Source organism: Schistocerca piceifrons, chromosome 6 (genome assembly GCF_021461385.2).
Source record: "Schistocerca piceifrons isolate TAMUIC-IGC-003096 chromosome 6, iqSchPice1.1, whole genome shotgun sequence".
Classification (NCBI taxonomy): domain Eukaryota; kingdom Metazoa; phylum Arthropoda; class Insecta; order Orthoptera; family Acrididae; genus Schistocerca; species Schistocerca piceifrons.
Genome location: NC_060143.1, coordinates 129,538,949 through 129,751,268, shown reverse-complemented (window position 1 = coordinate 129,751,268; position 212,320 = coordinate 129,538,949). Strand labels below are relative to the sequence as shown.

General features: G+C 40.3%; 2 protein-coding genes and 1 long non-coding RNA gene across 3 annotated transcripts; 1 reads left to right on the top strand and 2 right to left on the bottom strand.

The window, feature by feature from the left end:
* Window positions 1-472: 472 nt before the first annotated feature.
* LOC124803184 (protein FAM200A-like) lies at window positions 473-1,353 on the bottom strand. Its single transcript, XM_047264366.1, has 3 exons — window positions 1,350-1,353; window positions 1,094-1,215; window positions 473-844 (listed from the first exon to the last, which is right to left on the bottom strand). The coding sequence occupies exons 1-3, from the start codon at window positions 1,351-1,353 to the stop codon at window positions 473-475; spliced, it is 498 nt and encodes a 165-aa protein (XP_047120322.1).
* A 54-nt stretch (window positions 1,354-1,407) lies between these two features.
* LOC124802492 lies at window positions 1,408-95,114 on the top strand. Its single transcript, XR_007017125.1, has 3 exons — window positions 1,408-1,444; window positions 90,547-90,733; window positions 94,746-95,114. It is a non-coding gene; the product is annotated as an uncharacterized LOC124802492 (long non-coding RNA).
* Window positions 11,400-149,590, bottom strand: LOC124802491 (glutathione synthetase-like). The gene is made up of 11 exons (XM_047263306.1): window positions 149,363-149,590; window positions 129,519-129,634; window positions 125,886-126,069; window positions 118,450-118,525; window positions 94,838-95,013; window positions 34,614-34,656; window positions 33,074-33,147; window positions 32,815-32,979; window positions 27,646-27,907; window positions 19,008-19,285; window positions 11,400-11,898 (listed from the first exon to the last, which is right to left on the bottom strand). Exons 2-11 carry the CDS (start codon window positions 129,616-129,618, stop codon window positions 11,769-11,771), a joined length of 1,488 nt encoding a protein of 495 aa, XP_047119262.1. The 5' UTR covers window positions 129,619-129,634; window positions 149,363-149,590; the 3' UTR covers window positions 11,400-11,768.
* Between the last annotated feature and the right edge of the window lie 62,730 nt (window positions 149,591-212,320).

The window sequence follows — 212,320 nt, the reverse complement described above, 5'->3', positions numbered from 1 at the left end:
GGTCACAAAAGTAATTTGCATATCCAGATTTAGAATCTTGTAAGAACATTAACAGTTAATCTTTTAGTCCCAGAGCTTGTAACCTTTCCTTTGGAAAGCCACCTAACCTCTGTGTTATAAAAGAGATTTTGATGGAGCAAGCCCATGTCTTCACAAATGATCCTAAACAGTCGAGTTTGGAACGCTTTACTTTTGATAGAGTTTAGAACTCTGATCACCTCTTTGAGCACATCATTTAAATCAGAAGTTAAAATCGTACCTGCCAGAGCTTGTCGATAAAGAAAGCAGTGTGTCCACGAAAAATTTGGCATTATTGATTGTAATTTCACGACGAGCCCACTTTTACTGCCAGTCTCACTTTAGCACCATCACTAGAAATGGCTATACATTTTGTTCACTCAATCTCGTAGTTGCGAGTGCTTTCCAAAAACATGTCATACAAACACTGGCGAGTAGTGTTCACAGGGAGAGCTTAGCAAAATAAAATGTCTTCCATGATAGTCTCATCTGCTTCAAAGTGCACAAATGATATAAATTGAGCACACTCTGAAACGTCAGTAGATTCATCAAACTGCAAAGCGAAATGTGGGCTCTTCTTCAAATTTTCGGCCAACTGTTCTCGAATATCACCAGTCATATCGTTTATTCTGCGTTCAATGTTATTATCAGAAAGTGATATGCTCTTTAGCTTGTTTGCCTCTTGCTTATCTAACATAATTTCAACCATATCCAGGGCTGCTGGCAAAATAAGATTTTCTGCATCTGTATGCGGCTTCCCTGCTTTAGCGACTCGGAATGTGACTCTGTAGCTAGCTAGTAACGCTTTCTCGTCGACACTGGATATCTACAATAAAAAAATTTCAATCAGAAAAACAAATAAAAAATCAGAAACATTAATACTATTTTAAATCAACAAATAACATTTCTATTTTATTACCTAAATCTTAGTAGTTTGTTGCTGGTTAAGTGTTTTCAGTTCCCTTTCGAAGAAATCCGACGGTCTATCAGCTTCTTTGGAATGTATAGTTGAGTGGTGATGCAGAAGTTTTGATGGTTTCATACTCTCACGTGACAATACATCGTCGCAAATTACACATTGAGGTTTATTTTTCATGACTGTAAAACCAGACTTCAGATAACTGTCGTTGCAAAGTCTATTTTTTTTTTCGATTTTGATTAGCTTCCGCCACTGCCACTTGTACCAGACGTGGAGGGCTGCACAGATCTTTTAAGAAACTTGTACATTTTATGCTCACTCAGAGCGAAGACAGTAATCACGTCCCTACTTGCAGGCGTACTCGGACAACTGAGTGTAGTGACAGAAAACGCGCGACTATGCCCCTGCTAACCCATTCTCACCGCCGCGCCAGTACCGCGGCAAAGTTATAATTATATCTCTGTTCGCAAAGCACTACGAACTCTTCATATTGAACTTGATTTCTCGGTCAGTATAGTATCAATAGAAACAAAATTAAATGTGTTGCCTTTGAATCGCTGACATATTTTTATTATGGTTCTGGTGGTCGCCAGAATATTTTTACTTGGAAAGGGGTCGCGCATTGAGAAAGGTTTAATAACACTGGTCTAGAGGCAGTGTGTTAACCACTACATCACGAGTTGCGGACATCGTGAGACAATATATGTTGTATGCATATTTTCAAAAAACACATAGCAAGAATACAAGGGTGTACAGTATCCTGCACAGCACTGGTTTCAGAATTACATTACAGCAGTGATTAATTACGGAAACGTATGAAAAAGGATTTTTGTGTGGAATATGTAGTTGACATTTACGTGCAAATAAAATCTAACAGTTTTGTTCAAAATATTCATTCACATTACAACAACCACTTAATTAAAAGTGCTATTGACATATAGTAAATGGGTATAGTTATTTGCTACAAGTTCATTGCAGGTACTCATTTACATTATAATAGCAGTTGATCGCAAACATTTTGAGTATCGTTTTCTTAAATGAAGAACATTTACTATTTCTTTTATTTGCATCTGAAGTTTGATGTACAATCTGGTACCCAGAATGAGTGTGTTCTCACGCCAAAACCTTGTTCACCTTTTCTTATGACATTAAGAATGAAGATCTCAGGTTTTGAAATAGTCAATGTACGTTTTTATATTAATTACACTTTTTTCTATTTAGAAATGGTTGAATATTTAGCTACTGAAATAATGGTTTAGATGGCGTTAGCATTGAACTGTTGATAATTATTATAACCTCTCACTTTTGTTTAATGAAGATGGTTTTCTGGTTTATGTTGTTATGATCCCAGAAAATGAGGCCATATAGAGTTGCAGAGTTGGTGTAAATATAGCAGAGCTTAGCTTGTTAATGAGGTAGAGGATGGGGCTTTCCAGTGTAAATTTTCATCAATTTGCACACCCAAAAATTGGCGACACCCAGTCTCCCAGTTTGTTTATTTTTAATTCTGGGAGCCAAGTCATGATCTGTTTTCCAGAAATAAATATAGTTAGTTTTTGAAAGATTTAGTGTTAACTTGATCATTTCAAACCAGTTTTGTATATATCCTAAAATTCTAATCACAGATGTTGACAGTAGCTGGTTTACAACAATTATATGAAAATTTGTATCATCATCAAACATAGCTACATGGGTACCATTAATTGGAATCTTGACGTCATTTACATCAATAAATAAGAGAGGTTACAGCACACTGCCCTGTGGTACCCCTGCTGCTACACTATGAATGAATATCAGTTCTGTAGACAGTACTTCAATTCTCATATTTGTTGAAGCAATTTCAACTATTCTTGAGATGCTACTAATCATTTCTTGATTCCTATGGCATATCAATAACTTCTAACTTATGTAGCAATATATTATGTTGGACTGTACTGCATGCCTCCAATAAATCTAAGTTCATTCCTGTTCTGTTGTTGTTGGTCTAGTCCTATTAGAATAATTTCAGTGAATTGAGTAATAACTGATTTTGTACTCAGGCTTTTGCAAACCCTGCGTTGATTTATAAACAAGAAATTGAACATATAGTTTGTTACTATATGTTTTATGATTATCTATTCTTGAAACTACAGATACTGAAGCTATTAAGCTATAGTTTTCTACTTCATACAAATTATAATTTTAATACAGTGGTTTTAATTTGGAAATTTTTAATCTTTGTAGAAACACTCCTTTTGATAAGATGCGTTTATGGTATGCGAGAGTTGTTCTGATAGGTACTGGAACATTTAACATGTCAACTGGCAGATTTTTAGTGGGGGGGTGTTTCACTGTCAGGCCAGTGAGTGCATACTCAGGCATGAGTGAGGCTCTGCTGTGGCTGGCATTGGCCACGTGGTGTCAAGTGTTAATTATGACCACCACATCCTCGTTGATTCCTGAAGATATTTTATTCTCCATTGAAATGAAATGATCGTATGGCATTTATTGACCAGGGTATCCCCCACTCCATGATCATCTTTTAACAAATGTCATATTGATTTTTAACACTTTTGTGTAGTTCTTTTTTACTATATCCTGTATTGCTTTTGGTTTGTTTGCTCTTCATATAACCCCTTTGTCATTGTCCACTGTCTCAGCTGTTTAAATCACTTTCCTATAAATGTTCTTTTATGTTTTAACACATTCTGTGAAGTTTGACTAGATATTCTGATAGCAGGTGATAAATACTGGCTGCTGTTACTGCCACAACATTGATTTTTGTGTTTTTAGAAAACTCATCTCAAATAGGATCATAAAAAACTGTAAAATGGACTGAATTATTTAATGGTTGTAGGTTTTTAAAATATATTATTTCAGATTTCTTCTGCTAATAGTTAAATAAAGATATTCACCTTTTCTGGGTAGGTGTGCCTTTTATATACCTGGCCTCTTACTTTCTAATACCTTGTGTGTAGAAGACTTTATACACATTACTAGTGTGTCTTGATCTGAAATGCCCATATTTACATTTAGAGCCTCTGTGACACCATTTTCGGTATTTGTGAAGACATTATCTAATAGGGTAGATGACAACTATGTTACTCTATTGGATTCCAAAAATTGTGATTTCATGTGAAAAATGCTTAGAATACTCATACGCCGTTTTTTCTTCACTTTTAATTAACAGCTTAATATTAAAGTCTCCACATAAAAATTCCACTTCATTATTTAAAAAAAAATGTTTAACACTGTCTATTTTTTATGTTATCATTCAGTGATGATTTATATACTGATATAGCAATTAGTCTTTTGCTCTTTTCCTCAGTTTTAAATCTGATACACAGATTTTTCATGTTTAGGTGGTTCATTTGTGCTTTCCTTTGTAATTCTAGTCTTGAGTAAATGTATACTCTACCATTTTGAAACATTTCAGCAGAAATGAGATGCCAATTCAAAATAGCTTATATTTATATGTCTCAATTAACCAACCTTGCACCCGTGATCAGATAAACAAACCAAGAGATGTGACGAAAATTATTTAAAGGAATTTCTAAATTTTTATGGATGCACCGAATATTGTGACACATTGTTCTGAACATTTTGCAAGTATTTTTACTTTTGTCATAAACTGGTATTGTGCTGCTGTTCTGCTTTCATCCCAGTTGGTGTCACATATCCGAATGCTAGTAGGCTTACTTGTCACAATCATTCTTCTTTCCTTCATTTGAAGCCATAAAGATCCTCATTATGTGAAGCAGATATATTTGGCCCTTAGTTCCTCCATAAGCAGTGTTGTGCTGCTGCTCCTTGGTGCTGACATGATTCTTCGTATGGTGACTTCTTCACTTCTTTCATTGGAACTATTGTCATTGATGCTGCTGTCGATGTCGGAGTTTCTTCTTCTGTTGCTGCTGCTTATTCATTCTATCTATCTATCTATCTTTCTATCATGGATCATTTGCATGATAAATCATAACGATATTGAAAGAGTCGTTTTATATTCACATCACAAAATTTTTGTAAATATGCCTACATTCTGATCATTTATAAGTGTTCATTTTCTTTAAAAATAAAATGAAGGGCACACAGAATTGTATTAGGAATTCCCTCCCACCACTTTGAAAAATTACAGCAACAGAAATTCTTCCTGATTGAGTTGATAAGGGCCTTTTTTTCTGCTGCCTGTCAGACATTTTTTTTACCCTGCCTGGGTAAAATTTTTAGGTTCAGCACTTTGTACCTCTTTTTGTGCTATAGACAACTTTTAATTTCTTGAGAGTGAACATGCTTGATTATCACTTGAGAGGGACGTGGAGGCTTGACAGAAATCGTGGGTTTCACAGCTCTTACCTCATAAGCATGGGAGGCTATTCTGCGTCGATGACTATCAACTAGGGCGAAAAGATTCCCCAAGCGACCGTGAGTTTTTGCTGCAAAATGTGGCATATGTTGATGCCTTTTGTGAGTATTCATAGGAGCACCATTTCAGCCCGCTCTCCCTACTTTTTGCACACGCTATTGCCTGAGGAAGTTTTACATCGGAGGCAGAGCCACTGGAGAAAGCACTCGTCATATACCAACTCTGCTACAATCGCTGCTAGCTTTCTATGTTGATATAAAAACCAATCAGGTATTCAGTAGACTGATGGCCACTGCCAAACAATGGCCAAGAAAAAAGTTGACCACCCAGTGGCACAATATGCAGCTGAATATAAAATGCTTGTGTTCAATGGCTGGTTCACAGTTTGTGCCATCTGGGTCCTACCCTCAAGCACCAGATTTTCAAAGATGGGAGTTATCCTTGTAACACATCCTTTGCTCCTGTAATCCTCCTGGTCTCAATCTCTGCTAACCCACTGTCCCCACACCCTCTACACAACTGTTTCCCTTTCCTCTGTCCTGTCAGTCCCTCCCAATCCACACCATGTCACCTCCATTATGCCCCACACATCACTGACTCCAGTACCTGTGTATCACATGCCTAACTCGAGCACCAGCTAACCTTCTCTCCTGCATTCGTAGTCAGCAAACCTGCTGCCTCCCTTCAAGCTGCTAGCAAAGAAAAAAGATGAGGAAAAAATAAAAGGGAAAAAAACTGAGGTTGTCCCTCAAACTGTTATGAATATTCCCAAACATTTTCAAATATCCTTGTATGTTCTAGAACATAAGATGGAAACAGCATATTCACAGTGATTAGCATACTGGCAGTTTTGTCTTATCCCATGGGCTAGTCAAGTCAGATTAATAATGCATCGGAAAAGTGTATCCAATTAAAAGATAGAAACTGCATTAAGAACGGTTGTGTAAGTGAATAATTTTAGGAACAAAACAGACTTAGTTCAACAAACAAATAAATGAATACTAAACATGATACTTCTGGAAGAAGAGATATTTCAGCGCATTAATACAATTATAAAGTAAGACAAAAGATTATATTTATGAACAGAATTCCCAAAGTCAATCAACTTTCCTAGTACGTCTTCGCAAAAAAGGCTCTAAATAACAATATCAAAGTGGAAATATTAATCAGAGAACAAAAAGGTAATTCACACCATGAATTGTACCCATTTCACCTAACATTCAACTTTTAAACGGCTCCAATTTCTGGTACGATTAGTATGCAGTGCAACAATCAATAAATCAAAGGGCAAACTTTCCTTTGCTGCAGAGTGCAGTTAGAAGAAACTTATTCTTTGCACAGACAACTGTATGGAACATTTTTGTTTTTTGGAAAACCACAGAACTACTCCGCCTTTGCAACCAAAAGCAAACAGCAAATGTAGTTTATAAAATATATTAGGAATATGTTTCATGCTACTCAGTTATATTCAGAATCAAATACATTTTATTAATACTCATTGAACAGAGTTGAATTTGCTCTTCTTTTTGATCAGATTATGATTTTTTTCTAAACTTTGTATTAAAAAACACACACATCAAAAAAAGTTTTGCATCAGGCCGGTTCTCAAAACTCCTGAAGACAGACGTTGACTGTGGATATTGTATCACAGACACAGTCCCTTTGACTGTTCAGAGATGTCACTAAACCCACCAAAAGATGTAAACAACCATGCGCGAGCAGCACCTATTAGGCGGAGGGGGTCTGACAGCCAATAAGTTCCAGTCGTTCCACCCGAAAGGAGGTACACGGCTCATGTTGTTTGTAGTTCAACCATTCCTATATGGTCGATACTACAGTTTGATTGTGCCCGCATTGTTACTTGATGCCAGGAAGGCCTCTCAATGAGGGAAGTGTTCAGGCATCTTGGATTGAACCAAAGCGATGTTGTTCGGATATGGAGGAGATACAGAGAGACAGGAACTGTCGATGACATGCCTCGCTCAGGCCGCCCAAGGGCTACTACTGCAGTGTATGACTGCTACCTACGGATAATGGCTTGGAGGGACCTTGACAGCAACGCCACCATGTTGAATAATATTTTTCATGCAGCCACAGGACGTCGTGTTACGACTCAAACTGTACGCAATAGGCTGCATGATGTGCAACTTCACTCCCGACGTCCATGACATGGTCCACCTTTGCAACCATGACACCATGCAGCGTGGTACAGATGGGCCCAACAACATGCCGAATGGACCCCTCCAGATTGCCATCATGTTCTCTTCACCAATGAGTGTCGCATATGCCTTCAACCAGACAATCGTTGGAGACTTGTTTGGAGGCAACCCGGTCACGCTGAATGCCTTACACACACTGTCCAGCGAGTGCAGCTAGGTGGAAGTTCCCTGCTGTTGTGGGGTGACATTATGTGAGGGCGACATACGCCGCTGGTGGTAATGGAAGGCACCGTATGATAAGTGAACGCCATCCTCTGACCGATAGCACAACCTTATCGGCAGCATATTGGCGTGGCATTCGTCTTCATGGTTGACAAGTCATGCCCCCATCATGTACATCTTGTGAATGCCTTCCTTCAGGATAACGACATCGCTTAACTAGTAACCAGCATGTTCTCAAGACAGGAACCATATTGAACATGCCTGGGATAGATTGAAAAGGGCTGCTTATGGATGTCGTGACCCACCAACTACTCTGAGGGATCCACGCCGAATTGCCATTGAGAAGTGGGACAATGTGGAGCATGATTAACTTTTGGATAGTATCCCATGACAAATAGAGGCATGCATCAATGCACAAGGATGTGCTACTGGGTATTAGGGTTACCGGTGTGTACAGCAGTCTGGACCACCACCTCTGAAGGTCTCGCTGTATGATAGTACAACATGAAATGTGTGGTTTTCATGAGCAATAAAAAGGGCAGGAATGATGTTTATTGATCTCTATTCCAATTTTCTGTACAGGTTCCGGAACTCTCCAAACTGAGGTGATGCAAAGCTATTTTTGATATGTGAAATAATAATAAAAAATAAATAAAATAAAAAAAAAACAATAGAAAAGTTTTTGTTTTGCGGTTAGTGAGAAATAATATAAGAACAAATTTTATTCAGTTCTTAATGAACACAGTATAATTTTTTTGTGACTCGTTAAAGGTAGGTCTCTTTCCTCCTGCGATCCGAATGACCTACCCTCCCTTTTAGCCTTCAACTAATCCATCTCTAATCCCAGGTAGGAAGTATTAATGCTGAAAACTTGCAAGTATTATTACTTACTTTTATATGTATCCGCTGTTTCACCTCCTGACAGTGAGTACTGTCCATAAATTTTGGTTCATAATTTGTGTTTTCATGTTTTGCAAAATGTGAATGGGTTTTTGTGTTTTATATCTGGGTACACTGTAGAACCTTAGCAATGAAAAAAGATTATTAATGAGAAGGATGTTTGTTTAATTACAGAGAGGGAAAAAACAGTTTAACAAATGGAAGAAGACAATGGTATAAACAACAAGTACTACCGATTGTATTTTAGTGATTCTGTTAATCAGCAGAAGAGCAGGAAAGGCTGGAGGAAACTACACTGTTGAATAACTGTGATAGCTTTTTTGGTTTAGCTATAAAGTATATGTCATTTAATAAGTATCAGAACACTGTGCGGGGCAAAAATGCGATATAAACATGCCCACACCAAAAAGAGACCTTGTGGCTATGGACAGCAAATCTTGGTGACATTCGTGTGAGCTGATAGGCTGCACTTGGCTGGCCAACGGTCTGCAGGTCATAGCGCTTACTGGAGGCAGACAGCGAAAGCTTACATTTGTCTTTAGCACAAGGAACCGTTTGATTCATTCCAAGTGAAATTCAAAATTGTTGATTACAGAAGTTTTTAATCTTGTGTAAGTCGTCATCAATGTGTTCAAGTGCCTAAGCTACTTACGCACTTTTTGGGACCCATAGTTTTGTTTACACAAAAGCCCTCCAAAATGTACCCCATAAACTGCACGTAATTTTTCCATGAGAAAAGTATTCCAGTTCTTATTATCTTAAATGAGTAATTCTATACATTTCTGAGTGCAGAGGACTGCACAGATAGATTGGTCTGTGCCTGTATTTATCGCTGATGTTCACACAAACCTCATGGCCACTTGTTTCCTTCCTTAAGTTGGAACTGAATTATATCTTTAAGTAGCAGAGCTTTATGTACTTCTCTAGAAATTTATATCCAACTACAGCAGTTTATGAGTAGCTATATATTTTTATGTAACAGCCCTTTCAGCAGATTGAATCTGTCAATAGCACGAAGACTGTTGTACTTATATTTCATAATCCTGGAGATGGAGAAGTATCTATTAATGTACTGGATTCAAATGGAGAATCAGTAACAGCTGTCAGGTTTTGTGATATAAGCTAGTTAGCTTAATGAGTCTATTGTTAGAACAAAACTTACACAACTGTGTTTATGTATTTCTTACAAGTGTTTGAAATATTCTGAAAATTGGACGAACTGTTTCTATAGTCCATAGTGTCAGTAGTAATAAGGTAGAAAACTTTCTTGTTAAAGATGTTTCACATGATGGAGTAGCCTGTAAGGTACATTGTGTTTCCGGTATTCACAATTATTAATATTAAAACTTCTTCAGTTCAGATGCACGAGTTTAGAATAAAAACCACCTGTGCTGTCTGATGGCCATTAGTGTTTTGCTGATAAATAAAAAGAAAATGAAAAGTCACTGCTAATGACAGTGAATGAAAATTTTTTTGTGGTGAGAAATACGATAAAATAGGTGACTGTATGTTTATTTGACACCATTTATAAACTTATAAAATGTCTCAGAAAAGAGTTACTTAAATTGTATGTATGGCAAATGAAACATTCTATACCGGATTATTCAAACAAATATTTTCTTTATTTTATCAGTTTTCATTAGGTGAAATCTTGTATAAATTAGCCTGATATTTGGTCTGTGACAAAAAGAACATTGTGGCAACATAATACTTTCCATTATTTTCTGGGATAGCACAGTTTGAGACTTTCAAGGTTACAAGTCAGTGAAAGTGATACTGAAATGTAATCTGTAGTCAGGCCAAGCAGGTAAATGAGAAACCCGTGTTTTACAGCTTCCGAAATGATTTTCACTCTCCTACAATCACGAGGACAGTTTGGAAGTATTGTTAATTTTTATGAAAATTTTGGTATAAACAAATTGTAAAATGTAATTGTAACATAAATAAACACACTATAACTAAATCACGAAAACAGTATGCAGGTATCTACTGTAAACTTTCACTGTCTGCCACTAAAAAGTGGAAAGAGCTGCAAAATTGAGGCCAGCCGAGCGCAGCCGATTGGCTCACCCATTCGGCATATAGATTTGCTGTGTCCTAGGCGCACGTAAAAGGCGATATGTGTGAAAAGAAAGATGAAGAATGACCTGTATTCTAATGTTTCCTTAAGGCGGTATTAAATTTTTCACTCTTCAACTATCCTGTCTTTTCCAGACTGTGTTTCTGAGTGGATGTGTTGCGTGTATGTCAAGATGACAAAATACATATACATTAGTGTAGAAGTGTTTACAGCATATCATCTGTAAAGGGAGGCAGTTTCTTCCATTTCTAAATTGCTCATCCTGAAAATGCTCCCTGGATACACTGTAGTCTGCAATGTTCGGATATAATAGTGATAGTATTTATGGTACTATTATACTCCATTCCTTATCACGGAGATGGACAGTGCATCTTTTTCTTCAAGAAAGAGGAGGTAAATATCACTTTGTTCAAAGGAGAGTTAATATATCAATCAACTTAAGACTATTACAATGGTCATCACAGTGAGAGACTGCGGAGGCGCGAACTTCGACACGTGAATTGCTGCTGGTGAACTTATCCACCAGCCACACACCCTAAAAAAAAAAAAAAAAAAAAAAAAAAAAAAAAAAAAAAAAAAATTCCCCACATTTTCGCACCTCCTAATGGTGCCAGTACTTAAACGCAAGCATGTAACGAAAAAGAGTTATGTCTCCTCCAACCAATTTGTTGCTTAAAAAAAAACGAAGGAACTATAACATCAGTTAACTTGTGTTTGTACCTGTCCAAATGTTTGTCAAAATTTTCCAAGTAAAAGCCATTTCAATCTCTGTGATTTTTATTACAAAGTACATATTTTAATATAAAACAATGATCTTCTGTGATGGCCAAGATTCTTAAAGCATTCGAAGGACCACAATAGTGGCTTTACTGTTCTTTTATTAAATATTTAATGACCCACCAAAAATAACTTTAAAAGATATCAACAACATTCACAACTCTACACATTCCCCACTAATATTAATTACAAATAACAATACATAGTTTTCTGTAGGCCTGTGATGAACCAAAAATGTCGTATGTACTCATAAATCTGTAAAACAAGTGACAGAAATACAAGTATTAAATAACATTTTCAATGAAAGCACTTGGAAATTCATATCATCTTGTTGATGGTATGCAATCTACATCACAGATCTGCCAGATAGGGGCTGTCAAGTGCCCCTAGTCCTGCTGCAACACCGCCTTCATCCACAGTGCTCAATTTTGTCCGCAACATATGGCCCACTTGTTCATTTACAAGAATTTTCTCTGCATCTCTGAAATATGAATTAATATTAAATGGATTTTTAAAAAGGTAAATCAACACTACTCAGGGTAAGAAGAGATATTCAAATTTATCAACTAAATAAAATAACTTTGTGATTGGCAGATTGCAGTGGTGGTGGTTGTATTGCCAGAATGCAGCGATCATGTGGTGTTCGAAAGAGAAATACAACTAGCTGGGGGCTGGCCCCTGCTCCTCGACTCACTGATACCACTCAGCTTGACTTAATGTCAATCACAAAGTTGTTTCAATCAAAGTATAGTAGTGGCCTTTAATATCTGTTTTCATTTATGAATGTGTTTCTCGTAAAATCTATTAGCTCTGAGTATATCTTTACCATACTTTTGATACTAAGAATCAGACTTCCAGACCACATTGTTTACTGTTTTAAGTCCTCAAAATAAATGGATGTATTCAGAAGCCATTTTTAGGAAATCCCACAGTAAACTTTTATAACAGATTACTCTTTTGTCTAACCGAGCCTCCATGGCACAGAAAATACACTGCTGTCAACCTTCTCCAAATTCCTTGGACCAAGCTTTAGAAGAGAGATACTGGTGGAAGTAAAGCTGTAGGGCAGAGTGAGAGTTGTGCCTGGATAACTCAGTAGGTGCAGCATTTGGCCACAAAACAAAACAAAAAAAAGTTCTCATTTGGCTATTGGTCTACCACATAGTGTTCATTCATCTGTGAGGAACTTTCTACCTTTCTCTTCATGAAGGTCTATGTTCAAGGAAGTGGCAAACTTTTTTTCACAATGCATCACACTCCATTTCCATATGATAAGCATGATTTTTTTTCATATCTATTTTGAAGTGTAGTCTCATTTTGGTGCTCACTCCTCTTTTGTATATTAATGACATTCTGTTGTTAATAATACGTATGCGGCACGTAAAACCTGCCCATAAAGTCAACACATGAATATAAAATGAAATGTAATGTACTAAATATTATTACTCACAGTAGGTGCTGAAAGTGTCCTCTGTCCAATTCAACGGACATGTGGGCACGCTTGAGAATATTCATATATATACTCTTGTCAGTTCTTGTGTTGTGATGCTATTGATGACATTCTGGTTCTAATCTCGAGTTCTTCAACTGTGTGCGGATTTGTTTCACATACTCTTCCCTTTAACAGTACCCATAAGTAAAAGTCACAAGTCTGGTGATCGAAGAGACCACAAGCCTTTGCTGATTGTCCTTTCTGGTGCAAACATCTCATGTGCATGGCACAATAATGCAGCTGATGTGTGGCATGTTACAACATCCTGTTGAAAATAACATAACTGATGTTCCTCTTCTGACAAATTTGAAAAAAAAAAAACTCCTCCACAATTCCCTAATACATGTTGCTGTTCATCGTCATCTCAAAGAATATGGGCTCCATAATGCATGTGGCAGAAATGGCACACCAAACACCAATCTTCTTGTCATGCAAGGGTACCTGGTGGATTGCGTGTGTATTTTCTGTTGAACAATACTTTTATTTTTTGGTAATTTACATGCTTATACAGATGGAACCACACCTTGTCACTCATGATGAACTTTAGCTGGTCCAAGCCAAAACTGGCAACATTTCTCAACAGTCATAAACAGAAAGGCACTCTTTTCCAGTGGTCACGCTGTTTCAGTTCTTGCATAACACCAACCTGGTATGGTTTTAACTACAGTCACCTTAAAACATGTCTGCATCTTCTCTCACTTACAGAAACCTGTTAGCTCAATCTCCTGGTTGACTTATGAGGACGTATCTCCTGCACTTGCCTCTTTAATTCAAGTGTGCAGACAGTTGGCGGTCTGTTCCTGGGAGCATTTTGAACCAATATTGTATGCTGCCATTTTCAATCAATTCTTGTATGGTGCTTTTTACTGGCACCGAATGTCCTGGAAATTTCTCGTGAAACAAATTCTTTGTTTTCACAAAAGATCAAATCTGAATGAACGCTTCAACAATGGCAACACACTTGGGTAATGAATACAGTATTATCACACGCACACACACTAACCTGACTTCACACAACAAGGCCTATTTCTTAACTGGTTTTGACAAGTTTCACTGGCTATGGCTGCAGCTGACTTACACAACAACAGAGTTCCGTGCAGTGTCAGTACATCAGAGGAAATGGTTATTTCGTGCATGACTGTTTGGCAGTGTTTCTTGTTTTCCTTTATCAATGACACACAAGCACGCACTGGAACATTATTATTGAGTACAATGGGTAGGTTTTACGTGCCACAACTTGTAGTAGGAAAAGGATAGACAGTTACTCACTGTAAAGATGACCTGTTGAGTTGCAGATAGGCACAATGAAAAGACAGTTACACATTATAGCTTTAGGCCAAAGCTTTTACACACACACACACACACACACACACACACACACACACACACAAAAAAAAAAAAAAAAAAAAAAAAAAAAAAAAAAAAAAAAAAAAAAAAAAGCACGCGCTACTGCTACTACCAGCAGTCCATCTATCTTTTCCCTAATACTATTGATATCGCAATCTGGAGTTTCCATTATTTATTGTCAATAGCTGCTTACCAAAATCCAGGTGCATAGCTTAGTCAAATTAGAAAAAAAGGCTGACACTCCTCAAGGAGGAAAAAAATGTTTTACACAACATTAAGATAGTGTCTTCACAGGTAACATAATGTTTGAGTTTTATGTTTTTAGGGAGGCTTAAGTCAACTGACATAGGTTATCGACACGACAATTTCAGAAAAACTGTTTAAATTATATAACAATTGTATATGGACATCTTTACTTGCATTGTTATATGATGCAAATTTAATTGCCAAACAAGGAATTACTATCACCACCACCACCACCACCACCACCACCCTTTCATGGATTAGGCTGTTGCCTGTTCTGAACTCAAACAAAATCACCCTCATCTTTTTCAAGGTACTCTAGTATCTCTTTTTCCCATTCTGCTTGTTGTTCAGGATCTTATGGGGAATTCTGTGACCCAGCTTTATCATCTAATATTGCCTAAAACCTTCAAGATATTTTTGAATTTTTTCATTCATGTTAAAAATATTTAATTCTATTCTAATATCTTCATTTCTAATCATGTCTCTTCTTGTGCAACCTTTTGTCTTCCTTAGGAACCTCATTTCTGCTGTTTGAATGTTATTTTATAGCATATATGTTGAGTCACAGAAAAGCACAACAGAAAGACTAAATACAAAGCATGTAGCTTTCAGCCAGAAGGCCTTCTGCTGAAATAGACCACACACACACACACACACACACACACACACACACACACACACACACCCGACCACTGTATCTGGGTGCCAAAGCAAGCCTTTACAAATGTCTGCTTGTGTCTGTGTATGTGTGGATGGATATGTGTGTGTGTGCGAGTGTATACCTGTCCTTTTTTCCCCCTAAGGTAAGTCTTTCCGCTCCCGGGATTGGAATGACTCCTTACCCTCTCCCTTAAAACCCATATCCTTTTGTCTTTCCTTCTCCTTCCCTCTTTCCTGACGAGGCAACCATTGGTTGCGAAAGCTAGAATTTTGTGTGTATGTTTGTGTTTGTTTGTGTGTCTGTCGACCTGCCAGCGCTTTTGTTTGGTAAGTTTCATCATCTTTCTTTTTAGATATATTTTTCCCACGTGGAATGTTTCCCTCTATTATATCATCTGTGTTTTTAGATAGATATATTTTTCCCACGTGGAATGTTTCCCTCTATTATATTCCTACTATTTTTAATAACGTTTTAGTCGGTGTAATTATTAACATCGCTTGCCCAAGGATTAAGATGAATTGCTAATGCTACATTTTGGTAATGTAACTAATCATTCAACCCTGGAAACGGATGCCTTTTTTTTAAAAAAAAATACACATAAAAGATGCTGAAAATGCAGGCTCCTTTTTATTAGTTTGCTTTCTTGTTTGTGTGGTACAAATTTTGCAATTGATTTTAAACTACCTTCCCAATAGACACTTGAAACCTTCAACACAGTACAGAAACCAATGACAATGCAATATTAACTTGCTTTCTTGTATAATGTGTGGTGGAGGGTACTTTGCATACCACTTTTATTTCCCCCTTTCCCTGCTCCAGCCATGAAAGTTTTGTGAGGTGAACAATTGTTGTTAATCATCCCCATGAGCTTGAACGTCTCTAATTTTTGCTTTCACAGTCTTTTTGAGAGATATAAGTAGGATGATGCAATATACTGACTGATTCAGAAGAAGAGAAATTGAATTAAACATGAAATTTACCATAAACCTATTGTAATTGCATAAAAATGTTTCAAAACAATCAAAAAATTGACTTAAAAGTATAAAATAACTTCTCCCGGCCTCATACAGACTCCTAACACCTCACAAATTGCCCTGAATATTGTGCTTGCAAATTTTTAATAACTATGACAATACTTATAAAATTTGAAACAAAAATATTGGGCACATGCAATACATAAATGATGCACGAGTAACTTGTCTAAGTCACTGAAATTTTATTGCTCTGCAAATGATATGAACAGAAGTGTATTTCTCAATGACAGGCAGTCTCTACACTCCTTACTACTGTCTACTGCATTCACCCCACGTTTCTCATTTTAAATTTTACCAATCTTGCCATAACTACTAAAAAATCAGAAGCACAAATTTTCAGCATTATGCATATGGGTTTAGGAATCTGCGTGGAGCCAGGAGAACTTATTTTATACATTTTGACCTGTTTCTAAAGTATGTTTTATGAAAATAGTTTTTTATTTAAATAATCTTTAAATTAACATTATCTTGACTGTGTACAATATACGAGGGTGAGTCAAATGAAAACTTTAAATATTTTTTTAAATATTATTTATTGTGTAGAAGTGGTACAAAGCTGCATCACTTTTCAACATAATTTCCCCCACACTCAATGCAAGTCCTCCAGCGCTTACAAAGTGCATTCCTTTAGAAAAAAATTCTTTTAGTAATCTGCGCAACCACTTGTGCACCCCGTGCTGTACCTCTTCATCAGAATGGAACTTCTTTCCTCCCATTGCATCTTTGACTGGTCCAAACATATGGAAATCACTTGGGGCAGGTGAGTACGGGGGATGAGGAAGATACTCAGAATGCAGGTCTGATTGTTGCAACTCTTGTACGGGCAGTGTAGGGTCTTGCATTGCCATGTTGCAAAAGGACACCTGCTGACAACAATCCACATCACTTTGATTTGATTGCAGGCCACAGGTGATTTTTTATTAGATCTGTGTATGATTTACTGGGGACAGTGGCCCCTCTAGGCATGTAATGCTCCAAAATGACGCCTTTTTCGTCCCAAAAGAGTCAGCATAACCTTCCCTCTGATGGTTCTGTTCGAAACTTCTTTGGTTTTGGTGATGCGGAATGGCGCCATTCCTTGCTCGCTCTCTTCGTTTCTGGTTGGTGGAAGTGAACCCAAGTTTCGTCCCCAGTATTGAATCTTGGAAGGAAGCCATCACTTTCTCGTTCAAAGCGCAGAAGAAATTCTTCACAAGCATCAACACATCGTTCTCTCATTTAAGGAGTCAGCTGCCGTGGCACCCGTCTTGCAGACACTTTGTGAAACTGGAGCACATCATGCACCATGTGGTGTGCTGACCCATGACTAATCTGTAAACATGCTGTAATGTCTTTCAGTGTCACTTGACAGTTTTCCTTCACTATGGCTGCAACTGCTGCAATGTTCTGTGGAGTCACAACTCGTTGGGCCTGACCTGAACGAGGAGCATCTTCCACTTAAGTCACACCATTAGTGAACTTCCTACTCCATTCATAGACTTGCTGCTGTGACGAACATGCATCACCGTACTGAACCTTCATTTGTCGATGAATTTCAATAGGATTCACACCTTCACTACGTAAAAAACCGAATAACAGAACACTGTTCTTCCCTGGTGCAAGTCGCAAGTGGGACGGCCATCTTTATACTGATACTGTGGCGGTATGTGTGCATCTGCACTATGCTACCACCTACAGGCCATTCTGCACACTGTTTGTAGCATGCTTACCAATTTACAGGATAACGGCGCGAAATTTCGATTTGTTATTACAAATTTATGGTTTTCATTTGACTCACCCTCTTATTATATAAGTTCTACAATTCACAATACTAATGCATCATTCTACACAATAATCAGTGTTTGACAGCCCATTCACTAAGTGCTTGGTTGTCATTCTTTATAGGTCACTTCAAAATTTCTTCAGAGAAGGGTATGTGTTTATCAGGTAGACAAAATAGAAGTTTTTCCAAGTCCTTGATTGTAGTGGACTTAATTGGAACCTTTCCAGATTGATAAGCTATTTTTTCTGGTGCAGTCAGTGGACAACATTGGAAGGCCAGAAGAAAAGTGTGACTAAACAGTCCCATGATCATTACAGTAGCTGTAACACAACCCTTTCCTGTGTTATCAAAAACAATTATGAAAAGTGCTGACAGAACTTTCCCTTGTCTTTCAATCCTTGTCTTGCTGTAATACACCTGCCACAATGACGTGATGTCTAGTATTTCAGTAGCAGCAACCTCTTTAAAATGAAATTTACCTTGTTTGCAAGTTAAGAAATATATCTTGACATCATGCACAGCAAACAATCTGTCCTGTTGCCTTAGTTTCCTTTTTATAATGCCGAACTCTCTGTCACAGGGTAAAAACCTAGTGCCTATTCACTTTTAAAGGGGATGAATATTAACTGATGCTCCTATAAAAATGACATTGTTTTTCAGAAACCTATAGAACGTACACTAACCGAAGGACTGGACCCATTTAATGTCAGTTTGTGCAGTTACATATGTACTATCTGAAGCAATGGCGAACTCGAAATCACCAAATTATGGACTGATGCCCTTTTAAAAAGTATACAGTTCATTTACATGAGAATTTTCAAACAATAAAAGTTAGAAAATACATAACAATGAGCACTTAGCTAGGGTTAAGTGTCCTCAAATCTAGGTGGTCTGGTAATTTAAATAACCTTTTTTAATTAATGCTAAAGAAAATGACTTCTTTACTGCAATGAATGAAAATAGAGAAATTCAAATGAAAAAAATCACTTAAAATAAATCACAGTAATCACTGCCATAAACTATCTGTAATGAATAAAAAGATACATACCCAATCACAACACCAAAGATCCCTAATTCTGACACAACATCTGTTGGTTCAGGTAAATTGTTCTGCCCTGGTCTTACAATATAATTTTTTTGTACTGGAGGAGCTATTCGTTCCATAAGTATCCAAGCAGTTCTCTCTTTGGAAGATTTCATTTTTTCTACTATTTCCCGAATCTTTTGTCCATATACATTGTTACCTCCTCCTTCACGTTGTGGTTTTAAAACATATCGTTCTGGATTTGCAATAGCCATATCTACAGCCCTGTCACCATGTTCATCCTTAATAGATCCATTAAAAAAAAGAGAGAGATTATTTTTATTACTATCATTATTATAACAGACACATTAGTTTTAAGTTAACAGGATACTTATGTTAAACTTCACTTCATATGAAAACAGTAACAATCTAACAATTCATGGATTTCATATCTGAAAATGTGTTGTGGTACCTTTATTGGGTCACTATCTTGTTCGTGGTGGCTATTTTGGATCACTATCTTGTTCTATTATGTAGATAGGTATATTATTATTCCATATCATTCATGGCGAGGAGACCACAATGATTTACGACAGTTCAGTTCATAGAATATTGCTATCTATCAAATGTTATTTGGCTTTGCGAAAAAATTTAAGGGCAAATAGAAAACAACAAAAGAGAGGAAAATAGCACACAGAGATATACAAAGGCAGAACAAAAAATAACAATTCTGAAATAAGTATGTTTAACACTACTGTGCAACTGTGATTTATTTAAGCACTATTACATTTTTGCCCTTCAAGAACAGTCACAGTATGACATTTAGACAACCTCCTAGATCAGGGGCAGGCAAACATTGCACGTGGCTCATGAGCACACAGCGCTGCACGTGTGCTGCTCGCGTGCAATCGTCGAACGAGACAGTGCCGACAGCCTGCAGGTTGCGGCAGTGTAGTACCAGGCCAAATGGCTCTGAGCACTATGGGACTTAACTACTGTGGTCATCAGTCCCCTAGAACGTAGAACTACTTAAACCTAACTAACCTAAGGACATCACACACATCCATGCCCGAGGCAGGATTCGAACTTGCGACCGTAGCAGTCGCGCGGTTCCGGACTGCGAGCCTAGAACCGCTAGACCACCGCGGCCGGCAGTACCAGGCTAAGCTGCGGACGTTGAAGCGAAGCGACCACTACGTAGTGAACGTTGTATTTCAATAACCGGAAAATGCAGAGTGAATCAAGGAAACAGAGAATTGGAGATTTGCTATCTTTTAAAAAGGAATGGGAGAATCATTTGTTCTCTGTGGAAAACCATGAAAATTGGAAATGTGTAATATGTGACAGTATTCTAACTGGTGAGCGGAAGTTTAATATTGAACGCCATTATAATAAATTTCAGTATGTTGCCGTTCTTAGTGCAATAAAAGAAGAATTTCTCAAGCGATTTGGGGATGTATCTTACTTATCCCAAGGTTTTGAATAGTTCTTGAGAGAATCTGGTTTTTGTAGATGATATTCATCTCAGTTTGCAAATGGAATTAATAGATCTACAGTGTAATTCTCATCTGAGAGACAAGTTCCTTTTGGCAAGACATGTAATAGATTTTTATCACGACTTTCCACAGTAAGAGTTTCCTCGTCTCCATCGTGAAGCCATGAAGATAGTCAATGTTGGGCTCGACATACTTTTGTGAGAGATTTTTTTCTGTTATGAAAATTAATAAGTCTCGGTTAAGAGCAAACATCAGTAATGAAAATTTACGTAACTGTTTGCGTTTGTCTGTACGTAGAAATTTTGTTCCAGACATTAAACGTATTGTAAACTCCACATGTGATAATTAAATAAAACGTATCGTAGGTAATAGGTACTCTTTCAAGCCATGATTACTTTCAAGCCCTCCTACTAACCTTATTCCTTCATTTAGTAAAGCAGGCCAGGAAACAAAACGCATTACAAGGGAAGAAGCGGAGAGACGGTATGGTGGGGAGGGGTGAGAAGCGGGTGGCCCGCTTGCCCCTGTGTGCACGCAGAACACCTGTTAACTGCACACGTGCATGTGCACCGCACACGTGCAGAATTCCTGCCCGCCCCTGTCCTAGATGGTGTACCCTGGACAATGATGTTAACATGGCACAGCGGCAAAAAGTTTACACAGCTATGGTGATTGGGTGCATTAATGCTGCTGGTCCATAAGAAGGCAAATGGAGCAAACTAGCGATTCTAACATGAAGAGTGCAAATGTGTGTCATTTAAACATAGAAGACTATATGAGGACAAAGGGAGAAACCCTAAAAAAAAAAAAAAAAAAAATTAACGACAGAAAGTGTAAGCATCACACTCTCACAAGAAACTCGTATGACTACTGAAACCATCAAGTGACTCAAAATACGAAGATGAACTCCTAGGAAATTTAGACACAAAAGTAATACCAGTAGAACATCTGATAGGCTTACAATTGGGGAGCTGACAATCTATAATGCCTATACACCTCCATCATAGAAATGTTCCATAGATATTTTACCCAAGGCTAATTACCCAGCAGTGTAAGCCAGTGATTTTAGCTCTCAACTTACCAGATGGGGCTATTTGAAATCCACAACTGAAGGCATCGAATTAAATGACTGGGCAGACAATCAGGATTTACATATGTTTAGGCCAAGGATAAAGCAACCTTCAAATCAAATGCGTGGGGCACAATGTTGACACCTGACCTCACCTTCGTCACACACGGAGCAATCAGCACACCAGTGCAAGCTACAGGAAGGGTCCTTGGGGTGATCCCACGGAGCCAGCACATGCTGGTAATTGTAGAGTTATAAAAAGTCCCCCCAAATCCCACAATGGAACATGAGGAAAGCTTACTGGATTAAATATCAGTCCTACATTGAGAAAACAATAAATCAGATACTGCCGAAACCTGTGAACTCCAAAAGATTCACAAACCTAATACATAAAATAGCCCCAAAATGCTAATCCTCATGGGGTTATGAAGGAATACACCACACTGCTGGATGAAAGAATGTGAAATACTAATGGAGAAATTTCAGAAGAGCAGGGACAACGAGATGCGGAACAACTGGCAAATACCATGAATGAGGAGTGCAGGAGTAATGGGAGGAAGCACTGAAAAAAATCTATATTTTACTCATTCTAGCAGAAAGAGCTTGGGCCTGCTGCGGAAATTAGGTGGTGCCACACAATCTCACATGCCATCTCTTGGTTCTGGTCCATCTGAGATTTCCACTGTCCAGAAACAGACCCCCAAAATACAAATGAATACAGCCAAGAAGAAACAGATTTCTTGAAATCTGAAAAATATATTAATTAATAATCCAATCAAAATGGACATCATCAAAGAAGTGGAAACAGAGGAGATTACCCAGGCCTTGAAGCAAATGAAGACAGGCAAAGCGGCTGGACTTACGAGATACTACAAGAATTTTTAAAGAAATTAGGAATTTTAGGAAGGAGTGTGCAGGCCAAACTCTATGCAGTATGCATCAGAATGGGTGCTGTCCCTAAGATCTGGAAAGAAGCAAAAGTCACTGTGATGCTGAAACCTGAAAACTCTGGAGATAACTCAAAGAATTTCTGACTGATACCCCTGCTGTGTACCTTCTATAAACTATTCCCAAGAAAATTGCTGACTATATTAACTCTGTACATTGAAGTCAACCTTCCTACACACCAAGTAAGTTTTTGAGAAGATAGAAATTGTTGCAGTCAAGTGCTGTCCCTCACAACAATATTGAGAAAGGCTTCCACAAAAAAAAGAGGAAAACCAGCCTGGTTCTTGCCAATGTTACATCAGCTTATGACACAGTATGGACTGAGGGTCTACTGTTTAACCTAACTAGAATCATTAAATGTAAACAGACTTATGCTTCACTCAAAAACATGCTAACAGACAGGAAAGTCAAGGTTCCCCTTCATGGCATGAGCAGCAAGAGCATGATTCTGAATAATGGTGTGCGAGAGTTCGGAACTAACACCCATTCTTTTCAGTCTATACATTGGCGACATGCCAGACACAAAATCACATACATTTACATATGTGGGTGACCTGTTCATCACATATCTAAGTAAAAATCTTAACCTCAAAAAAATATTGAATGCAGATCTGGAAGTACCGAACACTTTCTACTCCAAGTCGCATCTTCATCCAAACCCTAATAAAACAATCAGCAACGTAATGCACCTTCACAAAAGAGACTCAAAATGTAAACTACAACTCCCTATAAATGGCCAAAACATCAGGCATGAGGATAAGTCCACATACTTGGGGAGAAAATAGATCACACTAACATATAGCTCACATCCAGATGATACAAAACAAATGAAAATCCCATAATGCCATTCTGATGAAACTACCTGAAATGAAAGGTAGTTGTGGAGACAACACATTGAGGACTTCAGTGCTAGCCCTTGGCTGCAGCATGACTGAATAGTGTTCACCAGTCAGGATGAGAAGTGCACCCATATTTAAAGTGGACGCCCAACAAAAGAAGACAATGCAGATAATCTCTGGAAATTTTGGGCCGCTCCATATGTCTGCCTCCCCATCCTAGCAAACATAGAGCCTCCCACCTCAATTAGGCGATCACAGATAGCTACAAGATCATAAAGAAAAATCCAAGACAACCCAGAACTCCCTACACACCAAGATGTAGCATCTCTAAACAGTCTTAAATCCAGGTCACCTTTATGGAAAATCGGAAAAGAACTGCAAGGCTTTGACTCAAAGATGGCTCGGAAAGAGCTATGGGCTGTAAGTCAGCGTAAGAACTGAAACTCGGTGGATGATCACAACAAGACGATTGATGGATCCAACCTCCCGAGGAAACTGTCGACAATTCTGAACCTTGTCAGGATGAGTGTTTGTAGATGTAAGCAACTGATGAATGAAAGTTGTCTATCGGACAGTCCTGATTGTGAGTATGGGGAAATCCAATAAATGGACCATTTACTTGTGTATGAAGTGCACGGTCATGAAGGTAGTCTGAAGGACATAGACAGACACTCAGACTTGGCCACAGAGTGGCTCAAGAACTTTAGTGATATTGTTTGATATTATAAGAACATATGTAAAGAATATCGTAACTCAGTATAGAGCTATTAGAATACATACATTATGTGATGAAAGTCTTTGTAAATGATGGATGAGAAAATAATCAAAAAATGGAATATCCAGATGGGATGTAACAATGTTATGAAAAGGAAAGTAGCTACTCATCATATAGAGGAGATGCTGAGTCGCAGACAGGCACAACAAAAAGACCGTCACAATATATGCTTTCGGCCAACAAGGCCTTAGTCAAAAACAGATATCTCTCTCTCTCTCTCTCTCTCTCTCTCTCTCTCTCTCTCTCTCTCTCTATCTCTATCTCACACACACACACACACACACACACACACAGAAATGCAACTCGCACACATGACTGCAGCCTCAGGCAGCTGAAGCCACACTGCCAGTGTCTGTCATCTATTTTCGACGAAGGCCTTGGTGACTGAAAGCTTATATTGTAACATTTTTTTTTTTTTGGCACCTATCTGTGACTCAGAATGAGTAAATAAATAACAGTATTTCCTAAGAGTGATTTAAGAGGACAGAAAACCTAAATAAAGAACATACTACAACAATTATTCCATCAAACACATGGATCAGGGAATTGTCAAGGGTTGAAAAAATGACTGATTTTTATGAAAAGAAATGAAGATGGACAGAAACATAGCCATGTAAATGCTTCACGAATTAATGCAGCAAGTTTTGCGCTGGATGCCAAGATAAAAGAAAAAAAAGAGATCACAATCTAAAACAAGTAAGTGCATTTGATTTTATATATTTTTATACTGACAGAGGTCAAGTAGTTTTTGTATGTTGAAAACAATGACACATCATGAAGGTAATTCAAGCTCTATGAAATAAACAAATTCTAAATTATTTTGAAGAAAATAAGATCTTCAAAGAGAGTTTGGTCTCATATCAGATATGTGTACAATTAAAGCTGCTGTGTCATTTCTGATCAAGTGCATGAAAGAACTGGAAAGCAGATAGTAGATTTTTTTTTTTTATTTGTCAACAGCTTTTGCCACTGTGCCCCATGAGATATTAAACTAAGAGCAACTCTATGGTTTTACATTGAGCCTGGGTACTTGCCAGAGTATGTGGGTGTTTCTCAAGATGCAATAAAAGCTCCAGTCTTACTTGTTGTTTTTATTAGTGACTTGTGTAACATAATGCGACAATCCACATGCAATTATTTATTTGCTGTTGATCAAATTGTCCTTACAACATTAGGGACACCAGAAATGCTGAAATATGAAATAGATCAGACCACTGATAATGTTAAAGCCTGGTATAATGTCAACTCCCTATGTATCAATGAAGATAAAGCACAGAACCTAAATATTAGATGGAACCCCAAAACACAATTGGAGCAGGGAATAAATGCTGTTAATTTCTTTGTGACGACAATTTGCTCCAAACTGTCTACAAATGATTGCATAAAACTTGGTATGTAAAATCAGTAAAGGTATATTTTGCCCTGAGGAAACTACAAATTTGTGTTAGTTTTCCAGTGCTGAAAGTTGCCATTATGCCCTAATACAGAGTTATATAGCATGTGGTACCATTCTGTGGAGCCACAAAAAGAAAGCAAGTGAAATATTCCAGTTATAAGAGAAGGAAGTGCTGATAAAATGCAGCATGGCACTCTCAGAATTGACTGTAGACCTAGCTTCAGAAAACTAAATATGATGACTGTGTCATCATTATACACCTTGCAACGTGTAAGCACGACAAGGAGAACTACTGTAGATATGAGTAAACTTAAATTAGCAGTATTTACAGTTAAACATCAGATCATCATTTCCTCCACACAAAATAAACTGAACAATGACAGCATGACACCTTACTGAATCAGTAGGTAATAGAATATTTGTTGTAAAGTTCAGTGCATAATAGTTACTTTGTTCTTTATTTATTTATTTATTTATCAGAAAGCACATTGGTGCAAGGCTACTAGCTGTGGCATTCAAAGCTAAGAAGGAAATTGTATTGGTTTTATGTAAAAGAATTTAACATTTAATATGTAATGGATATTATTGTTACTTTATTTAGACCGTGAAAATGGTCAAGGTTTGATTATTTAAAGATGTTAAAATGTAAAATAATGTAGGATAAGCTGTAGCCAATCAGATGGACGGCTTCAGGAAAGTCTGGAGACACCAAAGGGACGGTTCGGATGCAGACGCGAAAGCGGACGGTCGGTCTTTAGGCAGCTAGGAAGTGAAATGACTTAGAAAATTTCGCGTTGTGTGATATCATGGGACTTAAGTCTCTGAGCGCTGAGCAGCAGGGCGCCTGGGGTGAACTCTTAACTTTTTGCAAAGATAACGAGGTGGAATATTAGACTTTTATTTCGCGATGAGATTGTGAATGATCGAACTGTGTCAAATGGATATGCGCTCGAGTGTAACAGTAACTCCAAATACGACCACTTTCGTTATTAGTTTGCTTTCTGAATAAACATTATTCTAATCAAATTGAAACTGTGTCGCCTACATCATTTATGGGTCGTTAATTTAGTTGGGAGGACTGCAATAGACAAACTACATAACTTTTTCAGAACTAAGAGTCCAACGTTTCTGAAAAGAAAGAGATTTACAATTGGTTACCTTTACATGTTTTGACTTGCGGCATTGAGATCTGAACTTTCGATGCAAAAACAAAATATGTGTGAGACCCCTTGAAAAACAAGACAGGGATTATGCAGGTATAATGAAGAAGATATACATGTATTTATGGAACACAACCTACGACCAGCTTAGAGACAGGAGTGATGACACTTTCTGCAGGACCTGACCATCATTTTGCAGGACAATGCTCAAGCACTTACAGTGCAAGCTGTTACTGATTTGTTTGACTGATGGAGCTGCTAAGTGCTAAATGCAGTAGCAAGAGTAAACATGACTTGTTATCATTCCACTGTAACTTAAAGTGTTTTGTAAACAAATCAAACCCTTCAGTGTTACACCAGAGACAATTAGGAAGCTACCAGATTAACAATTCAAAACAAAAATTGAAGAGTTTCAATTAGAACTAAATCCTTATGAAGTTCTTGAATTTTTAACTGATGCTATGAAAAGGATGTGATTTTAATATGTTTATTATTGTACATTAGTAGTCATTAGTAGGATGGCCATGGTCCAGTAATGGAAATCAAATGGCTGATGATAAAAGTTGATCTTTTGTGCATTTGGTTTTTATTTTTTATTTTACAAATCAAATGATTACTACTGTTGAGATAAACAGTACTTAACTGTAAAAATCCTTGTTGTGTTTTAAAAGAGACTTTAACAACAGCTAAGTTTGAATGATTATTCTTTGTTAAAATAGGAATGGAAGAAGTGACTGAAGCCTCTTTTAACTGCTCTGCATGTTAACTGCGAGTATGTTTAATAAATAATTAAACAACGCATAGTATTTTAAATGTCCTCATTTTTACTAAAAAGACAAACATCAAAACAAAACGAAACTCCTACTGTTCTAGTAATAGTATAAATTTAAAATGCACAGTTTGAAAACAAAAAATAGAGGAAGATATATATAAAAAAAAAAAAAAACAGATTTCTCATTGCCACATGGCAGGCACTCACAAAATCAAGGGAATAGAGACCTGTGAAGATCTCTCTGATGGCCTCCACTTTTGCTGAGTCAGTGATAAAACGTTCCAAGCATCCAGGATGTGCTAGTGCCTGCTGAACTTTCTTAGTTCCTGCAAGATGATAATGAATACTTGGACATTTGATGGCTTTTGAGCGCTCTATCAGCAAACGAGTCTTCCAGCCTTCAGCTCCTCCATACTGAGCTGGTTCATATGCAGTACGGTAATACACAACAGCCACCTCATGACCATCGCTAAGGGCATAAATAATACTGTATGAGAAAAAACTGCAACAACAATGATTAACCATAAGAACAATTATAATCAAAGCTTCAAATAAAGTACAACAGGTACCTACAAGTGCATAAAATGGTGATCTGGTCAAAGGAGACACCAATGAAAGGTTGTGCATTAAACTTCTGAAATGTATCTCTTTCCTGTGCAATAAACAACATGTATTAATTTCAATAGTTTAGAAGCAGTATGAAATGCAGGAACAACCAATTTCTTCTTCTGTTGCTATAACAGTAATCTCTGAAAATTTCAACTTCTGTTTGTACTACCACAGTTTATCACATAAGGTCAAGAGAAACTATACACTTCTACAATAATGCAATAGAATGATACTCCAAATATCCCGGAATTTAATCTATGTACAAAAATAGCATATTGTATACGTGAGTTCAACAAAAGGCAGGAATGCATGGCACTTTTCAGTACATATTTTTGCCCTTTTACCCAAATTTAACGTTTCGTATACTCCATATATTCTATGTTCAGAGCAAAAATTCACATACTGAATAATATACGAAGACGACTGCTACAGCAACAGTGATAATTAACAACATGCTTTTGCACGTTTGCGAATCTGCTGTGACTGCATTTGTCTCTATATATTTGATGATAATTAGATCCAGATTGCTCTAGTTGGTAAAGTGCTTTATCAGTGTCAGCCAGAGCAAATAAGCCAATTTGTTTATTCAGGTCAACGAGTCACTGACTGGATTTGTGGCCAAGAAATTTGTAAGTACATTCTCTGGAGGCATAAACAGAACACAATCAAGCTCATCATGGAGAAGTAGAAAGGCAGCACTCTGCCAAATCTCTATGTCCTCATCTGCTGGGGTAGTCCATAGGTAACCTTGTTGTGAAGTATTTATGCAACATAAAACTTAACATTTTCAGTATATTTGTTTAACCTGATTATATGGGCCAGGAAACTAAAGCAAATAAGTTTTATAATGTTCAGCATTACACAACTGCGACAAAGTATGATTCCTTTTGACAAAGAACAAATTTAAAAATGGCAAATACAAGCCCATACATCATTGATTTGATCTCTGATTTAACAAGCCATCAGACAAATTAGGAATATGATGGGAATTAACTGTCTTACACAAAATATTTGATGTAAAAATGCTCATATACAATGCAAATAATTTCAATTGGGAAGTCTAACATTCTTTGGTGTATTACAGGGCACTGCTTATGTTGTGAATAAAGTTTTTGCAAATAACTTTAATGTGATAACTGTCTAAAATAGGTACAATATGCATCAACTGTTCCTTGAGAGTATTTTCATTCTGTCATTGCAACTACAAAAAACGTTTGTTTTTTCATCAGATGCGTTTAGCTTTATTGAGGTAAACTGGACTGTAATTAAGTTATTTAAATTTTGAGTGGCTTTACTTTCAGAAAACAGTTCATTAACAATATGTTGGTTTTCATTTATGGTGATTTACATTTGATTTAAAACTTCCTGGCAGATTAAAACTGTGTGCCGGGCCGAGACTCTAACTCGGGACCGTTACCTTTCGTGGGCAAGTGCTCTAACCAACTGAGCTACCCAAGCACGACTCATGCCCCATCCTCACAGCCTTACTTCTGCCAGTACCTTGTCTCCTACCTTCCAAACTTTACAGAAGCAGAGTGAAAATCTCATTCTGGAAACATCACCCAGGCTGTGGCTAAGCCATGTCTCCGCAATATCCTTTCTTTCAGGAGTGCTAGTTCTGCAAGGTTCGCAGGAGAGCTTCTGTAAAGTTTGGAAAGTAGGAGACGAGGTACTGACAGAAGTAAGGCTGTGAGGACGGGGCGTGAGTCATGCTTGGGTAGCTCAGTTGGCTAGAGTACTTGCTCGCGAAAGGCAAAGGTCCCGAGTTCGAGTCTCGGCCCAGCACACAGTTTTAATCTGCCAGGAAGTTCCATAACAGCACACACTCCGCTGCAGAGTGAAAATCTCATTCTGGATACATTTGATTTATCACCTACATTTGGAAATGCTGTCTGCTGGCACATGAGTATGTTTTTAATGTTGTGGTCTTTAGTTGCTCTGCAGAATCACTCTTTTGTTTATGTTTTACACAGCACACCCCTCGCGCACCACTGTTTTCTGTTTGTTTTTATACTTTAAGTATGTATTGTGGTTTGTGTTTTGTAGTGCTGCCAACATAACACTGCCACTACTTTGTCTTTATTTTTAGTTTATTGTATGTGTGTAATTCTATGTAATTATGTTGTTGTGTATTTGAATACTGTGTAAGAGTAGTGACGGGAGTGAGGGAGGGGTGGGTAGGAGAGGGTAAAGGATAGAAAAGGCTCTTTTCTCTTTCATGTAATGTCATCAATTATTTTAAATAGAGTCTGGTTTCCAATACTTACTTGGTCATTGAGCAACTATTTATTTTTCAAATGTTGAAGGGTTTGTACCCTATTTCCTTATATCCTTTCACAATTTCTACAACTGGGCTGATAGATACCAGATCATTAATATTAGTCTGGTTTTAATTTTAGCTTTGGGATGTGCTTTCGTATAGAGCTGCTTGTTTCGTAAGCAATGTTTATGCCTTGTTTCTTGAATATGTTACTTATTTTATGTGTGAATTTGTTGTGGCAGGTTATTGTATGACTTTTTTTGTAGTGGTGCAACTTGTATGCTTAGTGTGGTTTGATTAGTATTTTTCATTACTTTTCTGTTTAGTTTGTCTAGCATTGTTTCTTTGTGTCCATTTTTAATGCTGTTTGTTTTATAACGATGTGATGATCATAAGAATCACTACAGACACACCTCCTCTCTTTCCAAGTCATTAACACAAAATAAACATATGCTCAATTTCCAAATAAATACTGGAAACAAGACATATAAAATAACCGATGAAATCATATGAAAGAGAAAAGAGCCTTTTCCATCCTTCATCCTCTCCCACCCAATTTCAATTCACTTCTAGCTCCTCACCTTCTCGTCCAACTCACAATCCATTACACTATTATAAACTTTTGTTCGCTCATCAAGGTTTCTCCCTCCCCCATAAAAAAAAAATAAATAAATAAAAAAAACAAAAAAAACCTCCATCACTATTCTTATAGAGTATATAAATACACAAAAAAAATTAAATAAATTACACACATACAAAAAAAGAGTATAGGTCAAAAACAAAGTAGTGGCAGTGTTATGTTGGCAGGACTATAAAACACAAACCACAATACATACTTGGAAGTATAAAAACAAACAGAAAACAGTGGTGTGCGGGGGTGGTGTGCAATGTAAAACATAAAAACTGCATGGATCTGTAGAGCAACTAAAGGCCACAACTATCAGTGTCTTAAGAAGAAAAACATCAATGATGTGCTAGCAGATGGCATTTTCCAATGTAGACAAGAAATCAAGCGGAAATAACAGAGTAAAAACCAACATATGGTTAACAAACTTTTACGATCTTAGAGCAAATTAAAATGTAAATAACTTAACTACAGACCACTGACAATGCTAAACCTTAATAAAGCTAAATGCATCTGGTGGGGGGGAAAAACTATTTTTGATAGTTGCAAGGACAGAATGAAAATTCCCTTAGGAATATTAAAGCAACTAAGGACAATATGGCCACACAAATGAAGAAATCAACTGTTTCATTTAATACACCTTTTTAGCATAATTATTTATGTCATTTGAAAAATCTAACCAAGTGAACTATTGAAACCAGTCATAGATCTTTTCTGGTTCAGAGTCGACATTACAAGAGAATGGCGATTTTTAACTGAAACACATGGCACATAACTAAGATGTGATTGTAAGGGAGACAGCAGAGGCATTGAGTCGTCGACAGATGCACACAAAAGAGAAAGAAAACTTGTCTTTTCTGTGTGTACATCAAAGACTCAATTGCTTCTGCTATTCAGTGAGTGGCCTCCTTTACTCTTAAATTACTTACATTCTACCTGAACTTTCCTTACTATAAAGGTTAGATAGTGATTTTTCTGCAAATTATCTGAAGTGTAATTTGACACTGTGGGATCCTAGCTAGACAAGACAGAAGACTTCAGAACATCCAAAGACCACTTGAAAACTTGAAACAGTTTTTTTCTAGTAATGTACAAGTACTCATTCTTGTATTTTTCTTTATACAAATCCATCTTTCGTCAGAGGCATGTTGACCATCATATCTGGAAGGTCTGCTCGAAAGCTCTATTGCTTTCGGTACTCGTTTTGACTGAGGCTTTGTTTGATTGTTGAAAGCAATGATGATATATTACCACTGACTTGCTATGCCTATCATAGTTCTTTGCATTAATATTTTGTTGTGCACTATGTGGTCAGTGCTTGACACACATTTCCTCATGTCAGTAAGGTTTATGATTTATCCACCACTATTTAAAAAGGCTGATAGCAGTGCTTGCACATTGGCTGATTGGGTTGCCAAATCCCTAAGACAATTGCTGAATGACAGATGTGGGAGAAATGAGGAGACCGGAAGACGGTTTGTGAACAACATGCATAAACAGAAATGTTTAATGAGCTGGAGGAAGGAGGAGGAAAAGGAAGAGTGAATATTTTAAGATCAGAATACGTATAAGGAAGAAGGTCTGGTCATGTTGCAGATGGAAAAATTATACTTAAATTTTCATGATCTGGTTGCCATGTCGCTTCCACAAATTTTCAGCTGATTTCAACAGCATTTCACAGAATATGATGAAACTTACAGGGTACGTACACAGCACAATTTATTTGTTAATTGTATAGTGGCACCCAAATTAAAACAGTGTCTGGTGTCCTCTCTCTAAAACGTACAGTGGTGTGAAGTACATAATATGACTAGAGATGGAACGGACTTCAATACCCAAATAAAAGCATATTAATAAAATTATATGTAAGAAAGCTACTCACACAAAAAGAGCCTTGTTGTCAGTCAGTTTTGCTTGTTCTTTAAGGTCACTGAATCTTCGACGTAGAACACCGACATCAGGATGATTTTCTCGAATGTAAAATTCATGAAAGCGCTGGTCACAAATATTATATGTGACGTCTTCAACCACTATCATTATAACAGCTCTGAAACATTATGTATCACATATATAGATTTAAACTATAGAATGCCAATTATATACATAGCAACTGATGTAAGAAAATAATTATTTATACTTACTTTGGATTATCATAAATTTTCCATGCTTTTATCATTCCCCCACACAGCCCAGCAAGAGCTGAATTAGGTGGAAGCTAGAACAATAAAAGTTATTTCAGAAAAATTTACAAACATTGTGAGGAATACGGGGTCAATATGTCAGCTGGACAGTACCTTACGTCTTTTCTATTTTCTGAGTAGTTACCAAGTAGTACCTCAACAGCAAATTTATGAATGTACCAGCAAATGTGGTACATAAATATATAATGAACTGATAAATAAACGTGATAAGCATGACCTACTGTGCCACAGTGCAAAAAACCTATATACATCTCTTTTATATATATTAACCTTACTTAATATCAGAGTTATGATGGACGCAAATGTAAAAGATTTAGATACAGTTTCCTAGCTTCACAAGCTCTTGACTGCAATTAGATGATTTCAACAATGCATAGCAAAATGGGGAAAATCTAAGGAAATGAGGCCCATCCACTGTGGGTTAATTAAAGATGGAACATAAGCATGGATTGGCAAAGGACCAGGAGATAATCAGCCCTATCCTTGCAAAGGAACGATCTAAACACTCACCTTAATTAGAGTGATCAAAGAAGAACCTTGATCTGGATGGTGACAACTACTCCTCCCACATTAAGGCACACAACACTGTGTTATGATGAAGGTGTATACCTTTCCCTCATGATTGTGACAATTTACTGCCTCATTCATATTCCTTGTCCTATGCAGCATTAATGTTATGTGGTTAGCAGCTTCGTTTCTGTAACTATCAATCAAAAGACAGCTATATAAACCTTAATTCTGAAGTTCTCACCTTTGCCATCAGGTAAATGGTGAAGTTGCAATTATGACAACTTAAATTTTGCAAAGGCAGTGGCTGTACTTTGGTAACCCTAGAGAGATGGGAAAAAAGCGGTCTTTGGGCAGGTCTGAAGAATAGAAGCTGACAAACAGAAATATGTCTGTTATTTACAGGTCCTATCATCTGAAGATGACAGTGTGTGTTCGTGTCTGTGTATTTTGTACACTTGAAAAAGGGCTTATTCTGATATCTAATATAATACAGGCAGTTCCAGTGTTGGTCCATTGGGAATGGGCACCTGTGTGTGTTACTCGGCTCACCTGTGGGCAGGTGGAAAGAGTAGGCAAGTGGCCCAGTTTCATGTGTCCCGTGCATGTGCGGCCTGCCTGGCCAATCCTGGCAGCTTGAGATTGGCCTGCAGAATATGTTCAGGTATGCTACAACCTGGCTGTAAGACTGCTACGTATCAGCCAGTTGTGCACCCCTGCTCAAATGTACTCCTGCCCCACAAGTTGGAACAGCTTGACTGATAACACCTAGCAGGCTTTTTCAGTGTGCTTGCCTACCACTGAACACCTCATCTCTATGGTAAATAGCAATCTTTCCATTTCATATTGTTGTTATTAATAGTAAACTGTTATGACCTTGTTATACAACTGCAGTTGCTTATTACCATTAGATTTAATGAATGAAACATAAAATAAAAATATACAGATCATAAAAAAAAAATACAACACTTACATTTTCTAGCTTCTCTTCATGGCCCAATTCACGCAAAACATATCTGAAAATTCAATGCAAAATTCAATAACCAAGACAGTGGCTCTAATATATTATGTAGTGTCTCTCAATAAAGAAAGGATGGAGTCCTTACATTTATGAGATTTTATTTTGCAGACCAGTATTTACATTCTGTAGGCAAAACTTTCGAAACTATACTAGATTTTTGGAACTATCTGTGAGTTCCTTCTTCATAGGAAGAGGAGATAAGGACTGGTTAGTGAGGATTTTTTTTTTTTTTTTTTTTTTTTAAAAAAGGGCAGGTCACTCAAACCCCAGGATGAGAGGGAGCCTTCTGTTTTCACAACTGTTGGGTCCCTCTAATACTGGAGTCTGAGTGACCTGTCCAGGCTTCTTAATCTTTCCCAAGAATGGAACAGCTCCAAGAGCTACAATAATTTCATGTACTATTTTGTCACCAGTACTAACAATTCTTCCTGGTGAAGATAAATACTGGGCAGCAATTCTGTCTCAAAATTTTACAGTGTAAAATTTCAACATTCAAGAAATGCAATAAAATGATTTACTATTTTCATTTTTACAAATTCATTACAGCATCAAATCTGTTGTTGGATTAATTTATTCAGTCAGCTCTAGACAAAAGTGGATAATCTGCAATATTAAATCTCACATTCTACTCATTTCTACACAGAATGAAGGTGTGCATTTTGCTCTGCTGAATATGTATCACAAAAATATACAAAATCAGTACAATCAACTTAAGCCTTTCCACAGTTTCTGGAAGAGCAATACCAAAATATCGACTTCAAAAAGCACTTAGAATAACTTTACAAACAGCATGCACCTACATATTGTACTAGATACTGAAAAGAGGTTATATCAAATTCTACAAGCATTATGTTCCCTAGCCACCAGGGTGACAACTATCCTAGTTACTATGTGTAGTAAAGCTATACCAGATACAAATCTCTGAACAACAAACTGCCAAGAGGCACAAAAGTGAAGGAACATGTACTTACAATTTAAGTCATCAGCCAACTAGAAAAATGTTTAATGGGAGGAGGGACTGTATAAAAAAAACTTAATTGTTCTGTAGTGTGTGTCTATGGCTCCAATTTCAGAAATAAGTAGATGTTCTACTCCAGTAAACAATTCTGTAGCACATCTGGGCTTCTGGGATTTTAAACTACTTACGTTCTTTTGAGAGCTTACTTTTGTTTTTCCCCCTCTGGATTACAATGTGTAGCATTCTTCATTTAAAACCTGCAGCATCCAATTTCACATTAACACTATTCTACAAACCTGTTTTCATTTAACAATGAGCACTATTGTTTCAAATTTGACAATCCCTATATCTCCAATTTTATTTTTCCCCATCTCTCTTATTTATACAACACCTCAACGCAGCATAGCCTTTCATTCGCAAAACGTTTGCACATTCTAGCAATGTATTGTGACATCCTTATCCAAATCCTAATAATACAGAGCTCATTCAACTGTGCTGCTGGAGCTAGCTTGTGAATGTCAAATATCATTTGGTCGATTCCCACAATTGCAAACAGAAAAACTTTGCCAACTAACTTGAATAAATATTTAGGAGTATACTTTCTACACCAATAATGAACAATATTTTGATTCTGCAAACAAGTTGCTATGAAGACATTACCCTTATTGCTAACTTGCTCAACAATATTTGTTTGCTTCAAACATTGCAAATATTTCATGACACATACACTTGGCAGTGCAGCAAATGTCCAGAGCTGAAATGTGATCTTCTTGGCAAATAAAGCAGGAGAAAAGCCATGTAATAAGATACCTGTAGTGTTCATTAAATTACAGAGCAGTTGTAACTCAGAAGCTGACCGAAATAGTTACACACATTTGTGACAATCTCTCACACACACACACACACACACACACACACACACACACACACACAAGAAATCCTTTGGGCACTAATTTTCAGTTTACAGACCCACAAAAGGCAATTACTCTGGTGAGATGAAGTCAGTGACTGAACAGTGGCAAGCAATACACATCAATTATTGTGACACCAACAAGGATTAAGTAACTTGAAAGTTTTTCTACATGTGTGCTGCTGTATCTGCTTTGAATCTTCCACTTTCCCAAGTGAAAATTTTTGTTGTTACATTCCATCCTGGATTTTCCATTGTTTAATTTGGTACTGTTTTAATATGGTGTTTTGATTAAAAAAAAATGGTTGTGTGGCATTATTGATTACAAGACCCCATCTAGGGATGTTCAGATGCGTCATACACACCTCTATCATTCAAACTTTGTGTGAAAGATCTTCATCTCCAAAGACAGTCTACAGTCCGTGAAACTGAGTTCATGATGTTTCGCAGCTTTTGTCACCTCCTCCCAGGAAGCTAGGTTGATATTCTGATGGTCATCATGGATTCTTAGCAAAGAATCATGTCACTTTTTTTCACATTGGCTATTTTATTTCCACCAATGTGTTTTCAACAGGGTTGCAGGTGGTCAGCTGAGAAGAACAATCTACCTATTTGACAAAACTTCTCCGCCATTTTATGCACAGAAACTGGCCTTTCTGATAACATTACTCTCTCAGGACGTAATTGTCATACTGACAGGGAACATAATATCGCTTGTAATACAGAATGTAATGGGCACAATAAGCCAACCATCTACCATGCGAAGCATTCCCAGTCCATGGAGAAAGCTCCAGCCCCACACACTATCACAAACACCACTGCAAATCTCCCCCCACCCCCCCTCCCCGCTCAACACACTATTGCAAACACCACTGCCATGCACACATAAGAGCTTGTTCATGCACACACATGCACATCAAGATGACTTGAGAGTATATTGAGGACCGAAAAGAACAGGTTGTGGCATGTACACTATGACTGAGTTTAATCTTTCACCAGTTATGACTGACATTTTCCTCAGCAAATACTAGCTGCTAAGGTCGAGTTCATTGACTGCATTACATTTTCTTTGCCTGGCCTCTCACAGCTGTTGCTGGGACAGATATATCATGACAAGGAAACAGTATCCATTTCAAGTTAACTGCATTAGGAGAAAAAGTCATGATGTGTTCACTGGTAAACTATATTGGGTGTATGTTGAAACATGCCAAAGTCCAGTTCCTGTACACTTATTAGATTCTACAGTTTTCTGATACCATTTTATCCACTATATACATTTCACCATAGCATGCCCTGGCATCCAACTGATAAATTTCCTTCCTTCACAACAACAGCCACTAATAGCCTGTTAACAATGAGGTGTAACTCATGAATAAAGTGGCTGGACTCAGAACAAAACAGTTCGTGAATAAGACTTTGAATGCCATACTTTCAATGGCTACTAAAGAACATATGATAACCTTAGTCATATGTGATTTACTTCATAAGACTGCCAGAATATGGCCAGCACATGCAAGATTTATTTTCCCATGCCATATTACTCCACAAGAATGCCATTGAGAACAATTTCACAGTTCGGGTGAGGTGCCCCAGTAAGGAATCTTTGCACATTTGTGTGTCTGCATTTGTCCACAGACCTCTTTCGCAATTTCTGAAGGTAGTAGTCTGACAATGAGTCTTTTGCACTACAGTGTTGTAATCAGTATCTTCAATCATTTATTTTTCCTATATTTTTCAAATGCTTGGAGAACTAAATCTGAGCTGTCCCATATCACTGACCTCAAAGAAGAAAATGTCACCACAGTTTCCAAGTTATCAGTTTTACCATTCCTGCCACTACTGGCTGGCTAATTAACAGAAAGAACAATACATACTGTTAGCGCACCACTTGCTTTCATTATTAACAAATGCTTAGAATTTGGAATTTTTCTAAATCGACTCAAAATTTCAGAGGTTGTACCTGTGCTCAAAGGGTGAGAACCATCTACCCCAGAATTACAGACCAATGTCTGTTTCTAAAAAATATTTGGGACACTAATTTATACACAACTTTCTGAAAAACTTGACCATATCCGCAATTTAAAGCAAGATTTCTGTCAATTAAAAAATACTATTTCTGTTTCCAGAATGAAATTTTCACTCCACAGTGGAGTGTAAGCTGATAATATCTCTACTAACCTTGAAATTGTAAATGAGACTAACAGCATTTGTTACACTATCTACATCTCTCGAAAATGACCAGTGTCATTTTTAAGGGGGGGGGGGGGTGACTAATATTTTGTCCAGAGATCTAAATGATTAATGGAAAATCTCATATAAAGATGTGAAACAAATACTAACAAAGAGATAGAGGGGCTGGTCAGTACTTACCTCATCTCAGTACAGCCGATAGATACACAAAACAACAGAAAATTTACGTATCCTAGCTTTCGGAACTTTGTTCCTTCGTCAGGGAGGAGAGACGGGAAAAAAGGGGAAGTGGATTCAGTTACTCACAACACAGTATTCTTGATGACCATGTTTTACCCTTTCTTCTACATCTTTATGATGGGTACACTGTGGGCACTCCCATTCCAAGATGATAACAGCAATGTTCACAGAGCTGCATGCACACATCCTGGTACGCACTTGGGCGCCATCTTCCACCTTGACTAGCCCACCAAATCACTCAACCTTACTTCCACAGAAAATGTATAGGACTACTTGGAACAGAAAGTGAAACATAGTAATCAAAATATCTGCAACTTGGTAAGTGTACAGAATCTAATCATTAGCTGGATGTGCTGTACTTTAAGGAATGTGTGGACCCTCTTCCTTACTGGATAGAGGTCATTATCAAGACTTCACCCAGTGTTACATTTATTAGCCTGTCTCCTGGGGTGGGGGGGCGACAATTTTTTTGTCTGGTGTGATGTTTTCATAACATTTTTCATGTGTTGGCTGAAGGTATATGCTCGATCAAAGTACATTCATAATTTATTTCACTTTGACACACTAGTAAAGACAGTTCCATTCAAAAACATGCAAACAACGGAGGTCTTACGTGGCTGGATGCCCCTGAAAACATCATTTACCAAATCTCTATGGGACCTCAAGTGATGTGCATGTTCTCTTCACTTTGCAGCAACAACCTCCTATCCGAAGCAGCTGCCTCTGCTCATCAGTCTGGTGTGGTTAAAGTGATTTATTACCGGGCTTTTTCATGACAATGCCTACCATAAACAGAGTGAAGCCCAAGCAGAGCATGCTTGATAAAAACAAGAACACACCCTTCACTATTGAAAAAGAGTAAGGAAAATTAGGGTTTATTGTCCTGTCAACACCATGGTTATTAGAGACAGAGCACAAGTTCAGAATGTTTCAAGGATATAGAAGGAAATCAGCTATGGCCTTTCAAAGGAACCATCCAGTCATTTTGTCTGCAGCAATTTAGAAAAATAACAGTATGAGAATGGACATATAGGAACAATGTTTGGCCCATTTTAGGCAAAACAAACAAGATTTTTTGCACTTGTTTGTGACCAGAGATGAAACTTGTGTGCACTACTATATCCCAGAGACAAATAAACAGTCAAAGCACTGGAAACATGCTGATTCTCCACCACCAAAGAAAGCAAAGACAATTCCTTTGGCAGGAAAGGTCATGGCACCAGTGTTCTGGGATGCGAAAGGCATTCTGTTTGTAGATCATCTCCACACTGGGCAAACAATTACTGGAGAATATTATGCTAACCTCCTGGACAAATTGCAACAAAAGATACGCGAAAAAAAGGCCAGGTTTAGCAAAGAAGAAAGTCATCTTCCAACAAGACAATGCACACCTGCACACATGTGCCATCACCATGGCAAAATAACATGAGTGAAGGTGTGAATTGTTGCCACACCCACGTTATTCATCTTATATGGCTCTGTCAGACTTCCATCTCTTCCCAAAACTGAAAATTTTTCTTGGTGAATGAAGATTCACTTCAAATGAAGAACTGATAGCCAGAGTTGACAACTATTTTGCAGGCCTGGAGGAAACTCAGTTTCGAGATGGGATCAAGGCACTGGAACATCGTTGGACCAAGTGCATTAATCTACAAGGAGACTACATTGAAAAATAAAAAAGTTTCAGTGATGTAAGTACTTTTTTCTATTCTGTTCTGAGAACTTTTCAAACCACCCTCATAAATCTAAATCTGAATGGCTGAATGTGAGTCCAACATGCTAAGCACTGCACCACCTCACTCGGTCACTCACTTTTGAGATGCATGGACCTATTCATGAAGACACTAAGCTAACCATAGGTGACACAGGAGGTATTAAATAGATTTTCCCTGAACTGCCAATCTGAAAGCTCCCTCACACAAAATCTTGTGTAAACTTGGTGACTGCTACTGCAAGCAACACCAAATATTGACAATCTAATGGCAAAGTCAACTATGTGATCAGTTTTCATGAAAGATACAGGACGTCCCACTCAAACCTCCATGATTTCAAGGATCCAGGAGAGAAAAACCACAGTAGATATGACAATGAAAAATGCACCACATTGTACAGCATCTCAGAGAATTTATGGTACCGCATCAGAAGTGCCAAGTATCATCACCAGAGTGCAGCATGGTCGCATGAAGTGAAAATGGCAACTCCACAGCAGCGAGCGCAAGCAGTAGTGTGGTTTGCAGAAACAAAATCGCTGATTACTGTGCAAAGAAATTATTGTTGTGTGTATGAATGTGATCCACCTGATATGAAAACAATTAAGGAATGGTATAGGAAGTTTCTGGCAACAGGAAGTGTTCTGAAACATTCTGGAGGTGCTCATTATGGAGTTTCAGTAGAGACAGTGGAGGACATCAGACAAATGTTTCTCAGAAGCCCACGTAAGTCAATTTGTCAAGCATCTAGGCAACTTGATGTATCTCAATCAACATTGCATTGTGTAGTTCACCAGCGTCTTCATACGTGTGCTTACAAAATGCAAATTCTGCAACATCTGGTACCGAATGAAAAACCATGCCAACAACAATTTGCTTAGGACATGCTGCAGTATATTGATAAGGATGCCAGCTTCCTGGAAAGATGTTTATTCTCAGACGAGGCAACCTTCCATCTATCAGAAAGAGTTAATAGACATAATGTTCAGATTTGGGGTTCGCAAAATATGCACTTTGTCACTGAACATGTTCGTGATAGCCCTAAACTAAATGTCTGGTGTGGGCTAATGCATGACAGGATTGTTGGACTGTTTAGTGAATGGGTCAGTGTATCTGGACAGGTTGGAGCAGTTTGTGTACCCTCACATACAAGACTTGCAACCCAACACCATATTTCAACAAGATTGAGCTCCACCGCAATGGTCAACAGCTGTTTGGAAGTCACTGGATAGGAAATATCCCAATCGTGGGATCGGATTTGGAGGACCCACTGCCTGATCACCACATTCACCCACCATTATGCCGCCTGATTTCTTCATGTGGTTGATTGGGGTTTAAGGGACCAAACAGCGAGGTCATCAGTCCCTTGTGTCAAAGGTGGTCCATTTGGACGGATTTACATCTCAGAAGAGTCATAATGATAAAAGAAAAAGGCTAAAAAATGTAAAAGTGCAGTGGTGTTGTCAATGGTGAAAACAAAAGGAGGGAAGTCAGCAAGTGGGCAACCCCAAGGCTATGCTAGAGGCAGAAAATATCCCACCTCTGACGCAATACAGGCAAGACCACCTGCTATTCGAAAGTGTTCAACCGCTAGAATGTAAAGGTGCTTATTGTAAAAGGAGACTAACCAAATCTAAAAAGCGATAAAAACAGAGTAAAAGAGAGACAAAAGAGGATATTGGTCAGGGAGAGGAGTCAGGAATTTCCAAACACAGCTTACAGTGGGAGACACCCCAACCCTCACTGCCCCGCCCCTACTCCAGAGGGAGATTAAAAACCTTAGAATTGAAAATAAAAACCACTTTCATGTAGGAAACTGAGGACCAGGTAAGCCATCTGGGAATCATCTACCAATATTAAAGGTAAAGGGTGGGGAAGTCTGTACTTAGTACGTGGAGCCAAAAGAAGGGGGCATTCCACCAAAATGTGGGGTACTGACTAGATGGCTCGACAACCACAAAGTGGGGGTGGCTCATTAGGGAAACGAAAACTGTGAGTCAGCCTGGTATGGCTGATGTGGAGGCGACCCAGGGTGGTCAAGTCCATTTGGAAGAGGCGGAAGGAAGAATGCCATGGGACAGGTGTCACCTTAATCACACGAAGTGTATTAGACAGGGAGGCAGCCTCCCAAGAGTTGGTCCATGATTGTGCGAAGTGGTATTTGATATGAAGCCGTAAATCTGCCGCAGGAGGGGTACAGAGAAGAGGGGTAAGTGATTGCTCCCCCAGCCAAACAATCAGCAAGCTCATTACCTGGGATACCCACATGGCCAGGGACCCCAAGGAAGCCACCAATGGAACAAGCAGGATGGTGAAGATCAGCGAGATAGTCATGGATGGCCAAGATCAAGGGATGGCGGGAAAAACACTGGTCAATAGCCTGACGGCCGCTCATTGAGTCCCTACATAACAAAATGCAGTTGAGTTGGGACCATTGACTAAAGGTAAGGGCCTCGAAAATTGCCATCAATTCCGCAGTAAACACCCCACATGCAGTTGGCAGGAGATGATTTTCCAGGCCAACAGAGGACATGAAGGCATATCCCACATGATCAGCAGATTTAGAGCTATTGGTGTAAAATGTAACAGCATCCCGAAACTCCCATAAAATTTGGCAGAAAAAACAATGGAACTCCATCGGGGGAATGGAATCTTTCAGACCTCGGCGGAGATCCATCCGAATCCAGGGCCGAGGAACTAACCAAGGGGAGGGGGGGGGGGGGGGGGGGGGGGAATGGGGGAGAGGACAAAGAAGGAAGCTGAAAATCACAGTGAAGAGACGCAAGGTGGAGCCCAACCAGTAAACCCTCCCAAGGGCTGGAATCAGGATAGAATAGGAAGGATGAGTGGGAGAGGAACGGACAATGATTGCGTAGAAACCAGAAGCTGGGACCGCCGAGCAGAAAGGGGGGGGGGGGGGGGGAGATTGCAGCTTCAACCAGGAGACTATCACAACAGGGCTAGTAGGGAAGGCACCAGGGGCCAAACAGATACCACGATGGTGGACCAGATCCAGGAGGCGCAGTGTGGAAGGAGCAGCTGAACCATAAACTTGACAACCATAGTCCATGCAAGACAGCACTAAAGCCCGATAAAGGTGGAGAAGAGTGGGACGATCTGCACCCCAAGAAGTGTGGGCAAGAAAGCGAAGGATATAGAGTTTACAGAAACATCCTATCTTCAGAAGTCTGATATGAGGCAGCCAAGTGATCCTGTTGTCGAAAAGAAGACCCAGGAAACAAAACCGTGGGACCACAGGTAAGTGCTGTGCACAGAGGTAGAGCTCGAGGTAGAGTATGGTGACAGAGGTGGACCACCCGCTATTTTAAAGAAGAGAATTGAAACCCGTGTGAGAGGGTCCATGCAGAGGCACGCCGTATAGCACCCTGGAGCTGCCGCTTTGCAGAGTCCACTGAAGAGGAACTAACCAAAATGCAGAAATCATCCACATACAAAGCAGGGGTGACCAAAGGACCGACGGAGGCCATAAGACCATCTATAGCAATGAGGAAAAGAAGTACACTCAATTTGGAACCCTGTGAGATGCCATTCTCCTGGGTCCATGGAGAACTAAAAACAGTACCAACCTGAACCCTGAAAGACCTATGGAACAGCAAATGGCAGATAAAAATTGGGAGTGTGCCCCAAAGACCCCACTCATGAAGTGTAAGAAAGATATGACGGCGCCAAGCCGTATCATAGGCCTTGCGAAGGTCAAAAAATACTGCAACCAAATGGCGGCGCTGGGGAAAAGCCTGTCGAACTGTGGATTCCAATTGAAGTAAATGATTGAGTGGAGACCGTCCCTCTCGGAAGTCACACTGGTAAGGGGACAATAGATCCCGAGATTCGAGGACCCAATTGAGCCGATGGGCTACCATCTGTTCAAGTAACTTGCAAACAATGTTTGTGAGACTAATTGGCCGACAGCTTTCGACAAACAGGGGGTTCTTACCAGGCTTAAGGCGGAAACCACGATGCTATCCCTCCATTGAGAAGGAAAGTCACCCTGAAGCCAAATACGGTTAAGAACCCGGAGCTGTAAATATGGTTAAGAACCCGGAACTGTCATTGTCGTTGTTGTGGAGCACTGAGATGTTGAAGCAATTGGTTATGAATGGGGTCTGGGCCAGGGCCGTGTCATGAGAAGAAGAAAGTTCAGAAAGAAGTTCCTATTCAGTAAAAGGTTCAATGTAAGATTCTCACTGACAAGGAGTAAAACATAAGGCGGAAGCTTAGGCCCATTGTTTATGGTGAAGGAAAGCAACCGGATAGAAGGTTGATGCTGATGCTGTAGCAAAATGCGTCGCAAGATGTTCTGCGAGAATCAATGGGTCCGTGCAAAGGCCATCCGAAAGGGCAAGTCTCAGGAGGTTAGACTGCCGATGGCAACCTTGGAGAGAGTGAAGTGTAGCCCATACCTGTGACAGAGGGACAGTACAATGAGGAAAGAAACAAAGCGTTCCAAACATACCTGTTTGCTCTGTTTGATTAAGTAACGAGTTTTGGTGTGAAGGCGTTTAAAGGTAATAAGATTGGCAGCGGATGGGTGCCTCTTAAGGTGTTGGAAAGCTCGACGGCGATCACGGATGGCAATGGCAATGGCCATACTCCTCCACAGAACTTGCCGGCGGTGAAATGGTCCAGATGAGCGCGGGATAGCAAGCTAGCAGCGCGAACAATCACATCAGACACGTCACATAGGGCGTCATCAATACAACCCGACAAAGAGGGAGAAAAAACAACCTGTGCAGTATATAGAGGCCAATCGGCATGTTGGAAAGACCAACGAGGTAACCTGTCCATTGGGGAGGGGGAAGGGAGCGAGAGAATCAAAGGGAAGTGGTCACTATCGCAAAGATCATCGTGTGCCAACCAGTGTAGTGAAGGGAGGAGGGAGGGAGAAGAAAGAGAAAGATCAATGACAGAAAAGGTACCATGACTGGCAATGAAATGGGTACGGGAGCCATCATAAAGAAGGCACAAGTCATCGTCTGCAAGAAACTGGTCTATGAGAAGACCCCAACTAGATGGAAATGCACTGTCCCACAAGGGATGATGAGCATTAAAATCCCCGAGGAGGAGGAAGGGAGGAGGAAGTTGCTGAAGAAGGGCACTTAAGGCAGCAGGTGTAAGTGTTCTGTCAGGAGGGAGATAAAGATTGCAAACTGTGACCCCAGAGTCCAGGTGGATCCTAACAGCAACCACTTCCAATGCAGTTTGGAGAGGAATCCACATGCTAGCAATGTCCGTACAGACCAACATACAAACACCACCAGAGGCCCGCAGGGGGCCGACCCGATTTCCACAGAAACCACTGAGGGTTGGTGAGTGATCATCAGCAAAATGAGATTCCTGTAGAACCACACAAGCTGCAGAAAAAAACAAAATAAGGGATTTCAACTCCAGTAGGTGACGGTAATATCCATTACAATTCCATTGGATAACCACAGAACGATGATCCAAATGGGGGGTGAACAGGCTAATGCCAGTCATGCTGCCGGGTCACCATCAGTCACCGACAAGGAGGGGGGGCAACATCCATGAACAGCAGGTCAGAGTCAGGTTGCAAAGGTGGTGACAGGACTCTGGCGACACCAGAGGCTTCTTGTCCTGGGAATTATGTTTCTTCTTCTTTTCTGTTTGAGATCGAGGAGGGCTGTGCTGCAAAAAGGAGCCAGCTGTAGCAAGATCTGGAACAGAAATAGAGCGGGCGACCTGGGGGCCCACAGACCATGGTCCTCATAGTCGTCATGTGGCAGCAGACCTTTGGCCTGGTTGGCCTGGAAGGTGCTGGGAAGGGGGGTCCCGGAGGGGCGCCCTTGACTAGCAGACACCAAAGAAGTGGGACATTTCTCCGGCTGGGGGGGGGGGGAGCGGCACCTGGATGGGAGGCTGTGGGAACATCGCGGGGGGGGGGGGGGGGGGGAGGTGTTCAGGACTGTGGTAAGGAAGGGGGAGGAAGGGGTGAAGATGTAACAAAGCATAGCTAGATGTCATTGACACAAGATGAAAGCATGCGTACTTCTTACGACCCTCAGTGTAGGTTAGACGATCAAGGGACTCCTGTATCTTCTTTTCCTTCTTGTAACCCGGGCAATCCGGTGAACATGGAGAATGACTGCCATGACAGTTAACAAACACAGGAGGGGGAACACAGGAATTCTCCTCATGGCTGCAATAGCTTGGGGCCCCGTGCTTGCCACGCACATATGCACGAAAGGACTGTGAGCCCCCTGGGAGGATTATTTCATGTGGGGATTTGTGAAGGATGGCTTGTATGCAACCAAACTGGACAATATTCCTACACTGCGACATCATATCCTAATGCACTTGCAACAATAACAGAGGAGATGTTACAAAGAATTTGGCAAGAAATTGAAAATAGGAACACACAAAGCAATAATGACCCTATGACTTTTCTTAATCCAATATCAGGGAAGATCAGTTTGGATTCCAGAGAAATGTAGGAACACATAATGCAATAATGACCCTATGACTCTTTTTATAAGACAAAAAAATCTACGTTTAAAGTATTTGTAGATTTACAAAAAGCTTTTGACAGTGCTGACTGGAATATTCTCTTCAAAATTCTGAAGATAGCTTAGATAAAACACAGGGAATGAAAGGTTTTTTTACAACTTGTAAAGAAATTAGATTGCAGCTGTAACAGTCAATGAACATGTTCAACAAGCAGTAATTGAGAAGAGTGTGGAACAGGGTTGTAGTGTATTCCAGATCTTGTTTAATCTATATTTTGAGCAAGCAGTAAAGGAAACCTAAAAGTTACAGCAAAGGAGTTGGAAGAGCCATTGAACAGAATGGGTAGAAAAGAGGTTGTTAGATTAACATCAACAAGAGTGAAAGAAGGGTAATGGAATGTAGTAAAATCAAGCAATGCTGAGGGAATTAGATTATGAAATGAGACCCTAATAGTAAATGAATTTTTCAGTTTGGTCAACACAACAAATGATGATGGCCAGAGTAGAGAAGATATAATTTGCAGGCTGGAAATACCAAGTAAAGAATTCTGAAAAGAAGAATTATTTCTTCACACAGATCACAAACTCAGGTGTTAGGAAGTCTTTTCTGAAAGTATTTGTGTTAGAGCCTTGTATATCAGTGAAATGTGGACAATAAGTAGTTTAGGCAAGAAGAGAATAAAAACTTTTGAAATGTAGTGCTACAGAAGAACGCTGGAGATTAGATGAGTAGACTGCGTAACTAATTTTAAAAAAGGAAATGCTCCACTTGACTAAGAAAGGGAATGGTTGATAGGACACATTCTGGTTCATCAAGGAATCATCAGTTTGGTAACGGAGCGAGGTGCGGGCGCTGTGAATTATAGAGAGAGAACACGGCATGAATGCAGTAAGCAGGTTCAAATGGATGTAGATTGCAGAGATAAAGAGGTTTGCACAGGATACAGTAGTGTGGAGAGCTGTATCAGTTTTCAGACTAAGACAAAAAACAAAAGGAGCTAATGAATTATACATCACTTTTGTAGACCAGGCAAATGCTTATCATATAATTCCTAGAACAAAACTGTGGGAAGCTCTGGAAAATCTAGATATGGACTATTATTTATTGCAGATGATTATGGAAGTATCTGGACACAGTACTGCACAGTTTAAAAGACGTTCAAAATTATCAACCCTTGTTAACCACAGCAAAAGACAGCAGTCTGTCACCTACTTTATTCAATTTGTTTGTGGAAGAAGCTCAATGCAAATGGAAAACAGACTGCAGATGTTACTATGTAAAATTGTTTTCACTACACTTATCAGATGATTAAACAATGGAAAATCCAGAATGGAATGTAACAATATTACGAAAAGGAAAGTGTGCACGCACCATATAGTGGAGATGCTGAGCCGCAGATAGGCACAACAAAAAGACTGTCACAAATAAGCTTTAAGCTTTTGGCCAGCAAGGCCTTTGTCAGAAATAAACGACACACACACACACACACACACACACACACACACACACACACACACACACACACACACTCTCTCCACCTCGTCCCTGCACACTGGTAATGGAGTGAATTTATATTACCTTTACAGAATAAGAAAAATGGAGGCTAGGAATGATAGATGGTTGGTGTGATGGGTGGATGGATGGATGGATGGATGGATAGACTGATGGGTTTAAAAGGACCAAACTACAAGGTCATCAGTCCCTTAATCCTTCATGTGACAAGCTGGGAATATTCTGCAGAGAGGAAGGACACAAAATACAAATCACAATAGACTCGAATGTGTATGAGGATGATGAAAACGAATAGATGGAAGTAAGTGGAAGTGACAGAGGGTTAAATGGGTGAAGATGGGAGAGCTGCCCCTCTCAGAAATCAACTGGAGGCCCCGGGACACGTTATGCAACTGGAGACACACACTCTGCATCTGACTGGTGCTTCCACACTCTCCATTACGAGAAAAAACTAGCTACATGGACAAGATAAACTCTCAGAAAAGAGATTTTCCTCAAAAGAATTGTAACTGGTGATGAGATATGGTTCTATGGTTATGAAGTAGAGGCCAAGTTTCAATCTTCACAATGGGTTAGGAAAGGTTCTCCAAGAGCAAAAAAAAAAGCTCCAATGACGAAGCCATGTTGATAGTTATCTTTGACGTGACGGATTAGTACATCATGATTTTGTGCCACAGGGACAAACTTGTAACCGACAGTACTATCGGGACATGTTGCAACGCCTGAGAGAAAATGTGAAAAGGAAACGGCCTGAAATGTGGCGAGACAATTCACAGCTCTTGCATCACGATAATGAACCTGCACATTCATACCTGTTGGTGCACGACTATTGCACAAAAAATGAAATCACTGTGCTGCCTCATCCTCTGTACTCTCCAGACCTTGCCCCTGACGACTTTGTTTTTATTTCCAAAGTTGAAAACCCTGTTGAAAAGATGAAGATTTGCAAAGATAGACGAGATGAAAGGAAATTTGCAGACAGTGCTACACACAATCCAGCTAGAGGCTGCTTCCGGAAGTGGAAACGGCAGGGGAGGAGAGTATTTTGAAGGACACCATGCACATTAAGTGTAACACAAGCTAAGTGGACAAAGTTCTGGAATTTTTTGAACACATCTCGTATATAGGGAGCACTGTTGGAAGCACCAACTTCACCTGGAAAACATGGCATGATGACAAGGTTCCGGGGAGAGGGGGGGGGGGGGGCATATTCGGTAGTTGCCCCCTGTAGTGAGACATCCTCCTCTCGCATTACTTTTGCTCAATGGTAGTTATCAATACCAGTATTATTTTTTGAATTTTGGACAGGTCAATATTGTCTCAGTTTCTTTTCTGAAAACTTTCATATAATTTTATAGCCAGTATGTTATATTTCAAGCTAAAATTTTAAAAAGGAATTACTTTATAAAATATTTTAGTTTCAATGTTATAATTGATAAGTAATACTTCTGAATGCACAGTTAATTATTTTAATTATTTGTTTTTAAGAAACATGAAATTACGAATGATAGTCACACTTAAAATTTCTATTATTAATTATGCAATCCTGTACTGTTTACTATGTTTATTTCTGGATTCATTTATGAAATAATAATCGAAATTAATAATGTAACAGAAATTAGTAGAAATTCATTTGTTAAGAAAAATTGTAAACCCTTTGGAATATTGTTATTTCCACATAGTGTGGGAGTGGTAAGCTTGCCTCTGATGTGACCGGACGTATTTTTGTGCGAACAATGTAATTTCGTCTTTGTTAATGTGAAAAATCAAAATACTGTATGATATACTGAAATGTAAGAAAATACATTTATGTAAAAAAAGAAAAAAAGCTGCAACAACAATCTTCAGATTTATTATTTCAAAATAACTGTGAGGACCTGATGTAAGATTTTCCAGCCTCAAGAATCAGGCCCCTGGACAAGAAGAACTGGAACCATCTCAACATGACAAACAGTAAACTAGAAAGTTGTAATCTTTGCTTGTCTCAAATCTTCATAAAAGACTTTGTTTATTAATTACTTGGACTGGGCATTGTTTAAGTGGACAATAGATGGAATCAAGAAGGGCAGGGGGGAGTTTACACCAGAGTCCCCACACACGGAGGGTAATGAGGATATGGTGATGCCTTGCCCTACACAAGTCGAAGAATACAGTGATAAGATGTTGATGCTGTGCAACAGCTAACCGAACAGCAGACTCCAGGCAGAATCAAATTGTTAGCAGTAGAACAGCCTTGAAAGAAACCGCCTTGGGATGTAGCCAAAAGACTCCGAGACTCACGCTACCAACACATAGTCAGCTCACCATATAGCTGAGCAACTTGCAGAGAACATTAGCGAGGCTTATTGTGCAGGATAGCTGTCCATCACAAGGTGGTGTTTACCTGGTTTCAGGTACTGGGACAATCACACTTTCTCACCACTGACACGGGAACTCACACTTACTACAGATATGGTTGAAAATGGCAAGGAAGTGATATTGGCATTCCACTGATAAGTGGGCATTTGGCTGTGGATGCGGTCCTGGGCCTGGAGCTGTCAGGGCAAAAGGCTAGAGAGCTCAGGCATTCCGACTCACTGAATGGAGAATTATAAGGTTCCAGGCAACTTGTAGTAAATGGTAAAGGAAGTCACTGTAGCTGCTATCTGAGGACACGAAATGCAAACTGATCATTCTCAGACACAAAAGTTCAAGCATAATTAAAAGCAAACCATTCAGCAACAGGGACTGGATCAGTGTACAGATGAAACCATTCAGAGATATGCCAGGTACACTCAGGAGGTATTGGTGTCCACGGAGGTGCTGAATCTTATCTATATCTGTTAAGGAGGGGTACATGTTCCAATGATAGCAATGTATCACCCTCAGCATTCTTGTTTCTGTCATTTGTGAGGTGATGGAGCTGGACATGAAGCCATTTAAAGGCAAAGAGGTGGTCTATCCATGGGTGTCCCTTAAGGCATTGGAGAGCCTGCTTGCAATCTGTAATGGCCGTGGCGATTTTGGGTTTCCACCAAGATACTGTCTACCGACGAGGGTGGATTCTGAGGAAGAAGGATTGCTGCGTCAGCTGCCAACAGAATGGCTGCAATTGTGTTCTGGAAAACAGTGTCAGTACCTCCATGTGGTGGGGTGTGAAGGGCAATGAATGCCATGGCGAATGGCTTCGACGGAGGGTCAAAACGACTGGAAAATGATCACTGTTACACAGTTCATCATGGACTTGCCAATGGATTTTTGGAGGACGACCTGGGCTACAAATGAAACAATAAATGGCTGAATAAGATCCATATGTCACACTAAAGTGTGTGGGAACACAAGTATTCAAGAGGCAAAGATCAAGCTCTGCGAGCAAGTTTCCGATGGCTTTATCACAGCCAGTGGTCACAATTACACCCTCATCAAGTGTTGCATGCATTGGAGTCACACATTATTATGAAGGAAGGGACAAGCTGAGAGAAACAATGCAGACTATGCATTCTGGGACACTTTAACATCGGGGAGGAGATACCCAGAATACAGATGGTAAATTCCAGAGATGTCATCACACAAACAGCTACAGCCCTCCAAAGTCATACTGAGTGGCAAGTGTTTGCTGTATAAAGAGTCCAGAAGGTACCTGCAAACAACACTCGACTCTTTCATAATTCTTCACAATTCTTAAAATAGCCCCAAAAGCTGTGGAGGGTAGCGGTCTGCACTACTTGAGGGCAATGCAAAAAAATAAGGGAAATGCACAAAAGATGTTGTCAGTCAAGTGACAGAAAAATCTGCTACATTTCCCTGGAGGATCACACTATCGGTATCCTGTGGAGATGTGAAGGGCCCAAGGATGCAGGTTGTGCCATCTGCTGTCACTTATAGTATTGAGACCATCATCAAGACGCATTTGTTCCAGACCAGGGTGCATAGGGGGCCCACCCACATATGCTGCCTTGGATACAGAGGCATAACGTGCAAGGTCTGGTGGCCACCACAATTTCTTTCTTTTTGGAGGACTATTACTTGTCCTTCTGCAAGGACTTGTCTGTCCCAGATTCTGAGACAGAGGAGGAACACGAAGTCATACAATCTGCAACCAGTGGCTCCTTCAGCCACTGACAGGCATCCAGTTGCAGGTCAGCAGAGTCCTGGGAAGAGAGCATCCCGAAGGATCCCTTCCTTGTAAAAGGAGCCAGAGGAGAGTACTGCTTCTCTGGCTGGGGGTTTGGGGACTGACATCCCTACTATTTAGGGAGTCAACACTCCCAAAGGGGATGTGGGGGAAGCAGTTGCTGGGGGAGCCCAACCAATAGGGGAGCAGGTGCAGCTGATGAGACATGGACGGTGATGGCACAGTCACTAAAGGTGATGACATCATTACAGCAGTAGCACACATCATCGTCATATGTATAGGATGTAGGTGATCATATTCCTTCTTCATCTCTTGAAGGGCAGCAAGGGGTCTTATATTCCCGGATTTTCTTTTCTCATTTGAAAATGCTACACTTTGGTGAAAAGGAGAAAAGACAATCACCGCAGTGGACAGAGATTGGAAGGGGGAGGAGGGGGGGGGGGGGGAGCACAAGGAGCGTTCGCCTGCAATTGACAGGCGCAATCACTACAGATGGTGTTGGCATTGCATCACAAAGATGTCAGTCCAAATCACAAGCATTTGTAGCACAGCATGGGAGGAGGAATATATGGCTTGACCATCACAGTGATACAGCCTCACCTGGGCCTTCTTAGGCAATGAGTCACCTTCAAAGGGCAAGATGAGGGCTCCAGTATACCACCTTTCTTGTCTTTTGGTCCATGCTGGACACAATGGACAAAATACACAGCTCAATGCTCCAAATTAGCACACATCTCGTCATCAGTCTGAAAAAGGAGGTCTCAGGTGAAAATTATACCTTGTACCATTTTCAGACTTTTTATGGGGGATTATATCATCAGGAATGTCACTCAGCTTGTCGCAGGTAAGCAGCACCTGTGATTGAGCATGGGGGAGGGCTGTTTTAAGGCAGAATGGAACCGCTTTTCATTTTTTGAAATTGTTTTGTTTCATCAAGCCTGTTTGCTTGAGGTGGTCAATGAAGAACAACGGCTTTGCAGGCAAAAAGGAATCCCTGTTCAACCCTACAACAAAGCAAGTAGTGGGGGGCAGTATGCTTCACATTCTCTTTAAGCCCTATATCCTCCTATTGCATAGTTGGAGAAGGTAAAATTTTGGCATCATTCCTCTCTACACTGCAATGTGTCTTAGCTTCAGAAGAGCTGTATGGCCATCACCAGAAGAAAGTTTAGTTCACTTCATGTGCGAATTTTCTGCAATGGTACCACCCACTCCAAACAGGGGCTCTCCTCACAGGCACCATCCAGTCCACCTGACCAGTAAACCATTCCTTGGAGTTTCCGTGCCCCCAACCATGATGGGCACATACTCCTTGGCTTGTCTGGAAACTTTCCAGCTCAGGCAATCACCTGTGCGATCCCTGCAAAATTGTCACGGGGCTGCCACCGTGCAGGTATTTGATGACTCCCCTCCCCCACCATGCATGCAAGTACTTGATACACACATTCATTCCTGAACGTGTGTACCACAAAAATATCCTGCATACTAATGAAACAATTTTTAGTAGGAAAAACAAAAAAACAAAAAAATACATTGCAGTAGGTGTAATTGTTTCACTTTTTATGATTACCTTTTCCAGAAGATCATGACAAGTCAAGGATCATCATCTCCCCCTTACTATTTTTATTATTATCTATTTTGGACATTTCTGTCAGACAGTGTTTGCTAAATAAGTGACAACATATTTTGTTCGAGTACTCCAGTCCTGTTACTCTCTTTCCCTCTCCCTCTCCTCCCCCCCCCCCCCCCCCAACTCCTCCCCTCAGCACCATCCCTATGTCTACCTATACATATAACTAATTTAACCCCTTAAAATCTTTCATTTATGTTTTCTTTGTCATTATCTCACCATTCTTAAGGAGAAAAATCTGGTACTGAAAGCTAAATGCACACTCTTCATGTGAGACTGCAGTTGTACCCACTTTTCAGTCAACAGGTTATAAACCTATTGCATATTGTTAATAACAAGTATATTTGGCCAATAGACTGTTTTCAGAACATTATTAAGTAGTCTGAGATTTGAAATCTCTATCTTTAAATTACACTCCGGTGTTACTTCTGGTTCTTTTTGAACATTCTATTTGTCATTATGGACTCAGTCTTTCAGTTGCTTTCATCAGTGTAATTTAATGCTTGCCATTGCCCGCACAGTGCAATATGTTTTATTTCCACAAGATAGTAACTTCGTTCAAAGATTCTTGGAGTACCAATGAGTGATCTTAGAAATAACAGTACTGTTATTACTGAATGCCTAAATGACAATGGTGACAACACAAAATAAATCACAACATATTTATTAGAATCAGTAGCCCCAAGCAAGCAAGTCAGTATTCTGATACATATAACACAAAGTATTAATTTGCAATTAGGTCTGTAAAACATGCAATCAAAGACAGTAAACTCTAATGTTATATACATAAAATTTAATCAACGATTCAAACGGTAATTCTTAAAACGGGGAAAAAGCTAGTAAAAACAACGTTTTTACGTGGAAATACAGTGAAAATGATGTAAATAGTCAAAACCTAATGCTTTTATGTATGCATATGCCACTAAGTGACTGCTGTAGCAAGATGGGTGAAGAAAATAGGTACAGTTTCAAAATATTAGCTTGTGCCTATGAAATGGGAACAAGAAAAAAGCAGAACTACCAAAACAATTGGAATGAAATTTTGAGTTTCTGACCATCTAATTGGGAGAAATGCCTTCAAATGACTGAAAAACTGACATGTCCAGAGATGTAACAGAGTGAATCTGCATGCACTTTTGTTCTATTTTTATACATATATAAAAATTATGGGAGATAAAATCTGACTTGTGAAAGTATATGAAAAACATAAAATAATAGTTGAGAGTTGTGTCTGTAGTTCAAGTCATACCTATTAAAAGCTGTCAATTTTGAACTTATTGCACCAAAGCTAGAAGCTATAGTGTTTATTTCAACTTGTTTTACAACACTGTCACTGTAACTATGAACCATGTAGTCGGAACGCAAGAGGCCAGAGACACCTCCTGCTGGAACAAGAAACAAAAATTTTACAAATGATCAAAACTCATTAATAATGCAATGTGTAGTAAAATATAAGCTCTAAAAGTAATCTTTTTCTAATATGAGACGATATTTCTCAAAAATAATGCCAAATAAATGCTGCCCACCTGACTGTGGGACATTCAGTGTTAAAAGCGAGATGCTGTGCATTATTATGTCAGACACCGAGCCTTACATACAATTCTCTAAGTAATAAATACACAGTGCACACAATAAGTTCCTAGACTGCTACAACAGAGTTTGAAATAAATAAAAAAGATAGATCAGACACAGTATGCTGATTAATGTTTCTGAACTCTTTTTGGATGTACAAAACTATCCTGCAAGTGCTTTTCAGAAGATGAAATACTACAGAAGCGAACATCAAAGAAAGGCATGAAAATAATGCAACACTGTCATCATGTAGGAAGGAAAAGTAATACAAGAGCAGTAACCATGAAGTAAACTTAAGTAAGGAAGCATTCCAAAAAATCTTTATTACACTTTTTAGTTAGAGTACATTTTCCTGGCATAGACAATTTACAGTTTAGTTGATAGCTGATTTTTTCATGGGTCATAAAATTCCTTATGAAGTAGCATGTGAAAAACCCGCACAAATGCCACGAAACCTGAACATAGTCTTCAGTTTTTATTTTCAGAATGACCTAATATTTCCTGACGTGGAGATCCCACACTTATCCATTCTGATCTGACATTTTTAAAATAGATCACAGAAAGAAAACATTCATACTGTTCTTTATCATTCTTAAAAAGCTGATTACAACACTCATTTGTTGTTACACGAGACTAGATAGTCTCAATGGCTAGAGTCCATGCAAGGAAACAGCATACACTGTTTAATTTTCCAAATATTCTCTTAACGTACATAAAACATTGTTGCCGAGGTACGAGTGTGTGTTTGCCAATTTGGGATGATAAGTTTGTTAAAAACACAGTAAAATAACATCTGATTGCACAAAAGAATTATTGAAGTTAGGAAACAGAAACTAAGTTAGCAGTGTTGCCACATCTGTGGAATAGTTTTTTTTTTTGGGGGGGGGGGGGGGGGGGAGGGAATATTTCAAAGCAATACCTCATGGATTTTTGCCTTCCCATGGGATATATGAACCGCCATACTGTCCTGTATTTGCCTAGTAGCTACTGCTTCAAATTCATAAATGGTCCCACACATGTATCCCAAACAATGATACTCTGCCAGTCCTATAAAAAAGGGCACTGTAGCTTTCCCCACTGACAAAAACAGGAATATTTTTTGCACACACTAATGCACAGCATATGTGCACATTCACACACCATCAACCAACAATTTTAACTAAATTTTTGATTGTTTTCTTCTTAAGACAACTGAATCAGCATGCAGTTTAAATTTATTTACCAGAAACAGTTGTCTAGAGTGTAGGTAAAGAGGCCCCATGAACTTCTCCAAATTAGATTGTATTTGGATCATTTTTTTAAACAAACATGTTGTATTGCAGCACCTTCACAGCATAGAGATCAATTACAGCCGACAGCCATGCAGAGGTTCCACGTTCAATTCCTTATGCAGACAGGGAATTTTCCTTAGGAGGAAAACAAACATTGTGGATTCAGCCTCATTAGACCAACTGAGGGGCTATCTGAATTAGAAGCAGTGAGTCTGAGGTTTGTAAAACTAAAAACAGCTGGGACACTGGTATATGACAACATGTCCTTCCACACTGCATCCACTGACATCATTGGCAGAGGATGACTCCGTGGCTAGTCAGCATCAATGATCCCTCGGCTCTGATACAGTGTTTAGCTCTCTTTTTAAGATATTTAATCATTTCTGTGGAATGTGTGATGCCCGTCACTTAAGACTGCTTCCAATAAACAAATGAACTTTACACTCTTTGAAAGTACTGAATAATGAATAAAAATACAAGAATCACAACAACAATCATTCCGGATAATCACATTTTCCTGCCATTTCTTAGAAATTTATCAGGTTTATCAATTCATTCACAACAAAATTTAATCATTACAATTTAATCTTTCCCCATGTCTGTCATCACAGTAATACAGGCAACATGCACAAGTTGAGTTCTGAGGCACTGGATGTTTACCACAGGTACTTCGGACCATAATGATAAAGGTACTGAACTATACAACAGTGTTTTTAATTATAATGTAAAGAATGCAGTCCAAGAAGATTACATGTGCACTGTGTATGTCACCAGTCAAAGTATTGCTGCTCCATAAGATCTCCAGTTAAATGCAAGATAAAACCCTTTCTCTCAGAAGGAAACTACACAACAGATATCCCCCTCCCACACCTCCCCCCTTTACATTTAGTTTTTCCTATGTGTCACTGGTGTATTTGCTCACTGCATGGATGGCAGTGTATAATCTTTCCAATATAATTACCCACAGCAAGCAACTACATTAACTGATTAAAGGCAAATGAGACTTAGAATGAGAACTGTACTTAACTTTGTACACTTAAACTGTTGCAAAAGACAATGTAGAAAATTATAAGATTTTCATTTTCCCATCACCAAGAAATATTTTTATAGAAATGGTTTATTTCCTAATTTGGTAACCAGTGTTAACTAACCCAGAATTTGTCAAGGAAATAGTCATTTTTCTCATGAGGTAACTATTACAGTGTGTTAATATCACAATGTCTGTACACTTTAGTCGAAGAAGGCAGACAAAAAAACCTAGTTACAATGTTGTGTGCAATTAATGACTATTATACGGAAGGAAAAACTTCTAACTACATTATTAATGACACTTTAAACAGCTTTGTTGAACTATAACTGCAAAGGGAAAAAAGAATTAAATCATGTCTTCATTCTGAACTGTTCATTATAAAACAACGGTGACTGAGTGGACTGTGATCTGACTTGTTTGCAACCTTTCTTCTTCAAGAATTGACATTACTTCATAAGCATTTGACTGCTGGCTAAATAATATGTAAGAAATAAAGCAAACTGAAAGTTAAATGCAACTGACACCAAATTATTCTGATTTAAAAAGTACTTGTACATATGAATAGCAAAAACATGCCTTATGCACATCATTGTATCACAAATACAACTTCCAGGCAAAACATATATTTACAAGAGAAACATACATTAAGGATGTGTAACAGACATTGAAGCTTTACTACATCCACAACAATGTCATTATTACAATAAAAATGGCATCAAAGCACAAGAACCTGGCATGAAAATAGTCATTTATTTCTTTACAATACAACAAATTTGTCAATGGAGAAACTGTCTGCCTAGTTATACATAATTCTGTGTAATCTTAAAAAAGAGCATTTATTAATAATTCTTATAACTTGCACACAATACACCCTTTTTAACAAAATTATAATACACTCAATGCAACTTCAGAGAAGTGCCACATTAATTTTGAGAAACAAATTACAAGGAAATAATGCAGAAGACATTGCAAGTGAGTGATGAATGATGTACGACAGGAGTGAAATGATGCATGACAGCATCATTAACCAGGCTGTTTTACTTATCACAGCTCATGTGGGGTCTCTGAATTAAATATATAGAACTCACCAACATGTGGAGTGATCTCATGATACTAACATCATGGGCTATACTTTAAGATAATAAATAATTAATGAAGTTATTTTACATAATTTTATATAATTAATAAAAATAACTAAAGGTCATATTCTGAGAACTGCCCCAGGATATCTCAAAATGTATGCACTAGAGGTTTCAATTAACATGATGTATACATGCAAAAGACATTTCCTTCATTGTAACCTTAAACATGTAAATTGTGTATTTTAACAACAAAAATAATACCATAAATAAAAAAACAGGGTGTTGAAAAGGGCTGCGCTGAGTTAGTCAGAAAGAGAGAGAGAGAGAGAGAGAGAGAGAGAGAGAGAGAGAGAGAAATTATTGCTTAACAAAACTGTATTCCTTGTCTGTTTCTTAAGCCAATCTTTGTATCTAATTTTCAAAAAGTGACATAAATATGCTGATGTCATGGCTCAAAAATGTCAAATTGCCACACACAATGCTAAAAAGCACATTCGGTTACATGGTAAGCACACTGAAACACTTCGTCAATTGCCTGATACGAGCACAGCCATCAGTACACACGTGGAACACAACATAGTGTTTATATTTTCTGCATTAAGTGATTGCCATGCTTGTGCTACGCAGTCAGTTAAGTGTTTCAGTATAGGTACACATGAGACAGTGTGTGCTACTGATATGTTCCAAAATCCCACACATAAAAATGGGACTTTTCTGGGGCTCATACCTTCTATTGGTGGTAGAAAGGTAGAATCAAGTGTTTTGGATAGCCCTTGGGCTAGTGTCTTATACTCAACATAATGATCGTCTTACTGTAACTATCCTACAGTACAGGTTAAAAGTTTGAGTATTACACACGTTCTTCAGCTTAGATGGAGGAAATCGTTTGGTTCTTTAGCATCAGATGTGGTCTGTGATGTGTCTTAAGGGGCTTATGGAGGAACCATTTAGTTCATGGGCAGTTCGTGAGAAAAGCCAAAAAAAGCATATTTCGCTGTCAGCAGTGGATCCCTGAATAACTAACCACTGCAAATTGCTCACATCTTAACAGTATATTCTCTACACATTTATCTGGAAGTGCCAGCTTCCTGTTTTCAGACATCTTTATCCATTATTGAGAAACACCCCAAAAACATCATTTTTGGGTAACAAAACAAAGCTGCAGATTCCAAGACGCTATGCACAGCAAGAAGTCTCACCGTTATCATGAGAAGGGTTCTGTGAATCCAATGTTGTATTGAAGCACATGCAAAATTTTTGTGCACACAAAATACAGTCTGCAGTGTAAAATTATTTTTGCATCTGAAATACTTCACATAAGTAAACTATCAAAATTTTACTGCCTCATAAAAAGTCTCCCCCCCCCCCCCCCCCCCACACACACACACACACACACACACACACACACACGAGTGACATGCCTGCTGTAGCAGGAAGAAAGAGGGAACCAGCAGGAGATGCTTCTATATGAGTACAAAAATGGTGAACATGCTCCTTTTTAAAAGATGCTGATGGAAAGGTTGGGTACCAGGTTCATCTTTCTACCTTTCTCTGCATCTTTAAAAACTTTCCCAAAAATTTATGACAGTGGCAGTGTGAAAGAGATGGAAAAGTAAATGAATTTGTGTCTTCTTTTGGAGTAAAGAACCTGCCTCTCGAATGTTTGTAAAAGTAATTTTGAAATACACTGTATATGGAGAGATAAGACAGTTGGGTCATAACACCAGCCATTTCTGCCACTTTGTGAGAATTAGTTATCAAAACTTTTGCTGAACTTTCAGTGTCGCTTGAAAATGTTTATTTAAAACAAAATCAGTCGTGGCATACTAAAGGTACCCGACATAGTGCTATGGTGATTTTTATTAAAATTTCAACAAAGATTATCTGTTACTAACCTATTTTTCAAAGATTTGCTCGAGAGAGGAAAGGAGTGTAAAATATCATTAACACATAATCATAAATAAATTCAATGTTTGCTTTGTGTGCCGTACAAAGCAAAGCTAAACTTTCTGATCAAGATTCTCTGCTAGATGCATTTTTTAAATGGTTTGCAGAGCATTCAGTCTGAACAAAGAAGTGAGGTCCTCATATGGGAACATCCCACCTACTTAACAACTATATGAATCACATACAACTCATGGAAGAACCCTGGAGATACTAAAAGGTATCAGATAGATTATATAATGGTAAGACAGAGATTTAGGAACCAGGTTTTAAATTGTAAGACGTTTCCAGGGGCAGATGTGGACTCTGACCACAATCTATTGGTTATGACCTGTAGATTAAAACTGAAGAAACTGCAAAAAGGTGGGAATTTAAGGAGATGGGATCTGGATAAACTGAAAGAACCAGAGGTTGTACAGAGTTTCAGGGAGAGCATAAGGGAACAATTAAGAGGAATGGGGGAAAGAAATACAGTAGAAGAAGAATGGGTAGCTCTGAGGGATGAAGTAGTGAAGGCAGCAGAGGATAAAGTAGGTAAAAAGAAGAGGGTTAGTAGAAATCCTTGGGTAACAGAAGAAATATTGAATTTAATTGATGAAAGGAGAAAATATAAAAATGCAATAAATGAAGCAGGCAAAAAGGAATACAAACGTCTCAAAAATGAGATCGACAGGAAGTGCAAAATGGCTAAGCAGGGATGGCTAGAGGACAAATGTAAGGATGTAGAGGCTTATCTCACTAGGGGTAAGATAGATACTGCCTACAGGAAAATTAAAGAGACCTTTGGAGATAAGAGAACCACATGTATGAACATCAAGAGCTCAGATGGAAACCCAGTTCTAAGCAAAGAAGGGAAAGCAGAAAGGTGGAAGGAGTATATAGAGGGTCTATACAAGGGCGATGCACTTGAGGACAATATTATGGAAATGGAAGAGGATGTAGATGAAGATGAAATGGGAGATACGATACTGCGTGAAGAGTTTGACAGAGCACTGAAGGACCTGAGTCGAAACAAGGCCCCCGGGGTAGACAACATTCCATTGGAACTACTGACGGCCTTGGGAGAGCCAGTCCTGACAAAACTCTACCATCTGGTGAGCAAGATGTATGAAACAGGCGAAATACCCTCAGACTTCAAGAAGAATCTAATAATTCCAATCCCAAAGAAAGCAGGTGTTGACAGATGTGAAAATTACCGAAGAATCAGTTTAATAAGCCACAGCTGCAAAGTACTAACACATATTCTTTACAGATGAATGGAAAAACTAGTAGAAGCCGACCTCGGGGAAGATCAGTTTGGATTCCGTAGAAATACTGGAACACGTGAGGCAATACTGACCTTATGACTTATCTTAGAAGAAAGATTAAGGAAAGGCAAACCTACGTTTCTAGCATTTGTAGACTTAGAGAAAGCTTTTGACAATGTTGACTGGAATACTCTCTTTCGAACTCTAAAGGTGGCAGGGGCAAAATACAGGGAGCGGCAGGCTATTTACAATTTGTACAGAAACCAGATGGCAGTTATAAGAGTCGAGGGGCATGAAAGGGAAGCAGTGGTTGGAAGGGAGTGAGACAGGGTTGTAGCCTCTCCCCGATGTTATTCAATCTGTATATTGAGCAAGCAGTAAAGGAAACAAAAGAAAAATTCGGAGTAGGTATTAAAATTCATGGCGAAGAAGTAAAAACTTTGAGGTTCGCCGATGACATTGTAATTCTGTCAGAGACAGCAAAGAACTTGGAAGACCAGTTGAATGGAATGGACAGTGTCTTGAAAGGAGGATATAAGATGAACATCAACAAAAGCAAAACGAGGATAATGGAATGTAGTCGAATTAAGTCGGGTGATGCTGAGGGTATTAGATTAGGAAATGAGACACTTAAAGTAGTAAAGGAGTTTTGCTATTTTGGGAGCAAAATAACTGATGATGGACGAAGTAGAGAGGATATAAAATGTAGACTGGCAATGGCAAGAAAAGCGTTTCTGAAGAAGAGAAATTTGTTAACATCGAGTATAGATTTAAGTGTCAGGAAGTCATTTCTGAAAGTATTTGTATGGAGTGTAGCCATGTATCGAAGTGAAACATGGACGATAAATAGTTTGGACAAGAAGAGAATAGAAGCTTTCGAAATGTGGTGCTACAGATGAATGCTGAGGATTAGATGGGTAGACCACATAACTAATGAGGAAGTATTGAATAGGATTGGGGAGAAGAGAAGTTTGTGGCACAACTTGACCAGAAGAAGGGAACAGTTGGTAGGACATGTTCTGAGGCATCAAGGGATCACCAATTTAGTATTGGAGGGCAGCGTGGAGGGTAAAAATCGTAGAGGGAGACCAAGAGATGAATACACTAAGCAGGTTCAGAAGGATGTAGGTTGCAGTAGGTACTGGGAGATGAAGAAGCTTGCACAGGATAGAGTAGCATGGAGAGCTGCATCAAACCAGTCTCAGGACTGAAGACCACAACAACAACAACAACTACTCAGCATCACAGATGCTGATTTCTGCTAGTAGCAGAATACTTAGGCTGTTGTTTGTAAAAACTAAAGACTAGTCTACTAGGGTCCTTTGCTTGAAACTGTCCATGTAAACCACCATGTCACTATAGTGCTCATTGAAAACACAAAGGTATGTATGCTGATGGATATAATCTAGTGTATCCAACTCCATGTACATAATACTTTAAAATCTATCCTTGGTCTCTATGAGCCAAGGTGACTGACAGCACCAGCACACTGAAAGGACCTTGATATCTGCCTTGTTGTCCTACATTACAACCTGTTTCTTCCAGACCCCTAATGGCTTTGTGGCCCATGGGTGGTTCAGGAATAGTCATTCTACTGCAGGGTCAGAAACACCTGTGGACACCAGAGTCTCTTTGACAAACTTGGCTTTAAAAGCATGGTACACACTCAGAAGTTGCCACTGGGTAGAAAGAGATGGCTCACTAGCTACAACACAGAGGCTAGGAACACGACATGGCCTGTAAGCTCCTGATGTGAGTCTGATACTGGTATAGTGCACTGCATTCAGCATTTTTAGATATGAAGTTCAGGCTGAATTATATACAACCAGTCTAAATGGGGCTGGAGGAATGCTTTATAAAATTATTGTAGATTTGCTCTCTCTGCACTCCTGACATTTACAGAGAAATACTTTAAAATGCCTAACGCTAAGTGCACTTACTTCATAGTCCCGCAAGTGTGACAGCCATGTGATCAATTCAGGAATGTAACTGCTTGATTAGAATGGTGCCATTAAAATGTAGCTCTGGCTCATTAAAATGTGGCTGATACAATTAAAATGAACTCTCAGTAGTTTAGCCGTTGAAAACTCACAACCTGTCTTTTGAACTGAATCCTCCAGTCTCTGGAGCGTCAACTGTAAATGATGAGTTTTCGGTGGGAGACAGGGAGGGAGGAAGGGGAGGGGGGGGGAGGGGGCGGGAGGAGGAGGAGGAGGAGGAGGAGGAGGATGATGATGATGATTTTGCTTTTGTTTTGTTTTAGGGCGCAAAAACAACTGGGGACATACACACCCAAGTCAAAACCATAGAACACGAAGACAAAGAGGAGTTAAAAAATGACTAGACGTCAATTCCAATTGACATAAGAGAAGACAGATAAAAACAGGGACGCGGAGAAAGGGCTGCAAAAGACATCATACAGAAACGGAGGTCCAAAACCAAAAATTAAATGGCCTCCACCACATTGCTTTGACAGATAAAAAGTAAAACGCAGTCAATAGCCTGCGCGTCATTGCTAAAACAGCCGATAACTCAGACAGCAAACCCAACTTGGAATGTAAATGGTTAAAAGATGGGCATTCTGTCAGGGAGTGGTGGATAGTTAAAACTTGGGTGCAATGTGTACAAAGTGGTGTGGAAGTGCCACTTATCAAATGACGATGGCTAAAAAGGCAGTGCCCAATGTGTAACTTTGTTAAAATGACCTCCTCCCGGTGGGAGGGCCGAGAGAGGAGGTCGTCCAAGCTGCTGCGAGAGGCTTAATAAGCCGGAGCTTATTCCCATGAAGGGAGAAGCAATGGCGATGCCAAAGGGGCACCACCTCCTAACAGATGGCAACACAGAGATCACTGGAGGGAATATAGGAACTAGTGGACTGAGGTATGAGGACTGCAGCCTTGTCAGCAGCCTTGTTTACTGGCAGACAGACATGACCAGGAACCCACAAACATCATAGTGGCTCCACCAAGAGTGAGCAAGTGACAGTTTTCCTGGGCCCGTTGCACTAAGGGATGGGCTGCATACGGCACACATACATAGACTTTAAAAGGCACTAAGTGAGTCTGAACAGAGGAGGAGGAGAAATCATAAAATCATCTACAAACAAGGAAGTGTTCACTATACTCTTGAGTCTGTTAGTTAAGCTGTTTATAGTACTGGGAAAGAAGTCATCCTTCCAACAGAGAAAGAAATCTCTCATTAAAAAAAAAATCGATGACTTGACTGCATCACCCATAATTTAGTAACAGAATGATCACTCTGCAAGAAAAGATTTCAATATAATTGACAACCTTCCACAAAAGTCTCAGTTGAGGAGCTGGTAGTAAATGTTTTATCTCTATGTAGAGTCACAAGTGGCTAAGTATGAGACTGCACTGCCTATATTGTTCAAAAGTACAATGCACTGCTTGTTCCGAATTACCTGCTACAAGCATGTGCCAACATTAGCGCAGGTTTTTGAGAATGCGTTCACCAATTTGGTTCAACATTGACAAGACATCTGCATAAATAAGATAAGGTCATAAATCTTACAAACTTTACAATCTTTGTTAAATATTTTAGACTATCACACTTTCAGATTTACACATTGAAATAAGATAAACAATAGCACAGTAAAAGTAAACCACCTCAAATGTAGAAATGTAGTCAGAAGATGTATTATATGATCAAATACGTAGATGACACTTTACAAACGTAAACATAAATGTTCTCTCTCTCTCTCTCTCTCTCTCTCTCTCTCTCTCTCTCTCTCTCTCTCTCTCTGTGTGTGTGTGTGTGTGTGTGTGTGTGTGTGTGTGTGTGTGTGTGTGTGTGTGTGTGCGTGCGTGCGTGCGCGTGTGTGTGCGCGCGTGTGCGTGTGCGTGGGGGGGGGGGGGCAGCGGCAGGGAGGGGGGTGTTAAATTAAAACTGCATGACCTACTTAATGAAGAGGCTCTTCTAGACCTCATTAGGCAACTCCCTATGCATTGAGTATTTTAATGGACATCGTGTGGTTTGAGACTGCTGAATCATCTGGCTCAATAGTCATGTTCTTTAAAGCCTCACTGTATCAGTGGTTTTGGTCATACAACAAATGTTGGGGTTGTTCTTCAATATGAAGTTTTCTTCTCTTTGCCTGCCATCACAGATACTGGAGAGTGGGTAGTGAGCACTGATCTTCACACAAGTGACAACTTCCCTATCAGGACACACTTCAGATAGAACCTATCTTGAAAGGAAGCTGCTAGAATGGTGCTACCAGAGCAAATTGGACAACATACAGCCAGTTGGTGAGATCTGAACACAGAGAGTGTCCTGGACAAGGTTGATCTTATGAAAAATGTGTATGTGAAATGTATTAACAGCTGTGAATGTTGACAACCATCAGCTGTATAATGGAACGACGACAATGAAAATTTGTGCTGGACTGGGCATCCTGCAAAATGATGGTCAGGTCCTGCAGAAAGTGTCATCACTTTTGTCTCTACGCTGTTCATTTTTGGAACACAACCAATGAACAGCTTAGAGAGAGAAGTGATGACACTTTCTGCACGACCTGACCATCATTTTGCAGGACAATGCTCAAGCCCGTACAGTGCAAGCTGTTACTGATTTGTTTGACTGATGGGGCTGCTAAGTGCTATACCACCTACTGCACTCCCCTGACTTAAGTCCTCGTAAGTTCAACTCAATTTCGAAACTGAAGGAAACACTTCACAGTATTCGCTTCAGAACTGCAACAAATTCGTCGGGCAATAGACCGCGCCTTTCCAACTATCAACACAACTGGCACTGCTAAGAGTAGCCTATGACTTCCACATTGCTGGCAACGGGTTATACACAATGCTGGTGACTACTCTGAGGGTCAGTAAAACTTTGAAACACGTATCTATTTTGTTCGAGCTGTAAATAAATAGTTGCCACTATTAAAGTTCCAACCTTCGTATATTAATTGTTCTATAAAAAGAAAATGTCCAGTTTGTAAGGGTGACATTGCAAAGCTACATGATTGGGTAACAAGTTTACAATTTATAATCAGTGCACAGAAAATGGGTATATCTAAACTTCAGGTTGAGAAAAGTGAGCTGAATTTGCTAGAAGTTCTGCAAAACATTTCATCTGTTTCTGAAAAGTGGACAAAAGTTGTGTACAAGTGCGATGTGCAGAAAGTGCATGAGTGTACAAACATTGAACGTGATGTAAATTTTGTGCCCAAAAACCCCTTACGCCCAATTTCAGTTATTGATTCTGAAGGTGAACTGAATCTGGAATTACATGGAACACAGTAAACAAATGATCAGAAATCCAACTCAGCAAAATCTGAGGTGCAGCAACTCGCATAAAAGGTTATGAAGACTATGTAGTCTTGCTGATAATGACAGAAGAGGTCTTGCAAGTAATATCACACATGAATAAACAATACTTTACCAGTTGTGAAAGTGAACACTTGTCTTCGTGATGTTCTGAGTGATTGTAATTTATCTCCTGATCGCAACAGCTTAACAGTGGGTGGAACAAACAATGTCCACCACAATGAAGTGATGAATGCAACACAAAAATTAAGAGAAGGGTTGGAAATGAAACAAGATGTCAACTTCTATGTAACCAGCATCCCAAAACAATGAGACCTCATGGAGTCATCACACATTAATGCAGAAATAACAACACACACAGAGCTAGGAAAAAAAGCATAACTTTCAGAAACCGAATTTCATACCTATAGATTGTCAGAAGAGAAGAATGCAGAATGCACTGCACAGTGGAAATGGCAAGATACATAATAAATGCTGTAACTGCTTTAACAAAACAAAAAGGGAAACCAACATGTGTGATAGATCAGTACCAGTGGCAATCACAGCTCACAAAACCATAAAGTATTTCTGACAACCAGTATCCTCATCAACCAACAAACAGCTTAGACAAAACATAAGAAGAATATCAGCATTTACAACCAGCACAGTGTAGTACAGTGTAGAATAAAACACACTGGCAAATACAAGCAGGCCTGCACCAGATGACGATTTGATACTCCATAATAAGAAAACAATCCCTAGTTTCCAAATCCGACAATATTTTATTGACAGGCCCAGCTCAGAAGAAAGAGCAAGATCGCACAGGCAACCAATATACCAGGTACCCTTCGCAACAATAGTCTGCCCCTCCTGACAAAAACATAAGAGGAATAACTTTTGATTATACCATGAGATGGTCTTGCGGTAGCGTTCTCGCTTCCCAAGCACGGGGTCCCGGGTTCGATTCCCGGCGGGGTCAGGGATTTTTCGTGTCTCGAGATGACTGGGTGTTGTTGCGTCGTCATCGTCGTCGTCGTCATCCTCATCATCATCATCATCATCATCATCATCATCATCATACCACAAGAATGTGCAGTCAGTCACTAATAAGTTTGCAGATACTGATTTCTTATTCACAACAGGCTTGAAATATGTGAATGTTCTATGCATTACAGAACACTGGCTGAAGTTGGACCAAATTGGCTCAGTTAGCATACCTGGTTTGATATTAGCATCGCATTGCTGCAAAAAGTCAGAAAGGAATAAAGATTACGATTCTTGACAAGCTGCTATCAAAATTTTAGAAACAAATAATTATTGTATGTTTTTATAGTTCCCTACAGGTAATGTAAATATGTTTCTCACAACTTTAATTACTCCAAAACCAACTTCATCAAAACAAATAGTACTAGTTTTCTGTGGTGACTTTAACGTTGATTTTCAAACTCCAGGACAGGTGAAAGAATCTCTACTGACTCTCAAGGTTTTTCATTCTGAAAGCTACTGTAAGTTTACCCACATGATACAAAAAGCATACCAAAAGAACTCTAGACCAGATATTTACAAATTATCTCTACACGTCTGTAGAACCTGTGGATACAGGCTATGGTGACCAGTATGCCCAAGTCCTCTAGCTTATAAATGTCCTCCCCTCAAGCTGGCACAACAAATACACAACTAAAAAAAAGAGTTTATAGCACAAAAAATGAAAACCTTAAACGATTTCCTGGCACCAGATAAATGTAATGAAATATGTGAGCAGATGACAACAAACAAAAAACTTGAATCTTCCTTAAATGTGTTTCTTTACTTGTTCAATATTGCTTTTCCTCTCAAAATGAACCACATTAAATCAAAAGACTGAAAGGAAGCCAGGAATAACTTTCTTAGATATTTCCTGCAAAAGGTAGAGAGATCTGTTGATGTACTTAAAAAATGAGAATCTCATCCCCTCTCAAGAGAGATACAGTATGCAATATGTCAAAATCCTAAAGACAGGTATAGCTCAAGTCAAGTGCATGGTGTGATGTAACATGGGATTCTTCAGAATAACATGTTGCACCTTTATCCTCTTACACCAATGAAATATATTCGTGAGAACTGAGAACGTAGTTTATATATTTGTTAAGTGTAGAACATTCCACTGTGCTCATTCTCATTTCATATATATATGTGCAGATGAAGTAAGTCACGTTTTTCCCAGACATCAGCAAGCTGCAACTACAAATAAACCTCTCTGCCTGTTGTGGTGGAGCATTTGTTCTTTGGGTTTCATGGCTTGGCGGTGCCTTGGATATCAAGGAGCAAAATGAGTGCATGCAAGAATGTAAACCATCTTAAACAACTGAAGAATCATTACAAGAACTGTCATTCTCTCGATTATTAATGTCAAAGCACTACACATATGTGCTGTAAACTGCAATGACCTACAAAATTCCACACCTACATATATACTCCGCCAGCCACCAAGTGGTGTGTGGCAGAGGGCACAATTCGTGCCAAAGTCATATTCCCCCCCACTCAGCTCCGAACAGGAGTGAATTTATCAAAACAATTTCCTAAATTCAAACCCGATGGCAAAGTACATCCCACCCCCCACCCCCTTTTTTTTAGAGTATTCTCCTTTATCTGAGAAATGGGAGGGCATAAAGAAAATAGATTTTACAGTCAGTTACCTGGTGGTTGATACCACAAAATGGGAACCTGCCCATGCAGAAGAAATCAAATCTTCGGGCAATTTCCAGGATAAAAACCAAAAGAAATTATTGGTCACCCAGAACACAGGAGAAACTGACTTCAGAATTATTAGACCCAAAATACTACAATATTTCTTGGGGTAGTTATAAGAAGTACACTGAATGGCATTTAACAGCCTCAGTTCTTAAATAATCCCACAGAAGAAACACGCCTTGCGAAGATATAGGCACACAGATGACCTCATTATGCAAGAAAGGAAATTTGGTGTAGAGGATGGACAACAGTTAGTGATTTGTTGACTTGTATTGATGTGTCACACACATTAAATAAAAAATGTAATGAAGATGTCCAAGGATAGAATCAGAGCAATACCAACATGGAAGGTAAATGTTTTCCCAACAACTCTGCAATAAAGCAATAAAGAGGAAAATAATTTATGTCATGTAAATAACAGAGGTAACAAAGTCATTCATGAGAACGGAGAATGGAACAGGTGCCAGCATCCAGGATGTACCAAGACAATGATAGTCTCTCTCTCTCTCTCTCTCTCTCTCTCTCTCTCTCTCTCTCTCTCTGTGTGTGTGTGTGTGTGTGTGTGTGTGTGTGTGTGTGTGTGTGTGTGTGTACATATATCAGTGTATCATAGGGATTACTGAAAGTAAATGTAAGTTACTTAAACTAGCCTTCACAAATAGCTTCAAGTACATGAATATATCACTCACTTCACCAAAAGAAATAACTTCCATAATAAAATCTTTAAAAACAAAGCATTCTAGTGGGTACGATGAAATATCAACAAAGTTAATTAAGGCATGTTCTTGTGAGTTTAGTACAATTCTAAGTTACTTGTGTAACCAGTCAATTATAACTGGGACATTTCCTGACTGGCTAAAATATGCAGATGTTAGGCCTCTATTCAAGAAAGGGGATAAAGAGATACCATCAAACTACAGACCGATTTCACTTTCGCCAGCATTCTCAAAAATTTTAGAAAAAGTAATGTACAGGCAGCTGCTCAACCATCTGACCACAAATATCATAATATCAAGAACACAGTTTGGATTTCTGAAGTTCTAGAAAGATCTGCTAATGATATTTTCATGGATATTAATAAATGGTTGAAAGTCAACTCACTGACATTAAACTTCGATAAGACTCACTATATGCTATAGTGAAAATGTACTTAATTCATTAAATAACAAATTACAAGCAGCAGGTATTTTCTGTGATTTGTCAAAGGCATTTGATTGTGTGAACCACAACATTCTTTTAAGTAAATTAGAATTCTATGGTGTCATGGGCAGTGCTGCAAAATGGTTCAAGTCATACCTCACTAACAGGAAACAAAGGGTGTCAGTGCAAGGGACTAGTGAATTAAGTCATCAGTCATCATCAGAATGGGAAGAAATTACATGTGGTGTCCCACAAGGATCCATCTTAGGGCCATTGCTTTTTCTTGTGTACATTAATGATATCTCATCAGTTACACTGCCAGAAGCAGAGTTCGTTTTGTTTGCAGATGACACAAGTATTGCAATAAATAGTATGTCAAGTGTAGTTCTAGAAAGATCTGCTAATGATATTTTCATGGATATTAATAAATGGTTGAAAGTCAACTCACTGACATTAAACTTCGATAAGACTCACTATATGCAATTCAGAACCTGTAAGAGGTTTCCACCCAGCATATGCATAAAATATGAAAAAGAGCAGATAGAAGAGGTTGACAGTCTTAAATTCCTGGGATTACAACTTCATAATAAATTCAGTTGGGAAGAGCACACCACAGAACTGCAGAAACACCTCAACAAATCTGTATTTGCAATTCGAGTGTTAGCAGACATAGGCGACATAAAAATGAAAAAGCTTGCATACTTTGCCGACTTTCATTCCATAATGTCATATGGTATAATATTTTGGGGTAACTCTTCAAGTCAAACAAAAGTTTTCAGAGTCCAAAAGCGTGTAATACGTATTATTTGTGGAGTAAATTCACGGACGTCCTGTAGAAACCTCTTCAAAGAACTGGGTATACTAACTACTGCCTCTCAGTATATTTACTCATTAATGAAATTTGTCCTAAATAATATATCTCTTTTTCCAACAAACAGCTCAGTTCATACATACAATACCAGGAACAAAAATGATCTGCACAAGGACTTAAAAGCACTTACTTTAGTTCAAAAAGGGGTCCACTACTCAGGAACACTCATCTTCAATAATTTGCCAGTAAACATAAAAAATTTAGTTACAAATAAAGATCAGTTTAAAAGGAGCCTGAAAGACTTACTAGTGGCCAACTCCTTCTACTCCATTGACGAATTTTTTAATAGAGACAAATGATGTATTGTATATATTCATACTATTAGTATATTTCAGCTTTAAAAAAAAAACTGACATGTTCCACATCCACGAGGATCTCCTCAGCAAGGATCTATGGAACGAAAAACTAATCTAATCTAGGTATCTGTAAGAATAGGAAATTTTCAATTTATGCAAAGTTTATTAATAATATCAAATGCTAATTTACAGCTAATTTACAAATATTATATGTTGTAGATTGATTATTGAAGTATCAAATGACTTCCGATTTTGATGCAGAATTATAGTTTTGTAAAAATGATGACTGTCTGACAGTAGTATCTTTTAAGGTGCCTCCAACTACAGGTCAACAAGACATATTGGTGAACAATATATGTTTAATTGCAATGAGAAATTGGTAATCAAGGGAGAACTTACAATTAATTGAAGATTGATAACAATCAAATACATAGTAAAGCTTATGAATCTATCCTCGTACAGGATAGAATAGTCTATGGAAGTATATATCAGTATGCTCTGATAAACCGGGAGTAACAGGTGATTACATTTGTCAGTTTAGAATAAAAGATGAAAGACATTTCTTTTGTAGTTCTTATATTGTACCTTTCAGCTTACAATATGTGATAAACATAGAAATAAATAAAATGATAGAAAACCAAGTTGTTGAACAACAATCCATTGTTAGCTGTTAAGGAAGCCACAGGTGGGGTGCACCTAGTCTTAGATGCACTTACTATAAATAAGCATATAGAAACCAAAAGAGATATGTGCAACAATGAATTGCTTGCTAGGTTTAAACAAGCCAAATATTTCAGTTGAATGCATCTGACATCTGGATATTGGCAAGAAAAGTTACACGAAAATTCAAAACACAATATGACTTTCTGGTTTGATGGAAAATCATATCAATTCAAAGTATTGCATCTTGGCCTCAATATTTCAGTTTCAGTATCTATTCATGCCTTAAATGAAGCCTTGGGGAAAGAACTATTGCAAGAACTGATTTCTTATGTAGATCACATTTTATTAGTATCCATAACAAGGTAAGAGCATTGCACCTTTAAAATTCAAAATCTCATTTTTTCAAGGATGAATGGAGGTAGGGGTACATGGTATCAAACCAAATCCTGAAAGGATAAGAGCTATAAAACATTGTCCAGAACTCCGGAACATAAAACAATAACACTCGTTCCTTGGAAGAGTCCGATTTTATCATCAGTACATGCAGGGTCAGGTACTTGATGATCTGAGACTGTTATCATTATTAAAACAAAGATCTAGATGGATATGAGATGAAGGGGCATCAGAAGCTTTTAAGAATATTAAAGAAGCACTACTGAATGTGCCTATACTGACTCACCCTGTGACATACGAGCAGTTTTAAGTTATAAACCGAAGTGTTGGAGAACTCTATCGCCTCAGAGTTACTTCAGGGAGCATGGATTCCTGCAATTGGTGAACATGACTATTGGTTTTGAAAGTAGAAACCTTAAGAAGCATGAATTTAATCACACAGTTACAGAGAAAGAGGTGTTAGCTTTTGTTTGGAGTATACAAAAATTCCAGACATTAATATCAGGATCAGAAATAATTATCTACACAGAAGGTGTCATTTCTGTGATTAGCTTTTGAACCTTGTCATCCCAATAATGAGGTAAGGACCCAAGCCTTAAGGATAAAGCAGGGAGTAAGGCAGATGAGTATTATAGCATTCAATTTCAGCAACACATACAGGCAATATTATTACCAGCTGAAGACGAATTGTGGGTGATTATAAATGGTATTTTGTCCTGGAAATTAAACACCACCACATTTAGTTGGAAATTATGCATACTTCAAAATGCATGAGAAGATTTAACATGGTTGATCCATTAGCGATATGGACATAGTGGTATTCATAAGTGCATTACCAACATTAGCAGATGTTATAACCTTCAGAATTTAAGTAGCAAAATAGTAAAGCTACTGTGCTCCTGTGAAGTATGCCAGAAAGTTAAAGATGATAACAGCCATCTACAACATAATCAATGGAAACTCCAGGATGGAATAACAACAATATTAGGAATAGAATAGATTGCTACTCACTGTAAGGACGACCTGCTGAGCTGCAGACAGGCACAATGAAAAGACTGTTACACATGTAGCTTTTGCGCGAACGTGCAGGTAGGTGTGTGGGTGTGTGTGTGTGTGTGTGTGTGTGTGTGTGTGTGTGTGTGTGTGTGTGTGTGTGTGTGGTCTATTTTTGACAAAGGCCTTGTTGGCCGACAGCTAACTTTCAAATAGTCCTTTTGTTGTGCCTTTCTGCAGCTCAGAATCTCCGCTATATGGTGAGTGAATTAACTAGTTATTTAAAGTAGGGTTTTTTTATTAATTTTAAGTGATGTTGCAATTAGTTAAGTAAGTTGAGTTACAAGACATCTTTCATCTAAGCGGGCGGATCTGTGGTATAACGGTTAAGTGCAGTGTGTGCTCTTGTTTTATATAGTGTAGGTGAAGCGGAAGTCATGTTTTCTCAGGACATTGGTAAGGCATGACTTCGAATAAACCTCTCCATCTGCTGCGACAAGAGTGCTTGCTCTTTGGGTATCGCGGCTTGGTAGTGCCTTTGAGACCAACAAACAAAGAGGGAGCATGCAAGACTGAAAACAATCTTAAATAAATGAATAATCATTATAAGAACTGTCATTCTCTCAACTGCTAATGTCAAATCAATACACTTGCAAGCTGTAATCTGTCATGAGCTATGAAATAAGATAAATCTGTTCATCAGTTATTCTAACTGAAGCTGTACAAGAGACACATTGTACGTAAAATACAGAAGAGTTGATGCAAAACTATGTACATCATTTAGTAGCTTGGAAAGTTTGGAGCTCTTTTCCAGCACGTGGAAGGTGAAGAACTCAGACCGTACGGTTCCATGCCACTGCACAGCAAGGACCACAAAAGGAATTAACTTCAAGAATGGCCGCTATCGACAGGGGATCTCAAGTTGATTCCGTATTTCTAGATTTCCGGAAAGCTTTTGACACCATTCCTCACAAGCGACTTCTAATCAAGCTGCGGGCCTATGGGGTATCGTCTCAGTTGAGCGACTGGATTCGTGATTTCCTGTCAGGAAGGTCACAGATCATAGTAATAGATGGCAAATCATCGAGTAAAACTGAAGTGATATCAGGTGTTCCCCAGGGAAGCGTCCTGGGACCTCTGCTGTTCCTGATCTATATAAATGACCTGGGTGACAATCTGAGCAGTTCTCTTAGGTTGTTCGCAGATGATGCTGCAATTTAACGTCTAGTAAGGTCATCCGAAGACCACTATCAGTTGCAAAGCGATTTAGAAAAAGATTGATGTATGGTGTGGCAGGTAGCAGTTGACGCTAAATAACGAAAAGTGTGAGGTGATTCACATGAGTTCCAAAAGAAATCCGTTGGAATTCGATTACTTGATAAATAGCACAATTCTCAAGGCTGTCAATTCAACTAAGTACCTGGGTGTTGAAAATTACAAACAACTTCAGTTGGAAAGACCACATAGATAACATTGTGGGGAAGGCGAGCCAAAGGTTGCATTTCATTGGCAGGACACTTAGAAGAAGCAACAAGTCCACTAAAGAGACAGCTTACACTACACTCGTTCATCCTCTGTTACAATATTGCTGCGCGGTGTGGGATCCTTACCAGCTGGGATTGACAGAGGACATCGAAAGGGTGCAAAAAAGGGTAGCTCATTTTGTATTATCACGTAATAGGGGAAGAGTGTGGCAGATATGATACGCGAGTTGGGATGGAAGTCATTAAAGCAAAGATGTTTTTCGTAGCAGCGAAATCTATTTACGAAATTTCAGTCACCAACTTTCTCATCCGAATACGAAAATATTTTGTTGAGCCCAACCTACATAGGTAGGAATGATCATCAAAATAAAATAAGAGAAATCAGAGCTCGAACAGAAAGGTTTAGGTGTTCGTTTTTCCCGCGCGCTGTTCGGGAGTGGGATGGTAGAGCGATAGTATGATTTTGGTTCGATGAACCCTCTGCTAAGCACTTAAATGTGAATTGCAGAGTAATTATGTAGATGTAGATGTAGAGAACATAAATTAAATGCCACAAAAAGTTGACAGATGTGCACAAGGGTGAAAAATTGTACATGAAGTGACAGACATTAACCAACATTAACCAATTCCCCATTGTAACACTGGAATGGCTAATGACAACTATGTGACAACAACCTCATACAAAGCAAAAGCAATGTGGAGTATGATACGAAATAAAACTGCCTGCCTGAACTTGAAAACACAATTCTGAAGCACAACTCCAGAGTCGTTAATCCATTACAACTAGTGAATATATTTAGCAACTACTGAGGAAATATTGTAAAGCAACTACTAGAGAGAATTAATAAACCCTTGCCCAACACACAAAATAAAATAAAAACTCCAACAGCCTCTGCATTCTCCTGGGAAACTAATATTGATGAAATTACATTAGGCACAAAGAGCCTTAAAAATAACCTATCATCAGGAATTGTTGACCTTCCCTGATGATTGTGTGGAAGTAGCAAAAGTTGTCTCAATCTTTAAGAAAGAAGAGAAAAATAATTTGAAAAATTACAGACCCATACCAATGTTACCTGTGTTTTGGTACCTAAGAAATTTTCTGTGAAGGAACCAAAACCATCTGGTGCTCAGCAACACTTCAGGAAGAATAAATCCTCAACAACTGCCATATACGAATGTGTACACTCCACTCAAGATGCTCTGCACAAAAAATGAAAAGCAGTTGTGATCTTACATTTGACTAAAGCTATTGTTGTCATAGATCACAAAATTCCACTAGGCAAACTGCAGTCCTGGTATCAGATGCATCACTTTGTTTCAGCTCACAGTGAACAAAGTAGCAACAAAACACACTGATGGACATAATGAAACTTACTACTCTGATTACAGAGATATTGCACAAGCCGTATCCCAGTCTTTGTTACTTGGATTAATTCTGTCCTCCTTTACATAAAAGACTTACTGTTGAACATCTGTGCCACTACCAAGTACACTCTTTGGAGAAATGACCATGAGGTCATAACTGAAGGTACAGGTGAGTTTGGTGATTGATTTGAAAATAGCAACACAAAGAAAACCACCTTCCTTCCTGAAGTTTCATTTGAGACCCCAAAAATGTATGCCCCAGACTAAAATACAAGGCTCTGAAGCATCCGCTCTATCAATACAAGATTTTTAAGCACGTGGATCGAGGACAACTTATTTAAATGGTGAACATGCATTCGTGAAACTAATAATAATCTGAATAAAATTTGCTATGCCTTCCACACTCTTGCATACTGCACAGGCCCAGAGACTGCTCACACACAGTTCCATAGCGTAAAGCAGTATGGCATCATATTACCGTGAGATTTCGCACATACCTCAGACATTCTCCTTGCTCAGGAGAGAGGTGCAAGAGTGACGAATAGTGCAAAGCCAACTGACAGAAACAGCCTCTCTTCCAAAAATGACTCATTTTACCTCTTGGCAAAATCTACATTTTATACATGTGTATGTTTGTAAAAAGTAACACAGTATGTGTAAGTGCGGCAAGAAACTAAATAACATTTAATAACTAATATGAGAAATCATGTTTTGTAAATTCTCATCACATCAATCAATCATCACATCACGCTATGACTTCTCCAACATTGTTTGTATGTCTTTAACAAGAATGTTTCAGATGTTAAGTAAATAAATACAAAATGATTATAAACTCAATTCACTTAATTTTTTTGCAATTACTTTAACGTGTTTAAGGCCACCTGTTATATCTGGTCTTTCGAAATGCTAAAAGTCTGCTCTTTAAGAATAATTTTACTTCAGTGTGCATATTTAATATTTGCAAAGCCCTATCAAGGCTCATCTGCAGTGCTTCTGCTTCATGAAAGTTGTAACCTAGTAGCCATTATACTACAGTAAATGCAGTTATTTTCTAAAAACAAAGGAATCTCCAAATTGAAAGTTTTCAAATACTAGTTTGCAAAGGTAGGTATTACAATGGGAAATTCTGACAATATGTACATGCTTCGATCTCAGCATGTGTGCTGCACTACAGTGAAACTGTATAACGTGTGACTGCCGTGTACGGACGCAGGAGCAGCTGGTCACTGTTCCCGAACAGCTGAACGTGTTGATGGCCGTGGTCAGCTGTCTTCAGGCTGCTGCCTCGGAGGGTAGCGGCAGTGGGGAGTCTGGTGCGTAGCATGGTACACCCCAGGTGTTACATGCTTCACCCACTGTGCCTGCTGTCGAGACATCTTCGCGGGTACCGGATGCGGTTGGGCCACCCTCTCCCCAAGGGGAGTGGCGGGTTCAGCGGCGTTCGCGGCGCATGAGGCGGAGGGTCAATGTGGAAGCTGGCTGTGTGGCATCACCCGCTCTGCCTGTGAGTGGACATGTGGCCGCTCCTTCAGCAAGGTCAGGTCCGAGCAGGCACACGGGGGGAGGGGATTATTAGTTACTGGGAGCTCCAATGTTAGGCGGGTGATGGAGCCCCTTAGGGAAATAGCGGAAAGGCCAGGGAAGAAGGCCAGTGTTCACTCTGTCTGCTTGCCGGGGGGGTTTCATCCAAGATGTGGAGGAGGCCCTGCCAGCGGCAACAGAGAGCACTGGGTGCACCCGACTGCAAATTGTTGCTCATGTCGGCACCAATGACTCCTGCCGTCTGGGTTCAGAGGTCATCCTCAGTTCATACAGGCGGTTGGCGGAATTGGTGAAGGCGGACAGCCTCGCTTGCAGGGTGGAATCTGAGCTAACTATTTGTAGTATCATTCCCAGAACCGAACACGGTCCTCTGGTTTGGAGCCGAGTAGAAGGCTTAAACCAGAGGCTCAGACGATTCTGCGGAGATCTGGGGTGCAAATTTCTCGACCTCCACTATCGGGTGGAGAAATGTAGGGTCCCCCTGAATAGGTCAGGCGTGCACTACACGCCGGAAGTGGCTACAAGGGTAGCAGAGTACGTGTGTAGTGCACATGTGGGTTTTTTAGGTTAGAGCATTCCCTCCCTAGGCCCGACAAGATGCCTCCTGAGACATGGCAAGGTAGGAGTAGGCAAAATGCAACAGGGAATAACAATATTAATGTGCTAATAATAAACTGCAGGAGTGTCTATAGAAACGTCCCAGAACTGCTCTCATTAATAAACGGTCACAATGCCCATATAGTACTAGGGACAGAAAGTTGGCTGAAACCAGACGTAAACAGTAATGAAATCCTAAACTCAGATTGGAATGTATACCGCAGAGACAAGCTGGACAGTACAAAACAAGAAAACGAAAAAGGGTAGCAGTTAAAGAGGAATGGGAAAGAAATCACAGAAAAATCAATCGATAGCATGGTACGGCATATATTTCTACGAAGAATTCTGAAATTCCTGCAAGAAATGTGAAGCCAAAAGCTTTCTCTAATGTCCATGACTGTGCACCAGTAAGCTTACTGAGCAAGACAGACAAAATATCCATAGAGCCTACTGGGATCTTGGATCAGTTGAGCCACAAAGGGAGTACCTAAATAAGATAGTGGAAGGAGGAGAGAAACTGAGTGTGAGGTCAAAATTGGATAACTCACTAAGGAAGAGGATCAAGAAATTTTATCTAATAAAGGGATCTGATAAGATTCAAGTGTTTATGCAATTTTTCCACAAGACATTTGACATTTCTGAAACCTATGTAAGGAATATTATTTTAAAAAAAGAAAAAAGAAATAAAGAAAGAAAGAAAAATGAACATCATGTAATTGAGAAAGAGTGAAGATTATGTCATGAGCCAGATATAAAGAGAGCTGAAGAAAGTAAAGAGGCTATAAGGAAAGACATTAATAGTTTTCCTACCCTTCCTTCTCATTACAAGAGGAAAGAATGTCCAGCAGATTATTTACTGCTGATATGAGTATTAAGATAATGTATGAGTTATATTGGGAACAGCACTATGAGGAAGGAAAGACAGTCAAGAAATTGTGACTGTATAGGTAGATATTCACAAAGGAATTTAATCTGAAATTCCACATGTCACGAAAAGATGTGTGTGATAAATGTTTAAAGTCTTCACACCTTTTGGTTGGGGAAAAGGAAGACAAAGATTTTAAATGGAACAGGAAGAGCATTTGAAAAGGAAAGAAATGGCGAAAGAATTTAAGAACATTAAGAAAGAAAGTGCAAGAAAAGACGAAACTTCGTTAGCTGAATTTGACTTACAAGCTGTGTTTTACTGCCCTAAAGTGACTGCAAAAGCAGTATTCTATAAAAGAAGGCTCTCCATGTACAATCTCACAGTTCTTAGTTTAGGAGAAAACAAAACCGATTGCTACATGTGGGATGAGACAACAGCAGAAAGGGAGTTTTTTGAAAAATCATGCACAAGGAAAACCAAGAACCTCGTTTTCTGATACATGTGGGGGCCACAACAGCAGATAATGTCCAACATGAGCACTATGCATTTGCATACAGTGAATACATTGGACATTCAAACCATCGACCAATGCTTTTTTGAGCCTGGACATTCATTCACAAATGGAAGTAGACTCAGCGCATGCGATCATCGAAAGAAAAAGTAAACATGTGAATGTTTCTGATCCCACTGGCTGGTATACAATTTTAAGAATGACCTCCAACAAGTACAGAGTGACAGAAATGGATAACACTAAAATTTTAGATTTTAACCGGCTTCAGAAGAAAATAATTCAGACTAGGAAAACTGCTGCGAATGGGGAAACTGTGAAATGGCTTAAGACTGTTTGGATGCAATATAGGAAAGATCAGAGTGACATGATGTTTATCAAGTATTCCTACGATGATTGTGACTTTCAAGTTTTGCACACCATGAAAATACCTGGCCTTGGAAATTCTTTGAATTCAGGACATGAAGACAATACTCTGTGCCCAGCATATGACAGTCCTCTCTGCATAATCAAAGAAAAGAAAAAAAGATGTTATAGATTTATGTAATAAGGGTATTATACCTCCCAGGTATCACACATTATATGAAGAACTCAATGCTGCTAATGATTTAGAAAATGTGGAAAACATGGAAGAATCACAGGAATAGATTTCATGTTTATTCTCTGTTTTTGTCTCCATTATTATTGTTGCTAGTTCATCACTTTAGCTATTTCATGTAAACCACTAATTTTGCCTGTGTTTCATTAAAATGATTTTTTTTATGTTTGTTACATGAAGAATAAAAAACGGGAACATTATTTCTGTTACCTGTAAATTGTTTATTCAATGTTACTGCAGACAAATAATGCAAAGTGAAAAAAGTAATGGCTTTTATGTATTCTCCATCACAGACTGATGATAAACTTCCTGAAAAACAGTTCTCTTGCTTATAGTACTCACTGAAAGCACTGACACACATTCCCATAGCTTGTTTCATGTAATCTATATTTATAAAGACATTATTAACACAACTGCAGTAATCCTTAATATGCTACCACTTAAAGCTGCATATTATTTGTTTGATGTTCATATGCGACTGGATTCGTGATTTGCTGTCAGGAAGGTCGCAGTTCGTAGTAATAGACGGCAAATCATCAAGTAAAACTGAAGTGATATCAGATGTTCCCCAGGGAAGCGTCCTGGGACCTCTGCTGTTCCTGATCTATATAAATGACCTGGGTGACAATCTGAGCAGCTCTCTTAGGTTGTTCGCAGATGATGCTGTAATTTACCGTCTAGTAAGGTCATCCGAAGACCAGTATCAGTGGCAAAGCAATTTAGAAAAGATTGCTGTATGGTGTGGCAGGTGGCAGTTGATGCTAAATAATGAAAAGTGTGAGGTGATCCACATGAGTTCCAAAAGAAATCCGTTGGAATTCGATTACTCGATAAATAGTACAATTCTCAAGGCTGTCAATTCAACTAAGTACCTGGGTGTAAAATTACGAACAACTTCAGTTGGAAAGACCACATAGATAATGTTGTGGGGAAGGCGAGCCAAAGGTTGCGTTTCATTGGCAGGACACTTAGAATATGCAACAAGTCCACTAAAGAGACAGCTTACACTACACTCGTTCATCCTCTGTTAGAATATTTCTGCGCGGTGTGGGATCCTTACCAGGTGGGATTGACGGAGGACATCGAAAGGGTGCAAAAAAGGGCAGCTCGTTTTGTATTATCACGTAATAGGGGAAAAGTGTGGCAGATATGATACATGAGTTGGGATAGAAGTCATTAAAGCATAGACGTTTATCGTCGTGGCGAGATCTATTTACGAAATTTCAGTCACCAACTTTCTCTTCCAAATGCGAAAATATTTTGCTGGGCCCAACCTACATAGGTAGGAATGATCATCAAAATAAAATAACAGAAATCAGAGCTCGAACAGAAAGGTTTAGGTGTTCGTTTTTCCCGCGCGCTGTTCGGGAGTGGAATGGTAGAGAGATAGTACGATTGTGGTTTGATGAACCCTCTGCCAAGTACTTAAATGTGAATTGCGGAGTAATCATATAGATGTAGATGTTATACAGCAGCAGCCATTAAGTTAAGGATTGGACAAATGTAACTACATGCATAATTTCATTAAATATTTAATTAGTGTCCACCAAGTGACTAGAATATGTAACACTTAGTAGAAAACAACAGTCAATTAAGTATGCTTTTTATTTACTGTACAAAGGTTTGTGAAAAACTATTAGAAAGTACTCAGTTTTTGGGACAAAACCCTTAAATCAAATTATCTCAAAAAACATGTTTTTGGAGCTACATTTCTCTGATCCCAAATGGGGGACTTAATGTATTGCCATATTTGGCAAATGTACATGTAATATTCTTCTAACTTTATATTACATAAGGCTGTCATCGAATGTTAACTACTGTCTCATTTTACATGGCTAGTGGATTATTAAGCGATTATTAACCGACAACAATACACAAAACTGTGTGCAGACACTATACATAAGTGTCTGTGTGTATCATATTTTTGGCAACAGTAATATAAATTAAAATCAGGATAACATGGCTGTGGGGAGAGAGAACTTTGAAATATTAGTTTAATATATTTCCATTTAACTTATTACTACAATAAAACAGGACAAAATAAAGAGGCTCATTACAATGTGAAAAGTATTTTGAGCAAATAGTGATTTTTCAGGATCTTATAAACTGCAAGCAAGGGGTGAGTGGGACATGTTACAAACGAATAATGTCAGCCCACTCTTAACTCTGTTGCAACTAAGGTCACCTGTCCTGTGTAGAGAGTACGTAACAGAACAGTGGTTTTTAAGTGAGTTCTGCAGGAACCTAGTTCAGAAACAGGCATTGTGCTGGAGTTTAAGTTGCTTTATATGAGTTATCAGTCCATTGAATTGTAAATATATATGTACATATTCCCCAAGCCACCACATAACAGAGTACCATGTACCACTACTGGTCATTCCCTTTCTCGCTGCACTTGCAAGTATAGCATGAGAAAACTACTAACTATATGCCTCTGTACTAGCCCCAATTCCTCTTAGGTTGGTTAACTGATTTGGGAGAGGGTTCCAAAGAGCATGGTCATCAGTCCCATTGGATTAGGGAAGGATGGAAAAGGAAGTCTGCCATGCCCTTTCAAAGGAGCCATCCTGGCATTTGCCTGATGCGATTCAGGGGAAATCTTGGAGAGAGAGAGAGAGAGAGAGAGAGAGAGAGAGAGAGGAAGGAAAAAAAAAGAAGAAGGGACGCCAGACACGGGTTTGAACCGTTGTTCTCCCAAAAGCAAGTCCAGTGTGCTAACCAATGAGCCACCTCGCTTGGTCCCAATTTCTCTTACTCTGTAGTCCTTATGCAAATTATACACTGGCAGCAGTAGAATCATTCTGCAATCAGCTTCACACGCATTTTTCTCTACATTTTCTCAATAGTGCTCTGATCAAAGATCATCATCTTCCTTCTAGTGATTCCCCGAGTAACAGATCTAGCTGCCCACCTCTGAATTGCTTCAACATCTTCCTTTAACCCAAGCTGATAGGGATCACAAATACTAACAGTACTCAAGAATGGCTCCCATTAATGTTCTACACGGGGTCTCCTATACAGATGAATCTACTTTTCCTAAAATTCTCCCAAGAAAGCAAAGTCTACCATTGCCTTCCCTTACATGCTCATTCCATTTCAAACTGTTTTGCAATGTTATGCCTAAGTATCTAATCAACATGATTGTCAAGCAGCAGGCTACATGCTTTATTCGACACTTCCAATGGCAGTCCTTACGATACCCTTGTCTCTGATGAGCACTTATCACCAAGGACAATGTACTGGGCTCTATTACTAAGTAATGTTTTGAGCCACTCGCATATCTGGAAACCTATTCTTTATGCTTGTACCTTCATTAACAGTCTGCAGTGGTACACTATTTCAATCTCTTTCCAGAAATCTCCCAATATGGAATTTGCCTGTGCCCTTCATCCACATGTAGTAGGATATCATGTGAGAAAAGAGCAAGTCGTGTTTCCCATGAGCAACACTTTCCAAATCCATGTCAAATTTTGGACAGCAGCTCTTCTGTCTCAAGGAAATTAATTACATTTCAACTCAAAATATGTTCAAGGATTCTGCAGTAAGACAACATTAAGGATACTAGTCTAAGTTTGCAGGTACGTTCTTTTACCCTTCTTATATAGGTTAGTCAAGGTGTTTTTTTCCAGCTGCTTATGACTTTGAAATTGGGTGAAAGATTCACAATAAAAACAAGCTAATTAAGGGACCAGTGCCGTAGAGTACTCTCTGTAAAACTGAAGTGGGATTCCATTCAGACATGGTGACTTATTTGTTTTCAATTCTTTCAGTTCCTTCTCTACACCAAAGACAGCTATTATTATGTCCTCCAAACAGGAGTCTGTGCAACAGTCAAGTGACATTATATTTGTACAATCTTCCTATGTGAATGATTTCTTTAATGTGAAATTTAATACATCAGCTTTCCTTTTGCTGTCTTCTATTGCCACACCAGACTTGATAGAAACCTTCGACCCACTTAGCAAATTTATGGAGGAGCAGAATTTTCTCCAGTTATCAGCCATATCTTTAGTGAAGGTATGACGGTTATGTTGTTGTTGTTGTGGTCTTCAGTCCTGAGACTGGTTTGTTGCAGCTCTCCATGCTACTCTATCCTGTGCAAGCCTCTTCATCTCCCAGTACCTACTGCAACCTACATCCTTCTGAACCTGCTTAGTGTATTCATCTCTTGGTCTCCCTCTACGATTTTTACCCTCCACACTGCCCTCCAATACTAAATTGGAGCCTCAGAACATGTCCTACCAACTGATCCCTTCTTCTGGTCAAGTTGTGCCACAAACTTCTCTTCTCCCAAATCCTATTCAATACTTCCTCATTAGTTATGTGGTCTACCCATCTAATCCTCAGCATTCTTCTGTAGCACCACATTTCAAAAGCTTCTATTCTCTTCTTGTCCAAACTATTTATCGTCCATGTTTCACTTCGATACATGGCTACACTCCATACAAATACTTTCAGAAATGACTTCCTGACACTTAAATCTATACTCGATGTTAACAAATTTCTCTTCTTCAGAAACGCTTTCCTTGCCATTGCCAGTCTACATTTTATATCCTCTCTACTTCGTCCATCATCAGTTATTTTGCTCCCCAAATAGCAAAACTCCTTTACTACTTTAAGTGTCTCATTTCCTAATCTAATACCCTCAGCATCACCCGACTTAATTCGACTACATTCCATTATCCTCGTTTTGCTTTTGTTGATGTTCATCTTATATCCTCCTTTCAAGACACTGTCCATTCCATTCAACTGGTCTTCCAAGTTCTTTGCTGTCTCTGACAGAATTACAATGTCATCGGCGAACCTCAAAGTTTTTACTTCTTCGCCATGAATTTTAATACCTACTCCGAATTTTTCTTTTGTTTCCTTCACTGCATGCTCAATACACAGATTGAATAACATCGGGGAGAGGCTACAACCCTGTCTCACTCCCTTCCAACCACTGCTTCCCTTTCATGCCCCTCGACTCTTATAACTGCCATCTGGTTTCTGTACAAATTGTAAATAGCCTGCCGCTCCCTGTATTTTGCCCCTGCCACCTTTAGAGTTTGAAAGAGAGTATTCCAGTCAACATTGTCAAAAGCTTTCTCTAAGTCTACAAATGCTAGAAATGTAGGTTTGCCTTTCCTTAATCTTTCTTCTAAGATAAGTCATAAGGTCAGTATTGCCTCACGTGTTCCAGTGTTTCTACGGAATCCAAACTGATCTTCCCCGAGGTCGGCTTCTACTAGTTTTTCCATTCATCTGTAAAGAATTTGTGTTAGTATTTTGCAGCTGTGCATTATTAAACTGATTGTTCGGTAATTTTCACATCTGTCAACACCTGCTTTCTTTGTGATTGGAATTATTAGATTCTTCTTGAAGTCTGAGGGTATTTCGCCTGTTTCATATATCTTGCTCACCAGATGGTAGAGTTTTGTCAGGACTGGCTCTCCCAAGGCCGTCAGTAGTTCCAATGGAATGTTGTCTACTCCCGGGGCCTTGTTTCGACTCATGTCTTTCAGTGCTCTGTCACTCTCTTCACGCAGTATCGTATCTCCCATTTCATCTTCATCTACATCCTCTTCCATTTCCATAATATTGTCCTCAAGTACATCGCCCTTGTATAGACCCTCTATATACTCCTTCCACCTTTCTGCTTTCCCTTCTTTGCTTAGAACTGGGTTTCCATCTGAGCTCTTGATATTCATACAAGTCGTTCTCTTATCTCCAAAGGTCTCTTTAATTTTCCTGTAGGCAGTATCTATCTTACCCCTAGTGAGATAAGTCTCTACATCCTTACATTTGTCCGCTAGCCATCCCTGCTTAGCCATTTTGCACTTCCTGTCGATCTCATTTTTGAGACGTTTGTATTCCTTTTTGCCTGCTTCATTTACTACATTTTTATATTTTCTCCTTTCATCAATTAAATTCAATATTTCTTCTGTTACCCAAGGATTTCTACTAGTCCTCGTCTTTTTACCTACTTTATCCTCTGCTGCCTTCACTACTTCATCCCTCAAAGCTACGCATTCTTCTTCTACTGTATTTCTTTTCCCCATTCCTGTCAATTGTTCCCTTATGCTCTCGCTGAAACACTGTACAACCTCTGGTTCTTTCAGTTTATCCAGGTCCCATCTCCTTAAATTCCCACCTTTTTGCAGTTTCTTCAGTTTTAATCTACAGGTCATAACCAATAGATTGTGGTCAGAGTCCACATCTGCCCCTGGAAATGTCTTACAATTTAAAACCTGGTTCCTAAATCTCTGTCTTACCATTATATAATCTATCTGATACCTTTTAGTATCTCCAGGGTTCTTCCATGTATACAACCTTCTTTCATGGTTCTTAAACCAAGTGTTAGCTATGATTATGTTGTGCTCTGTGCAAAATTCTACCAGGCGGCTTCCTCTTTCATTTCTTAACCACAATCCATATTCACCTATTACGTTTCCTTCTCTCCCTTTTCCTACACTCGAATTCCAGTCACCCATGACTATTAAATTTTCGTCTCCCTTCACTATCTGAATAATTTCTTTTATTTCATCATACATTTCTTCAATTTCTTTGTCATCTGCAGAGCTAGTTGGCATATAAACTTGTACTACTGTAGTAGGTGTGGGCTTCTTATCTATCTTGGCCACAATAATGCGTTCACTATGCTGTTTGTAGTAGCTTACCCGCATTCCTATTTTCCTATTCATTATTAAACCTACTCCTGGATTACCCCTATTTGATTTTGTGTTTATAACCCTGTAGTCACCTGACCAGAAGTCTTGTTCCTCCTGCCACCGAACTTCACTGATTCCCACTATATCTAACTTTAACCTATCCATTTCCCTTTTTAAATTTTCTAACCTACCTGCCCGATTAAGGGATCTGACATTCCACGCTCCGATCCGTATAACGCCAGTTTTCTTTCTCCTGATAACGACATCCTCTTGAGTAGTCCCGGCCCGGAGATCCGAATGGGGGACTATTTTACCTCCGGAATATTTTACCCAAGAGGACGCCATCATCATTTAATCATACAGTAAAGCTGCATGCCCTCGGGAAAAATTACGGCTGTAGTTTCCCCTTGCTTTCAGCCGTTCGCAGTACCAGCACAGCAAGGCCGTTTTGGTTATTGTTACAAGGCCAGATCAGTCAATCATCCAGACTGTTGCCCTTGCAACTACTGAAAAGGCTGCTGCCCCTCTTCAGGAACCACATGTTTGTCTGGCCTCTCAACAGATACCCCTCCATTGTGGTTGCACCTACGGTACGGCTATCTGTATCGCTGAGGCACGCAAGCCTCCCCATCAACGCCAAGGTCCATGGTTCATGGGGGGGATGACGGTGATAGATAATATATTTTTTGTGCATCAATCTCTTACAGATGCACAAATTCCTAACAACTTTTGCCTGTCATTTCTGCTTTCTTTCTTGAACCGAGAGTGCAAGAGTCTCCGTTTCCTCAGCATTTTCTGAATTTTGATATAAAAGCATGGTGAATTTTTTCTAACCCTAACCCACTTACTCAGCACGTATTATCCCAGAGTGTAAATTACAACCTTTTTAAAATAGCAAAAATACTCTCCTAGCCATCTTGATGGATTTATTGACTTTAATAACCATTGTCACTATGATGACATCATGATCACTGATCCCTGTCCCTACAATGAGTGTGATGATAATATCAGGCCTGTTTGTAGCTACAAGGTCTTAAATATTTCCATTGCATGTGGGCAGTTGAACTAAGCTGCTCAAGACAGTTTTCAGAAAACTTTGTTCAAAAGTGCTTCACAAGACTGGCTGCCAGTACCAGCTGCAATGAATACATAGATTTGCCTGTCTGTAGTCAGTAGGTTAGAATGGAATTATGGCAGCCATCTTTCAGTGAAGGTTCTCCCCCCTCCCTACCCCACCCCCATTCTTTCCCTATTTGCCAAGGAGTTGTGCAAATGTCAGGAGGAGAAAATTAGTTGGGCTATTGGGTTCCTATATGAGGACATCAACATCTGTGGCACTATCTTCGCGGCTGAATAGTGTCTCTGGTCTGTCATCCAATAGTTTTAATCTTATTTTCTTCAGTTTTGGTAAAACTTGTTCTTTATTTAGAGGTGATGGTGTTTGTATGGTCAAGGATGCTGACCGTTTTCCTTCTTGATGATGAATATTTTCGTCTGTAGGACACCTTGGTTTCAGAGCATTTTGGGATTCAGGGGAAGTTGTCCCTTTGCAGGTGTAGCTGCAAGTACATGTGTTTACATCCGATTGATATCAGTGTTAGTGTTTAAAAACTCTTGGCGATCGGTTTTTGAAGAGTTATTTGCAAAGAATGTGCACCATACTGGAGGTTGTATTACCTTTAAGGCTTTCTTAGCCTCATCATACTACATGATCAGGGCTTTTACACCTATCCATCAGCATGTAGACTACCTTGACGAAGGATATATGCCAAGCATTAAAAATATTTTGAATGGGCAACGATAAATTTATTTCACAAGTTCCAGTCACTGGTGAATTTACCTGTGGCAGAAATAACAACAGTTGCAACTTGCACACATTGATAGCTCAAAATTTCAACACTGCTTTGGTCTACTATAATTGTTAATCAGTTTATTAGTACAGTTATTATAAACAAGTGACTTATGAGATCAAAGTGTATGTATTTAATGTAAGACCTACTGAATTGTCGAATTTATTTGCAGAATGTGCCTTTGGTAATAAGGAGTGGAATATTTTTTGGACAGGATGGATCCTTGGCAATAATGCATTATGTCAATGAAATCTATCCCTTGGTGTTGGATCAAGTGTGGCACTGTTGTTTACCAAAGTCACTTGACCCTCTTCTAAACTATCATTTTTCAGGATAGTTAACTGAAGTGTCCAAACAAGGTAGGTACAGCTTATTCATATTTTAAATACTTATGCATACATTAAAGAAAAATGTATGCAAAAGTTACAGCAAATGTGTACTTAGTATAGTGCAATTTTTAAGAACTGTATAAGTAAATTAAAATAAAATAATAATTTACAGGAATGCTGTCACCAGCATTTTTCCCATTTTCTTCGAGACTTCAACAGTTGTAGCACAAAAGTTATTGGCACCGAGGTCATAAACATTTCTTGGTAGAAAACATGTCTGTTTGCCAGTGACATATGTCCTGTACAATTACTTAAAAAAAATTACTCACTGAATATTGTGAAGTATTTGCAGTTAACATTTTGACTGTAATGTTATTTTAAGTACACCATGAACTTGTGTTTTCAAGATAACCACTGGTGATAGATATTCAACTATCTTGCCTGACAACAGAATGAAGCAACCAGAAGAAATGGCCAGATGTTAATGAAGCTTAGTGCACACACCCACCAAAGTCACAAATGTAAATGATTAGAGTCACAATTCTCCGACAGGCAGAAAGGCCACAACAGTATTTTAGTGCTGTTCATGTTTAGTGTTGTTAGCAGGACCAGTAGAGTATATGAGGGGTGTGAACCATGTGAGATGCTGAGTGATCACTGAAGGACACAGATGCTGCATACTCAAGTGAAACAGTGATGTCAGCACCTAATGAGATTGAAAGGGGCCTCATTCTGGGTATTCATGTAGTTGGCTGGTCAAATTATAGAATGTCTGTATTTGTGAGGTACTTGGATATGACAGTGACTCAGTGTTTGATGGCATGGGAATGTGAGTGCAGGCATAATCGTTGTCCATGTCCTGGCCAATCACCTCTGAGCATGATAATGGAGTAACACTGTATTGTGCATCAAGCTCATCATAACTTCTTCATATCTGAGAACAATTAATGGACTCCCTGCAACATTCTGTGTCATCCCACACTATTGGTTGGAGAACAGCAGCAGGACATGGGAATTATCATCCCATACAAAGGCTGCAGTTAACACAAGAGAAACAGCTGCGCTTGGAGTGCTGCTGGGACCAGAAAGCATGGACAGCTGATGAATGGTGTCAGATTGTGTTCAGTGATGAATCTTGGTTCTGCACTAATCTAGATGACCACGACATAAATACGGTAGCGACCTTGTGAGAGGTCCCATTCTTCCAATGTTTTGAAGAGGTAAAGCAGTGTTACTCCTGGAGTGACAATGTGGGGAGGCATTAAGTATGGCTTCAGGTCATAGATGGTACTGACTGATGGAATTCTGATGGCACAATGGTATGTCATGCACATCCTGTGTCCTCAAGTGCTATCTCACATACGACAGTATTGGGGCATCCTTTTTCACCAAGACACTGTTCGTCGACACACGGCCCATGTCTCTATGAACTGTCTGCGTGATGCTTAGGTGCTTCAGTGGACAGCAAGATCCCCAGGTCTCTCCTCAATATAAAGTGTTGGACCAGCTCGAATGTCAAAACTGTCCCTGTGCCAATATCCAGGATACCTATGACCTGGTAGAACAGTTGTGGGCCAGCTTGTATTACGAGAGGGTAGAATGGCTTTATGACACCCTTCCCCACCAAATTAGTGCACACATCCAAGCCAGACAGACTACAACATCTTTCTGGCAAGTACTGCCCATTTCTTTGTAAAATTGGTGCAATTTTGCACTCCCTACAACAACGTCACATACCCTCTCAACCCATTAAGTTTCATTTCATCGTCCCTTTCTGGTGATTCATATCTCTGTTAGGCAGGGTACGAGGGCTATGCTGAAAGTTTTTAGCAGAACGTGTGAAAAAAATTTATTTGCAAAAAAAAGGTTTACAACTTTTCAAAATACTCTCCATTAGCATGTATACATTTTTCCATTCTCTGAAACCATTTAGAAAATGTGTCAGCCCAAGCTTCTTTTGGGATCTCACTTAGTGCACTCTTGTACGCTGCAATGGCCTCTTCATCTGATGAAAACTGCTGCCCTCGAAGTTTTTCCTTAGTCTTCGGGAACAGAAAGAAGTCACAGGGGGCCAGGTCAGGCGAATAGGGGGGATGGGGGTAACACTTGCACTTTTTCCTTCCATTGTTCTGGCAGCCCTGTGCACAGATGCATTGTCGTGATGCAGTGGAAGGTGCCCACTCTTGGACTTTGGATGCTGTGACTTCCAAGAGGTGATGACTTTTGGAAGACAATCGTTCACGTACCATTCAGCATTGACTGTACGACATGTGCCAAAGCTCACAGAGGTGAGATGCCCGATCTTTGTGAAAAAAGTTGCCACCATCTTTTCTCCAGAGCTCCGACTTCGTCGAACTTTTGTGGGTGGTTCCTACCCTGGAAAGCACCACACAGAAGACTGTCTCTTCGTTTCAGGGTCATAATGGTAGACCCACGTTTCATCACCTGTGACAATATTTTAGGTGTCTTAGGACTTCCCTCCATTGAATTTTTTGAGCATGAAACGACACCAGTCCACTGTCACCTCCTTTTGGCTTTCTGTCAGGGAATGTGGCAACCAACGGGCACGAGGTTCATCTTCAATTGACTGCCGACCCCTCGAAAACTCACAAAACCAATTTCCAACTGTGGCCCTAAAAGGGGGAGCTTCGCCAAAAACGTGCAGCAAAGAAGAATGGCATTCTTCGCCACTTAAACCCTTTTTATAATCGTAAAACATCATGGTGCGAAAGTCACGGTGCGACAGCTCTATCCTGCACCATCTCTGACTCAGCACTGCCTGTGCTTTCTTACTGCGCTATGGGGGGATCACTGCTAGCCAGGGGCTGCGCGCGCACGTCCCAAGGTCGAAAAACATTGCTCTTTCGAATGAAAACAACCCCATTGTCCTCCGCCTTACGGTTTACGGGCTGCTAAAAACTTTCGGCATAGCCCCTGTATACGACTTAATTTCACTGTTAACTTGAGTGATAAGTAAAGTGAGAACTTGAGCTTTCAACATGCAGAAACATTCATGCCATCAATGCACCTACTGCACTTTACAAACTACTGGCACACAGAATTTCAAATTTCTGTCTTTTGGTAGTATCCCAAATCAATCAGCAGAGCAGATATGTTTCTCCCATTTATTGCTGTTAAATGAAGTATTTGTAACTTTTATATGTTTCAGCCTGTCTGCTATCTGCACTACACATCACACTGGTGATAAGCAAGCACTTAATTCATGTTTGTAATAAGATTCTTTGCTGAATGCCATTGTTATTGTTTTGAGATGAGGTTTTAAGGCAATACTCAGTCACAATAAACAGATATAAGCTAACAAAGGAAACAGTAAGCAAATTTATTGACATACGCATAAGAAAATGACCCAACACCAACATTCAGCGTAGCAATGAGACAATGCGGTACTCTTCCAGTCATCTGATATTCCCCTCAGATGAGCATAATACACAATTTCATATCACTAGATTACAGTCTTGCTAACTAGCAAAATTTCTCACAAATACAATGCTTACAATATATAAATACTGTACTTTTTACAGCAAAAAATTATACCAAATACAACACTACTTCTGTTAGATGACTGGTAATATTTCACACTGTCTTTGTATTTAAAACATAAAGAATCACAGGATGATTCGTATAAAACATCATACCATGCACTTTTAATTTTTCTATGCAATAAAAATATTGAGTGAAGGTGATAGGGCAGAAAATTAATGTGAATTACCATGCTAGATAGTAGTACCAGATGAGCATATTAGGCACAGATCAGTTAACAGACGAATAAGCATGCAGAACACCTCCAGTAATTATGTATATGAAAGCTAGCAGAACACCATTTCACACATCAAGGAAGTTCCAATCTCATGGCTGCACTCAACACAAAAGCGGGTACTTTCTGACTTGGTACAACTTTTGTAAGTCCAATTAAACAAAAATTATGGTAGAATCTTCTTTTTTTAGTACTCATACCACCAAAAAGATTCAGTTTTATACCAATCAACCTGTATTAACTACAGTGTGTCTACTAAACTTTCAGATAGTCAAAAGATCTACCAATCACACAGCCGAGAGAAATGTTGCGACTACTACCGATACGTTTAACATTGTGCCACGCCTCTGGGATCACACCTTTGGATATGAGATGAGGCAGGCCCCAGCCAGCCAAATCCAGAAGCGATGGTGTTGATTTCGACCTGTTTCCAGCAGCAATAAGGCGCCAATTTGATATCGTCACCATGGCCTTCGTCCAGACAGCAGCAACTCTCCAGCATTACGTCAGACCTGAGGAGTCCCAGCGACAATCGCTGCACCCCACAATGGGAACTGGTCACTATTTATAATTACAATTCTTTTTCACAGAAAACTTGCTGTGGATATGTAACAACTATTTTTGCATTATAATTATGTATTATGGATATTAGTCCATCTGGATTATCTTTTAAATAATGGAAGGAGTAAAGGTAGACTTTTTAATGCCTCAACTAAATCCTGAGTTGTTACCTTTGCTCCTTTCATTATTTGTACTGTATCAGGACTTTTAATTAAAATGTGAATTATCTTTTAGTAGCACACCACAATTTACTAAATTTTTAGAAGGTGAGGTACACTTTATGTACAAACAATTCTGCTTATGTTTATTCTAAGATGTTTCACCACAGCTGTGGCAGGTCATTCCATGACAAACAACACACTTTAAATAAAAATTTGAGCTCACCCTCTTAGATTTTGCTGAAAGTTGGTATACTTATAGTGGATGCTGAAACTAAGAAAAATACCAAATTTCAATTTTTTTACCTCAAACCATACTTGAAATGTGGTCATGTAAACTTCTCAAAAAGTGGCCAAAAATGTGTGAATGGACTTTTTTAAAGTGCCCTACGATCTTACCTAATTGAGCTAGAGAGCTGGTAAAGGTGTCATTTTGCAGCATTTTTCATGCTCTTTCCAGTGATATACAACAAAACATAGCTTCTAATTAACGATGTTTTTCAAAATACTAATTAATATTTTGATTTAATTTTTTTCCAAAAAGTACATAATTGAAAATTTAAAATATTTCTATAACTACTTCATACTGTTATAAATCACATGACAAAATATAAATGTGGGATGATGATGGGTTCATTGTTAAAAAAAATTATTCCGGACTCTTGTTTTTCATTAATAGCCATAGTTTGACCAAACTGACCTTTAACAAACACGAATTTCATTAAAATATACTGAAAGGTAAGTAAAAAAGTACTACAAATATCAAAATATCACCTTCTTGAAACAAAATTAAACAATATTTTCTATAATTGATGCTTATTTCTTTAGTTTCCTACAGTTTAAACTATTAGTCTATTAACTGGCAAAACGAAATGTTGAGTGTGGGACCTACAGCTAAGATTTAAATAAGGTGTGAAAAACTTCTGGTCCAAAACTGCACATTTCATTAGCACAGACTTTAGCCATGTATGAAGGCTGAGCTTGCTTGTATTCCTGTCTATGTATGCAGCATGCTGTGAACAAGTTGAAACAAGCACAGCACTTGATGTCTGTACAATCATTCAGTGACTGGAGCCATTGTTGAGAGGATATAAGACTGTCACCTTCTAAGGCTTAGTGTGCCTACAGCGTTATTGTGCATTGGGGTTTTAGAGCAAATCAATTGTTACCTCTGTGTTGACCAGTTTGTATCTAGTATATTTAATAGTTCATTTACAAGTAAATCTATAAATTGAAGGAGATAAGTGGTTTTTGTAGCAATATGGAACCAAGTAAAAAGTGCAGTGCTGTAAGAGTGCAGTGTTGTAATCTACTGAAGAATTCAAATAATTTTATTACAGACAGAAAAAAACTGAGAAATGTCACAGCAGGGATGCCCAAATTATTTTCACAAATACTAGTGGTGGCAAGATTTGTGATAAATGTAGGAAAGATGTAACCACATTGAAAAATACACCAGAGTCCATCATTGATAAAAGTGTTGAAGAAGATTCTTCTGGATCAGAGATAATCATCCCAGACCAAGACCCTGACTTCACCGCAACTTCAGTGGTTGTTAAAACACTTAACACATCACTTCAAGAACTAGGCGAGTCCCCAATTGATAAGAAAAAAGTAACATCTAGGTGTTAAGCCAAATCAAAAGTGAAAAAAATCTCACCAGTGACACTTCAACTTTTTGTTGCTGCTGAAACTACTTCTTCAGATACTGATACATCCGTCCTTTAAAATCTCAAAACAAACTTTAATAATTCTATAAGTAGAGCAAAAAAAAAAAAATAATGATTCTTACAAGTTTACCTGAAAAGTGGAGTGTCAGGAAAATAATGAGGGAATTTAATGCTCCCAATTACATTGTTCAGCAGTCCAAAAAAATTTTGAAAGAGAAAGGATTCATGGAAGGTCCAAACCCAAAACCAGGGAAGTGTTTACCAACAGAAACTGTCAAAACTGTACATTCATTTTATGAAAATGATGAAGTTAGCCGGGCAATGCCATGTATTAAAGATTGTGTGACTACAGAAACAAGTGGAAGTAAAACAAAAATATCAAAAAGACTTTTTTGTGCAACTTTAAAGAAGCTTACAAACATTTTGAAGACAAGTTTCCTAACATAAAAATAGGTTTCTCTAAATTTGCTGGGTTCAGACTGAAACATCGTGTATTTGCTGGCTGGAGTGGCACACACACTGTGTGTGCACAACTCACCAAAACATACAATTAATGATAGGTAATGCCAAACTAAATACAGTAACAAACAGCAGCTTAAACAATTATAAGCAATGCATTACAAAAATGCTTTGTAACCCATCAACAGTTGATTGCAACATGGGAAACTGTGAATATTGTCCAGGAGAAACTGTCATACGTAAAATTTTACAAGACTCTTTTGATGAAAACTTAACTGAACAATTTCAGTTCCGACAGTGGATGTCAGTTGACCGCTGTAATCTGGAAATTGTTCAGAAAACTTCTGAAGAATTCATAGATTTATTTTGTAACAAGATGTCTACTTTGATTCGGCATGACTTTATTGCCAAGCAACAACGAACATTCCTCAACTCCACAAGAGAAAACCTTATTGAATCTGAATTTGTTGTCATATGTGATTTTTTTGGAAAATTATAGTATAGTTCTACAGGATGAAGCTTAGAGTTACCACTGGACAAGTCAACAGATTACCATTCACCCTTTGGTTATATATTACAAACAGGAAGACAAAATTGAGCATACGAGCTTTGTCATTGTTTCCAATTGCCCACAGCACAATACAGTTGCAGTTTATGCCTTTCAAAAGAAGCTTATTTCTTATCGAACAAATAAATTTCAAAAGCTTCCAAAAAAGATATTGTTATTGTTGTTGTTGTTGATGATGATGATGTGGTCTTCAGTTCTGAGACTGGTTTGATGCAGCTCTTCATGCTACTCTATCCTGTGCAAGCTTCTTCATCTCCCAGTACCTACTGCAACCTACATCCTTCTGAATCTGCTTGGTGTATTCATCTCTTGGTCTCCGTCTACGATTTTTACCCTCCCTGCTGCCCTCCAATACTAAATTGGTGATCCCTTGAAGCCTCAGAACATGTCCTACCAACCGATCCCTTCTTCTAGTCAAGTTGTGCCGCAAACTCCTCTTCTCCCCAATTCTATTCAATACCTCCTCATTAGTTATGTAATCTACCCATCGAATCTTCAGCACACTTCTGTAGCACCACAGTTTGAAAGCTTCTATTCTCTTCTTGTCTAAACTATTTATCGTCCACGTTTCACTTCCATACATGGCTACACTCTATACAAATACTTTCAGAAACGACTTCCTGACACATAAATCTATACTCGATGTTAACAAATTTCTCTCCTTCAGAAATGCTTTCCTTCCCATTGCCAGTCTACATTTTATATCCTCTATACTTCGACCGTCATCAGTTGTTTTGCTCCCCAAATAGCAAAACTCCTTTACTACTTTAAGTGTCTCATTTCCTAATCTAATACCCTCAGCATCACCCGACCTAATTCGACTACATTCCATTATCCTCGTTTCGCTTTTGTTGATGTTCATCTTATATCCTCCTTTCGAGATACTATCCATTCCGTTCAACTGCTCTTCCAAGTCCTTTGCTGTCTCTGACAGAATTACAATGTCATCGGCGAACCTCAAAGTTTTTATTTCTTCTCCATGGATTTTAATATCTACTCCGAATTTTTCTTTTGTTTCCTTCACTGCATGCTCAATACACAGATTGAATAACATTGGGGAGAGGCTACAACCCTGTCTCACTCCCTTCCAACCACTGCTTCCCTTTCATGCCCCTCAACTCTTGTAACTGCCATTTGGTTTCTATACAAATTGTAAATAGCCTTTCGCTCCCTATATTTTACCCCTGCCACCTTCAGAATTTGAAGGAGAGTATTCCAGTCAACATTGTCAAAAGCTTTCTCTAAGTCTACAAATGCTAGAAACATAGGTTTGCCTTTCCTTAATCTATCTTCAAAGAGAAGTCGTAGGGTCAGTATTGCCTCACGTGTTCCAATATTTCTACCGAATCCAAACTGATCTTCCCCGAGGTCGGCTTCTACTATTTTTTCCATTCGTCTGTAAAGAATTCGCATTAGTATTATGCATCCGTGACTTATTAAACTGATTGTTCGGTAATTTTCACATCTGTCAACACCTGCTTTCTTTGGGACTGGAATTATTATATTCTTGAAGTCTGAGGGTATTTCGCCTGTCTCATACATCTTGCTCACCAGATGGTAGAGTTTTGTCAGGATTGGCTCTCCCAAGGCCGTCAGTAGTTCTAATGGAATGATGTCTACTCCCGGGGCCTTGTTTCGACTCAGGTCTTTCAGTGCTCTGTCAAACTCTTCACACAGTATCATATCTGCCATTTCATCTTCATCTACATCCTCTTCCATTTCCATAATATTGTCCTCAGGAACATTGCCCTTGTATAGACCCTCTATATGCTCCTTCCACCTTTCTGCTTTCCCTTCTTTGCTTAGAACTAGGTTTCCATCTGAGCTCTTGATATTCATGCAAGTGGTTCTCTTTTCTCCAAAGGTCTCTTTAATTTTCCTGTAGACAGTATCTATCTTACCCCTAGTGAGATAAGCCTCTACATCCTTAAATTTGTCCTCTAGCCATCCCTGCTTAGCCATTTTGCACTTCCTATTGATCTCATTTTTGAGATGTTCGTATTCCTTTTTGCCTGCTTCATTTATTGCATTTTTATATTTTCTCCTTTCATCAATTAAATTCAATATTTCTTCAGTTACCCAAGGATTTCTACTAGCCCTCGTCCTTTTACCTACTTGATCCTCTGCTGCCTTCACTATTTCATCCCTCAGAGCTACCCATTATTCTTCTACTGTATTTCTTTCCCCCATTTCTGTCAATTGTTCCCTTATGCTCTCCCTGAAACTCTGTACAACCCCTGGTTTAGTCAGTTTATCCAGATCCCATCTCCTTAAATTCCCACCTTTTTTCAGTTTCTTCAGTTTTAATCTATAGTTCATAACCAATAGATTGCGGTCAGAGTCCGCATCTGCCGCTGGAAATGTCTTACAATTTAAAACCTGGTTCCTAAATCTCTGTCTTACCATTATATAATCTACCTGAAATCTGTCAGTATCTCCAGGCTTCTTCCATGTATACTGGTACTATTATTCTGATTGTTCTGCTGCTCAGTACAAAAATAAGAAAAACTTCCTGAACCTTTGCCTTCATGAGGAAGACTTCAACATAAAAGCTGAGTGGCACTTTTCAGCCACAGCACATGGGAAACGGCCTTGTGATGGAGTAGGGGGTTCAGTTAACAGACTGGCAGCTCGAGTAAGTTTGCAAAGGCCATACCAAAATCAGATCCAAACCCCACGAGATCTATGTGAGTGAGCAGTAGATAATATCACAAACATTGATTTTGCGTATTCCACTCAAGAAGACTATGCTGCTTCAGAAATATTATTAAAAAGCCAGCTTGAAGAGGCATTGACAATCAAAGGAACACAGCAATTTCATGCTGTCATTCCCAACACAACATCAAAAGTAATAGTCAAATACTTTTCAGATTATATGCAGAGTTAGGAGAGGGAAGTAATTACATCACCAGACAAACTGAAGTTACAGTATGTATCAGGCTATGTCACCACTGTATATGGCAGAAAATGATGGCTTGGGTACATTTTAGAAAAAAAACAAAGAACTTGATGAAGTGAAAATAACTTTTCTTCATCCATGTGGAACAGCTAAGTCATTCTCCTATCCTGCACATGGAGATGTCCTGTGGGTGTCAATTGTGGATGTTCTTACAAAAGTAAATCCATTTGCTCCAACAGGGAGAACATACATTCTTAATGAAAGTGATGTAAACCAAACCCAGTCGGCTTTATTAAAATGTAATCTGTGAAGTTCCCAGACAATTTATTGGGAAACTGCTTTCAACTCAAAACTTAATTTTTGTCTCAGGTTAGTGTTAATGTATATTTGATAGAAAGTTGTTTCAAAATTACTGTTAGTACCTATTGTGTTAAATTTAGCTATGTATAGATACCTGTTACTCAAAAACAAGCATTATGTATTTAATTTTTTTAATAATATCAATATAATGGAAGGAAACATTCCACGTGGGAAAAAATATATATAAAAACAAAGATGAGGTGACTTACCGAACAAAAGCGCTGGCAGGTCGATAGACACACAAACAAACACAAACACACACACAAAATTCAAGCTTTCGCAACAAACTGTTGCCTCATCAGGAAAGAGGGAAGGAGAGGGGAAGACGAAAGGAAGTGGGTTTTAAGGGAGAGGGTAAGGAGTCATTCCAATCCCGGGAGCGGAAAGACTTACCTTAGGGGGAAAAAAGGACAGGTATACACTCGCACACACGCACATATCCATCCACACATACAGACACAAGCAGACATGTCTGCTTGTGTCTGTATGTGTGGATGGATATGTGCGTGTGTGCGAGTGTATACCTGTCCTTTTTTCCCCCTAAGGTAAGTCTTTCCGCTCCCGGGATTGGAATGACTCCTTACCCTCTCCCTTAAAACCCACTTCCTTTCGTCTTCCCCTCTCCTTCCCTCTTTCCTGATGAGGCAACAGTTTGTTGCGAAAGCTTGAATTTTGTGTGTGTGTTTGTGTTTGTTTGTGTGTCTATCGACCTGCCAGCACTTTTGTTCGGTAAGTCACCTCATCTTTGTTTTTATATATAATTTTTTTAATAGTTTGATTCCAAACATCATGGACCAGAACTATTACGTAAATACTTGTACTTTTTCATACTTTATTTCAGTTTGTAGTTAAATGCTCAAACTTTTTTGTTTTATCAGTTAATATACTGTTAGTTAAGCTGTATGAAATTAAAATAAGCAATCAATTATAAAATATGCTGATTAGTTTTGATACTTCTAATACTTTTTTTACTTAACTTTCAGTATATTTTAATGAAATTCCTGTTTGTTAAAGGTAAGTGTGGTCATACTACAGCTGTTAGTGAAAAACAAGAGTCCGGAATAATTTTTTTTTAACAATAAACCCATTATTATCCCACATTTATATTTTGCCATGTGATTTACAACAGTATGAAGTAGTTGTGGAAATATTTTGAAAATGTTCAATTATTTACTTTTTGTAAAAGAACATTAAATCAAAATATTAAATAGTATTTTGAAAAAGGTTATTAATTAGAAGCTATGTTTTGTTTTATATCTCTGGAAAGAGCACGCAAAATGACACCTTTCCCAGCTCTCTAGCTCAATTAGAGCAGCTCCTAGGGAAATTTTAAAAAAGTCCATTCACAAGTTTTTGGCTGGTTTTTGAAACGTTTACATAGACATATTTCAGGAATGGTTTGCGATAAAAAAAAATTGAAATTTGGAATTTTTCTTAGTCTCAGCACCCACTATAAGTATACTAAATTTTAGAAAAATCTAAAATGGTGATGTAAAATAGGTGTGTTGATTTGACATGGAATGACCCTGGCACTGTTAACGATTATTTTTATTATTTATTCTGAAAATGTCAATATTTCTTAATACTATTACATACTGTATGGCATGGTGAACACACTATAAATCTACGTAACTTAAGATTGTGACGATGACACGAAAAATTAGAAAACTGTCTAAAAGTAAAAACAGTGCGCAATAGTACCAACAAATATGAGTATCAATTTCAGAATTAATATAAAAAATACTCACAGGTAATAAACTAGCAGTGATAAGAGGTTTTCAGACCAAACTTCCAAAAATTATTATATGCAATACGTGAGGAAAAGGATCGAGAAAATTACAGCTAATCAAAACAATGATTTACCAATTTTATATTTCACATATTGCAACCATCTATTTCTTAGTTAACACTCCCTTTTCTCAATCTACTCAGTGTTACATACATACATGTGCTCCACCACAAGCCATACTACTCAACTGCCAAAGCCATGAAATTTATGATACAAGAAAGCACAATTAACATTTTTTACAACTGTAACTATCGCTGTTACAGGTATATCTATGTAGATTAGGAGGGAGAGGATGGGGAAGAAGAGATAGAGATAGAGATAGAGAGAGAGAGAGAGAGAGAGAGAGAGAGAGAGAGAGGGGGGAGTGTGAAGAGGTACAGGTCACCATATGTACCTGCAAAGAGACAGGGTACAAAAATGGATTGACATGTAACACCGGTCTATCTCAGTTTACAGCCCCAAAGCAATATTAATACTGAGTTTTTGGTGTCGGTAAGTCAAAGATGAGAACTGAACTTTAAGCAGCTGAGTGCAAAAGAAAATAAATTTGAGAGAACGGAAAACGGAGGTGGGGAGGGACAGGGGTTGATGCACTGAAAACAGATTGGGAGGCAAAAGAAGACTTATCATTCAATGAAGAATAAAGTGAACCAGATACAAAGAAGTACAATATATATGGACAATTTAAGATAAAAAGAAAGAGTTCAGAAGGGAGAAAAAGAAAGGCTCCCAGGTTGTCACATAAGCAAAACTTGGAAGTCTATGCAGACAAATGGTTTGTGAGAGATTGTGTCAACAACTAATACTATTCATAATTTGGGGATTATGTTGACTGTAGTGTGTGGAGAAGAGAAAAATCAGAAGACACTTCTTACACTTTGAACTTATCAAGTAAATCTCACAAGACAATGACAACATTATATTTTGTGAATTTCTAAGCTTTACACAATTAATAATGTTGTAGTCAGGCAGCAATCTGGAATAATGTGCATGAAAATAGCTATTCATTAAATCACATTATGACTTGGGCTTATCCAATACTGACATTGGCTGCAAAGTAAATATACCTTACAAGCAGGTGAAAAAAGCAATGTCCAAGTGCATACACTACCAACATCAAAGTTTGTAGTGCATGAACAGCCAACACTAAGGTTGGCCTTCACACTCCTTTCCTCTTGTAGCCATTAGCAATGCTGCACTGACTGATGTGGCTAGGATACACTTGCTGTTCCAATTACGACTCCTACCAAATGTGAAGACAAGGTCATTAAGGACTTGTGAGAATATAAACATCGAAAGTGCTACTCGGAGGTGTAAGCATCGCTGGGCAGTGAAAGTAGGGATGCCAAACAGGCATACCTGTACAATAAACAAAGACTTCAGTGTGCTGTGAGATGTGCAACAGGGCAGTCACACTTTTGTACTGTTAGATTGCAATAACGTATTGTTTGCTCACAGCTGTCTTGTCTCCGTTATTGGAAACTTTCCTTACACCTGTTAAGGAAATCTTCCATCTTGGTGACTCTGTGTCAAAGACATACCATGACAAGGAAGTGCTCATTTTGTTTTGGTTAATGCACATTAACCACGTGGCCATCTTTGTTGGACATACCTCCTCACCAGCCCCTGAGGGCTATCAGTCTGACAGTCACCAACCAGTAGTAAAATATGGGTACACGATGGCTACTGGTTCTTGGTTACATACTGTGCCCAACCCAAACTGCCCTCTCAACAATGGCAACAGCTGAAAAATCTTCTGCTAGACTTCAGCCACTAACTCCTTCCAACTGCACCAGTGTGGGAACCAGTGCGGCTAACAGAACTACTTTCAAACTGTGATGATTTTCATGCAAACATTGGTTGGCCATACAATTGCTTTGCATGTGTCTCCACAACCAGGTTCACAACTGTGCCACAAGTGAAGCAGGTTACTCAGCCTCAATTATGCTGTTACCATACACACACATGATGTGCACCACCCGGCCTCTCGCCATTTCATATACAACAATCTGCCCATCGGTTTGCAACTGTGGATTGTCTCCTAAATACCCTTGGCATTCTGAATGATGACACCCGATTTGTGAATTTAATTTGCCATCTGGCAGAACAAAATGACCTCATCAGTGATGCAATACTTGCACTGCCCACTCAAAACAAGTATGATATGGTAAAATTGAGCCTTCTGCAGTGCCAGTCACACACACCGGAACAGCTGTTAAAACAAGCAATATATAAGAAGCAATGTGCTGACAAGATGCCCTTCAAGCTTTGGCACTGGCTGCAGACAACACATGATCCAAGACTCTTGTCAGATGCAATTCTATGGATGCTGTGGATAGGGAAACTGCCACTGCACTTACAAATGGAAATGGCAATGATCACCCATGAAGCATAGCGATAAAAATATAAAAAGGGGGGGGGGGGGGAGGTGTTCTGGCTGATAGGATGTTTACCATGTAGCAACAACATCAATGAACAAACACTAGAGGAAATTTCACACCACACAACAAGCAGCCACAGCTGAACGCTGAGATCACCGACTCGCCACAACCTGCTGTGACAACACACAAGCATGAGATACCGCCTGCCCTCAGAAGGAAACCTGGAAAACCACTGACACACAAGCACTAGCTAGCAACACTAGCTAGCAACAATGGGTCAAGTGCTGCCACCACCTCAAGGCTGTTGTTCTGTTGATATCATTGTCAGTTTGGCGATGTCACAAGGAACTACCATCAGCTCTGTGACTTCCCAAACTCCATATGCGTATTGCATTAGATACATCCACCCACACCAAATCAATAAACTGCCAGGAGTATGTGAAACACACTCTTCACTGCCCCAGCCTCAGGCGGCTAGACTACCGTCACAAACCTAGTGGACTCAAGTTGGGACATCAGCATGATACTGAAAGAAACTGCTTCATCATTCACCATTATGACAGTGCTGCAACTCCATAATGCTAATGAATCAGAGTATAGTTCATCGAACTACCGAGCAAACCCTGTATCCATCCGCACAGCATTGCTTCACAGCGATTTTTTACATGACCAAAGTCAGGGAACCAGTAGTAGGGATCTATTTCTGCCACATTACCATCTCCCACCCGACCTACAGAATGTGTCACTCCTGCACTAAGACACCAACCACCGCATCATGGGACTCTTCACCTCGATGACATCTTTATCCGTGGAACAACTCCACGCCACACTGTGCCCAAGGTCAACAAAGTAACGTACTCCAGCATATTCAAGCAGTGTGTCAAGATGGCAGAAAACCCATAGCCGCCCAACTTCAGATGCATTCTTCACCGAAAATACGACACACTGATAGTGCATAAACAACACACGCACTGCTCTTGCACTGGTGTGTGAGCAGTACCAGAACCTTGTATGTCCCTGCCACTAGCTAAGGATAGAGGGAGTGAGTGCAGCCACTCTCACCCCACCCGACCCCGCTACACTGTCAGCGCACCCGACGCCCATGTGGTCAATCGTCCTGGACGGCGTCATGCAACACTGATTAGTATGGCGCACTCCGCCCCTCCAAGCAACATGTCCAAGAAGGCACCCTTCCATAGCAAATTTCCCGCAGTCCAAGATGCAGCTATGCACAGTCCAAAATGGCACAGTGCACTGCATTCTAAAGACTGCTGGCTCACCAATTTGACACAAAGTGCGCCATCTAGACCCAGCAAACATGAGCGCCATGAAGGCAGCATTTGAAAAACTGTTGACTGCAGGGACAGCCCACACTTTGGGCGGCCCACGGGCATCACTGATAAAACTCGTGCAAAAGAAAGATTATAACATCACACTCTGTGGGAACTAAAAAGCTCTCAACTCCCGAACAGTGTCCTATAATACCAAATATGCACTTCATGCACTCACTCACTCACAAGTGCCACTATCTTCAGTGTGACCGAGTGTAAAAAGTAAATACTGCATGAATCAAACCTGCAACTGACCCAACTGATCTCACCAAACAACCCCTTCTCCCTCTGAATTACCGTGAGCTTTGAAACTTCTTAGGGTCCAAGAACTTCTATCTGCATCACCTACTGCAAGCAGTGGTGATACAAACACCCCTAACCAATGCCTTCACCAGGCGGAAACAACTCAGGGAAAGATGAGAGTTTGGACTAGTAAAATGAAGGACACATATGAATTGCTAAGGGCTGTCCAGGACAAGCAATTACATCAGGTTATCCTACACTGGATGTGCAGGTCACTATCACCATAGATGCCAGTGACACCACAATCGGTGCCGCACAGCAACAAGTTGTGGGAAGCGAGACTCAGCCACTATGCTACTTTTTGAAAAAAGGTCATGGCTTCACAGTCAAAGCCGTCTGCCTTCAACTGTGAATTACTAGCAACCTATGAGGTGGTCAAGTAATTCAGAGTGAGTGTTTCTGTAAACAACAGAGTAATTTCCATATATGCAATCCACCTTGTGAACTGTATATTTTCATCTCACACTTGTTTAAAAAAACAACTGATGCATCTATAACTGAAATGTAAGGGCCATGTGTATGTGGGTCTGGTAAAATATGTGTAAATAATACAAACAGAAAGAATCATATTTCACACACAACTTGCTCACATATTTGTGTACATGCAGGCACTCCAGTTCCTATCTATATTGCTACAGGAACAAACTGTGGGTTTACAACTATAACACACTTGGAAAAACACTGACAGCATTCCATGGAAGCCAGTACAATAAAAATATCAATTTCAGTTTCTGTATTTGAACAGAAACAGTATAGCTTTTTTACTGATTTTGTGACTCCTGGCTTCAGAATACAGCTGCATACATACATACATACATACAGTGTCCAACACGAAACACACCAAGATAAAAATGCAGACAAGTGGCGTCATCCCACCTCATAAAATTGCTCAGTTTCATTAAATGCCACTAAAGAGCCTATTACAATATTTTGAAGGCAAGTGTTGCATCGGTCACAAACATTCTCGACCTTGTACAAGTTATTTACACCTGTTTCTACAATAAAGCAATATGCTGCATGAGAAACTTCGAATGACAACAACTAGATTTAAAACAACACTAAAACTTATTTTTCAAACAAAGTGTCTGCTGTGATAACTGGCTATCACATCACCTTTTTCCTTGATAACACACCATTTTTGGGTCTTTGGTAAAAATTTCTTCCCAATGCTAGATCTCCTCTGGCAACAAATCATCAGAAACTGTAAAGCTAGGTATTTATAGTATTTTACGACGAATGATCTGCAAAATCTTTGTTATTCACACAACCACTGGCTATACATTAATGACAGTACAGATACATCCTGGATATCCTTTGCTAATTAGCAGTTACTGGAAAAACTAATAGAAAACACAAGGTACATTCTGTCCCAACTCCTTATAATAATAAGAGAAAAAGCCAGCAGCTAATCCACCATTTTTATGACAAAATTCAACAACAGCTATCACAATAAAAAAGACATCAACTTTAGTAAAATTAAGAGCTCCTGTACAAGGTTTCCTCCAATAAATTTGTTTGTCTACTAATGTTACAGTATGTAAAATAAGGGAAAGGCAACGTCTAACATTTAGTGGACTGATAATGGTGCAGAGAAACATACAACACAAAACAGTAGGCCTATTCATACTAATTTTCTAGCTCTTTCTCTAGCAAAAAAACACACGTAGCCACAACCACACAGACAACTGAATGCAAAACCCCATGGCTGCGGCAAGACTTTCAACTAATTGTCAATGATTAAGAGCAGTTGCTTGGGCAGATGAGGTGGGAAGGGGGCAGCGAAGAATGCACAGGTCAAGGAAAAGGTACCAGGGTAGCCTGAGATAGGTCTTGACAGAGGACTTGTGGTATATATTTAGATGAAGGACTGGTGTGGGCAGAAGAGCGAAGGGAAAAGTTAAGGTGAGGCAATGGGAGACAGGTTAGTGGAGGTTTAGGCCAGCGGAATTGTGAGAGTCAGGGTATAATGCCGGAGAGACAATTCCCACCTGCATATTTCAGAGATATTAGTACTGGAAAGGAGTATCCAAGTGGCTGCCATAGCGAGGCAGCTGTTGAAGTCATCTGTATAGTGGTGTGCAGCATGTCTGGCAACTGGATGGTCAAGTTTGTGGTTTTCCACAGTTCAGCGGTGGCCATTCATGCAAGTGCACAGTTGGTTAATAGTCAAGCCCACATAGAATGCTGTACAGTAATTGCAGCATAGCTGATATATCAGATGGCCGCTTTTCCATGTGGCCCATACACGGGCTGCTGAAATATGTCACTTCAAGGTCATTTCCCAACCGCCGTACAGTTGGTAGTATAACTAACAAACAAGTGAGGAATGGAAGGCACCGCGTCTTCTGAACCAATAACAGCACTGAACAAAAGCCGGTTCCGGCGTTGATGTTACCACGTTGCCGGCTTCCATGTAAACATTGTATGTTAGTGCCCCAACGCCTGTTGTTGCGTTGTGTTACCGCCTTGACTCTACAGTTTTTGTTTGTTAAACAATGTCACCAAAATGATGTCGTTCACCAAACGACAATATGTTGCGCCGTCGAGTGCCATTAAATAGTCAGGCTTTGAAATTGCTATGGAGGGCATGCGAGTTTTACAAGCAAGAAAAAGAATTTGTTTCTGTTCATGGGCATGCGTCGATTCCTGCCAATAAAGTTTCAGAGCATATCTCAAAAACCCTAGGACTCAGTGAAAGAACTGTTATAAGGAAAGGGGTGCTACTTCAAGACTTACAAGACAGTGAAGTAAACAGTGTGGAAGAAAGCCCCTGTGGAAGAAACAGTGTGTTTTTAAGTACTCCAGGCAAGGAAAAAAAAGCAGCCTCATCCTGTTACAGATATTGATTTTTTCCAATCCGATGCAATTCGTCGGCACATATACAGATACAATAAAAGGAAAGAATACCCCACAATAGCGAAGTTGCTAATTTCTTTAAAAGAAAGTGAACTTTTCTCAGGGCGGAAAAGTCACTTAAGATGATATTAAAAAGTATGGGCTTCTGTTTTAAAAAGTTACATGGATGAAAACTGTTACTAGAAAAAGCTCACGTCGTTGCAGCTCGTACCATTTTCTTACACAAAATTGTAGGAAAGGACATACACTCAGTCATATGGTTAGATGAAACCTGGGTCAACGCTGGAGAATCAGTTGAGAAATGCTGGACAGATGATATTCCGAATAGCAGCGGTCATCAGCCAACAGGAAGAGGATCCCGATTAATTGTGGCCCACGCAGGATCTTCAAACGGCTTTGTACCTGAAGGACTTCTAGATTTTCGATCGAAAAAAAACCGGTGACTATCATGAGAATATGGACCACCCATGGTTCTTACAGTGGTTTAAGAATTTGTTGCTCCAGTTTAGCGTTCCGACAGTTTTTGTGATGGACAATGCACCGTACCACTCCATGATTTTAGATAAAACTCCAACCACTAGTGACCATAAAGAAATTATGGTGCAGTGGTTGCAGGCGAGAGACATTGCTGCGGACATGAGCATGACAAAGCTGCTGTTATACTTGCTTGTGTAACAAATTAAGTCTGTGACGCCTAAATAGATTGTAGATGAAATTGCAAGCAAACAGGGTCACCTGGTAATTAGGCTACCACCTTATCACTGTCATTTTAATCCAACTGAATTGGTTTGGAGTGAAGTCAAGGCATACATTAGAAGTAATAACAATACTTTTACTATAACAGAAGTGGAAAGACTGCTACTTGAAGATCTTGCTACTGTAGACACTACCTCATGGAGGAAAAAAGTAGACCATGGTGCTAAACTAAAAAGAGAAGCACAGACTATAGATGGCATTATAAATGAAAATGAACAATCAATGATTTCTCTTAATGATGATGATGACTAAGACAACAGTTTTGGCGCCAATTCCGATGACAGTGAAGGAGAATTGGATGGAATTGCGCCACTGATATCGTAAATTGGTGAGTGTAAATGTATACAGAATTAATTCTTTTTCTCTCTGCAATCAGGTAAGCTATGCATGTTTTGCTTTATTTCTTTCTATGAGTGTGGATAGCGTGTTATTTGGTATGCTTAGATTACATTATTATACAACCTTTTACATGCAGCCATTACTGTAACAATTTGGAATGAACGAATTTTCGTAGATATTGTCATTAACTTCGGGTGTTTTTATTTCCCAGTTTAATATACTATCAAACGCTTAGTCTCCGTCGTCGTCCTCTCCATTGTTAGAAAAATGTACTTTGTTGCACTTACGTATAAATGTTGATTGTAGCTTACATTTACAAAACATACTTCAGGGTTGTGGGCGTGTGCGGTGGCAGCTATTGCAACCTCGCAATCTGCAGTGTAGCCAACCACACGCAAGCTGTCAAGTGACATGTTCCACCGGCCTGGGTATAGCCTTTTATTGGGTAAGAAATGCCTGTCACTGGTTTGTGGTAGTAGGAGGTGGCAGGTGGGATATGAAACATGCCTTGCACCTGGCTTTGCCACAAGGACATTACTCATGCGGTGCAAAATTGAAATAGGGATGAAAAATGATATTCTGTAGGTTGGTTGGTTGGTTGGTGGAATACTAGTTTGGGTTATTGGGTTATAGTAGGATTTTGGGTAGAATGTACCTCATCTCAGGGCATGAAGAGCCCTAAAGAAAGGTGTAGTTGAGTTTTTTAGGCCAGGGTGATACTAGACGATCAAAGAAGTGCTGGACAGTTGTTGGTTGACAGGTTTACTAGTGTTAGAGGCATTGGCATGGCATTGCTGACCTGTGCATGGATGAGCTGGATATGACACTGTCTATCAATAACAACATTTCAACAATTCCTCTTTTCCATCGTGATGCAGTATCCGTGAGTGGCAAGGTTGTAAGGAAGAGATTATTTGACAGAAAAATGACTTCTACAGCTGCTTCGCAATGTGATTCATTTGGATACTCCCTTCCAACACTAGTTTCTCTGAGCTATGCAGGTTGGAAGTCTCTCTCCACTACACCACTTTCGTAATCCCTTGGCCTAAACCTCTGCTAACCTATTTTTCACTGCCTCACCTTTGGCTTCTCTCTTCTGCCCACACAATTCCTCCTCCATCCAGACTGTGCACTGCCTTCTCCCACCACTCTTCCTCCATCCCCCCTGCATGTGGATGCTCTCTCTCTCTCTCTCTCTCTCTCTCTCTCTCTCTCTCTCTCTCTCTCTCTCTGTCTTTCTCTCATGTTCTACCCCCTAAACTCCTTTCTTCTTGTTTTGTACCCACAAATCACCTGCCAAAATACCTACCTCACACTATCCTGCTACCCATTCCTTGCTTCGTACATAATTCTCTTACCCCCCCCCCCCCCCCCCAACCTCATCTGCCCATGTACTGCTTCCCATAATTGATAATCAATAGTCTGTCTCAGAGCGGAGTGTGCATTTGGGTGTCTGTGTGGTTGTGTATATGGGTAGGTGTCCTTTTTGTTATACATACTTGGTTGCCTTTCCCTTATTTTATGTATTATTCTTTCCACCAATTTCCATTGTTGTTCACAATTACAATACTTATTTACTGCAACCTAACAGCGCAGGGAAACTATTGGGTGCCTCAACCAAATCTTATGTATTGTATTAGATACCCTTTATTTACAGTCAGTTATTAAGGTAACACCACACCACACCACACCACCCCATTCCATCCCATCCCCCCCCCCCCCGCCCCCCCACACAGTAAGACAGATTTAGGAACCAGGTTATAATTTTAAGACATTTCCAGGGGCAGCTGTGGACTCTGACCACAATTTCTTGGTTACGAACAATAGACTAAAAATGAAGAAACTGCAAAAAGGTAGGAATTTAAGGAGATGGGACCTGGATAAACTGAAAGAACCAGAGGCTATAGAGAGTTTCAGAGAGCGCATTAGAGAACAACTGACAAGAACAGGGGAAAGAAATATAGTACAAGAAGAATGGGTAGCTTTGAGAGATGAAATAGTGAAGGAAACAGAGGGTTAAGTACGTAAAAAGATGAGGGCTAGTAGAAATCCTTGGGTAACAGAAGAGATACTGAATGTAACTGATGAAAGGAGGAAGTATAAAAAAGCAGTAAATGAAGCAGGCAAAAAGGAACACAAACGTCTAAAAAATGAGATCAACCGGAAGTGCAAAATGGCTAGGCAGGGATGGTTAGAGGACAAATGTACGAATGTAGAAGCATGGCTAAGAAATACTGCCTATACGAAAATTAAAGATACCTTTAGAGAAAAGAGAACCACCTGTATGATTATCAAGAGCGCAGATGGAAAACCAGTCCTAAGCAAACAAGGGAAAGCAGAAAGGTGGAATGAGAATATAGAGCGGGTGATGTACTTGAGGCAATATTATGGAAATGGAAGAGGACGTAGATGAAGATGAAATGGGAGATATGATACTGCATGAAGAATCTGACAGAGCACTGAAAGACCTACGTCGAAACAAGGCCCCAGGGAGTAGACAACATTTCAATAGAACTACTGATTGCTTTGGGAGAGCCTGCCATGACAAAACTCTTCCATCTCATGAGCAAGATGTACGAGACAGGCAAAATACCCTCATACTTCAAGAAGAATACAATAATTCCAATCCCAAAGAAAGCAGGTGTTGACAGGTGTGAAAATTACTGAACTATCAGTTTAAAGTCATGGCTGCAAAATACTAACACAAAATCTTTGCAGAAGAATGTAAAAACTGGCAGAAGCCGACCTCAGAGAAGATCAGTTTGGAGTCTGTAGAAATGTTGGAACATGCAAGGCAGTACTGACCCTACAACTTATCTTACACAATAGGTTAAGGAAAGGCAAACCTATGTTTCTAGCATTTGTAGACTTAGAGAGAGCTTTTGAAAATGCTGACTGGAATACTATCTTTCAAATTCTGAAGGTGGAAGGGGTAAAATACAGGGGGCAAAAGGCTATTTACAATTTGTACAGAAACTAGATGGCAGTTATAAGAGTTGGAGGGCATCAAAAGGGAAGCAGTGATTGAGAAGGGAATGAGACACCGTTGTAGCCTATCTCCTAAGTATATCGATCAAGCAGTAAAGGAAACAAAAGAAAAATTCAGAGTAGGAATTAAAATCCATGGAGAAGAAATAAAAACTTTGAGGTTTGCTGGTAACATTGTAATTTTGTCAGAAACAGCAAAGGACCTGGAAGAGCAGCTGAATGGAATGGGCAGTGTCTTGAAAGGAAGACATAAGACGAACATCAACAAGAGCAAAACAAGGATAATGGAATGTAGTTGAATTAAATCAGGTGATGTTGAGGGAATCAGATTAGGAATGAGACACTTAAAGTAGTAAATGAGTTTTGCTATTTGGAAAGCAAAATAACTGATGATGGTCTAAGTAGGGAGGATATAAAATGTAGACTGGCTATGGCAAGTAAAGCGTTTCTGAAGAAGATAAATTTGTTAACATCGAGTATAGATTTAAATGCCAGGAAGATGTTTCTGAAAGTATTTGTATGGAGTGTAGCCATGTATGGAGGTGAAACACGAACGATAAATAGTTTAGACAAGAAGAGAATAGAAGCTTTCAAAATGCTACAGAAGAATGCTGAATATTAGATGGGTAGATCATGTAACTAATGAGGTGGTACTGGATAGAATTGGGGAGAAGAGGAATTTGTGGCACAACTTGACTGAAAGAAGAGATCAGCTGGTAGGACACGTTCTGAGGAGTCAAGGGCTCACCAGTTTAGTATTGGAGGGAAGTGTGGTGGATAAAAATTGTACATGGAGACCAAGAGATGAATACACTAAGCAGATTCAGAAGGATGTAGGTTGCAGGAGTTATTCAAAGATGAAGAGGCTTGCACAGGATAGAGTAGTACGGAGAGCTGCATCAAATCAGTCTCTGGATTGAAGACCACACCAACAACAATATCAAGGTAACCCATTTTTGCAAAGTATCTCCCAATGCGGCCATCCTGTCGTGCTACTAGTACCATGGTATATAATGTTTAGGTAGATTATATTCAATTCGTACTTGGAATACTCTGCCCCCACATAAACTGGTGTTTCATAAGGCAATTTTAGTGTCACTACTTAGTAATAATATCGTCTCTGAGTAATCTGTGTCTGGCAACAAACCTCTCACTTTCGTACCAGGTCACATATTGTTCTGAGTTACTGTAGTAGGTTTTTTAATCATTCCTCTGTGTAATATTACAGTAGAATAATATCCCAAATGTGATCTCTACTGTTGTATCATCTTTATTTATGCACACTTCGCTTTATTATGTTTTTTTGCAATCCATCAAACATTGTCCTCAGAGACATTTTTTTTAGGTCTCCCTGGATTATTAGAATGGAAGCTCTCATCCTAGTATATTACGTTGCTTACTGCACACACTGTCACCAATTCCACAACCGCTATTTCCAAAAGGCTGACCTGATGGCCAGGATCTGAATGGTGATTCAATTCATTAGAAGCATGGAAGATATTCCGTTACCACAAATTTATATGGCTAAAGAACACTGGCATCCTAGCTTTGTGCACTTCATCTCACGTTCAAGAACATTGTTTACAGTGGGACTGGATTGTAGTGTTGCTCGCCAATTTTGTTCAAACTGCTTGAGTAGAAGCAGAGAGCCCTTTCAAGTACCTGGAATTTCTCATCTGAGTGGGCCATAGGAGGAAGAAAAACCACACTGTAAAGATTTTCAAGTACAATGTGAAGTATTTCTGAGCAACAAGGATCAAGTAAGTGGCATAGCGCAGTAGTCTACTGCACTGAGTATCAATTTGCTGTCTTGGGTTCGATTTTTGCTCTACCATAATTTCCTTCTTTTTTTATTCCTCACCAAGTTAAACTATTAATTATAATATTTAAATATATTTATCAGTTGAATTCATAAGTGTGAAAGTAATATATTCAATTTAGTTATGTTTACTTAAATTTAATTAATTAGTACATTTAAACAGTAACTACTGTAAATGATACATTTCCGACTATTTGTGATTTCAACTGCCCTTCAAAAGCAACATACCACTATCATCATATCCCCACTCTCTCCTTTTTCTTTGCTCTCTTTTGTGTGTTCAGGGCACATGGCTCTGGCAGCTGTTTTAAATCCCCTATAGTGTGCCCTTAGTGTACCTGTTCCCCAACAATTTTTAACAGTCTCAACAGCTGTGAACAGTGTCTCGCTATGTGTTTGCAGTGATTTTCCATGAAACTTATCTTTTTTGGGAAATGGAAACACAGCAAGTATTTTTCCTGTAGGCCCACAACGTTATCCCTTTCAAATGTCTGAATGTGTTTGACAATAGTACTTACTGGGCAGTGGGGCATGCTTGTATCCTACAGTGACTGTTTCAAACATTGTTCACCACCAAACCAGCATATTTATTGCATGTAGAGTCAAAACAGGCCTCCTGAGTACCATGTGACCACCAATGACCATTACAAAGGAATCACTAATACTGCAATCCTTCAGTATGCGCATACTATTCCTAGTACCTATGGGCACAGTCATGGAGTGGTGTTTTTTTTTATTTCATTTTTTTTTCTGAAGTGTCCAATTGTGCAAAAGACTATGTATGTATCCGTCAATTTTATAATGGAGCAAATGCCTTTTATTCAATTTCTTTTTAACAAAAAGAAGGGGAGAGTAATTATCACATATTAGGCCAAGAAATGTTCTGTATCTGGAATAGGGCAATGGAAGCTATGCAATAATGTGTACCCTTGTTACAGGCGAATATCTGGGAAAGAAGGAGCAAAAGAAAATTTTTATATGGCAGTAGAGCGATTTATAGTCAAAATGAACCTGCTGCTTGGAAATGAACTTAAAATAATAATTCACAAACAACTGTAAACCGAAAGAATGCTACTGCAGTTAAATATCTTTTCCAGGCAGCAGAACTGGCTTCAAATTACAAATGATCAACTACAAGCAAAGATAGATTTAATGAAATAATTTAAGACGAGCAAAGCTGTAAAAAAACTAAATTTTATTGTATATTTGAAACTGGAAAAGAAGTTAAGAATTTTAAAGTAAATCTATCCTCAACTTGAATGCACATTTGAACACCACATAAATTTACTAGGCATGGTCGTCTTTGAGTTATCTTTCACCAATCTTTAAACTGTCGAATGGGTTTGTGTTTAGTAGACTCTGAACCATAGTGCAGATTCACACATTTCACATTAAAAAATCACTGGCAGAAGTAAAAAAAAAGTGATGTGACAGGAAAAAAAAAATATCTTAGGACTGCCTGAAAACTGAATGCCAGACTTATGTGGTTTTAATGAAAGAAGATATGATAGGAGTGAAGCATCGGAATCCAATCATGCCAGTTACTATAGTGTCATTAATATATCTGCTACTGCAGTTTAAGGACAAATGAATTTTTCAGTGCAAGTATTACACAACTGAATAGTCATATGTTCACTCTTTCACTCTGAGAAGTTGTGGAAACATGAACGCAAGCTGTCTCTCAAGGAATAAGTCAGTTGCAATAATTTCTATGTGGAGGAACAGTCACTAATTGCAAGGAACAATAAAATGTTTAGAACAATTACTACTCAGAAGTGTAGGATCCCAATAACACATTCTTAGGTAAAGATCTCAAATATTTGTTGCTAAACAACCTGTCTGAACTTCTTGACTAACATGCATGTGTTTATGCCAACATATACATTATTTATGTATAGCATTTTCTACTTGATATTTAAAAGTTTACTTTACTTTCACCTCATCTGTTACTATTGCTTATTGGGTCTGATCAGGGTATCAGATCCACACACAAGTAAATATTTAGATTTTTCAAAAATCTGTCTCCTTCTGATGTCAATAAATACAATTATACATATAGTTATACGTTATACATATAGTCTGCCTTCCATATAATGTTTTCTTCTGTCAAAATATTACTACCTTGGATTTCAACAAAGGTATATAACATATTTACAAAGTATCATCAATGATGCCAAACTGCAATATGCTACAGACCCAAACTTAGCTGTCATAAGCACTAGATCCCCCAGGTGTGCAATTAATGTGTCATTTCATCCCTGTGTATGTGCAAAGCCATTACCCATTGGTATAGCAAACACATTTTACTTTAAAAAGAAAAATAAACCCCATTGTGCACATATCATCTGTCTGCGTTAGTCTCAGTGTAGTAAGTTACTGTAATAAAGTGATTACAAAAACACTGATCATATCCACAATAAAGTCACCCTACAAAGTAAGACAAGGTAACGCAAAACACACAAACCATAGAAATGAAGAGAAAGGAAGCAAACTTCATCAGTCACCAGCAAATACAGACCATTACGTGGGAAGAATGCCACTTACATGATTAGTTACTACTTACTGAACAGCACCACAAGACTAAAATATTTTACAAAAGGTAAAGTCCACTTGCTTCCAGGGCATATTATAAGTGCCATTCAAATAAAATGTGCACAATAAAGCAATTTATAAAAAGTATATGTACAAATGCAATTTCTTATAAAAGCTGATGTCATACAAGGGTGTAACATACCTGAGCAAAACCTTCATTATAAACAGTTTCATAAATCTTGAACATATTTCCTGTGAATTCATCTACTTCTATAGTGCTGTAAGTGAGAAGAAGATTGTAATGAAGAGCTATACACTATAACTGTGAAAACAATCAATTATTGATAAAATTATTTAATTGGATAGACGGCAGAACACACACATAAAAGACTGTTGTGATTAGCAATCTTTTGGAGCCAGTGGCTCCTTCTTCCTTCTCATCCTGTACGGTACATCTCCCGTGACCTGCGGTTCTGAGATGACTTTGTGAAATCTACCCCTTTTCCTAGACTTCTCCAGTCCTTTTCCTTCACCCTGCTTCCTTCCCCTTCAACCCTTCTGCCTGAAGGAGGAGCAACTGGCTCCAAAAGCTTGCCAATCACAACAGTCTTTTATGTGTGTGTTCTGCTGCCGCTTGGTGAGTAGATTTTTTACCTATCCAACTAAATAAAACTATAATTGTAGGAAGATATGTTAACATAGATTGAGTCTAGGAGGGTACAGAGGTGCAATGATGTGTTTGGAGTCCAAGCTCCCACCTTCAGAGTTCAGGGAAAATAGTAAAGAGTGGAAGGATCTATATAGCTCATATAGTCATAAGTAAATAACTGTATAAATGGAACAGTGATATTATCAAAAGAGTGTAATCTTATAAAGACAATGTAAATAAAAAAAAGTTGGTTTGGCGAGAAAAGGAAGTGGAAGTTGAACAACAAAAGAAATGACAAAACACAAATGTATTAAACTTTTGGCTTTTTCTTCTTCTTCTTCTATCTTTTAAATGTTTGGGATTCTCCATCTGGATCTAATAGAAGCTAACTTCTTCATTTCTGCATAACTGGAGTCCCCAGAAGTTTATGTAGCTTCCTTTTATAATGCCAGTTGTAGTCTTCCTCAGGCTACATTTCCTTGCAATGTTCTTTCTTGGACTTTTACAAGGAACTGGTTACCTCGTATTGTGTGACCAATATACACCCACACAATCTTTCCATTATTGTTCTCGTAAATGACCAAATCTTTGCAAGACATCCTGATTAACTGTACACTTTATCTTTAACAGGAATTTTACTATAATTTACCTAACTTCAATATTGTTGTTGAAACAAAGCATTTTTGTTTCATTCATAAACTTTGATTTTTCTTCTCTAATTTTTTGTTTTATGTCTTGTCTGTTTCTTCAATCTTCAGTTATCTCACTTCTTAAATACTCATGTATCTTATTTGTTTTATTTATTTCCTCTAGCATTAAGTTGTTTTGATTTCTTTGAGGACACTAATATTTCTGAAAGTGAATTACCAACCTCAGCTGCATGAGCGCATTGAAATAATTTAAGGGCGACGAGTGAAAGTTTGTGCCAGACTGGGACCTGAACTCTGATTTCCTGCCTGATGCGATCAGATGCCTTGATGGCCTCAGCTGTCCAAGCACAATTCCCATCCGATTTGAATTCTCAACTTGCACACACTACTTCCGTAGTGCCCCCCGTTCATCATTCCCAAAGCTCAACAAATTTTAGCTGAACTCCCACAAGAGGATGGACTTAGGGTGCATTCACACTAAAGATTTATCATGAATCATCTGGCATAGGGGAGATACTACTATTATAAATGTGGTGTCTGTTCTTTTGGACTTGTCTGAAAGAACAGACCCCACACGTACACGATCCCATGCGGATATAAGAGGTGTGTTCAAAAAGTAACAGGAATTTTTGTTTTTCTTAAAGAATCTTTATTTATTCATCAACATCAACTTTGTCCCTTAAAGTAATCCCCCTCAGGTATAATACAGTTGTGCCAGCACTTTTTCAAATCTTGGAAGCACTTCTAGAATACACTTTTTGTTATGGTGTTCACCTTCTCTAACAATTCTGTTTTTATCTCAGCAATGATGCCAAAACAAAATCCTTTCATGGTTCTCTTCAGCCCTATGAATGGAAAGAAGCCACAGTGGGGCCATGTCCATTGAATACAGTGGCTGGTGGAACAAACAACCACCCCCCCCCCCCCCCCCGAAAACAAAAAAAAAAAAACAAAAAAAAATTACCAAGAAGCAATGAGGTGTGAGCAAAAGGACTATTGTGATGCAATTTCCATGAGTGGTTTTTCCACAACATGTGTTGTTTTCTTCGGACTGCTTCACATATTCCTTACATGACCATAAGGCAGGAACTCAAGATGCACTATCCCATTGTAATCTTCACATGTAATCAAACTTGTTGAATTTTTTTCCATTTTTGCTCATCAGGCAGTTTTCAAAGGCGTGACTGGGTCTTGGTTTCGATGTCATACCCATTTATCCATGTTTCAATACCTGTTATAACTTTCTTTCAAAGGTCTGGATGATTGTACACTTCATTCAGCAATTTCTGAGTGGCGCCTATGCAATGACATTTTTGGACAAAATTCAACAATTTCAGAACAAACTTTGCTGCTACATGTTTCATGCCCAAAACATCCAGAAAATTTCTTGGCATGAGCCAAAAGATATGCCGACATTATCAGCAGAATCTCTGATGGGGATTTGGCAATTTTCCAGAACTATTTTCTTTACTTCTTCCACACTGTGATCATTGCGGGTGTCCAAGGTGGTCATCTTCAACGTCTTCTTGACCCCCTTTGAAACATTTACACCACTCACACTCTTGTCTTAATCATAGCAGTTTTGCCAAAAGCCAGTAACCATTTCAAATGTGATGCCACAATTTATTCCATTTTTCAAGCAAAATTTACTGCAAATTCTTTGATCCTTTTTTGAAAGTAAAAATTTGGCAAGCACTCGAAAACATATATAAAATTTTCAACTGTCAGCAGTGAACAAATATGCAAAACAAGGTGAAAATGCAATCATACCTCAGGAACACATGTACCAACAAAATAAAAAAAATTGAAAACTGAATTATAAAGCCCACGAAATTAAAAAAAATTCCCATTACTTTTTGCCTACACCACCTACATACAAAATAAAAGTGAAATTGATCTACTATCTATGTTATGATGGCAATTCACGATAAATTTTCAGTGTGGATGCAACCTATGGTAGCCCTCTTGTGGGAACCCAGCTAAAATGCTGTGAGTGATGGGGGTGGTGGAGAAGAAGGCACTATGGAAGTAGTGTGCGACATGTTGAGAAATAGCATGGGAGTTGTGCTCAGATAGCCAATGTCATCAACCAGGAAATCTGGGTTTGAGTCCCTGTCCAGCACATATTTTCATTTATAATTGAATTATGTCAATGCCCTCATGTGACTGACACCAGTAATTCATTTTCATCTTCACATATACAGCCATGGGAATCAAGAATGTGTGTGATCTGTTCTTTTGGACATTTCCAAAAGAACAGACATACACAATACATACAACAGTACTATTTCTTTTATTTATTTCCATTTTGTACTCATCCCTCAGTACTGTATCCAAAATCAGATTCTGTGGAGAATTCCTTCATCTGGAGCTATCAAACTATGCCACTCATAAACATAGTTATTTGTTTTCTATCTCCATTTGTTTTGATACCTATACAGTATTTGTTGCACTCTTATTGCATGCTCATTTATTGCATGTTCTATGTTGATGTTGAATAGGGATGGAGACAGACTGCATCCCTGCCTGACACCTTTCAGAATTCTAGTTTCTTTTTGTGAATTTCCCACAACTGTTTTTATTCTTTGTATAGTTCTTTAATTATTTTTCTGTCCCTGTAGTCTACTTTAGTCATTATTAGAATTTCCATAATTCTGCTCCAGTTGTAGTGTTTAATGCTTTACTTAGGTCTACAAAAGCTATATAAAGTTTTCTGTTGACCATATTATTCTTCTTAATATTATCAATGGGTATATTCAAAATCTTGTGATCTTCACATGTAGCTGCTCTGTTGTGCTTCAAAACCATAATCATGATACTTTTCTTAAGTCTTCTGAAGGGATGTTATCAATACCACTAGCTTTTTCTTTCCAGTAATTTAAGGCTTTTTTTAAAATTAATATTCTGTAATTTCCGGTATCATTCCATTTGTTTTACTTTTTCTTCTTATTTTAATTCACTTAACTATTCTAGCTTGTAACACAATTCTTCAATACACTTTTTGCATTTTTAAGCTATATGCTCATGTTCTGTAGGAATCCTTCGCTTGTTGGAATGGACTAATTATTGTGTTTTTGTTTTACATAATGCTTTTTTATATGGGCGTGTGCACCTTTTTTGCTTTGTAGTTTTCACTAATTATCACACATCATTTCCAACCTTTTTTTTTTTTTTTTTTTGCTGTAACTTTATTTTTGCTTCGTTTCTATTATCAAACACATCTGCGATGTCTCGCCTGGTGATCAGAATGGGGGATTATTTTAACTCTGGAAAATTTAGTTCCAGGAGGATACATCATTGATGCAAATAGTTTGCTGTAGTGAGATGATTTATGTGCTAACTTTTCCTTGCTTTCCACAATGCTGTGAGATAGCCAAATCAATGATTGCCATCTTTACTGTGTCTGCTTGTAACTGTATTGGGTTTATCCCCATATGTATTCGATACTGAAAGTGCTGTTGTCTACTGGTGGGCTAATTTATTTAAGGCCCGCCTGAATATTTCATTTTCTCAGAACCACCCATATCTAGGAGGCATTCCATTACATAATACTTGGGGAGACACCTGATGGAGGAGAAAACAAGCAACAGAAATAAACAGAGCAGGAGCATGAACATTATTATTATTTCTCTTTCCTGTCTCAGACGTTATGTCTGGTTAAAAATGGAAAGTGATGCGGACCTTGATCAAGCGTGACTTCCTTTTAACCGTACGGTATATGTTACATTGCATTTATGAACTTTTGGGTAATTGAACATGTATCAATAATTACAGATTTCTGTAGTTGTATATATACGTTTGGATGTAGCTTTATTGCGTTGATGTACTGGTGGATACTGTGTGGTATGACTCCTGTAGTTGATAGTGTAATTGGTATGATGTCAACTTTATCCTGATGCCACATGTCCTTGACTTCCTCGATGTATTTTTCAATTTTTTCTCCTGTTTTCTTCTGTATATTTGTTGTATTGGGTATGGATATTTCGATTAGTTGTGTTAATTTCTTCTTTTTATTGGTGAGTATGATGTCAGGTTTGTTATGTGGTGTTGTTTTATCTGTTACAATGGTTCTGTTCCAGTATAATTTGTATTCATCATTCTCCAGTACATTTTGTGATGCATACTTGTATGTGGGAACGTGTTGTATTATTAGTTTATGTTGTATGGCAAGTTGTTGATGTATTTTTTTGCTACATTGTCATGTCTTCTGGGGTATTCTGTATTTGCTAGTATTGTACATCCGCTTGTGATGTGATCTACTGTTTCTATTTGTTGTTTGCAAAGTCTGCATTTATCTGTTGTTGTATTGGGATCTTTAATAATATGCTTGCTGTAATATCTGGTGTTTATTGTTTGATCCTGTATTGCAATCATGAATCCTTCCGTCTCACTGTATATATTGCCTTTTCTTAGCCATGTGTTGGATGCGTCTTGATCTATGTGTGGCTGTGTTAGATGATATGGGTGCTTGCCATGTAGTGTTTTCTTTTCCCAATTTACTTTCTTCATATCTGTTGATGTTATGTGATCTAAAGGGTTGTAGAAGTGGTTACGAAATTGCAATGGTGTAGCCGATGTATTTATATGAGTGATTGCTTTATGTATTTTGCTAGTTTCTGCTCGTTCTAGAAAGAATTTTCTTAAACTGCCTACCTGCCCATAATGTAGGTTTTTTATGTCGATAAATCCCCTTCCTCCTTCCTTTCTGCTTAATGTGAATCTTTCTGTTGCTGAATGTATGTCATGTATTCTATATTTGTGGCATTGTGATCATGTAAGTGTATTGAGTGCTTCTAGGTGTGTGTTACTCCATTTCACTACTCCAAATGAGTAGGTCAATATTGGTATACCATAGGTATTTATAGCTTTTGTCTTGTTTCTTGCTGTCAATTCTGTTTTCAGTATTTTTGTTAGTCTTTGTCTATATTTTTCTTTTAGTTCTTCTTTAATATTTGTATTATCTATTCCTATTTTTTGTCTGTATCCTAGATATATCATGACTACAAATCTTATTCTTTGCAAGATTTCAGTCCAGTTCTTTAGGATTTACCATTTTCTAGCAAAATTTTGTCAATGGACTATAGAGGAAAAGATTAGTGCTCCTTAATTAATGCTGAAAGTTTGGCTTTTTTGTCTCTCTGTACTTTTATTTTTTTTCTGCCCAGTTCTACATGTTAGTCCAAAGCTTTCCTCTTACAGTAACAGAGAAGTCACGAACTGAAACTCTGCACTCCGACAATGAAACATTGCCTGACTCTACTCTTTGTAAACTGTCACTTTGCAAACTTCATTCACAGCATAGTTTCTATAAATCCGCAATTTGTCTAAATAAGCCAGTTTTACCCAGAATTATTTTGCTAGCCTGAAAGTCCAGTTTTTTGCTACAAGAACTGAGAAGTGTTTTCGAATTTAGAACTCCTTTGTATTGTTCCTAATGTCACATAAATTTCTGCCTAAAAATGCAGTTATCTGTATCATCAATAAAATATTCATTCTTAGCATTTTGAGGCACTGTGACCCTCCTTCCATAATGTGCACAAATAGACGTAAATTTCGCTTGTCAATGGTTGCCTGCATGCTCAATCACCTTCATCAGCACTAATCACCTTTTTTGTTCTAATTGTCTGTAAATTAATTATGTTAACTGCAAGTTGATGTGGCTGCCTTGCAAAAGTATTTTTCCACAATCACCTTTCATGCTCACACTGCAGGTGACAGTGCACACCACTCTGAATTGGAAAGTGACTGTAACTAGCTACATGACCAAATTAGTTCCTGCTACACCCAGGTAACCAGTTGGCCTTGCCAAATCATAGAACATTGCTCATTTAAATCTCATTTTTATTTGCTTGTTAAGCCTGACTCAAATATTTATGCATCTAATTCTTGCTGAAAAGTAAATAATATTCTACAGGTTATCAGACCAATACTATGACTAGAAGTGCAGTTGACTAATCTACACCAACATAATATTTATAAGTCTTCCATGATTCTCTTAATAAATATACATTTTTTACTTGTTTTACTGCTCTTCTGTAAACTTATAGTAGCTCAAAAACTGAAATGTATGTCCATCAGTTTGCTTACGACTCTCATTCCAAACTTTAACATCATTACGACTACGTTTATCATATGCTTTTACTGATGTTCATTTTAAGCATTCATTACAATGCATATTCATTGTACTTCATTTCTATGATTGTAGCATTAATCTTCCCACTCATTTTATGATTTCCTTCATTTAGAATATGAGAATCACTTTCATGTGCTGAAATATTAAAGATCATCAAATATATGGTTTATCATACAATCACAGTTTGGATACAATTTAAAGCTCACCTTTTTAGACTTGATGTAAGGAACTCATGATCATGAGCTACTTTATGCATTAATTCATTCAGAATTGGCTGAATATTGACAGCTCTCTCAAATTCTTTTCTAGGAAACACTGACGGTAGGAGAGCAAATGGAGCAAATTGTAAAATATCCTCATTATAGTTTGTCTTGGAACGCATACATGCACCTGTGGGCATTAAACAGAATAATTTCATGCGCAAACACGAGTTAAAAGAAAGTGCATTAATAAACTAGCCAAACATTCAACTGAAAATACATATTTGGCTATGGAGGTTTTTACGAAATATCTGAAATGTCCACTGATGGGCACAAATTTAGCAATTAAATTTATCATTTTCTTGTAGCATGACTAAAAACTAATTGTTATTACATATGGTGCTTGCAGTATTGCATCCAGAGATGTTATGGTATCCCACACTGATTACTGTTAACGCACTATAAAAGACAGATATTAGTTTAAAACAAATAATGAAAAATCCAGGATGGAATAATGACAATATTATAGAAAGGATAGATTGATACTCACCATATACTAGAGAAACTGAGACGCAGATAGACAACAGAAAGACAACTGAACAAGTAAGCTTTCGGCCAAATGACCACCTCTGAAAGTAGACAACAAAAGCTTGTTTAGTAGTCTTTTTGCTGTGCACGTCTGCAATTCACCTTTTCCACAACATAGTGAGTAGCAACCCATCCTTTTCATAATATTGTCACAGACTTTAGTTTGGTAGACAACTGAAGCTGATGTGAAAACTACAAGTGATCACAGTTAGAAAAATCTTTCCTGGGACTTCTAATGTCCACAATTCATAAATTTACCATTTATCACTCGCAAGGAAAGTATTTGGGCTCGAACAAACAAACACACTTACAACAAATTCCTGTGCGGGACACTTTAAAGGTCTCTTATTGCACAACTGATATTAGTTTATCTGAAAACCCCTGCAGTCGTCCAACAGTGGCCGCTGAGTATTCCATACTGAATTTGGCCTTTGCCCGGCAATATGCCAATCAATACCAATAGAGACAGTGAAGTGTTTGTGCGATGTTGCATGTTGTGAAGTTATTTGTGTAGTGAAGCATCAGATGGGTCGGCAATTGGTAATCAACTTTGCAAATGTATTGCAACTGATTGACATGAAGTTACAACAAACTCTTCTTCATGAAGATGGTCCTGGTGTAGAATATGTAGATCAAAAATATTATCACCAGTTAGAAACAGACACTGCTGTAACACTACCACATTATTATGATGTTAATGAGGAACACCACCCTGTAAGTTCGAGAAGAGGCGTCAGAAGCAGTGAAACCGAATTCTAAAACCTAAAGCGTCATCACAATGTATGATGGCAACACACCAGACAATGTTTATTATGATTATCACATCAGAGATTTCAACACATATGACAAGCTCTTGAAAAGATACCCTAAACTGAACAATAAAAGAGTGCTGGATTATGTGGCAAAGAAAAGAGAAGGTAATACAGTTTTCAAAGGACACTGTATGCTGCAGTTCAATATCATCAAGCAACATGTAATGGCAAAGTCTGACAAGTTTAGGATAACATCACGTGATATTTGCTATTTACTAATACACCAAGAAACCTCTATTACTAAATGGTAAACACAGTTCATAGTTCATGGTGCATCATACCAGTTGCTGGTTGCCTCTCTAACAGCTTCCAGTGGGAAAAATATCGTTTTCAATATTTTATATAATTACTGACTTCAGGTGTAGAGAAATGTTCAATACAACTCATCGGCTTTGACCACTGACATAGGAAACATGAGACAAATGCTGTAAACAATATGGCACATGTAATATGATGTTACTGCCGACTTCTTCATATGGGCTAATGTACAGATCAGTCTGTCACAACAGCTAGGTCTTTTTTTTTTTTTAGTATCAGAGTTGCTGGCTTCTCCACAACCAAATTGTCACATCCAACCTAATTGCTTTCAAATTCATTGGCTTTGCCAACAAACAATGTAACTGAATATATGCACCAAAAGGCATCATGACAGCAGTCACTAACATTACATCACTGACCAAGGCCAACAGCAGATATCGAACATTTCTCTTGACCCTACTGACTGAAAATAAACATTTACAATGCCCTCATGATTACTCTAAGTGGGTATTATGTTCAAGGTTTAAGATAGTAAGACAATTACTGCTGTTAGAAACCGACTGTGCACACCTTGAGGCACTGTAACTCATCATGAGCAAATACCCAAACTATATTCTTTTGATACTTGAAAATGAGAACAATTAGTGGCTTCCAACAAACTTAATACACAATTTCAAACCTTTTCTAAACTTTCCTCACTTGCATGCTTAACATCAAATACTTCACACACTGACTCATTTATAAAGTAATCATAGTTTTGAAGCTGCTTTATCCAGAGTGGGGCAAATAAAAGTGACCCGGAGAACACAGTTCCAGGGTACAAAGAAACACAGCAAAGTGTAGGAAATATAGTGCTAACCTGGCTATAGCAGATGTTAAAAGTTACCACCATTCATCTCCTGGAACTTTTGGGCTCTGGTCAGGAAGCTGCTGAAGGCAGATCGAGGCTGGACTGCTGGAATTGCTGCAATTTCATCTGAAATGTTCCATTGCCATTCTTGAAGACTGTTAGGGTTGTTGTGATACACCTTAGAGTTGAGGCTCCCCCACCATAAAGTAATCACACACTGACAGATCAGGTAACTTGGATGGCCAGCTAGGACCGCAACAAGACTGACCTCTGCTAACACCTCTGTCAGGATTGAAGATTGTGTAAATGTGCTCCGAGATTCAGCCTGCTGTATGGGCAGTTGCTCCATTCTGTTGGAAGTAGCCGAAGTCTTTTCATCCTCCAATAACGCTCCCACAAATTGTATCCACTCATTCAGGCCACTTTCATTTGCCCTATGCAAGTTCAATTTTTTAAGGAATTGGAGGTTTATTGGTTTGACACTGTTTCCGGTGTCCAGTTTTTTGCTCATATAATTTATTTCACGTCTACATTGTGCTGATGATTGTTTTGTGGCAAAAAGCAATTTATGTTTTTGCACAGTTTAGTTTCAAACTACTATTTTTCATCCATGTCTAGTTCCCCAAGTTTCTGCTCAGTATGGTAGAGTAACACTTTGCTCAACTTTAGGGCAGAAAATTATTGTTGAGTCATCTGCATTGAGAATGGTTTTAGACTGCACCTTGCCTGGCACATCATTAATACAATATAATATTCAATAGTGGTGGCAATAATACTGAACCTTGTGGAGCACTTAATTGTGTGTGTTTCTAACCAGAGAGGAATTTCTTGCCATTGTTATGAACAAGCCCCTTTCTTCTGTCCATGACTACTTAGAACTATCAGGGAATAATAAACTGCAAAGCAAGTAAGTAGTACACAGCCAATGCTATTATTCATCACCTCCTTCCACTTAGGTGTGTTAAATCTGTACACAGCCAACATACGAACGGCATACAGCAATTAGTACCTGAATCTCCCTACGTGGGATCTAAGAGGAATTGCAAATGGGAGCACAAAAAGGATCATAGGATTGCTTATTCTATGTTCTGCACAGAGGTAAATTTTGTTCTATCTTGTATTCTGTTTTACCATGCATCAGAGCCCAGTCCCGTGCAGATGTCACTACTTCTTTTAAAGTCTTCTCATCAAGAGGCAACTGCACACAGGGTTCCAATCTTCTGACAGCCATTGTTCAGCCTCTGAAACTAAAAATTTATGTCTTAGTATGTTAACTAATGAAATGATCTAAGTGAAAAGCACATATTTTGTGTGTTCTATAGTGTTATTTTACTTAGGTGGTTTTCAGATTACAAGGCCATCATCAGACTGAGTATTGTAATCAAAGAAGGTGCAGTATCGTGAACATTGCAAAAATGTTACAGTCAAGAGTGAGTTATGAATACAGAGTAAATTTCATCTTGACAGTGCAGTGGTAATGCAATTAAAAATATCAAAGCTAAGCAGTAAATAAATACAAAGAAAACAAATGAAAAAGATTAACACTAAACTCAAATAAACAGTGCCTATACAACAATTTAAATTAAATTACAATCCCTATAAAATAAAATTAGTATGCGACAAGAGTACAGAAGAATACCTTCATGAGGTATTACATATGGAAGGCAATACAGAAACAGAGTAAAAAGAGAAAATTGACCATTTAACAACAGCATACTTGGAGTAAATAGATGATCAGAATAAAATAAATACAGGAAAAATGGAGAAATAGAATGGACCAGACAATATGCAAATAATTGGAAAAATGAAGATCGGGTGAAGTTTAGAAGAGGAAGTGTTGAGCTATTACTTGGTTATTTAATATTATATCAGGGCTGTGGGCTAGATGTTTGTCAATTTCCAGGGTTTCCAACACATTTTGTGTGTGTGTGTGGGGGGGGGGGGGGGGGGGGAGGGGGGGGGCAGGGTTGCATGGGACTGTGGCTGGCAGCTGTGGCCTTCCTTCAATACATGCTCAGCAAATGTAGTTGCTATGTCTCTGCCATCAAGGCAAGTAATTCTGTGTACCCCACTGTTGGCTAATAATTTGGCCTTATCTTACTACTGAAAACATGGCAGACAGTGATATTCCTCACACAGTAAGAAATCCATTATTGCAGGATTTCAGTGTTTTGGCTACACTCTGAGGTATCTGTCCTAGGTATGGTATTGCACACCACTTCCTGCAAACACAAAGGAATAGCAGATGGAACACAGAGGAGGAGTATAATTTTGAAACTCTCTCTCTCTCTCTCTCTCTCTCTCTCTCTCTCTCTCTCTCTCTCTCTCTCTCTCTGTCTGTCTGTCTGTGTGTCTGTCTGTCTGTGTGTCTGTCTGTCTGTCTGTGTGTCTGTCTGTCTGTCTGTCTGTCTGTCTGTCTGTCTGTCTGTGTGTCTGTCTGTCTGTGTGTCTGTCTGTCTGTGTGTCTGTCTGTCTGTGTGTCTGTCTGTCTGTGTGTCTGTCTGTCTGTGTGTCTGTCTGTCTGTGTGTCTGTCTGTCTGTGTGTGTGTCTGTCTGTGTGTCTGTCTGTCTGTGTGTCTGTCTGTCTGTGTGTCTGTCTGTCTGTGTGTCTGTCTGTCTGTGTGTCTGTCTGTCTGTGTGTCTGTCTGTCTGTGTGTCTGTCTGTCTGTGTGTCTGTCTGTCTGTGTGTCTGTCTGTCTGTGTGTCTGTCTGTCTGTGTGTCTGTCTGTCTGTGTGTCTGTCTGTCTGTGTGTCTGTCTGTCTGTGTGTCTGTGTGTGTGTGTGTGTGTGTGTGCGTGTGTGTGTGTGCTGATGTAAATGTTATACATAATAAAATTTTGTTACCTCAACCAATGGCCATAACCCAGTCCTCACAGGAAACAAAAACAGAACAACATATTTTTAATAAAGAACCTTTGACTGCAAACATTAAATACTGGTTCTGATATTTAGATGATGTACTGTGTACATGGGCAGGAACTCAAATAGCAATGGAGAGATGCAGAGAGAGAGATGCAGAGAGAGAGAGAGAGAGAGAGAGAGAGAGAGAGAGAGAGAGAGAGAGAGAGAGAGAGAGACTGGAGTAGAAGATGTAATTATGGTTTTAATGAAAAAAAAATGAAGGGTGGGCACAGCAAGGATGCAGGCAAATAGATGGAAGTTCTTTGCTAGGTTTCAAGATATAAGAAAAGACAGGTGCCAAACTACTCAGTACACTAAATCAGAAAACCAGCAAAAGCTATGCATATACTGTAATCCATAGAGAAGTCTGGAGGAAGCCTTTATCCAGCAGTGGATGTTAAATAGCTGACAATGACTAGTTTGATTAATTGTTCATTGGTTAAAAATGGTCTCAGTGTTGTTAGTATATACATGGTTATGAATGAGTAACATAGAATAGCCATCAATTAAAAATTCTTTATACTAGATACAACACCTTATAAAGACAGCACCATGGAACAACACAATTATACAATAGTAAAGAGACAGAAAGATAAAAAAACCTGGCCTACAGCAATAGTTATATGGAAAGAATAATACCACATTGGTAACATACATGCTATTTGTAAACATTAATGGTAGTGGTGGTGGTAAAATGGAAATGATCGTATGGCGTTCGGGGGAGTTCGGCCGCCATATTGCAAGTCCTTTTTAGTTGACGCTGCTTCGGCAACTTGCGAGTCAATGATGATAAAAATTATGATGAAGGACACACAACACCCAGTCCCCTGACGGGAATCAAACCCGGGCCTCCTGTGTGGTAGGCAGTAATACTAATGCTACGCTATGGAGGTGGTGGTTGTGGTGGTACGATTATGACGACAATGATGATGATAGGATTATGAGGGACTCAATGGTGTGGTTATTACTCCCTTTATTATCATAATTAATGAGCCAATAGAAGAACTTTGTGGGTAATATGGATAGAATCGGATCAAGAGCTGTGACACTGTCACAAGAAATGTGAACAGATAGTATCGATAAAAGACAATGTAGTACACACACCAATGAAAGTTGAGCAACAGGAGGGAGTTTGCAGACAAAGGTCCTCCAAGTAAAAGTTAAGGTCATTCAATGTGTTACGGGTGCCAAGGAAAATTAATACAGCTTAGATTTCGAATATGGTAAGACAAGATTTGAGTTTTGTATCTGAAATGTGGGTGGAGCATGATAATTAAGTGTTACTGCCCGTGTACCTTTAAAGGTGGAGTACCTGCTTCAACAAGGGGACTACTGACAGGGCTCATGCAGAAAGCTGCAGGGCAGACTCCACTGTAGTGTATGGGGTCTATAACAATCAGAACAGAAGGTGCTACTGACCTGTAAGCAACACATCCATAGCCTATTCGCGTAAAAATCAATGATAAGTAAAACTTGACTAGAGTCTCCCGATCTGCTCCCAACACAGTCTTTCCAAGGAAGCACAGGGAATTTAACTTCCGCATACAAGTTGTCTTGTGCTGCTTTAAGTGGTGTAATGATGTGAATTTGTGGGTGAACAGCATTCCTTTAAAGTGAAAGTCTACAATTTCCATCTGTTATTCACCCAAACACAATTTAGGGCGTAAGTGGGAGCATCAAATTCTGAAGAAGTGCATGATGAATTCTGTAGACGTGAATGACCCACGATTTTGTATGTGAGAAATACAACCATGACTTTGGTCCCATATTCATGTCTTATGAAGGGCTTTTTTAAGATGGGGTTCTGCTGAGCATAATGGATCAGAACTGTGGTACAAACAGAAGTTGTTAACCTACAAAACCAACATTTATGGCAACTGTGAAGAAGGTAGTCCTGAAGACCAACCCATGTAGAACCCCATCTTCCTGTACAGGTTGATTACTAAGGGTCGTACCAACTAACTCAAATGGATAATAATTTTTTTAATAAAACTTGGTAGGCTGCCTCTGAATCCCCATCCAAGTAATGTTGCTTTGATGTTTTGTTGCCAAATTGTATCATAAGCCTTTAGTAGTCAAGGAAGACCACTATCAAGTGTCATCGAAGTATGAAGGTCTTGCTGACAGGAGATGACATTCGTAAAAGGTGGTCAGTTCTAGATCTGAATCTTCACAAAATCCATACTGAAATGATGAATGTGATTTTGTTTCCACACATAAGCAAAGTCTGGCTTACCATCCCTTCCTTGAGTTCGATAGGATCACTGTTAAACTGATTAGTCTGTAGTTGTCTGTATTTGTTTATGAGGTTTCAATACTGATACCACTGGGTGAGAAAAACTCCTCCTTGCCAAATTTTATAAACCAGTATTTGGTTACTTTGTTTTTTATAGTCACTAAAGTGGTTATGTATTTGATTGCATATGGTACTTAAGCCTGAAGCGGTATTCTTGCATTGTGCTAGTGAATTCCCAGTCTGTAACAGGGGTGTTAAAAAAAAAAACAGTGGAACCTCGAATAACAAGCATAATTTATTCCAGACTCTGACTCATGGTGTGAAACACTTGCTAAGTAAAAGTATTTATCCCGTATAAATTAATTAAAATGTGACCATGCAGTCCCTGCAGAGAAAGTACTGGAAGTTTTATCTTATTCATGCCATTTATTTAAAGAAAATTATACATACACTATTATGTACTTTATTATTCATGATACATAACTAATTCTTTTTTACTAGGAAGTCATTTGTTTCTGCCGATGGTTGGTTGGTTGGTTGGTTGTTTGAGGTTAAAGGGACCAAACAGCAAGGTCATCAGTCCCTTGTTTCAAATAGACTCCATTCTGCTAACGGGACATCTCAGAAAAGTCAGAACAATAAAACGGAAAAAGGGGAAACGTAAAAGGGCAGTCACGTTGTCAATAGTAAAAACAAATGAGGGAAGTTGGCAAGAGAACGAACCCAACACTATGCTGAAGCAGCATAGGCAAGACCACCTGTGACTTAAAAGGTACAACTGCTATAATGCAGAAAGTACGTATGGGAATAGAAAAACTAACCAAGCCTTAAAAAGAAGAGGTAAAAACAGAGTAAAAGGGAAAGAAAAGAGGATTCCGGTCAGGGAGGTGAATCGGGAATCTCTGAACACTGCCTACAGTGGGAGACACCCAAACACTCACCGCCCTGCCCCAACACCAGAGGGAGATTAAAAACTTTAAAACTGAGAATAAAAACCACTCTCCCGGAGGAAACCTAGAACCAGAGAGACCATCCGGGAATCGTCAGCCAACATCAAAGGTAAAGTGTGGAGGAGTCTGTACTTAGCACGCAGAGCCAAAAGAAGGGGGCATTCAACCAAAATGTGGGCCACTGACTGGAAGGCTCCACAACCACATAGCGGGGGTGGCTCATCACGCAAAAGGAAACCATGGGTCAGCCTGGTATGGCCAATGCGGAGACGACACAGTGTGGTCGAGTCCTTGCGGGAGAGGCGAAAGGAAGAACGCCATGGGCCTGGATTCACCTTAATGGCACGAAGTTTATTAGACAGTGGAGTAGCCTCCCAAGAATTGGCCCATGACTGTGCAAAGTGGGATTTGATGTGAAGCCGTAAATCCGCTGCAGGAGGGGTTACAGAAAACGGGGGGGGGGGGGGGGGGGGGGTAAGTAACTGCTCCCCCAGCCAAACGATCAGCGAGCTCATTACCCGGGATACCCACATGGCCCGGGACCCATAGGAAGTCAATGGAACAAGCAGCACGGTGAAGATCAGCGAGATGGTCATGGATGGCAGAGACCAAGGGATGGCGCGAAAAACACCGGTCAATAGCAAGAAGGCCACTCATCGAGTCCGTACATAACAAAACGCGGTTTTGTTGGGATTGTTTAATAAAGGTAAGGGCCCGGGAAATTGCCATCAATTCCGCAGTAAACACCCCACATGAGGGTGGCAGTAGATGATTTTCCGTTCCAACAAAGGACGTGAAGGCATACCCAACATGATCAGCAGATTTAGAGCCATCAGTGTAAAAAACAACAGCATCCCGAAACTCCCATAAAATTTGGCGGAAAAAGGAACCGAACACCACCGGGGGGATGGAATCTTTCAGACCGCGGCGGAGATCCATCCGAATTCGAGGCCGAGGAACTAACCAAGGAGGGGTGGAGGGGAGGGAGCGAGGAAGACAGGACAAAGAAGGAAGCCGAAAATCACGGTTAAGAGACGCAAGGCGCAGTCCAACCGGTAAACCCGCCCGAGGGCGGGAGTCAGGCGGGCGACGTCCATGGTCTGGGAATAGGATAGAATAGGAAGGATGAGCGGGAGAAGAACGGATAGTAAGGGCATAAGACACCAGAAGCTGGGACCGCCGAACAGAAAGGGGGGGGGGATCCCAGCTTCAACCAGGAGACTATCAACAGGGCTAGTAGGGAAGGCACCGGTGGCCAAACGGATACCACGATGGTGGACCGGATCCAGCACGTGCAGCGTGGAAGGAGCAGCTGAACCATAAACTTGACAACCATAGTCCAAACGTGACAGAACTAGAGCACGATAAAGACGGAGGAGGAGGGAACGGTCCGCACCCCAAGAGGAGTGGGCAAGGAAGCGAAGGACATTGAGTTTACGGAAACATCCTACCTTCAGGAGTCTGATATGGGGCAGCCAAGTGAGCTTGTTGTCGAAAAGAAGACCTAGGAAACGAAACTGTGGAACCACAGGCAATCTTTGTGCAGCGAGATAGAGCTCTGGATCAGGGTGGACCGTAGTACGGCGACAGAAGTGGACCACCCGCGATCTTAAAGGAGAGAATTGAAACCCGTGTGAGAGGGTCCATGCAGAGGCACGCCGTATAGCCACCTGGAGCTGCCGTTCTGCAGATGGCATCGAGGAGGAACTAACCCAAATGCAGAAATCATCCACATACAGGGCAGGGGCGACCAAGGGACCGACAGAGGCCACAAGTCCATCGATAGCAATGAGGAAAAGAAGGACACTCAAGACAGAACCCTGTGGGATGCCCATCTCCTGGGTCCGTGGAGAACTAAAAGCAGTACCAACTCGAACTCTGAATGACCGATGGATCAGGAACCGGCGGATAAAAATCGGGAGTGGGCCCTGAAGACCCCACTGATGAAGGGTTAGTAAGATGTGATGGCGCCAGGCCGTGTCATAGGCCTTGCGAAGGTCAAAAAACACTGCAACCAAATGGCGGCGCTGGGAAAAAGCCTGCCGAACTGCGGATTCCAAGCGAAGTAAATGATCGATTGGAGATCGTCCCTCTCGAAAGCCACACTGATAAGGGGACAATAGATCCCGAGATTCGAGGACCCAAGTGAGCCGACGGGCTACCAGCCGTTCAAGTAACTTACAACCAACATTGGTCAAACTAATTGACCGATAGCTGTCAACAGATAGGGGGTTCTGACCAGGCTTAAGGACAGGAACCACAATGCTATCCCTCCACTGAGAAGGGAAGTCACCCTGGAGCCAGATACGGTTAAACACCCGAAGAAGATGGTGCCGTTGTGGAGCACTGAGATGTTGAAGCAGCTGGTTATGAATGGAATCTGGGCCAGGGGCCGTATCGTGAGAAGAAGATAGAGCAGAAAGAAATTCCCATTCAGTGAAAGGTTCGTTGTAAGATTCTGACTCACAAGTGGTGAAACATAAGGTGACAGCTTCAGCCTGCTGTTTTTGATGAAGGAAAGCAGCTGGATAGGAGGCCGACGCTGATGCCACTGCAAAATGGGTCGCAAGATGTTCTGCAAGAACTAATGGGTCCGTACAAATGCCATCTGGGAGGTGAAGGCCTGGGATGGTGGACTGCCGATGGCAACCTTGGAGAGAGCGAAGTGTAGCCCATACCCGTGACAGAGGGACAGTGGAACCAAGGGAAGAAACGAATCGTTCCCAACATATCCGCTTGCTCTGTTTGATTAAATAACGGGCTTTAGCGCGAAGGCGCTTAAAGGTAGAAAGGCTGGCTACAGATGGGTGCCTCTTAAAGTGTTGCAAAGCTCGACGGCGATCACGGATGGCAATGGCAATGGCCGTACTCCACCACGGGACTTGCCGACGACGAAATTGTCCAGATGAGCGCGGGACAGCAAGGTTAGCAGCGCGAACAATCGCGTCAGACACGTCACGTAGGACGTCATCAATACAACCCGACAAAGAGGGAGAAAACTCGACCTGTGCAGTATATAGAGGCCAATCGGCGCGGTGGAAAGACCAACGAGGTAACCTCTCCATCGGGGAGCGGGAAGGGAGCGTGATAATCAACGGGAAATGGTCACTATCACAAAGGTCGTCATGTGGCGACCAGTGTAATGAAGGGAGGAGAGAGGGAGAAGAAAGAGAAAGATCAATGGCAGAAAAGGTACCATGACCAGCACTGAAATGAGTAGGGGAGCCATCATTAAGAAGGCACAGGTCGTGGTCTGCAATAAATTGGTCTATAAGAAGACCTCGTCTAGATGGAAAGGCACTGCCCCACAAAGGATGATGAGCATTAAAATCCCCAAGGAGGAGGAAGGGAGGAGGAAGTTGCTGAAGAAGGGTGGTTAAGGCAGCAGGTGTAAGAGTCCTGTCAGGAGGGAGATAAAGATTGCATACTGTGACTGCAGAGTCTAAGTGGACCCTAACAGCAACCGCTTCCAATGTAGTTTGGAGAGGAATCCACGTGCTAGCAATGTCTGTACGGACCAACGTACAAACGCCACCAGAAGCCCGCAAGGGTCCGACCCGATTTCGACAGAAAACACGGAACCCACAGAGGGTCGGTGAGTGAGCATCAGTAAAATGAGATTCCTGGAGAACCACACAAGCTGCTGAGTAGGACGAAAGAAGGGATTTCAATTCCGGAAGGTGACGATAGTAGCCATTACAATTCCATTGGAGAACCACAGAACGATGGTTTAAATGAGGGCTGAACACGCTAAATCCAGTCATACCGCCGGGTCCCCACCCGTCACCGACAAGGAGGGGGCGACATCCATAAACGACAGGTCAGAATCCGGTTGTGAAGTCGGGGAAGGGACCTCCGGTGACACCAGAGGCTCTTTGTCCCGGGACTTATGTTTCTTCTTCTTTTCAGGCTGAGATCGAGGAGGGCTGTGTGGCATAATGGAGCCAGCTGCAGCAAGATCAGGAACAGAAAGAGACCGGGCGACCTGGGGGCCGATAGACCGCGGCTCTCGCGGTCGCCGCGCTGCAGCAGACCTTTGACCTGGAAGGTGCCGGGAAGGGGCATCCCGGGAGAGGCGCCCTTGACCGGCAGACGCCGAAGGAGTGGGACACTTCTCCGGCTGGGGAGGGGGAGCAGCGCCCAGAGGAGAAGGTGTGGGAGCCGCAGGGGAGGGGGGAAGGAGAGGGGTCCGGGATGGGGGTAAGGAAGGGGGAGGAAGGGATGAAGATGTAACCAAGGCGTAACTAGATGTCATGGACACAGGGTGCAATCGTGCATATTTCTTACGGGCCTCTGTGTAGCTTAAACGATCAAGGGACTTATACTCCTGTATCTTTTTTTCTTTCTTATAGACTGGGCAATATGCTGAACGTGGAGAATGACTACCATGACAATTTACACATACAGGAGGGGGAACACAGGGACTCCCCTCATGGAGTGGACGTCCACAGTCACCACAGAGAGGGTCCTGGGAACAGCGAGAAGACATGTGGCCAAAACGCAAGCACTTAAAACACCGCATAGGAGGTGGGATGTACGGCTTCACATCACAGCGATAGACCATAATCTTAACTTTCTCAGGAAGGGTATCCCCTTCAAAGGCCAGGATAAAGGCACCAGTATCAATACGATTATCTTTAGGACCCTTCTGAACACGCCGAACAAAGTGAACACCCCGCCGTCCGAGATTGTCCCGAAGTTCCTCATCAGTTTGAAGGATGAGGTCTCTGTGAAAAATCACACCTTGTACCATATTTAGAGGCTGGTGAGGGGTAATGGACACGGGTATTGTGCCAAGATGGGTACAGGCACGAAGGGCCGCAGATTGGGCAGCCGAAGCAGTTTTTATCAGCAACGAACCTGACCGCATCTTGCTCAGGGAGTCCACTTCGCCGAACTTGTCTTCAATGTGTTCCACAAAGAATAAAGGTTTGACACTGGTGAAAGTATCTCCATCAGTCCTGGTGCAAACTAGATAATGGGGGAAAGGTTTTGCCCCTAGACGACGGGCCTGACCCTCCTCCCAGGGGGTAGCCACGGAAGGGAAGGCCGAAGGGGCAAGAGAAGCAGCACTTGAGGAATCAGTACCACGCAGAGAGACGGCCGCAGAAGAGCGGCCAGAGTTTTGGACCCGTATGCGTTTCATCTGCATAGCGTCCGCCCTGATACCACCCACTCCGATCAGGGGCTCTCCTCACGGGCGCCACCCAGCCACAGCAAGGGCCGTCTGGCACGGCGGCCATTGCCGGGAGTTCCGATGCTCCAGGATGACGAGCAACCACTCCAAGGCATGCATGAGGAGGTCACAGCTCAGGTATCAGAAGTGTGATCCCTGTGTGTTCAGGGGGCTCAACCAAAAGGGTACATAGCGACCCCACCACACGGGCTGGCTACCGTGCTGGCTATGCACCCTAGCATCAGACAACGACGTAAAAGAAAAGGTGGAATGTACTAGGAGGGCACACGTCGGAGACACTAGGTAAGGTGCTCTTCCCCAAATGGCTCACACTACGGAAGAGAAATTTTGGAATGGAGGTCAAACCCCAGAGGGGACCAAGGAATGCCAAAAGGAGGAGATGATTATGCAACAAAGGCGGAGTGTAAAACCAACAGAACCAGGAGGATAGCGGGGGCCAACATAAGCAAGGACACCAATAGAGGGAGAGGAGAGGGCGAGGGGAAAGGGGTATGGAGGGGAAAGGAGGGGAAGGGAAAGGAAATGCAGCCCGGGAGAGAAAGAAGGCTGCAATGGCTCGGGGCCCCGTGCTCGCCACGCACGTATCCACAAAAGAGTTGTGGACCCCCTGGGGGGTGTTTCTGCCGATACTTCAACACCTGGCAAAAATGAGACACAGCATTATCGACAAATTTGTAGCCTCTGTAGCCACTGCTTTATTGGGGTGATTATTTTCAATATACGATGCAACCAATTCCCATGCTTTCAGCAGTCCTCTTATTGCACCAGAAGATTGCACTTTACTGTAAGTGCCTCCTCCTCCTCAACAAACTGCTGTGAAACACACTACAACTCCAAAAACTCTTCAGTGTTCATTTCTTGGCTGAGATCTTCCACAAGCTCATCGATATCATTCTTATCCACCTCTAGTACTATCCTCTCGGCAAAAGACACAATCTCATTCCTCTTCCCATGCTTTTTTGATCATCTTGACACAGGTAAAGATGTGGAAGCAATATTTCCAAAACTCTCTGAGAGTGAGATTGATAGCTTCAGTCGACTTAAAGCAATGCTTGAAGAGTGCTTTAGTGTAGAGTTTCCTAAAGATAGAAATAATCTGCTGGTCCTTAGGCTGAAGTAAAGGAGTGGTGTTGGAGGCAGAAATTGGATCTTGATTAATTGATTCATCTCAAGCAAATATTTTTTCACCGAAGGGCCAAACATTGCATTGACCCAATCACAAAAAGATCAAGTCACCCAAGCCTTGTTGTTGGACCTCCACATCATATTTAACCTGCTCTTCTGGGCTTTATACTTCTTGAAGGCTCATGGAGTTTATGAATGGTAAACAAGCAGTGGTTTCATTTACAAATCATAGTTTGCATTGGCACAGAATAGCAGTGCGAGACGGTTCTTCATTGGCTTGTGACCAGGCAATGCAATCTCCTCTGCCATTATAAAGGTACCCTTTGGCATCTTTTTCCAGAAGAGACCAGTCTCATTACAATTAAAAACCTTTTGTGACAGCTAAACCTCAAAATCTACGGCCATCTTTAAGTTGCTGATGAAGTTCTCTGCTGCCTTTGTGTCAGAGCTGGCTGCTTCACTGTGCCTCACAATGCTGTGGAGTCTGGTTCTTCTCTTAAACTTCTCGAACTTTCCCTTAAACACTTCTTCGGCTGCTGATGATCCTGGTGTTGTCTTAACGAGGTTGGCGAAAATCATTCTTGACTTCACATAAATGAAGGTCTTGTTAATAGAGTCACTCTGCAATTGGTTTTCATTTATACATATAAGGAGCTACCTTTCAACATTGTTCAGAATACAAAACTGTTGTTTCGATACTCTTGAGACTCCCTTTGAAGCATCTATCTCCTTAATCTTGACTTTCCTCTTGAGGATAGTGCAAATAGTTTATGTAGGCTGACTGCACGTGCGTGCTAAATCAGCAATGCTCACACCACATTCGACTTTTTCAATTATTTTAAGTTTCATTTCTTAGGTCATTATCTTTCTCTTATGGTCATCATCTTGAGGCTTTATCTTTGGGGACATTTTGATGAAGGTTATTAAATTTGCACACAAAAAACACTGTGTGAACACAAGTTTAAAAAAATGTGTGTTCACAAGCTGCACTAAGATGGTAGCAGGAAGACTGCTAAACCCAGACTGCAGCAAGCACATACTAAAGACATTGTTCAGATGCCACTACCGACAATGAAAAGTGTTCATATCATTGAACATTTCCCACCACCGTGCGCAAACAGCTAGTGACATCACACTAAAACGTCGTCACTCGTTATGCAAGTCATTTCTTTACAATTTGTTTTGCCTGTTATGGAAACTGCATGTTATGGGAGGTGCTTGTTAAGCAAGGTTCCACTGTATTATGTTCTATTAAAATATGAGTGAATTTTTTTCTGAAGCTATCACTTTAGTGTAGTATGTCACTAGAAATTTAGGTATCTGGCTGTTATGAAGTACTCCTCAATCCAACTCCACGTATTTCAGATGGTAAAGAAATCCCATTGATATGTTATAGTTTTGCTCACACCTGGGCCTCGGTTTTATGGGTATTCACTGAAGCAACACTTTGTTCCCATCATTCCCATTTCTGTAATTTGATTAAATGATGTGCTTCATCTTGTAGTTGTTTATAGAAAATTAAACAATTAGGGGATGTATTGTTTCTGATGGCTTCTGCTATTTCTTAAGATCCCCATGGTACAGATTTGCATCAAGATGATCTGGAAGCGTATAATATTGTATACTGCGCTACATGGGTAATCAAATTCGTTGCTTCTTGTACTATCTTTTGGGTGTCTTTCTCTTGGGATATCGCAACAAACACTTCGGGGAAGCATGCTTCCCTAACAGATTTTCATGGGGTACTGCCTTGGTAGTTCGTCAGTGGGTCCTGACTGTGGGATTGATAATAAAATGATAGGGTAATCATCACTGTTGCACACATTGCTTTGGGCATGACATTGTGTCACAGATGTGAGACTCGGACTGTAGATTGATAATTGCACGAAAAGCTCCAGAGTGACAATAAAACGTATTGGATTACCAGTATTCATTATACACAGATTAAAACCCATTGCCCTCTATTGTTTTTATTCTCAATGCCTAGGACAGGAAAAAGGGGAGGAGTAATGGATGCAATAGTTCTGTCTCTTGACAGCATATGCCTTGACTTGTCAGGAAATGAAAGTTGCACATCATTACCATGGTAGACAGTTGTAGCCTAATGGCTGTAGCCTTGAGTGTTGTATTCAGTAGTATCTGCTTGATAAAAAGTAAAAAACTGTACCAATGTTCAAATGCCTCCTGAAGGCCTCATCAAGTCAAGTCAATTATTACTAACAATACTGCAGTTTGTGTGTGTAGGCATGTAGTCTTCTAATAACTGTGATACCTGCAGAGCAACACACTTGGTGGAGAAGAGGGACACATGTTCAGGCATGTGGCAGTAATAGCCATTACAGTTCAATGGTACCATCGTTAAAAAAAGGCAGTGTAGGGACAAATAAAGTGAACGGCAGGTTGTGTAAGTTGCTGTTCCTTTCCAAAAATCCTGTACAATTAGTATAATATCCAGACCTAAAGGTAACATTTCTGTAGGGAAGGATTCAAGGTCAGGGTACAATCAAAGCGGATTTTTATACACATCTTTTCTTTTCCTTTCTTTCTATGTTTTTAATTCTTGTGATGGTTTTTTGGGTTGTACATCCCAATAAGGGGATGATATAGCTGTTCATTGGTCCTTTCTCCCAATGGTTGTTATCTGTGTGTGGGTCAGTTAAAATATATCACGACAATGTCCACGGACAGTGACAACAGAGAAGGATGGAACTCCTCCAGCTGTGACAGCAAAGGAGTACCCACTGATGTGGTACAGGTGGCGGACGTCCTTGAACATTTTCCTGATTTAGGAAGTTGTTCACAACTCTGAATGGTTGAAACGCTAGCTGTAACTTCTGTAAAATTTAAGTGCAAATCCAGTGGATGAATTCATTCATATTTCCTTATCTTCGAAGTATTACGGGTGACTGAATGTATTATATTCCTGCATTTTCTTTTCCCTTATAAAATCTTGGCAACCCTGTGACCAGGGAGAGCGATAGTCTGGGAAATTTGTTCCTAGTGGAGGCTGTTCACAAGAGTGGTCATCGTGAGACATTACTCCAGTTTTCACAGATGGATTCTATAGTACATAATTTGAGATATGTGAGCAAAATGGAAACATCGGAAGCACCTCATGGTTGGTAGGACATGCCATTTAACAATACATCTACATACCAGGACATACTGTTCCCAATAAGACATGTCCTTCAAACTCCGAAATGAAGCTGCTTATGTCAACTCGTTTTCCTTTGGCATTCTCTGTATCCATCATACAAAATCAGTCCTGCAACTTCCCAGTTATTTAGAGTTCTTCATCAGGTTGAAGCATCAGATCTCTATGAAATATAATGTCCCAGGTCATCTTAAGACTCTTGTGTGGAGTAATAGTGACAGGCCATTTCTTAGCTAGGTAGGCTCAATGTGTGAGATAGCATTTCAGTAGCTGCTTTAATGAATAAGGATCCAGTCCACATTTTTCCAGGGTAGCTATTTCACCGAACTCATCTTCAAAATTCTCCACAAAAAAACCTGGATTTTATTTTTGTGTAGTAATCACCATCTGTCCCAACGCAGATTAAATATTGAGTAAATTGTTTGCTTCCTTGTTTCGCAGGCCAAGAAGTGGCTATGGCAGGAAGACTGAATAATTACAAGTTTCTACATTAATTTTTTTCTTCTTCTTGTCAAACAACCAATTCTTCACAGCCACTGGTCTAACTTTGATTCTTTCATCTGCGAAGTGCCCACTGTGATGATGCTTACTCCTGTCAAGGTGTCCATGGATGTCATCAACCTACAGCAATGTCCACCTGGCTGAATGGGCATTGCTCAATGTCTCGGTACCCATAAAGGACTGAAATTTAATCTTTGTCTTAAGTAGGGAGGTAACAGCTCAGATACGAGGGTTGAATGAAAAGTATTGCTTCCACCTTCGTTAATTGGGTTTGGATAGGAATATTTTAATAAATCAAACACAGAAATAATCCTTAGAATGTAATGTTTAATTACAAACATTCACTTTTCCACATAATCAACAGCCAATTGGATACATTCCTGCCAACGATGAACAAGTTTTCTGAAGCCGTCACGGAAGAAGTCAACACTGTTTCTGCAACCACAGTCTCACAGTTCTCTCAACATCTTCATCAAAAGCATAATGATGTCCTCGCAGATCTTCTTTCATTATTGAGGACAGACGGAAGTCAGACGGTGCTAAATCTAGACCGTATAGAGGATGCTGTATGGTGGTGAGATTCAGTCTCTGAAGTTCTGCTGTGGTGGCACGTGAAGTGTGTGGTTTGGCATTGTCATGCTGCAGGAAAACATTTCCCTTTTGTTTTCGGAGCCTTGTTAGCCATTGTTTCAGAGTTTTCAGCATTGGGATGTAACACTCTGAATTCATTGTTGTTCCACGATCAAGGAAATCAACATGGATTACACCATCCGCATTCCCAGAACACTGTAGTCATGATTTTTCCAGCTGAGGGTTGCATCTTGAATTTCTTTTTCTGGGGTGAGTCTTTGTGTTGATATTCCACAGACTGATGCTTCATCTCCAGGTCATAATGGTGTACCCATGTTTCATCTCCTGTCACAACTGAATGGAGAAAGGCGTCACTTTCATTCTCGTAACGCTAGAGGAGTTCCTGGCAAATTTCAAGTCTGTGCACTTTCATTTCAGGAGTCAGCATCCGGGGTACCCATTGTGCACAGATTTCCCGATAGTCAAACAAAGCAATAATGTGACCCATATGTTCTTGTAAAATGCCAATTGTGCTTGCAATTTCTCTCTGAGTGGTACAAAGATCGTCCTGAATCAATGTGTCAACATTTTGCTTGTGAAACTTCGTGGTTCCTGTCACATGCCGTCCAACTCTGCTTGTCACGCAGGTCAGATGTTCCTGCCTCAGCATCTTTAAACTTACTTGCCCAACGATGTATCGTATCACATCAACACAATCACCATTAACTGCTCTCATTCTCTGATGAATCTCCTTTGCGGTGACACCTTCTGCTGTCAATAATTCAATGACTGTACACTGCACTGATCGACCATCTGTGGAAGGTTCCACTGTAACAACACAACTGTTCAATGCTAAGGCTTCCCATCAACTGGAGCTGTAGAGAAGAGGCTATGGAACAAGCCAGTACCTAGCACATACAAATACTGCTAACTGTTGAAGAGTTACAAAGGTGGAGGTATTACTTTTCAGTCAACCCTCATACAATGCATGCAAGCCCTGCATTGTAAGGGGCTACAGTTGAAGGTGTATGTGATGACCCCACAACATCGGATTGGCTACCGGATTGGCTCTCCAGCAGCTGCAATTGCCCATGTACTGAGGATGCATAGATGGCTGTCACATGCCAAAGACAGGGTGCCATCTAAGGTACGTTTCTCCTTTCCCAAATGACAAGCACTACCGTAAAAATATTGAAAAAAGAAAAATTGAGTCAAACCCGAAAGTGGTGATTAGATTAAGGGTAATAGAAACCATAGTGAGTAGTCTGATTCAGTGCCTAAAAAATACCAATCAAACAACACGTTTTGCATTAGCGAAAGAGTAGTACTCATAATTAATGAAGACATGGTCACTGTTTATTCCAACATGTAGCATTATCATATATATAAACATGGCGCTTTTAAATTACAATGATACTCAACATTTAAGTACTTAAGAATAAGTGGAGTGTCTATATTGAATAAGGAAGGCAGAACTTGTGCTCCCTACATTGTTTCTACCATAGCACTCTAAGTGCATGTGATTTGTGAACAAGCTTCCTCTCCTCAACTATTGGCCATAATCAAAAGGTTTAAATATAGTAGACCAGGGGAAAAAAAAAAAATCAACCGTAATATAGAGATCCTAGTACTTAACAAAATGTAAAAAGAACTCTGCCTTGAGAACATACACACTAAATCCCTTGCTAAGGCATGAAGTTTAGTTATGGACCAAATTATTGCTTGAACTGTCATATAAAGCCACCAATCTACAGAGATTAGACATGTCAAGTGCATTTCAAGTTGCATATTAATGGTGCGTAGAAAGAAACTTACCGAGAGTGCCGACTTCTTACACAAAAATGGTATTGACAAAACTGCTAAAACGATGTTTCAACCATGTTAATAACACACTGAATGTGATGCTTTTGTTCTCAATCACAGGGCACCACAACCATTTTGTTCTTCACACTTGTGGCCAATGCTATACAACAGTCAACATGAATTTTACATTTTAGTCCAGTGATGCAGCAGTGGCTGATGACTGAAAACTGTAACACATTTTCATTCTGTCTATTCGGCTCCACCTTTTTGTGACTGATGCAGCACAGTAGGCAACACACTTATTTGAGAAGTATTAGCTTCAAGTTACAATTCTGCCATTAATATTCAGCTGTCCTGTAGTTTTCCTACATAAGACTGGACAAATGCATGGACAGCCCTTGTTAACACAACTACAACTATTGATGACTTCAACAGCTGAGCTTCTGTTCTGTGTCAATTGACCTTACAGCTAACAAATAAGCTAAGAAGGCTGGGGCTCAAAAAAATAACAATACTTTTCTCTTCTTCACATTTCTTTCTAGGAAGGATATAACATACCTCTTCATACACAAAACACAACATACACCGATAAGCCAAAAAATACAATCACCGCCCACCACGACATTGGGTGTTGCCTAGTAGAGTTGCAGGCACACGACACGGCGACGGAAGTATGTAAGTGGAGCAGACAAAGAGGGGGGATGGAGGGGGGGTCACTTTACAGAAGATATGGAGTGCAAATGGAGAAATCCATTGAGATAAGTGACTTTGACAAAGGACAGGTTATTATTATGCGGAGCCTGGGAACAAGCATCTTGAAAATGGCAAAACTGGTGTAATGTTCACATACTAGTGCCATGAGCACCTAGGAAGAGAGGTAGAAGGACAATGAAACTACCACTATGCACTAAATAGTCGGACGTGCATGAGAAATCACAGAATATGGGGTTTGGAGGCCTGTCTACTCTGTAAAGTAGGATAGGCGGTAATCTGTGGCATCTCTGCAAAAAGAGTACAATACTGGTGCACGCACAAGTGTTTCGAAGCATTCCGTTCAACATGCATTGTTGAACGTGGAGCTCCGCAGCAAACCACCCCTACGTATTCTCATGTTGACCCAACAACATCTTCAATTATGATTGCAGTAGGCGTGCGACTATTGGGATTCAACCATTGATTAATGTAAATGTGACAGCTTTTCTTGTGAAACATTTTTGCTATGGTAGGTCAATGACTGTCTCCACAAACACTGTTATCAAAGTGAATGGCAGTTCATAGCATGCAGTGCACCAGACTCATGCTGGTGAGAGCAGTATTATGCTATCGGAGACATTCTCCTATGCCCACATGGGACCTGTGGTAGTAATCGGAGACAAGTTGACAGCTGTGAACCACCTGCATCCCTTCATGCGTGATGTCTTCCCAGACGGCTGTCAGGTTTCAGCAGTATAACCGACCATGTCTCAGAGCAAGAACTGTGCTACAGTGGTTTGAGGAGCACTATAGCGAACTCATGTCGATGTTTCGGCAACGAAATTTGTCTGACATAATCCTATGGAACCAACCTGGGTCACTATCAGATCACCACCTACGCAAATCAGCAGCCCATTACATACATGTAGACATCTAAAGCCACATACCTCCACAAACCTATCAACGAACTGTTGTATCAGTGATGTATGTCATTCCAAAGATGCTAAACAAGCTACTAAACTTGTGGTTGTAAAACAACGCAAATGTTCAGAATGCAGCCATATTTACAAACTGAATTGCAATGTGAAAGTAAAATGATTCGTTCCATATTATTACGTTTTATCTTGCAAATGATCAATGGAATACGAAAATAAGTCCGAAGAATGTCAGAAAATACAACGTATATTGAATGAAAGTAAGTGTACATACGTCTCGAAATCTGAAAAATAATATAGTTCATTCATTGTGAAACTATAACTAGCCACCCCCCCCCCTTTTCCCCATAACAAGGGAGATCGTAGAAACGCTCTTTCCTGTATTGCATCTTTTATTGTTTTCAAATCCAATGTACACCGTTCACAAGACATTCTCCTAAATGACATCAAGTAAATATATATATATATATATATATATATATATATATATATATATATCATGTATTCAGTATCAAAGACCAGCATGAATAATCATTTGTTTCGTGTTATTACATAACCAGCATGAATAATCATTTGTTTCGTGTTATTACATATTTAACAAAACTTCGCTGAAGTATTTGACAACTCTCGGTGTATCAGTTACATAGATCTGCTAAAAGTGTTTATAAGCAACAGATTCTCACTTTTGTTTGCTAGCCACTCCGCATCATTCTGGATCTGCTCTGCGTGTGATAGCTCATTTGAATACCGACACCTAACTAGTTTAAGCAAGAGATAGCAAAGTTACTTAACATCAAGGCGAGGCACTACATACTAAACACAGCGGGCATTCGTCTGTGTTTCTGTAAGTGTATAAAGTACTACGCACCACTTAACACTAATGTTACAGCCAAATTAATGTTACACTCACAGATGTTGACCCGCCAGTGTCGTCTGCAAACCGCATATACAGTTTCAACTGCAGTGCAGCTATTATATCAACGAGAGATCTGTGTTATCAATTTCGGATTACAGATTTAATTGCTTATCAAGCCTCGCTTCCGAAGCAACTTGCCAGCACACTTCCCTGACAGGCTGACACTAAGCATAAATGTAAACAAAAACCAGCTTGTACCTATGACGATGCAAAGATTATGCAAGTTGCGAAGTAATGATGAGACTGACATCATCCTTTTAGAAAGTGTTGCACATTGGCGACCAGCTAGACGTGAAAGTCGATTTAAGAGGTAGAGGTAATGCCACGTTAGAAATGAAACATTCCTGTTTTCTGCATTAAAAAATAATGGTGATAATAATACTCACTTTCCGATATCGTGCAGTATAGCAACATACTGCAAAAGAAGAAAAAGTTTTCAAAATACAAACGCGAGCTATAACGTTGGTCTGTGGAGTTTCAAATAGGACATCCTGTAGCCACCTATTCGAGACACTTAGGATACTGACATTCACGAGTAAATCTACTCGTTGATGATGTTTGTAATCAAGATTAGTATACGTTGTATTATAAATGATGTAATTTGTATGCCAGTGTATGTAATCTTCTATAACTTGTATGTATACAGTTTTTAACCTTGAATGTAATATATACTTGTAACCATATTGTTTACAATGTTGTTTGATTTTCCTTCTCTTTTTGCCGACATAATGCTGTATTCATTGACTTATCCTACATTATAGTAAAAAATATAATTTTATAAGAGCGAATAAAAATCAGTTTAAATATATATGTCGTTTGGTGAGATCCCTCAGTGTTCTATTCCCAAAAAGAAAAGAAAAGAAAATGCTCCCATTTTTTACAAATACATAGTTTTAGAATAAGCGATCTCTTCTGAATACAAACAAAATTTAATACATAGCCAAATGATGGTCACGCCTCCATGACGAAATGACATATTTTCTTCTTTCTCAGTCGGTAATGATCGCGAAATGGTAATTTCCCTACCATATACGTTTAATAATCATTTCTCAAATGTAGTAGGAAATATAAGGGCAAATAGCTCAAGGAAAAAATCAAAAGAGTATAGTGAACAAGCAACATACATAAAATGCTACCATATGGATGTCTCACCCACTTTTCCTTCCGAAGTTAAGGAAATTATATAATCTCTCAAAACTAAAAGCTCATCGGGATTTGATAGCGACTTCAACAGGCTACTAAAGAGTTATTCCCGTTTAATAAGCACTGTCGTTTTGGAGCTATGTAATGCATCACTAAGGGCATTTTTCCAAGAGACTGAAATACGCCATTGTCAAACACGTCTTTAAGATAAATGATGAGACATATGTCAATAAATAGCGACCTATTTGCCTACTGACATCATTTTCCAAAATTTTTGGGTACGTCATGTATTCTAGAACAGTATCCCACCTGAGCAACAATAATATCCTAAGCAAATCACAGTTTGGATTTCAGAACAGTAGCTCAAATGATAATGCCATTTATTCATTCACTCACCAAATTTCACAAGCATTACATAGCAAAATAGCACCAACTGATACTTTCTGTTACCTATCTCACCCATTTGACTGCATGAGTCTCAATATTCTCCTGGCTAAACTTAGGTTTGATACGCTTAATTGGCGCGGTATTTTTGGGAGAGAAATGTTATTTATGTGGTATTTGTTTGTCAGTCTCCTGTATGAAATATCGCTTTTACGTTGTTTTTGGTGCTGAAAAACAGTAACAACATGGTTTTGAAAAGACTTTATTGAAAGACTTCACAGAAATAATTTCATACATACACAGTTCAGATGAATGTGATATTATTCTGTAGTTTTCTTCAAGAAAGAACTGTCGAACAAAGAACTACACGACACTGTCGCTCCTAAAACAGTAACGTCCAAGATGACGATCATTCATAAGAAATTCTGGCATAACAGCAGTTACTGTTCTTATGAAGAACGGCTTTAAGTTGTTGTAAATGATAGCATCTGATTTCTTGATTTTCAATCTTTCTTTGTATAGTTTCGGGAAGTAAACTTTTCCAGAAATTCTTCTTGGAAGTCTTGGTATTTCTTCCCACATTTCTTTGGAAGTGCACAGGTAGTAAATAATACCATTTGGACGGTACTGTATCGTCCTCAGGTCCGTAACTGTTGGCTCATTCTTTGTAGCACTTCCAGGTCTAATTGATTCACACAGCCACAAGCTTTTCTCTGCATGGTTAGTGAAAAAGGAGTAATCTAGGTAAAGGACTTCACAGGGTTGTGACTTTCTTCTCTACTGTTTAGGTATCAAGGCATATTGGCTACACTCAATGGAACTGTGAACTGAGTCAAGTTCGATCTGAGTATGACCTTTCTCCAAAACCTTTTGTGTAATCAGTACTCCTGAATTAAATGCTAATCTTAAAAGAGCGTTTGTTAACATCATGTTTCTATTCCGATATGTGCGGCCGTATTAATACAAAATGACTGGGGCAGGATTTTTCCTTGATCGTTTTGGACTGTGTGTCCTGATACACGGTGGAAAACTGGATGCAACCAATTCACCTTGCATTTCGTCAAACCAGTAACACATTGTATCATTACTTTCGAAATTATTGTACACTGTAAAGCTAAGGCAGTGAACAATGCTCAGTGACACTCTGGTTAATATAACCGAGCCTTTAGTGACAATCAGCCAACTGAAGGGATGCCAGAAAACTCTGCAGGATAAAAATCATGATCCTTAGGAACGCGGCAGCAGAGCCACTAAGGACAGATAAAATCTTATCCAAAGCCTTGTCAAAGTGTAGGGCACTTAGAGTTACATTGACTTGCATTCCTGTGGGAGAAGGACTCAACGCTTGTGTAATAAGCTGGAGGAAGGAGTTTTGAGCACATATATGCTTCAAGCAGGAAAGTGTTCTATTGGGTCTTCCACTCCTCCAAGGTCAGATGGTGAGCCACAGAGAGTGAGGATAATCATTCTGATTTGGGACTCTGTAACAAGAATCATTCGTTTTTGGGATTATGACTTCAATGCACAGTGCAACAGTGTCATTCTGATCCTGGTTTCTGTGGAGGGAAGTAGTTCCTTTTGGTTTATAAATGCAGTGTAGCATCCTGCACTGGGCAGTGAAGTGTACTTCGGATATCAGCACCAGTGGTTTGTGGAGGCACATGGGGTATCAGCCCATCTGCATATGCTACTTGCATCTGAAGCAAGAGTGCGACTTGCAGCAATATTGTGTCGTCTGCAGCCGTAATATTCGAGCCAGCTGAGGTGATAACAGCGTGCAATGCAAGGTTGGGGCCCACACAAAGGGCTGGATCATTATATTTCAGGTAAGACAATGTATGTGTAGATTAGCAGTAAAATGAGTTTACGTTAACCAAAAATAATCGTTTGGCTTTTCCTTTTGATTTGGTTGAACTAAGTGATCACTCATATTAATAGCTAAACTCGATAGAATACATGTCGCTGAGCCATGAAAAAGATAATTGCACCCAGTTCCTTAACCATACCTGCCTCTATTTTTCCTCCACGGATGTTGGGTTAAATCTTATTCACTACTGATGCTGTATAATTTGTTACACTAGAAAGTTGAATCTATCTCTCTATCTCAAGTGTATTTGATATTGTGGCGACCCTGTTTTTCCTTGTGTTATATATACAGGGTGAGTCACCTAATGTTACCGCTGGATATACACTCCTGGAAATTGAAATAAGAACACCGTGAATTCATTGTCCCAGGAAGGGGAAACTTTATTGACACATCCCTGGGGTCAGATACATCACATGATCACACTGACAGAACCACAGGCACATAGACACAGGCAACAGAGCATGCACAATGTCGGCACTAGTACAGTGTATATCCACCTTTCGCAGCAATGCAGGCTGCTATTCTCCCATGGAGACGATCGTAGAGATGCTGGATGTAGTCCTGTGGAACGGCTTGCCATGCCATTTCCACCTGGCGCCTCAGTTGGACCAGCGTTCGTGCTGGACGTGCAGACCTCGTGAGACGACGCTTCATCCAGTCCCAAACATGCTCAATGGGGGACAGATCCGGAGATCTTGCTGGCCAGGGTAGTTGACTTACACCTTCTAGAGCACGTTGGGTGGCACGGGATACATGCGGACGTGCATTGTCCTGTTGGAACAGCAAGTTCCCTTGCCGGTCTAGGAATGGTAGAACGATGGGTTCGATGACGGTTTGGATGTACCGTGCACTATTCAGTGTCCCCTCGACGATCACCAGTGGTGTACGGCCAGTGTAGGAGATCGCTCCCCACACCATGATGCCGGGTGTTGGCCCAGTGTGCCTCGGTCGTATGCAGTCCTGATTGTGGCGCTCACCTGCACGGCGCCAAACACGCATACGACCATCATTGGCACCAAGGCAGAAGCGACTCTCATCGCTGAAGACGACACGTCTCCATTCGTCCCTCCATTCACGCCTGTCGCGACACCACTGGAGGCGGGCTGCACGATGTTGGGGCGTGAGCGGAAGACGGCCTAACGGTGTGCGGGACCGTAGGCCAGCTTCATGGAGACGGTTGCGAATGGTCCTCGCCGATACCCCAGGAGCAACAGTGTCCCTAATTTGCTGGGAAGTGGCGGTGCGGTCCCCTACGGCACTGCGTAGGATCCTACGGTCTTGGCGTGCATCCGTGCGTCGCTGCGGTCCGGTCCCAGGTCGACGGGCACGTGCACCTTCCGCCGACCACTGGCGACAACATCGATGTACTGTGGAGACCTCACGCCCCACGTGTTGAGCAATTCGGCGGTACGTCCACCCGGCCTCCCGCATGCCCACTATACGCCCTCGCTCAAAGTCCGTCAACTGCACATACGGTTCACGTCCACGCTGTCGCGGCATGCTACCAGTGTTAAAGACTGCGATGGAGCTCCGTATGCCACGGCAAACTGGCTGACACTGACGGCGGCGGTGCACAAATGCTGCGCAGCTAGCGCCATTCAACGGCCAACACCGCGGTTCCTGGTGTGTCCGCTGTGCCGTGCGTGTGATCATTGCTTGTACAGCCCTCTCGCAGTGTCCGGAGCAAGTATGGTGGGTCTGACACACCGGTGTCAATGTGTTCTTTTTTCCATTTCCAGGAGTGTATTTCGTAAACCACATCAAATACTGACGAATCTATTCCACAGACCGAACGTGAGGAGAGGGGCTAGTGTAACTGGTTAATACAAACCATAAAAAAATGCACGGAAGTATTTTTTTAACACAAACCTACGTTTTTTTAAATGGAACCTCGTTAATTTTGTTAGCACATCTGAACATATAAACAAATACGTAATCAGTGCCGTTTGTTGCATTGTAAAATGTTAATTACATCCGGAGATATTGTAACCTAAAGTTGACGCTTGAGTACCACTCCTCCGCTGTTCGATCGTGTGTATCAGAGAGCACCGAATTACGTAGGGATCCAAAGGGAACGGTGATGGACCTTAGGTACGGAAGAGACTGGAACAGCACATTACGTCCACATGCTAACACCTTTTTATTGGTCTTTTTCACTGACGCACATGTACATTACCACGAGGGGTGAGGTACACGTACACACGTGGTTTCCGTTTTCAATTACGGAGTGGAATAGAGTGTGTCCCGACATGTCGGGCCAATAGATGTTCAATGTGGTGGCCATCATTTGCTGCACACAATTGCAATCTCTGCCGTAATGAATGTCGTACACGCCGCAGTACATCTGGTGTAATGTCGCCGCAGGCTGCCACAATACGTTGTTTCATATCCTCTGGAGTGGTGGCACATCACGGTACACATTCTCCTTTAATGTACCCCACAGAAGGAAGTCCAGAGGTGTAAGATCAGGAGAACGGGCTGGCCAATTTATGCATCCTCCACGTCCTATGAAACGCCCGCCGAACATCCAGTCAAGGGTCAGCCTAGTGTTAATTGCGGAATGTGCAGGTAGGGTATTAACGAATTACACTAGCCCCTCTCCTCACGTTCGGTCTGTGGAATCGATTCGTCAGTATTTGATGTGGTTTACGAAATATATCCATCGGTAATGTTAGGTGACTCACTCTGTATATATATATATATATATCAATGAAAAACAGGGTGTTTTATATATATAACACAAGGAAAAACAGGGTCACCACACACACACACACACACACACACACACACACACATATATATATATATATATATATATATATATATATATATATATATATATATATATATATGATGACTTGCGAGGTGTCGGGGCTAGCAGTGTATTTAACACTAAATTCTTCTAGAATCTTCATATGGAAATGATGCTCTAAGCCCCCCTTTTCTAATCCCGACTTTTGCTGGTGCACATGGATTAAGATGAAACGTGAACTGACTGTAATCGACCCTGCAAGTGGAGTAGAAAAAGAGTTAGGCACCTGCAAAAATTTAATTTGATAGAAATTAATTTGATGAAGGAAAGTTTCATTAACATAGTGAGAAATGAAAGTGTTGCTCTACCGATCAACAGAATGAGAGTTCAGTCCAAAATGAGGAGGTATTAAATAGAATTAGTGAGAAGAGGAGTTTGTGGCACAACTTGACAAGAAGAAGGGACCGGTTGGTAGGACATGTTCTGAGGCACCAAGGGATCACAAATTTAGCATTGGAGGGCAGTGTGAAGGGTAAAAATTGTAGAAGGAGACCAAGAGATGAATACACTAAGCAGATTCAGAAGGATGTAGGTTGCAGTAAGTACTGGGAGATAAAGAAGCTTGCACAGGATAGAGTAGCATGGAGAGCTGCATCAAACCAGTCTCAGGACTGAAGACCACAACAACAACATGACTAAACTCAAAATAATAAACAAAACACATGAAACATTTACAACACATCACATTGGACACTCAAATAAATGCTGTGAAAGTGAAGTTGTCCATAAACTATATTGAGACATTTATGACCAAGTGGTATGTGGAGCCAATTCCTTGCAACTCAAATCTTAAGAGAAACACCCAGCCAACCCATCGTTAATTCTGCTGCAGTAGTGAGAACTCAGACAATGAACACCCAAGACAGAACCACGTTAGGAAAGACGGGAACAGGCGAGCTCTGATGAGTTCTGAATGTCACATAGCAAAATTCCCTAATCTGCCGGTGCTGCGGACATACATTACCAAGCTGTCTTCTTAACTGCAGGGACACAATCTGGCATACCCGAGGCGATGGCTGGTTGCTTCGACGTCCCATCGTGGTGATGATAATGTCGCGAGTATAGCCCAAAACAAATTACCCTGGTTTGGTTGTTCCAGACTAAAGACTTCCTAGCAACACAAATGCGCCTCTGAGGGAGACGAAGAAGGCTCGCTACACAATCACTGACGGTACAGTGATTGATTTTAGCAAGCGAAGTCACACAGTAACTCCGATACAGTCAACTTTAGCCAAAACTGCTCAAGACAGATGACATAGGCCGCTTGTACGCAGAACGCTCAATTGCCAACCCTACTCGGAAAGTTACGTTGAAGTCGAAACTTCAGCAACTTCGTCAAACAGTTACAACTAAACGAAAGTATATTAGACAGCCAACGGAAGGTAGGCTGTCCGGAGCAGCGAGAGCTCAATCTTGTAACCTACTCCGACCGAAAGGCGAGAGCCGAACCCTTCAAGAGCCCCCGTACAAGCTGAACACAGAACATTTCTGCCCCCACGACAGTGGCCGTGGTTAAACGTGCCAATCAGCAAATCGAAAACCGGCGGAAATTTCCACTCCATTGCCGAAGCACTACTATTCCACCAATGGAGATACTTGGCGCCAATTTCTGCACCGATTTTGCTACGTCACGGAGCTATCCCCTGAGCAAGCCAATCACAGTTATGATTTTGCAGAAAACGCGGGAATTTGCCTGCCAAGACTGCCTGGGAACACAAGTCGTTCCCACGCCTCGCTGGTAGCCCATCATAAAGTGTTTCTGTGAAATAACGGAATCACTAGCCCCAGCCGCTCCTTCAGGCCCCTGTGAGCGTGTCGCCACCACTCTTATGACAATGTCGGCGTCTGTACAGCATCCACTCGACTCTCTCACACCCGTCGGCATAACCCTTTCAAGATCAGCAGAACCCACCTGTCACCAGACCACCCGGGTTACGAGAGACGCTGTGTGGGAAGTCCGCATGTGAAGGAATAGTAACTTTTCACCGCATGCAATTAGAGAGGAAAATATTCATATCTTCTGAGTTCTCAATACTAGCCGTGTAATGACCATACTCGGCTATACTTCCCCAAATCGAATTACTCAGAGTAAGATAGAAATATGAGAGGGGGCTCATGCAACCTCTCAGACTCTTTCCACCTTGTACAAACTCTAGGGATCGACTGATGAGGGGTACAGAACAAAAAAGGTCCAATGAAATCTTGTCTGGAAATGTATGCTTTCCATGCTAGAGGCCATTCATCAATCATACATTTTTACAGAGTCTGCAGTCTAATACACACTGTACCATGCAGCCACAGTTACAGTATGTGCTGAAAATGGTTTCCATGTGCCTCAATGCATGTGTGTATGTACTGTAGCATATTCTCTCTAACACGTTCACATCGGCCAGGCCGCATCCAAACAGTGTCAAAGGCAGCACAGATAGACTGCTCCAGTGTCTCCACATCTGAAATGGGCTCTGCATACACGATATTTTTTAGATGGCCTCATACCCAGAAATCACAGGGGTTGAGATCCAGTGAACGCGCAGGCCATGTAACTGGATGCCCTCATTCGATCCATCGACCAGGAAGACACGATTCAGATGCGTCCAGACATTAATGGCGAAGTGGGCTGGATCATCATCATGTAGCAGCCACATAACCCTTAGAATAATCGATGAAACTTCTTCTAGCACGGGAGGCAAAGTCGCCTGCAAGAAACACCGATAGTTCCAGCCTGTTAGGCAACATAGAAAGAAGGCTGCTCCCAAAATACGGTCACCAATTATCCCGGCCCACATATTCCGGCTGCACCAGTGCTGTTGATTCGCTTTCACCATACCATAGGGGTTCTCTATACTATTCCACAGATGACGGTTATTAAAGTCGAAGATACCACTCTGCATAAAGTTGGCCTTATCTATGAATAGGATGGAAGTCATGAATCCCAGAATCATGGTTGCCTGGTGAAGAAACCAGTGACAAAACTGCTCCTGATGTGGAACATCTGTCGCTAGTAAGCTGTAAGTTATAAGGGTAGTAACAATTGTCATGGAGAATTTTCCACACAGACGTCAGGCTTACTCTGTACTGGAGGGCCAACTGCCTGTTACTGACATGGCGGTTACCTTCCACAGTGTTAATCACATTTTCCTCCCAGTCTGGTGTCCAAACATTTCAGGTACGTCCTTCATGATTTCCTGCTTCCTGAAACGACCCTATCTCAGACGAACAGCGAAACAGTGTTGCAAACATTGAATGCTGTGGTTGTTGTCAGCAAGGACAGGTCTCTTGATACAATCTTGCTGCCTGCTGCTCATTGCCATTTGCCTTTCCATAAGTAAACACCACGTTGGCATAAATCTGTTTCTCCGAACTGGAGGTCTGCAACAGTTATGCGTCATTGCACCCGCATTGATGCCTAGGTGACTTGTAAATCGTATGAACTTTTATAGTGTATACTTTTTCTATATTGGGAGGGTAGAGAATAACGATGATAACATGTTGGGCTCAATGATTTGAGCTGAGAGGGATCTGTAGTACTTGTATCTAGTTTGGGGACGTACCACATTGGGACATATAGATTGAGCAGACTGATATCGACGAGGGTATGAGTGAGAGTTTTTAAGTGGTAAATTATATGCGCTATAAATGCTGAAGCACAGTCGTCAAGAGGTGAGATTACCTGTGCATTGATTGGTGTCAGACTGTAGCAAAAAAATGGCACTGAGCACTATGGGACTTAACTTCTGAGGTCATCAGTTCCCTAGAACTTAGAACTACTTAAACCTAACTAACCTAAGGACATCACACACATCCATGCCCGAGGCAGGATTCGAACCTGCGACCGTAGCGGTCGCGCAGTTCCAGACTGTAGCGCCTAGAACCGCTCGGCCACCCCGGCTGGCGATTGTAGCAACAATAGTAATATTTGATTGTACTTACAGTGGTAAATGTCTTCCTGGCTTGCAATATTCTTGTAAGTCTGGTATGTATCTGATAATGCGGAGACAATTTTGTTGGTTTAACTGTGAATGCAATTTAGCGATCTGTGTAATATAACGGTTGAAAGCACCAAAAAGAACAGGTGGATGGTGCTTTGATACCGGCGGCATAAGTAATTCGGCGTGTAAATTCGATAAGAGCCGATCAGAATGCTAGATTCATTGACATCATTTGTGCTGGGATATAGGGGTTTGTACATAGTGGAGGGAACGTTTGCGTATGTTGAAATCTGGATGGGGAAAGACGTTAGGAGCGCTGGGATGAGTGCATTCGAAGTTATTTTCGTAAGGAGGTTCTGTTAGAGTAGGAATTTCCGTGCATACAAGCTGACACATCTAGAAACCTAGCGTTAACTACTTCTGGGACAATATACAATTCCAGCGAGGTCGAGTTGCCTATTACTTTTTTTTACAAAGCCATGTGACGTAAGAATAACATTGGGAACGTTGTTAGATGGCGAGCCGCCACGCATACGTTTCGCCAGGAGACGCGGCCTAAGCCATTTGGGGCGGGTACACACAACTGAACACGTCATGTATGTTCCGTTAGATGGAAGCAGCCTGTGATATTCTGCCATCCGCGGTAAAGACAATGCTGACCTGAGGTGTCTCAAGTATGGGGCTGTGCCTTGGAGTTCTGTGACGTCGGTATAAGGGAAACTGTATAGACGCAACTTTCGCTTGCGTTTGTGGGTAGCTCGTGGCTGCGCTCCCGCCCGATCACGTCAGCACGTGTGTCTAGGTGAACACGTATTTGGATAGGAATTTCTCAGAAATGAAGTATGAATGAGATGTAGCCGCCTCATGTATGAGGGACCCGGGTGGGGGCCTGTCCGTGGTTTGACAGCTGACAGCCGTGCCACGTCGTTGGGGTTGTCTGTGAGCTCTACTGGGGAGGGGTTGGCGGAGGGTGGTTGCGCGTATTGATTGAATTATTTTGCGAGCAGGTCTGTAGGGTGTACTATGAGTTATTTGGGCAGTTTACGAGTACTGAGCGTGTCTAGACATAAGTGTGCTGAATTATTTAGCAGGAGTGTGGATGTCTGTACTTAAATTATTTGCATAAATTAGGAGTTGTCTGTATGTCTGCAGACTGTGTATTGTGAGCCGAAGCATAAGATGGCGAGTGTTTTGCCTCAGTGTGCTAAATACATTCGATCTCTAAATAAAGTGTTCAAAAGTAAATAGAATGTTCTCCTTCCTTACTCTCCCCAGCAGCCTAGTGGAGCCTGAGTAATTTTGACATAATTCTCGCCCCTACAGACTACCATCTGGGATTAGGTCATAAGAGAGTTGACAGTATGATCTGGTGGCAGTAATGTGTACTAGGTCAGTTGAACAGTAAATCTCGTGTTGGTGACACCGCCTGCAAAATAAAGACTTGTGTTCAGATCTGTTTTCACACCATTTCGCCCTACCATCTTGGATGACATCATGTGCTGTCCACGTTAGTACATGTTAGTGCACGTTAGTACACGTTAGCCCGCCAACATGAGTCAGTAAGGGGGAATGGTGCTGGGTTGAGGTTCGTGGTGGAGACTTTAACTATTTGATTCCATGTCCAGGTGGATGTGGCATTGGTGAAAATTGATTCCAAGTCCTGGGTTCTATGAAGTCGAATTATGTGACTAATGCAGTAGCCAATAGGAGTGCAGCATTCTAGGGGTTGGGGTGCTAGGACATGAATGAACACCTTGCTGATAGTGGGAAAATGTGGAACTTCTCATTTGATAATTGAATATTGAAATTGTAAGTTGACTTTTTGAATACGATTAAAATTGAAATGGAATTAAGTACTTAGGTAATTGATAGGTTAGATGAGTGATGTTGGTGCCTCTTGTGTTCAGTTAAATCTGTTAGCATATTTATAGAAGACTATGTCCAGCGCGAGTATAAAGGTGCGGGCGTGAGGCTGTCACGTAAGTAGTCACTCACTCGTGGGTCGCTGACACGGCGCATGTCCCATGTCTGGTTATAAAGCACGTGAGAGAGAGAGCAGACGATCTTGTGTCATCACCCGACTTCTGGTGGCCATGATATGAACTAAGTCAGTTGGGCTCAGGAGCTTGTGGTGCCGCCATCTTGAATACCGATACTTGCATCATGATCTGACATCAGAACAGCGCCCTCTGGTGTCACCGATATGAACTAAGCCAGTTGGGCTCTGGAGCTCGTGGTGAACACACTGGGTACCGCCATCTTGAATAATGTCACTTGTGTCATCACCTGACGTCACGTTGGCGTTCTCTGGTGGCGAGGATATGAACTAAACCAGTTGGAGTCCAGACCCAGTGGAGAACACACCTGCTTGTGTTAGTTAAATAATAAAGACAAGTGCTTTTTTCCCGCCATTATCTTTGCTTAGTAGAGATAACAGGGGTGTCGTGCATTATCCTGTTGGAATTTGAACTTAGCCCCATTTTTCTGGGAAGGAGGGGATCGTTGTACTTTCCCGCCAAAATTCAAACTTCCCTCCAAAATCCGCTATCTTGATTGGCGTCATCGCCGCCATCTTGGATGACATCATCACCGCCACCTTGGATAACGGTACTTTGGGGTAGATCTAGCTTTGTTCCAATACCGTCCCTTTCTTAGATGAATTACAGAATATTTGAAGTACTTTTTGTCTCCAAGAGTTTGTGTAATAAAAGAAAACATAGATGTTTCTAAAAATGGTTGTAAACTAAGTGCAAGTAGCGATGAAAATCATGAATCCAGTGGCAATATACAACAAATTCGTGAAGAAACACTTGTGACTTTGGACAGAACTGCAGCTTACCACATTGATATCAGAAGAATATAAACACACAGGTTCACACATAAGAAGCACAGACATGTACCTCTATTTGCAAAAGGAATAGACACATTTCTGTAGGCCTACTGTGTTTTAGTCATTGTCGCTTGTTGCCACATTATATTATTGTAAGTGGGACAAGCAGCCGCCAAATAGTGGGAGAAATATTGTGTGTGTGTAAACCCCAAGTTCTCAAATCCAATAAAACTGTCAGAATTGCTGTCATTTGTTAAATTAGCTATTAGTGATGTTTCATTCAATGACACATTGACTAGTTTATCAGTGTGAGAGAGATGCTATACCTTCTGCTTCAAAAGGTGGAATACATTGTCACGTACCCCACATTTTATTTGACAAAACCTGAATGTCTGAGTGCCATTATATAATAAATTTAGAGCAGCTTATTTTCATCTTTCCATCTTTCATCACATTTCTTCTTCAAAGGCATTCTAATCTGTATTAACAACATGTCAGGGGCACCGTTTTTTGAATATCGGATCGTACAGTCTTCAAAATTTTTTTGGCCTTCTTCACTTGATCCTTCTGATACAGTTTCTGTTGCTGTCTCTACTTAAAAATAATAGGTACTTTCCTTTTCCTGTAACAGTTTTGCACAAAGTGTAGGATGTGCACATTCTGATATTTCACACGCTATTCCAAGACACGAATAACTGCACTTAATCTAACCACTTCATCATCAAAGCAAGTTCGTGTTGACGATTCAGATGAAGCTGGGGCTGATATATGGAGAGTTGAACTTTCTGCTTCTGTGTCACAGGACTGTTTTACTGCTTTATACGGATTATCGAAACTCCGTGGAAGTTTTCTCTTCATAGTCAGCTGAGGTGACTTATTCAGATTGTCAAACAGTGTGGGTTAAGCATTCCACAAGAGTTTTTTATTGTCTGCATTCATGAACTGGTTTGGCTGGTAGTGTAGCGAACAAAACATAACGTTATTATAAAGGTAAACAGGGTCTTTTTTTCGTAAGAGTCTCTTGTCTGCTATTCACTAGCTGTATTTTGCTCCTAGAACAAAATATTAATCATTCATACGCATGTAGTTTACAAGCGAATCCTGACGATACAGTTTAGTAACATGATGGTATATACCTCTCAGGGTCCATAGGAAACCTAAAAAATTACAGATGTGGTATCTTCTTCTTGTTGCTGCCACAATTTATTGCGTTACAGACGCTCCAGTTTGTAAAAGCAATTGTACAAACCAAAATAAACAACTACATTTCACTTTCGCTTTCACAATAGCCCGACCTCAACAGTTTTACTTAACGGCCCCTTGGCGTGCTGCTGGCGCAATAGGCAACAAAGTTGAGGTGAGGTGTCGCGACTGTTATGGTAGACTATGGTTATACGGTCTCTGAAGCTAATAAGTTGTTCTGTGATGAACAACATACGTTATCGCTTATAAGATGTTTACTTACAAATATGTTAGAACTGTGACAGTTTGATTCACTGTTTCAACAACATTACAAACAAGACATTAGAACATCTTTCTTGCAGTAAAGCGACATCATATATCGCCATTCCAAAAGTGAGATATCTTTATGCGCAGATATGTAGTAAAATACGACGATTGCTGCTGCCTTCCAATGTAAATTTCGCTGAACTACACATATTGTTCAACTCTTCTTCAGACTGTCAGTACTTTTAAATACTGTACACCCATGATATAAATAACATTTCCCAAATCAAGATAAATACTGTTACCAAGATAATGAAATAAGTATTTTTGTACAATTGTTTCTATAACTTATAAAACATTACATTTTAAAGATAATAACAGAACATGTGAAAACACTTCAGTTATTATAGTGTTACAAGAGTGTAACTAGATTAGCTACGAAAGGGGAGGGTGGTGGTGGTGGGAATGTAGGGCGCAGTTGGCTTGGGCGAATTCAAGCGGTCTGCTGAAAAAATCATTTAGAGGGTATTGTTATCACATACTCTTTCTGCTCTCCACACACCCGTCTCTGTTGTTCCATGCTGGAACTGGTTTTCATAACTGAGTACCACACACGTGACCAGAACTGGGCGATATTTTGCCATTTGGGCTACTAATGTTAGAATTTTGAGAAAATTTTATAAATAAATGCAACCATCGCCGTTTGGGGATTTTTTTTATTAACGGGATTTTTCGGCAACAGAGACAAATCCAAGGGTGTTTTTAAGCATTGATTTTTATTTAATGTTATTTATAGGTATATTGACTTCTCCACTGACTTGGGAAATACTGAAATATTGCAACCTCAAAGTTCTAGCAGTCTTCAAATAACAACATCAATCCCAATATCAGACTGCTGTAGATAGGAAATTAGGTTATTATAAGAGCACATACTTTTTTAACTTACCCTAACGCCAGTGGAAGAATAATAGTTAGTTTCCCTCTTCTTTCTTATTACAGTCTTCCCTGTGATTAGAAATTACCACAATAGCACACAGAACAAAAATAATGAATGGGAGTACTTACATTACATTCAACTGCAACTAAAACTGAACAGATTAACAAAACAACAACTGAGCTCAAGTAAGGCCAACAGTGTACAGTAGTTGGTCTTGGCTGAAGCATGGATAGGCCACAGTTGGTGGTGCTATCGTTATATCTATAATTTAAATGTATTCGATGGCTTTCTTGATTATCGACAGTGTGTATCCTGTTTTCGTCATATGATTGATATTAAAATATCCTTTCATTTCACTACACAACAGATAGGTCGTGTGTAATCTCATGTAGATGACAGAGGATCCGCACCACATGGATACCCTACCCCCTTCAGCTACGTCCTTGGGGTGATGACACAGCTGTGCACTGCACTAACTATTGCAAAATCGGTTTTTGCATGTCTAGATTTCCGAGTCACCTGAACAAAGAAAAAGATGGCCCATAAATGGCCAGACGGACAACTGGAAATCTGGATCTGATGCTTAGTTGTGTACTGTAAATATACATTAGTTCAAATGGCTCTAAGTACTATGGGGTTAACATCTGAGGTCATCAGTCCCCTAGACTTGTTGTTGTTGTTGTGGTCTTCAGTCCTGAGACTAGTTTGATACAGCTCTCCATGCTACCCAATCCTGTGCAAGTTTCTTCATCTCCCAGAACTTACTGCAACCTACATCCTTCTGAATCTGCTTAGTGTATTCATCTCATGGCCTCCCTCTATGATTTTTACCCTCCACGCTGCCCTCCAATGGTAAATTGGTGATCCCTTGATGCCTCAGAACATGTCCTACCAACCAGTCCCTTCTTCTTATCAAGTTGTGCCACAAACTCCTCTTCTCCCCAATTCTATTCAATACCTCCTCATTAGTTATGTGATCTACCCATCTAATCTTCAGCATTCTTCTGTAGCACCACGTTTCTAAAGCTTCTATTCTCTTCTTGTACAAACTATTTATTGTCCATGTTTCACTTCCATACAGGGCTACACTCAATACAAATACTTTGAGAAACGACTTCCTGACACTTAAATCTATACTCGATGTTAACAAATTTCTATTCTTCAGAAACGCTTTCCTTGCCATTGCCAGTCTACATTTTATATCTTCTCTACTTCGACCATCATCAGTTATTTTGCTCCCCAAATAGCAAAACTCCTTTACTACTTTAAATGTCTCATTTCCTAATCTAATTCCCTCAGTATCACATGACTTAATTCGACTACATTCCATTATCCTCGTTTCCTTTTTTTGATGTTCATCTTATATCCTCCTTTCAAGACACTGCCCATTTCGTTCAACTGCTCTTCCAAGTCCATTGCTTCTACCAGTTTTTCCATTCTTCTGTAAAGAATTCGTGTTAGCATTTTGCAGCTGTGACTTATTAAACTGATAGTTCGGTAATTTTCACATCTGTCAACACCTGCTTTCTTTGGGATTGGAATTATTATATTCTTCTTGAAGTCTGAGGGTATTTCGCCTGTCTCATACATCTTGCTCACCAGATGGTAGAGTTTTGTTATGACTGGGTCTCTCATGGCTGTCAGTAATTCTAATGGAATGTTGTCTACTCCCAGGGCCTTGTTTCGACTCAGGTCTTTCAGTGCTCTGTCAAACTCTTCACGCAGTATCGTATCTCCCATTTCATCTTCATCTACATCCTCCTCCATTTCCATAATTTTGTCCTCAAGCTCATCGCCCTTGTATAGATCCTCTATATACTCCTTCCACCTTTCTGCTTTCCCTTCTTTGCCTAGAACTGGGTTTCAATCTGAGCTCTTGATATTCATACAAGTGGCTCTCTTTTCTCGAAAAGTCTCTTTAATTTTCCTGTAAGCTGTTTCTATCTTAACCTTAGTGAGATAAGCCTCTACATCCTTACATTTGTCCTCTAGCCATCCCTGCTTAGCCATTTTGCACTTCCTGTCGATCTCATTTTTGAGACGTTTGTATTCCTTTTTGCCTGCTTCATTTACTGCATTTATATATTTTTTTCCTTTCATCAGTTAAATTCAATATGTCTTCTATTACCCAAGGATTTCTGCTAGCCCTCGTCTTTTTACCTACTTGATCCTCTGCTGCCTTCACTACTTCATCCCTGAGAGCTACTCATTCCTCTTCTACTGTATTTCTTTCCCCATTCCTGGCAATTGTTCGCTTATGCTCTCCCTGAAACTCTGTACAACCTCTGGATTAGTCAGTTTATCCAGGTCCCATCTCCTTAAATTCCCAACATTTTGCAGTTTCTTGAGTTTTAATCTACAGTTCATAACCAATAGATTGTGGTCAGAGTCCACATCTGCCCCTGGAAATGTCTTACAATTTAAAACCTCGTTCCTAAATCTCTGTCTTACCATTATATAATTTATCTGATACCTTTTAGTATCTCCAGGATTCTTCCGTGTATACAACATTCTTTTATGATTCTTGAACCAAGTGTTAGCTATGATTAAGTTATGCTCTGTGCAAAATTCTACCAGACCGCTTCCTCTTTGATTTCTTAGCCCCAATCCATATTCACCTAATATGTTTCCTTCTCTCCATTTTCCTACTCTGTAATTCCAGTCACCCATGACTATTAAATTTTCGTCTCCTTTCACTACTTGAATAATTTCTTTTATCTCATCATACGTTTCATCAATTTCTTCATCATCTGCAGAGCTAGTTGGCATATAAACTTGTACTACTGTAGTAGGCGTGGGCTTCCTGTCTATCTTGGCCACACTAATGCGTTCACTATGCTGTTTGTAGTAGCTTACCCACATTCCTATTTTTTTATTCATTATTAAACCTACTCCTGCGTTGCCCCTATTTGATTTTGTATTTATAACCCTGTATTCACCTGACCAAAAGTCTTGTTCCTCCTGCCACCGAACTTCACTAATTCCCACTGTATCTAACTTTAACCTATCCATTTCCCTTTTTAAATATTCTAACCTAACTGCCTGATTAAGGGATCTGACATTCCACGCTCCAATCCGTAGAACGCCAGTTTTCTTTCTCCTGCTAACGACGTCCTCTTGAGTAGTCCCCACCTGGAGATCCGAATGGGGGACTGTTTTACCTACGGAATATTTTACCCAAGAGGACGCCATTATCATTTAACCATACAGTAAAGGTGCATGCCCTCGGGAAAAATTACGGCTGTAGTTTCCCCTTGCTTTCAGCCGTTCGCAGTACCAGCACAGCAAGGCCATTTTGATTAGTGTTACAAGGCCGGATCAGTCAATCATCCAGACTGTTGCCCCTGCAACTACTGTAAAGGCCGCTGTCCCTCCTCAGGAACCACACGTTTGTCTGGCCTCTCAACAGATACCCCTCCGTTGTGGTTGCACCCACAGTACGGCCATCTGTATCGTTGAGGCACCCAAGCCTCCCCACCAATGGCAAGGTCCATGGTTCATATACTAAATACAATTGTTACAGTTTTGATCCTTTTTACAAAATTAATATAAATATATTTACATAAAGTTTGTTTGAGCAAGCTGCTCGCCAGCGCAGTTAATATTGTGTGCTTTCAGTGTTGTTTTCTCAATGCATCTCTGGCAGCACGTAGTCTTTGCACATGCGCAATAGCATCACTGAATTTCGCTAGCTAACCTAAGGACATTACACACATCAATGCCCGAGGTAGGATTCGAACCTGCGACCATAGCAGCAGCGCGGTTCCAGGCTGAAGCGCCTAGAACCGCTCGGCCACAACGGCCGACTATACGTTAGTAAAACTAGTTATAAACATGAACTACTATATGGAACTGTGTTTCTTCCCAAAGTCGGAAACTGTATTGAAGCAGTTCTTCTCAAAATTTTTCGGTTCCTGAGATATTTTCGTATTTGGCAAAGTGGAGTAGAATATTTGTGATGTGTTTATATGTCTTTATCATAAATAAACCTACACAAACTGAAAGCCATTTCTTAAATAGGTACACTAGGACGAGCGATAATTAAGATACTTTTATAGTGGATCGATCATTCTGAGAGATCCTGTACAAGTAACATAAAGTTTTCACTATACCTCAAAAGCAACAAAGTTATCACGAAGTACACAAAACGAGTACTGATTAAATGATAGATAAAACCATTAATAAAAATTCTTTTCTCTGTAAAATGAAACTATATTCTCCCTACCCTCTGTACAGTAAAAATATCGCATTCTTAAAGTACCTACCTACGATTAAAAAATAAACACCACCTACACAAGTGTGTACGTACCAGTAAAAGCTAATGAATAGCAATAGCTTGTTACTGCATAACACCCATACTTGAAGGCACTGTTACCGAGTTCTTAACTCATTACATTTAATATTTACAAACTATCACGCAAGTTCCGTGCCTATGTTTCTATAACCGTGTAATATTACATTTCAGTTTTTCTATTATAAGAAAAGGGCATTCTGAATATCTCTACAAACATTAATTACTGTTCCATGCACTTCATACGTACAATATCAAATGTTTAATACGAAATATTGCAAAAATTTCGTGACTATGTTAATCACCCAAAAGACAAACCTTGCTGAATACTCGTAGTTGGGGAAAACTTCGCGGATGATTCAGCCTGTTATTGCTGCTCTAATAGCGTTCAAGATCGTCGACTACAGTGTTCGTCACAGGTATCAAAGAGTTCGTGCGCTAGCCGCCAGACGTGCTGTTGTTTGGCATCGGTAATTAATTTATTGCCAGTATTCTTTGCAATGCTCTGTGAAAACACATCGTGTGAGAACTTACTTGCAAATAGAGACAGATTTCGACTAGCGCTAATGTAATGCAGCAAACAAGTCTTAAGTTCTTACATAATGTATTTTTCTGTCTTCTGTTTACGTTAATAAACGATATTATTCCTGGTACACGAGTTTTCGTATTCCGTATACTACTTTGAGCTGCTCGAACACGAAAACGTAATTAGTTCGGACGGTTAACGCTTATCCGCTCCTACGTTGATGACTCCGACGCGATTTCTCCCAGTGTGCTTTCAGCTGGCATGATTTAACTCTACGTGAAGAACCTACAAAGACCAGAAGAAGCAGTACGAACTTTCAATTCTTCACGAAAATGCAAGACTAAGCGCATGCTGAAAGATTGTCAGTACCGCAAATTGCCGTGAGAGTACCTCCATTCTGACCTCAAAATCTAGCGCTCTGGTTTGCACACATAGAAGCGAGCTTCCATTATGCAGTTATAACTACCAATCCGCCAAATTTGTTCAGGTGGTCAATCAGTTCGACCAGCATTATGCAGCTGAAATAGAAGGCACAATTACTGCTCCTCCTGCACAAGATTCCTATCACAAACTCAAGATTGATTCTGCCTCTGAAGAAGAGCGTATGCATCAAGTTCTAAAACGGGAAGATGTTAGAGACGGTAAGCCGTCACAGTACCTAAGACATCTGCACAGCAAAGACACCACAGGAATCATACCCGATACCTCGCTATGTACGCTTTTCAGTAGCCATCTTCTGGCCCTGCTTAAAGCCATAATAGTGTCTCAGACGGAAGTCCCATTCAATTCCGTAGCAAATTTGGCTGACGGAATTCAAGAAACAATAATGCAGTAGTGGCGTCGTGCAACAGTGCTTCGTCATCGGCAGTGATGAGCGCAGATTATGATTGACTCTCAGTTCAGGTCGATGCTCTAGCTGAAAAAGCAGAAGATCGCGTATTCGTTCCACAACAACCTCATTGCACTGTGTGGCGCAGCGCAGCCACCTATTGCGCATCTATCACTGGAAATTTGGAGATGAGAGGCGCAAGCACACCTCACCTTGGGCCTACCAAAATGGTAGCAGCAGTTGGGCATAGGCACATCAGAGTGCTGGCATTTCTTGTGGACACAGGCTCATACTTATACATTTACCCACAGATTTAACTCTACAATTATTGGCCATCAACTTCGAGATGTCTTTCTGCCACCAGTAATTCATCTACAGCCACTTACAGTACACAACATATTGAACTAGATTTGAGACTGCACTGTGCCTTCTCATGGAAATTCAATGTTGCTAAAGTCATGGACCCCATGACTGGAGCCAACCTGATACATTATCATCAACTGCACGATGTGGTGACTGAGAGACTCGTTGACATCATCACTGGACTTTCCATTACTGGCTTCTGACACAGTGCAGTGACACACAATAGCAAGCTCATACAAACAGCACAAAACAAATATGGCAGGTTTCCAAACATAACGTGACTACCAGGTGCCCTGAGAGAGATGTGTCACAATACTGTGCATTATATATATATATATATATATATATATATATATATATATATATATATATATATATAGATAAATCACTAGTTTCATGTCCTACACCCTTACCTCCTGACTGTCTTGCTATCGCAAAAGTAGAATTTCACTCAGTGCTCAGGGAAGACCTTATAACAATCTGTGCTCATCACCTCTACATCCAACACCCAAGAAGTTTGGCATGTGGTGCCCATGCAGTGATTATCATGCTCTTAATTCAAGAACATTTCCAGACAGAAACCCAATATCCCTGAGCAGCTCTGCGTGGGGGGGGGGGGGGGGGGGCTGTGTTTAGTGTGCACAGATTTCTGTAGCAGAAGAAGACATAAAAAAAGCCATAATCATGCCATTTGGCTTGTTTGAGAGTCTCTTCATAATATCTGGTTTATGCAACACTGCTCAATCTTGGCACTCGTCCATTGACTCCATGTTGCAAGGGTTATCATTCTGTTTTGCATACCTAGATGACATCCATGTCTTTTTCACCGCTGAAGAACAACACCAGCAACACTTGGTGGAAGTTTTCAAATGCTTAGAACAGTATGGCATTTTGTTAAATATTGCCAAGTGTGTTTCTGTAAACCACAGGTTACCTTTTTAGGTCGTCTAAATTCGTCAGCAGGGTCCTTGAAGCTATCAAAGGAAGTAGAAGCTATTGTGAAGAGCCCATGCCCAGAAACCGTCAAACAACTATACTGTGTAAATGCAGAAATATTACCAGTGTCATCTCCACCACACAACTGAGTTGTAAGAACTGCTTACTGCACCATTTTTTGGACCAAAAACTAAGCAGAACTCCCCAAACCAATGGACAGATGGACATAGCAAATTAAGCATTGTATTGGTGATTGATGCTAGCCAGACTACTATTGGTGCAGCATGACAACACCAAGTCGATGATGCGTGGCAACCTCTCGCTTCCTTCTCACACAAGCTCTCCCATTCGCAACAAATATTTAGCGCTTATGATCATAAGCTTCTTGCTGTTTACGAATCAGTCGAGTACTTTCGCTGTAGTTGGAAGCCATAGAGCTCTGAATATTTACAGATCATGAGCTACTTATCCCTCTTCAGAGAGGATACCAGCTAGTGTTCATCATGACATTATAACCATTTGGAGTTCACTGTCCAGTTCAGACCGACATCCGCCATATTTCAGGTATTGAGAACATTAGCAATGTAAAAAAGCGTTACTGAGTTTGTCCAACATGCAAAGGCACAAGAATCTGATCAGGAGCTCGAGAAACAATTGAATGATGCATCATCCACCCTACAGTTACACTTGGTCGATTTTCCTGGTTCAGACATGAAGCTCTATTGGGATACTTCAAGTGGGAGGTCTCGTTCTTTTTTGCCACCCACATTCCTCAGACAAGCTTTTGACAGCCTTCACAGTCTAAGCCAACTTGGCATGAGATAATCATCAGTGTTTCTAAACACGTTGCCTGGCCTGTTATGCCATCAGTGTTAGTGCAGTAAGATACCACATCATGAGCATGTTCCAGTTGGAGAATTTCCATATGCGACTACAAGCCTCACAGATGTGCACATCGATGTAGTAGAGGCGAATGTCTGGTTAGCACGAGGCACGCAAGGAATTCAAACAGGATGTGTTTGTGATGGGGCATTAAGGATTTGTTCTCGCTTCCCACACCCAGGTTCCCAGGTTCGATTCCCGGCGGGGTCAGGGACTTTCTCTGCCTCGTGATGACTGGGTGTTGTGTGATGTCCTTAGGTTAGTTAGGTTTAAGTAGTTCTAAGTTCTAGGGGACTGATGACCATAGATGTTAAGTCCCATAGTGCTCTAAGCCATTTTTCCCATTAAGGATTTTTCCGTTTGAGCAGGAGCGTGAACTTTCGCCAGTAAGGAGAAACAGCACAAGGAGGCTGAAGATGGTTGATATGAGAAGATAGATATTATATTTATATGAAAGCTATATTACACATTATAGAGATATGCTACAAAAAAAAACGAAAAGCCAGAATAATCTGACAATGAGATGTGCTTATTGCAGCTTTAAACATAATTCTAGATGTAAAATTATGAAAGTTATACTTGTTTTTGAGTACAATCGTGCATAAAAGTAATAAAAAATGAGCCACTCAAGTAGTATGTTCATATGATGCATCATATGAAAGCTGACAATGTCAGTAATCACCACATCAACAACACCTCAAATCAGGCAATTATATAAAGAATTACAAATAATTTATGAAGTAATACTGCACAGTCACACATAATATGAAGGCAGAATGAGTTCGCCAGATCAATACTTAATATTCCTAGGAGATGAGTAACCACAATTTATTATTTCATATACACTTGTAATGTTTGGTAGGCTTTGTCATACTGTAAAGATTAGCTGTAGGTATGCGTTCATGAACTTTGTTAATAACTTGATCAATACTGTGGTGATATTTTAATGAGAGATCATAAAAGTGCCTGGAATAACGTTCCATATCTTCCAGTATCATGTGCCCTCGAATTTGAATGGTGGTCGTTGTTTAAGTACACACCATGAATTCTGTAGTACGTTATGTCATAGAGCATTTAAGCATGACCAGAAAGGTGCACGTGATCTTTTTGCTTGAATGACTGTTTGTTTGCAGTATCTTTCTTCAGTGGTAGATGTAGGCGTTTATTTGAGAGACCGAGTAACTTTATGAGCATGAGTTATGCACTCAAGCTTTTTAAGAGACTTAGAATATTTGACTGTGTTTTCGAGTGAATGATTTTGTGTGATTACCCAACCTTTATTCTGTTTATGTGAGTTGGGGTGGCTGTGAAATGTTATTCTGTTTATATGAGTTGAGGTGGCTGTGAAATTCTATTATTTGCACCAGTTGTTATTTATATTTGTGTATCATTAATTTATTTCATGTTTATTGCAGTGGTTATTCAGAATAACAAACTTTATGGTGCATCTGAAAGTGAGAAATGCACATTTGGACTCTGATGGTCATGTTGATTTTTTGTGAGTTACAGTGCAATTAATTGAACTTTGCTCACACACACAAATATATTACATTTGTGTGTGTGGATTCAATAATATTCTGACACCACATACATAAACACATGTATTGCTCTAAATAATTAATTATTGATTAATTGTTTTTTATTTGAATCTGCCATCCATGTGAGTGCAAGATTCTCATATGTATAAACTTCAGTTAAATAAACATTAACTTATTATTATTATTATTTACGATTAAATACTTAGAGATGACGATTTTCCTTCCTCTGTGCTCATATTTCTTTCGTTCTCTTCCTGTGGGCTTCCTTTATTTCTTCAGATCCTGTTGCTCCAGTCATCTCCTTTGATTTTTCATTCTGGTAAACTTTTCATTTGTGAAGTTTGGACCTGAAATTTTGGAGATGTTCTGTTATAATTCCAGCCATTTACAGATCATTTTCGAACTCAACAATCTATTTAGTCAAGTCTATTTTCACATTACTCCTGTTGTCAAAGATATCGACTATATACTTTGTAAGTCTGTGTGAATTCATTCTACTAATATGTCCATAGCACCTTAATCCGTATTTACTAATGTCACTATGGATATTTGTTTATTGCTTGATTTCCTGATTGCTTCTGAATTGATGTTGTTCATCTACAAGTCTTTGGCCTAGAATTTTTCTCAAGATTTTGCATTTTTTCTCACTTTTTAATGTCTTTTTCCTGTTTAAAATTAGTATTTCTTATCCATAGTGACATCTTGGTTTAATTATTAGATTTATAAATCCTTAGTTTTTGTGTTTGGAGATACATTTCTTGTTGTAGATATTTTGAGCAAGTCGGTATGCATTTTCCATCTTTTAACATTTGCATTCCTTTGCTCTTCTTTCGATTCAGCTTTCCTGTATGGTTTCAGAGAAACATTTAATTCGAAGAACACTTTTAAATTTGTCATACTTTGTCTCCATGAACTTTGGCGTTTGTTTCAGGACACATATTCTGTCTTTTCAAAAGATATCTGGAGACCGACTTGTTCTGTAGTTTCATTCAAGGCTTCAGTCTGATTTTGAGCTAAAGAAATGTTGCTAAATCGCCTGCAAATACTAGACAGTCTAGATAATTTCCCCCTGCTTGAAGGGCTTGGGTGTTTAATTTTGAGAACTGACTTTACGATTTTTGTATCACTTTCCCAGGGGCATAATTGAAAAGTAATGGCGGCAGCTCATCAGCTTGTCTTACTCCTATTTTGATTTTAAAGTGATCTAGGTTTTCCCCATAGATTTAACCTTGCAATTTGTGTCTGTCAGTGTCTATTTTATGGTCGCAAGTGCTTCAGACAAAGACTTTGTTCTTTTAATATTTAGTAATTCACAGTCAACTCAGTCATAGCCTTTTTTTCAAAGCAACCAATGTGTACACTAAATTTTTGATACAAATGCTGTGATGTCTTTGGATTAGCTTTAGGTTCAGGGTTAATTCTGGACACAGATGACTTGAACTCTGCCTGATATTCTCAAATTTTTGTTTTAAGCTGTTTCTGTGTTCTATCAAGAAGATACTGGATTGTACTTTTATACGCAACTGATATTAGTAAGATTCTCCTGTAGTTATTAACGTTAGTTCTGTCTTTCTTCTTGTTTAATGGATGAATAAAGTTTTCCAATTCTTTGGAATTTGTTCTGTTTATCAAATGCGTTGCATTATTTTAGTGATTTCTTTTATGTTGTTTTAGTTTGTTTATTTTAGGATTTCCCGTGTGGCTCCATCTCCCCATGATACTTTACTGTTTTTTAATTTCTGTTTTTAGGAGTAATACTAGCAGGTGAAGTTGTAACACACACACACACACATGCTCGTCTTATACATTTGTCTAACTTCTCCTCCTCGTGAACTTTATGTTCCAACACATAACAGATAAAATTCTCGAAATGTGTTTTTCCATGTGTTCGCCATAGACTGAGTCTGTCCATGGTGATTCACGCTTTGTATAAGTCACATATTTTCATGACAGTCAGACACTTTACACATATGCACTGTGATGGATTATTAGATGTTAACTTTAACATAGCACATTTAAAAGTATTGGTGGTGGAAGCACTGTTGCTATTGCTGAGAACATCGATATCTCTATAGAATGGGTCGTAGTTGTTGTCCTGTAATCCTCGATATATTTCAGCTTTCTACACAGCTGATTCCACTACATAACAGTGAACTGCACTGTTATACTCTACCAGACATTCTGTACATGTAATGTAACTTCAAAGTCTATGTCAGGTGCTATACCGACATTAATATGTTTTGGTCCAGTGACAGTCAGTTGATAAATAGTGGTGAACTGCACATTCAGAAATGTCTCAGATGAGGTCTGTGAGTGGTACATATGTTGGAGATAATGAAAACTCAAAGTCTGGAAACAACACTGCCTGCAGGCTTGACTTCTATTTCCATGTGTCGGGAGCTGCCACAGGGAGCTTTCTGTGTGGTGACGTGATTTCTGCTGCTGCTCAAATGTATCAGTCACTGCATCACCTATATCAGAGACCCATTGTTTCTAAGAAGAAATAATGAACACAATGAAAAAGCAGATGGTCTCGTAAACTGACATACAGCTATGAGAGCAGTGTGCTGACCACATGCCCCTCCATATCTGCATTCAGTGCCACCTGTGGGTTAGTGTGATACGGCGGCCGGTCGGTACCATTGGGTCTTCATGACCTGTTTGGGCAGAGTTTAGTTTTTTTAATAAAAAGGCAGACACATACACAGTTGATAATAATAAAATTGAGTGAGTAGACTAATATGTACTTACAATCGACTGTGTGAATCAGTTTTTCTGTATGAAGGTGCCACATCTCTGAAGATGCTTCATGGTGCTCAGGCTTTCAGTATTGTGCACAGAGCACGAGTAATGAGTCCTGATGACTAGTATGCTTGGACGTTACATTTGATTGTTGGGGCTAGGTGACTGCAGTGTCACAGAAATTGGAAGTATTTTGGAGTGACAATGCTACAGGCTGTACCCTTATCTCCAGGTCAGTTACCTTGGATACTCACCTTGGATTCTAGCATCACCGCTGATGTCATTAGAAATCTCACAATCATGCAGGCTGCGTCAGTATCGTCAAGCCTGCCATCTTGGGTCTGGCACATGGCTGTCTTGATGTCTAGACTTAGAACATATCAAATCTGACTAACAAGCAGACTGTGCCAACTAAGGAATGTTTGCAAGCTACAAATAACTCTCACAATCATAAGTGTCATCATATCCCTAAGGGTGTATATTTCCACATTACTGCAGTCCTGATTAGGTGTGACTAAGAGATAGTCAACATGTACATAAGTTTATATTTCGAACTTTCAGTGGTAACTGTGAAAACTCAGACTATGGGATAAAGATTTGCATTTATATGTCTGTGCCATCAGGATGTTACATTCCTGGACATCGTAAACTTCACAAATTACCGCATACATTGCCCTGTCACAGTAAAAATTGTGACTAATTACAGTATTCACCACTATGTTACAGTAAAATTGCGACAAAATACATCATATTACAGCAAAATTTATAGAAAATTACATTTACCAGATGAAGTTTACCCATGAACTACGTATTCAGATGTAACACTAGATAGAGTATCTCTGTACGCCTCTACTAGATATATGATGATTGCCCTCTATTTGCCCATGTTCAGAGTCTGTTAGATCTAATATAACGGTACCAGATGGACTGACAGCTTCATGAACACGACTGTGCCTACCAGGTAATCAGAAATTACACAGCACACAGCAGAGAAGAGATATTATTCACTTTATTCTTGGAACTTTCAGCTTCCTTGTTGTGGGGATGTTTAGTGTGTGACAAAAACCGTGAGACCTGTAGCCATTATCAGAAATTTAAAGTTAGCATCTTTCATTATATGAATAAAACGTTTTCGGTTTTCCAGCCGCGTCAATTCGAATAAAATCCTCGAGCTTTCGATGGCCATCTCCGCCTTCGTCATCAGGAGTTCACTGACTGCCGAGGTTGTCACGGTCTCTCGCTTATATAGGGATGATGACATCAACAGCAGCCAATCAGATCGATCCAATGTGGCGCGCGTGCGTAAGTCGACCCGGGCAGCTAGCGGAGCTATTGCCCGTGGCAGCACCGGTGACGTCAGGTGGCGCCAGGGGCAGGCACCACGTTTGAAACTGCCGCTCCCGTGTCGCGCACCTGTCTCTGCTTTCTTTTGATGTCCAACGCCCGTCCCCGTGCCCTGCTGAGTGTGTATCCCTAGTCTCTGTTGAAATTATTGTTGTTTAAGCGATTCTCGGCCGCTTCCTTTATAACGGAGTCCCAATACGTAGACACATGAGCCAACACTTTTGTATTTTCGAACTGTATTTTATGTCCGTTTTCTAGGCAATGCTCCGCTGTGGCCGACTTATCAAGCTCCCTTTGTTTTATACGGCGCTTGTGCTCAGTACAACGCTTCGCAACCGTGCGAATTGTCTGTCGAATGTACATGCTGCCACATTCACAGGGTACACCATACACACCGGACACTCGAAGAGCAATGTCGTCTTTAACAGGGCGCAACATATCTCGTATCTTGGGGGCGGGCCGGAACACTGGTCTTAGCCCATGTTTCTGCAGCAGGCGTCCTAACTTACTGCTTGTTGCTCCACAGTATGGCAGGAATACAGTCCGTTTGGCCTCTTCTACTGATTCACCAGGGGTCTTTCGTCGGCGGCCCTTGAAAGCGTTTGCGATGTCTCTTTTGCTGTATCCATTTTCCCCGAAAACACGTTTTAAGTTCTGCAATTCAGACTGTAGGTAGTCGTCGTCAGATGTAATCTTGGCTCTATGAACCAACGTGTTCAGGACAGCTTTCTTGTGTACAGTGTGGTGGAAACTATTCGCGTTCAAGTACCGATCAGTGTGTGTTGGTTTCTGGTACACTGAATGACCAAGCTGGCCTCCTGCCTTCCGCTCAACCAAAACATCCAAGAATGGTAGCTTGCCGTGTTTCTCCATCTCAACAGTAAATTTAATGTTGGGATGGACACCATTCATATGATCGACGAACTGCTGCAGTGTATCTTCACCATGAGGCCATATCAGGAAGGTGTCATCAACGTATTGTAGAAAGCAAGATGGCCGTAATGTCACAGTTTGCAGAGCCTGCTCCTCAAAGTGCTCCATGAAGAAATTTGCGACTGCTGAAGACAGTGGTGATCCCATGGCTGTGCCGTCAGTCATCTCATTCATCGCAGTACAAAAAGTACGTTGTCGTTAGGACGTGACGGAACAACTCAATGATTCCAGATGGAAAATGTTGGGCCAAAAGATCCAGCGTATCTTGTATTGGCACCCTCGTAAAAAGTGGCCCAACAACCAGGCTAACCATTAGGTCGTTTGGGCCTACCTTCATTCTCTTGAGTGTCTCAACAAATTTCTGCGAGTTGACAACATGGTGTTCGCAATGTCCCAATTTTGATGTTAATAATCCTGCCAGATGTTTAGCAAGTCTGTAGGTGGGCAAACTGATTGCACTAACAATGGGCCTCAGGGGAACACTTTCCTTGTGTATCTTTGGTAATCCATAAAGCCTTGGAGGTCTGGCGGCACGAGGCGATAATTTCTTCATCACTTCATCTGGTAAGCCAGAATCCTTCAATAACTTCCCTGTCTTTCTGACAATGGCCTGTGTGGGATCACGACTAAGCTTGTGGTACGGGGGGGGTCTTCTAATAAATGTAGCATCTTCAGGCTTGCAGTCTGCAGAATTCAGAACCACTGTGGTATTCCCTTTTACGGCTGGCAAGACAACCAAGTCTTAATTCTCACGTAATAACCGTAAGCAATGTCGTTCCTCCTGGCTAATATTAGAATTCGGTGGCTTAGCTTTCTCCAGGATATGGCTGGTAGTTAGCCTGACGTCCTCGGCTGCATCGTGCGAAATATTCCTAACTAACTGCTCCATTCCACTAATTATATCTAATACTGCAGACGTCGTGGAGCTGGAGAAATGTTGAGGCCTTTATTCAGCCCTGATGTAGAGCTGTCGTCCAGTTCTTGGTTCGAAAGATTAACAACCGTTCTATGGACCTTATGGGGTTTCACAACAGTTCTTCCGTGATCCAGGCGCTCAAACTTGGCACATTGTTTCGACGTTGCCTTGGATAAGCTAGTCTGAAATGGGTGACATTCACAGTCCAGTGTAACATACTGTGTTGTATTAGTGAAATATACCTCGACTGCCCTCAGTCTAATTCTGTATGCTGCGTACAAAAGGACAGTAGTATTTGCGTGTTTCAGACGACTTCGTAAGTGTTTTTCAGACTTTTCTAAGGTTTAAACGCTCAAAATTTCATTCTACTGACATTTACAAAAATCGCTATTACGTCTATAACGATAACATATGATTACCATTACCTGTTAACTAGCTGTGTCCTTCCAGAGACAGATGACAACTCCATCAACCGTTTTCACCCACAAGGAATGAAACTTTGCCTTCTAATACCATACGTTGCTGGTCGCAGTAGCGTTTCAATGAGATGCACCTCTCAATAGTGACCTCTTTGAAGGAATGACGCCAGTATGCATCAGAAATGACTTCGAAATCGTGTGGAAGTATCTAATGTCTATATTGAGCTTACACAAGCGTATCCTTTAGACCAATGCAACTAGCCTTTTTCAGTCAGAGCATTTCTCCCTTGAAATGTCTTATTTCGCGATTTTAACACGAAATTCGTTAATTTCGAAGCAAAATTGACTAATGTGCTGTATGTATATACTAGACACATAAGAAAAAATTTGCATCACCCCAGTTTTAGAAACTACTGAAGACAGACGTTGACTGTGGATATTGTATCACAGACACAGTCACTGTGACGGTTCAGAGATGTCACTGAATCAGCCCAAAGATGTAAACAAGCATGCATGAGCAGCGCCTATTAGACGAAGGGGCTCTGACAGCCGATCAGTTCCAGTCATTGCGCCAGGAACGAGGTACATGGCTCGTGTTGTCTGTAGTTCAGCCATGCCTAGACGGTTATTACCGCGGTTCGATCACGTCCGCATTGTTACTTTGCGCCAGGAAGGGCTCTCAACAAGGGAAGTGTCCAGGCATCTCGGAGTGAACTGAAGTGAAGGTGTTCGGACATGGAGGAGATACAGAGAGACAGGAACTGTCGATGACATGCCTCGCTCAGGCCGCCCAAGGGCTACTACTGCAATCGATGACCGCTACCTACGAATTATGGCTCGGAGGAACCCTGGCGGCAGCAACACCACCATGTTGGATAATGCTTTTCGTGTAGCCACAGGACGTCGTGTTGCGACTCAAACTGTGTACAATAGGCTGCATGATGTGCAACTTCATTCCTGACGTCCACGGCGAGCTCCATTTTTGCAACCACGACACCATGCAGTGCGGTACAGATAGGCCCAACACATGCCGAATGGGCCACTCAGGATTGGCATCACACTCTCTTCACTGATAAGTGTCACATTTGCCTTCAACCAGATACTCGTCGGAGACGTGTTTGGAGGCTACCCGGTCAAGCTGAGCGCATTAGACACAGTGCCCAACAAGTGCAGCGAGGTGAAGGTTCCCTTCTGGTTTGGGGTGGCATTATGTGGGGCCGACGTATGCCGCTGGTGGTCATGGAAGGCGCCATAACGGCTGTACGATACGTGAATGCCATCCTCCGACCGATAGTGCAACCATATTGGCAGCATATTGGCGTGGCATTTGTCTCATGGATGACAGTTTGTGCCCCTATCATGCACATCTTGTGAATGACTTCCTTCAGGATAATGACATTGCTCGACTAGAGTGGCCAGCATGTCTCCAGACATGAACCCTATCGAACATGCCAGGGTTATATTGAAAAGGGCTGTTTATGAACGATGTGACCCACCAACCACTCTGAGGGATCGCCGTTGAGGAGTAGGACAATCTGTACCAATAGTGTCTTGATGAACTTGTGGATAGTATGCCACGACGAAAACAGGAATGCATCAATGCAAGAGGACGTTCTACTGGGTATTAGAGGTACCGGTGTGTACAGCAATCTGGACCACCACCTCTGAAGGTCTCACTGTATGGTGGTACAACATGCAATGCGTGATTTTCATGAGCAATAAAAAGGGCGGAAATAATGTTTATTTTGATCTCTATTCCAATTTTCTGTACAGGTTCCGGAACTCTCGGAACCGAAGTGATGGAAAACTTTTTTGATGTGTATGTGTTGCATTTCCGTTTTGTCGTTTTGGCATCTCCATTCTGATGATCACACCCTTAATCCTAAATCCTTCTGCATGACTTTTCATTGTGTTAGCTGTGCATTTTCCGAAGGCTGTGTGTACTTCAATGGAATTGGTCTTTGACAAAGTACAGCTGTTATTGTAAAATACTGTACATTACAGGATGGATTCTATATATTGTGATAAATATGATGTATCAGCAGTCGAACGTGTTTTACAGAATTATATACTTGCCATTTTATATACTTGCCAACAAACAGAAATCTGATTCACACGTCTCGATTGTGGCCACGAAAACGTTTGGCAAAACAGCCACATATTTGGATTCTCAACTGCCTCGAAAGTCACACGAGTGGGGTGCTAAGTAAGGTTTGCCAGCAAGTGTCGTGCAGACTTGGAAGTCATTACCTTGTTAGTTCATACAGTGTTTATCATGTGTTTATCATACATTTTGTACCCATTATTTTTCATGAAAAGAAACAGAAATGTGTTACATTTATTGACTCAATCTGTTGAGGTAGTAAAGTAAACATTGTGCTATATTTACATGATAGTAGATTCATTTTTCGTCTTTTCTTCCGAGAGCTTTAATTGCGAAAATATTAACTAGCCGTTCTATCACTGAACTCCTTTTCGCATTTTACCATAATCATAGCTACTACACTTTCTTAGATAGCTATAAAGAGCTGTAGCATGTCGAAGTGTCTGAAATGATGGATACATTTGCGTTGGTAATAACATGTGGTGTGTGTCTCTTGAGACCATGATTCGAATTGCTGTTGGTATGAAGAGTCCCGCACTGGGTCTAGCCGAGTCATAGTGACACATGCATTTACTATTTGTTTAAGTGTGGACAGTGAGCGTCTGGCGTCTACCACTGATGGCATTTTTTAGTCTCGAGATGCTGGATCCAAGCAGGCTATCAAGCACCACTCTCGTAGAATTTCGGTCTATTTCAGCAACTGTATAAACACTATTTTTGACGATTATGATTCAGCGCGTCACTTTCTGTAAACGTATTTAGCTCTCAGATGTGGTTGGTACATACCTGGTGCATATTACTTAACACGTTTTTCTGATGGAAATGGGAGTTGGTTACTGACGAGACTTGCCTAGTTAATAGCTGACACTCCGCCCACACATTAATATTTTGGTGGTGAATTTTAAAACCCAGAACCAGAACCATTCGGCTCCTGAGCAATTGCACAAGTTCTTACCATAGCACAAATGAGTGTCTGTGATATTTTTAATTACACTCCATAACACTTGACATAATACGGTATTGCTGCGCTTTTGTGTGGGCTGTTGCACAGCTGACAACCTTTTAAACGTAGGACAAGTTGGAATTTACCGTCTTTTTTTTTTTTGTAGCATCATCAGAAATAACATACCAGTGGTGGAAGTCGGAACAACTGTGTGGCGTCTCTGACGTGAGGTGACTTAGGCTTTGCCTTCTGTCTTTGTGCTCTTGCGCTATGCGCGACATCCATTTCTGTATTAGCTCTGTTCAGTGCCAAAATAAATGTTCATTCTGACTCTAAAAGTGTGTTATTACGGTTTTATGCCATGTATAACCGACAGTGGTGACCCCGACTTCAACGTCGTGCGTTCGGAACTCATTTTGTGTTTACCTTCTTCAGTAACAGACTCTGTGTATAGCCCACATTGTCTTGAAAACAATGGCTCTACCAGTGTCGTTTTGTGCAAGTGCGTCGCACCCTAGTAATTGTGCTTCTGTTTTTAATAGTGTCCCTAATGTACAGTTGGTTAAAAGTGAACAATTTTCTGGCCCCTGCCATCCCAGCAGCCACTTGAGCATTGCCACCACCGTCAAATGCTACTACGTAGCAGGGCCTACCACCCGGTCAGTGCACATCGCTCACCAACAAAGTGAACGATAATCATGTGAAGAATGTTGTGATCCACCTTTCAGTTAAGCAGTCGCCTTCCAGCTGGTTCGATGTGCAGATGCAGTTCGAGAGCTGTACTCCGAAACCTCATATGTGTGGGCTCGCACATTCTTACTTGCCTGACGTCATTGTATCTCAGCGACACCGGTCACCTCAGCCGCTCCGGTTGCTGCGACCATCACTAACTGTTCACATCAAGATCGCTTTCCACCCACTCCCATAACGGCATCGGCCGTTTTTTCTGCGCCGGTTTCAGTATCAGCCCCCCCCCCCCCCCTTGGATGTTTCGCAACCGTCTTCTACCTGCTGTTATACCGGCACCGGCCCTTACGAACACGCTGCACCTGCCTCCAGGCTTGAAGCTGGGACACATTGTGCTGTCAGATGCGCGGGCCTATGACTCTTGCTGCTTGCGGCCACCCCCCCACGAACACCTTGGGCAACATGTCATCACCCACCACTACTGCGCTCCTGGCGTCGGGGGCTTCCTCAACCACCGACACAGACCTGCGCCTACCTGTGCTACATCAACAGATGGTACCCAACAGGTTTCCTAAGCTCCCTGTGTTGCAAAAGGACAACCCTAAGATTGGACCACCTACTGGATATCCATGGGATCTTGGGTGACAAATCACGTTTTATCTGCCTGGTGAGCCACCGCCACGATCACCCTGACCTAATCAGTGATCTGCTGCTCTCACCGCCCGCCTCGCCCAAGTATGCGATGGCAAAAACTTTGCTTATTCAAAGCCTTTCTCGCCTTCCACCCAAGGCCTTCCATTTCATCCATGCTGAGCATCTTGACGACCGCACGCCTTCGCAGCTTTGGCGGCGCCTTTGTACATTGATTGATGTTCAAGCCCTACCCGATACTGTGCTGTGGACTCTGTGGATGATCAAACTACCGTCAGACTTGCAGCTTCACCTGCTATCATATGTCACTGACCCTCTCAAGAGTAGCCTACGTATGGCCGAGTGGACCTAGGCAATCATTCATCACTGACACCGCCTGTCAAGGACGACATTGCCTTCGCCTTATGTTGGCACCCCTGCTTCGCTGGTTCCACATGCCATGGGATGAGGTCAGCATGCGAGCCTCAGCAGCTCGGCAACCTGGTAGGAGCTGCTAGCTGGTGGCCTACAGGAGGTACTACCTGCGCCCTCCCAATAGCAGCCGACCTCACCCGAGCAGCAGCCCGAGCGTTGTCGAGCTACATTGCAGCCAGCTGTGTCCCCTGCTCGCCCCACAATGCCTCGCCTCCAAACTTACCTGCTTTGCTGGTACCAAAATGGTACAAATGGCTCTGAGCACTATGGGACTTAACATCTGAGGTCATCAGTCCCCTAGAACTTAGAACTACTTAAACCTAACTAACCTAAGGACATCACACACACCCATGCCCGAGGCAGGATTCGAACCTGCGACCGTAGCGGTCGCACGGTTTCAGACTGAAGCGTCTAGAACCACTCGGCCACATCGGCCGGCTTGCTGGTACCATGCAGCCTACAAGGACGCCACTTGCAACTGCCACAAGCCTTGTGCATACCCAAATGACTTCGGTGGGCACATTTAGGCGCCACATCCCGCGTCTGTGACGTCTCTGACGCGAACTGACACTTCTTTGATCAGTGTCTTTGGCTTTGCGTTCTGTCATTGTGCTCCCATGCCATGTTCAACATCCATTTCTGTATTCGCTCTGTTCAGTGCTGAAATAAATGTTCATTCTGACTCTAAAAGTGTGTTATTACAGTTCTACACCACGTATAACCCACAACTGTCTTCGATTTTTTAACTTCCCACAATTTTTTACTTAGGATGAGTGGGCTCTTAGGTTCAAAACTTAAGACCTGGTGCCAGTGGTACACAGGGAGATAGAGGCAGTGCAGGAGGCAGTGCAGAGGGAAAAAGCAGCTGTGCTAATTCTGCCATCTTGGATTTTTATTTTCCCATTATTTTCGACTTAGGATACATAAGCTGCCCAATTCTAACTTTGAACTCAGTGGCTGCTGTCTTTGGTTATGTGGAGCCAGCCAATGCCTCCACAGTGATGTAATGGCTGCTGGTGCATCTACAGCAGCAAAAGGGCAGTGGTGCAAAGGTGGAAGTGGTATGATGACAGCAGTGTGCAAATGATCCTCCCACATTTTTGTTATCTTGGATTTTTACAAGTGATCCATTTCTGTCATTTTGGTTTTGTAATGACAAAGGGTAAGGGGAAAACGCAAGCAATCTGACAACCATACAGGCTGTCCTGGTACCTTCAGGTCTGCCATCTTGGATTGTGATGTCACAGAGGCTATCCTAAGGTCAGCCATCTTGAATGTTTTACATAGAATAACTAAACTGTGTAATCTTGAATTTTTTAATTTCCCACATTCTTACACTTAACATAATTGTAGTATTTTGAACTTCCAACAATTTTTTATTTTCCCACCATTTAATACATAATGCAGTTGGCTTGTGACATCAAGAAGTAAACGGATGGAGAAATGTAACAACAATAAATGACTCATCAATGACGTCATAGGGGGAAGAGAAGGGCCAAATCTGATAGCAATACATATTGTTCCAGAAGCAGTTCAGTCCCCTACATGTGTCTTCCTCGATTCCCCTAAGTACTGTGTGGGAATCTGTTGCATATGAAAACGGAGGGTTCCTTTTTGTACCATGTGCATAACTTCATATTTTGTATAATTAAGTTAAAGATTGTAAAATTTACCTTAAATCATACTTTTATGCTTATGTTGGTTTTTTTGCAATAAATTTTAAAACGTACACTGCAGTTCAAAAAGTATTGGCCTGTATTAAGAGGTTAGAAAACATGAATCTGACTGGGTTTTGTTGAATGAAGAAGTGCAATACCCCCACAGGTTGGTTTTTCTGTCATATTGGCCATGGTCGACAACACAGTTTCTTTCTGACTTGTTATGAACATACGTGCACTGCACTGTCTAGTATTTTCTTTCACACTTTTGACAGTGTCGACAGTTCCAATAATATTTCCCTTCACAAATTTTGACAGTACTTTCAATAGATGTCAGCGAAATGCTAGAAAACAGTGGACAGTAGCCTATTTCTAAGGAAAGAACCTGAGGGAAAATCTGCCATGAAATCCTGAATGCTTTTGTCTGAGGAAGCTATGGTTTTAATGATAAAGATGGAACAGGAAGTAACTAGTCACAAAATTTCAGAGTATTTGAGCTTTTTGTTACCCAAACTACCCTTTTGCGGCATTATACAAGACTGTATAGGCTCTACTTTACACTGAAGAGAGATTCCATTGTCCCTTGATAACCAGTAATTTATTAACCACAATATTTCACCAACCTGCTCCATTTCGTTTAACTCTTTGATTGAGATTTATTTATTTCAGCCATTATAATTAATTCAAAATATTACTTTCTGGGAAAATATTTATTGTGAATGTTCGCATCTGAGAGTGTTGCACTAAATTGTTTTCAACATTCACAGTTTCGGTATCTCCCCTATATCATCTATTATCAAAATTGTTAGTTTTTGCATAGTAAAATTATTCTTTTGCAGTAGCAGTATTTATCATTTCTAAACAATAATTTAAACGTTAAACACATTAGTTTCATATGCAAAAATGATACATATTTAATTGCCAATAAACAATTTTTGTTACTGTGTTCGTTTGATTATTGCCACAAATGTCGTTTTTTATACAATGCTCCAGGCTTTTTTCAGGGAGTAGGATGGCTCAGTGGTTTACAGCTTTTTGGAATAGCTTAGCTGCATCTAGGTAGCTACATTATTACGTCTTTCAATGACTATTGATAATTCTTAAGAAGGAAGTCTAAAGCAAACCCTAAAACCTTTCCCTGATCTTGACAAGCAAAATCTCTATACCCTATACTGCTCTGAGACATTATATCTTCATTACACAAAAAACAGGTTCAAATTACTCTGCCCAAACTAACACACAATCACCATATTATTGACCTCTTAACTATACGGTGGACTAGTAAACTAATACTCTGGTTATATTATTTTATTATATGGTCTTAAGGTGACACTGTAATTCTGTCAGGGACAGCTAAGAACTTGGAAGTGAAGTTGAATGGAATGGATAGTGTCTGGAAAGGAGGAGATCAGATGAACATCACCAAAAGCGAAACGAGAATAATCGATTGTAATCGAAATAAATCAGTTCATGGTGAGGAGATTAGATTAGAAAATGAGATACTTAAAGTAGTAGATTATTTTTTTCTGTTTTGGTAGCAAAATAACTGATGATGGCCAAAATAGAGAGGATATAAAATGTAGACTGACAACTGCAGAAGATAAATTTGTTGACATCAAATGGAGACTTAGGTGTTAGGAAATCTTTTCTGAAGGTGTTTGTTTCGAGTGTAGCCATGTAGGAAAGTGAAATATGGACAACAAACAGTTTAGGAAAGAAAAGAATAGAATAGAACTTTGGTAATGTGGTGTTACAGAAGAATGCTGAAGATTAGAAGGTAGATCATATAACTAATGAGGAGATACTCAACAGAACTGGGGAAAAAAAGAAATATGTTGCACAACCTGACTAAAAGAAGGGATCAGTTGATAGGACACATTATGAGACGTCAAAGGATCACCAATTTAGTACTGGAGGGAAGTGTGGAGAGTAAAAGTCGTAGAGGGAGACCAGAAATGAATATAGTAATCAGATTGAGAGGGATGTAGGTTGTAGCAGTTATTCAGAGATGATGAGGCTTGTGCAGGATAGAGTAGCATGGAGAGCTGCATCAAACCAGTCTCTGAACTGAAGATCACAACAACAACAACAACAACAACATTGAGTTAAGGACTGTAGGATGGTGTTAAATTATCATCAACAGGGTACGTTTGCATCTGAACATATTTCACTGAAAAAAGGTGAAGAATGATCTATCACTTCAAAAATTACATGTTTTACTCCATTTCGACCTATTAGGTGCTTATATAAACAATGTAACACAGAATTGAAACGCTATACTGAAAGAAGCTCTCTACCATAAAGGAAAAAGCATAAACACGCTACTGTGGTCAGTTCCAGGGTTGTTTTCTTCCGTTTATTGTTATTTCATCCCCTCACCCTATATGGGCAGGGTGGGGGGTTGGGATGTTGTGCTGTCAGCTGATACAAGTCGCTACTCTTCAACAATATAACAGTAAAAATTAAAAAAAAAATGTTATAAAATTTGACATGGAAGCTGACAAAAATGATTGTTTGACACAATAAAAGAACAAATTGTCAGTTGCCTAAATACAAACATGAAAGGCAGATTTACTGAGTAGCCAGCCAGTGTAGCTGAGCGGTTGTAGGCGCTTCAGCCTGGAACCGCGCGACCGCTATGGTCGCAGGTTCGAATCCTGCCTTGGGCATGGATGTGTGTGACGTCCTTAGGTTAGTTAGGTTTAAGTAATTCTAAGTCTAGGTGACTGATGACCTCAGATGTTAAGTCCCATATTGAGTAATTAAAACGCTAACACAGATGAAATGGCAAATGAATGTTTCACAAAATATAAAAGACACATGCAAAGTTGTATAAGTTAAAAGGTAAAAAGCAGATGTGTTGACTGATTCAGATAGAAACATAGCTTACTGAAGCGATGAGTTAATGAAGACTGTGAGGGATATGGGTATCATGGGAACATAGCCGTCGGGGTAGTCTGTAAGAAGGTATTTGTACAGGCAGATGTTTGAAAGAGGGGTCTGGGAGATTGAAGAGGGCTGATGTTCCAGACCAAGCCTTAATATGTGGGTGGAGAAGAGTGGAGAGGAAGGAAGTCTTGAGCAGGGAAAGAGGGATGAATTCTTTTAGATCTGGTGAGACAGGTATATATCAGGGCAGATTTCATGGTCGGGCAGAGGACAGCAATGATAGTTTCACTGGGACAGAATGTGAAGAATGTGGAGGTGCAGTGCCGGGGGAATGTGGTGGTAGAAATGTGGCAGTATAGGAGACTCAGAGGTGGTCCAAGATGGAAGAATAGGCTGCAGAATTTTATAAGTTGATGGAGGATTCAGGTAGAGGAGGGCAAGGGATCTGAAAGACTAGGTGGAGTGCTTGGCACATGGAGGGTGTGATAAAAGGAGGGAGGAGCTGAAGTCCAAGCCACATCTTCATTGTAGAGGATGGGTCAGACCAGGGATTTATAGATGTGAAGGATCTTGGAAGGGTGCAATCCCCTCATTCGCCCAGTTAATAGTTTTAGTGTTTTTAGTCTATTTTGGGCTTTCTGTTGAATGGTTAGAGGATGGGGTTTCCACGTTAGTCGTTGATCAAATATTAGTCCAAGGTATTTTAGTGTGTTAGTTAGCTGGACAAGATGGGTGTAAATGCTAAGGTAAAAGTTGTGGGGGCAGAAGATGTGGGTGGTTCATCATATAAGTATTAGCTAAGTTTTAATAAGCTCAATTTTGAGAAGCCACAGTTTGCGCCAGAATGTGATCTGATTGAGATGGAGCTGGAGGGATCTTTGGGGTTTCTGGAGGGAAGGATAAAGGGCGAGACAGGCAATATCATCAGCACACTGAAGGAGATGAACAAGAGAAGATGGCCTGGCATATCGGCAGTCTAAAGGGAAATCCAGGAGAGGAAAGAGGATGGATCCTTAGGGGAATGCCTGTAGTGGGATGGAAGGTTCAGGATTTGGTGTTGTTGATGGTGACACAAGATGGGCAGTTAGAGAGAAAGAATGCAATAAGGTTGTAACCTCCCAACAGTATAAAAATATAATTATATAATTCACATTCAGTGTAACTACCCAACAGATAAATTCCGTAACCTACCAATAATAAAAATGTGACAAACCTCCTAATTAAATTGTGGCTCACCTATAACCTTTCAATAATTGACTGTGCATTTAAACTGGTAAATTTTGGGCGTCAGCAATGCTGCGTCATGGCCCTGAAAGATCATACTGAATAAATTAAAAATTCTTACCTCATGTAACAACTATAACGGCTTCTGACATCAAATGTAACAGTTGTGTTACTAAATGTGACACTTCTGTCACTCAATGTAACTGTGTTTTCTCTTTTGATGCTGTCAATTGTCAGGATGAGCATTCTAAGCATTCTGTCAGGGTGAAAATATTAAATAAATTAACTTTTCTCTCTTAACAACATGTGGGCAGGGTGGGTTCTTCCTTGGCTCGGATATGAGGTCGAGTGAAACATCATTTTTACATAAGATAACTTTTATTGAAAGTTTCGTACAACTGTATCTTACTGGGATGTTCTGGTTCGGAGAGCGGCAGCCGTGTCGTTTGCGTAGCCTTCTGCTGCGACAGCGGCGGCGGCGGCGGCGTCTGATTACGCGTAGCGGTGTGTATCTCGTGTCGCCGTCTCGCCCAGCTGACCGGAGACGCGCAGCGCGGGGTGGCCCGTTTAATTATTGCGAGCGACGTCGTGCATCGGATGGTGATACCTTGAATGTGGCGTCCCAGTGTTTCTCTTCTCTAAGCGGCCGCGTGTGTTGTGCGTCGACCAGCGGAGCGGCGCGGCGGGGCAAGGCCAGTGTCCCGAACTCGAACCACGGACTCCCGCTTGCCAGTCTTCGGCTGTCAGGTCTTTATCCCAGCTCACAGGTGACTGATGAGGTGAGGCCGTCTCCTTCCCGTCCTCACGAGTCACCCGGGTACGTAAAAATCAGACTTCCAATACCTTTTAACTTCTGTCTTCTGGCGCCGCGGCTGCTGCTTGCTATTCCATTACAGCGGCGGACTTGGTGCGACTGTGCATGATGTAGTCTCTTCTTGCATGACGGTCTTCAGCACCGAAACTGACTGAAAACTACTGCTACTCTTCTTTTCTTCCTTCGTCTCTCGTCTTCGTCTCCGTCTGTCTTCATCTGTCTTCATCTGTCGGGCCCACCGCGTCTCGCGTATTTATTCACTTCAGTTCACTGGAGGTGAACGACTTCACGGCCATTGCCTCTTCTATCACGTTGAAAAGCTTCTCGAAGAATCTTCTTAACGTCGGTCATTGGCTCTTGGAATGTAGGCGGGGGCCTCTGATCGCATGTGACGACTGAGAAACACGTGAGCCGGTCATTGCCTCTTCCGTCACGTTGCAAAGCTTCTCGAAGAATCTTCTTGACGTCGGTCATTGGCTCTTGGAATGTAGGCGAGGGCCTTTGCTCACATGCGACAACTGAGAAACACGTGAGACGGTCGGGCGATGCCCTGACGGCTGAATCGACAGCGCCCGCTTATGTGGAACTCGCTGACTTCACGGTCATTGTCTCTTCTGTTCTGCTGTTCTGCCCACTGAATGCGAGTATGTAACTCTCTAAACTAAACCAAGTTTTCCATTTATATTCTAATTTCTAGTTCACTTTGATTTCACTAATTTATTTACTTAAGTACCACTCAACATTCCTCCACCCTTCGGAGAAATTCGCCCTCGAATTTACCACTCAACATTCCTCCACTCTTCACACGGAAAAAGCACAAGCACTGAAAACTCTCGACTTAGAAGATTACACACGCTTCACATTAAGTATGTGGAAAATACTTTATCACTTTACAGAAGCACTGTACGGTCATGAATCACATAGTTCTTACATAAATGGTTGTAATAAGTGTAACAAATCTTGATGACAATTAATAAACAAAAAATAGATTGTGCACTTAGAAAATTACTGAGCAACAGCTGTTTAATCTACCCTATACTAATGCAAGAATATCCATTCTACAGTATTGTTTACTTTAACATAAGACTGTTTAGTAATGAGTGAAGTAGAAGAAACAAAATTAATACACTAATGCTGAAAAGTAACCATTGAAGTACACCAGTCAAGAGTGTGGTATCCAGTTAACAGGGATTTGATGAAGTGGTATATTATTATTTGGCTTATTTTTTCGTCGTAAATAAAAGAAAACTGTACAAAGCAGAAACACCAACACAAAGGTTTCAGATATACCCGTTCCTAGCATTATAATTTTAGTTTTGCGTTCACCTTTTAATTTTAAGACATGTTGCATCATAACATTAGTATCAATTTTGCCTTGCTGTGAGTTTATGACTTCAGAAGAGAACTGTCAAGGGAGTCATTGAGGTGGGATAGGTTTTGTGTAGGAAATGCTTGCATGGCGTTTTCTGAAAAAAGCAAACATGGTTATAGACCTACGAACCTAGTAAAAACAAAAATAAAGAACAGAAGGAGTACATTGTTAACTATAAGATCTACATGTTTCTACGTTCAACTTTTCTTTCTTAAAAAATAAACCATTATAATTTATTAATTATTTACATTTGTATACTATCCACAGTCTACTAAGATTCAACTAGGACATTCGCACCCTTGAACGAAGATTGTATGGTGCCATGTCTGTATGTTGTGCTGGCGTGGCCACTCTTTTTCCTTTACGGGAACTTCCTCCACCCTTCGGAAAAGCAGACACTATTGTTGAAGGAATTACATCTGGAGCGCCCTTAAAAGGTTTTAAACGACTTGCATGGACAATGGTAGTTCGGGTGGGCAGTTGCAATTTAACGTTGACTGGTGACGTGATCTCAATAATTTGATAAGGACCTCTGTAGTTTGTTACAAATTTCTTCGTTTTTCCTTTCGCTATGTAAGGAGTTGAAAGCATAACCCACTGACCGATTTTGTAATTTGGATATTTAGCTTGGGTATTACCTAATCTTTCCTGTCGTTCCAAAGCCTTTGTATTAGATTTTTGAACCTTTTTCCATACATCCTTCATCATTCGACTGAAATCTCTTACTGTTTCTCCGACTTTTCCGTTTTTCTGCCTGATTACATCAAAAGGGGACGGCATTTTTTTCCCATAGACCACTTCATAAGGTGACATGCCAGTTGCTTCATGCGTTTTGGCGTTGTATACCGACACGATTATTGGTAAATACGTATCCCAATTAGAATGTTGTTCGTTAATATAATAACTAAGCATCTTGCCAATTGTCCGGTGAACTCTTTCTGTGCGCCCGTTGCACTGAGGGTGTAACGGAGTTGTGCGTAATTTGCGTATTTTTAATAAGTGGCATAGCTGTTTCATTAATTCAGACATAAAATTAGATCCCTGATCTGTGATAATAGCTTCAGGTACGCCAAATTTAAGTATCCAGTTGTTAACTAAAGCTTGGGCAACTGTATTTGCTTGCTGATCTGGGAGACTCACCATAGCTAGATAGCGTGAAAAGTGATCGATAATTGTAAGAACATACTTATTACCAGCAGGTGTTTTATGAAATGGCCCGTAGAGATCCACTCCGCAGATTTGAAATGGACATGAAGCCTCGGGGAGCCTCTGTAAGGGTATTTTTGAACGAGAAAGTTCAGCTCGTTGTGCGCACGCAATGCAATTACGAACGTACTGCGCAACATCCTGCTTTCTGGTTTGCCACCAAAATCGCTCTGCTACACGTCTTTCGGTTGTCCGCTGTCCACCGTGTCCTGCAAGGATATGATCGTGGGCCTCTGCCATTATTTCTTGTCTAAGGTGTTGGGGAACAACAATTCGTGGTCCAAGTTTTGTTTTACGGCATAATACACCATCTTCAAAGCAAAATTGTTTTTGAGTTGCGTATTTTTTACATTCTGTATCCTCATCTTGTGCCTTTCTCCAGTCCTCAGTATCTCGGCCTGTTGCTTCCAAAAGTGCTATTTTCCGACTTAGGCAATCTGCATTCGTGTGTTTTTTGCCTGGTTTATGGATAACTTCGAAATCCATTTCGGAAAGACATAGGGCCCAACGGGTAAGACGACTAGATGGATCCTTTAATCCAAGCAACCATTTTAAAGCTGCGTGGTCTGTAATAACCTTGAATTTTCTACCATACAAGTAGCATTTAAAGTATTTGATACCATAAATAACACTTAACAATTCTTTCTCCGTTGTGGAATAATTTCTTTCTGCCGTTGTTAGTTGTCTCGAACCGTAGGCTATGGGGTGTTCCGCGCCATTAATATTCTGACTCAAAACAACTCCTACTGAATGACCACTTGCGTCACAGGATAAAATAAATTCTTTGTTATAATCTGGGTAGGCTAATACTGGACTGTGTGTTAACTTATCTTTAAGGGTTTGAAATGCTGATTCACAATCTTCAGACCAATGAAATTTTGCACCCTTTTTCAATAATTGGGTTAAGGGTCGGGCAATTTCAGCAAAATTTTGAACATATTTTCGGTAATACGATGCGAGACCAATGAAACTTTGTACTTCCTTAACGCGTTGTGGTGTTGGGAAGTCCTTAACTGCCGAAATTAATCGAGGATCTGTTTTAATTCCTTTTTCACTAATGACATGCCCTAGGTATGTAACCTCTGTCAATGCAAAAGTACATTTTTCCATATTTAATGTTAATTTAGCTTTTCTAAGTCTCTGAAAAACATTACACAGACGCACAGCATGTTCATTAATTTCTCTGGAGAATACAATAATATCGTCTAGATATACACAACATTGCTGAGTTTTGAGTCCTCGCAATACTCCATCGAGTAGTCTTTGAAAAGTTGCTGGTGCATTTTTCAAACCGAAAGGCATTCTTTTAAATTGCCAGTGGCCTCCAGGGGTAGAAAATGCTGTTTTATGCCTATCTTCAGGTGCGACTTCCAATTGATTATATCCGCTACGTAAATCGATTGTTGAAAAGTATTTACTGTTACCCAAACTGTCAATGATATCTGTAATGTTTGGAAGAGGATAAACATCTGAGATTGTTTGTTTGTTAAGGTGTCTGTAGTCACAACAAAATCTATATCGTTTCGTACCGTCGGGAGACTTCTTTGGAATAATTACAATATTTGAATTATAAGGCGAATCAGAATATTCTATAATTCCATCTTTTAGATGCTGTTCTATAAATTCATCCAGTACTGGCTGTAAGTGATGCGCAACTCTATAAGGCTTCCTATAAACTGGGGGGGCTATTTCCTGTTGGGATCCTATGCTGTGTGATGTCTGTTGCTGGCAATGGACCTTCTGCATTAAATAAGTCTTGGAACTCAACTAAAACTGCTTCTATCGTGTCTCTATCCTTTCCTTTCAAATGCTCAATCTTCTGGCGCAATGCGGTTTTATAGGCGTCTGGTTTCTGATCATCATTAATATCTGACCAAATGAAATCTTCTTCTTCAAAAGTACTGACTGTAGCTACTAATATTCCCTTATGCAACTCTTTGTCCTCCACTCCGAAATTGTCAATATGTACCGGTACTTTTCTTTCTCCCTCAACGTCTTGAACCCGTACAACACTCCTACGTACAAAACAATGTGATACATCTAATTCCTCATTTTGCTCTAAAGGCTCTATTAGACACACTGTATCTGTAGGTACTTCGTGGTCAACGGTCATCCAGAAAAGTTTTCCTGAGCCAGTTGGTATCTGATCCCGCGAATCAACCTTCAAGGACGTTGCACGCAGTATAGTTGATTTCGCCTTCCGGTTAGGGAAATCTTGCGGCAGAGGGCCCTTTGCAGCGGTGTCACCTAGCTGAAACACTATTCCGCTAAGTTCTACAGTTTGCTGTCTGAAGTCGATTTTAGCGTGATGTTTATTCAGGAAATCCAACCCTAGGATCGCGTCGTACCCGTCAGTTACCTTTGTTACCACTTCTACATCTTCCTGAAATTGTACACCGTGAATATAGAAAATCAATGATGTACATCCTAATGACTTCACTGTACCTCCTCCTACTCCACTCAATCTATACCTTGGAGGGTCATATTTCTTTTCTCCAATACATTCATTACTTACTATTGATACGTTTGCGCCTGTATCCACCAGTATCCTTGCCTCTTTATCCTGTATGGTAGCAGATAACCAGCATTCCGCCTTCACATTCGCCTTAATGGCATGAAATTTTATTGGGAATGCCTGGCGGCGGTTCCGACATTCCCGTTGGAGTTTAACTGATTTCTATTTCCAAAAACTTTCTTAGACCTGCATTCCTTGAATGTGTGACCTATTCTTTGACAATTAGTGCATTGAGGTTGTCTGCAGTTTTTTGCTATATGTCCCTGTCGATCGCACCTAAAACATCGTACTCCTGCTGAAAATATATTTCGCTTCTCCTTGTATCTGGTGGCAATGTCAATTTCTTCAAAAGCTGTCGCCACAGATACAGCTTCTGCTAAATTTTTAGGAAACTCTGCCCTGACACGACGGGACGTTTCAGGAGGTAACCCACGTAAAAATGTATCCAGAGCTCTATTTTCTGCCTCTTGTAAAATAACTTTATTTGCTTCATCACTAGTTGTCAACTGATAGGTGTTAATATTAACTTTTCTAATCCTATCTACAAAGCTTTCTAACGACTCGTTTTGCCTCTGAGTGATAGTGTTTAACTGTTCCCTCTAAAATCTACAGCTGTTCTGTTTTTGAAAACGTTTAAGCAATCCTTTCTTCAATTCCTCAAATGTTGGAGCATTCCGTAATTCTTCATGGTATAAGACGTGTGCTTTAGCCTCTCCTGTCAATCTTAACTTTGTCATTTGTAAGAGCTGTTCATCTGACCATGATCCTAACTTTGCAGCTGCTACTAAATCATCAAAAAAGGCTGTTATGTCCTCGCCAGGTTTACCTGAAAAAGGAGTTACTAAGGCTGCTGCTGAGGAATCTAGGGTGGGAGGGATTGAACTGGTTTGCTTAACCTCACACAACTGCTTAAATAATGCATTATTATCATTTTTAAGCTGTGCTATTTGATTAACTAAGCTCTGAATGGCTTCATCAGTAGAAACCGCTTGTGGTGCTGACTCTGACTTTGTACGATTTCGTGTCATCATTTTACAAACTGTTAGTTACACAATATTACCACACTGAATTCAAAAGATGTTTAAATATTTCCGACCAACTCCTAAAATCATGAGAGAAAATACACTTCTAAATAAAGAAAATATTACGACTGCTATGCAAACCTCTATCCCTTCACACATTAAACGATACTAACTGTGGATCTTCAGTGACTGTCATTCACACCTCATATGGAGCCAAGGGTTTTTTTTCTCTGACACCAAATGTAACAACTATAACGGCTTCTGACATCAAATGTAACAGTTGTGTTACTAAATGTGACACTTCTGTCACTCAATGTAACTGTGTTTTCTCTTTTGATGCTGTCAATTGTCAGGATGAGCATTCTAAAGCATTCAGTCAGGGTGAAAATATTAAATAAATTAACTTTTCTCTCTTAACAACATGTGGGCAGGGTGGGTTCTTCCTTGGCTCGGGTATGAGGTCGAATGAAACATCATTTTTACATAAGATAACTTTTATTGAAAGTTTCGTACAACTGTATCTTACTGGGACGTTCTGGTTCGGAGAGCGGCAGCCGTGTCGTTTGCGTAGCCTTCTGCTGCGACAGCGGCGGCGGCGGCGGCGGCGTCTGATTACGCGTAGCGGTGTGTATCTCGTGTCGCCGTCTCGCCCAGCTGACCGGAGACGCGCAGCGCGAGGTGGCCCGTTTAATTATTGCGAGCGACGTCGTGCATCGGATGGTGATACCTTGAATGTGGCGTCCCAGTGTTTCTCTTCTCTAAGCGGCCGCGTGTGTTGTGCGTCGACCAGCGGAGCGGCGCGGCGGGGCAAGGCCAGTGTCCCGAACTCGAACCACGGACTCCCGCTTGCCAGTCTTCGGCTGTCAGGTCTTTATCCCAGCTCACAGGTGACTGATGAGGTGAGGCCGTCTCCTTCCCGTCCTCACGAGTCACCCGGGTACGTAAAAATCAGACTTCCAATACCTTTTAACTTCTGTCTTCTGGCGCCGCGGCTGCTGCTTGCTATTCCATTACAGCGGCGGACTTGGTGCGACTGTGCATGATGTAGTCTCTTCTTGCATGACGGTCTTCAGCACCGAAACTGACTGAAAACTACTGCTACTCTTCTTTTCTTCCTTCGTCTCTCGTCTTCGTCTCCGTCTGTCTTCATCTGTCTTCATCTGTCGGGCCCACCGCGTCTCGCGTATTTATTCACTTCAGGTCACTGGAGGTGAACGACTTCACGGCCATTGCCTCTTCTGTCACGTTGAAAAGCTTCTCGAAGAATCTTCTTAACGTCGGTCATTGGCTCTTGGAATGTAGGCGGGGGCCTCTGATCGCATGTGACGACTGAGAAACACGTGAGCCGGTCATTGCCTCTTCCGTCACGTTGAAAAGCTTCTCGAAGAATCTTCTTGACGTCGGTCATTGGCTCTTGGAATGTAGGCGAGGGCCTTTGCTCACATGCGACAACTGAGAAACACGTGAGCCGGTCGGGCGATGCCCTGACGGCTGAATCGACAGCGCCCGCTTATGTGGAACTCGCTGACTTCACGGTCATTGTCTCTTCTGTTCTGCTGTTCTGCCCACTGAATGCGAGTATGTAACTCTCTAAACTAAACCAAGTTTTCCATTTATATTCTAATTTCTAGTTCACTTTGATTTCACTAATTTATTTACTTAAGTACCACTCAACACTCAATAAGGTCGCCGGATAACGCATATATATATATCTGCTCCTATAACAAATTTTTCTGGCACAGCCCAGTGCAATGCTGGCCGATAGATTTGTCATGTATAAATGGAAAAAACTGATTTTTCTTTACAACAATCGCAATGACCGTCGATTGGAGAAATTAGTAAATTCTTTAAATTGAGATGAATGATTGTCAAAGATACTTTTTATAAGAAAGATTATTATTAAGAGATTTCTTTATAAAAGCATCTACATGGGACTTGATATAACATTACTACATATGCGTGAGGCTGCTTTTACCTTATGCTACAACGCGCAGGCTCCGCCATCGCTCCCCACGACCGACCCAGCCAACTCGATACACACGACTGCTAGCAACTACTTACTCCAACTGACACACAGTTCCTACTGCTGACAACACTGCTCTCTGTTCTGAGATTCTCTTATAGCTTACATATCGCAGGCAGCGCGTGAGCAATCCATCGAAATTACATCTGCTCGAGTGCGCTAGCAACAAATTCTTTAATCATGGACCTCTTACAAGGTGGACATAATTTATGGGATTCGGATGGGTCAGCAGCTTACAGAGGCGGCTGGAATGCCACATATCATCATATGCTTTTTCGAGATCAAGGTAGACAAAAATGGTGGAGTTGCGATTGTTGATTTGGTGAGACAGGAGATGAGTAATGCATAGGAGTCGGTCGTTGCAGGAGAAATTGGAACAGAAGTCACACTGACGAAGAGGAAAGGGTAGGTATCGTAGTGTTTATGGTCTTGCTGGGATAGGCTGTACTCAAATACCTCACTAAACACTGAGGTGAGGCTGATGAATGGAAGGAGGAAGTGTCAGTGGCACGTTTATTAAGTTTGAGGAAGAGGAGGATTCGAGAGGATTTCCACAGTTCACGACAGAAACTTGTGTGTTGGAATAAATTGTAAAGGATGGCCAGGAATTCCAGGAAACAGAGAGGGCGTTCTTTCAGGTGTCTGTAGGTTATACAGTCATGGCGAGGAGAAGTGTTGCATTTGTTATGGAGTGTCTGTTGAATTTCCAGAGATTTTTTGTAGTGCTTAAGACGTAAGCATGACACCAGGTATTATAACAAGCACCGTGCTGGGATCATAAAAGGGACATATAGTGCAGACAAAAATACAATACCTTAACAAATTATCAATATACCGTAAAAATACAATAGCTGGAAGCAGGTTTGAAGCAAAATTCATTGATTTATGTACAAATTTCATTGATTTCGGTACAGTATTCATTAAATTCAGTTTATGAAGGGTGCCGTTACTCTCACCAGGAGCGCTGGCAACGGAATGGACCTGGCTCTGTTGTGGTGGCACTATGTTCAACGTCTCTTCACTAGATGGTGATGTGAGTGGTGGGACAAGGGGGGCGTCACCTCACTCTCCATTGTTGCCAAATTTATTCAAGATGGTGGCGATGACGTCATCCAAGATCGCGGCATGTAGACTTGGCAATAGAGCATGACGTCATCCAAGATGGCTGTTTTTGGAGGGAGAATAGTCCAATTGTGCTATGTCCACTAACCTAACCTCAAGAAAAAATGGCGGGAAGTTTGAATTTTGGCGGGAAAATAGTCCAATTGTGCTACGTCCACTAACCCAACCCTCCAGAAGAAAAAATGGCGGGAAGTTTGAATTCCAACACGATAATGCATGCAAAAACCGTACATGTCTTTATTATTACTGATTACCATTTATTAACATTCATTATCATTTATTATTATTTATATCATGCAAATGTGTATGTAATCCAACTGTGTTAGTTTATACCCTTGCCACCAGAAAGCGCCACCGTGACATCATTAAAGATGGTTGATTTTGGTGGGAAGAAAGCCAATTGCGCTACCTCCACTGAACTACCATTACTGTTCTCCTGCACATTCAGTCTTTGCTGAGCTGTTGTTGTCTTGTGTTCGATCATAGAGATGGATGTGGGTGATAGAGCAGCCTTCAATAACTGCATTTCATGTAGACATTCGAGGGACGACTGTAGCCACAGTTCACTACATGAGGTGTGGAAGCGTATGATAATGGAGGAGTGTCGGAGCAATAAGTACAAGAATTCTGTTCAGCAGATTTCGGCAATGCAGAGGGATGGAGCCAGGATGCATCCCGAAACCAGCATATGCTCATGTGCATGCACAAACTGCAGGCTTATTTACCATCAAACATTCACTCTTCCAAAACGCAAGAGACGTTCAGTTGACGCCAATTCGCTTGAGCGTAAGCATATTCGTATACAACATATATGCCATTGAAGCCCATGCTGCAGAATGTGTTCAATCGATGAGTTATTGGTGTTCGACTGCGATGAGTTTAACAGCAGTGCAGTTTGCAAGCATACAGCCGAGGACTGCCCCCATAACCTCCTACATGCTGAATGGAAACGTGCATTAATCCTGGAACATATGAATAAGAACAAGAACACAGTCCTCCAAATAAATTCCCTCCAACGAAATGCTTTAAAAATGCATTACCCATCTCATGGAATCATCTCCTACTGTTGGAACTGTCTACCTTTTCTAAAGCCCACATATAAGCTCCCAGCTCACAAGAGACGACTGCCTCCGATCCAGCAGAGCGACAAACTGATCTAGTTCACGAGTTCTCCGCTAGAGGGCACTTCGATAGGTCACGTGTTCTCCTTATTCAACCAATAGCAGCACAGCATCATGATGACGTAGTTGGCTTCTATATAAGGAGGACTCAGCAGCTCCTTCATCTCTGTTCCAGTCAGTCAAGGTGAAGCGTCAGTCACCACCACAGCAGAATAGGAGGAGGAGCAAGCAGCACCAGAAAAGTAAGTCCTCAAATTATTATTATTATTATTATTGCTATTATTATTATTTCTCTACCAACATCACATAATTTCTTATGGATATTCGTCTTGGTCCTCCAGCAGCTCCGTCCGTGACGCCAGCATAAGCAGGTCCCAGCATGTCCCAGTCCACGCACATGAAGGCATCGGACTCGTCCACGCAGGATCCTGTAGCTCAGCTTCTCAGCATGCTGGAGCAGGATAGCCAGGTGTTAATGTCGGTGCCAGAGGCTGTGCTTGACGGGACTTCACAGTACTGTGCTCCTTCATACGCGCTGTCCATTGATCATAATCTCACAAGGGACATCCCGCCATCAGTGCAAGAACAGCAGGCTAACAGCGCTGGTGTGGATGTCGTGAATTCTCATACCGACCGCCGCTTCACCTCATCCTTTACTATTCGCCTCAAGGTATGTGTTAACAGTTAGTGGTTCAAAACGTATCCATGTAGGACTTGAAGTTTCACAATGCGGTAGCCTCTCAACTGTGTTAGTGCTGGAAAATGTGCTCAAAAATATTAAAGTGAAATTTTCTGACTACGAGTGGGATGAACTGTGTCGTTTAAAAACACAAATCAAGAATCATATGACTACCGAATATTATCCATCCCACTCCTACCAGGATATGTACTGTGGCAGTCTAACTGTGAGTATTCTATCAATGTATGATGATGCTACACTAAAAATTAAAAGTGCTGATGGTTATAGTATTTTCATGCATCACCCCACTGTTGATACCTTGTTCAATTTAGACATGGCTCTAACTAGTACGATAGAGAGACTAAATAGATGGTGCCCATATGTTCAGGCAGTGTACACCGACATCATTAACTGGCTTCACACATGTAGCATTCACATAGATGATATAGAACATTGTTTTAGTATGTGTATAACACCAGTGCCCAAGTCTTGTGCTATTCCTCGAATAAGTGTTGAAAATGTCGAACTCAAAATTACTGATGGAATACTGGACTATTGTAATTAACCCATAACATTACGAGATATACATGCTGAATTTCAAGCATACAAGAAGCAGCTATTTTCCAAATACTGTATGTCTGCTGCACCGCTTAAAAAAGAATGTACTGATTTTTTCTCATGCTGATCGTATTTGTAATTATTTTAATAAATAAATATATTATTTTATAATACTAAATTTGTCATTGCGTGTTTTTTTTATTTGTCAGCACAAAATGTCACGTACGTTAATCTATATGAATGCCTTCCCTTTAAATATACCACCTCGAGTTCATTCTATTGTGTAGCCGCTGTAGCTCAGTTGGTAAGGTGACTGCGCTATAGTGACTACACACAAACACATATTTTTAATCATATAAAAGCGTATTCCACACCTTGACCTACCATAGTAGGTATCATGGCGGGCTGGGTGAAACACCCACTCCTCAAGGGCTCTGTTGTAGGTGACTGGTCCTGTGATGATGACCAAGACCAGAAGACCAACAAGAATGGACCACTCATTCCCGACAGCATACGAGCTATAATTGTAGGTCCATCCAGCTGTGGTAAGGCAAATGTCCTCATGGCTCTGTTAACGCACATAGACGGAGTCCGCTTCGAGCACATTTTCGTCTTCTCCAAAACACTCTTTCAGCCCAAGTACCAGTTACTGAAGAAAATATTAGGTGGAGTAGACGGTGTAACGTACACAGCCTTCAGTGAAAGCGACGACGTCCCCCTACCTGAAGGGGTAAAGCCTAACACTGCCTTCATGTTTGACGATGTCGCAGTTGAAAAGCAAGATTAAATCCGTAAATATTTCTGCTTTGGCCGTCATATGGGTGTTGATGTATTTTATCTGAGTCAAACGTATTCCAGGATCCCAAAACAGCTGGTGAGGGACAACGCAAATCTCATTATAGCATTCAAACAAGACAATCTCAATTTAAAGCACATTTACCGTGCTCACGTAGGGACCGACATGTCGTACAATGAATTTGTAAAGATATGTGCTGATTGCTGGAACCACTCACAATACGGCTTTCTCGTTATCGATAAAGTCCGTAAACTAAATGACGGTAGGTGTAGCCGGAACTTCCAAGACTTTCTCCATATATAAACGTACGAAAATACCTTATCCCATCAGTTAACACTTCACCATGGACAAATTCGTACGCATGGCGGACGCTCAGTCTGAGAGATTAGATGTGCAAAGACAGAGTGCCCGAATGTACACCGATACCAAATTTAAAAATCTTGAGTCCAGACTAATTAAAGTTGCAAGGGAATTGAAGGACACCCAGAAACTTCTTGTCATTAACCAAAACCGGACAGAGAACAGAATTAGTGCAATTGAGGGCGTGATAGAAGACGAGGCCGTTGTTATTGAAGAAGGTGGTGTAGGAAAAAAGGAGAAGAAGAAGTACAACAAAACATATATAAGACCGCGTGATATTCAGAGTTCTGATTAGTATCCTTCGAGATGTCGACAAAGCATAAAGTCATTCAGGCGCGCAAAGCAGTTGTAGGTGAGAGAAATTACGTTTGCTGAAGTTGGGGCATATAGATCGCGAGCAAACACTAAATGAAACTTTTAAACCTGTTACCGAATCTATCACCAAGATAGCTTTGCATAATAATGACCCAATCGCAGAATTCACCATCCAGTATCCGACCGTTAAGATAGATAGAACATTTGGTTTCAGCAGGGCGAGACCGTACATGCTGGGCTCTCAAACTATAACTTTATCCGATAGCACAATACGCGTCGGGGATACAGAGTTTAAAAGAACACCTGGCTTAATGAACCTAATCTTCCTAAGGCCATCAAAAAACTTAAAATACTCAACCGATGATCGCAAAGTCTATCGGGAAATAATTAAGTTGACTGATCTGTACAAAAATCCCGACGGAACACTGAAAAAGCCTGGAAACTCTAAATACACTACCATTATACAACCTTTACTCAATGAGCAAACTAAAAGTGTCGGTGAGGGTGTAGACTTTCAGCATAAAGGAGTGAGCAATCAAGTCCCGCAGTATATATATCACGATGACCCAGATGTACTAATAGACAGACTTCGACTGTTGATGGCTTCGGCTGCTGCGGGCAATAAAGCTAATTCGAATGGGGTTGTATCCATAATCTCAGAGCTTCGAGAGAGAGGTATCATCGAATAAGTATGGAAACCGTGGTTCGAGAACTGCACAAGCCAGCACGCAAAACATACCGTCGTAGACATGTCATGACTAAAGGGCTGGATGACCTCTGGCAAGCTGATCTTGTAGATATGAATCGATATTCACCTCATAATAATGGATTGAAATACATTTTAATGGTTATTGATACATACTCTAAATTCGCCTGGGCATTACCTGTGAAAACGAAAACCGGTAGAGATATTGCTGTAGTGTTTGAGCGTCTGTTGCAGACAGGAACGAATCGATGACCGACCAATCTTCAAACCGATCACGGTGGGGAGTTTTACAATGACCATTTCAAGATTGTGATGGCGCGGTATGGCATACACCACTACTCCACGTTTACCCACCTTAAAGCTAGTATCGTCGAGCGGTTGAACAGAACAATCGAAGCTCAAATGTGGATGCAGTTTAATCTTCGCGGTTCGTACAAGTGGGTAGATATCCTCTCACAGATAATTGCAAGATATAATCGAACCAAACACAGTACAATAAAAATGAGACCGATCGATGTACGTGATAATTCACTCATGGACACAGTATATTTCGGGATTAAAATGCTCGACCCTCGCAAACAGAGGTTCAATATAGGTGACTTAGTACGTATTTCAAAACACAAGACAGCGTTCGAGAAATCGTACTTACCAAATTGGTCGGCTGAGATATTCACAGTGTCCAAAGTGCAGCGAACCAACCCTATGACATATATCTTAAAGGACGGCAAGGGCGAAGAAATTGCAGGATGCTTTTACACGGAGGAATTGCAGAAGAGTTCTGAACCAGATGTATTTCTCATCGAGCGCGTGATAAGACGTCGTGGGAATAAAGCACTGGTTAAATGGCTAGGATTTCCATCATCAGAAAACAGTTGGATCGAAGCTGACATGTTAGTATATAACGGGGAGAGTAGACCTCTATCTCCTCAGTAGCGTACCATGCACGATAGGAGGCACATCATAATAAGAGGTGGAGGTGGTGTTCTCGACAAGTTGCCTATTAATTGCACATTCCCGGATATAACTTCTGTGGGCCTGGAACAAAGCTTCAGAAGCGCCTGGCACGAGGCGATAAAGGTATTAACCTACTAGACGAAGCCTGCCTTGAGCACGACCTTGCATACGCAGCAAATAAGGATCTCTCAGCACGCCACGTCGCCGACCGGATATTATCATATAAAGCCAAGCAAATAAGGCGAAGAAAAGATCTCGGAATACCTCAACGCATTGCTACATTCGTGGATGATAAAACCATGCGTGGGAAAATTAAGTTGGGCTTGGGTGTGATGAATTTCAAACGAATTATGAAAACAGCTTTGCGAGCGAAGAACAGGAAGAAGAACAACAAACCCGGTTGTTTGAAAAACTGTATTCTCACCTCGATGTCTGCAGCTAAACGTGTGTTCAATGGTGGGAACAAGAAGAAAAACACGACTTCAATTAAACCACCTAGGGTCCTACCGCTACCAAAGACTTCGGGCGGAATTATCCCGTTCCTCGTCCCAGCCCTTGCAGCCCTGTCCCCTATAGGTTCACTCACAGGCGGTGCCGCAGATGTAGCCAAAAGTGTCAAAAACGCACAGAATGCACAAGCCCAACTAGAGGAAGCCAGAAGACATAACCGCGCTATGGAGGCAGCAGCTATCGGAAAAGGTCTCTACTTGAAACCATACAGGAAAGGACTAGGTCTCTTCATAAATAAAAAAAAGTGCGTTATTTATCCTACCTGACCGAGCGCTCACGAATAAAGATCTAGTTAAAATTATTAAACAAAAACTTCACATTCGTGGATTCCGCGGCGTCTTTATGCGGAATACATTACCGAAGACCATGTGGCGGATTAATGAGTGCGGAATTATAAATTTAGATGTTGCTGGGGGTCCAGGGACCCATTGGGTTGCGTATGTTAAGAAAAGTCCAAATACAGTTCAGTATTTCAATTCATTCGGCGATTTACAGCCGCCTGAATAATTACAACGCTACTTCACCAGCAAAAGACGCGTCTTCTACAATGTCCGGCGATATCAGGACTTTAACACATATCTCTGTGGTCATCTCTGCGCTATGTTCCTCATCACAGCGACGGCGAACCCCCTCTAGAACGCGTCATCGTCAGATCATGTGCGCGATATATAAAAGAGCTATCATTGAACACATGACCATCATTTGATGTTTAGATGCAATGTCGTATACTCTGACTTTAAAAGAGCGAGGATCAGTATTACGCGCAAATTGCTTTCCGCCGATTGATTTAAGTGCAGGGGACTGGAGTATTGCACTCATTGGTCTAGAGACGTATAACAGCATTCCAAATATTACACAGAGCAACAATAAACTACATCTTGAAATTGACGGCCGGAAGGAGATTCTACAAATACAACATGGTGCCTATGATATTGATGATTTAAATGAACTCTTAAAACAGACAGAAAAAGGTATTGAACCACGGGCAAACATTAATACCCTTAAATCTGAAATACGGACAGAGAGTGCTACGATCGACTTTACGCAGAGACATTCAATTGGTCCACTGCTAGGTTTTGCGAAGGATCGTGTTTTGGTGAAGGACGGAAGTAAATTTTACGCATCAGATCATACTGTAGATATACTCCCAGTGAGTACAATCCACGTTGAGTGTAATATTACGACAAACTCATACCCGAACGATAAATTGATTCATTCAATTTACGGATTCTTTCCTACAGTCGGCACAGGGTATAAAATAGTTCAAGCCCCCACAAACGCTATATATCTCCCGGTGACTATTCAGACACTGGACTACCTTGAACTGCGTATTGTGGATCAGAATAATCAGCTTGTTAACTTTAGAGAAGAAGAGATCATTGTACGCCTGCGTCTAAGGCGAGATGGGAATAAGGTATAAATCTAGCACACCAGGCACACAATCCATTAGTGCAACGCAGAAGGGCAAGGTGATAACACGCCTTAATTACGAATTCCTCATTTCAGCAGGTTTAAAGCCGCAGAATGACGTCGCTCAACGTAACTCAGTCAGTAGATTATGATGACCGAATTATTCGTCAGGAATACCACTCACACAAAGCCTACGCTTCAAGCATATTTAACAAATATGATGAAATTAGGATTGTTATCCAGCATCAGGACGCGGTAACACTGCCTAGCAAGACCTTCCTCTATCTGGACTACACATTTAAGAAAGCTGACGGGGCTACCGTAGCGCTCTCGAAGCTCACTCGAAATGCCATAGCATTCCTGTTTCAAGAGATACACTATGAACTCAACGGAATTGAAATAGACCGAACTAGAAATGTTGGCATTACATCAGCCCTTAAGACGTACGTTTCAGCCTCACCTTCTGATTCAAACAGTTGGGAAAATGCTGGGTGGTTCAGAGATGCAGCGGATGGGGAGGGTGGGCAAAGCCGATTTACCGCGTGCGTGCCACTAAAAATGCTTATGGGTTATTTTGAGGATATGCAGCGAATAAGTATCAACGCTAAACAGGAACTTATTATTTTGGTGAGAAGTGCAAGTGACGCGAATTCATTCTCTCAAACAGCTGCAGAGAATGTTCAAATCAAGATTAATAGCATATCATGGAAAATGCCTCACATCACCATTGCCGATGAGGAGCGCTTGAAGCTCTTAAAAGTTCTGAATGCTGGCACCTACCTACCACTAACTTTCCGATCATGGAAGCTTTTTGAATACCCAGTCCTACCTACAGCGTCCACACATACTTGGGCTATTAAAACATCAGTGCAGTTGGAAGCACCTCGATTCATCATACTAGCATTTCAAACTCAAAGGCTTGCTAATGTATCAAAGGACTCAACTGAATTTGACCACTGCAAGTTAACTAACGCCAGAGTCTACTTGAATTCAGAATACTACCCATATGAGAATCTACATCTACAGTGGGACAGCAATGTACACAGTCTGGCATTTGACATGTATGTGAGATTCCGAGCATCTTACTACGAAGGTGTTGAAAATGAAGGATGCCTACTCAGTCCACAGAGTTTCAAGAAGCTAGCGCCAATAATCGTGATTGACTGTTCAAAACAGAATGAGGTAATTAAATCAGGACCTATAGAGGTACGGATTGAATTTGAATCTTCATCAAACTTCCCTGATCAGACTTCGGCATATGCTCTCGTTTTGCATGATCGTCTTGTTAACTACTGTCCGCTCACTGGTGTAATGCAACGAGTTGTATAAATTGATACGCACTCTGCTAGCTCTAGCGTAGATCACGATGTTACCTGAAGGTGTGAGGATCGTAGCTGACGTTCGAGGATTTTAGTATGATGAGTGCACGCGTTTCATAATTAAAGACTGTGCATTAATAGCATTCACGCAAAGTGATGGAGTAATAGGAACATTTGTATCAAGAGTTGAATCGCCGAAACCACTTAAAGACCTCATGTGCAATAAGACAGTCAGAAGCGCGATGTGGCTAACAAGATTCTATCATGCTGAGAGTATTTGATCACAAGGAGACAGTAATCTACGTTAAAGGCGATGAGAAGAGTAGCTGGCTGCGTCGAATCTTCAAATATGCAGCTATCCAGAACCTGGAATACTACGATTGTCCACCTATCCATCAACTTACACAGCGAACGTGTGAAGAAGAAAAAAATAGTTTTGTGTCAGCATCTGAAAATGTAAAATTACTTTTAAAATGGCTCACAAATAAATAAATAATTTTTTTCTCCATAAGAATTCTTGTTGTTTTCTTTCTGTGACACCTACTTCCATAGAAGTAAATTTATTGGTGATACTGTTCGTGAAGCGCATTCCACTGGAGCTGTCTGAGACAGTTTACCTGCTTCCACCTCGCCGGCGCGGCGATGAGTCAACCGTTGAAAGTGACAGGACCTGAAAGAGAGAGCGGTAGGGTCGGCTTCGACAGATGCCCGCCGTTTAAAGTGACAGGACCACAAAGAGAGTGGCGGGGTTCGTTTGTGACCGGCGGACGAAGTCCAGCTCGCGTCATTCAGATTTCATCTCTGTCTTTAAATCAGTAAAAATCTTATAGGTCTCTCTCTGTGCCAGTGCAACGTATATGGATCATTTTTCAAATAACTTCCGGGAATTCAGCCAGGTAACACTTTCAGCGACCGCCGATATTTCGGCGGGAGAACACCCCGCCATTTTCAAGGCAAACTGCAACGGACAGACGGCGTACATATGTCGGTTCTCGGACAGAAGCACACACTGAACACTAGTGCCACCAAATATGACCAAAGTCAGAGCTCTCGTTAGTGAGACTATGAATTCGCAGGTGAGGTAGCATTGACTGTCCCTCTGTTTTTTGACAAGGGAGAGAGCCGGATTCCAAACAGAGTTTAAACAGAAACCTCCATCCCTGTTAACGAGGTTGCTCGCTAATTTAATCTCAACTGCCTCCCTAATAACACTATTCCAATAGCTGGACCTGCATGCCAATATCTCGGTGTTATTATATAACATGGGGTGACCAGTATCCAAGCAATGTTCGGCGATAGCAGATCTATTTGGCTGCTGTAATCGTGTGTGCCGTTTATGCTCATTACATCGGTCCTCCACAGTCCTGATAGTTTGACCAATATATGCCATGCCGCAGCTACAAGGAATACGATATACACCCGCCTTACGCAGTCCAAGATCATCCTTAACGGAACGCAAAAGTGCTCTAATTTTAGATGGAGGTCGGAAAACACATTTTACATCGTATTTCCGTAAAATACGACCAATCTTGTTGGACGTGTTTCCTACGTAAGGCAAAAAGGCAGTAGACTTAGGTGTTGACTCAGAATTATCATCAATTAACCGATGTACAGTAGGTCGATAGCGCAACGCACGTTCAATCTGTCTATCACTACAACCATTTTGACGAAATGTAACTTCAAGATGGGACAGCTCAGTTGGCAAAGTCTCAGCGTCAGAAACGACATGTGCCCTGTGTACCAAGGTACGAAGTACCCCTTCACGCTGAGCCGGATGGTGACAACTATTAGCCTGTAAGTACGGGTCGGTGTGAGTGCGTTTCCTGTAGACTGCATGTCCCAATGAACGATCATCCTTCCTCCTAACCAACACGTCAAGAAAGGGAAGGCAACCATCCTCTTCCACCTCCATCGTAAAACGAATGTTCGGGTGGATCGAGTTCAGATGTTCTAAAAAGACATTCAAATTCTCCCTACCATGAGGCCAAACAACGAAGGTGTCGTCAACGTATCTAAAGAAACAGGCGGGTTTCAAAGGCGCCGACTCCAATGCACGTTCCTCGAAGTCTTCCATGAAAAAATTTGCGATCACCGGAGACAACGGACTACCCATCGCAACTCCATCTGTCTGCTCGTAATACTGGTCATTAAATAGAAAGTAAGTAGATGTCAACACATGCCTAAAGAGATTAGTTAATTCAGCACCAAACCTGGCCTCAATTAACCGCAACGAATCAGACAGAGGAACACGAGTGAAGAGAGAGACCACATCGAAACTCACTAAAATATCAGAGTCATTCAACCTCAGTCCCTCCAAACGACGTAAAAAATCAGCTGAGTTCCTGATATGATGTTCACACCGACCTATTTATGGACTCAACAGAGAAGCAAGCTGCTTGGATACACGATATGTCGGAGCGCCGTTGTTACTCACTATAGGACGGAAAGGAACCCCTTCCTTGTGAACCTTTGGAAGGCCATATAACCTAGAGGGAACCGCACTATAGGCGTTA

Bases quoted from the DNA above. Each gene is read 5' to 3' on its own strand.
- LOC124803184 (XM_047264366.1), bottom strand. The intron at 845-1,093 runs GTAATTTGCGAC...TTTTTATTGTAG, and splicing joins TGAAAAATAAACCTCAATGT to ATATCCAGTGTCGACGAGAA.
- LOC124802491 (XM_047263306.1), bottom strand. From the start codon at position 129,618: ATGGCTGTCAGAAGATTGGAACCCTGTGTGCAGTTGCCTCTTGATGAG. The intron at 27,908-32,814 runs GTGAGTAGCTTT...TTATGCCCTTAG, and splicing joins GACAACAAGGCTCTTTTTGT to CGATGGTCATGAGGTGGCTG. The intron at 19,286-27,645 runs GTGAGTGCCTGC...GGATCTATTAAG, and splicing joins GTCTCTATTCCCTTGATTTT to GATGAACATGGTGACAGGGC.